Source organism: Sphaeramia orbicularis, chromosome 11 (assembly GCF_902148855.1).
Source record: "Sphaeramia orbicularis chromosome 11, fSphaOr1.1, whole genome shotgun sequence".
Taxonomy (NCBI): domain Eukaryota; kingdom Metazoa; phylum Chordata; class Actinopteri; order Kurtiformes; family Apogonidae; genus Sphaeramia; species Sphaeramia orbicularis.
Genome location: NC_043967.1, coordinates 10,317,384 through 10,543,228, shown reverse-complemented (window position 1 = coordinate 10,543,228; position 225,845 = coordinate 10,317,384). Strand labels below are relative to the sequence as shown.

Below are 225,845 nucleotides of genomic sequence, written 5' to 3'. Positions count from 1 at the left end.
TGGTTTGGAAAATACATTGGAAAAACGTATCCGTAAATAATGAGTTATGTCTATACTTGTCCTTGTTGTGTTAGTGTTTTGAGGACAGACCTGACAGTGAGTCCAGTCTCATGAATACTGGACTCACAGGTCAGACTGGACTGGATCTGGGACTCTCTGGAAGCTGCATCTATATTTAAAGCCCACAGAGAATAGATGCATACATGAAATTCTGCACCTATGTTGCGTAAGGTGTAAATGTTATCTTTTGCACCAGACGCTAGGATTGAACTTTATCAACGAGTACATGTTGTGCACATTTTACTGCGCATTTTCCTGCCACGGCTCCCTGCAACTTCAGGTCAGGATCTATATTAAGCAAGTGATCAATCATGGCTTTAAAAATGTGGCTCCTGACCCCCGAGGGATTTTTCTTCCCCTACTGCAACAGTATCTGAGATATTTTTTAGAGGCCCTAACAGGTGAAAGTTTTCAGTATTTTACTTTGTACTGTATTATAATATATATATATATATATATATATATATATATATATATATATATATATATATATATATATATATATACATACATACATACATATAAAATATACATGTAATATATATTAAAAGGTGAAAGTCTGAGTTCCTAAAGGCGTTTTAAAGTGCTCTATAATGTTAAACCACTCTCAGTTTTGGTCTTGGATTACTCTGATGAAAGTTAGACAGCTGTGCAGGTAAAGACTAGGTTATTTCAAGCCTAAAATGTTAGTTATTACTAAAAATGTTACTAAAACCACAGGGTCCAACGTGCAGAAATGAGTAGCTAAAACCTGAGTTTTGATTTTTTTTTTTTTTTTCTTGACGTTTGGTAATATTGTCTAAACAGTGAGTGAAATCTAAGACTATGATTGCCAAAGTCTGCAATCAATATTTAAATGGAAATTTTTGCAATGTCAGTGCTATTTTATTTTCTGTTTATTTTGTTATTCATCCCTTCTTTTGTAGCATGGAAACGTGTGCATGGCTTCACTTGATTTTTAAAGTCTGCCTGCCACTCACTACATTATCTTTGAAGGAACATAAATTAATGAAGGAACTGTTCAAATAACACAATGTGCCACCAGTGCAGCGACATGTGATACTGTTTTTAGCTGATATATGTGCATCCCCGGAGATGATGTTTTAAGAGAGTGCAGCAAATGCTGTAAATATAAAGCAGTGATGAGACTTGTCAATTATTTAGTAAAAGGTCAATTTCTCACTCTTAAATGTTCTCATTACAACTAAACTGTTATTTCCAGATTTCTTTCTAAAAGTCTAGGAAGTGTTAAAGTTGTTCATGTAAACAGTAGTTTTAATATCAAATAAACTGAGTAGAGTAATTTGAGGCCATGGTGCCATTTGCCACATTTGATATATTTGTGTTTTCAAAAAGTCAGTTAATTTTTCTTCAATTCAAATTAGTCCAGCTTTGTCTGCATTATTCACACTGACAGCCTTAATGTGTTGATGGTGATTTATTTATTTTTTTAGGCTGTGGACTGGTCCTGAACTGAGCCACAGTTACACAAAAGCAGAGAGGAATATTCAGATCACTTCCTTGAGTAAAAGCACTAATACACAGCAAAATTACTCCACCACAAGCAGAAGTTTTACACTGAAAACCTTACTTTCACATAAAAACTGCGTCATCAAGTACTCTCAGGTCCATGTCAGTATTTTACTATAATATTTGATGTTTTGGATTAATATGACTCCTGCAATAATGCTTATGTTGTATTTTAGTGTTGTACATGTTAAAGGTTGAGCTCATTGAAGTACTTAATTACACCTCTGAGCGGCTAAGTCGCCTGAATTTTCATCTGCCTCTTCAGACTGAGGTGATCAGATCTGTATCTGATCCAGGACCATATCTGGTACTGACCTGGCTCAGAATTAAAACGATCACAGTCCACGTGATTTGGGCCAGTTTTGCCTGCAGTCTGAGGTCTTATTGGCAACAAGTAAACAACTTTAATCAACAGACACATTAGGGCCTGGTCAAGGGGAGGTATAAATTGTCCCCCAATACCCTATTATTGCTCTTTATTTATTTGTTTATTTATTTATTTTTAGCCAATTTTGTCGTTTTTTTTTTTTTATATCTGTTTTTGGTTTTGAAAACCTCCTATTGACAAAAAAGTTACAGCCAAACCTAAGACAGGCATATCTGCTCAGTGAAAGCACAACTTGGAATTGCAATTTTCAAAAATTTTTTTAAATATTGTAAAAATTTAAAAAAATCTAATATATGAAGTTCTTTTTTATTTTTTATTATGTGTATCCAACATACTGTGTTGAGATTTTTTTTACTACCTTTTCCAAAAAGTAATTTTTATTGCATATAAAGTTTGGGGCCTAGAGATTTTAGCCTTTTTATCTGTTACCATGAAATTAGTGTTTTTGTTTTTTTATGTTTTTTGATGGTTTTACTTGGAACTAGATAATGAAAATTACAGAAAGTAAAGATATTTATACCTACTTTAACGTACCTTATACAATTTATTTTTCTAAATTATAGATAAGTATGTGAACTTTGCGTGTCTTTTTCTTTGATCTGTTACCAATGACTATCTTACTTGTACTAAATATTAGAATAACAAGCCATCCTGAGCACATGGTTACATAACATTTAAGCTCACCAAATGTACACAAATATGAATTAACATCAACTTATGTATTGATGTTGAACAGCGTGTGTCTGAATTAGTCAAATACATTTCCTTTTTAGAATTTATTAAGTATATGTATCAAAAACATTGGGTGCGTGTCCAACAGAAATTTTGGTTCAAGTGAATTACCTAGAATTTTTTTATCCAGTTTACTTAAAAATATCCGCCCAAGAATACCTTTATGATTTATTCTGTGATATGATTTCATGGCCTTTTAGGTACGTACAGGAAGTAGTGGTTTCATTATTCATCGTTCCTCACACTCCGACCAAATGAGGTAGAGAATTGGGTGGAGGCTTCTATGTCTGACTTTATCTGATCTACTGAATGTTTGAGTTCCCTCTTGAGGATATGATAAGTGAGTTTGAAGTTCCAGCAGAATGCACATACATTTTGTTAACAATGTATGATAAAAGAATGACATCAAGGTACTCAGTTTAATTATGTACAGTTACTTGTTCCTTATATTAGCCATGTTGTACATAATAAAGTCGTAATTGGAAAGCTATCTTTGTTTTCTTCAAACAAAACAGTCTGTGCTTTTGAGGCTATAGTCTGTTTTGATCCATTACTTTCTTGTGCCCCTAATCAATTTTTAATTATGGCACATTTTTGCTACAACACTAACTGATGTTACAGAGATACATATTAGTTAACATATTTAATTGTATTTTATGTGAAGTTCTGTCAGGAACAAAGTATTTTAGCCATTTGCGTAAGTAAAAAAAAAAAAAAAAAAAAAAAACAAAAAATCTGTTACCAGGCTTATTTTACCATTAAAAAAAACACAAAAAACCCCCCCAAATATATCATTTAAGTAAATCACCATTCTTGCCATATCAAAATACTTATAAATACCTACCAAAATATGTTTTATAAGTTTCTTTAGGTTATTTAGTTGAAACAGTATACCCAATTGAACAGCAAATCTTTTTGATCTGTTACTGCTTGCCCATTAGTCACTTATCTGCTGGTTATGGCCACCAGTTGGATCTGTCTTAGTTGAACTTCTGCTCCAGTTGCATCAGCTGGACATATCAGACCTTTAGTGGATACAGGAACTGCTGAAGGTTAAACACTAACCTTGTGTTGGTTTCAGGCAAAGGACTACATTTTACAACCAAAATTATAAGTCTGCAACCCTGATCTGCAGAGACACCAGTGCAAGAGGTCAACACCAACATTTTTCTTATTGTTTCCATCCTGACATTTTTTTAAGCCCAGCCCTCCTGGAAGGAAGGTTATTTTTTTACCTCAAGACATGTGCTGCAAAAGTCAAAAAGAAACCGGACGTGTCATCATCTGTACAAGTTCTTTAGTTTATTGTAAGCACTGCTTTGTAAATGCACAGAGGAAACACAACAGTGAAAACTAGAATGTTACAAGAGGAACGAAAGAAAAAACACAATGAAGAGAAGAGAAAGGGTGATGTGACAATGTTGTTTTCCGAGCTGTAAATAATACATTTCTACAAATTTCTAAGCAGAGAAAATTAAGTGTGAGAGAGAGAGGGACTACAGCACGGGTAAGAGGGAGAAAAAAATAAAACAAGGATGGGCACAGGTGCGTGTGCACCCCCCTCCCCTCCAAGGGACTCTCCTAAATGACACTGTTATTGGATATTCCATTTTAATATCATATATAGATACATATCCACTATGTGATAAGAAGCCATGTCCTGTCATACTTCATGTAAAAGCAGCACACACCCATTTTCCTTCCAATATTGCCCAGAAATGGACCGACCCAAGATGAGCTGGGAGACATACAGGACATCGCAGAATATTCTGAAAGGGCCAGACTTTTACATTAATTTAAAACCCCAGTGGCTCTATTCCGACAATCTGTCAACAGAACCCAATAAAAATGTATTTATTTTTAAAAATTTAGTCTCATGCATAGCCAAGCACGTAACCCATCCTTGTACTCTGGAATCCGCCCATGGACTGTGACCACTCTGAGCAGGCATGACCCTGCCTGGGCTGGCGTTGGTGCCATGCAGAGCTGGTCGTACCTTTTAGGCTCATCAGCACCTTTTTGAAAAGAGAGAGAACGTATGTGTGTTTGTGTGTGTGTGTATGAGAGAGAAAACATTAAAAACTGCTGCAGTAAAACGTCATGTAAAAGAAAAACCCCAAACAATGACACAATGTATAATTTACATTCCTGTCTACCTGGCCCCAGTTACTTTTTGTTTAATAAAGAAACAAGATGGAACCGTTCGTCTCAGATCTGCTTGATAAACACCACCACCTACCCCCCCCCCCCAAAAAAAATCCCCCAAAACAAATAAAGACCAAACCATGCAGATGCACCACTTCCTGTTGACACTGAGATGTTTGAAGGGGATGCTATTGTGTTTCAGAAGAGGACCACTGGACAACAGGGAGACGTGGAGGACGGACGGTTCAGACCTTTATCCCTTGAGTGATGGGTGATAAACCTGGGTGGAGTCATGTGACTGTTTCTGGAAGTTTTCTTAAAGTCTCTGTGTCAGAAGTCAGGATGCATCCTCAGGGATGGTCAACAACTACAAAACTCCACTCATCTGCACTACAGCTCCCATGCAGCAGGTGGAGGGAAATGAATTAGAAATGTGTGAACCTACTTTTTGCTAACCAGAGTGCAAGTGTTGGTGTGGATGACAGCAGTTTGCTCCTGTTGAAAGAAATAGTGCGACGGTCTGTTTTTTATTCTCTGTCTGTGTGGGTGTGAGCTCATGAAATGATGTTTGACGTTTGGGTTGGGCAGAGTTGCAGTTCAGTGGTTGCCCTGTAGGAGGGCGCTGTGTCTCCTATAGGCCCTCAGATTCAGGTTCGAGTCCGGTGGAGGCGAACTGGGCACGCTTGATGTACAGGTTCAAGAGCTTCAGCTGCAGGAGAAATGGACAAACAGAACACAGAGGAGGTGAGTACGTTAACAGGACAAGAGGAAATGTGAGGAGGTGCAATCAGATATTTTTCCGTGATACAGAATCTAATTTGTAACAATATGCAGTTCTGTGGGGCAGTGTTGTTTATGCTGTTTGTTGTTTATTCCAGTGTGCAATGTTTATTTTCTTGTTATTGGTAATTTAGTTCACTGACTGCAGCCTATTATCATTATTATCATTTATATTACTATATTACTTATACTGTATATGATTATTATGACTATTACTGTGATCACTTTATTATAACTTACCCTGTGATTACATATAGATAGTGCATATTTTAATACTATAACATAATTAGCTATTTATTATCATTTATTATTACTACTTTGCTACTTGTTATTTTTTACTAGTACTTTCTAATGTCCAATACCTATTTTTTATTTTTAGAATTATTGTTTCCCTTTTTTTGACACATCCTTTTACCGACAGTGTAGTCGGCTTTTTTAATCCCTCCTCAGAGCAAGTCAAAAGCACAATTTATCACAAGAATACTAGTTTCCACGATCACACAAATGCTTTATTTGCATAATTACTTTCTCTTGTTCTTGTTTGACTTATATTGGCACAAATCTGACCCTACAAATGCAGTGACCATGAAGAAGTTACCTTGCTGCTGGAGAGTTGGCTGAGGTGAGGTTTGAGGTCCTCTCCGATCACTGCATGAATGGCCACCAGGCAGAACACAGAGGCTTTCCTCACACTGCTCTCAGAGTTGTTATAACCCTGTTAGAGCAGATTCAACAGATTAAAACCCGTACAACGTCAGAAGTCATTATGGACAAATGGATGATCTTTGAGACTAGAAACAATGTGAGCAAGTTGAGCATCAGCATTAACAGAACCTTCTGAGATTCTAAGAGCTGTTAGACTCAAAATCAAGGAGTAAAAAAAAAAAAAACAAAACACCACAATTTTATGATTCACATTCCGTTTGCGGCTTTTTCAGCCCAAAAGTCCAGAGGAGTGATGATTGTTTCCTCTCAGAACACTTGACTTATAACAGGTAAAAGGTAAAAACAGGTTTGTTTTTTTTTTGCTTACATACATCCATCAAGGACATGCAGCTTTCTATGAAATTTGTAACTCAAAACTACATAACGTAAGACACATTTGTCTCACTTCCTTTAAGGTTATGAGGGATGTTTAGCTACTATGTGTAAAGTCCATTTATGCACATTTATGAATCTGTTATGGACATTCTAAGCCTAAATCTCAGATGGCTGGATTTTAGGCTTTTTTAGAATCCATGGGAACTGATTACAAATTGTACATAAGGCTTTTTAAAACTGTATAAAAAGGTTAAATAATACCATAATAGAATCCAGAATAAAAGTAATAGAAACATGTGAGTGGTGTGCATCACCTGTATGAGTCCTGGCACTATCTCAGGCAGCATGCTGATCAGGCCTTCCCGGGGAATTCTCTCAACCACTCTGGTCTGCATCTTAATGGCAGCCAGGTTGATGGGGTAGTCTGCTGACTGGATGATGGGACACAACACTTTGATGCACTGGTCTGGACTGATGGACAGAGCCAGCATGGCCGCCGTCTCCTCTGCTGCATGGACCACCTGCAGGAACATTCGTCACAGAAATTAAATACACATCATACTGTAAGTCTACTGTATCATTCAAAGTTGTGGAGAATTGTTTCTTTTTGAGGAAATAGAGTGTTGGACAAGGATTTAAACCCTGGCTGTTTTCAAACACTGGATATATATACTACACTATATATACTACCTTTAAGTCTGTCTTGAAATTCAAGAGTGATTTTCCAAACTACATTTACAGCACTGTGCAAAAGGGTCATCTTCCACCCGGAAAACTACTCTGTTTGGCAGGGTAGAAAAATACCATGTTTTTTTTTTTTTTTTTTGCATGTCTTTGTAAAAAGCACAGAATTTTTGCAGGGACATATTCTAAGTTTTCCTTTGGTTTGTGGAGCATTTAGGTGTCCTGAAATTTTTTTAGTTCAAGGTCTTTTTTTGAAAAGTATAAATACAATTACATTTACTACCTCCTCCCCCGAAACATCACAAATTCCAGAGGAAAAATGAACAAACACAAAAAAAGCAGAACGTTACAGAAACATTAAAATACTGTGATTATGATCTAGAGCTGCAACGAATACTCAAGTAATTCAAGTACAAAAAATCCTCGAATTATTTTTTTTAGCCTTGAGTATTTGTTTAATTATTAATTTGTTTAAGTAGTCACTTGCGTTCTGCCCCAGGGATCATGTTCTACACCAACTGTAAACAGTGAGTCAAGAACCTTGTGCTATGGAAGAGAACAAGGAGACTGTCCGCAAAAAGCAAAAGATATCCAAAGTTTGGGATTACTTCAAAATTAAAAAAATCAGAGAATTTTGGGCAATGTGTGTAAGTACACGTCCAAAGCCAGCACAAGGTAAATGCCCCTCTTCCACTCAACAGTAGCCTAACATTCGTTGATTTAACGTGATTGTTAACTGAGAAACACAGCAGTGCTGGTTAGAATGTAGGCTATGCATTTGTTGTAGTCTACAATAATGAGTCTTGACGGCTCTCGATGACGGCTTGATGATGAAATCCGGTTACTTGATTACTCACTGAAATATTTGGTAGAATACTCGACTTCAAAAAGAATCGATAGCTGCAGCCCTATTATGATCATTGTTGCTTTGTGTCTCTGGATTTTCACTGTCCATTCAATTTTATTGCAATAATGAATATTAAGAACACTTTAACTAAAGGCACATTGTAAATCCAGAGGGACACTGCATAATATTTCAAGGTGTACCAATATATTTGTTAACCCATGAGCTGACATTTAACATGCTGCTCAACCACTTTCTGGCTAAGGTTAAAGTCACTGTTAGATGATGATTTGAAAGGTGCAAATGAATTCTGAAATAACACAAATCCACTTAAGCCTGGGAGAAAAACACAGTGGATGTTTTCAGCCTTGTAGTTATTGGACTGTAAATCTTTTCACCCAACTCTGAAATGTTTTTCAGGTTTTCAGTAATATTGTGTGACCTTATGTTCTTTGTAACACATACTTCTGTGTCATGCACAGATTCCAGATGACATCCGACACAAATGTGAATTCCAAGCACTTAACACTGTACCTATCATATCAAACAGTAATGTCAGCTAAGGAGTAGATGAGTGCTAATACTAGTTGTCAAATAATCACAATGTAAATAATATTTGATTTTAATTCAAAATTTATATAAATATTTGTATATATTTATTGGTGCTTCTATGAAACTGGGTACATTTTGGTACCTGGCACTTTGCCAGCTTTTTTAGACCCAGTAATAAAAAAGGAAATTTAGACATATTTCCCCCCAGGATGTGCCTAATGATGACCTCAGATAACTGCAAAAAGATTATATTCTTGCTCTGAGCCATCCCAAAATTAATGAATTTTTAATAAAATATTGGGGCCAAAAATAGGACCAAAATTGGGACAGGAAAAGCTACCTAGGTGTCAGTGCATGTGATCTGGAAAACATGGTTTGAAAGTGTCTTATATACCACTATAAATAAAGGTCTGATGGTCTATGGTCTGATGTCATCCACATTTTAGCTATCCATTGTCTGTTCACTTGCTGACCAAGTGTTATGCAGTGACATAGTGGCAGTTGGTCAGTTTCCTTGTGTTTTTATGACTGGACACCAGCATCCTTTTGATAAAAGCATTTCAGCTTCATACCCTGAGTGTGACCTCTGAGTAAAACAGCTTCTGTGTTCATATGGTCTGTGGTTTCTGTTCTTAACTGTGAATGGTTTGGTAGTGTATGTACCTCCTTGTGGGGGTCCTTATGAGCCTCCAGGGCCTTCATGATGGTGAGCTCTGCATAGTTCTTGAACCTCCAGGGCTGTTTACTGAGGATCTCACTAAGGACCAGCAGAGCCAGCCTCCGGATCGTGTGCTGACACAATAAAATACATGGAAGTTTTAATGAAAATGATGGAGCTCTGTCTGTTCATAGAGTTTCATTATAGTGAGTGGGTGGGTGGGTACCTCTCTGTCACCCATCGTCTCAAGCAGGAGCAAAAGAATGGTTTTGAAATGTTCATCCCACATTTGCAGGGTGTTTTTGCGAATAAGTTTCAGCAGTTCATACAGCGCTGCCTTCCTCTCCTCTACGCGCTCGTTGTGGTTGGACAGCTCCTTTAGCAGCTCAGCCACCAGTTCTGATTGGTCCAGGCTGCTGTCTGTAAACAGACAGAGGCAGAAAAACAACAGTGGGATTCAGATTACAGCTTTTGATGATGTTCACTGTGTTTTCCAGATGGACTGTAAATGTACCGTCAGTGAGCTGCTCAGAGTCGTCCAGGCTGCTGTCTCTGTGCCTGTGCTTGAAAGGAGAGTCTAAGAAGTGTTCATGGGTCCCTCGGGGGGTCGAGGAAAGCAGGGGCGTGTTGAGGAGGGAGGTCTTGTTGTCCAGAGCCATGCGGCCACCGTCCATTAAATCTGAACCTCTGCTGTCAGTTCCGCTGCCACCCTGCACATTTATACAATAAAAACACAAGGACACTCATTGACCAAAGCTGCTACTGATTTACTTTAACACCACAAAAAAAACTGAGTTAATTTTTCTGCATTTAGTCCAAAACCTTTTACACGACCCTTAGCAAGGGAAGGGAACTTATTAGGGATGCATCAATGCCGATACCGGTATCGAATATCGGTCTGATACTGAGTGCGTGTACTTCTATTCATACTTGTAAAAGTGCTCCAATACAAACACACCGATACCACTTTACAGCAGCGTGACATTTACAGTTAAGTGCAGCAGGTACGCGGCAGAGGAGTAATGTCAGCAGTGTGGAGATTTTTCAAAATAAACAACGGTGACAAAAGTAACGGTGACTGAAAGTTATGTCAAAGACACAGACAAAAACGGACGGAGCGTTCTGTCCATCCTCTGCATACATTCTGTATGTAATTCTGTCCATTTCCCGGGTGCTCGCGGATGCATACCCAGATGGAGAATTCGGAGCAGTGAATGAAAAGTTTGGAACGATGTCACGATGCATCAGTTATTGAATGTCTGTATCGATAAAATTCGATCCGTTCAATACAATATATTTTTACTTGCATTTAAAAGTGTTACTCTTTTGAGTAAAGTGTTTCTTTTCTTCAGACCCACATTAATGTGCGCCGTGGATTTGCGAATGTGTACACTACACATGACAGTATGAGCTCCGTGGATGCACTGTTGCACGAGCACCAATGATGAATCCTGTAATGTCTGTATCTGAATCTGACAGACATAGAAGGAAGGTGACCACATGTGGTTTCTAAACGTGTACTTTTTACTATATCAGCTGTACTGAATACTGCTGTACATACCAGAGATACTTCCTTAAACAGTGACGTACATATCTAACAGCGCATCCCAGAATACCTTGCACAGGTGTGTCTTAAAATGATAGAACCTACTGTATTACCTACGTTACAAATACATCATATTACAAATTGATTCAGCAAGGGAGCAAGATGCTGAGTGTTAGAAACATGCAGAGAAACGACTTTGGAAACAAAGTCCTAACTTTTTCACGTGACTGAATTTGAGACACGTGTTCTGAAATTGAACTAAAGCCACTTTGTGAAAAGTCATGGTCTTATTTGACAAATAAATGATCAAGCTCATTGAACTGCACTGCATATTTTTTTTTTACTAGAATGAATTTGTTGAATCAGAATGTGCTTAATCGCTCTGTATCGTGATTTGGGTGTGAATTGTACCGTATCGTATCGTATTGCATCACAGGGTGCCACACATGTATCTTTAATATATATCGGATCGAAGATGCTGTATTGAGATGTGTATCGTATCAGCCTTACAACTAAGATTCCCAACCCTAATAAACACACATCTAACAAACACTGATGAGATGTATAACATGTACAGTTTCATTTGCTTCACATTATCTCAAATTCTTTTTTTTTTTTTTTATGGACTATGTCTTTGTAACAGTCCATAGCTTATACTTATTTAACATAGTTCTCATAGTCCATTCCTCACCTTCTCTTTAAGTGCTGAAGATTAAGAAAAATAAATAAAGCACAAATTCAAAATTAACTAAGAATTGTAATGGTATTATTAAGTACTCATATCGGTACTCAGTATTGGCAAGTAATCAAATGTACGTACTTGTACTCGGTCTGGAAAAACGTGGTATTGGTACATCCCTAAAACTTACATAAATGTTACTGATAGTGGTACCATTGCCAATTATGCTTAACATTCTAATCCCTTATTGATTCCTGAGCAGTTCTGCATGCAGGGAAAAGATGCACCTGCACAGGTTTTCAGTGTTAATGCAGCTGTTTTATTATCTTGGAATTTGATCATCAGGGTTTCCTCCAGGATTTTTTGACACTGTGGGGGAGGGCCTTGTTGATTTAAGAAGCTCCAAGCCTTACCTGGTGTGGTCAGGCTGAAATACCTCTGTTGGGACTAATTTATTTGAGTTTAGAGAAAACAAGGCAATTCATGTTGGGTTAAGTTTATATTAAAAGGATGCATTATTTATTTATTTTCAGATATTTCAGTTGATTGTTCATGGTAAAAAAGTCAAACAAAGCTAATAATCATTAAGAGAAAATGCTTTAATTTAAGTAATTTCAGAAAGTGCTTTTATATTGAAGTCTGTCAAAACAGGAAGTTCCTTTAGATTGTGTTGACAAAAGAAAAAAACTTTACTCTTACAAGATGTCACATGCCAGTTACATGTTTGTGTTCTGTAAACTGCAGCATGTTTTATAATAAACACTCAGTTTGAGAAGAAACCCTCCTGGTCATTAAACACCGAAACTCCAACTCCACAGAAACCTCTTGGCATGCATGACGCAGCCCGTGTCACAAAAATTTAAAGGGAAACGATTGGTCTTACGGATCGGTTGCTTTTACAGATCCCTGATCCAGCTACAATGTTGATATTGGGGCCGATATCTGATCCTAAAATAGGTGCAACATTAATTTAACGTTAAATGTTACTTTTGCTAACATTGCATTATTAACATTGACATTAACGTTAGGGTCATTTTCACAGGTTTGAGAAAAATATTCGCTAAACTTATTCTTGCTTCTTTCTCTCTTTACTCTGCTCTGTCGCCTCTTTGTGGCCACTCTCGAGTGAGCCACAGTAGAGCCGGTCAGGAAGTTGAGACTCCAGTGTTTATTTTTCAAGATATTTGCAGAGCAGTGTCACATTTCATGAGTACAATTTCACAAACTTATTACAGTCTGTAAATGTGCGTAAATATAGACATTATGTTTATATGGATCCATTCATATAATATAATTTACATATGTAACATCTGAAAGAAAGATCATAATTCTGAAGGCATGGTGGCTTTTATATAGGCGTGGCGGTGAACCACAATCATTTACATGCAGCGGAAACCCTGTAACATAGTTCATTAGTGTCATTTTGGTTACTGGTTTGGCACCAGTAGGTTGTTTGGCTCATTTTATATTATTCTGGATGTCTTTAAATGAATCACACTCGCTTTCAGCAGGAGGAGCAGTGACAGTGCCTGTGCAAAATTGTGTCAGGGGAGAACAATAGTTATGGTATTAAAAAGACTATATCACTACAAAAGAAAGCGCCGGATGACAAAATAGGTGCATTTGTCAAAACTTGCCATTTGATTGGTACCACAGAGGTTCTTGTTCTTTTACACATTGAGGGGGAACACACACATAGCGGACAGGAGAAGAATGTCAAATAAAACAGTCACCATATAGCAGGATTATTCCAACAAACAAGAGCCAGATTAAAACATAATGTACTGTGCATTTTTAATCCCCCTCGGCCAAATATAGTGTAAGATTCTGTTAAAAGTTACTGCCCTGTAATTTAGATTAGATTGCCTTTGTGTAAAACTTATTACATAAATATTTATATTTGAAAGTACTGAGATGTTATAACTGCTCAAGGCACAAGGCCATGTGACCTTGAAAAAGTAAGTCAAGGTCACCCATTTTCAATAGGCTTCTGCTCCATGCCAAGATGCATCCACAGTATAAATTTGGTACAGATATGTCAATGCATTTCTCAGATAATGCGATTATGTCGTTGAATGGATGGACAGACAGACAGACAACAAAATGATTTACAATACTCCTCTGCCGAAGGGTAAAAACAGTAAACAAATTGAGAGGTCTGCAAATGCTTCACAGTTGGAACCAGGTATTACAGCACAGATATTTACACTCAGGAGCTGACCTAACTGACTACTAGTTTGGGAAGCGGGGACCCTAATATACACAGTGTCAAACAGCAAATTCAGTTCAGGTTCGCAAGAATGATTTTCACTTCATTACTGGTATGTCAACTCTTTTTTGGAATTACTACAACATTTGTCAACAACAATTGCTACAACAGTTGTCAGATTTCTTTGTGAAATGAAACCAAGCTTTTGGCTACTTCCTCCTCTCTAAACTAATGCCTTTTTTGCAATGCAAAAAAACAAAAAAAAACAAACAAACAAAAAAACAGTTTGACGTCGATGTTTAACTGTGTGAACTGTCTGAAAAACCTGTCAGCATTGTTAAAATGAACTGATAAGCTCTGATGGATTGGACTTCTGATTAGGAACTAGCTTTCTATTCTCCTCCCCAATGTAAAAAAGACAAACACAAGTGCAAATGTGTAGGAGTCAGCAGGTACAAATGTTGGACAAATGATGCCCAGACTCATCATCCACAAAATCAGTAGCAGAGGAAATGGGAGAGGTTTCCTTTCTGTCACTAGTAGCTTTTCCATTGGACATATGTGCAGATCTTCACTGACATTTACTAAATGTCGAAAAAACAGAAGTGCGTAATGTTGGTTTTTCCATTAAATCACAAATGCAATGATTTTTTTTACTTATCATTGCAAGATGACACGAGAAGTCAAGCCATAAACATGGCGATGAATGTAAATATGGTGTTGATTTACAGATATTTTCATTATTATATGTTACCCCTCTATCTCATAGTAAATAAAAAAATGATTGGGTTTCCTGGTGTGTTCACACATATCGCACCATGTTTCTTTTAAATCTTTTCTTCTTTGCTTGTTGTATTGTCTGTCAACATCATTTTTTATTCACATGACTCTAGTTGTGGAAAAAGGTCTTTCGATTGTAGTTTTGTGTGATATACCATTTGCGCTACACCTGAAAAACCACCTCTTGCCAGCGCAAAAACTTTTAATCAAAAAACAAGAGTTTTGGTGAAATTGTTGTTTTTCGTAAATTTTTATGTGAAAGTTATATTCGTGCAATTTGAGGGTCAATGGAAAAGTGACTACTTTGGGAGGGTTATTTGCCATTTTGTAGTAGCACGTTGTTCCCCAGACATTAAAAAAACAACATAACCCAGTGTTGGGAGGTTGACACATGATGTACCACCACCACCACCAGCTGGAAAGTGGAGCAGGGTGAGCAGGTTCTTTGTATATTTACACTCTAACCTGTATCTCTTATCTAAATGGCAGTTGATGAGCAAGTTGGCCTGTGATTGGCGGCAAGATGACGTGTGGGTGGGTTGGATTTCAGATGCTTCTCATGGGGAAAATGTCAAGAGGTCACACCTCTCTGTACTAGAGTACATTACGTCCTTAAGAAGGGACTGAGGCTGATGGGAAAGCCTGCAATAAGACCTGACATGACGTCTGAAGTCATAAATTTGGACTGAACGAGCACACTGTGTAGACGAGCACTTTGTGAAAACACGAAAGCAGAGGTCTGGCTGAGAATAACTCGTGAGGGGCATTTTCAACACTAAACACAGTTTTATCAGTGAGTGTGAAGGATTACGTTCAGAGGTGTCACCTATAAATGCATGATGTATGTCTCTCAAGTCATGTGCTAAAGCAGGATTGGAGACACAGATCCACATGTCAGCATCACATACAGAACATGCATGTCGTTGGTACTGGATGACATGTTTCTTTAAGAGCTGATATCAGCTACTACTAATCATGCAGATTGATAAATGATATTTGGAATCCACATATATTTGCAAATATAGTAAAAATCTTGGTTTAAAAATTTGGAATAACACAGGACTTTGCTGAAATACCTTGATGTAAAATTATTTTTAAGGGTTCAGTGCAATATTTAGTGACATCTAGTTGTGAGGTTACAGACAGCAACCAACAGAATACCCTCCACCCTTCTCTGTGGTGGATGCAAACAACATCTCTTTGTGCAGGCAGTGTTTGTTTTGTTTGTTCAGTTCAGGGGACATTAACTCTGGTCCACACTCAGACATAGTAGTTGATAGTAATGCAGTACTTAAGGCTGGGTGATCAGACAATGCCATCATGATGATTATTTGAGGTAAAATTATGGTCTATGATCTGAATCATATAAAACAATGCCCACTACTGCAAACTCATTGAGCTATAGATTAAAACTCAATTCTCTTTATTTCCACTGAAAAAAACACTAAAGCTGTAATTTTCAGTTCTAACCACAGTATTATCACATTATTCCTGCTACGCTAGTCTGCAACAAATTCAACAGTGTCCCCACCTCTTCTCCTTCCCGCTGCTGGACTGCTTCATTCATGTCCTCTTGGCTGCGGACACTGAAGTTCTGGATGGCCTCAGTGACACCTTTCAGTGAGCTGTAGATGTCTTCCGAGTTCATGTTCTCTGTGTCGTAGTCAAATGCACTAAACACAAGCGAGAACAAAAAAAAAGAGTAATGAGAAATGGTTGCATTATTACAGGTATTACAGGTATTACACTGTTATGCATGTTATGTATGAGATACGGATTTCAGATGAAAACAGGCCATGGGATCAGAGTGAATGATACAAGGAAACATCATCAGTGCATTATGTAATATTGCACACTCAAATTTTCTTAAAGCATCATGCATGCATGACATAAAAGTTTTAAGAAATGGTAAAAATTAAGCACAGGTTAGAAATAGCTGTGATGGTCACATTTTCGCTGTCCCACCCCTTAAAAGACTAGAAGCAGATCTTGTCCCATATATTCCAAAGGCAGAAGTGAATATGAACGCAGTTAAAACTTGAATATTTTGTATTACAGTCAATCAGGTAAATACTGGGCACATTTTTCACTAGCGACTTTTTTCCGAGCATTGTGATGTTTAAATATACATTTTCAAACATTTAAGTCAGAAGAAAATGGGCTTTGTTTGAGGCCTGTCTCTGTCTCAGCAACACAGTCTTACAACATTAAAGGTGCGGGAGACTTTCGTGACCAATTTTCAATCAAATCTGTAAAACCTCAGTCATCGCCTAAGTATCACGAATCCGTAAGTTTTTCTGTGATTACTCACCTGAATCTCTTGCATCACAGTGAACAATCTGAAGTGCCATCCACCTTAAACAAACCATTTGTTTACAAACAGAGCCCATAGGTGACTCGGGCATCTTCAGAATTTTGTTGCGATGTGCATTGTGGGAAGCGAAGGTTCATGCAGCCGCCTGGCAGCAGGATGAAAAAGCAACAAACACGACGCGGAAACAGCTGAAACGAGGAAGTGGCTGGAGGAATATGCATAGAGGGAAACGGAGCTCCTGCCATTTCCGCATCGTGTCTGTTGCAGCTGCCACTGCCAGGCAGACGCACAAACCTCCACTTCCCACAATGCGTGTTGCGATGAAATTCCAAAGATGCCCGAGTTACCTCTCTGTTTGTAAACACATGTTTTGTTTATGGTGGATGGCACTTCAGAATTGTTCACCGTGATGCAAGAGATTCAGGTGAGTAATCACTGAAAGACTTACAGATTCGTGATACTGAAGATATGACTGGGGTTTTACAGATTTGATGAAAAATTGGTCAAGAAAGTCTCCCGCAGCTTTAATCTCATTTAAAGAAGCAGGAAGATAAAAGCAAATCACAATATATCATTATAGTGAAATAATATTAGTAAAAAGGATAAAACATGATATTGGTGTATTATTTTTTCTTATTTAGACCTTATTCAACTGCTTTCATCCATTTACACAGCATTCTCAACCCTTGTGACCATGAGACTGATCTCATGAAATCGTGTTGTATGTCACGCCATTTTTTATGGCATTCGGCGTGCTATACGTATGCATTTTTGACCTTTGCATGTTATTAAAAGCCATTTGATCATGTGTCAATTTCCACCAAGATCTCTGGTTGACATAACCGGAGCCCCTAACCCTGACTGCGTGGTATTTGATGCAGCGTCAACATACACACAGACAGCTTATAATGTGTACAGATAACATGCCAATTAAAAGTGGTGTGTATGTTTACGCAAGTCATGATATCACGTTGCCTCTTTTGGAGACAAGAAGTGGATCCAAATACTTACATGATCTTTGTAATAGAGGATCTTTGTGCGTTACCTTGGTGATAGGGTGTTTTGGGAGGTGTTTGTGGGTGATGTGACGGGGCTAGACCAGCTGGCTGGAGATTTAGGGGTGTGACGTGTCAGGGGGCTGCCCATCTGCGCCTGAGAAGGTAGAAGCATATCATTAAACATTACGTGCCTGCACTTGAAACCCTCGGCCTTCAGTCCATGCCAGGGTTTCTCAACCTTTTTTGAACCAAGTTCCACTAACAGTATCATCAGCCTACTGGTGCCCCCCCCATACCCGAAAAAAATTGTGGGACGGGGGCGGGGCGTACTTCTACAATAATGATGCGCAGAAAACACTCTCTAAGGTGGGTCGTGGAAGGTGGTCATTATAGGAATATTAACTTGGATTCACACTCAGCCATAGGTGATAGCATCACCTATGGCACCATGTCAGATACCCACCAGACTTTGGCTCAGGTAATCACCAGCCTGATACAGACATGTCTGAGTCTGTGTCAGCAACCTGCTTAGAATGATCCGGCAGAAATGGTCGAATGTATGAAAACAAAACCTAACATGCAATTCAAAATTTTTCATCAGCCACTGGCGAGTGTGTGTTTCTGTTTTACACACCAAATAAATTTTTTTACCCGCCATTGGCACTTGGCGGATGTTAATTTTACACCCTGCACTAATAACACACTTCACCACTGATAAACAACAACAGAGAAATATCTATCCACCCCTCTGTGTAGAAAAAGAGCAACTTCATATTCATGAGTGCTGGCATATCCCTGAGCACTTTTTACAGCGTACTGTCTCCATGACGACAACCAGTAGCACAAAATCCAGGCAGGATTTTGCGTCCAGGCAATCATAGCTGATGATCCATGACACGCATATCAATATCATGCACATTTTTTAGCGTGAGCAAGCACATGTGTGCCTGTTATTGCGATCTTAGTAAATCAGGCCCTTAGTGTGTACGATTTATACCTGTGCTGCGTTGCCGGTGTTCTTCAGGTGGTTTTGAAGCAGCTTAGTGGCTCCATCCTGAAAGGTTTTAGGCAGAGCTGCGAGCAGCATGGTGAACTCTGGGGTGTTGAGCTGAAACAGCGCGATCAACACCAACTGGGCTGCCTGGAACGCACATGAGCAAACACAATATCTGTGTCAATGTGCACAATTTCCACAAGACAATAAACTGACAGCGCATAAAGGCTGTCTCTGACATGGTAGACATACAGTTTATTAGTGTCTCATTTCTGTGTACCTTTCTAACATCATAACTCTTGGGTTCAGTCGTCCATGTAATAATACGGGAGACGGCCAGCCGAGTCTCACTAGAGTTCACAAAGTCTGGAGCTTCCATCTGTAACGTCAGCGTCTCAATGTACTTCAGAATGGCCACCTTCACCTGGTACACAAACACACACATGTATGAAAACCATAAGTATAATCAAATCGATACCGTAGAAAAAACATGGCCAATTTTTACCTGTAAATGCACTCACAGCGTTAACACAATCACAGACAAACACACATGGAAAAAATGACTACTAGAGTTCACAGTGGGCATGTACAACCACAGCAGATTGTGCATCTCTTGCAGTTCTGGAAAAAAAAAAATGAGCTGATGAATCAGTGAGAGAAGACTGCAGAGCATTCCTAATCATGCTTAATAATGAAGGCAGATTATTGATCAGAAAGAAAAGTAATGACAAAATGGCAAAACAAAGGAACCAATAAATGCACACATTCACCGCAGGCTCCGAAACTCCACAACTGACTCCTGTACTGATTGTTCTCTCCTCCATTCCTCTCTCCTTTTCCGCCTTTCTACATATACACCTCAAGGCGCTTTCAGAACTTCCTCCAAATCACTTAGCAGCATCGTGTGCGCCACAGAATTGCTCCCCCCGGAGCGCACTGACCTGGGAGGACTGGCTCCAGGCTGCAGCCTGCTCGTCTAGAGAGCAGGCGTGGCGCCGCGCTCTGGGGGGGAACAATTTTACCCCGGACCCTCCCCTGCCTCGCCCGCAACACGAGCTCCGCACAGGCTTCAGAAAGAGAGAGGAGAAGCACCGCGTCAATCAACGGAGAAGACAGAGACGAGGACAGGGGAAGGCAGGGGGAGGTGGAGACAAGAAAGGAAAGGGATTAGTGCTAGGTGAGAGGGGGGAGGGAGGATGCAAAGAGGAGGAGGAGGAGTTCACAGGGTGGAAGCAGGCTCGGCCAATCCTCAAAATACGGGTTTCCCTTCCAGTATAAGGCTCGGTAGCAGCACCCACGTCACTTTACAAAAACGCCTTAGCCAAAAACTAAATAAAACTACTTTTCCCAGATCTAGTGGATGTAGCTGGTCTCCAGTAAATTTAGTTTTCTATCTTTTTGGCCGGTGTTTATTCATCATCTGTGCTAAATTTTCCATGTTTCCTACACAGACAGGGTAATAATAAAAGATGAAAATGATATTACATTATGTATCATCTATGGAAAATTGTAAAATGGATCTAAAACACAAGATTAGGCCAATTATTATAACATTTTCTTCCCTCCCTAACCATGACCATAGCATGTAAGCCCCTCAAAAACTTAGGCAAAACCCTCAGAAAATCTGTCACATTATTTTAAAATATAGACAGTGTCATTACTTAGACCACACGATGGCAGCAGAGAGCTGTTCTTTGCCTCAAATAAGAATTTATGAATGCCATGCAGACATGAGAGCTGTGGTCAGAAACTGTCTGTTGAAAATATTCTTTTATGGCCCAGGAAGTAAAGAGGGACAGGGGGCCAGGGGCCTCTAAGGGACAGGACAGCTAACGACGAGTGACACCAGACTATAGCACACCGATTGATTTGCAGCACTCGATAGTGCAAACAAATCAATGTTTAAACACCAACGTGGGAAAATGATAGATGAAACTCCATGGTTGAAAATGTACCTCAAACTAGTCTGAAGGAAAACAGGCAGAGTGAAAAGACAAAAAAATGACAATTAGGAGAAATGCCAGTCAGTTAGGCTGTGAAATGAGGAGACAGGGAAATAAGGGTAATAATAACAACAACAAGGAGTGGGAATGAATCAGCAGATTCTGAGTGGAAATGGAAGAGGAAGTTTCAGATGTTAGAATGAGTCTGTGGGAGCCATGAAGAAGGATCAGAGATGAAATGAAGGAGTTTGAAAAACAGAGGCTGAGGAAGTGTCCACACAGCAGCAGAGCAGAAAAGGCCATTGGAGCGGCCGGTTGGAGGTCATGTCAGTTGCTATCTGATCACAGCCCAGGAGTCAGGGTGTGGGGTTTTGGTAGGGGGCACAGCCAGGATGGGCAGGCATGAGGTCATAGATCAGTAGCACAGTTACCATGGTTACAGTATCCCTGGATTTTCAATCCTATGTCCATCCTTCCCTCCCACTCCCTCCTTTTTATCATACAAATGTGTGTGCACATACAACCAGATACACAATACACAAGTGTGTTACCTTGAGGTTGGGGGTCTGGGTCTGGTCCACAGTGAACCTCATGAGAATAGTAAACTGGAGGTCATTAGGAAACGACTCTCTGTAAGACAAAGAAAATCCACAATGAATGTTCATTTCACAAGTACATGGATACATTTTAAAAGTTCATAGGTCCAGAGGTCGGTGTGAAAGCTACAGCAGTCTAACTTTTATGGGAAAAAAAAAAAAGAAATAAATAAAGATGCAGCAAAACAGCAAACTGAGAGTGAATCATCTGAGTTTGTACGGTTGTGTGCAATCTGAATGCAGCAGTCAAAGGTTTCAGCAAGTTAACCACTTAGTTAAAATAGGATGGAACGGCTCATTTACTTTACATTTAATATTCAAGTTTATTTTACAACGCTTTTATATCTGGTTTGATAAAAAAAAAAAGACATTTCTTTCATATACTGTAGGTAAATATTCACGTGTCACATATGCCAGCTTTATTATGTGCTTTTGCAAAATCTTATAGTTTGGGTTTAGTGCTGAAATGTGTACCCACTTCATAAAAAAATACTGAATGAGGTATTGTACATTGCCTATCAAGCTACATGGACAGTAATCATTTGCAGGCGTTATGAATACCAAAACTTACCGTGTGACATCCAGGGCTCTCTGAACTTTGGCCTGTACAGAGCCCAGCAGGTCAGCTCCCATCTTCTTCAGCAGCTGGGTGAGCAGGACAAACAGCCAGTCCTGAAGGTCATCCTTATGAACCTGGATGAAATCTACAAGAGTCTCCAGGAACATACTGAACACCTAAACACACAAAATAAAAAAACACATGGCAGGTCATACAAGAAGTGACTTTTACCCATTCACCAACTCAGAAGCTCATCATGCACACACATGCATAAGCATATTCTGCTTGTTCAGCTTATTTACAGGATCTAGATCTGTTCAAAATGGATCATGTCAGTGTAGCATTAGTTCCCAAAGTGAAGTTAGTTGTTATTTGCTTGTCATTATAGCAGCCTATACCTTCATTCCCAATCACCAGTCAAGTTTCAATCAGCCAAACATTTTAAAAAACAATAACCATCAGAATGTTAATGAAAATTAACACCAGTCGGTCTGTGTGGTGATCATCTCTACATGTCCATAGATGATTTCTGCAGGACATTGCAAGTCACGAAATCAGGTTAGTGAGTGAGTATTAGGCTGTTGTCTTGGCAACTTGTTATCCAAACTGATCAATGAAGCAAATTTCCATCCAAACATGGTTTAATAAAAGACAGCTGCCAAATGATTGGCCAGACTTACTCTCTACAGAGAGTTCCAAAGTTGGGTTGCATGGAGGAGAGAGAGACACATCTGTTAACATCCTGACAAAGTACAACTGGTGGTACTCTGAGTATATACTCACAATCTTAGCTTTCACAGCAATATTTGCACAAACATTTTATTCAAACAGTTCAGATCAACAACATTTTTGACATTTTGCACATAAAAAAAGAGACAATAATGACAGAAGCTTGAGAAACAACAACTGAATGGTGGGACAGAAAACAAGATGAAGGCACGTGATTGGTCCATGATGAGATGCAATACCTTGAAGGAGGCTGAGCTTATACCGGATTCTGCCGTGCCGTACACCCTGCCGGAGTCTCGCTGAAAATTCATCAAATCGTCAAACGTCAAACGAGGGGAGGGGAGGGGGGGTCTCACACACCTTACTACGAGTGTGAGATGACGGGCACTCGAAAAGTGTTAGAGAGGGCGATCCGCAGAGGTTAGTTAGAGCGAAGAGCTGGCAGCTGAGGATTTGTGTGTGTATGTGTATGTGAGTACATGTGCGGCCATTGTCATTGCTTCAGACTGGGGGATTGAAAGAGAGAAACAGAGTGGCACTGAATTATGAGCTCAGCCATCGGATTGGCTGCAGAACGGTGACAGAGCAATCCCATAGGGCAGCGGAGAGTGTGAGGTCACACGCAAACTCAGGCGTGGCATGCTGTTAGAAAACAGCCCGTCGAACGCTTCTGCATGCCTGTATTTATATTTCAGTATGTATATCTGTGCGTGTACATGAGTGTGCTTGCCATCAGTGTGTGCATTATGAAACAAAAGAATCAATATTCCATAATTTGGCAGAATCCGGTAAAGTGAAGGATGGTGGGATACACAAAGTGTGAAGTCAAAGTCAAACCAACGTGAGTAAATAAACAATGACTGTGTGCCGTGGTACTGTAAACCTGTGACTGTGTGTTCATGTTAGATCATTCACTGCATGCATCCATACCTTACTGTGAGGGTCTGCAAACATCCTGGTGAAGATTTCACACAGTCTCTTCAGCTCTACCCGACTGCAGATTAAAAAGTCACAGTTAGATTAATCAATTAAAATCACTGTTACATTTATAAAAAAAAAAAATCACATACACACACGAAATCTCAGTGTGTGACTGACCTTAGGGTGCGCTGGTTTTTAAGCAATGCTTGTAGACCCAACAACCCCTCCTTCCTCTCAGACCAGTTGGCACTAGCACATCGGTTCAGCACCTGCAGTCGACACCAACACATCAGTACAGATCAGCGAAGATCAGCTCGAGCCAAATATGCTCAAAAGAGCAAAAAAGATCGTATTCAGCAATACATTCTACAAGGTTCAGGCTTATTATCCATAGCGTATTCGGGTGGACAGATTATTGCAATGCACTCATACGAGAAAGTGGAGAAAATGGACCTCGGCGTCTTCTATGACTTCTCTTCTTTTGCTCCATTTTTTAATTGATTAATACACAAATGAAGAGAAACTTGTAGAATGTTCCTCAACATTCAAAATTCTGCAGTAACATGGAATGTAAATCAGTGTTTAGATTTGATCATTAGCTGAGCTGTTACATTTACAATGTTAAGAAGTTCCATGTTCTGTTCATCTTTAACAGGGCTTCCACCAACTCAAAATTTGACAGTCAACTTAGATTTGGCGGTTGGATAGAATGTTGACTATCTTAAATAAATGTATTTCATACAGACACGGGAATATAATTTTGAGCATTTAAAAATGAAAACAGCTGCATGTGATGCATTTAACAGTAATTGTCTTCAACAGAAATTGCGGACCTCAGCCAAACAACCCTGTGTTAAGTGTTCATTTCAACGGGTATCCTTCCTCAGCTTAACCTTCAGAAACATGGTACAGTTAACAGATATCACATAATCGCTCCACTACAAATATTCACCTGTTCATAGACATGAGCTTAAAACCACAAACGCCTTGTCTCTACTAGTTACCTGGTAAATGAAGAAGGGTTCATTCTCTTTTATCATTTTCCCACCAACACTCTTCATTTACAACTCCTCCTGATATCCCCACACAAGAACTGCCTGCTTCTTTCCAATCCTTTACATAAGTGGAATATTGTGATGAGCACCAATTGGAACATTCATCCTAAGTGCAAAAGCTCTGTTTTACTATTCTCTTTATTATGTCATTTCAGTGATGCTTTATGGCGTGTTGTGACCTATGCCAGTGTGAATATTCACTGCTTACATTTTACTTACAGGCTATACAGAGCTACCTCAGGGGGACTAAATGACAGCAGATGGAACTAACTGCCTTGCACAACTGTCTGCTCAAAATAAATTAAAACACTCCTAGCCTTATGCAGTTTTCTTGCTATTTTTATGTTATCCTAAACTGTGAGGTCGATACCTCACCTTCTTTGTACTGTCAGCCTCCTACTCACAAAAAGAAAAACAGCTTCACAGGTCTATTGGAGGTATAAAACTGTACTGGGCACCTTAAGGCCAGCCTGTACCGCAGGAGAGTGTCAAAGTAAACACTGTCAAACTCTTAAAACCATCAGTTGTATTAAATCCAGATCATTATTTGGACTTGTGTGTAAATGTTGTTCTCTCTTCTACTCATGCTGCCGCTAACCTCAGCCACATCCTCCGTCTGCCTCATGTAGGTGGGGATGGCCCCTCCATTCCTGGAGCTGTAGGACCTCTCGGAGCAGGCACTGGAAGCATCACTGTTGGCGTCGTCATCAGAGTACATGCCGTAGTTTTCGTATCGCCGCCGAGCTGGCTTCTTCTGCAGGTGAAGGGAAAGGAAAAGGAGCAGTACAAAATTAAACTGAAATGAACCACGAGAGAAGAACACGGGCAGAGACATGCAATGAAGGAACACAAACACGAACACCACACAGGTATGAGGCGGCAGAAGAAGCTGACCTTGGACCGCATGTCTCCCAACAGCTGACGGCGTTAAACAGAGGTAGAACCAAGGGTTAGTCAACACACAGACACACACTCTGGGATGTGTAGGCTTACATGATTACTGTATTATTTACAGAAATGTGCAGAGTTGGTAGTTTTTATGTGTTAGTGTTGTGTTTTTTGTATTTTCATACCAGCGCATCTGCAAGAGCCTCTTCTACATCTGAGCCAGTGTTGAGGACCCTCATGGCGCTGACTGAAGAGGAGAGGCGACTGGACTGACTGATGCCAAACCCTGACCCTACACAGAATGAGACAGGAGAAGAAGAGAGATAGCAGGGAAAAGAAAATTACAAGAAAATTACAGAGAATTACAAAGTTTTACAAAACTATGTCACTCATCAACTTTCCTCTCACATGTTCTCTGTCAGTCCATCCACATTTCTCACTCTCCTCATCATCCGTGCAACTCACACACTCCATATTTCCCATGATTCAACCCTGTAAGTCGATGGAATGACCCGTGAGGTGATGTTGCAGGCGCCACTGAGGAACAAAGTATGACAAAACTGCGGAGAACTGCATTGGTATCCCCAAAGACAAAGGGACAGCGCTAAATAAAGAAACAAATGGGCACTGATAAAACTGGAAGAATGGTTGTTGTGGCAACTGAACGGGCGGAAGCATGCAATTCCACTGGAAGGCTGTGACATCCTGGAGCACAATGTTAAAAAAAAAACAAAACAACAACACTGAGGCAAATGGAGAGAAACACATTGATAAAAAATATAGGAGAAAATGCAAGACACTACAGAGAACGCAAAAAAGAAACGCAGTTAACAGAAACAAATAAGGTGAGGTGGGTGAGGTACACAGAAGTAGAGGTACTCAGCCTTCACCTGCAGCCCCAAAAGCATCAGGTGTGTGAAGAGCTCCGGTGGAGCGAGAGTAGCTCCGCGTTGCTGCAACCAAGATTAAAAACACACACATACGGAGTTTTAACACTCACACACATGCACAAGACAAACACACAACCCTCACACTGATCAAACAGGGTGTGAGAGTGGTGAGGAAGGCCAAAACTCTACAAACACATGCACCTTTTTCAACCAACTCTATTTTGTCTGTTTTATGTTTACTTGTGCTTTTCCATCCAGCTGTTTTCCCCTTTTCAATAAAACAATGGAAACATTAAGCAAATATTTATGTATCTTCATGCGTGGATGAGTGAGGAGGCTACAGTGTTCACTTATTTAATACAAGAAAGAAAGAGAAAGGACATATTGAATAGAGACTAGAACAAACACCAACATAGATGAAGAGCTTCAAAAAGTTCAGTCAAATGTTCACCAAAGGCTTTAATAAACCATTTCGAAACAGTATTATATGATCCTGATCAGTGCTTTGATCTGGGCACAAAAGCGAAAACAGCTTCAAGTTTTTGAATAACAAAAGCTCCCCAGTTATCTGTTCCTCAATCAGTAACTCAGGTAGCATGTTACTGTATGAAACACTGCCTAAATGGCAGAGTTTTAAACCATGATGCTGATAATGAAGAACCAACTCTTAATAGCTGCATAACAATAGTGGATGGAAATGCACACCAAATTTGCAGTTTCTTCTGATAACTTTCTAAAATTGTGATAGATTTGGATGAAAACCAGCTTAAGTAGATACTTTATCTAAATATAAGCCTACATTTCTTTGCTTCCTGCTAGCTTTTTAAAGAGTAGCAAAAACCTGAAGAGAGAAACACTGTGATCCTCTAATGTGTCCCTCCTCCTTGGTTGTACTCTGTGTCTCTCCTGGGTGTCTGTCCACTCCTACTACTCACCCAGAGGTGTGAAGGAGCGTACGGGGCTGGTGTCCCGGCTGCTCTCTCTGCTGGCCTCTCTGCTGCAGCCCTGACTCATACTGGGCCGGGGGATACGACTGCCCCGAGCTAACGCCACCAGGGTTACAACGCCACACCGCAACAGAGAAAAGGGGGAAGGGGCACAAAGAGGAGGAGGAAGCAAAAGGGGTAAATAGTAGCAAGAACAGCGAAGACATAAACAAGAGAATCAAGAAGATAGACAAGCAGAGACGTAGAAGGCACAAAGAAGACAATAAGGGGACAGGAAAAAAGAAGACAGAAGAGCAGTGACAAAGAGGAGAGTGGACAAGTACAGGGACAAAGACATAAATGAGACAGAACAGGTAAGAGTGACTTATTGACAACAAAGAATCTGAGCTCAGAGGTTCTGGTCCAAATGGGGAATCTTAACTTCTTCACCTTCCTCTGTTAAACAGTTAGGCAGAACTACCTCAGGGCAATAAGTGGAGAATTCTGTTACTATGATATTCTTCACATTATTTTGATCTATAAAATGCCATAAAATCAGAAAAAAAGACTATGCAGTGGCTACTGCCACAGTACTGTGGCACGAACTATCAGTTTGTCTATTGCCAGAGCCAATCAAATGTCAGCATTTGTACTAGAGCCAATCAGGGATACTGTTACATGAACTCATTATCCTCTTGTTGCCACAGTACTGTGGTGATATATAGCGTATACTTCAGTGCATTCTTTTGTGCATTTTGCTAGCACAGTACTGTGGCAACTGATGGAAGAAACAATAAATTAGTGATAGTGCATAGTACAGAATAGGAATTATTGTTGTAAATGCTCTATATGTTGTTGTTTTATGGTGTCCTTTGCTCTGTAAAGTCAGTGACATTGAGGCTGGAGAAGGTGGGTGGAGCTACATGTTAGATGTGGCAGTGTGCCGTGTTACTTCTCAGTTCTGTGTCAGTTCAGTGTATTAAGCGCTGTGCTCTGAATCCTGCACTCTGAACGTCGTCCCAGTGGCTGATTTATATCAATGCCAGATATACCTACCGGCGCCCTTGGTGCTGTGCCCCCTGTTTGAAAATCTGAAGAAAAAATTGCTGCTTTGAGCGGGAATCGAACCTGAGTCTTCCACAATGCAGTCCAAAGTGATACCCATTGAATTAAATCCCTGCTGTCTTCAATTCCAACCTATTTGCTATCTAATTGCCTTGGTACTTTTCGGGATGTGATGGTTACATCTAAGCATCAGGGTTAATTAAGATTAAAATGTAGATTGTGTTGTGAAATATGACTGTAAAGCACAGTATGTTCTGTAAACAAAGCAAGCAGTCCTGCTGAGCAGGAAAATGACAGTTTGCAGAAGGATATCACATATGTAAATTTGTGAATATGTAAATTTCCCTATGGGATGAATAAAGTATCTATCTATCTATCTATCTATCTATCTATCTATCTATCTATCTATCTATCTATCTATCTATCTATCTATCTATCTATCTATCTATCTATGTGTATATACACATATGTAGGTATACATAGCGGCAAAAATATAACTTCCATAAATATACTTTTTTATTTACTTCCATACTTCCACTTCAAAACATTGTCTTGAAAAGTCTAGTTCTTAATTTACTTAATGTATGTGACAGAGCGGCCATAGGCATCACATCACTGTCACGTTTTCCCCGTGTCTCTGTGGGAGGAGGCGGCATGTGTAGAGCGCCAGTGTCCCACAGAGCCACCCTACAACAGATGTGCTGGAGAGTAGGTTGTCCCCACATCCCTCCTTTCTGAACTGTTTTATTCCCCGGTTACTAGTGTGTTCAAGGGTGCACACTCGACGCCTACACTTAGACTCACAGACTCACCGAGTCTGCTGATGCTGCCGTGTCCGCCGCCTCCGTTCACCACTTTGGATGGTGAACCGGGGCGCTTTCTGGTTAACCCTTTTATGGTGCATTGTGGCGCACCATTGGAAGTCAGGTGACTTAGACTGTTTTTTTTCCTCCGTTTATTCAATTATGTTGGTTTTTGTGTTATTTACATTTAAAGTAAAGGCCACATGAAGGGCATTTTGATGGCAGAATATTTGTTAATGAATGTTATTATTTGGTAAATTATTTTTTCCTGAGCTTTGAAGTTTTTGTTAAAACCCTCTCTTTCATTGATTTGGTATGCCCAGGGGAGGGGTGAAGGGTATTTAATGAGGGGTTTTCTTCCAGACAGGTAGATAGGGTTTGGTCTCAGTGCTGTGAATTTCCTGTGAGCGTGGTTGGTTTTTCCCCTTGTATATACTTTTGTTTTTTTTTGTACTGTAATAAATGTTTTTACATATTTGTTCTGGTCGGAGAGGTGTTAAATAAAATCACAGAAGAGTTTGGAGACTGAGCCATCATTTTTTTTAACCTGGGAAACCCGAACCCGTAACAACATACTTTCTATCTTGTTGCATCTTTCGACTTTGTATCGTTGCCTCATTTCTGTCTTGTTCATTACATCTTATTCAACTGAAACCTCTCCTCTGCAATTCCACATCTGTTTTGAGGTCGACATTTATAAACTCTTCTATAGTACAGTTTTCTTCTGTAATAACTAGGAAAATTATTTCAGATGCCATATCACCGCACTATATTTTCCTCTACCAATTGTTGACCTATTTTGTGTCCTGACCCCGTGTTTGGGAAACACAGCCTTACATAATTCTGATAATGATTCCCATTCTCCTTTAAAAATGCACTTGGGTAAAACTGAAATAACAATTTATCAATGATTCCTCTATTTGGCATTCTTAATAACCTGTTCAGCTGCTGCAAACACAACAGACTGGCCTTCTTCTACTTTGACAGTTACACAGACTAAACCTACACCAATGCACTATGTTGCAGATTAGGATTCTGGGTACGTCTACACCTCAGGACTAAAATTATAATGTATATTTATCAAACTTTTGTTATATTAATATTGAGGAAGTCATCTATGGCCCAGCCCTTGTAGAATATGTCTGTTTTCTAGCATTTCTGTTTAAGAAAATGACTCAAATGGCTTGTGATTTATCAGAATGGTGATTAGTTTTCTATGCACCCAAAAGGACCAGGACACCACTGGACTCACATTTAAAAAAGGACAAACTTAATATTCACTCAACATCTCACCCAGACACACAACACACACCAAACAGAAAAGAAAGTGATTTTAGATGAATGGAATCAAAAGGGAGGGGACGAGGGAAGGATCTGCGTTTTCATCCATAGCATTGCAATTAACTTCATCGTTCATTGCTGTTTCTCAGCCAGTCAGCGTTAATTACAGCCTACCGACAGGTTTCAAAGCCCCGATGAAGCTTTCACCGCTCCTGCGAGAAGTTTCATTCAAGTTTCATTCAACGGCCACTGACAACAAGTTAGTACAGAAAGGGGGGAGGCACTCTGACAATATCTGCTGATCATTGGCACCCATCACCATAACAACACAGCCATGTTTTCAGAGACAGGTTAGAGAGAGACACGGGCTCTATGAGGCTGAAGCAGTGGGCGACAGCTTGATGATGGAGGGAATGGGATTGTGAGAATATACAGAAGGATGGAATTAAAGGAGGATGATTTTTAAATGAAGACAGAGATCAGGACAGAGCGAGGTGCAGAGATGGATGGACGGGGTTTGTCTGTTCAAGGTCCAAGTCTTACCTCCTCGACTCGCACCATTGTAGATGGAACTAATACTGGAAGGAGCTAGAGGACAGAAGCAGGGAAAGGGAGAGGAGCAGAGGAAGAAGAGGACAGGGAACAGGAGGGGAAGAAAAGAGTTGAGATCTGAGAGTGGAAGACATGACTGAGTGTGATTCACTCTGGTCAAAGGCAACTTCAAAAAAATAAAGAACTTAAACTGTTCAAACAAAATGAATAAAACTGACCAAGTAAAATATTTAATGTAAGCTCCTATTAATAAAGCATTTTATACAACTGCATTTTGGGGAAAGAAACTATGACCAGAGTGCAACATATACATATATATTGTGCATATTATAATATTATAACATAATTAGCTATTATTATTAATATTTTTATTATTATTATTATTATTATTACTACTACTTTGATACTCCCGTTTCTACTAGTACTTTCCAATGTGCAATTGCCTATTTTATCACTACTGTTGTTTTTTTTTTTTTTAACAGTTAATGTATTGCTATTTTCTTGTGTGTGCACATTTGGTGTGCTGCTATTGGAACCTCAATTTCTTGAGAGCTTGGCCCAAAGGACCAATCCAATCCAATCTAATCTAATCTCATCTCATCTCATCTAATATTTTGGCTTCCATGGACATGCAAAATACACAGGCTCTTTGCGTATTGTTATACTGGCTACACCTGTGGAGTTTACACTACAGCACAGGGTTGAGTCATAGATGATGAGGTGGTCATTCAGAAATATGAAGGTTTAGGGCCCGGCACAACACTGTGAAACTTCAGTTTTTCTCAGAGTTTGTGTAATGTGGATAGGTGGTTACTATACGACCATGGTGATCAAGAGTGGGAGAGGGAGAGATAAAATAGGCTGTGATCAATCATCTTTTTTCTATTTACTTAGATCATTTCCATGTCTGTCAGTCCACTTTCTCAGTCCTTCTTTCTGACAATAACCCATATGCAACGATAGTATCTGACCATACACACTGTATATTTCTTCATTGTTGATTTTACATAAATTCTGTGATTTGGCATTTAAATATGCATTATAATAAGCTAATCATCATTAGTTACTTCACTTTCATCATTAATTACTTAGTTTTTCCAGAGCAACAACCCTGATGTAAAGATGGAGGGTCCATAGTTTGTGTTTGGGCTTCACTCACTTACCAACAGACAGCCGGGTGGGGGATGAGTCTCTAGAGCATCCCTGACTTCGTGGGATTCGGCTGCGCCTGTGTCCGTCTCTGCTGCTTCCAGCCAACACCCTGTGGGCCCCTGAGCTCATGGTGCTCAGTGCCGTACTCGTCAGCACACGACCCGGGGAGCCACTTCGACTGCCAGCTTCATAAGAAACGCAGGAATAGAAGAAAACAGAATACAGAGAGAGAACGCAGAGTCAGAGCCATTTACACATGCAGCTTTAACAGTGTCCGCTACAGAGTCACTGAAATAATCATGACTACTTTTATACACAGCACTAAAAAGATGGCTGCTACTGCTTTTTTCTTAACACGCTGAGCTTCAAGCACACTTAGTGAATTTCACAAACAAAATGTATATTAGAAATAGCCAGTCCTAATGGGAAACATCACAGTGTTTGATGTCTTTGGAAAAAGGACTCTTGAGGCAGAAAACCACATAGTGGACAGTATTCCTAGATTGGAGAGACAATGTTGAAAAACTGAAACAACTAAGTTATATTAAGAGGAATATTAAGAACATGAGATGAACTTCATTGATCTCCTAAGGGAAATTTAATAGAACATGATGCTTATTTAAGACGTAGTGGAATATACCTCCAGTATGTTTCCACTGAGATAAGTCACAAAATCAATAAATCATTTTTAGTAATAGGGGTGTCAATTTCTCCTCCCCAAGACATCCTGTCTCCAGATGCAAAGCTCACAGTGTTTTCTACTGTTATTCCACTATCAACCTGATGACAAACATTTGGGAAAAAGCTGCTCAGTGGTGCTGGATAGAGCGTGAAAAGACCTTGTGCTCAAAACAGGGACCTTAACACATTTCAACACGACTAAAAATGAGAGCAAAGAGACGACTCTCTTCGCCTTTCTGACAGTGACACAAAATCTTAACTAAAGCCACATATTCTCTCTCTCTCTCTCTCTCTCTCTCTCACACACACACACACACACACACACACACACACACACACACACACAAAGACAACACATGAGCATCTACGTCTATATGCTAAACACCTAGCAATAAATATGGCTAAAGAACTCACACACTTAAAAGAGAGAGGCTGTTTTAATATTATAAGTGAATGCAGATTACAACTGACTCCCCCAACCCTCTGGTAAAAGTCTTTACTGATACTTGTGTCATATAATACCAAACAAAAATAGACATTTATATTTGATCTGCTCCTAGACCTACAGTTACCTGAACTTATAAAGGTTTAGGGCTGAAAACTTCAATTAAATACTGTCAAAATCCAAGTTGCAGGAGCTGCAGTTTTTAATAAATAAAATGAATCACAACACTATAAATGAAGCATTGTGGTGATACAGAGATGCCCCAGCTTGCAAAATATGTTTTCTAGATGTTGAAAATGCTCGTTTGATACAGACCCTAGAAAAAGAGAAATCAGGTCAAAATTTTTAGATTTCAGTGAAACTGAAATGCAAAAATTACCATTCCCACTAAAATATTTAAGCAATTTGTTCAACTCAAGCTAAATCAGCCTCTTTCAGTCTTAAACCTATCCTTCAAATAAACATAAGCAAACATTAAGAGTGCAGAAATAAGAAGATCCCAAAGCAGCACAAGATGATCAAATAACAGCCAAGTTGACAGTCCGTGTCTCTTAACTCTCATCATGCCTCAGCCCAAGTGTGTGTAGGAAGGGGATTGTTCAGTGACCTTTTTGTGTGCACATGAAAAAAAAGGTGGGAAATCAGAGCAACAGAGGAAAGGCAGTAAAGACAAGAGAGCGGGTAAAAAGAAGTAGCGTTGTAATCTTACCACCAACAGGGGTAGCAGACTGAGATCCTGAGCCATTAAGCCCATTGGTTGGGAGGAAGGGGGAGGCAGAGGCGAGGGGAAGGAACAGCAGATTAAACCAGATGAATTATGGGTATTAGCGTAAAACAAAAAAAAGCGTTATGGGAGTTAGAACACAAAGGACAATGAGGTGCATCCTGGTGTTCCAAGAATGAAGGCGAAGCTGAGGCTTTTTAATTTACAAAAAAACAAATCCATTTATTTCAAGAGAACACAGGTACTGAAGATGTGCAGCTGAAACATACACACACTGAACCAGCTGCAGATGGACTGGCTGGGAGAAGCAGTGCATGTTGGGACATCTGGCACAGCATACGTATGAAGCAAAGCCTGCTCACAATGAGGAAAAGAAAATGCCTAGAAAAGTCAACCCCACACACTCTCTCATTCACAAACACACACTGCTAAAACACTGACTCTGTTCAGCTGCCATTTCCTGTTTTGGTCATTCTGACATTTGGGTCTCTGTGTAAAGCTCAGTTTGAGGCGCTTGACTGTGGTCCAATCACTGTCCACTTTTAAAGTTGTTTCCAAGCTGGTATCGAAGCCATCCGTGCACAATCACTATATAAGCAGTTAAATCCACAGTGGAAACAGCATACTGTGACCCCAGTTACAGTTCAGGATGATGATGGAGATGATGGACTGTGTATCACTTGACCGTAGGGACCATACGGTATCCTTTCATATTAGAAATTATACTCTTTATGATTGTATTTTTTGGTATTATTTGGTACTTTGCGTTCTTCAAGACAAATGATCAAACATGGAGGAGAGTGAACACGATACAGAAAACGTACATTTTGAACAGGAATTGTTTGTATAGAAGGTCCAAATTAAAAACATAACATGCCCGCACTTGAAAACCCTCAGCCTTCAGTCCATGCCAAAATTTTTGCACATAATATGGACAAACGGACTGATGACCATACCCTGTGGCAAGGGCCGAGGGTAAAAAAACAACACGATAATCATGTAGAAAAAAGTACAGTTGACAATTTCTTCTGTGAATTTACAGAACAATTACTGTATTGTAATGAGAACTAAATGTAAAATGGGACTGATGATGATGATTAACATTAGACTTTTATACTCAATATGAATAAACCTACCAGTCAAAAGGTCATATGTGGGTAGGTTTTCTGTCTGGCATATATTTATGTTCCCTATAATGACAGATAATTCTTTGTGCTGAAGTAGTCTTGCAGTCCTGTGCTGTGTTTAAATCTGATTTAAAAACAGGACAGACCCAAACTGTCCACTTTCAATGATAAACTGTTTGGATCAACAATCTCTACAAATAATTTGCTTCTAATACTCAAAACATTTGCCGCAATTCTCATATTGTTTCTTCATACCCGAGGTTAGCACTATTGTATGTCAACACTGAAATTGCAGCAGGACAGTAAAACAACTTAAAATGAAAATGAAAATAACAATTCTGAAAAACATTTTTCAACTGTAAGCAAACAAGCTGCAGCACTGCAACTCAGTGTTCCTGGTATTGGCTATAGAAATAACAAGTAAAGTAAAAGCCTTGGCTGTGGTCACTTGGACAAACGTGCACTGGCTGAAGTTGGCTCTGTCAAGTGGATTGATAATAGCCATAAGTCAGAAGAGTTTTTAATGAGCCTGTGGGAGGATAATGTTAAAGTTTCAGTATGCTGGTTTGAGTCACTTAAAAGCATGAGGAGGGTATTAAGGTGAAAATCAGGCTAATACTGTGTTCATGATGTTTGAACTGTTATAATCAACATACCAGCATAATACATACAACATAAATATCTACCTTATTATCATGAATAAAAGTGGGTATTATGACAAATAACAAATTAAATAAAATAATCATTTACCAATATCATTTAGACTTGGTAAGAGTGATCACTACAAGCCATTTCCACTGTGCAAACACACTGTGTGGCTAACTCAGGAACTACATATGCATCTGAAGTTTTGGATAATTCTGAGTCAATAGAATGACAGCGAGAGCCAGGACAGAAATAATCTGTCCACCACATCAACCTCAGTGATGAAACACAGCAGCATGCAAGGCAAAAAACCAAAACCAAAACACAGTAACACACACTCATACTGCTCTTTACAAAACAAAAAACACTTTGATCAGAATGACAGCAGTAGCAGGTGGGCCACCATTCCCACTGTGGTACACAAAGACACACACACTCTGACTCTGACACACAAACAGAATACCTGGTGTGCAATCGGATTCGTCCGAACCTGAAGGCACAAAAACATTTACATGGAGCTTATAGTCACCATGAAGGCAACAAGTGAATAAACTCCACAACAAGTGCCTGAAAAACCACAAACTCACATCCCACCGACCTCTGACACACTCCACTTCTGTTGTTGTGTATATTCAAGTACAATGTTTCACTCACAGTTGTGTCCAAGTCAAGCTCTGGGTTCAGTGTAGTGTGTGTAGCTGTACTTACGCTGTGACTGTGACACCATCTTGGTGCGGCTTCGTCCTCTTGAGTCCACCTGGCTAGACACGCTGCTGGCGGTGGACAAAGGTTGCTTAGTACGTACGCGGCCTGAAATACACGCAGAGGGAACAACAGTCAACACACAAAAACAACTGCATATACAGAAATCCTACTGTAAGTAAACACACTGTTCTCCCCAGGCTAAGACACCCAGTCACAGACATGTTTGCAGCTGAAAAAGCCCAGAATCTAGGAAGCACTACAACTGAGGCAATGCAACTAATGCTGCTGATTGAGCAGATCCTAAACTATAAACCCATGGCAAGATCTAAAGAGGGCCATAGTCATTCCTTCAGCCAGAAGCACATTCAGATATACAGTGTACACATCAGGGATGCTTCAGTGGATTAAGTAAGGAGGGACTGATGTTGGCCAGCTAGTCTCAGGGTGTTTTCACACATATAATTAGTTGCTCTTGTCTGAATCAGCTGATGATTTGCGTTTTCTCCTTTGATTCCATTTCTTTTCACACAGAGAAAAATTTAAATGAACCAAAATGCAAACCAAGCAGGAATGTTCAATCTGTTTACTGGCACCATGTACTGTAGAGACAAGCAAATGACTAAAACAATATGGGTCTATATCGTTAGCCTGGCCAGCCATCTGTGAAATACGCCCGATCTATTTTATACCGGACTAATTCCAAGTCGGGGGGGGGGGGGGGGGGGGGGGGGGGTACAATGCGTCATACACACCGAGTCAAAGTCAGTTCCAAGTCCACAAACCTCTTTACAACTGCTGTCGTTTATTTGATTCAAAAATAAGGATTGAATTACAGATTTTTTCATTATTATTATTATTATTACCAATAATAATAAACAAAAGCAATATATAAACACTTGTTGAGGATTAACAATCCACAAGGGGGCACCAACCAGTAACAGTAGTAAATAACACTACAAATATCAAAAGAAGGAACAAATACATCAAAGTAATAACACTTTTGATATATTTTGGCTGATAATTCTAGCAACCTTCCAGATTCCTAAAGTAGTAAGAGAGCTGAAAAACAGTTTAAATTCATTCATAAAACAAGGGAAGGAGGATTTATTCCCTCTCCATTTTTCCACAGTGAATGTGGTACTTGGCCAATGGTACTGGAATGTTAATGACATCAGAAGGTCCAGGTTGTCCATATAAATTAAATTACAGATTACAACCTGTATTCTTAAGTTTCTCTGACAAAAGCGTCATGTCTGTCTTATCTGTGATTGGTTTACTCAGTGCCTGTTAGTTTGGATTCAAGCCCTGCGATTCCAGATGGATTTTTCATTGAGAAAGACAGAAGGCTGGCCAGGCTACTGTACTGTGGGTCATGGCTAATTTCTTTTTAAAGTGACAGTTTTAAACTGAACTGATAACTGTGCAGGGGATCACACCTGCCCAAGGAGAAAACAACAATTTGGATTATTGGACTGAAAGCTGCTGGTGTGAAAACACCCCCAGTTTTGCCCTAATCCATTCATGGACTAAATAGCTTTCTGTTGAATGACACACTGATATTTCAACTTATTGTCTCTACTAATATGGTTGATTTAAGACAAAATAATGCGTCATTTTGTCGAGTTCCAAATGCGATAAGCGATTCTTCAATTTAAATACCCAGTATGCGTATTTTCGTCAACAACTGCAGCAGACAGTGATTATGGTTAAATGCATGATATTTTCAGGTTTTTGCCCTATTCACAAAAAATTTATCGGAACACTGACTCTTCTCAGTGGTTCAAACAACCTCTTGAAAAGGTCAGTTTTTCACATCCAAACATCTGCAGATATGTTTTGAAGTAGCTTCACCTACCAAAGAGAAAAACAGGCTTTTCTTTGGCTTATCCATCCCTACCAGAGCTGATCTTTAGATCTATACCTCAGCTCATCATAAACAAGAACCATTTTGTTACAGTCATTAATAAGACTCATAAATGAGCCTCATATTACAAATATTATCATATTACAGCTGTAGAAATGTCAAAGAATCCTAAAACTGTAAGAATCCTAAAACCGGAGCATTTGTATATACAACATGTCTTTGTGGGAAAATGCTCCATTTATTAAAAGACAGATTTTATTTATCACAAAAATTGGTGGAAAAATGTGATATTCACAAATGAAGGAAATATATAAATTTTGGCCTAAATGTTGAAAATGCTGCATACTGTGGATTTAAATGATTGCTCTGAAACCCAAATAATTCTAACACTATGATGCTTTGCTTCAGTCCTGATTCCTGGTGGTTCATGTAAAGTTAACATTTGGTTTCATCCATCTATAATTTTTCCCCAACTAGAGCATCCCTGTATTGTGCACACATACACATCCACCTGACCACAATCTTACCATTGTCTGATCTGGTCCCTACAGACAGACAAAGAAGGAGCAGGTTGTAAATGTCACATTTAATCTTACATGAGTTTAGTAATAAAATAAATAAATAAATAAAAAACCCCACACACTCTAATTATCATAGTAAAACCTCAGCATCTGCATTACATACATGACTACAAGTATGAATGAATGAATTGTTCACTTTGGTTTGTACATTAATTACTGCACATAGTACGATACTTATAATAAACATAAAAAACAAAAAAGCGATAGGCTGCCATTCAGTTTTCATACTAGTTCAATTTACCATTTTTTTTTTTTTTTTTTACCAGTACCAATTTAACAGTTCACACTTTGTCAGTATGAACTGGTAAATTCCATGTGAGTAATGAAATTAATATTTTGTAAAAAGCAGGGGATGAAGTAAATGTCATGTCAAGTAAAACATTAGATTCATGATGTGATGAACAGAATTTTGATGTGAATGAGGGTTGATGAAAGACTGACAGCAGGGGGCGCTGTGACCACACACTGCCAAAAACAGTTAAAATGGACTGGAATGAAGTGATAGAAAAAACAGAGACAACAGGAAAAAAATGAAGGGGGTGTTGCTGGTAGAGGGGGGAGTGAGATGATCTTACCATCCGTTTTATCAGAGGCATCATCTTTAGTAGCAGAGAGAAGGACGGGGAAAAATAAAGCAAAGAAACAAAGGTAAAAGGAAAATAAGGAATGGAGGAAAAATGATTAGAAGGATTAAAAAAAAAAAAACGCACACGAGGGGGCAAATTGTGTAAATTTAATTAAAGTAAAAATCATAAATTTAAAGGAATGAAAGGGGAGCACAAAGACAAAGAGAAGGAGAAATGAAAAGAGGAACAAGAGAAGACATGAGCACAGAGTTTATTAGTAAGAGAATATCTGTTTAACAGAGAATCATGCAACACCGAAACAGAGAATGACAAACCAACACAGATGACATTCATCTACTGAACATGCACTGGATGTTTTAACAGGCATATGAGCAGGTAGCAGGAGAGAACAGCAGAGGAGAGGAGAGGACCGGCCAGTCCAGGCAAAGCCAGGTCAGTGTGTTTGTGTGGACATCCATCCTTAAGGACCGCTTGGTTTAAATGGGTGTGACTTGAACTTCCTGTGTCCAAACTACCTCTGCCTCTGAGTGGACATCTTCATTCCCTCCCTGATGCTGGAGCTTCCTCATCACATCTAACTTGACTGAGGGGGTGGGCCCTTACCCAGTGAAGAGTAGGAGCCGGGGGGCAGACGGCCCGCTCCCCCGGCTTGTCCGACGTGCCGGTGTTTAGAGACTGCCGCTGCATTTACATCCACGTCGCTACGGGAACGCTGCAGGGAGGTCGATGACACCCCACCCTTTGAACCCGCAGGGACTGATCGGAGAGGAGGAGGAGTGTATTGGAGAAGGGATGGGAGGTGATGAAGGGACATATACTGTACACAACACATGCAGGCACAACACTACACAAACATATTGATACAGAAATACACAAAAACAGCCATGTACGAACACATAATGCCGCTATAACACATGTGCCGTAACAAAACAGGATGTAGCTGTACCGGACACAGGCAGATGTGAATGATGGGTAATGATGGATGTAGCATTGTATGTGTGTGCTTTCACAGAAGAAACTGGGTGTAACATTATATCTCTGTGATGGTTTACAGGGTGTTGTATTTGCTTCTACATGTGTGTATGTGTTTATGTTTGTGTATGACTCACCTCGCCCTGGACCCGCTGACCATTTAGATGTTAGAGGCCGACTACAGAAGACAAAGAAAAGTAGGTTAGTACTCAACAAACAGTCATCACATCACACATAAATACCAGAATGATAATGTGACAGGGGCTGTAGCGGCAAAATTATATGTCATTTATGTAACTGTCAGGCCCAGGTCACTTAGGCCGCTCATATCTGACATTTGTGTCGTTCCAATCTAACTAGGCATATTCCTATCATTATATAACTTGTGCGTCTCTTTAAACTTCTTCTATTCTCTCTGTGATCATGCCGACACATGGCACAGAGCATCCTACCCTATCCATATCTAATGTCACAGTACCTTCTTGGACCATCGTACAGTAGAAGAACATGGACTGTTTTGTCTCTCACTGATGCTCATGACCGGAGGTCCCCCCATCTTACATCTTGTGGTTCTCGGGGGGACTCTGAGTGTCTCCTGTCTATCTCATGATGGCTCCAGGATGTTTAAACCACTTGTCAACTGACTTTCTCTCTGCCTTCATTTCTGTATGAATCATATCTGTCATGCCATATAAGATAAGATTTTTATTAGTGTAGTCTTGTATAGACAGACAGACAGACAGACAGACAGACAGACAGACAGACAGACAGACAGACAGACAGACAGACAGATAGACAGATAGATAGATAGATAGATAGATAGATAGATAGATAGATAGATAGATAGATAGATAGATAGATAGATAGATAGATAGATAGATAGATAGATGTCCTTTATTTATCCGAAACTGGGAAATTACTGCCAGTGCTCCTCCTTACCCCTGTTTCTCCTACACTTTAGCCTTGTGCTTTCATTAGAGAGGGATCCTCCTTGCAAGGGGTGAATAAACTCATACTTAAGATCAGCTTTGACTTTTGTGTTCTCTGTTGACAGATTTTTCCACCATAAGGCGTAGCATAAACAATAACAAATTATGCTTTCCTCGATGACAAAATGAACTGAGACATGTACAAAGCAGAATTACACTTCTAACCACAGGGAGTAAAATTAAGCAACCCATTACACCACCTACATGTCAACAAAACATAAACAACCTTGAAAACCTGGTTATTTATTTTCAACCCCTGGAGGTAACCTTACAGTAATGTAGAGTTACGAATCGCACATGCAAGCCCAAGACCAAGGGATTTTTATCAAGCCTCAAACCCTTTGTAAAAGCTTATTTGAGGATATAATGCAAACACTGCACGCTCACATGCATGTCCAGAAAAAAAAAGAGGGGGGAGAAAGAGAGAGAGAGAGAGAGAGAGAGAGAGAGAGAGAGAGAGAGAGAGAGAGAGAGAGAGAGAGAATTATGCTGAAGTTAGACCTCATCTGCCATTGGCTAGTGACTACCAAAAATTTACCAGCCAAAAATATTTTTCACTGGCCAAATTAAAATATCATGACTTATTTGATTTTAAATAACTACCATACGTTTTCATTATGAAAATCCAACTTAAGTATCACTGAAAGAACACAGTTATGTCCAGATAAAATTAGATCATTGCTATTTTATAAGGTTATATTTAATTTCAATGTGACTGCTGCATCATCATGTAATACAAACATTCAAAAGTGCTACCTTTGACACTGACAGAGTGAGTCAAATGTCTGTCTCACAGCTTTAACAGGAAAGTCCTGTTTAACACATTGTCTACACAGTAACTCACTTTTAAGGGGTTTATTTTTGGCTAAAATGCATGCTATCAATAAATCTCTGATATATGCTGCTCAATGACATCTGTGGTCGGATGTAAACAGAGGGGAAGCTCACTTCACAATAAAACCAACCGGCTTTGGATCAACCACGGTGAAATTAGATGATCACTAAATGACCGCACCAGGTTGGGTAGCAAATTCTGGCTCATGTAATCACCACATCATCAGCCTCAGAGTCAGACAAGTCTGAGTCTGTCAGCAACCTGTTTACAACGATCTGGCCAAAAGGGTCGAATGAATGAAAACAAAAACTCACATGCAATTAAAAATTTTCCATTGGCCACTGGCGGGTGCGTGTTTTTGTTTTACCCACCATTGGTCCTTGGCGGGTGTTAATTTTATGCCCTGCCCACATTACAGATAAAGCCAACCTTTAAATCTTGAAAGAAATAATGAATTGACATTTATCATGGTAATTATCAATACTGACTGTTACAGTTTTGGCCATATTCAACCGACCCTAACTGGCAGTTTTCTATTATGCAAGACCAAATTTGTATCACATCAACACCGCTCCCCCACCCCAATCACCACCAAAATTTAATCATTTCTTCCTCGTGCCAGTATCAACATTTCCTGAAAATTTCATGAAAATCCATCCATAACTTTTTGACACTAACAAACAAGCAAACACGCACGCAAACACACAAAGCAAAGTGATCACAATACCTCCTGGTGGAGGTAAAAACGGACAACTCAATATATTATAAGAATGTAAAACAAAGATTTATGAAAGAGTTGAAGATGGACCAAGAACAACTGATTCTTGTTCATTAATTCTTGTGTGTTTAATTCTGTACACATACTACTATATTTATAGGTCATTAGAATCCTACAAGCTAAAGGTCAACTAAGACTTTGCAGTGAATTGTACTTTTATTCTTTGGTCTTCTCAAATTTTTTTCCAAATACACTCTTTGTTACTTATTTTGTGTGTTTAGTTGTTTTGTCATTTTAGTCATTACTACTGTTTAAATGTTTTGTTTTGTGTTCATTTAGGCAGCACATTGTAAGGGAAGATTTGACAAGAGGCTATAAAAATAAAGTTATTATGTTGGAGAATCAATGCTAAGTGTTAGTTACTTGAGGCTCTCCTGCGATGACGATGAGGAGCGGTCGCTCTGTGGAAGTGAGGCCACGCTGCCAGAGCTCTTCAGGCAGGACTGAAGGGTCCTTTGGTACGATGACTCCAAGGAGTTATAGAGAGCATCGGCCTCGGCTGGAAAGTGATTCCTCAGACCCCAGTAGGCCCTTAAGGACGCAGAAAATGAAGGAAAAAAAAGTACAAAGACAGCGGGGAGAATAAGGAGAAAAATAGGGAGGTGAGAGGGATGGAAAAAAACATGAGAGGAAACAAAGAGTGTGGTTAGATAATTTAACAACACTCGTCTTTCACATAATGAAATTTTCAGAAATGCCTGTGTGAGTCTTACTTGCGGGCCTCCACTCTGGCTTCAGAGTCTGCATCTCGAATTCCCTTCTTGATGCTTTCAACCAGAACTGCTGTGTGCCTGGGAGCCAGAGAGACCAAAAGTTAGAACCAGTAGAATAAATACTGTAGGCCTTCTCAAATATCACTAATTTGTCTCAATTTGTGCTTTTGTTTAATCTGACACAGCAGTGCTGGGCACATTTTAATGGCAACACCACAGTGAAATTCATCTTTACCTCTCTAGAGAGTGTGTCTGCCATTCCTGTAGAAGGAGGTCCAAGAAATCGTAGCAGCGCCTGGAGAGAACATATTTTCACTGGTTTAATCACTGAAAAACCATTACCTGTCACAACTTTATAAGCTATTAAATAATGGCATCTTCAGACACGTTCATTAGCACCTCATTGTGAAAGGTTGATTCATCTCACCTTCTGACAGCTACAGACTTGGATGTGCAGTTACTGGTGATGAGGGGAATGAGTCTGGGGACATGAGTGTGCTACAGGGAGAAGAGGAAGCAGAGGGTCAATAGAAAAAAAGACTGTCTGATAACCATACAGCAGTAGGCTTTAAAAAATATCAAACTGATCATAAAGAGAGGTGATCTCACCCGAATGATGATGCGAATGGCCGAGACGCCAGAGGTGGCCATGACTTTGGCACAGTTGGGGATGAGGTTAAAAAGGACAGGGACGATGGCTTCTGCTCCATGGTCAAATTTATTCCCCAACACTGACGACAGGTGGCTATAAAACAAAAACACACATTTCATCTTAACATGTATGAAGGATTTAGGTCAGTGGTTCTAAACCAGTGGGGTGGACATTCTCCCGGGGAAGTGCAAGCAAAGGACGGGAGGGAAAAAAAAAAAAAAAAAAAAAAAAAATCAATAAAATCACAGACTCACTGGCTATTAGTACAAAGGAGATGCAGCAGATTCCCCCTTGTCGAAATGCAAGGGGTTGGACTCTTCCAGTGTTTCTCAATGGGGGTGGTACCCCCGTGTAAAAACCCAGTGTAAACTCTGATGTACAGGGGTTGGACAAAATAATGGAAACACCCTCTATGATGCCACAATGTTAGGTGTTTCCATTATTTTGTCCAACCCCTGTATAACAGAGGCACATAAGAGGCAGGTTTTCAGGAGTTACCGTAATTTCCAGTCTATAAGCCGCAACATTTTTCATGCTGTGAACCCGCAGCTCAAACAATGATGCAGCTAATTTATGTTTCATGGGCTAACGATCGATCCGGCTATCGAAGAAGGAAATAGAGCTGGTGCACGTAAGCTTGGCATCATCAGTGAATAAATGGTGAGATGTTGGAGACGGCAGCATAAAGTGTAGGTGCGGCTTATAGTCAGGTGCAGCCAATAGTCCAGAAATACAGTAACTTTAAGACTTTTACAACTTTCTCAAGACCACTGTTCTTGAAACAGACCTTGATGAACTTGTCTTTACCCATATTAGGTGGAAGTACAGTGGTACCTTGACTTACAAGTTTAATTCATTCTGTGACCGAACTTGTAACTCAATTTGCTCATATATCAAATCAATTTTCTCCATTGAAATAAATTGAAATGCCATTAATCCATTCCAGCCCCATAACTCAAAATACATTGAGACAACGTCTACCGTATCCAAAACTTATTTCTAACCTACGAGTAACATGCTTTGAATTTATGTGTAACTTGTATCAAGCTTATCTCCAATGCATATTGATGTATGTAGACGTATTTGACGTATTCTGGATCACCTCTTCCCAATATGTAGCAAAGCGTTTCAGCACCTCCCCTCTGGACAGGGACTGGACTTTTTTGTGCAAAAGGAGAAAATATCTGTAATAACTAATATCACCATTCCACCATTTTTCTTTTTATCAGCTACAACAACTAGTAGCGGCCTATCTGAAGCTCCCTCATAACTCGGATTTTGGCTTGCAGGTCAAAGCAAAAAAAAAAAAAAAAAAAAAAAAAAAATCGACTAAGCGACGGCTCGTAACCCGGAAAATTCACGTAAGTCAAGGTACCACTTTTATGCTACACATCAAAATTACTATTTCTTACTTTTTTTGCTAAGGAGACACCTCATTAGCCAATACACGACAATGCAACACACTAGCAGGGTGTTCTCCAGTAAATTCTGTCTGAGTTGCAGTGAGGATTCGTGGATGTTGACTCAATGTTGGTCGATACAAGCACAATCAATACAAAAATTTCCAAGAACACAATTAAATGCAAAATTTCACTTAATGCAAAGTTGTATCTGTCAAAGAAGTAACAAGATATGTTAAGACCTAAAATTTCAGATGACTCGATTACAGAAGGCAAGTTTAGTGGATTAAGGATGAGTTGATATAACTGCAGAAGTGCAATATAAGAGCTGGATCAAATTTTGGTGTTGCCAATGTGATCCAGTGTAGGAGCTTATGCAAACCCAAATGACATTTGTTATTATGAGAGGTTGTGTCAAATTACAATTACATTAACAATCTGTGCAGACTGTGTCACAGTGCTCAATCCAACTCAATTTACACTAGTAATAAACAACATGACGATGTGATGAACATATTATGTTAATTTCTAAACACAACATAGCCACTAGTGTCTGATGAACTGTACACATTTTACAGATTTGTGTATTTAGTATTACGTATTTAGTATCTGTTTACAAGAAAATTCATGTGTTTTTTTGGTGATGAGAGGAGACATGACAGACTCGGTGAGGCTGATGAAAAGAGTAAAAGCTGAGATTGCTAATGGGAAGGGCAACACCTAGTGGATTCACATCAGTTTTAGAGGTTTGACTCTGTTCCAAAGCCTGTTGTGTTTTCATTACCTTCTATTGAGTCCCTTATTTGTACAGAGAGAGCGGTCCACCACATTGTCCTACCATGTTTCTATGGTAGTTCTGAACAGTCTTCCTATTCTTTTTTGTACCGTTTCATAGTGTGTGCATTAAGTGTTAACATGTATTACTGTCACAGTTAATATCTTCTAAACTACTATATCCAAAGTGGGTAAAACACAGGTCATAATTAGGGGTTTCCTCCTTTTGTTGTGGGGACTGCATGTTGTAACCTGCTGGATGTTACCACTGAATATATGCTATGGACTCACAATAACATTCATTGTTCAGCCTCAGCACTATTAGCAGCTAACACTCACGCCACAGTAATGCAGGCCTCTCGGACCACTTGAGAGCGCAGGTCTTTAGCTGACAGTTTGAAGGCTCCGTCTAGTAGCCGTAAGTGCTGGTAGAAACAGTCATAGCCGGCTGCTCCTGCTACCAACAATGAGCGGATTTTCTTTAGCTGTAAAAACATCACAAAGATACAAATCATTCATTCATTTTCTGAACCCGCTTTATCCTCACTAGGGTCACTGGAGCCTATCCCAGCTACCTATGGGCGAAGGTGGGGTACACCCTGGACATATCACCAGTTCATCACAGGGCTGACATATAGAGACAAACAATCACTCTCACATTCACACCTATGGGCAATTTAGATTAACCGATTAACCCATCACTGCATGTCTTTGGATGGTGGGAGGAAGCCTGAGTACCTGGAGAGAACCCATGCAGACACAGGGAGATCATCATGCAAATGCCACACAGAAAGGTGACTGATGTTGGAATCAAACCCAAGACACCAGTGCTATCCACTGCCCCATCGTGTCGCCCAGATACAAATCACAATCAGATAAAAACATCGCTCTTGGGCCAGAAAACATCCTCTCTATATGTACAATTCAACTAAAGGAAAGTGGTAAATATGAGTGCACTCACAGCATTGGCTCTCTGGTCCCAGTCGTGTTTGTCATCAGAGCAGATTTCACGGATTTTATTCAGGTTGTCCTCAAGATCCCGTGTTGAATAGATCTGTGTAGAAACAGAATAAAAGAAATAGAAGAAAAGGGACAGCAAATGTCTCAGACAGAGTGGCCTCAGTGTAATAATGTAGGAATATATTTGTATTGTGTGTTCTTTACCTGCACAGTAGGGACATCCGTGAAGGCTCTAATGAAATCCTCTTCATCGACTGCTCCAGCACTTTCTTTGGATACTGGAGAATCAGAACAGGATAAATGTGAGTGTATGCATTCATTTAGATATAGAAAACATACAGTCTTCAGCTGTTAAGGACTTTGACTCTTGCTGGTTTTATGATGCTGGTTTAATTCATAGGATTGGAAGTACACCTCTACTTTGTGTGCGCAGCTGAAACAGTGTGTGTCGTTAATGGACTTCCTGACACTAATGGGCATGTCAGTCAACCATCTCTGGGGGATTGAAGCTCTATGGACCACCCCTCCTACAATGCCTCACTGAGGAGGCGGACAAGGAAACAGAAAGACAAGATGTAGGAAGCTAATATGCCAGACATAGCAGTTCAGAGAGGAGAAATGTCCTAAAGCAATGTGATAGGACAACTTCCGGAAGTGCTCGTCCTGCAAGCCACCTTCTTCACCATTGACAATCATTCTATAGCCACAATGACATGGAAACATTCACATTGTATGTCCTGACATTGCATGGCTCAGGGTCTGCAGATACGGCAGTTATTACCATTAGAATCATTAATGTTCATCCTTATTTACTGCTATCTGATTTCAACTTTGCAATCAGATTTTGAAGATTCTTTACAAACCTAAAGGTGCAACTTGTAGGTTAACATCAACAGTTTTTCAATACAATAACAACTGGATTTAGAAACATATAATTAGGAAAATACTTCAGTGATATCTGGAGGCATTTCTGTTCTGTTTCTATAGTACTTCTAGGGCCCTGAACTGAATTTGACAACTGTGTTGAGATAAAAATGTATTATGACTGGTGCTACATAAATAAAAACTGAATTGAACTGCTGACAGCAGCCTCCAAACAGAAACTGATTTTATTACAGAAATGAGCTCAGCAAATATTAATTTTCTTTGTCTTGGTAGAAATCTAATGCCTGAAGAAGTGAGGCTTTAAATGGAGTATTGTGGATGTAAAACACTGTTCATTCAGTGAACTGTGGGCTTAAGTCAGTGTGGGACAGGTGTAGTAGAGACCCAGGGGCAGAGTGGGCCCCTTTTTCAGCCCAGCAGTTTCATGCCCAAACCGGCCCACTTTTTCCATGGAGGAGGAATTTCAATAAATGACAGCAGCTAGCTCTTACAATGCCTTTTTATTGGTTGTAAGTTCAGGTATATGTTGGTAAGTTAACAGAAAACACTTCACTTTAACAACATGATTAATTAAAATTTAAATCAGATAAAGATTTATAAGGTAAAAAAAAATATGATAAAGATGAAAATGTATTTACCTTTGTACAGGAGCAATAAGTTGAATTTTAAATAATTTAAAATTGCATGTTTCTTCCTAACAGAGAGGTGGTCTATTGTTAGGTAGTGGCAGATCCAGAAAAAATGAAAGAGGGGGCTATATATACATAACTATATGATATCCTTCTCTGAATTGTTATATTCCTGCTTGCTTTGTTTACAGAACATACTGTGCACTGCGGTCATATTTCACAACACAATATACACTTTAATCTGGATTAACCCTGAAGCTTAAATATAAATGTCAGAGCCCGAAAAGTACCAAGATAATCAGATAAGTCAGCCTTTGGCTGACGGAGATTCAGCCCAAGAGGTAGCAGGTTCCGACTGCAACGCGGAAGACCAGGGTTTGAATCCCAGCAAATTTTGGGATGTGGGGGGGTGGGGGTGGTAGGTAAATCCACCAAGTTTACACTAAACTCTTCAGGAGCTTCATTTTTTTTAACCTGGCCTTTTCAGCTCCACCTGGCCTCTTCCTGCCCTCCATCACCACCCACTGACTCGTGCTACTGCTTCAGAAACGCGACTTGTGGGCCAAACCAACTTAAACATTTGGGAGGGAAGAATTCCTTCAGATGGTAGAATCCATCAAATCTACTGTGATATAGGGGCTGTGCTGTCAGATCAATGGAAAATGAATGCATCATTGAATGGAGAATGAATGCAAGAAGAAGATTAGTGAAGTGACAGATAAGTGTCAAAATTATTTTTCCCATCCAACCAGCCCAAAGTTCAGATTGACATGAGCCAGCCCATCAGGAATCCTCCCAAATCTCCCAATTCCTCCCACTCCGCCATTGTAGAGACCGTAAGGTGATGTAATAGGTGTATTGAAGTGAAGATGAGAAGCAATATTCAGAATAATGTGTTGCAACACAGAGTGGATTTGTAGAGTGGTTCACAATCCTGTTTGTTTCATTATATAAGCAACCTCTTAGAAAAAGACTTTGCAGTCTTCTAATACTGACAATTATTGTGCAAACTGAAATATGGGTCTTCTGTCTGTTGTCGGGTGTTGCCAGAGTGTGTGGGAGTCCTTTCATCTAAATGCAAATGCGGACTATGGAGCCTCCCATTTCTGCCATCATGGAAATCACTCTCAAAAATTAGATTAAAAAAAAAAGTAGATGTCTGAGGAAAAACTCAAGCTGGTTATTTTCGATTTCAGTAAAATTAAACTACCACAAGGTCTTCAATCTGTTCAGAATTCTCAGAATGCCCTTGACTTCAGTTTCTACCACCCTCTGCTCAGTCAATAGAACTGTAATGATCTGTGTGACAACAGATCACTGTCTGATGTTTCCACCTAACAGAGCAAAATACCAGGACTTAGGCAGTGTGTTTTACCTCATAACACTCATGTAGCCATGAGTGTTACAACCAGTGAGTGTGTGAGAATGTAATGAGTGAAGGCATCTACATGTTAGTGTTGCTGACAAAGGCAAATCAGAGACAGAAACAGGCATCAACTGCACAATCATGGAAACACAGCTCCAATCCAATGGAGAGAAAATCAATACACACCAAGGAGGAGGAAACGCAACACACATGCCTTCTGCAGTGTGGAGACTTTATAGGGAGGAAGCTCTCTCAGCAAGAAGATTAAAATACTTCACTTCAAAAGCAAGCACTAACTTAACCACAGATATAAGTCTGATGATGCAAACATGAGAGGGTATCAGATTTCTGCAGAGATGGAGTAAATCAGTCACTGTAGACTGGACTTCCACTCCCCATCGTCTGACCTTACACTGCTGTCATATGCTACAAGTACCCATCAGAGAACGTTACTGTTTAACTATGAACACTTTCCTTTTAACCCTCCGGTGCGCTTTTTAGGCACATTTTGCACTTCGTGTTAAAAAACTTCATATTATTTTTCACAATTTAAATAAGGTTAGAATTCAAAAGTTGTTCATTTGTGCATGAGCTTTAAAATTCTGGCCACCAACTAAAATTTGCACACTGTAAACAAAAGAAAATTACCAGACTAGCATCTGTCTCCCAAGTGTGCCTAATACGCACTATTTCTTCCAAGATAACCACTGTTTTTGATCCAAAAGCCATTAAGGCATAAATCCTGCTTTTACTGATATCTGGGCTTCATTTGAGAAGTGAGGGTCTAAATTTATTTATTAACGTTGTTAATGTTGCTGTTAATCATTGACATATGCCAGGCTGCAAAAATCAAATAATATGTAATCCAATTTTTATGTAGTATTTTGAAAAAAAAAAAAACAAAAAAAACATATCTTGTGTTTTTTGCATCAAAAAATGTCGTGACATCATGCTGAAAAGAGATCGTTTAAAAGGTTAAAAAAAAATCTAAAGTGAATGATTATTTGATATGTATGATGATTAGGACTGACCTGGATTTACAAAAATAAAATCAAATTAGAGCAGAAAAATAAATCAATATATAATATTTAATAGTTTGATTTATAGGTGTGCTTTTTATGCACACTTGGTCACAGATGGTAGTGTTTTTGAACATTTAACCTAGCGCCAAAAATAATAATGCAAATTAACCAATATTGGAGTTAATCATTGACATATGCCAGACTGCAAAAATCAAATAATATGTGATCCACTTTTTATGCAGTGTATTGAAAAAAAATTATTTTTTGTGTTTTTTGCATCCAAAAAAATGGTTTGTTTACAATACAAACACGGCATTTAAAGGGTTGAAAACTGTGACAATTATTGAGTACTTGGTATTTTTATTTACGGCTCAAGTTGATGAAATAGAAAAAAGTGTAAGAGAATTAAAAACAAACTGTATGAAAAATTTTTTGACATTATTCCACAAGTGTGCCAAAAAGGCACACTTGGTGCTTAGTAAGGGCCTTGCTGGACGGGATACTGGAGGGTTAAAGAGTAAATTAAATCTCTTTCACACGTGTTTGGCCCAGATAGGTGAATACACAGAGGACAGAGGCCATTTACAAGCAATATTATTAAGATGCAACAGATGACCTCAGCCATTTGACTGTGTCGTATGTATACTCTCTGTGTAGTGTAAATACCTAGCTTGCTGCCGGTTGCACTGGGCCTGCGTGCAGCTGAAGATTCCGCAGGCTTCTTGGGAACTTTTGGGACCTTGAAAGCAGCCTGGGCAGAAGACGACTGCTTTCCATCTACGCTGTCATCATCGTCAAAACTACGATCTGGGAGAGAAAAGGAGAGAGACAGGATGTTGTTATTCACTGAATTATCATTTCTTCACTTAATAGGGATAATAGACTGGCATGGAGGATGAAAAATGATGTGCTGCTCATAATAGTGTTTAGCTATTCATCATTTTCAAACCCCTGTCCCTTGTTATGCCTTTACATACAATTATGTACAATATTCATCCATAAAACTACAACACACCAGATACAGCGGTACAATGAAATGCAACAAAATACACAGTAAAATTAGCTAAAATGGTAATAGCTCTACTTGCTTTTAGCAAGCTCTTAACCTGCGTTGTAAAGGATTTTATATCGATAATTAATTTGATTTAGTTGGTAACGTGTTCCAGAGTTTTGCGCTCTTTATAGAGAGAGCTGCTTGTCCATATTTAGATCCATGATCAAGTATTTTACAGTTCCCTTTTTTTCTTTTTTCTTTTTTTTTTTTACTTGTTTTGTCATTGGATTAGGGCTGTGGTTAACAACGCTTTTGCAATTGATCTATCTATCAATTCTTTGCTTTATAAAATGTCACAAAATTATGAAGTATTCTCCAAAGCCCAAGATGCAAACCTTGAACGTCTCATTTAGTCCACAACCCAAGGATATTCAGTTTATTGTCACAGAGGAGGACTATTAAACTGATCATTAATGATCTAAATAGCTGCTAATTGATTTAATTGTCAACTGTATCGATTAATTGGATCAACTGATTGATTCAATTAATCGATACAGTTCTACTTTGGATGCATGTGGAAACAGGCTGTGGATTTAAAGTGTCAGAGTCATAAGATTGGAGAATACAGAATTAATACAAAAACAGTATAATCACAAAAAAGAACCCATAAACAGAATAATAATGGTGGTGTGGATTATGATATTTGCTTTTCATGAATATGCATATTTACATACAAATATAAACAAAGAAGTAAATAGAGCAGAGGGCCAACAGAGGACAACAAACAGAATGAAGAGTTGAAAGGCAAAAAAGGAGCTTTAGGTCTACAGAGAGCTTGGTCAGGAATGACTAAATCAATACTAATTACACACATCGTGAACTCACACACCTATAGCAGCAGCATTTCAATGAGCAAAAATAAAATAAAAAAATCCATCTCTAATCATCAACATGTCCACCCAGACGGCCAGTGACTGACAGTCGTCTCTGGAGCCCAGACGCTCATTCTGCATGCTAGCAAACATTTAGCTTACTAAAACGCGATTACTGACACTTGAGACCTGTTTGCAACAGCATAGCAGGTTTAAGAAGGTGCATATACCGAGTAGGGATGTAACGATTACCAGTACAACGATAAACCGCGGAAAATTTGCGACGGTTAGTATTACAGTGATACTGCTGATTTCCTGGAGCAGCAGCGGCAGTCCAGGTGTGCAAGCTCAGTTTGCAATGTTTGGCCTTTGAAAACATGGCTGAAGGCACCTGCACCGACAGCGCTACGGACCTGGTCTGAGTGCACAGCAAGAGAGAGCGCGCCCGGACCTGCTGCTTCAGATCCTCACCCGACAGAGAAACCATCTCAATATAGATACTCAGGACAAACTCATGCCACTTCAAATGGGTCCAAAACAAGTGAGCTTCAACTTTACAAAGACACGTGATATGTGGAAAAACCAAAGGATAGGAGGCTTTATGAACTGAAGGAAATTCAAAAGTAAATCCAGTAACTGACCTCCAGAAGAACTGGACTATATGCCACTGTTGTGGTTTGTCTGTCTCTCACCAGGAGTGAACCACTGACCAGTCTGGATCAGATCACCTCAACATGTTTTAAAATCCTAATTTTCTCAGAATATTTACAATTGTTCATTAAACAGTTCAAGAAAATATGATTGTGTTTCACTTCCTGTTTGTGTGTGTATAATGGTGTATATGTGTGACACCGAGAATGATTTGATATGAAAATGGTCAAACAAGCTCCACTATGACCTGTCCAACTACTTCTTTTCACATTCAAAAAACCACTCAGGAATCAATAGGAGAACTGATAAGGAATTGGATTGGTACGCAAAATTGACAATGACATTGATACAGATAAAATCCTATCAATTCCCACCCCTAGTGCAGATATCTCTTATGGCCATAAGGTGCCAGCTTAAATGCACATTTGTATGTTTGATGTTTGCATGTTAATATTTTAATGTTTCTGCCAACAGAAAGTACATTGTGCATGTTATTTTATTTGCTTTTTTTTCAAAATACAACTTGGTTAAATTATTTCAGTGTGTGTATAAGTACTTTTTGAACACTTTGAACACATTTCAACAATACCACGATAATAATGATAACCGTGATAATTTTGGTCACAATAACCGTGATATGAAATTTTCATATCGTTACATCCCCATACTAGAGAAACACATGAGTTGGGAAATTATGTGAGGACGTGCATGCAACTAAGATGTGGGAAGGAAAACTGTTGGCAAAGGAATGCATTTTTGCTACCGTCGCTCTGACAACCAGCCGCGTAGAAATGCGCCAAAGCCACCACCCTACACCTTGACTCACATCAATTTACCTCCACATACTGAGTTAAGGAGCCACAAAATGATGGCCGACATGGATGTATACACATACAAGCCACACATTGTTATGATTGCACCAGGTGTTGTGTTTAGCTCAGTAAATGATGACACCTAAATCTACCATGAAACAATATTTACACACCTATACGATCATTGATACACACACACGCACAACACACCCAGGTTCATCCCTGGACTCACAGTCACAGATCCGCTGGCAGATAAGTCGCCTCATGCTTCTGGGAGGGCGTGGTGTTGGGGTCCCCCCTCTTCTCCGAGCCGTACCCCAAGACACACACACGTGTACGTCACACACACATCATAGTGGGGTTAAGGCTGCATGCTCACACATACGCCTCACTTTGCTGTCCAAAAACCCCTCCACCCATACAAGTGCCGGCATTTTCTTTCACTCTCGATCATCTATCCCTCCCTCTCCCTCTCTCTCAGCCAGCATCTCTCTCCTCCTTCTCTCAGTAGCCTCACAGCCAATCAGAGCAGAGGTGACATCATAGTGTTGCAGCCAGTGCGGAGGCAGGACTATGAATGTGAGTGTGTGATGGGAGAGAAAGGAGGGAGAGACACACACAACACAGACACACCAGGAATATTAACAGGGCTTCTTTGTATCCCTGCCAGACCAGCTAACCTAAACTCATTACCACTGACAACATACACTCTTATGCACTCTCTCCTATACTACCAGCATCAGCAAACTGTTAAACACACACAATTTACCAGTGACACATGTATTATTCCCTCTCTCTCTCTCGCTCTCCCTTTAAATATACACAGAAGAACAAAGGCTAATAGAGCAGTGACTAAAGGGGGGGGGGGGGGTGATGAGGGGACAACAAACCACACCCCACCATCTGAGGCCTTGACCCTCCCACTCTCACACGCACACACACACACACACACACACACACACACACACGCACACACACACACACACACACACACACTATTTACTGCATCTGGACTGGACACATTTGCCGGTTGCATTGCCAATAACAGATCTGCAATGAACAGCTATGAGATTAAAGCACCCTTTTCCAGCTTTAATAAAGTCATCATACTGGAAAATAGGTTAAACATCCTGCTCAGTCAATGACTGACTGAAATCTCAGACTGACATACACTAGGAGGCAGTTGGTATACTGCCATATAGACCTTTGCCAACTCTGTACTGCAGCAGTCTTTACTTCAGCCTTTCTTTCTTTCTTCTTTTTTTTCAAATCAACACTCAGATTTTTTCCAATGAACCAAAGTACATGAGCATTTAATAGTGAGGCAAATTCACAATTTCCACAACCACTGTTAGCATCAGAGAAAATACTGCATATCTATGTGATATGATGACAGATAATTTCATATTGTATTTATTTCGTTGTGACACACAACATACTCTTTACAGTAATATCTGTAATTGCACAGATACAGGCAGGAAGTTTGCATGAAGAGAGGACAAACAAACATGCAGGAGAGTGAAGATGACACAGTGGTGTAATCCTGAACAGGAGGATGACTCTAACCAGAACAAATCAAAACAAGGAGCTCATACCAAAAAGGTGGGCTATTGTTTTGCTCTGTTTACATCTTTTACACACCTTTTTGAACTTCAGTACATCAAGCTATTAATTAATAGCAAAGAGCAAACAGATTAACTGATGAATTGCTGCAGCTTTAATAGGAAATATGCCTTTACATGTGGTAATTTCCGATACATTTATTTTTTCATACTAATGAACCATCAATATGAGGATATGAGATTTTGTTCATGATGCACTGTCTGATTACAAACAACTACTTTCAGAATAATCAGTATTGTAATGTTTATAGTTAAAACATACACATTATACTTTAATGAATTCATCGTATTAGATACCAGATAGTGATTTTAATTGCTCTCTAACAAAGCCTGTGCTTCCATTAGCAGTTCTTGACATGAGTCTGAGCATTGATTAGCATCACGGTTAGTATCATTAGCATCTCCTGCTTTTGTCTAGTCAGACCCCACGGGAGTAAATGTCTCGGGGTGAAGGGCAGAATAAAGGAGAGAGGGAGGTGGAGAGAGAGACTGATAGACCCAGAGCGGGAGAGAGAGAATCCCCTTTCCAGAGCAGACTGCACACATGCTGTTGCCATGGTGACCAGTCAAGACGAGCTTCTCAAATGAACAGAGCTGCAAACAGAAAAAAGGTCAACGTACGGAGAGCCCGTCTAATCAACAGTTGGATTCTCTGAAGTATTAGGATCACTATTTCAGGAGAAAAACTAGCATCAGCACCAACATGGATACACTACACCACATACACCGCATACACACACACACACACAAAATGAGTGTGTGAGGTATCAGCTCTACCATGTACCAGTCGGAGTTGCCATGGAAACCACAGGCCGAGATTCCCTCGGCTCTCTGTGTCAGAAAAGGCACCGAAAAAGACAAATGAAAAGATGAAGAACGCTACTGGTTTCAATTATCTGATATCCGATTGTTCAGCAATAGTCAGTTACCAATATTCTTGTTTCACATTACCGACGTAAGAAGATTTTCTTGCAAAAACATGCACACAGGTTGTGAAACTAATCCAATAGTGCTGTGCGGATACCCAACCAAAGTGACCTTTGTAGAGGAACACAAAGAGGAAGTGAAATCATAAGTCACAAATAAGATATGTGTTGTTGCTCTTTTCCACTCTAAAAAAAGAAGATAGAGTGAGAGATGAAGACAGAATGAAACATCTAGAGCCAACGCAGAAGAATAAATGTATCACATATCTGTACAAATATAAACACAAACCCCACCACACCACAAAAGTATTTTTCTTTTTTTTCCCCCATGACCACATGGTGGCAGCACTGGCTGCGTTCTTCATATGTCTGTGATTCTATTCAGCCAAAAAGAAAAACCAGAGGAATATGGTGTCCTGATGCCGACCTACACTGAGACAGCAATAAAGCAAAAAGTCTAAGGTGTTGAACCTGAAGGGACTAAACCTTCAAGTAAGGCCACATTAGCAGTTACAATTTTTTAGACAAATTACACAAAAATATTTTGTGCAGACTGTGATTTTCCTCAAAAAGTTTCCACCTGATTGTTTCTGTTTTGTTTTTGCGACACAGCAGAAAATATCAGTATTTCAGCTGAAAATCTCAACACGCCAACATGCAGTGAGAGCATAACCAGATATCAGAGAATTAAAGTTCTGACACAGAGATTTACTATGTGTGCTGATCTGCTGTAAACTGCAGGGAAACAGGCACCAATTCTCAAGAAATACTGTGTGACTGTGTACAGAGCCCCGCACTCAAGATGACACACAGGAAATATTGGTGCTCATGTGAGTTAAACCATATAACAAAAAAAAAAGAAAGAATAGGAGTAGTTGTTCATAAAGGGGCTGAGTAGATGTTAAACAGCTTTTGACTGCCCCAGATCCAAAGTAAACTAGGAGAGGTATGTGTGTCAACAGAAAACTAGACAAAAGAAGGCACGACAAGTCCTCAACTCTTTTAGCATGTAGACCAGCAATAACTGTGTGTAATTACAGACACAGAAAACACAGAATTTGAAACATGGTGCTCTAATGTGGCTGTTTTACTGGAATAAAGATACAACATGCTGCACTGTCATAGAAAAAAATGTAAAACTAGATTTTTAAGATTGGATATGTCCATTTTCTGCTTTTATCTCATGTAATGATCTGAAAACATAAGATGATCAGCAGATGTTTTACTTTCAACCACCCAGATGTTTGTGGGACAGCAAAGGACAAGGATAAAGTAGGAGACATGTCTGAGGTTCAGGCCTGGATTCTCTAATAGAAGACAGACTGTTCCATTTCCAGCCCAGCTGAGGGAAAATGAGCTCCTTAAAGGAAAACACACAGACAACACACATACGCAGGTATAATTTGGGTCCCGATTCCTTGTTAGGGGGAGGTGGTGGGATAAACCATAATATTTAAATGAAAGCTTTGCCATGGCAACTGGCATAGCCTGGAAACGGGGTCACGGAATCCTTTGCAGAGCTGGAGATGCACTGAAGCAGAATGAGCATGTCTGCCAATGCAACTGTGTGTGTGTGTGTGTGTGTGTGTCAGTCCATGTCAACCCTATACTACTATGCAAGCCGTGAAAGCTGCTACTGATAGCCAGTTTGCAATACAACCGATATCTCAGGGCTCCTATAGTGAGTCTGTGTGTGTGTGTGTTTGTATTCATACCAGCACATTTCATTCCCAGGACCAAATAGCATTAAGTACTAGTCAAGCTGGGCGCCAGCGGCACTGACATGCTTTACTTTCTTACTCACAAACAGCAGAAGCATGTAATACTCATATACATGTGCCCTGGCTAGATGAACAAAACTGTGTAACACCCAATTTAATAATAACATTTCTGAAACTACTGTTGACATTTTGGACCAAAAACCTACAGAATAGGTGACACGCTGGTGAGTAGGGCTGCATGATTTGATGAAAAAAAAAAAAAAAATCATATTGCTATCACTGGGCAAGGCTAGTTGCTTAGTTATCAAGGGAAGTTAAGATTACTGATCATCAATGTGTATGCTATAAAGATACAAACTTACATTAGTATAAAAAAAAACTTTTAATAGTGTGCTGTAGTGACTTTTTTCCTAGCACACAGTGGACCTTTAAATTGCTGCCTTTTGTGATTACATAATTACACATGCTGACACTATAATTATGATTTGATTAATTGCGTAGCACCACTGGTGAGTTATACTGATGTTGTCAAACTGCAAAGTTGCTTGATCCATATTAAATACTTGTGTAAAAAAAAAAAAAAAAAAAAAACATTTTTGGCCTTAATCTATGGCATAAACATTGGTAAAACACGCAACAGAAGGCAGTAATTCTATTTTCATAAACACCAGGAGGGAGAGACATCAAACACTCTCACCCAAACTGATTATATGTCATCTAATTTTAACAACAATATGTTCAAAGACTGCTATCAGTATGTATTAAGAGTGGGAAACAGAGTACCTCACAGTACAATACTACCACAATAAGTTCCCCAGACTCATGAGTCTGGTTTCTACCAGCTCTATTTCTAAAGTGTCATGAGACAGCTTTTGCTATGATTTGGTGCTATATAAATAAAATTTGATTGACTGATTGACTAATTTCATTACCAGGTTTCATTCAACACATGTCAAAGATTTCTCATTGTTTTTGTCATAGGAACAGAGGTAATACCAAATACTGACTTCTGTATTTAAAAGTTCAGATTTAGTTCTGATTTCAATTGATTTTAATATATTGCACAGATACCTTACAGTCCTACAAAAATAATCAAGCTGGACTTCTTCACATGAGCTGTGACTAACTACTTACTAACCAACTTTAACACTTTAGCAGGGACAACACACATAACAAAGAACATGATGAGGACTGTAGGGCTGCAATGATTAGTTGACTGCAAAATTAGTTGACTAATTTAGTAGTCGACGGGTTAGCTATGCCTGAGCATTTTGCAGAGAAAAACACATTTTAGGAGAGTTAGACACACCTTATAGCATAATTAACTCTTGTGCTCGTAGCAAGTCTACTACTGTAAGTGTGTGTGTGTGTGTGTGTGTGTGTGTGTGTGTGTGAAGGACCATGACAGTTTAAAGAGCAACGTCATTTTGTCTGACAATTTCATGATAAAATGTATGCATTGCTAAAAGTACAGGAACTATGGATGGCTTTTAACAGAAAAAGCAGATGTGTACTCCACAACATGCTATTGCTCAGACCGAGTCAATTCTAAACATGAAACATGAAATGTAATGTATCGACCCTGCAGTAATTGTTCTGTTAATGTTACCGTTTGAAAGGTCTGCAATTACTGACCGTCTGTAATGCACTGAGTGTGTATGGGGCTATGATGGACAGGTGAGTGCATGAGAAAGGTATGGGGGTGGAGCCAGTGAGCCGGTGTGTGTGAGAGAGGCGAGAGCAGGAAAAGAGAGAGAGAGAGCAGATAAGTGAGACAGAGCCAGTAGTTAAGATGCCCATTAATTTTTCCTTCTGTTATTTCAGTTTGATTACAGCTGAAAGTAGCCAATACTGTTCAAACAATAAAGAGACCACTGTGGAATAAACCCTAGTCTATCCTTTTTTTTTTTGTTTGTTTGCAGTCTGTACTCTGACTAGTCGACTAGTCGTTACAGAAGTCGATGATAGTCGACTACTGAATATCACCAGTTACAGCCCTAGAGACTGACAGATGGATTAACGCACCAGCTTACAAACCTTCTTGTAGAGATCTGTGGACCCATCTAAAAAGTGCATACACTGCAACTATCATGCCCGTGAGGGTTTGGTAAAAATATTTCTATTTGGCACCACTGTATCACTAATGAATCACAAGAGGCATGGGACACAATCTATACATGATATTACAGCATAACTAATTGTTTTCTTGTGATTATTACCATGACATCAGATTGGACCGTCGACGCAGTTCATTTAAAGATGCAGGATGCAAAATTTGAACATACACACCTTCCTTCTGCAGCCACCGTCTGCTTGGTCCAGATTTAAAAACTAAATATAAATATATACGTCTCTGTCTCATGAGACTATGGCGCTATGGAAAAGAGAAGCCACTTTTTCAAACGTCCATGCTGAGACGCAAGTAGAGGAGCAGAATCGCATTCAGGTTGCATCTGACAGAATCTGATCAGCGACCACAATTACGGCTGTAACTCGCGTATTTAACCTTCCTACCTGTCTACATACACTTGTGATCAAACAAATACCTGTAGATTTTCTAGCACCCAAAAACACAGGGAGGGAACAGATTCATCAGTATTGTGTCAGGCCTCTTCAATCACAATTTATGGAAAGGTAATTATGCATTTTTTGCAAACTGACACTAAAAAAATGCATTGCAGCTGTACTAAAAGGTCAGTAACATCAATAACTGGGTGAAAAAAAAACTGTGAACCCAGAACCAACATTGACTCTAAGTGCTCTATTGACTAATGTGCAAGGTCCAGGTCAGGCCTCAGGCTGAATGTCATTACAACCATCTCTCCCAAATATTCCCTGTCTCTTTTTCTGCAACTTGACAACCAACACAAAAACCACCACAACAAAGAACGGTAACACTAATAAGCTCTTGAGCATATCCAGTCTACCTGACACATATCTACAACAGCACAACAGTATGTAGACATTTTAGGACATCCTGGCCGGCTTTTAGACTCACACGTGCACAAGCAGCCTCCATCTGAGCCAGAGCAGCTGGGGTGAAAGTTTAAGCTGATTTCATCTAAAACCATATGCTGACAAGCCTTTGTCTGAGCGCCAACAGGATCCACAGCCAGATGAGATTAAACACACATACACACACTTACCATCGCCATCATCCCCACCAGCTGCCATGGTTACAGTGTGTTATTGGTAAAAACTAGAAACTTCCTGTGGTCTCTGCCTGTGATTGCTGCGCTTCTTCTATTCTCTGCTCCTCTCCTTTGTCTCTTTCCTCTATCTCTTTCATTGTTTGTTCAATCTCTCTCTGTCTCTGTCATGATGAATCAGGGAGAGGCAGTGATAGGCACGGCGCTGTGACTCGGCTACTGCGAGATCTCTGTCAGCTTCCTCCCTCCGTCCCTCGCCCTCCCTCCTCATCTCTCTTTCTCTCTCCCCACAGCAGTATCTGGCTCAACCCCGTTAAAGCAAATGCTGAGAGCTGGCCAAAAAGAGATGTAGGGCAAGGGCAAGTAAGAACATTAGCATGTGTTTACAGTGAAAGGTTGGTAGGTTTATGAAATGTTTACAAGAAAACACCCAAGTTACACACATGCTCATCTGTTTACTCTGCAGATCCACAGCTACATAAAACCTTAAACCTATGCAACAATCATCAATTCAGAGTGCAGGAATCTCAAATTATTTATTTGCCAAACATTAAAACATTCAAATTAAAAATGTATAACAGTTAAAGCTGCAGTGTTTAACACTTTTTAGCATCACCGAATAAACATCCCATAATGATCTTTTAATGTATTGTGAATCAATATACTAAAAGATCATGAGAGAACAGGAATCATCTGCATCTACTGCTGCTGGTGTTTCAAGGCTGTAGAAAACTACCCCAATGCAGCAGGTTTTGTCTAATCAGAGGTGATTTTTAGACTGGTAGCAGGTTTAAATACGTTACTATGGGGGGGGTAAGTACTGATCACTAATCAGATTCCATCAAATGCAACCTGGACATGATTTGATTGCATTACTCTGTGTCAATACAGAAACTTGAACAGCATGAAACGGTGTCTGAACATCTATATTTATATTTAGTATTTTGATTTGGATGCAGAGAAGAGAGTCATAGAAGTAAGACCCGAATGTTTCACTATTCAAATACATGTTCAGCAGGTATAACATCTGAATTTCAAGATCAATATTCAAACTTTTGTTTTTATTCTATTTATACAGACACAAGTAATAAGGCAGTCTTGCAGAAGCTAACACTGGAAAATACTTCGAACACTGACTTTTAAGGTAAACAAGTGGTGCACACAATTTATGTTTGGGAGGATCGTCTTCAGCAGCAGCCCCTTTTACTCATGGCATCAAGCCTTCACGACTCTGCATCATGGGTGATTAGCACTACTGTGGCTATGCTAGGGGGTCTCCAAGTCTGTTTATAGTGATTCTTAAGAGTCCGCCAACACTAAATGTGTTTGGTTCATTAAGTTTAATGTGCAGAACTTTATGCACAGTGTTTCGATGTCGCTGTAAAGTCATGATGTTGGACTAACAGTTTTGTATGATGTCCATGCAGTGAGCATGTTGGAAACATTCCAGTTTGTTTATCTGCAAATTAGCTTATAAGTTTCACTAAAGCCTAATTTTGACAGGTTGAATTGCTCTATGTTCAATTTTGTCATCTCTACTCTTCACTTTTTAACATTATGTGCTACTTAAATGCCAGCCATAATATTTCCAAATTCTTCTTCATTTTTTCCTCTGGATTTCAACTACTGCAACTTCAACTATTTTCAAGGAGCAAACAAAATCGTGGTCATCAGACAGTGAAGCACAAATAACCAACCTATACAAATTTAACACTCCTTAGCTCACAGACAAATCACTACATTAACATAGTAATGTTTAAATTTTAAAAATGCAATGACGTAATGACATCACACCTTTTTTTCTACAACCCAAACCCCTAACCAACATTTTAGAACTTTACAAAGCCGATGGTGTCATGACTAAATGCAGTAGCTGGGGCACACAAAAGAAAAACACTCAAGAGCATTTGAGGAATCAGCTAAAGCCAAACAGCAGGGCATCCAGCCAGAGTTTACTCTGTGGGTGGTGGGCATCTGTTGTCACTTTCACTTCACGTTCGTCACAAAGTCCAAATAGATATATGGTGAAAGTGACTGAGAGTAAAAAAAAACAAAAAAAACAGTGGCTGTCACAAAGAAAATAAATGAATACAATAATATTAGGTGAGAAATTATGTAAGAAAATGCTAGTACCCTTGACTACTGAAGTATTTAGTTCTGTGATACTGTATAGGGTCTCAAAAACACTGCATTAATTTGATGCTTTTGTTTACGTCTAAAGGTTCATTACAGTCAGTTGCTCATTTTGTGGATGGTTTAACATGACATTTTCTGAAATTACATTTATAAATTTGCCATATATCACATTGCTTACAGTATCACAATATATCAAAGAAAGTACATTGAACTATGAACTCCTGCTAATACACAGCCCTAAATAACACAAGCCTTTACACGATTACACTTTGCAGACAAGGTGTAAAGTTCCCCAAATACTGGAGGGTAAATACTGATGTGTCCACAAATTCAATGATGGGACAATCCATCTCAAACAAATGTAATAAAAACAGTATATTATAATGTTTTCTTGTCCACATAAGCGGTTTTCTTCTCAGTCCTCTGACTAATTATGACACTTTTCCTCTTCCTCCTCCAATACTCCAAAATTATTAATCCATCTAAATAACAACAACCACTATTTTTATAATCAGCACAGCACATGACAGAGGATGAACAAGAATCAACAAAAAAAAATGAAATCAGACTCTTATCTGATTAAGGCAGTCACAGTCTAACAATGAGCAGTTGCTCTGATTCCAAAAACACAATTAAACGTTTGAGAGGTGTGAGATGAAGGTATCACTGCCTCCATCCTTCTGCTCCTCATAGAGACAGCATCACGGCAACACACCCACTACACACAGCTTTTCTCCACTGCTCACTCTTTATCTCTCTCCAAGTAACAACCACATACTCAGGGTTTTTAGATTGGTGTAAAACTGTGATTGGTCAAAACTTCCCCACTTCTCTATGGAAAATCAGCTACATAACAGAATATACCCCATGCATTAATATCTTGGGGAGGCTTCTAAAACTGATACTTATTTGTATCAAATCTCAGGATAAAAGTTCTGAAGTGTGCACATGGAATTTAAAAAGTATCGTTTTCTATCCTACACTGACCATGATGAGAAAGCTCCTTTTAGATTACGTTTGCCTCACATCGCGCAGCATCACACACACACACACGCACACACACACAGATTAAACCATTAATCCTGTTAGCTCCACTAACAGAACCTCATAGCAACAACAAATCAACACAACCACAAGAGCATACGCTGCTTTAAACACACACACACAAAACTTGCATCACAGTTCTTAGAAAATTGCCACAAAACCAGATGACGACAACAGTTAACTCAACCACCTATGTATTTAATACTAGTACTTTATAAAACCAATGAAGAAGAGGAGGGACTGACCGTAACCGGGGCTGAGAGCCATGTTGCCTGAATTCAAAGCTTCATCAAAACGAGCGAATATCGTCTGTAACCTGTGAAGAGACAGAGGAAGAAAGGTTAGAACAAAGCAGACAGGTCTTACATAAACACACCCTCTAACCGAATGACCTTTCACACACATCCACGTTAAATATCGAAACTAATCATTGTTATGGACAGACACACACTGTCCTGAGCTTGGAGCTAGAAACAGACATGGTGCTATCAATTCTAAGTGAAACTAAAATCAGCTGCAACATGTGGCCTGCCAATCTGTATGTGTGTCTGTCTGGCCGTCTTCTTGCCTTTCAGTGAGTGGGTGTGTCTATTATGCCCATCATCACACATGAAGATACGGCGACAACCATGACAAGAGCCTTCCTAGCATCCTGCACGGCATCACACACTCAGGATGACACACACCCCTTCACAAATCACATCTGCTCAGTCATGTGATATACCAGTGCTTCAGAAGGGCAAAAATCCCTCTTAATTTACATGTTTGAAATGAATTCAATAACAGGATCTTGAAGGGTAAAATGTTGAAACCTCTTTGCACACAGCTGTGTTGGGACACACTAGCTGCACATGTATGTTACAGCAAAAGCACAACACAATGACACAATGAAGCATGCCCAGTAACATGCCCTTAAAGCATCAAGGCTAACCAAGGATGTAAGCACGAGAATAAGAGCAATACACACCGTTCTCTGTCTGTCTGCCCTCTCTGCTTGTCTTTTAGTGTCAGGGTGTTGGTCCACAACCGCCAGACAGCTTAACAGCCTCTGATAAGTGACGATTAGCGTTGCAACGGGCTGCTCAGCCGTGTTGCATTTTCACGTGGTTCCCTGCCTTTCATTAGCATTTTAATTTGCCAAGTCTGTCCAGAAATAGTCTTGGTTTTAGTCTTCGGTGCTCATTTGCGTCAGTATTTCCCGATGGACTGATTAAAAGGTTGCTGTGTTACTGCGCAGCGTTGCATTAGCTCCCATGCTAGTGACACACTCTGGTCCTCAGCTCCCCTCAGCTCTTTGTATCCAACATGGTGCAATGGCTCTGAGAGGGAGGGAGAGAGGAACGAGGGAGGGAGGGAACGAGGGAGGGAGGGAGTGTGTGAGACAGAGATGGAGCCAACCAGAAAGAAACCAAAGCATGCTATGTCCATGCAACAAAGCACCACCTACTGTCACACGCACAAAGTGTATGCTCAGCACACACACGCTTCCACTGGGAAAACGATAGGGTGATAGCACAAGTCAAATCTCAGCCAGTCTCTTTTTGTGCATGTAAGTGGGAGACTGACAAGTGGGCCGGTTACTGTGACAGGCAGCTGAGAGATTCAGTTACCCTTTACATAACCTCCCTCCATACACAGACGCACAGATACACACTCATCGGAGGGGGAGGGGTCGTAGAGCTAGCAGTCGACAGAAAGCATGGCTACTCCTCCCCCCTCCTCATGTTTCCCCAGTTGCCTATGAGATCCCGCACATGTCTGTGTTTGTTTATTTCAAGGTCCTGCCTTCACACTACTGTGCCTTTGCACTGAATCTGTGTAGATGCTGTGTAATCTCTAAATTCACCTTACCATTCCCTCATCATTCAGAGAACTTGTATATAAGGCCTTTAACCCTCATTAACCCACTAATACAGTAGAAGACTATAGTCCCAGGTTAATCTGCTGTTGTCACTGTTCACTGTCACGATATGGAACTGTGATTCCACTGAATCCAACTTGGTCAAGGCAGGTTTAACCCATGTCCTGTAGATGTGGTAGGGGATATCAGGTTCAGTGTCAGCTCATGTGCTTACCAGCTGACATAAACACAGTGTACAGTATCACTTTTGGAAACTGACCAGTCCAGTCTCACTTCAAGAGGAAATTATTTTACAATCCTGTTCTCAAAATTGAATAACCTGCTGTAGAGCAATGGAAGTCAATGAATAAGTATTTTACCAATTGTCAGGATATGAACATGCACAACAAATACAACGCAAAAGATTCTCAGACAGCAGGGACTAAGAACACTCCATGCAAACATTTGATGAGTTCAGTCAGATGCAGGTTGAGTTGCCCTCAGATTAATTGGTGTCAACAACATGGTTCATTTGACAAGTCATACCATCACTGCAATAGCTACTACACAAAGTTATTGCACATCACAGATATGATACAAGCCTAAGGTGAATCTGTTGTTAAACCTCTTATAATCTTCTATAAACATCCAAAACTGCTGACTTATACCTTCAAAAGCCAGGTGTAAAATCCAAACAGTCAGTGAAACATTGCTCACGTCTTCCCTAATATTAAAATTGATTCATTTTGTGCATTTTTTTCTTGAATGGACTGCATTTCTGTGTGCATGACAGAAAATAATAATGTCTTGACTAATCATGCCAGGACCTAAATTTAAAATAAGAACCCCTACCTACATGGATATTTTAAAAGTCAGTTTGGTCTATAGTTGATACTGACATTATTTTCTGTTTGTTTTGTTTTTGTTGTCATTTATCCTCCCCTTTACTGCCATGAAAATCTTCATTATATATACATAAAAACAGATATCCTGAACTGGTTTAAAGTCCTTCAGTTCTTAATTACTTCCTTTTTGAATGAGCACAAATATAGTCACACAAATATATGAAAATACATTAGCAGAAAACAACAGATAGGTATCTTCCAGAGGCAACTGTGCTATGACATCCTATACGCTGATACTGGTGGTGGCAGATATCAGCAAATAACACATACCCGATCAAAATTTTGAGACCAGTTGAAAAATTGCATGAATTTACATTTTGCACTGTTGGATCTTAAGAAGGTACTAAGTAGAGCTTCAAAATGCAAAAAGAAGAAATGGGAGTGAGACAAAAAAAATTTGAGTAAGCAATTTAATGAAAACAACAATTAATCTGAAATAGGCTGTTCATCAGCCGAGCAAAAGTGTAAGACCACAACCTTTAAAAGTCAAAATCTGCGCAAAAATGTGGATTCAATGTCATTTTCTATTGGGTATTCACACTGTCATGACCTCATGATGGCAAAGGCAAAAAAAAAACTACCTCTCTTTGAACGTGGTTGGATTGTTGAGCTCCATAAGCAAGGCCTCTCGCAACGCACCATCGCTGCTGAGGTTGGACACAGTAAGACAGTCATTTTGAATTTCTTAAAAGATCCTGAGGGTTATGGAACAAAAATATCAACTGGTAGACCCAAAAAAATTTCCCTGGCGCTGAGCCACAGGATCCGATTGGCTGTCCAAGACACGGTACAATCCTCGACCCAAATTAATGCGGTCTCCTTCAACGCCACAAAATTGACCGTTTGGACTTTGGAAAAGAGCACCAAATATGGGACATTGAAAGATGGAAGAAAGTTTTATTCTATGATGAGAAAAAAAGGTAACCTTGACTGGCATGACAAGGAGATCCCACTGGAGATGTTTTCTAGGCAGCACAGTGGAGGGGGCGTGGCCATCATGATCTGGTGTGCTTTTTCCTTTAGTGGAACAATGGAGCTTCAGGTTGTGCAGGGGCGTCAAACAGCAGCTGGTTATGTGGAGATGTTGCAGGGGGCAACATGACTGAAGGCCCTGGTCTGTGTGGTAATGACTGGGTTTAAAAACAGGACAACGCTGCAGTTCACAACGCCCGCCTGACAAAGGACTGAGAACAGAGGAAGAACGTCACTCTTTTGGACCATCCTGCATGTTCCCCTAATCTAAATCCAATTGAGAACATTTGGGGATGGATGGCATAAGAAGTTAACAAAAATGGACATCAGTTCCAGACAGTGGATTTACTATGACTGTCTTACTGTGTCCAACCTCAGCAGCAATGGTGCGATGCGAGAGGCCTTGCTTATGCAGCTCAACAATCCGACCATGTTCAAAGAGAGAAAGCTTTTTTTGGCTTTTGCGATCAGGTCATGACAGTGTGACTACCCAATAGAAAATGATATTGAATCCACATTTTTGTGCAGATTTTGGCTTTTAAAGGCTGTGGTCTTAAACTTTTGATCGGCTGATGAACAGCCTATTTCAGTTTGTTGTTTTCAATAAATTGCTTACTCAATTTTTTTTGGCACGCTCCCATTTCTTCTTTTTGCATTTTGAAATTCTACTTAGAACCTTCTTAAACCTTCCAACAGTGCAAAATGTAAAGTCTTGCAATTTTGCAACTGACCTTAAAGTTTTGATCAGGAGTGTATAAGACATATCAGTGCATCCCCAATTTAAAATGGAATAAAATGCAGCCCATTTATCCAGTTATGTCAGTCAAATGTCTTGCAATGTAAACGATCATATTAACAAAATAAGCACTGTTAAATTCATACTAATGGCTACTATTCCATTTTGAATGTAAGGGTTAAGATGCAATACAACCTTGAATCAAATTTTATGAAAACCAGCAAACAAAAAACAGCATAATGAAGATTCCAATCCCAATTCCACCTACGGTACCCTGCACACAACAACTACACATTTAGATGACACACTGCTGCTCTCTATCTCATACTAGTGTCAAAAGGCTTCAAACCTGTAGCCTGACTGTGGAGAGTATGAGACAAGACATTCCCAACACTTCTTCTATGTTTGTAAATCATACATTAATGAACAGATTGGACTGAAAATGTCTCCTTGATGTTTTCTACCTTCTAATCTTCCGTACGTCATTACTCTAACTTCTTCTTCTTCATCTGATGTTAGCCCTACAGAGCTGATATGTGATCTGGTCAGCAAGATCCCGACTACAGTCCTATGTTCCACCCAGCAGCCATAATGATGACGCCAAAATACTAACTCACTCAGACACACTCCCAGGTTTCATACCACTGTTCCAGTCTTATTGCAGCATGATGATGCAATACAGCATGAAAACAGACATGGCATATTAGCACGCCTGAGAAAACATGCGCAAAGGCATACATTTTTACAAAGAACAAGTATTGGTTTTCACACATAAATCATTTCCCTTGTCAGAGCCCTTCATGTAACTTAAAGCAGACAGACACAGCAGCCTGGATAAATCCCCCCACGCACGGACAGCATGTTTACACTGGAGACAGATAGGCTTAATATGCGCAACACATGACACATGGCTACAGCCAGCATTCACAGACATAAGACTCATACTGAGCAGTCAGTGGACAACGCTGGCTGCTGCTCGGATCTCACACATGAGAGAGAGGAGGGGAAAGTGGTGGTGGTGGTGGTGGTGGGGTGTCACTGTGTGCCCAGAATAACCCTCAACCCAGAGAGTGTAACCACGACGACCAAAGAAGGACCAAACCACTCAAAAGGACCTCTCCATATGAACAGCACACAAACACACTTTCTCCAATTTTTTCCCGAACTCAGTTACTCCAAGCGACATCTTTGTACCCCATCTCCTCCACCACCACCCCCGCCCTCCTCAATCAGCCGGCATTGAGCTCTGGATAAAAGTGCCTCTGTGTGTGTGAAGGGCAGAGTGGTGCATGGTGTGGCCTGGGACAGACTGAGTGCCAAGGCCACGGGACTCTCCACTCATCCCAGCTTTGGATGAGAGCACATACATACACACACAGAAATAATATCAGTGCTTCCAGGGACAGATGATCAATGACCGAGACCCAAAAATGACTCACCGTGCAGCCGGTAGTCCTCTCTTTCCAAGGTCTGCTCTGACCCTCTCTCCGACGTGACGATAAACATCCACCAGTGTTGTTATGGAGGCCTCTCGTACCTGCAGACAGCACACATCAACCAAATTATGAACAAGGACTAACTTACAAAAAACATTCCTCAAAGATGCACAAGAATACATCGGCTATGCTGACTGCAAACAGGTCAAAATCTGAGCTTTTCACTCTTTTACATGTGGTCCTGAATCAGATTCAGTACTAATCTCTTGCAATATGACCTCTGTCCCAACTGTCAGACCAAAATTCATGTAACTTTTACTTTCTTACATAGTAAAAGTAGTTAAAATGAGCTCAATCGTAAAGTGAGGCTGAATATTCAAAACGTTCTTTGAGCTGTAAACTGAATATAACTAAAACAGGTCAATGCTGATGGTACTTTACATAAAAATCAATAAATATAGAGAAATGACCATATTATTGGTAAAATGCCTCAACTTTCCACTGTTTTAAAATCACCTTTAAAATCACCTCAAACCTTGATTCTGACATAGTTAACTGTTTGAGCGTAATAAAATAAAATGAATGTCAATGCCCTCTGATCAGAGATGTAAAACCATTGTTTTAATCTGTTTAGATCTGAAATAATGTATTAAATCACCAAAGTGCTCAACAACACAAGCTGCAGAATTACTCTTTTTGTCAGGTAACTATGGTAGATTTAAGAGGCCTCAGGACTTTAGTTCCCTGTGGGAGGGGACTGTATGGCAGCAAGAAAAAGGGATGAAAATAAAATATAGCCCACAAGCAGGTAAAACAAACCATAAATCCAAACTATGTTACACTTTTAACATAGACAGCAGTGAAAATGTAACATACACATTAGGGCAGCAGAAATATTTAGCCACACTTCATACATATAAAATTGAAACACTAAAATTGCACTAGGACTACTTTTTTCCTTATAAGTAAGGCTTGGTATGTAATAATCAGATCTACACACTAAATCTGAATCACGCAGTGTGAAGCTGACCACACACGAATCACACTGTGTTCTATATGTACCAAAATCAGTGAAACTGGGGTAAAAATTCTATATACTCTACACTTCTTGTTTCTGGGGATTACAGTGACTAAAAGCTTTAACCATACACACAAATTAAAATATAAAGCCTGGAGGGCCCATTCCCATCCTTCTAATGGGAGACATATGATTTGTTGGTTTTATTTCAAGCTACGCTGTGATTGGGTGGTGAGAGGCTGTTAAGGGGATTCTCTGCAGCCAAGGGTGGGTGGGCCTGGTGAGGATGTTGATTGGCCGGGACAGTGAGTGGGTAGATAATCATTGGGTAGACGATAGGAGCAGATTTCAGCTTTGGGGTGCAACTCCACAGGAAGTTAAACCAACCTCTCTCTACCAATCTCTCTCTCTCACACTCACACACACACACACACACACACACACACTCAAAGCTGGTGCATTGTGGGCTAATGGATGGGTGTTGGTGCTCATGATTCATCAGTGAAGCTGGTTGAGGGAACTGAAAGAGCCCATCTCCTCACTAATAACAGTAATAACCAGAGCTGCCTTAAGATGCCTGACATTGCACTGTAGAAGACCTAAAGCATAGGCATAGATACAAACCAATGGAAAGAAGAGACAATGACCTCTACACACACACATACACACACAGAGGAGGTACAGTATAACCAGATATACAAGCATCATGATGATGGTCTCAAAGTGTCGCGTCTCTTAGGCCACCTTCACACTACACAACACTCAAAGAACTCAAATTGCTCAGCAGATGACTATACACATCTGTCTCTATGTTATACAGTATATTACAGAGATAGGTATTTTTTTCCACTATGTTTTTGGTCACTCATATGCAGAATGGGGTATCTGGAAGTTGTTGGGGTTTGTACATTACAGCTGATCACTTGTACAATAACTTATTTGATCAGCACAGTACAAGAGTTTACCCACAACTCTGTGTCTAATCTCCAAACTATATTTAACAACAAAACACAAACAGAAAAAATTATGCAGGAAGTAACACAGGACCACATGCAAGTCAGGGGTTTGTTCCTCCAAAAATGGATATCTACAGGAAGTGAGGGATCCAAGTTATTTACAACTGCTTTGGTGTAAAAAAAAAAACAAACAAAAAAACCCAAAAATGAATAGGAAAGACTGAAAGGTTGGGGTGTTGTGACTCGTTCTCTCATATTTCCCCTACCCTGTCACCTTCTGCTCTCACTGGCTATAGGTAATTACAAGATTACAAGCTTATTACAAGAGTGGGTCCGATCAAGCGGTAACACATGGACACATTTCATGTTTAACAGTCTCTGTCATGTAAGCAGAGTAACTTATATGCATGTATTATACATATTTGAGTAGGTATTTATAAGCAGTTTAACATTATGTATAACAAAATTTAGGGAGATGAAATTTTTAGGTGAAAAATGTCAAATTACTGCTCGGTAACGCATGGACTTAAAACAGACATCAATTTTTTAAGCTTTACGCAGTCATTCGAAACATGTGGTTCTTGACATAAATTGATATCAAGTAGGACAAAACCTTTTAGATATTATGTTCAACTATGCTGAAAATAAATTTTGGAGTAAAATATTGTTTTATTGACATGAGAATGTGGTAACACGTGGACAGGCTGACATAGTAACACGTGGACGACACTTTACCATTGTATGCATCACCCAAAATGTATCAAAAGATCATTACTTTCTCAAAGTTTCACTCAAATATCTGAATTATAAGTAACCTGAAAATTAAAAATTGGTATTTTGTAATTTAAGCAACTCATAAATGTTCAAACTCATAAATATCAATACTATTCACAAAATAATGAAAATCTAATACTTGAAACTTAACAGTCATCTTTATGATCAACAGATTAAATACATTCTCAAATTTTTTAGATATAATTTCTAGCGTCAAATTCAAGCTATGGCTACGGCACAAAAAGTACAATTGATAAAATTGGTTGTAACTTTTTTTCTACAAGTGGTATTTCAAAAAGGATAACAGTTCCATGAAAAAGAGATCTTTAGCTAAAAAATGAGCTCAACTGATAAATGATGTGTGCAAACGTACTTTTTCATGTTGATGTTCACTTTCACTTAATCGGACCCAAGTAGCAAAAGCACAATTTTGTGAAAGTCATATTGTGATCATTGTAGACAATATTGTGATTTAAGTGCATGTGGCTGGCCATCAACAAAATGTACAGTTTACAGATCAATATGAAATTTGTATTTTCCCCCAAACCAAACATATAGACAAATACAAATAGAAACAAATATATGAAATTAAAAAAAAAAAAAAAGTTGCTCTCACTCTGCATACTTCATTCAGTAGCTCACTCCACTCAGGTCACAGAATTCACAATATTCTCATATATACACTGGACCTTTAATTTAATGGACAGTCTTTTGTAATTATATAATTATGCAGGCTGATTTTGTGATTACAATTTCAATTTGATGGATCATTGATGGATCACAGACAGATCCAAGTATTTAATCTGCTAAATACATCTAAACTGTCTGTAATCCATTAAAGCAGCTTTGAAAATTCACACATATATCTTAGAGGGGCACACACTGATCTGGAGATACAATGTTGTGGTGTAAACTCCTCCTTACCTGTGGGTTTTGGTCTCCAGTCAGAGAACAGAGATGAGGGACTATTTTACTGAGGCTCAGTGGCTGAGCTCCATACCTGAAAGGGGGTCAAAAGACAAGGTTAAGAAAGACATAAAAAAATATTCATGACAACACAAAGGAAGTAAATAACACTGCAGCAGTTGTCTGATAAAGAGAAGAATAAAACTTCTCCATCAGGTTATACCTAGTCTCTTCAGGCTTAGAGGATGAATGTGTTTAAGTAAACTTCAGCCTCACTCTCAGGTAATTGTTTAGCAAAGCAGTGTTACCTTCTATTCGCAAAAGGATGCTAAAATTAGCACTGCATCCCTAGCAGCCAAGTCACACTAACCCTAACATGGAAAATACAATGTTTAATCAACAAGCATTTTACCTAGTATATGGGTCTTTCCTTGAAACTGTGTTTATTTTGGTATCTGGCACTTTACCAGCTACCAGAGAATTTTAGACATATTTCCCCCCAGGATGTACCAAATGATGACCTCAGATAAATGCAAAAAAGTTATACTCTTGCTCTGAGCCATCCCAAAATTAATGAATTTTTAATAAAATATTGGGGACAAAAATAGGACAAAAATTGGGTCAGGAAAAGCTACCTAGGTGTCAGTGCATTTTATCTTGAAAACATCGCTTGAAATGGTTTAATTTAACACTATAAATGAAGGCAATGTGTTAAATTTGACAATCCAAGTTGTTTTTCTAATCCAGACATGCAGGATTTTCATGAATCAGCAGTCTCATTCGAGGTTTCATGCGTAACCCATTGTGTCCACTCGGGTTACGTGTGAAACCTGCCCATTTAAACACAAAATCACGAGTAATTTTGCAACAGCGGTCATTTTAGTGAAACACTCTGTCATGCATATTTACTTTGAATGTACCTGTGAGAAAATAAAGAGATATTTGAAAACATAATTTTCGTGTCCTTTTTACTGTGTTACATGCAAATTTTTGTATGCACGCGTCAAATAAAAATGTATTATGTCTGAAAAATAGTTTCTCTTTTATCTCAGTAAATATTTCTTTTTAAAATAGACCCAAAGTGCTTCCAAAGTTGCTTCATAACATTGGTCTACATCTTATTTGAATTTTTAAGCCCTCTGTCCTGTTTAGGTAACAGTTTCACAGAGGCAACCATAAATTAAAAACATTTTATATGCTCTCTGATATCTGCTTTGTGTTTTATTCAGCAAAGTGGTGGCAAGACATGAGTAAAAATAGCCCTGAGAATCTAAAACTGGACATTTGTAAGACTGGAAAACAGATTTAAAGCCACACATGGAAACATGCATGCTCCCAGACTGTAACATCACATGACATGAGTGGCAGTGGCAGTTGTTGCACGTGTGCCACCTCAATAGAGTAGCACAAACACTTAAGAGGATTAATCCTGAAGACTTTGTGATTCTTGAGCAAATGAAATGGAGAATGTTCATAGAAGAAACAGCACATGGGACAAAAGTTGGGCCGGTTTTTCAAGTGGTATCAGTGTAGGATGAATATTTGAAAGTCCCAGCTGTATATGTGCATATTATAAAATCAACTTAATAAAAAAAAAAAATCAAAATAAAATCATAAAAATCTTGCTTTAAAAATGCAGCATTATTCACATCATCCACATTTTCAATTAAATGTAAGGACTGACCACTTGGATTAAAAAAATCTGAAGTTTATTGTTAATCTGGAAGTGAACTAAAATAAAAACCAAAGTTACTCACGTGACAAGTGTGGCACTGAGACAGAGGCAGATTCCTTCTCGGGTGCGGAAGTTCTTATGTTTGAAACCAGGAAGAAGTCTTTCCCAAATGTACTGCACAAAAACAAACCAGAAATAATTTTAAAAATCATATGGGAGAGAAACAGAGAGCGAGAGAGACAAGCAGAGAGGGAGAGAGAAGAAAAGGTGCGAGTAGCAACAGTCAGATGAAGGCTGCAGTAGGAACTCGTCAGAGGATGAGAAGATTACAGAGGGAAGGTTACAATCTGCAGAGCAGGGCATGTGTGGTGTGTACAGATAACAGAGTAGGCTGGAGATGGTGCCTATGCTGTTCCTTAATTCTCCAGAGGAGGGAGCTCAAAACACAGCATACATCTGAGCCTGGTGAACATGTATTATTGATATGGAGGTGGCTGTGATTTGTCTGCTGTTGCCATTACGCATCTTGGAGTCTCAACAATCTACTATCACAGCTTCAACCTAAAGTACTGCACCAGTCCTGTCCTCTATTCTACTAAATATCAAATATTTAGCCATGACATTTGCCACAATTACGTCCTCATTTTAAGTAGTGATAACTGTCTCCACTGACATGTATAAGAACACAAACACGTAGTTATCAAGAACTGAACAAAACATGTATTCACCTTGAGACCACAGGTTTTTGTTTTAGAAGTATAATTTCTTTATTATTTATAGAATTTTTTTTTCTTTTGTGTGTGTTTTATTCCTTCTTTGTCTTCTCAATCCTTGAAAGGTTTTCATATTAATGACGCTCCGCTCGTCATGGTAAGTTGCTTCATACATTATTTTTTCTATTTCTTTCAGGCAATTAAAAAACACTTATAAAAAATACATAGAAGAAATACTTGGGTTAAACTGACAGAAGTACATTTTGTGATTTATGATTGTCTCATCAATTCCACATTGTTTTCCATCTTTTGACTGGGAGTCCATTAATGACTTCATCTAATTGCACCCTATTCTATATAAGTCAATGGAGAACTAGTGCCATGAACATTTGGATATTGTATCTTTGTCCAATATCTCAGTAATGGGCTTTGTTTATATAAGCCATAACACATCTGCCACGTTTAATTTTTATTAAAAAAGGCAAATAGAAATATTTAATTTGACAAAATTCTATACCAATAAGTGGCTCTTATTCTTCATAAGGTATAGGCGCATAATTTAATTGTTATTAAACTCATACTACAGTGATGGCATAAACTTAACTGACTAAACAATAATATCATTCATTATATTTTTGACAATCATAAACTCAGATTTCAGTATTGTGACAGCCCTCGCCATCTTTTTTTTTTTTTAACCTTTATTTTTATTTCCAGTTCTTTTTATTATTCTTACACTGTTTACTTTTGTCATGAGGTGTAACAAAAAAAATCATAGAATGTTTTTCCATATAAATTCCCTCCACTGACCTGAACAAGAAGTAGTCATTGCAGTTTTACATATATTTGACCACTCATCTGCAGATATTATTACTTCAACTTCTTTTTCCCCATATTACTTTAATTTATGTTGTGGAAAGGTTCTTCCATTATTGTAAAACATTGGTAAACTCTTGATGTTTGTTTTTTGGTGGAATTTCCTTTACATGAATCAGTAAGAATTTTAACCAGACCAATGTCCTTCTCTGCTAATTGACCATGTTTGTCAAAATAATGCCTCATCTGAAGGTATCTAAACAAATCATGTTTTCCCAAATTGTATGTTCCTGACAGGATCCCTAAACATTTGATAACTGAATGGATTAATTTGTGTTGACACCTGCCATTTTACACATAGTGCTTAAAAGCCATCACTCCAAAGAATTATTTGGTTTAATCCTCCAAGAGTGACCTTCTCGTTTCACCTTGTATTCATGTGACACATAATCCAGAGGCTTTATCTGGTAACTCTAGATCTACATATTTTCTGTGCATGTTTTTGTGTGCGTGTGAGTCTCACCATAGGCGAGGCTGTCTGCTCCATGCAGCGAAGGATGAGAGCTTGGCTGTTGTCCCTGACCTGGTCCTTCCCATCACCCAGTCTGTCCACCAGAACTGGTAAAACTACACACAGAAAGTAAAAGACAAGGACAACACAGGAGAGAGATGATCAGAGTCAGTCTGTAAAATGCAGTTTGATATACATTTATGTCAAGTAAATGAGAAATAAGGTCACACATAACTGTTTTTCAAAACAAATGTAACATTACAAAGGGTGCCCCCAAGTGGTGTGTTTTTAAAAGGGGTGTGAGTTACAGAAAGACACATGTTCATCAGTTGAAAACACACAAGAAACTCTGAAAAGCATTAAACGATGAGGCAATACCAGTGTCAACACCAGGGCTCGGACAAAACGAGGACGAACGAGAGGACAGGAAATGAGAAGTGGACCGTGACTATGATTATGTCAAGATCATCAAACGCTCTCATGTCATTTCCACTTAAACACACAACTGCTCCAGTAGCGATGCCTATAGAATCCAGCAACACACAGTTAAAGGAAACAAATTAAGAGACTTTATCTAATTTTATCATTTATGAAACAAGGGCAGGGGTAACAGAAAGTCCATCAGCCTCGGGTCTATTTACAGAAAAAGGAACCTGATGTGCCGTCTAAGTGCATCCATTTTATCTACCGAGCGTAAACTACACACAACATACACAATTTTCCAGAAACAACACAGACCGACTAAAATGCTTCATCTGGTGTCTTTCTCGGCATGGTGGGAAAATGGAAAAACTTTATGAATTACATAAAACTTCCTTTGACATTCACAGGAGGAGATAAACAGAAATGCACAAAGAGGGGAATGTCCATGTATACTCACACACATACACACACACACACGCACAAACACACATGAGTACACACACTCCTACCCAAATTCCTTCTCTGCAACATCAGTGGGGGGAGTGATACAGTGATGTCATCTGTCCTTTTCCTGTGTGTATGTGCATGTGCGTGTACATACACTGTGTTACCATAACAGCTGGTTCCCTTGGCAACAAAGGACAATACTCTCAAACAGAATCACTGACAGGGGGCATTGTGGTACACAACGTCATTTGCTGTAGTAAGGATAGTACTCATTCAGATACACATGGGCCTTGCTAAAATGTGGCACGTTGTCTCACTTTGATTCACTGTTTTAGCAAAACAACTACAGCTGAATGATATTATCGTTTATTCATCTGCAAAGCTCTTTCCCCGTTACCTGATTATTCATTTTCTCTATAAAAGGATTTCTAAAGCAAATGTGAAAAGGCATTCTGGAAGTGCATATATCCCCATTAGGGTTGGGAATCTTAGTTGGAAGGCCGATACAATACGCATCTCAATACAGCATCTCCGATCCGATATATTAAAGATACGTGTGGCATCTCGTGATGTGATACGATTCACACCCAAATCATGATACAGAGCGATTAAGCACTGATTCAACACATTCATTCTGTGAAAGACTATGCAGTGCATTTCAATGAGCTTGATTATTTATTTAAATAAAACCATGACTTTTCACAAACTAGCTTTTGAGCGATTTCAGAACACGTGCCTCACATAGTCATGTGAAAAAGTAAGGCCGCCTCCTTAAAATCTTTGTTTTCTTTACCATACAAATATCTGGGATCTGCCGGAGGGGAAGTCAACAAGCTGGGTCTGACCAGGGACCGGTGGTGTGGAACCGGGCCACAGTAAGAACCAGACCGACCTTGTTAGTGTGTCATCACAGCCGGACCCAGTTCTCCCACTGATCCAGATCCAGCCCCCCCGTTTGCAGCTATGAATGGACTCATCCGCAAGTTCATTGTAATTTTAAAAACAACTAATAACTCCAAAAGTATTGGCTGTATCAATAAGCTGTTTTCGCCTGTGTGATCCTAGATCAAAAATACATAAGTACTCAAAAAAGCAAAGGCTAGCTCAGTCCAGTTATTCAGTTATAAAGCAGATATACATACACACACTCACGCACACAGAGGTCACTTGGCTTTTACAATATAGATCCAATCTCAAATTTGAAGCTATAAACATGCAAATAGCGTTTGTTATGGTATTTTTCTGGATCAGAGCCGCTGGCTAAAGGCTGTTTTAACGCTGCTGGTATCTGTAGTTGGGTTACAGTTTTTCCTCTTGGTAGTGATAATATTAACAGTTGGGTGGTGTCGTTTTAAATGACTTATGAAATTTGACGTGTTACCAGAAATATAACCGATCTTCATGAAACAATGCTGGCATACCACTCGTTTTGTAGACTTGTCTCTCTCCATTGACATAACTGACAGAGAATCCAAAATGCTCCCAAACCGGGTTTCTGTAGGTATCAGCAAATCTAATTTAATGCCTTTTAATGTCCTTTTTAATGCCACTTCAAACAAATTTAATGCCCATGTCTGAATATTTTGGCAATTAATCAAGTAATCCAATTTTAATTTCAACTTTTTGGCATTTTTAAACAATACTATGGCATGCACGCACGTGCGTGGTGTGTACATTATATGACTTTCTGCCCTTATGTGTAAAAAATTATATGAAGCCTTCAAATCAAATAAATATTTAATTTATATAGTGCCAAATCATAACAAAAGTTATCTCATGACACTTCACATATAATGCTGGTCAAAACCAGATTCTCATAGTGCACTGTTGTTCAGTCACTCCATTTCTTATTTATGTATGTATGTATGTATGTATGTATGTATGTATTTATTTATTTATTTATGCAAAACATCAAAATCCCTCTGCTATTTTATTATTGTGAAACACACATTGCACAAACCTGCAGAGCCCCATACACACAAGTATTACACAGCACTGAGGAGCAAGAACGAGGGTCATTTACCAGCACTGGAAAGACACATGAACATAAGCAAGATCTGAATGTGTTTCCAAACCTGCGGCTGCAGGTAGATCTGAAGAGGGCCAGCTTAGAAGAAATGGTCATTTCTGACTTTGCATCACTACCTGACACGATGAAGTGAGATTTCAGCACGGAGAAGGTTCACATGGGGGACGGATCCCCAGGAACGGGGAGATGCCGTGCCCCCCCTCCGCTATTTTCCTGTGGCCACCGGGGTGACCATGGGACCCACCTTATACTGCGGCCCAGATCAAGAGCCTGGAGGATGCTTCAACTTCTGTCTCACTGACCAGATAGTCCGGATGAGTGTGGATCATACCAACCTCCAGAAAAAATGCTCCATCCGGGACTGGACCAATACCAACCCCTTGGCAGGGTGTACCGCTCCCACAACCAGGCAACCCGCAGCATGTGAAACAAACAGACAGGCCTGTCTGTGTTTCGCTCCACCATGCCCCTAAAGCGATTCTAACCCATCAACGCTACAATTTGGTCAGCTGCAGCGTCGCAGCACAGACAAGCCAGCACCCTTCGGACAGGTGTGGACAGGTGGACAGTGCGACTCCCCCGATTATTCAACTTGAGCCATGACACCTATGTGGATGAACAGCTGGTTCCTCACTGGGGCCACTGCTCATTCCTCAGATTCAGGTGGAGGATGTGTGTCTGGGTGTGCTGAAGCAGTCCTGGGTACCAAGCACCTTAACAAAATTAATAATCAAATGAATACTTGAGGCAAAAAAAAAGATTTGATTGATTTTTACTTTAATTACTCGAGTAGTTATTGCAGCTCTACCATCAAGTGTATTCAATTTTTTTTTAAATATCTCTGAACATCAAATTTAATGCTTTTAAATGCCATTTAAGGGCTAAATTTTTGCAAAATCTATTTAATGACTTTTAATCAGTGGTATAGTCCAGGGTATACGGTGGTATATGGAGTATACCTGCTTATTTTTCAGTCAACATTAGGTATACCCACTTCTAAATCCCCCTGATGCGCACCAGTCAGTAGTATCTGAGCCAAATTGCCCATGTTTTCCCTTAAGATGGTGAAGCCATGACAAGCCCTACTCTGCCTCTAATTGGCTAGCACTTCGTACCGTCACTAATTAAATTGGTTAACTTTAGGTATGGGGACTGATGAGCCAATCAGGGGCAGAGTAGGGTGGGGCTTGCCAAGGAAAATATTGTTAACTTGGTGCCAGAGCCAGGGCTCTGCTTAGCACTGGCCACCTCTGGAACCTGAATGGACACCTCAGGTGCCAGTGTCACTCCAGTTGATTGACAGGTTGCTGCACGTCTCATTGAAAGATGCGCGATTACTGAAAATGCGAACAAGAAAGGCAGAATAAACGTCTTTCAAATGAGTGACACGTATCAAGAGAACCTACTTTCATGGAATACGTAATTGTGAGGTAAGTTTTAAGGTGGTTTCAGAATGAGTCACTGTTTTAAACTAATGGACATATGACTGTACATTTAGAGAAGAGATTTTGTCGTCAATAGTTCAACTACATGAGTGGGCTAACGTTATGAAAGGCTAACGTTATCCTATGTTTGCCTCATGTTGAATACATTTACATTCATGCAGCTGCTTGTGTGAGCAGTAATACCTACAAACTACTCCTGATCAAGTCATGATAATTTTATATAATAGTGAACAAATACTACTGATGGATTTTTGGGTAAACTAGAGTAGTCTTACATGTCACTGTTCCTAAAATAGCTTTTTTCTGGACTACCTAAAAAAAAAAGGGGGGGGGGCAAAAACTGAGAGTATACCCACTTCTCCAGGGACCGCTACACCACTGCTTTTAATGCTCATTAATGACCCGCGGAAACCCTGTTAGAGAAGACGGAGGGTCTTCAAACTCTCACTTTGTATCTGTGACGCTGCTCTGAGCTGCCATGCTGGTTCACATTCACCATGTGTATGGTGCGTGGACCGCTTACACGTCAGTCTAGGATATCTAATATTGCACACGGGTTCCGCTTGCGGCCACCCTGCTCATACTGTGTGCGTTCCACTTCAAGATTCATGTGGAAACTTAAGGTGAGTGTTTGCGTTCTTCACATAGGCTACATGTATTTGTTGGGTACACCTCCGTACTGTATTGAAGGCCCTGAACTGAAACAGTTCGGTACCAACGAGTGCACCACTACACCCCTACTGTTAATTAAGTATTTTGATAGTTAATATGGTTACTTTTCGAGTTCCAACACATATTTTCTAATCGAAAAAGGCATTAAAATATTGTTGTTAACCAATTAATATCTGGGACCTAAAAAGCAAGATGCCAAAGTCTAAGCACACAGTACAGACAAATGCAAACACATTATGTACGATCTTTTACAGTGGACTGGCAGCAGCCCTGTACAGTGAGTCAGTCCAGTAGATCAATACAATCAGTGTCAATGATCTCATCTTCCTCCCCTCAGTGTGTGTGTGTGTGTGTGTGTGTGTGTGTGTGTGTGTGTGTGTGTGTGTGTGTGAGGAGGGTGGGTACATGCTGAAGAAAAGAGTAAGGGCAGGAAAAGAGAGGTGGAAGTCAGATGGAGGGAGGAAGAGTCCAAAGCCAGGAGTGCATTACAGAGATGTTTTTATCATCAATCGAAAACACACACTTTGTTACACAAAGCTGGGAAAAGGCCCATACTCAGTGACCAACGTAGTGTGTGTGTGTTTCTGTTCAGTGGCAGACTTTGCACAGTGTGACAGGATCATTCATCCCAGAGATGGACTGCAGGGCTGAGTGTGTATGTGTGTGTGGGTGACAAGAGTCGGACTGGCTGACAAAGACAGCTGGTGACACCTTAAGCGGGCACAGCACTGACACTGACTGACACACACACACACACACACACACACACACACACACACACACACACAACAAAGAGCATGAAACCTGAGACTGACTTCAGTCTATGAGGTCATACGAATATGAGGTGTGGTTTTGGGGTGTAAGAGACAGAGCTACAGAGTGGCAAACAATTCAGAGCCTAAATATAGAGATTTAAGGATGTATCATTGGAGGGGGGGGGGGGTTAAGACTGCGCTACTGGTCTGTTTCAGAGGAACCACAAAGTGGAAGTAAAAGACAAAATAGACCAACACCAGCCAAAATGCTCTGGAGTCTTTTAAACAATAAAACAATACACTGCCCTTTGTTAAGTTGGAGAGTAACCTTTGAAAAATTTGTCTAATTTCTGCTATTTATACATATTTAATTTCAATAACTACTCAAAAAAGCCAAGAACATAACCTAATCCTTCACTTGCTGCCTAACTCAAATTTATTCCACAGAACACATTTACTTTAAAGCCCTGTCTAATCTCTTTTGCAAGTGAAAAAACTATTTCATGTAGGCAGTGGCTAGTGTTTATCTGTAGGATTTGTGTTCATTTAAAGACAGTGTGATAAACCCCCCAAAGGCTTTAAAACAGCTCAGATATGTTTTTATAATGCAGATGTCTATTTCCCTCTAGAACAAAAGGGAAAAACATAAGAAAAACAAGGTTAATGCAGTGAATATAACATCAGTGTCAGATTATTATTTTTGACTTTGGCACTGAATTGGTGCATCCTTGATCAAAATGACAAAAATTGACTCCTATAGTGGCCGACAGCTAAGATCAGGCTCCTCCACTGGAGTTACAGACCTTAAAGGAAAAGGTTTCCCCAAAAATCAATTGATGTTCAGTACCAAATGTATTTATCAATTGCTGAGCTTGATATTCAGGTGATCAGCTATCAAGTTTCTCAAAGATCAAAGATAGTTCATTTCAAGATGTGCTGTTTTCATCCAGGGGATTAGGAACAGAACAGGGTGATATCAGATGATGAAACTGCCATTGGATTTTTCCTGCCCCACACTATCTGTATATGGGCCTTTAAAATCCACTACTGGTTGACCTCTAACAGCAAGTGAGTGTATCTGCATTCTGCCTGTAATGTTTAATTTAGTAGCCATTAAAAGAGAACATTAAAATAATTTATCTGTATTACAACCTAACATCAAATAAAACCCTTTCATGGATGCAGCCCAGTGACCACAAACTAATCCTCACTGAATCCTGGGAGAAAGTTGGTTAAAGGTGGTTGGTAAACTCACCTGTGCCCAGGTATCCTTTGAAGCGCTCCCCCATGCGATCCACAAACGCATTGCAGATGTCTATCCCCAACAAAGCCACCTGCAAAACAACAGAAGAGAAATAAAGCTTATTGAAGGCATACACAACATGTGATGTGTCCATTCAGGTATATGACCATTAGTCCCTGTAACATTTTCATATCACAAACTAAGTGTGTTTACTGACACTCTCACTCTCTTCTTACGCATCATCCATAGTGGCAGCAAACTGATGTTCTTACTGCAGAGGTTTTAGCCTGAATTTGAGCCTGATCATGGATGGATTAAAAACTGCTGCATTAAACAGACTACTAAGCCTTTGTGACTCAGCAAATGTGGGGGAACTATGTCGAGACCGAGTCAAGACTGAGTCTTTGAAGGGTCGAAACTGAGTCTAGACCAAGACTGTTGATTTTCAAATGCAGTCGAGGCCGAATGACCGTCAGTTTTCATAACCATGATTTAATATCACCCCAGTTTATAATCAAATACATACGTATATTTCACTACAAATATTCAACAACATCATTTTTTGAATGAATGCTTTGTTTTGAACGTTCATTTAAATCATTCAACAAACAATGTTACAAATCAACAATATTTAGTTAACAATGAACAAAAACATATGCATTTACAACACATCAACAGTTATATACTCTCTCAGCCCAGTACTGGGTTTCTAATCTTTGCTCATACTACAGTATATTCCAGATAGATTTGCTTTCTGCAGGAGATTTCACACTGCACTGTCTAGAACACACAGAAGAGGCAGCACCATGGTTCTTCAACCAGGTCCTTGGATACTTTTCTAGGACAAAACTTGGAAGTAGGTGGGCCATTGATATTAATCTTCATCAAGTTGAAAGACGTTTACTCTGCCTGTCTCGTTCACATTTCCAATAATCACGCATCTTTCAACGAGACGTGCACTGACCTGTCAATCAACTGGGGTGGCACTGGCACCTGAGGTGTCCAATCACATTCCAGAGGTGGTCAGTGTCAAGGGATGATTTGAGTCTCCGGACAATGTGAGTACTACACGAGTACAAGACTGGACTCGAGTACTACAACACTAATTAATGCCATTTAAAAACCCATTTGAAGACCAAAAAACTTGCTTTTTTGGATCAGCTCTTGCAAGACAGGGCATAACCAGTATATTCAAAACAATTTTGCAAAAAAAAAATTACTTTCGGTTTCTGGTACTTCACATCCACCTGTTTCTTTGAATACACAAACTAAAAGCCCTGAATAGAAACAGCAGAAAGTTGTGTTGAGCTGTTCTGTTAATGTTGTTTCCTTTTACAAATTCTTTCAAATACAGGGCAAATGAATCAGACATTATTAATGAATTGACAGATTTCAGTATATTTTCCAACATATTTTCATGCTGTACCAACATGGGAGCTTTATGAGGTTTAAAAAAAAAAAAAAAAAAAAAAAAAAAAAGTGGCTATATGCGGTACTTTTGCAGCGTTCGTTATAGCTACATATGATAATCCCATTTCAAAGTGTCTTGTCTCTCACCACTGTCATTTGATGCAGTCTTAAAATACTATTTGGCTTGTGATATGGCTCAATGCAAGGAGGTAGGCTAGCTTCTTTTTTCCTAATAGTAAAGTTGAGTTTTCCACTGTGTTTCTGATTAGGATCACATCCCACACTGTGCTGTGCTCCTGGAATGCTTGTCTTGGCAGCACTGTGGCAAAACTGAACAGCCCAACAAGAAAATGCCTTAAACCATTATCCTCCTCTGTCTTGAGAGTGAAGTCAGACTTCAGTTCTTCCCTATTTTAGTCAAAGAAGAGCAGAGCCAGGTAACCACAGAAACAACAAGGCATGATGAGGAAAAACTGGGGAATGGCCGCCAAATGACGCCACGGGAAATCAGAAATCACCTGAAGAAGAAACATGAGCTGTGGGTGAATATGATGACTCCTCACTGACCTAATTTGAGAGGAGGGGAGGGGGAGAGGAAAAACAGCAGGAGAAAGAAGAAACATACAGACAGGAAACAGCCCTCAGGCTCCCACTTTCCCCTCCTCCTTCCACCCAGCACCCCAACAAGCTGGAGCCCACAACCATATGGCACTGGAAAGAGATGGAGGGCAGGAGGTAGAAGGGACAGGGCTTGTTATCTACCTTTGACAGGGGAAAACATAAGAAAAGTAAGAGGGTTTGTCCAGCTGTGGAAGGCAAAGAAGGAGTCATAAAAGCCAGAGGGTGACACCAAACACATCAAACCAAATACAAAAATAGGACCAATGGCCCTGTAGCTTACCGGCCAAATTAAAAGCTTTGGGAAATGTATCCAGATGCCATTTATTATCACCCAGTTATGTGTATTTATTATATTACAGAAATAGCCCATGTTTTGGTCATATTCCTATCAGATCTATAAAAAATTCAAATTCCAACTTGATATCATTGATACTTACTGATTTATTCTATCAATCCACTTCCTATCTGTTATAATGGGAACATTTTTCAAAGTCGCACCAAATCCAGAATCAGATCCAGATCAAAATAATTGCAATACCTGGTGTTGACATCATCATAAAGAAGTTGTATACCAAGTTTGACGTCAATCAGAACTGTAGTTTCGGAGAAGAAGACGATTGAAATTTTTTCCCCATAAGAGCCCATGTTAAATTTTCTGTAAATTCCGGGATCCAGAAGAAGATCCTGATCAGCATGTGGCCATTATGTTGTGGTCATCTCCCAATCAGGGCTGTACTGTAGAAATTTATACTTGATATCATTTATATTTACTGAGTTATTGCATCGATCCACTTCCTATCTCTTATAATGGGGAAATTTTTCAAAATGGCACCAAATCTAGAATCAGATTCGGATCCAAATAATTTCACTAACTTTTGTTGACATCATCATAAAGAAGCTGTATACCAAGTTTGAAGCCAATCGGAATTGTAGTTTTGGAGAAGAAGACTATTGAAAATTTTGTAACGGACGACAGATGACGACAGACGACGACGGATGACACATGATGACAATATCTTATGGCCTGTCGGCCAATAAGCTAATAAAAACTTGGTCTGTAAACAAATCAAAGACACACTACTGCATCTCTGGACTGGGCTTACAAAACACCAGGGCAATGGAGGTATGCTGGAGGAAAAAAATAAATATCAAGCCCAGAATGAATGGTTCTTTGTGAACACTCAGGTTGGTGCTTAGCGTGGCTTAGTCTGCTAATAGGCATACCATGTACAGGGTTTACTCTGGATTTTAGAGAGGCTTAAAGTGAGTTTTCAATGGAGAAAAACAGCATCCAAGGCTCACACAGGGGCAACAATTAGGAATTAACAAAATGGACAAATTAGTAAACTTCAGCACAAACTATTTTTTGGGTCGATCCATTATTCAATCACCTGAAAAGTGGCAACTGATGAGCATTCATTGTTCATACCACTTGCAATTTATTGGCTTTAAAAGACACTGTAAAGACTAACTGATATAAATGAAATCATGCAAATGAGTATGGGAACTGACATTGCTTGCAGCCCTAGTGAAGACCCTTAAAATCACTTCAAGAGTCAGTTTTGGAGTCAGTACTCCTAGATGGTCCGCTTAATGGCTTAAACAGTCAGGGAAAGCTATGCTGCTGAAACGAAACTGCCTTTTGTGGTCAGTGAACATTAGGTAGACATGACACTGACTGCTGGAGTACTGAATTTCATGATATGCAACCACTGCAGAAGAAAATGCGACATTCTTTTGTGAGGTAGTGCCACATCACAGTAGCCTGTTTGATTGTCATTTTGGCCCAGTTACAATGAATTTATAATAAAGGTCTGTCGCACTCGACAGAGGACTGAGGGTGGTACCCTTTTGTCCATGGGGATGAAAACCAGGGAAAGGCATAGGGGGATTTCCCCGATATTATAATATTGAAGCAAAGCATTTTTGTGGATCACCTGAATTTTAGGGACAGAAAATTAAGTTAAGATTCCTTTACAGTACAGGACTGAAGAGAGAAGACACCATATTAGCCTCACAAAGTAAGGGAAGGATCACTATACTTTAGTATTTCAATAATCATTCAAATAAATTAATTTGCTTATTAAGCAGTTGACCTGTGTCAAATAGAATATCTGCCTTCTTTTTAGTCAGATATATTGGCTGTCATTCAGGTAAACATGGAACATGGTCCAGGACTGGACTCACCTGCTGATCACCACCTATTAAGGTAATTTTTCATCAATATTCAGGACAATGACAAAAGAAGCATACAGCAATTTTCATTGAGTTTCCAGTTTGTTATTTTCAAGACAGCCATTTTCAGAACTGCACAGTTCATGTAAAGCAGAACATGAAGCCGCAAATATCAATTCTGGCTTGTTTAGCTCTTTCACTGTCACATAGACTGAGGTTAGTTGCTGTTCATCATTACATCCATTCAGTCTCCTTCTGTTGTATATAACTAGATCCACTGTTCAAAATCCCTGAAAATTCATCATAATGCTGTTATGGTTTCCTTATTTTTCTCTGGCTACAAAGACACAGCTTAAACAGTAAGAAAGAGTCTTTAACAGGGCATATAAAGCCTGCATGCTGACCAGCAGCTACTTATCTGTAAATGCAAGAATGACAAAATAGTGGAACGTAATATTTGACTAATCGTTGACAACCAGATTTTCAAATTTTGATTGAGATGCCGATACAGTATTTTTTTCTGTAAATAAAACTTTGCAAATTGGAACTGCACGTTGACTTGCTGGTGTCTGCAGACATCTGCGTGTTAAACCTTGGATTACAAAAAAATAGGGTATTATGTAGTTGACAATTATAGGAAAATGCATTGTTTTTGGTCAAATAACAGTAATGTTTTTGAAGGAGGACTTCCATCAAGACCCCTGACCAGCGCCTCTCATAGAATACTAGGATTTTGTGTGCGACAACTGTGAGATTGGATAAAACTTCACCAAGAACCAGTAATAAGAATCCAATAATTTTACAACATACAAAAATGTCCAAATGCCTATTTAGGTCGAAGTCTGACCAAAAACTACTCAAGCACTAACCCTGGTGACTTATAGCTCAGGGATTGTGCTGTAGCTGCTTTCCCCAAGAAAAACTGCATTCAATCATCTCTACTGGATGCCCTTTACAATGAAGGACCTGCAGGAAGAGCACGATGGCACAAAAATATACATTGTTTTATTGATGCTGCAGTGATTTATCCTTAACATTAAATGCTGATTAGAAGTCTTTTGGCATGTTTGTCTGAGCACTGCCAGCTCAAAACTGAAGTGGGATATATTTGATATGAACATATTTGTACAGTCTAATGCCATCTAAAGTCATGCCAAAAATGAGTCTGATGCTACTTCATTCAAATAAAAATTACAAAAGGCAGACTATCAGGAGTGTCAGTTCTCAGTCAGACAAGCCAATGTTTAATAACCTGGCCCCACTGCCCATAACAGCAGCATACAATATTAATGCCCACTGGTATTCTCTCTCCCATATACCTTCAACACTCTGTGGTGATGAAATAGTAAAGTACATTAGGTGAATCTGTTACTTCTTCTCTGAAGCAAGGGATGAAAAGGTTGACAATATCGACTCTAAAAATGAACCCTACAAGGGAACAAAAAACTATGGCATTTAACCAGAAAAAGATGAGGAAGCTGCGTCAGTTTCCTAATCTGGACATTAACTGTATTTATGAGCCATGACTTATACTGCTTCCCATGATATGCTTATCCTCACTTCATTTATCATTCCACTTGTCCATTCCCCAACTTTCAACTCTGTGTCTATTCTCTATCCCACCATCAAAGCTGCGTCACCTTTTCGTCTATCCATCTCTCTATGCTGACTCAGCATTGTGCTAACTAGCTAGGTCCTCCTTCCTCTTGCCCAACAGGGAGCCAATCAGCTCAGCTAAAAGCCTGCTACTGCGTATAGGCATCTGTGTCCTATGGCTCTCAACATCACTCACAGACACTGATCTGAGTTTAAATTTCTGATTGTCAATCTTTTTATTCAAGAGTTAGTCACAAAAATATCTATTATTACAATTTGTCCACATTTTGGAAAATAAACACAGTGAACAAACCAAAAGTACAACAGAGGAAAGCAAACATAACAAACACATATTTTAACAACCCTCATCCACCCACCCATCCCAAGACTTGTGACGTATCACACCAAGGGAGCTCAACTTTCTGTATATGCCATTCACCGTGAGCCACAAATCTCAGCAAAAGGGTATAACGTTGGACATGGATCCAACATTTTGGGTCTGGTCAGTCATTTAAGATGAAAACTCGCTGAATGAAAGACAAATCAATTAATGTTTGAATAGTCCATAGCACTGAATACAAATCAGCTACTGAGTAGGAGATGGACATCAGTCTACAAAGTTTATGAAAACAAACCTCAGATAAAGCTAGCTGGTAACAGATGTCAGTGCTCTCGGTAGCAAAGTGTGTGTTTGTTATGCTGAAAGCACAATTTCCGCACTCTTAGTTTGCTGAGGGCTGCATATCAGACCAGACACTGTTAATCAGTCAAAAAAAGAGATTTGGGAGTCAAATTTCAGCAAGGCTTGAAAAGGGATTTCAGACTGTTTTGACTTGTTCTCTGGATCAGTGTTTGGCAAAAATGTCACATTCCAGTGTTTCTGAGATATGGTTTCTGCACACACACACACACACACACACACACACACACACACACACACACACACACACACACACACACACAAGCAGCAAGAATCTGGAGGCAGACCATGAAAAGAAACATGCAAGAAAAGATTTAGAGACAGACAAATATAGGGGGAAGAAGAAGGAAGGATGGAGAAAACGCATAGGTCACAACAATGAGTCTTCTGGCCCCTCCCCCATCTCATCCAGTGCTCCTGTAGACTACATTTCTGACAATGGGTCCTCAACACACACTCCAGCCCAAATCAACAATATAAACCGCACAAACCACAGGAATGCTCGGCAAATATCCTACTCTGTCACTGGGTGAATTTTAACTACGTCTAGACTCCTGGAGTTTTAAACTGAAACACATCTTAACCCATAAAGACCCAGTGCTACTTTTATGGCAGTTCCCAAATGAACTTTATCTCTCTATTTAACCTTTCTTAAGCAATTTATCACCATTTATTATGATACTAACCTCTGTAGTTTGCATTTTATGATGTAAATCATGAATTGTCCTATATTTTCACTGACCGTGGAGGTGTTCATAAATACTGAGCAAATTCAAAGGTTATATTAAAACAGAGAAAACTGAAGAAAAACTGGTAATTTTTGCAAAATATATCATTCAACATTATATCATGAATTGTTAACACTTCATAGACAAATGACAGTGATGGAAACACTTGCTTTTATGTAGAATTAATGATATATTTTGCTGAAAAAGTCATGTTTCCTTAAATTTTCTGTTTTGATATGATGACTTTTTAAATTTACACTGCACTTTTATTAACATTTACATGATCTGTGAATTAAATATAGGAAAATATCTGTTTTACACTGGAAAAATGTAAAAGATAGTATTAGAAAAAATGGTGATAAATCACTTGGTAATGGTTAAATATAAAGGAAAAACACAAATTATTCTGGGTCTTTATGGGTTAAGCCTCTGATATTTGCTTGGTCTGGTAGGATGATGATGTGCGTGGGAAAGCACATCCAGGAGATGAGATAGTCCTCTGCACTCCACTACAATTTCAGAGGCTTAATCTTTGTTTTAAAGTTCTTATCAAAACTGTCCCCTGCGTAAGACAAAAATATTCCACCACTCCGCTTTCTTTCCATCAACAGAGTGTGCTCCTGGAAAATAATTCATGAACCGGCATGAGCCTCACTACTGCAGTGTCACTGCGATACCTTCATCTGACCACGATCTCTCACCTTGAAATTGCTGGAGTTGACCCATCTCGTTAGTTCGTCTATGGTCTTATCCAGCCGGGGTTTATCTTGCTCCAGGTCCGGTGAGCGGTGTGGGTCGTTCACATAGTCAATGAGGTCCTGGCCGACCTGCAACCTGCGAGTAACATCTTTTTGCTGTACCTGCTGATAAAAATAGTCCATGTTGTCATGATCCTCCATTGGGCACTCAGTGCCGTGTGGCCAGCCACTAAAGCCGGCCGCAGACAGGAGACAGTGGTCGGTGGGTCAGGGTTTGAAAGACCGGCGAGAGTGTGGCAGATAATTGTAGTCCCGTGCGGTTTTGGCTCCGAGTAACCGTAGTGTGATCATGAACATGTAATCCACTGTAAAAATTCAGATTAATTTTAGCCACAAACCATCTTCCTGCTCCAGACAAATACCCAACTTCGCAGGACAACGACGAAGCTTGCTAGCTTCCTAATTAGTAACGCTGGCTAAGAGAGCACCTCCAAAACTTAAAAGAAGTTATAAAAACGTCTAAATAAAGTAGACCCTGGCGGGTTTCTTCTCTTGATCCGGATCAAAACAAGCTAACAGCCCCGACTGACTATGTGTTATGCTAACAAAAATAGCACCTAGCTGGTTAGCACACCGCCGCCATACCCGCTAAGTGAAGCCGAAAGCTCGCGCGTTGCCGGGGACTGCAGTTCACCAGGAGGCGCAACCGATCAACGATCAGGCCGATGGGTCTTTGGGCACCGCACAGCTATCCACCAGAATGCCTGACGTAAATGTTACTATTATCAAATGTACTCACTGCACCAGGATGGACGTTTGTCATTTTCCTTTAGCATATGTTAAATAAATTCAAAACACTTCCATTATTTCTTGTGTTTCTGTAATATAACAGATTAAAAAATGAACCAAACCGCTGTGCGTCTGTGGGTGTGTCTGCCGTGTTCATGGCTCTCTGCTGACATCTAGCGGTGCATATGAAGCGTAACCTTATTCAGTTTGCCGCAGTTTACTTGATACCTTCTTAGAATAATGGTCACACTCGACAGACAAAGCACATTTACTATTAGTTACTTTTATTTATTTCATTTGTTTATTTTTTTTCATGTATTTCTTTATTTTTCTTAAACATAAAACTGTTAAAATAGCTGTCAAAGAGAGGGCATTAGTATCACAGCCAGTCAGCTACCCATCTGTGCCCATTTGAGTCTTGCTCTCCTTGTTTCAGTCCTATCCATAGTCCTGCGCATGTCCCCAGTCATTGAGCACTAGGCATTACACAGCACTTGCCAGTCTCTGGTTATTCAATACTGATAGCTGCTTAAATGTCCATTACATATTCAGTGCTTCAAGAGGTGGTATATCACGCCTTGTACAAAACAGATAATATTGAATTCCTGCTTGGTAGGAGTGTCATGTGAAATAAATCATTGGTTCTGGTGTTTTGATCACTAATTACTTACTAACATACCCTTCTTATAACAGATGTTCTGTAGAACAAAATGTTCCTAATCAGTATGTATATGCAGGAGACAGGTGTCTCTCAATGGAAATGCATTATACTATTTTGAAATCCAAATGTGTTTTAGGGGCATAAAGTGGAAGGAGTCTATGAAAAAAAACAATTTTCAAAAACACATCCCATCATCATTAATAAATTGCCATTTGCATGAAACTAAATGAATTCCAAATATTTTAAATACTTAAAGTCATGTGATTGTCAACAAGTAGAGGTGCTTTTTGCTCAGATTCTCATATCAACTGTCTTAGCTTTAAGCAAAAAACAATTTCACTTATAAGTTAAGTTGCACCAACATTAGCCCTGATTGATATCCAAGTACACACAGCATAAATTTAAGTCACTGACATTACACTCCAGTGAAACCTGTGGGCAGAACACAGTTTCATCATTACTAAACCTATGTCAGAACAGTAGGGAGACTGGAAACCTACCAATGTAAACAAGTTTGTCTGCAGCGCTAACCTAATCCAGGATGTAAACAAATGCCTAAGTGGTCAAGTAGGAGCTAGTGCACAGGGCTACTGACAGGATTGGATCCAGGCCTACGAGCCAACATAACCACGCAGTACAGAGAGGCCACTCTATCCCAGTAGCAAACGAAGTCAACGTAATGCTTTCAGATGTCGAGGGTCTGAAACATAGGTCCATTTTGTCGACAGCAACAGTTTTTTCTGGTTCTATTTCAAAAAGAAAGACAAATATATCTCCCTCTCTGTATAGACAGGCATGGACAATTACAATAAGCACTGAAAAAAAGAAAGAAAATAAAACAAAATTTTTTCTTGGCCTATCCCATTCTTGAGTGAGAAGCCGTAAGTGTAATTCTTTTTTCCATTGCAAAACATTCTCTGTACAAACATAATGAAAATCTCAACATAAGTTTCTCAGATGCACAAATATGTCACATGTCCTATGTATTTCCTGTTTTTTTCCCCCCTCTTATACACAAGAGGTTTGAGCTGGCCAAGCCAAAGCTTTGCTGTTATCTGAGAAGATCTGTGTTTTCCCAGCTCTCCTCTTCCTCCATGCTGCGTGTTTATTGGTCAAAGCAGAATGAAATCACAGGATGGCCACATACTGTAGAGGTGTCATGTGATTGGTTGAGATGATACTCCACAGAGAGTGAACTGTTGTCCAAATGACGATTTCATCATTTTTTTTCTTTTAGTTTGATCTTGATGCATTGTAGTTCCACCGTTCAGACACTCCCCCCCATCTCCAGCCGGCCAGATGCAGACCTGTCGGCCCACAGGTGGGGAGGCAGGAGTGTAAGGAGCAGAATGGAGTGGAGAGTCTGTTTTTGTCCTTACAGTGTTTACAGAGAATGAGACAGAAGAAAAAGAGAGATAGAGAGAGAAAAATCCATCCATCTGTGTTCCTTCTACCCAAACCCTCCGTGACCCCCAACCTGGGGCTGCTGCAAACGCTGATCAGTGAAGTAAGAGGAGAGAAGAGGAGGGGCGGGTTCGACTGATTGGAAATCACGGCCAATCAGGCTGTGTGTTGATCAGGAGCAGTGAGTGGGTCCAGCCCCTCCTCTCCCCCACATTTTACCCCCAGCCCCCCTCCCCCATTTTTTCAGAGCAGCAGGACCTGTAGACAGAGGTGGCCCCCCCTGGCCCTCCACTGTCAGAGGATGATGCAGCAGCGGCACAGACGCTGGCCACCTCCATGTACAGAGGGAGGGGGTGTCACTGGGGCAAAGTAGGCGTGGACTTTGATCTCTGGGAGGTGGGCCTGTGAAGGGAAAAGGAGTGTCAATATGACTGTTTTTCAGTGGCTGATGCTCGTTATTATTAAGCAGAGTTCATATAATATCAATATCATGTTGTTTTTGTTTTGCTTTGTTTTTTGCACCTGATAAAATATAACGACAGATATGACAACTAAAACACATGATTGCTGATTTATTTAAGATTTTCAAAATTTTATTATCACTTTTGTTTGCTTAACGATACTTCACCCAGTGTTGTGTTGCTCTGAAAAAACTACAGCAAACTAAAAGCAGTTCAGTAATCAATGAGAGCAGAATGACCTGGAGTTGCTTTGTTTTTATGTTGTTCCGTCCATGTGTGCTGCGTGATGCTGTTATTTGCTGAAGGCACAAAATCACTGCTCAAACACTGATGCCCAGAAACATCCAGAACACAGCAAAACAAAAGGGAAATAAAAAAAAAAAAACAATACAGACTGAGGGCAGGGTCTTTGGCAGGGAAGTACATCACCACACACTGACAGAGGGTCAGAAGTAATGACTGAGAAGATCACTATTGTATGAGTCTATATATTAATTAATTAGGTAAATGTTGGGTATGTTATTGTCTATAACAAAATTTTTCCTCAAAAAAGTTCAATAATCTCATTAAAATTGTTAAAGGTTAAGTATGCAGTCTTTAATGATATCTAATGGTTAAGTTGGAGATTGCACTAAACCATATCCTTCCACATCCTTACCTACAATAGCCATGGAAAAACAGAAGTCCCTCATATAGCCAGTATTTGTTTTGTTTGTTCTGAAGTGTTTACTTATAGCGATATTGACTCATCACACTCAAACATAATAGATGATGGTAATACACCTTAGCACTGGATGCCACTTGCTGTAAAACATTAACCATAAGAAGAGGAAGACTTTTCTGTGCTACTGCAGAAACATGATGGTTCATGGTGGCAGTCAGTGAACGGCGACCCGCTCCCTCTGTAGGTATAAACAGCTCATTCCAAGATAATGAAAACACAATGTATGCAACAACAAATCTGCTGACTCTACAATGTGTATGGGTTATTAACAACATGAATAGGAAAAAAATGTTTTAATGCATTTATCAACAGCATTTACCAACAGACAACAGCTTCTCCTTGTTTCTGAAAAATAACAAAACTCTGCAGATGTGTCGGCATTAAATTCATGTTTACTGTCCTTCTGAATCATTGCCAGCTAATGTTGATCATCTCAAAATGGCATTTAACTGTCCTGATTAATCGGCTACTACAGTATATAAAAGGTCACTGCAAATCATGAAGTCTGAGGATATTCTTCTCATCTCTGTCCAGATAATCCATCTGTTTTCAATGAACTGCAGTATAAAAGAGATGATTTTGGATCAAAAGATGTAGATCAGTAGTTCAGTGATTTAATCTCTTACCAAAGCAGACTCTGGACTTAAAGAGCTTTGTGTGTACTGACCCGAATGCGTTTGATGCCAGCTCTTGTGACTTGCTGACAGTCGTAGAGCTCAATGCGCTCCAGACGATGGCAGCTCTTTAGGTGCTCCAGGGTCACGTCAGTGATGAGTGGGCAGTTGTCCAGCTCCACCACAGTGAGGCGCTCTTGGCCACAGGTGCTGCTGCTCAGAGCTCTGATGCCATCGTCTGTGATCAGCTCGCAGTGGGACAAGGACTATTGTTGACACGACAGCAGAGGACATTGAGATAATGGGTTAAAGCTTCACAAGGGGGTAAAAAAACAGAGGAAACTAAAACATAAGTGCACGTGTCAGTGATTACCAGTGCTTGCAGGCGAGGGCAGTGGATAGACAGCTGAACCAAGGTATTATCTGTCACCTGAGGAGGACACACACTTTATTAATGTACTGGTCTCACATGTCTACAGGTGGCTGAGAGGAGTACTTTACAATGTTTTTTAGAGGCACATGTTGGATGGTTGTGTGAACCAAACCTTATTTTTCTATCTTGCTTTGTACTATATATACAACTCTGGGGGAAAAACTGAAGAAACCACCATTTTTTAAAACTATTTATGTGTACGTGCTGCGAGTAAAATGAACATTTTTGTTTAATCAAGAAAATACCAACAACATTTCTCCAACATTTCAAACTAAAATATTAGCATTTTTTTGCAAAAATTACAACTGGGAAAAATAAGAAAAACGCAGTGTTTTCAACCCTTAAATAAGACAAAGAGAAGTTCAAATTCACTTTTAAATGGCACAATTGTAATAATTTTACTTAACAAGTGTTAAGAAATTACTAATTGCTCAAGTTTTTCTATGACTCTTTCACATTGTTGTTGGTGTCTTATGTCAGTTCTGGCCCAAAAATTCTGCAGGTCTGTAAATTTGTAGTGGTTTCTTAAATGTTTCCACAGTTGTATATATTGTATATGTAGTTCATACACTGAACTACTCTCCCTCCCTCCTCTGCAGTCAGTAAGAAAAATAGTTCTGCACTCTGTTATTTTTCTGTAGTTTAATCTCCAATCAGAAAACCAGATGGTCATTAAATATTGTAGATATGGACATAAACACAAGTCATTCACATGATGTAAATAAGAAAACCACCAAGCCTCTTACCAATATACATTCTTCCAAGTCCATTTTTTCAAGCTCATGACAATTCTGTGAGAAAAATGAGAAACTGATTAAACAGAAATGACGGGATAAAGCAATATTTGACCACTGTATAATGTTTACCTAAAAAGAGATCAAAAGAATAACAGCAATGCAAAGAAACTCACCCTAGCCAACACAGTGAACCCAGCATCTGTGACATGGGAACATCGTGCAGCTTCAAGGATCCTAAGAAAACAGTCACAAATTAAAATTGTGAACTGCAGGATGATAATGAACTTGTACTGTGGTTCCTTGTGTAACAATGACCAGCGGAAGAATTATTCAGATGCTTTACTCTGGCAAAAGTACCAGTACAGCACTGGAAATATTCCATTACAGGTAAAAGTACAGAAGTGTTAACAGTAAAATGTAGTTACAGTATTGAAGTAAAAGTGCTGCTATATGTTATCGCATATGATATCATTAGTGTGAGATAATAGTGAAGTGTCCGTGTTACTGTTGTTGCTCCTGGAGGTGGTGCTAGCTTGAACTACTTTATAATCAGTTTTATGCACATGGACACCAGATAAATACGAAGACTCATAAACCTGATTAATTGGAGAGGAGCGAGGAAAAAACACACTACTAATACACAGATCAGTATTTAGACTGTTTCTGTAATCAGACACAGACACAGTGAAAATAATATTTCGAAATAAAATAGTGTGAGACATTTTAAGGAAAAAAAAATAACGATTTGGTGGAGCTCTTAACAGGTCAAGACATCTGTTTTATCTGTATATGTCTGCAATTTGCTGTTTCGTAGTGTGTGGTATTTTATTTTGTAAAGCATCACGTAACTCTGGTTTTGAAGAGATGATATAGAAATAAAGTTTGTAATTTGTTTTTAATGACGTTTATTTTTATTATCTGAAATGTGATCCAGGCTACACATTACTTTTTTAAGATATCAGAATAAAATAAATGATTTTATTAACAATGACATAGACAAAATATGTAGGTTTTTGCTCTAATTCCAATAAGGACAAATTTCTCCTGTTTCCATGTCTGAAGAAAATTCACCTTCCACTAACATTTATATTGTTTACATGCATTAAATCCACTGTATGAACACAGCCTGACTCTTTCAATTCTCCAAATAATTTATTGAAAAAGAAAAAAATCATTAATATTGCCATACTATTTAATAGTAGGTGTGTTTCTCCCTCCTACCAGGACTGAGGTCTTCTCTTTAGAATGACCATTTTTACCAGCAAGGATCTTTGTCTCTACCCCAGCTGACCATAAATGGGGCTAGTATGGAATAAAACCTACATATTCCAAATGTTTTGTATACATGTTTAAAGAACCCTCATTAAAGTGGAATAATATTGGTACATCTAATGTCGTAATTGTAAAATGCAAGTGGAATATCAGAATAAATTGCATGAAATTGAAATCCTTCAATGGATACATCTCAAATTAATATTTGAATATTTAACCAAATGCATCAATAGAGCATCAGCCCACTGGTGTTGAATAGGATGCTGTGAGCTACCACAAGCCACAGGAAGGGTTTGTCTTTACACTGGAGCAAGCTGTGGATGTCCTTGTGAACAACTGTGGGATACGTCTGTATGGGGGTGTACGTGCTTCTCACTTAAGTCGGGGACAGTTGAGTCCCAGTGCAGTGAGGGAGGCATCAGTGATGTTACTGCAGCCAGACACGCAGAGAATCTGGAGTTTGTGGCAGCCCCGGCACAGGCTGACCAGGCCTTCATCTGTTATTTGCTGGAGGCGACAACAGACACAGAAGACAAATTACAAAAACACAGAGCTACACAGACCCATCTCTCATGCATTATTATCTGTGTGTCCCCATTCCCTTCCCACAATGCAGTGTTTATCTTACTGTGCAAGACTGCATATTGATGGTGGTGAGTTCTGGGCAGTGTTTCTGAAGGTGCTTCAATGCTCCATCATCCAGCTGAGATGGAACACAAAAATCAGAGTCATTTTTTTCATACATGTTTGTAAATGTCCTTATTGTACCTGCCATACGTAGAAATAAACACTGATAGGTTTGAGTGTCTGATGGACAAATATTACCCCCAATAAATTTGACAAAACCAGGACCAAGTTCCCCCTTTTTTTGTTTTTTGTTGTTTTTGTTTTTTTGGCAAGGAAAAAAAAAGTAAGTAAAGTAAAGTAAATTTTATTTATAGAGCACTTTTCACAGACAGAGTCACAAAGTGCTTTATCAGTTCAAATCAGAATCAAATTAAGTTTACAGAGACCCAACAGAATCCTTCAGGAGCAAACACTTGTGAGTGGTGACACTGGCGAGGAAAAACTTCCCTTTAACGGGCAGAAACCTCGAGCAGACCCAGACTCCTGAAGGATGGCTGTCTGCCTTGACCAGTTGGGGTTAAAGAGAGAGAGAGAGTGTAAAGGAGGAGAAAAGAGAGAGTGATAGAGATATAGAGAGACTGGGGGGGGGGGGGGGTGACACATGGAGTACGTTATGATGAATACATAGAGTGTAATCAGTTTGTGGTGGTCCTGGGTCAGGTGGGAGACTAAAAAGCCTGTTTGAACAGGAGGGTTTTGAGGTGTTTCTTAAAGCTCTCTACAGAGTCCATGGACCGTAGGTGTAGAGGCAGGTCATTCCATAGACGTGGTGCCACAGCTTTAAAAGACCTGTCACCGCGTGTGCTAAAACAGGTCCGTGGAACCATCAGCAGGTGCTGTCCTGAAGACCTCATGCTACGAGTCGAGCTGTAGGGCTGGATCAGGGAAGCAATGTATGCAGGGGCCTGGCCATGTAGGGCCCGGAAAGTTAGCACAAGAATTTTGAAATGAAAAAATGAAATTTTGAAAAAACAAGCTTTGGTCAGAAAATGAGACGGCAGAAAAAAAAAATGCCAGCCCGACACAAACCACTACATCGGGGGGGGGGGCAAATGAGATTTAAAAAAATTAAGTAAAAACCAAAATACCACAGGATGGAAAATGTACTGTGTTGGAAAGACCAAGTGGGGAAAAGGGCAACACTTCTATTCATAAGAGCTGCACTGATTCCTCAGGGGTGGGACATAAAGCTTGTGAGGTAACTTGACATACTTTTTGACTATTGACTGACAAAAAGGTGAACATTTGCTGCTTACTCATATACAACCTTCCTATACCTACACTATTATCTTGTAAAAGTTAAACAGCAGCTTTGTCCATAATTTTCACATTTGACCTCAGATGCTTCATTACATTATGTCATCTCATATCTTTTTTATACAAAGAAGGATTCCGCAGGCTTCAGGAAACTACAGAGAACATTTTTAAGACAATCATGAACACAATGTGAGAGTTTCTTTTTTCCGATTTTTCAGTCCAAGTGGGAAAAAGCATGAAAGGTGGGTCCAGACGGCAAAAGATCCACCCCTTTTAGATACTGGGCAGATAGAGGACTACAGCTTGAGGATCCCAGTCTGTGGTTTATACTAGATTAGTCCATAAAGAGCTTTAAAAGTAATGGATATAATCTTAAAATCAAACAAGGAGCAAGGGTAAAGAAGCTAAAACAGTGTAATGTGTTACCTCTCAGTCCTGGTCAAAAGTCATGCAGCTGAGTTCTGTATAGTTTGCAAATTACAAAGCTTTTTGGTTATAACCAGTAAAAAAAAAAAACAACTTGATGCTGCAGTAATGAAGGTGTGAGGAAATAAAAGCATGTGCAACTTATTGCATCTCCTCTTGGTAATATTTCTGAGGTAATAAAAACATGACTGAAGGATATGAGAGTTACTTGCATTTTTTTTGTTTGTTTTTTTTCCCCAGATACTTTTAATGCTATCATTGCATTAACATTTATAGGTATTATTTCCATGTTTTGTTTTTGTAGTTTTGATCAAATTTTACAATTCCCCTCACATTTAAAAGACACTGCAGTTAATGTTTATATAATATATGTTAACGTCAATCAGTTCTCAACCTGTAAAAATCTGATTTAAGACATTTTAACTTCTCAACGTCCACCAGGTCACTTGCAACCCATTTGAGGGTTTGGGCTCGGTTTACATTTGAGTCATGTTTAACCTGGTGCAGTTTGGGTTGTGTTTCAGCCGCATGTTAAACACAGAAACTAAAAGAGGTTCCCTTTCAGATGAAATCTAGTGCATGCATTGGGCCCTACACGTCTTCTGTTATAACCCTAACCTTTGCTGTGGGTTCTATGAAAAGAGTAAATGTTAAGTATTAAGACATAAAATTCAGATTATGTAATAACATTTGTCATTGAGTTGAAAACTAAATTGACTTAAAATTGTTTGATCATCTCAAAAAGAGCCTTTAACCACAAACATATTCCTTACCTCAAGGTGTGATACAACAGCTCAACCACGCTAATGTGGATTTCAGTGATTTGATTATTATTGTATGGCTTTGCTTTGAAGTTATTATTAAATATTTGGTACAAGGCTATGCATGCTGCACACACAGTTTTACAAAAGAGAAAATGTTGAGCTCCACAACATGAACCGTTATACATAAGAAAAGACAGCAGTGTAATACAACAAATATTCCTCCATCAGTTTCTACACCAGGTCTTTTTTTTTTTTTTTTTTAATGGACAACAAAATTAAATTCCGTGACTGTTCCAAAACTCGACACAGTTCTACTTGATGATTTTTCCCGTTGGAGCCCTGCATATATTTAGTATTTTTGCTCAAACAATAATAATAATAATAATAATAATAATAATGATGGATTAGATTTATATAGTGCTTTTCTATGAACGCATACTCAAAGCGCGGATCCATTATTCATTCACTCGCACATTCTCACTCTGGTGGTGGTAAAATACATATGTAACCACAGCTGCCCTGGGGAAGGCTAACAGAAGCGTGGCTGCCAATTTGTGCCTACGGCCCCTCCGACCACCACCGAACATTCATATGCATTCATACACCAGTCTGAGTAGCAGCACTGGAGGCAAGGAGGGTGAAGTGTCTTGCCCAAGGACACAACAACACATAACTAGGACAGAGCAGGATTCGAACCACCAACCCTTCAGCTATTGGACACCCCACCCTACCTCCTGAGCCACGGCCGCCCAAATGATGCCACATTAAACAAATGCAGTTTCAAGACTTCTCACTAACATATCATCACTCCAGTCCTGGTCAAAGGGTTTGTCTCCTTTCTCTACCTACCTGGCCCAGTTTCATAGACTGACTCAGAAATAGCTGAATTTTTGACTCTAAGAGGAGTACACCTTATAATGCCATATGTTGATCTTGAACTATCTAAACCTCCAGATGTTGCTACAGCAGCAGCTGAACTCCATCACCTTGCACCAGCAATATTTCCTAAAAATCCTATCAAAGCCCTTGTGCAATTTTATCAACTTACATATCAGTCATGCATATAATACTTAAAGGAGTGATATTTTGCTGTTTTAAAATGGAATTATGCATTTTAAAACATTTCCCTGTGGTCTACATAAACTCTAAATGCTCTGCTTGGGTCTAAATTCCTCATTAATTCAACTCCACAGTAGGGCTGCTTGATTATAGGAAAAAAAAAAAAATCATGATTATTTTAGCAATAACTGAAATCACGATTATTAAAAACGGTTATTTGTTAACCTTAAAGTTGTTTATTTTTTTCTTGCAAAACAATGTAAAATATACTCTTTAAACATAAACAAAGCTTTGATCACTAAAGCAAAGTATGTTCACTTTTGTACGAAACAAAAAAATCTTTGAATGCAAATAAGTGTACTGTAAATTCAAGTATGTTTCCTTTTGTAAATAAATAGTGCACTGTAATTAAACTGCAATAGACTTGCCATAGAACTGTAGCAATTTAAAAAAATAAATAACTAACTCACGTAAAGTGCAAATTATAAATTCAAGTATGTTCAATGTAGTATGAAACATAGTAAATTCAGTGGCGTGCCGTAAGGTTTCAGTTAAGGCCTTCTGTATACATCAGCCATCTACAGGGTGTTTCAAAAAAAAGTTTACACTCAGAAAAATGCCTAAAAAATGAAAGTTCCATAAGTTTCAGAAAATATCTATACGGTTATTGATAGACCAAGGTCTCATGCTTTCATTACCACAATGGCAGTTATCAGCCATACCATGTGAGTGAGCATGGTCCTTGTACTTAATTGGGATAGAAAATGGCTTGCGCACAGATATGAGAGGGATAAAACAAGATCAGACACCACAATTGGAAAGCTTAGGCAGGTGCTTTAATGCTGTGTAATTTACAAGAAAATTCAGTTAACCCTTTGTCTTCCAGAAGCCTCCAAACTTTGCACCCAGGCTGTGCCTTCCTTCACTCAAACAGCAAGTCCTTGCACGTCTGGTTCTGATCGTAGTCCATGCCAAAGAACGCAGGCACACACAGTTCAGTCTTCTACGTGGCCACCATTTCTTCGCAGGCACAGCTCTGCCCTCCTTAACATGTCATAAACCGCACGCCTTATCATTCCACCATCCTGCCTCAAAAGAGTTACTTCAGCTTCAATACGATCCTGCAGGTCATCCAGGTTTCTTGGCGGAGTGACGTAGACCTTTGACTTCAGATGGCCCCACAAGAAAAAGTCAAGTGGGGTAAGATCGGGGGATCTTGGGGGCCACTCAACGGGATGGTTCAGTGCCTAAAATGGACTGTGGTCTGACAAATGTAAACAGTGCTTCGTAGCTTCCGAGAAATTTATGTAGTCATGCCTGGATGGCTCAACCTGGGTGCAAAGTTTGGAGGCTTCTGGAAGACAAAGGGTTAACTGAATTTTCTTGTAAATTACACAGCATTAAAGCACCTGCCTAAGCTTTCCAATTGTGGTGTCTGATCTTGTTTTATCCCTCTCATATCTGTGCGCAAGCCATTTTCTATCCCAATAAAGTGCAAGGACCATGCTCACTCACGTGGTTTGGCTGATACCTGCCATTGTGGTAATGAAAGCATGAGACCTTGGTCTATCAATAACTGTATAGATATTTTCTGAAACTTATGGAACTTTCATTTTTTAGGCATTTTTCTGAGTGTATACTTTTTTTTGAAACACCCTGTAGAATACGTACATTAGGGTTATACGGGTTAGGGTTAGGTTAATACGGGAGTTGCAGCGTAAAGAGATTCGGAAACTGAAGATTGCATTGCGGACGAAGTTGTTTTTATGTGTTTTAGTTTTTCATAAGATTATGATAACAGTGGCGGTGGTTAAACTTTAGATGGTTAAAAAGGTTTGTTGTGTAACCGGTCGGTGTGGACACAACTACGAAACACTTTTTGCACGTGATGTGTTTTTGCTCTTCGTTTTCTTCATCAAACCCAAAGTGATTCCATACAATTGAATTTGACTTGCCTTTTTTGTTTACCAAGCACTTCTGCTGTGATTCTCCTGCCATTTGTCCAGACCGCCAGGTACAACTTTCCTCTTGGGGTGGACCTGCCGGCTAGCTGGCAGCAGTAGCTTAGAGGGGGGCGGGGCAGAGCAGCTCATGGTAGCTTGCGTGCGCGTGAATTAAAACAACTCAAAATTAATAATAGTTTTTTCTCGATTACATAATTTTTGTAATCGTTGCGTCTAATAATCGAAATCGTAATTGAATTTCGATTAATTGCACAGCCCTACTCCACAGGTACATCTTCAACCCTATTTCTGAGTAATGACACCAGAAAAGTGGTTTTGAGCGCTGGCCCTTTAAATGCACATGAGCCACTTCACGCCCCACCCCCTCCAGGTTGTTGACTGTGCTGCTCTGTCCCGTTCAACCAACATCTGAACATTTTAGGTTATCGGCTCGAAATTTGGACACATTTTCAGTATGGACTACAACTGCTGCTGACAAACAATTATGGCGTACTCGGAGAAATGTTTGTCGGAAGTCTTGACCTTATATGTGCAAATGTCGTGATGTAACTAGCTATAGACGTAACAAATTAAGCAGGAATTAAAATAGGTTGTAGACATCCACTTGATTTTTACCAAAATGAATATAAAGATAGTTTTGCAGCACCTGGAGGGTTCAAATTCAAACTTTTTGAACTATTACAGTCCCCAAATACACAAATAAATGTGCCAAAGACTAATAAAAGTGGGTTAAGCTAAATATGACCCCTTTAAATAGTGCCTTTAATATGTATCCAGCTCCATATAATGATTAAGTATGACCTTTGACCTGAAGTCATTTGAATATCATGTTGGAAAAATACAGCAAAATCATCAGGTTTGACTTTTAAAATCTACAATAACATTCTTGCCCACCTTGTGGGTTCTATTGCTTGAAACATGTTAAACACACTATATTTATTCATAAAATATATCAAGCTTTAGAATCAACGAGGAGGGCAAGATGTTCAATTTAAAGGCAAACTAAGAAAGTCTAAAAATTATACATTTCATGCAGAAGTGAGTGGAACATCCTAACTGATCACCTAAACATGTCTTATTTACAAATGTCTGTTATTATTATGATCTTAAGTATTGTTGCTTTAATGGAATTCCTTTCCAGTTGAGTAAATCATGTCACTCTAAATATAAAAGAGTTACATACTTAGTATTACAGACATTATCACGCTAAAAGGGGTTAGTTTTGAAGATGCTTGATATTGCTGTTTGTGCTTCAACAACTGAGTCATGTATCACTGAACATGGTTCAAAATGATTTTCTAGACATAATTATGCATTTTACTGAGCCAGACATACCTATTTTTAAAATAAATCCAAAGTGGACAAAACAGAGAGGATATCAGAATATGTCCTTACACTGGTTCCTCATCTATTACAGACTTCTTTTTTTAGATTCTAATGATGACTTGGTGTAAAACCCTACATGATCTGGCTCTGATGTACTTTTCAGACCATCAGCAAACCCCCTTACTCTGCTCTGAGACCCACTCAGATCGTCAGAGCAAATACAGTTAAAAGTTCTATAATCTAGATTTAAAAATAAAGGGTGATTATTGTTTTTACAGTTTTTTTCTCCAAACACTGTGGAACAAACTCCCACTTGGTATTAAATGAGGTGAGTTAGTGCTTCAGTTTACAACACTTCTAAAAAGACACCTGTACAGTCTAGCACTCATGTGTAATATTTTTATACTGTGTATTCAAATGGTTGATGTTGATATTGTCTACAGCGTTTATCATTTTATGTTTTATCTCTTGTTTTATCATTGTTGAAAGTCCCTGTTTTTACTGCATATGATTTTGTTTCCTGTGTTTGTATGTGTTTTTATGTAATATAACAACTCATAACTGGTTGTGAAAGGAGCCATAGAGAAAAAGATTTATGTAAATACTGAAATACAATGAAATGAAATACAAATAAAAAAAATACAAAAAAATGAAGTAGAGTTAAAAGTGAATTTCTGATACGTATTGCCAATTTAGACAAACAGACAGACAGACAGACAGATAGATAGATAGATAGATAGATAATTAGATAGATAGATAGAAAAAAGACATAGCCAGAAAAATAGCTAGCCTATACAATAAAAATATAACAACATTTCAAATATAACAGTGGTTGTCAACCCAGGTTTGTTGCACTGCTTTCAGAATAACCCCTCCCCTCATTCCACATTTTTTCGGGGATGGGGGGACAGCGGCAGGAGGCTCATGATGCCGTTAGAGGGCCTTAGTTCAAAAAAAATTGAGAAACACTGAAATAGAAGAATGCTCTACTTGACCAGGATGCCTCAGAAAATTCAGAAGACGAAAACTGATGATGCACAATGAACGCTGCATGTGCATGTCTTTTAGTCCGTGTCGTACCTGTGTGCAGCCTCTGAGGAACAACGCTCGTAAACCAGTGCAGCCTCTGGCCAGGGCCTCGATGCCATCACGTGTAATTTGGTCACACCACGACAGGTTCAACATCTCCAACATTCTGCAGCCATCACTAAAAAAGACAAAAAAAAAAAAAACCACTGTGTTCAGTACTATCAGATGTTGACTCCTTGGGTTTGGAAGTTACCAAGACAACTACTTCATTTCATTAGAAGATCATAGGTTATTTTACAGTTCAGTCTTTAGCAAAACATTTGTCATCTTTTCTGAGTTACAAAAATTAAATCTGCTACTAAAAAAAAGCTTCCAGTGTTAAAGCAGAGTTTTCCATAATCTTACAGCAAATCCCTTATGTCTTTGTTGACAGAGCAATAAAATAAAAAATGAAGCTCAATTTTAACTTCACCTAGTTTACACAGCCAACAGAGTCTGTCCTCCTCTGGAGTGACATTAATCCTGTCAACAGGATCTGTGGCTGGTGGTAATGTTCCTGAATGTATCTGTGCACAAAGGGATCTTTGTCGTTTCTTTAAATTACATTTCATTTTAGGCACTACACTTGTTATTTTTTTATGCGGAAATATGTTTATAATTTTTGTTTATACTTAAGTAATAGACTGCTTTTTCCCCAAGCATTTTAATCCTAATTTCCTGAATATCACAAAGCAACTTTTTCTGGGAAGTGAATTTCCAGTCATTATTCCAGGGATGACCAGCAGAAATTTTGAGATGTTTTTTTTTTTTTTAATCAAGTCTCTAATCAGATATCAGAAATCTGTTGCAAACCCAAAACATTTCATGTTTTTGACAGACATCTTGACGTTCCTATTCCTCTATCAGTTAAAAAAACAATTAAACGTATGGACTTCCAAAATAGGTTGAAGATCTAGCTCTGAAATGCACAACAACAGCAACAGGTGCACGTGATGTTGAATGTGTGCGGTTTGTGAGGAGAAGATCAGGGATGGGGAGAGTGTATGGGTGCTACCTGAGGGCCTTGAGAGAGTGGTTGCTGATGGACACACAGGAAGTGAGATCTAGGTGTTTGAGTTTGGAGCAGAACTTGCTGAGGCTGAGGCAGGTGCTGTCTGTGATCTTGGTGCAGCCGTTCAGGTTCAAAACTTCGATGTTTCTACAGTTCTGGGCAAACGTCCTGGGAAACAGGTGAGCAGTAAAGAAGGAGGAGAGGAATTACTCAGGACTCTCTTCATTCAATAAATAAGAACTCAGATGCTGGGAGTAACTGAGGAGCCAATTAACAGAATGTTATGGAATGGTTGTCTCCAGGCCCTCGGGAGGTTCCTGTTACGCTAATGGATATTTATTTTTGTCACATACTACTGTTATATTAAAGTTTCACCCTCCAAAGAACAGCACACACGAACCACAGGTCATGTTTTTGTTCCATCATATACAATAAGTTTTGTTAGTTTTACTTTCACTCTGTAATTTTCTGCATGTAATTCACAAGTTTGTATGGTATACCTACATCATGTGTTTTCTTCTTTTGTGCAATCAACTTTGCATAACTTAGATTGATCAACTGATCTATCTATCTATCTATCTATCTATCTATCTATCTATCTATCTATCTATCTATCTATCTATCTATCTATCTATCTATCTATCTATCTATCTATCTATCTATCTATCTATCTATCTATCTATCTATCTGTCTATCTATCTATCTATCTTCTTGCAACTACTCCAAACCATCCAGGAGGAGTTTCTGACACCGTATGCTAAGTAATCCATAGTTCACTTTGTTCCAACTCTTTTGGTAGGGACCCTCTTTGATCGACACAGTGGTAAAAGAAGTTTCACACCTGCACCATTGGTTTGGATCAAACTCAATAATCTAAAAGTACCAAAAAAACCAACAAAAAAAACACGTATAACTGCTCAAAGATACTTGTAAGTAGGACTGGATTAATCAATTGATTATTTTCCCAATCAATCATGTTTTAGGCCTATCATAATTATCACATAATAATAACATCATAATTATGTGAACGAACCATGATTATTTTACATAATAAAATTACAGTTTACATTCACCTGAATAATAACAGGACAAAACTAGAGAGAAATAACATATTTCTCCATTATATTCACATGGTTTTACACCATTTAAATGCAGCTCTGTTGATGAAATCATCAAGTTACTCCCTATTCTTCCTCTACTGTGGAACTACCTTACGTGTCCTCATCAGTACAGTACAGTAAAGTATAATTATACTAGTATTGGATTTATTCCATGTGGGGACATAAAGTTAACAGAATAATAATAATAATAATGGATTGGATTTATATAGCGCCTTTCTAGACACCCAAAGCGCTTTACATTATTGACCCATTATTCATTCGCTCTCACATTCTCCCTCTGGTGGTGGTAAACTACATCTGTAGCCACAGCTGCCCTGGGGCAGACTGACAGAAGCGTGGCTGCCATTTTGCGCCTACGGCCCCTCTGACCACCACCAAACATTCATACACCAGTGTGGGTGGCACTGGAGGCAAGGAGGGTGAAGTGTCTTGCCCAAGGACACAACGGACTGACTAGGACAGAGCGGGATTCGAACCGCCAACCCTTCGGTTATTGGACGACCCGCTCTACCAACTGAGCCACGACCGCCGAGAAGAGACAATACTGTTCATTGCAATTATTATATATTGCAATTACAATAATCATCAACCCCGATGTCAATATGGTGACACCCTAGATCAGGGGTGGCCAACCCTGGTCCTGGAAAGCTACTATCCTGCATGTTTTAGATGTTTCCTTTTTCCAGCACACCTGACAGCCATTACCAGGCTTCTGCAGAGCTTCATGATAAGCTTATCATTTGACTCAGGTGTTTTGGAAGAGGGATACATCTAAAACATGCAGGATAGTGGCTCTCCAGGACCAGGGTTGGCTGCTCCTGCCCTAGATGTATGAACTTCAAAATATCAGAACACAGTGAAAAATTCTAATCAGTGTTTCTCAAATGTCTAATCCTAAAGATATTCAGTTTACTGTCAAATAGGCTGAAAGAAACCAGAAAATATCCAAATATTATGACGCTTGAACCAAATAGTTTTTTAATAAAAAAAGTAATAACAAAGTAATAAATTCATCATCAAAACAGTTGTTCAATAGTCGACAATTAATTGTATATTTAATTTTAATTCCACTTTTAACTGTTAAAAAGTTTTGAGCTAAACAATGTCAATAAAAGGTAGATTGTTATGTTAAGGCAGAATAACACTGCTATTGTTCTTCTCGTGTTTTCTGTGTGGTACACAACAATTAGACTAAATAAATTTAAACTTCTAGGACAGAGTTCCCTGGGAGGGAAGAAGCACAAGCAGTTTAAAGTAAAAGTTTGTTTTAGAAATAATCCCTCGAGGGGAAAAAAGCAAACAAGTAATCAAACCAACATAAGAGTAATTTTTTTAGGGTGGGGAGCAAAGTGCAACCACACTTATTATATCGGTATGTGCCAGAGAGACAAGGAAAATCTCACTTCATAGAGGCATCTCCCACGCTCAGGCAGCCCCTGAGGCTCAGCTGCCTCAGGAAGCCTCCACAGCGCTTCGAAATGTTCTCCACAACCCGGCCCTGAGAGACACAGGGACAGAGAGACAGACACAAAGACCAATGGATTGAGAGAGAGAAAGACAGAGAGCGAGAAAGAGAGAGACAGAGAGACAGAGTAAGTAATGTGACTTGGGCCACAGGACAGAGGATCAGCTGTGACATCACAGTCGGCACCAAAGCCTACTGACCCAGCACTAAGCCCTGGGCTGGATAATGCTACTCAACAAGCACACGCATTCACACACATGCTGTACGTGTACGTATGCACACACACACTCACAGACACACACACACACACACACACACACACACACACACACACACACACTGTCCACTCGACCCCTCCTTTCCTTTCTTTCTCCAACTCTCTCTCTCTCTCTCATGTATAAACACACCCCTCACCTCTATGTCTGTCTGAAAGTTGAACAAGTCGATCTTCTGCCAGTTGCTGCCGTCTAAGGCCAGGACATTCCACGCCTGAGAGGGTGAGAGACAGGTTGTGGACAGAGACAGACAAGTAGGTCAGACAGAGGTGGGGGACAGTGAATGGTGACTGTGTTATTATTAAAAAAAAAAACTAAGAGTGGATCAAACTCCTCTGCATAGCTCTCTTCGGATTCAGCTGTGTACAAATCAAAGTTGTTATTATTTTAAACATTTATTCCTATTTAGTTTTACAAGTGAAGTCTCTCCATCTTCAATAAATATACAAATTAAAGTTTAATTTTCATGTTCTCTCTTTGCTTGATGCAGTCTTGGAAAGTGAGTGCACACCAGGTCTCAGTAATTACAATGCCCAAAACTTCATCTTCACGATGGACCGCTACGAGCTTTCTCTGGTAAAGGGGCAGAACTATGAGACTGTTTGCCAACTTAGTTTTGGATTTTGGCCTTATTATGAAAAAGAGAAAAAAAAAAATCCACTAAGCTGTTTACATGGATAATGATAAAATGAATAATCCGCTAATATTCCCATTTACATGCAGCTCTGCATAATATTGGCATAATCCATACGTCTTACTGAAAAAAATGCTCCATTCACAAAATTTTAGAATATTCCAACACAATATGTTTAAATGAAAACTATGTCAGAATATGCATTGTTCTCACACCTAATACTGCTGTACAGATTATAGTTTTATACCCATATTGTATTTCTGCTTTCTTTTTCTTTTTTGTTGTTTTATTTTTTACTATAAAAAAAAGCCACTTTTTTTCACTGCAACAAGCACTACAATGTAAGGTGGTACTTGTGGATATTCAAATATTTCAGGTCAAAACTACTGTTGTGTCCATGATAAATAAATGTCATTTGAGAGGAAGAGATGAGTTTTAGTTTACATTTAGTTGTAGCTTTCAAGCAATATGGTCAATGCTGTGTGTGTGTGTGTGTGTGTGTGTGTGTGTGTGTGTGTGTGTGTGAAAGTCCATTTTATTCTTAAACACTATTCATGTTGCTTTACAAAATGAATCAGAAATTGTACTTTCTTTCACACTGCATTGTCCACTGTAGTTTCTATTTAGTCTTTGTGTTTTTGAAATCTGTTATTTTCATTGTATACTGTATTGCATTTCATCTTATTAAGTCTTACGTTTCATTAACTAAAACAATCCTACTACACACTGGCAAGAGCACTTCTTGTTTCAGCTGCTGTTTTCACTTCATCTTATTTATTGGGTAGAAATTTTGAAAAAAAAAAAAAACTGCCCACCTGAGCCAAAAAAAAGAACCAAAACACCAACATATTCACTATTTTAAAGCACATATTAAACGTGCTACTAGTTTGCCTTTGATTTTGTGGGTATATGCAGAAACACCAGTCCTACAGGGGTACATGCTGTTGTAAAAGGGACAGCCTCCACAGCTCTGCGTTCATAGTCCACATGCCAAGGCCTTGTTTTTAATTCACACACAACCCATTCATAAGTGGTTTTCAGCTGCAGTGCACTGTGATAAAGCACTTACACTCAACCAGCAGATGGCGCTATATTATAGAGTTTTCTAGAAAATTCAACAATGGTGAACATTCCTAAGTTTTAAATTGCATAAATCCATTCAAAGTATCACTTGTCAGTAGGTGGATTTGGAGGTGTAGCGAGAGGTGCTTACCTTGGATACTTGGGCACACCTACAGAGGGTAACCACATCTAGGTAGGAGAATATTCTAGAGAGAAAGACAAAAGAGAGCATGAGTTTGTCTCATTTTGTGATCATTCTCAGACAAAAAAAAAAAATGTTGTTGATGTGAGTGTGTATAAAGCAGCATATAAAACATATATTTTCTTATGTGAGTCTTTTGCGTGATTTAATGTATGGGTTATGTCGGGTGAAAACAGAACAATCCCCTGTGTTGGTGGGTTGCAGGAGAGCCCCACAGACGGGCAGTGTTTGAGCTGTGAGCCGGTCGGCCACAAAGGGCCGCATGCAGCAGGCTACTGGGTCAGCTCAATCCATTAATCTGCCAATGAGTAATCTCTGGCACTCAGACAGGCAAGGCCACAGACAGCCTGGGACAGACAGACATACAGTATACAGTATGCACACACAAAGACAAGACATGATGGCCACACACATGCCTGAAACCATACACCCATACCTGCAGAGCCAAACAGTATTCTGCATCTAATACAGATGCCTTAAAGGGACAATCTATAGTAAATTTGAGGTATTTGGACAATTGTCATGGTGCCAAAGCTTTGAGTCCAGCTGGGGTCTGAATGTCCTTTTAACTGTAGGAAACAGGAGCTGGCCATTGTTTCCTTCATATAGACACAGACAAAGGCTGTCTGTTTTTATGTGCTGGACCAGGGCATGTTGGGACATGTCTGCATAATCTATACCAGAGTCTCGCATCAGGAAGCACTTTCATGCAGCAAAATAATCCAGCGCACTCACTCATACACACAGTCATAGGTGATATACATACGGAATGACATTTGGAAAAATATCTGTCTTTTGAATTCCTGCCATGTTGTTTCTTGGAAATGTAAGTGCCCATATTTGTGGGTGCATGTAGGGAAGAGTCATTTTTAGTCAGTACTTTAGTCATTTTTAGGTATTTTACATGGAAAATTTACATATTGTAGTTTTAAGATGGAAGATTTTGATCTGTTAGCAAATGAAAGCACAACATATTGGCATGCCTTTCAGCCAGATTTGTGGTTTACAGGAGTCCAGCTTAAAGTTTAAGCAGGGGGACTGTGAAGTAGCCTAATCACTGAGACTGAACCTGAATGGGAAACATAATGCATTGTCATGATAAAGTCAACTGTAGATCAGATTTAACATCCCAAAATGCAATGTCTTTTCTCGCAGTCTGTCATTTTAATATGAAATCTCCAAAGAACCTTATGCACAAATGTTGTTCCATGCACCCACACGTTGTAAGGAACACCTAGATAAACACATTGAGGGGTTTGAAGGCTGTCGGAGAACCTGACCAGTCAAGTGAACACTCATCGATCTCCGTTCTATTAACTGGTTAATGGCTTTGATGCTGATCATTGATTGTCTGTTTTAATCAAACAGAATCTAACTTTCCATTATGTGTGAGGGAGGCCTTTTATCAACCACAGAATACTTCTGTTAATCATTCCAGCAGGGAAGCAATTAATCAGTGTGTGAATTGGTGAGTTCCATTCTGAGTCACGTTCTGTGACTGACACTGGCTTACGTATTTATGACAAAGTGATAGGAAAGATAAAGAAACGGGAGAAAGGTGATAAAATAACAAGCAAAGCGGGGACAACATTATGAGAACTGTATGTTCTTCAATGACATGCACCGTAATACTTGCAGGATAGAAAATAAATCCATAGGCTTTGCTCTGTCGAATCCTGCTCATTTTGTTGTTTGTTCTTGTGAGAAATAATGGGATTTTAATGGAACATAGTCCCATTTGTTGACAAAATGTACACCTGGCCCTTCAAGCATGGCTACATAAGAGAGAGTCAAGCCTTCACTATGAGTCTCGGACTGGTTGCTATAGTAACTCCAGTCAGACATGAATTTGGGTGTTTGGGAGGGTGCTGAGTCAGTGGTTTTGGGTAAGAAGACCCTGAACTCTCTGAGGCTTGACTAAGGTTCTATATCATGGCACAGTTTTCACACTTTAAATCCATGCTGCACTGGCCCAGATAACAGCTGTTTACAATGCACCAGCTGAAAGGCGGACTGAAGTAAAAAAAAAAAAAAAAAAGCCAGGTAGAAGGACGATGCATTAAACTTTCCATGTTAATGAGAACACAAAGCAAATTAAGAGATTAATTAGGAGATTTTTTTTTTTACATAAAATAAAAAAAACAACAACTTTTGATTACTTTTTTTACACTAAATGTGTAAAGATGCATCACACAAATAAGCATAACATTCACCATGGTAACACGACATGTAGTTCACCCACTTTCCACGGTTTAAGACCAATTTGCCGCTTTCTCAGTAAGGCTTTTTTTCCACTGCTGATATTGTGACACATGTGTACTAGATCATGTGACTGAATATGTGCGAGTACATATTTTTTCCCGTCTACTGCTGAAAGTGTTGCTGGTGGTAATGGGCGTACTGGTAGTCTCTGTGGAGCACAGCTGGAGCAGCAGAAGAGCACAGCACTGCGGAATTCCCCACCAGCTAAGACAAGCTATTTATAGCACACACAGACACACATTGACAGAGACATACAGTTTGCATAGGCCTAAGACTGTTTTACACAACTACACACGCAAAAAACATGCACAACTTGTGTCCAAAAATAAACAATCCACATCACATATCTGCAGAGGAGCATGTAGGTGCAGACCTTTCAGATGTACATCTGCTCACACATAGAAAAATCCATATAAATCAGTGTGGAGGATGAACACGGGTGAGTGCATGTGTTCGATTTATGGGCCATTCACAGCTGCTCTAGGACATAATATTGGTCTCTAGGTCATACGGTCAACAAACACTAATTTCAGACTAGTGACCAATATACATCATAGAAAAAGTGACAAGGAGCACACTCACACACAACTTGTGATAAACCAAACACTCCTGCACATTCAGTAAATGTTCAAGGCTGCTTCTGCTAATGAGTAACTGTGACCTAAACTACTGTCCTGGGGTATATTGTGGTGTTTTGTGTGTACATGTGTGGACTGGTAGATGTGTGCGTGTTATAAGTCTTACCTAAGAAGAAGCTCTTTGGGGAGCTTCTTGTTAATGGGGGCTTCATCGCTGTTTGAGAACACCTGTCGAGACAAAAGGCAAACATAAGGTGCAAGTGTTTGTGGGTGTCATGTAATTTGAGGTGGTCAAAGACTGGAGTGGAGACAATGGGATAAAGACCAAGTACAAGCTGTTACAATGGCAACAGAAAAAAAACAAAGGTGAAAGAGTGTCATTATTATCCTAGAAACCCCAACTGAAAATAGAGCAGACCCCCGTTCACCCTCATCTATGGTGGCTGGAAAAACCATGAAACAAAGACAGTGCTTGTTTTGTCCCTTCTGGGCTACACAAACCTGCAAAAACTATGAATAATTATCATGGTAAATGCTTAAACATTATTTGATTCCAATCTAAAAGGTGATTTATACTGAAACCAGAAGGCTATTTGTGGATTTTAACTATTCTTTATGGTCAGAACATAATAAATACTGACAAATGGGAGATGATTTCAGAGATGCAGAACATCCAAAACGAATACAATAATAAAATTTGCATGAGTAAAATAAAGTAAAACATTATAATATTTGGAAGTGTGTTAGGTGACAAATAGGAACATTTTAAATACTTTTTGAGGTCAAATAACCAGCCACTTCAAGTCCATCAGTTGCTACGTCATTGTTAACTCATGCTTTTCACCAAAACCACAATAAAAATAATAATAATGAAATAATAAAAAATAATAACAATAATAATAATAATAATAAACAGGCTTTACTGAACATATTCAGCACTTAAGCAGAAACAGTGCCATAAACATTAGTTGCGCAACTCTGTGAAGTAAAACATAAATCTCCTCCTATGTCAAATAAAAATTAGTCAGCTCTTCAAAATGATGCGAACTACGTTTACCATTTTGACTAACAGACTGAATATTCATGTACATCTTTACTGACATAAGCAATGCAATACTCAAAAGACAAATGAAAATACATCACAATTTGCAAATTTATTCCTCAGCCCTGACAGTAATGCACCCTGATGTAAGAAGCCACCTGCTATGAAATTAAAAAAAGAGGAAGTCCATTCTGAGCTACTATAGAAACTCAGCAAACTCAATTGTAAGGTAATGAACAACAATTCATTTTCTTGTCATTATACACTGATGAAACAATATTTGTGAATATTAGGCTACACTCCATAGTAAATCTTACACACTGGGCCTTTAAGTTTAATATGAATGATATCTTAATGTCTGTCATTATACCTAAAATGAGCCTCGTTGTCCAAGGTCCTTTAGAACAATTATGAAGCCGAATTGTCAATATTTGTCAAATTGTGGTGAATTTTATGTCTTGAAGCAAAAAAATACCAACAAATCTTCAATAAACAAGTGAGCTCTCATGAATCTGCCAGCATTAAAAGTCAATAAACCCCTGCATGATCTTTGCAAAAAACCTATTACATGCTTAAGCTATGCTAATAAACAATCCAGAGCTACATTTGGCTTTCCGTGCCCCCTCCTTACAAGATTAGAATTCTGTTAGCCTGGTCAGCTTGTTGGCATGCTTATCTCAATTAGTCTACTCGCTGGATGTCTGGCCATCTGCTGAGTGGGACACACACACACTCACACACACACTCACACTCTATGCTTGCACACTCGCAGGTGATTCAAATCAGACTTCTGTGTGTGAAGAACAGAGGCAGAACATTCCAGATCAGGTGGGCTGTAGTATTCAGCCATGAATTTAAATCACGGCAACAAACACCCACATTCCCTGTGCCTCTGCGCACACATCCCTGCCAGTGTTGCACTTGTGTATCCTCAAAGACACCGAAACTGTATCTAATGAGGGGGCTCCCTGCTGTTTCACATCCAAACACAAACACTGAAATATAAAAAGACAAATTGGAGAGAGAAAAAAAAAAGGCATGAGAGGACCAAAAGGTTGATTTCTGGGCTCCAGATTGCTCCTTCGAAAGAGAAATCGAAAAAGCAGAGAAGAGAGGAAAGGGGGGGAGGGAAAAAAAAAAAGAGGAAGAAGCAGCAAATAAAAAAAGGTATCAAGGAAAAATGTGCAAAAGTTGTTTTGAAAATCAGAGAGTGAAAAAATGAGAGGGGAGGGGAAGAGGGAGGGAGGAAGTAAGGGCCTTTGGAGAGGAAGTGGGGTCAAAAAGACAAAAGACAGGGAGTTGGTCCAGTCAAGGCCCAGCAGACGATTATTAACTCAGCTGGTTTACATTTTAACATCTACACTCAGGTGACAAAAATGCAGAGTCGTTGACAATGGAAGTCTGGGTGTATTAATTAACTATACAACACTTGATCCAGGAGACTACTCAAACCCTCTCCATCACTGGTTCTCCACTGTTACACTCTTTAAAAATGCCAATGAAGTTTCCACAGAATATTTACACAAACACTAAGAATATAGCCTTTGTCATGATCATGTGACTTCCAGCTTCTGTTATATATAGAATCCTGTCTGTGGAGAAAAGTGAATTCAATTGACCCTAATCATTTGCCAGTACTGCTTGCAGACAAATGAGATGTTAGGAAGAGGACTTGGCCAGCTTGCAGACGAGGCCTTTATTGACTCGTGTCCCTCTAAAGCCAGAGGTGGCTTAGGATTTAGAACTAAATTTAGACTTAATACCGCGGCACCTCTGCAACACATCGTTCACCTTTGACCTCTCCTTCAAACAGACAAACACAATCTACAGGTAGACAGCAAAAGCAGTAATATTTTAAGCCTTTTATGTTGTTAAACGTGTATACTGTTACACTTCAGTTTAATATATTGGTGACATAACAAGATTACCCAATAATAACCACAGAAATAAACAGTGTGTTTAAGCTCCCCACACAGGAGGGTGGTTTCATTATTTAATATTTTGCACCCGTCTTAATCTAATGACAAAAATAACTGTCACACTGATAGACAGACATATTTATATTACTGGTACATCTCATTTTCCTTTCATACGCAGCTGATGAAGCAGCCAGATGAAATTCCTTGAATACATTATTGTTGTGTAAACGCACTCAGTCATAGCTATGGTGTTATGGCTGCAAAGTTCATACTATCTCTGGTGTGCATGCTTCATTAAAATTATCACTTGAGCGTTGTGGGGTGCTTGTACCCTGTGCCAGCAGAGCAGCATTCCCAAGCAGGGAGTTCCTCTCTCTGCAGTCGTACTCCTATTCTGTAACAGCGTACAACCAACTGGAAATTATTCTAATCAGTTCTATAACAGATCTACAGGCTTCTTTCACTGCCACATTAACATTGTAAATAAATTATTTTGCATAACACTTTATGATTTTCAGCCTGGAAAGCAGCACCTCAAAGGGGTTGGTGGAAACATCTCCCTTAGGCCACATGCCCATGTCCCCCTGACTCCACTATGTTAGCCTTTACTCTTGTCCAGTCCACTCAGTCTGTTCTTCTAACATCCATACAACAACCACAACAGGTTGCTTCCTACAGTACTTTTCATCTGTTTTAAGTCACTTATAGTTATGTTGGAAATCCCCTGATATGGCAATACACACACAACAGTACCACCTTGAAGGTTCATATCCATCCACACACACACACACACACACACACACACACACACTGCTCAAACTACTGACATGTCAGGTGCCATTAAGTCAAAGTGTAAAGAATCTCAATTATGGCTTAACAATATTTCAGAGAAATGTGTAAATGCAACTAGTTGGATGGGGACTGATTCAAGATTCGATGAGACAATGACCTGATGATGACAACACCACCACAGTAAACTAGACTAAATAATTGTAAACAAGTACAGTAAGGGCAGTTTCTGAGTATTTCAAACTAACTCCTCTGCTTTCACTTACATTTATAGAAAATGTGTTTAACTGAACTGCAGAAAAGTCTTCAACCACCATTTAGTTTGTCATTTCACCACAGTTATAATGACCATACCTTTTGCATTTCTCAGCCTCTGTATCAAGATACAACCAGAATACACAGAAAATATGCAAAAAACATTAAATTATTGTTTCTACAGACAGGAGTGGCAAGTATTTAATGTGACTTCCCTTTGCACTTTTCATGCCTTGAGTTCTTTTGTGCCGACAGTATGAGATTTACTGCACTAATCTTCACGTTTTATGTCAATTGTTTCTTATTGTTTGGGCTACTCTCTGTCATGGGAACAGAGGTTTCACTAAATACTGACTTTTGCCTGTATAAGCCATTCAGCTCTAATTTGTTTTTGTGTGTGAGTTTTTAAAACAGTGTGAACATCTCTTGTGCTGTATTTGAACATGGAGGCTGAGGAATATATATATATGTGCATTACAACCTTGCAAAAATAACAGCACTAAAGGTGGCATACATCCTTGCATTTTTTGGTAGCTGATGCAAAATGCTTCAGAAATATCGACTGGAAGTTTTGAGATATTGCTACTTTTCCTTGCATAGTCTTCATCTGCTGCAGCTGTGACATGTATGAAATGGTGTGTGTGAGTGTTTACCCAGCAAATTATCTCCAGTGTGTCATGGTGAGATGGAAAGGGTGTGGGAGGGAACACAAATAGCACTCAGGTATTCTATGTTTTGCACCATAGTCCTGATGATTCCTGACTAGAAGACACAAAAAGGCAAGAGGACAGAGACCCCCACCCTCATCACCACCATCTCCTCCACCTCTCCCATGATACCTGTCATTTACAGGTAGGAGGTGGTGTCATGTGAGGGGGGGGGGGGGGGGGTTGCAGTGTTATCTGCCAAATCCAAGTGATGATGACTAAACTGACTGCTGCTTGTATTTACAACATTACTCTCCCATCTGTATCCCAGACTGCCCCTCGAAAGCCTGTATCCTCAGGCGACAGTGCCAGCCTCGGCCCTGATATATTGACAATCCCTGAGCCACAGCCCTCCTGTCCCGCAGTCCTGAGCTCCATGTTGTCGCTGTCTACTGGTGCGGCAGGACAATAACAGGATTTCGGATTACCCTTGACCAACAAAACGCCTCGGATCCCGACTGCATGTTAAATCAGGAGCAGGGCACACGGCTGGACACACACACACACACACATCCACACACACTTTGCTTATACAAGCCCACGACTCCCACGTCCACTAGAAACAAACAGTTTAACCGTTGGTGGTCCACTCCCTGTGTCATACCTCGAACCGGCCCTTGGTGATACCGTTCATGTCTGCGGCGGCACGTCCCCGGTTACACACCGCGCAGACACCAGTCGAGCCGTTGGACGAAATGCCGTTATTGTTTTTGTCGCCGTTTTATTTTTGGTCGGTCAGAGTAATAGGGGAGCAGAGCCGGAGCTGGGTCCTCACACCCTCCTCCACCACCTCCACCTCCTCCTCCTCCTCCTCTCCCCCCCAGCCGTCAGCGAGGCTCCTCTCTCCGGGTCAGCGGTGCTGCTGGTGGCGGCGGCGGTGTCGGTACGGTGGTAGGGGACCGGGACCGCTGGCCTGCGGTACGGTAGGGCAGGGTAAGGTGCCGTTGACGGTCGTCGTCTCGGAGACCAGCGGCTCCGCAGCCCGTCTCATCACAGGGCTACCAAAATAACAATAATAACATGGACGGTCTGTCAAGTGACTTCACTTCCGCCTCTCCCTTCATCGCCCCGGCGCGAGTCAGCTGGCCCCAGATCTCCTAAATCTGATAAAAACACACGGGAAACACTCAACGGAGCTCGTCGTTCGCCGTGCACTTCATATTTTCGGTATCAAACGCTCATTATGGCGACTGACATCAACGTTTTCCTCAATGTTATCTGTTTACTTGCGGGGAAGGGGGAGGGTCTACGTGACGTCATTGCTGCGGGAAAAGGCACGCGTGGTCGATTTGTTTTGATTGTGGGGGTCTTTGCAGAGATTTTAGAAATGTGGCGACAGTGGGCGGATTTATGTGTCGTTTTTGTTGTGGCCGCGTTTTTTGTGGCAGTCGCGGGAATGGCAGCGTGGATTCGTGACCTGACACGAACCTTGTCTGTGTGTCTGATTCAAGGAAAGGAAAGGAGGGAAGGGAGGAAAGAAGGAAGGGAGAAGGAAACACACACACACACACACACACACACACACACACACACACACATCATGTGAAATGCCAGATGTATTTATTCCATCCCACATGTGTCACATTCAGTCTTCGACCCAGACAAATACGCCCAAAACATTCGGGATTAGTATCTGTTATCCCTGCATTATTGATAAAGTATTTAATAATCAAATTGAATCACTTGGATGTTATCAGAGGCCGGAGGATGTGCACGGTCTGTTAACAGTGCTATGTTATTATTGCAGGTTTTGGAGACAGAGCTGCAGACAGACTATGCATCCTGAATGAAATATCTGCACAGGCGTTCTCATAAACAACGGCTAGAGGGCGCTCCTATGCAGCCAGCCTAATCTGTGTTCACCCTGCACTGATACAACAAGGATAAGATCAGTTTTAGAGAATGGTTGCTCTTCCAACTTGCATAACACCGTGGAAATGGAATAGAACATAGTGTACTGGAAATTAATTACTTATCCTATGCAAAAGTATTAGGTTGCCTTAAGCATTGTGGTTTTTGCAATGTTGTAATGAACATACTATTTCCTAGTCTCTTTATTAGGGTGATTAAAAGAAAACACAGGAAATAAATGCACAGTATTTAAAAAAAAAACATACACAAATCTCTTCCACAGGCTGAACTTAGTAGGTACCATTTCCATGACAAAAACGACACATCTGATGTGTTTTAAAATTAATGCAGTAAATCTCACAATGTCCGCACAAAAGATTTCAAGATATTTTTAGTGCAAAGGGAGGTCACACTAAATACTTTCCCCTCTGGTCTGAAATGAGTGTTTTGAATGCTGTATTTCCTGTATGTCCCTGATGTGCAGAGAAATAGGGACTGAGAAATGCATAAGATGACAGGTACAACACCTGAGTATATGACAGATAGACTGGAAAATAAACTGTAGATAAATAATTCACGTTATTTGTTTTACTTTCACTATTAATTATTCTTTTCTTTCTTTTCTTAAGGTGAAAGACATCCAAAGCTCCCCTAGGTATTAATAGGGCAATATAAAGGGTTAATAAAGTTAATGAGAATCTGTGTCTGAATATAGGTCATTATAACCTTGTTAAATCAACTCAACACTTTAGTACAGCAGTGATGGGTAGACAGTAGTAACCACATTTAGCACTACACTGAGGGGGTGTACTTGTACGTCCTTGAGTATTGTAGCTCTGCCTCTTTTGATTCTATTCCACTGTGTGTAAAGGTAAAGTGTTGCACTTTTTTCTCCATCACATTCATTATTACTGTTAGAATAAAGTAGCCTAAAGCACCATAGACTGTCACAGATCAAACTGCCCAGTTAGTAGGCCCGTATAACGTAATTTAAACTATAAAAATCTCTGAAGAGATTGTGTGTGATTGTTAAGAGCTTAAAGCTTCAACGCTGCAGGAGAGCTGTTGAGGTTCTGCTGAGATGTTGTAATAAAAGTTAAATGATGTGTTAAAGTGAAACAATGTAGCTGAAAGAGCTTAAGGCACAAAATATTGCAGAAGGTTAAAGTACAACAAAATGGTTAAAGATATGAATTAAATCAATTTGTCATGACTCAGAAAATGGAGTTCCACTTTCGATATTAAAACAAGGCACTTATACATTGTACACCCTTCTTATCACACCTAACATACTCAGTTATTGTACCGTACTGTGGATGCATTCAAAAGAATCCCAGACCCCCATAAACATACCCTCAGGCTATGGATTCATGTTTCTATTATAACTTTTTTTTCAGTGTTACTTGTGATGCAGTGGATGTGATTTCACTGTCAATACTTTCAGTTCTATTACCAGACCAAAAGGCACATTTGCAAATAAAATCATACCCCCGTACCCCTGGATCATCTTCCATATCAGCCAGTAACTGATGGATATTATCATGCAACATGTGTGTGATTTTTTTTTTTTTTTTTTTCAGAGCAATACCTACCTTCCTTTCTGAGAAAATGACAAAAACCAAACTCATCCAGTCTCCCAATGCTTCCTGATTATCAAAAAAGGACTGAGACATTGTAAAGATCTGCTTAAAATTTTTGGTTTGAAATGGGCTGTTGATTTGGGGTTATATGTGTGGACAGACTGACAGAAAGACAGATAGACAGGCAGACAAACAAACACAGACGGATAAACAGACAGACAGATAAACAGACGGACAGATAGACAGACAGACCTAAAGGCAGCAGCCTCAGCTCATGATGTATTTTCAGGTAGTTGTTCTTTACTTGAGTATTTCCACTATAACTTTCTACCCTACTATTTTGTCTGACAGCTTTATTTCCTTTTCAGATTTCGACATTTCTTTTTCTACCTCCATGAAAACCCCATATCTGAATTATTTTGCATATTTGTGATAAACTGAAATGTTCAAGTGTTCATTTATAGGTTGAGAAAATTCTTCTCCTGAAGCAAATTTAACTCTTTATAAACATTCTTGGATTCACTGGGAATACATTGTCACAAAGTTGAAAACAAGCCTGTTTTTCTGAGTTCATAAAGATTCAACTTTTTAGAAATATGTAACTGTCTCAGGACAGCAACGCTACAAATATATAATGTTCTTATAGAATATGATGCACTGCAGCAGATTGGATTACCAAGAGTATATATAGTACTTCAAATGAACTCCACATCTGTAGCAGTAAAATGCAACATAAATGTTAATGCAGCAGTAAAATAAATCATAAGAGTAAAACACTGACAGGGACCATTTTACTGCACAGTAAACACTTTGACTTTTCATACTGAAAATACACTTTTATGGTAATGTGTTTACTGAAGTAAAGTTTTACATGTAGAACTTCTACTTGTAGTGAACTATTTTTACCGTGTGGTATTAGTATTAAAACTTTCTTCCTCTGCTGTTGACAAGTGATGTCCAAAAGTCTATTCAAGCCTGCCAGGCAGCACTTCCTTTTAGGTTTTTACAAACACCATCTTGGTCGCTCTGAATGGCAGTTCTGAATCACAACTATTGACTTAACCGTGCTTAAATCATCCCTGTTTGAGTGGTGAAAGTTGTCAGTGAAGGTATGTAGCACAGTCTGTAGCTGCCAGGCGCTGTTCCTTCACTCAACACTCAGGGGATCCCAAACTGTAAGGTCCTCTATGCAGATTTTTTTTCTTTTTTGGCACCACAGCCTGTGATTTGAAGCTGTTAAATAGTGATAAAGTGCATTTTAGATTAAATTGTTAATGGGAGAGTTGAAAAGAAACATCATGACATCTTGAGCATTTGAAATGGAAATAGTGGTTTTGAACTGTTATAACTGACATAGATGCAGTTAAATGGTATTTAATAGGTGTCTAGGTTCCTTACTGATGCACCTATAATGTGCTGCCCTTGAGATGTAACAGAGACGACTTTGAGAAGAGCCTGAAACAAAGGATCCACTCTGTGTGTGCACGTCAGCACCGACACATACATTTTATGAAGCCTGTGTTAAAATGTAGCCTTTGGTGTGTTTGCAGTGCGTCTTTAGCCCCGTGCCACCACATCTCACTGCATTGCATGGTAATTAACGATCTCTCATCAGAAGTCAAATTAATTAAGTCAGTTCTTTGAATAGCTCCGTGCCCTTCTCATAGCGGCTTGGCTGCGGCTGTCGGCTCAGTGCAGAATGTGTCCTGATGTTCCCATTTACTGCACTAACGCCAAACAAGGCCCACAGTGCCTCCACAGAAATACAGTCACATACTGGGCAGGGCAGGTTTTTCATACAGCATGAATACATCTATGCTAACTACAGATGTTCATACCATTCACTTAGTTATGTCCTCAGACATATCTCTATCATAATCATGTATTGATGTTTTCATTATTGTTTATTTTAAAAAATTTGGGGCTGTTTTTCATCTTTAAACTGACTTATATTCTTGTTTTATACATCTGTATATCTATCTTTTGAGACATTCTTTATAAATGAAAACTTAAAAACATGTAGAACTTAACCCTTAGAGACCCAGTGTTACTTTTAAGCCATAGCCAAATGAATTTTTCTCTAGATGTCATCTTTCTTAAATGATTTACCACCATTTATTATAATACTATCCTCTGTATTTTGTGTTTATTTATTTTTTTTAAATGAAAACCATGTATTTTCCTTGTATTAAATTTATTGGTCATGTAGATGTTCATAGAACTGCAGATTAAAGTTGAGGATTATTATATCAGAAACAGAAAAAAAATGAAGAAAAAGTGAGTCTTTTAGCAATGTTATGAATTACTGAACATAAAAACAAGTGTCTCCATCCACTGTCACTGATCCGACTCCATGGGTTTTACTGGTGAATCAATGTTGTAGAATATAACAGTATTTCCACATTCAGTACGGAGCCTCTGAACGTCCAAATGGGTCATATCTGATGAGCATGAAAAGATGATAAACTGCATTTTACACCAATTATTTACATGTATTGGTAGGATTAATGGTCCAGAAGTTATTAAATATTTTAAATCAGTAGATGGTTTTCATTGCCAGTTACTGTTTGGGTCTTTATGGGTTAAATCTGAAAAGACTGACAACATTTCTGCTGAATTCCGAACAAAAACATTACCATCTAGAGCATATCTTAGAAGAAAATTGACAATTGTGAAACATTTCAAAATAACAAAAAACGTAATGTTCTCAGACAGGGCCGGACTGAGACTCATTTTCAGCCCTGGAGTTTCATACCTCAGACCGGCCCACTTTAGATCACGACCGATTATTATTAAAATCATGCAATTCTAACCTTACATGTTAGGTCTACACACTGTTCTGCAAAGCCTTCTAATTCAGTGTATTTTCTAAAATATTTCCAATTCAGCGCAAGTAAAGGTTGCTTCACAATGTGGATTTATTTCAACAGTGAGTGCACATTGACATCTCCAACATTATTATTCCTCACAACACAACAATAACAAAATCTATATTTTTCTTCTTATAAGTGTTAACATTTTTAAAACCTTTAAAATGTTTGAAATGAAATTAAAGTATAAAAATATTAAAAATTAAATAAATAAATAAATAAATTAAGCTTGCTGCACTTTCTAATAACTATTATTTTTGTATCCTCTGCAACAAAAGATTTCCATCACAACTTACTTGCGGTTTGTTCCATCGATGCTATTGAAAACTTTTGGTACAGTGATATTAGGGGTTTGATGAGGATGATAAGAAAAAAATATGTGTATCCTGTGACTGAGGGTGAGCAAAGCAATCAAAGCTAACAACAGACTCCTCTTCATCTGTGTCATTTGTGCCTAGTGGTTCAGGGTTGTGCTGCTGAGCTGCTCTTCTGTCATCAGCAGACTCTGCTCTCCCTTTCACTCTTCCTCCAGTTTCTCTAGACTCGCCTGCACCTGGATCACAATAAAAAATAATATCTACAGACATTTTGACTTACTGAACCAGTTCAGATCTTTACACTGGCTAAATATGCAGGCTTATTTAATATGACTTTATACTATTGCCTTTCAGTTGTGGGCTTTGTGTATTTACTGTCTCACTTTTAATAATAAAAATTAAAATAGGTCAGGAGGACTATGGTTTGGGTCTAGAAAGTGGTTTTACGGGAACTGATGCTTGTTCACACAGTCTGTTCCAACAGCTCACCTTTTCCTTCCATCCTGACAGGAACAATCCCCTCATCACTACTGCCTCCTGGCTCTGCTTCTGACACTAAAGCACAGTTTAAAAATGCTCATAATTCTCAGCACAAACCTTCTATTTTCAAAGCCTTGGTGTCAGTTTCATTCATGTAGTGCTGAATCCTGGAGCATCTCAGATACCTTTCATACTGAACAGGACTACACCATACTCTTCATTGGAGCCTATTTCTTCTAATCCTCTTCCTCTCTGAGCAGTCCTACCTGCCCACTCTGGACTTGTGAGCTCATGGCAGGTGCTGGATCTGGTTTCTGAATCTGAGAAGCTACAAGACAAAGTTTCCCACTTTCGTGGCGTCGCATCATACTATTATTTAAATGACATAACGTTATGTTCCACGTCACAATGCCACACAATTCACTGACTCGATAATTAACTAACTTGAAAGGTGGTTTACCCGGTTCATCGTCCTTATTAGTTGTTTCCAACCGGGAAGTCGTTTTTGTGAAAAAGTTGCAGATTTTGTCACATTTGGCTGCGTTTGCTTCCAGAGCTTTCCTCTTTTTCATTCTTGCCTTCTCCACACCACCCTTGCTCTTTCTATTATCCATGTTTCAAACAGCAAACACAGCTGACCATCGACATAGCCTACAGAGCACAGATCGTAAAAGCTCCACAGCTACAGTATAGAGCTACTAACCGTATGCAAGGAGATGTTACGCCAGGTCACGGTGTGTCCGCAAAAAAAAAAAACAGGAAGAAAACAAACAGTTTACTAGTAGAGGGGGTGGGGCCCAGGAACAGCAGCTGCAGATTACGTGGTCAACTCAGTGCTATGACTGAACACCGGCCCCCCAAAAATAAATAAATAAAATATTAAATACATATTTAAAGTGAACTCCGGCCCTCGCGGCCCAAATATTATACCGGCCCACCGGGAATTGTCCCGGTCCTCCCGATTAGCCAGTCCGGGCCTGTTCTCAGACCTTGAATGATTCAAATAAATCATTCCTTCTCATTTCTAGATGTGTCCATACATCTCTATAAGGTTTAACTGTCATTTGGCCCACATTACATCTAAAATGCAATATACCAGGCACAGCTTAACATAATATTTTCCACTTTGGGACTGATGTTTACTTAGATTAAGGATGAACTGGAAATACTGGGATGGCTGAAGGTCAAAGATCAAAGTCAAAACACGTGTTTCACTATAAATAATAGATTATGAGGCAGGGCTAATGAATGGATGGGATTGACATTATGATTCTGTTTAAACGACACAATGCTAATGTTTCAACTTTAGGCAGAGTTTAAAATCAGCATTAGATGAAGTAACCCTGATTTTCAGCCACATGCATCTTGTGTATACTCTATACCCATTAGCCTTCAATTACAGAAAAATTATATTCAATCAGGACCACTAATTAAAATATTAAAGTATTTCATCTACACAAGTTATAACTTCCAGGAAAGTGTCTCATTTCTGGGACCTGCATGTCGTTCTACTTGTGGACAGGGAATACTTCTGCAAAAATGAATACTTTCTTTATACAGTAGTGGCCTGGACAGGATGAACCGTAAGACCCCCCCACCCCCACCCTACTGGGAGCAGAACGGAAGAGGCATTATTGACAACAAAATGATATTAAGTCAGGTACTATGGAGTGATTTCACTATCAGTTTTAATGCTTGTTTCTATATATATTGAGCCTCTTACTTTTGATAGTGAAATAACTCCATAAGATACACAATGAAAAGGTGGAGCTGGAGTGATTGTGAAGATGAGCAGCAAAAGCACTAGACTGAAGCATCAGTGTTAGTTTCTTCTTCTTCTTCTTCTTCTTCTTCTTCTTCTTCTTCTTCTTCTTCTTCTTCTTCTTCTTCTTCTTCTTCTCCTTTCAGCTGTTCCCTGTAAGGGTTGCCACAATCATCTTCCTCCATTTAACCCTGTCCTCTGCATCCTCTTCTCTCACCAGCTACCTTCATGTCCTCCTTCACTACATCCATAAATCTGGTCTTGGGTCTTCCTCTGGACCTCCTGCCTGGCAGTTCCAACCTCAGCATCCTTCTACCAATACATTCACTATCCCTCCTCCTTACATGTCCAAACCATCTCAATCTGGCCTCTCTGACTTTTTCTCCAAAACATCTAACATGTGCTGTTCCTCTGATGTACTCATTCCTGATCCAATGGCCATTCCCAAAGAGAACCTCAGCATTTTAACCTCTGCAACCTTCAGCTCTGCCTCCTGTCTTTTCCTCAGTGCCACTGTCTCTAACCCATATAACAAGGCTGGTCTCAGTTTAAATATGGCATCACGAATGAGATTAACCAATGGGAGGCACAGACTAGAAATAGCCCATGAGGCCTGGCTTTGATTGATTGATTGATTGATTGAGTTTTAAAATGGGACAGTTTGAGTTGATGAACATCTACACATAAATACGAGAGATTATAACCATACGGTTAATTTCTGTTGTGAGTCCCAGTGGCATGTAAAAAAAAAAAAAAGGAAAATTTTAAATAAAAATAAAGAAACTTACAAATATCCAATCCAATCCAACTTTATTTGTAAAGCACTTTAAAAACACTGTAGCGGACTAAAGTGCTGTACAGAAGAATAATTAAAACCAAAATAGAAGAATAAAATACAGAATAGATTTAAAAACAGAAACTGTACAAAAAAGAAAAAAGTGCTATACAGAAGAATAAATAAAACCCAAATAAAAGAGTAAAATACAGGATAGATTAAAAAGCCATACAAATAAAAACAACAAAATAAATAAATAAAATAAAAAAAATAAGAACAATAAACCACTACCAAATAAAAAACAATAGAATAAAGATAGTACCTTCAAACATCTCACGTGGTTTCAAAAGCCAAGGAGAAAAAATGGGTTTTAAGAAGGGATTTAAAAACAGACAGAGGAGGCCTGTCTGATATGGGGAGGCAGATTGTTCCATAGTTTAGGAGCTGCTAAAGCAAAGGCACGGTCACCCCTGAACCTGTGCGTTCTTGGTACACTCAGGAGCAGTTGGTCAGCTGACTTGAGAGAGCGGGTGGGTATGTAAAGCTGCAGCCGCTCAGAGAGGTAGGGCGGGGCGAGGCCATTTCGGGATTTAAAAGTAAATAAAAGAATTTTAAAGTGGATCCTAAAATGTATGGGCAGCCAGTGGAGTGAGGCTAAAATGGGGGAAATGTGCTCGTGTTTACGTGTGCCGGTTAAAAGACGTGCAGCAGCATTTTGTACCATCTGAAGACGGGTGACGGAGTTACCACTAGCCTCCACATAAAGTCCATTACAATAATCCAGCCTGGTGGTCACAAAAGCATGAATGACTATTTCAAAATGCTGCCTAGAAAGAATTGGTTTAATTTTGGCCAGCTGTCTCAACTGGAAAAAAATGGATTTAACGACTGAACTGATTTGACAGTTGAACTTGAGTTCAGCATCCACTTTAACACTAGGGTTTGTGACGGTTGGCCTAATATACTGGGCCAAGGGATAACATAATACCATAATGGAACAAAGACAGACAAAAAGATAAACAAGCGACAACACATAGTACACACAAACAGACAACAGCTTGGGGACCAAGGCAATCCACCAAGCATTAATTGATTAAGGTTTGCACATAATTATAGTGTAAATATTCCATTGTTACTATTACATGTATCCCTCTATCACTATTGCACACTGTTGTACTACACATACTCCTCTGTCACTTTTACGCATGTCCCTCTGTCGCTGTTACACAAGATTCAACTACATTTAACCCTCTGACACTATTACACATATATGTTTTGCACATTTCTCATTGTCACTATTGCAAATATCCCTGTCTTCATCACACATGAGAATTACTGCTGTCAGTCATGTAACATTCAGGCTGACGTTGACTTGTGGCTGACCTGAACTAATGCTGTGCTCAGGTAAATTTTCATGTGATCACATGTCATGCATATGAAGAACATACAGGTTTGGAACAAATATTCATGTGAAAGACATGGGATTAAAAATTCCATGTGATTACATGTTTTCTATATAATCACAGATATTTACACGTGGACCACATGTTCTTCACATGATTTACATGGGTATCACACATTTCACCATGGAATCACTGTCTGATGTTCCAAACATTAGAAATTCATGTTTCAGGGGTTCACTTTGCAGTTGGTGCTTTATGAGAGTGTTAACTACATTCCAGAAGTTTTGGTCTCTCAGATCTTAGAGAAATGTTGGAGTGTTTTAATGTTTTTTAGTTGTACAAACATACAAACTGATCAACTATCTAATAATATACTGGTTTGCAGTTTTAATTGTGAGGTTCCAGAATTGCTTTTTGGCTTGTTTCTGTGGACAGTCCTGTCAAAGTCTATGAGGTTGTTACCATGGAGATAAGGCACCCCTCCCTCCTTGTCCCACACCAGTATGACCAGTAATTTCCTCTGAGTCAGTCATTCACCTGCACTGTACCTCATTCTGACAAGTCTGTCTCACATGGGACGTCCCTGGTCTCACACATACTCTGAGCAATCTTGTGGTTGGTGTGTGGTGTGTGTTTACTTCCACAGTGGAGATTGTCTGGTGGGTGGGTACAGGAAGTCTTGTCAGATTACACACCTGTGTGATGTCTCAGCGCGTGTCTGTCCCCTAACACCAGACACCTGCAGAAAACATAATTCTCACCCGCCTCTCTGAGGTGTGAATCACTGTCTCTCTCCTCCTGTCTGTGAGGACCACCGCCCCTCCAGAAATAGCCTCTGTCCGTGAGTCAGGTTCACGGCCCACCTTAGTCCCCTCTTCTCAATGGGGCCTCCATGAATTATCAGAAACATTCAAAGAGTGTCAAATGTGCATGAATATAGGGTGAAAAAATGTGACGGATGAATGCTGAGAAGGATGACTGACATGGAAACACATCAGTAGAGGGTTTGAATGCACGAACACTGGGAGCGGAGGGAACAAGGAGAATTGTGAAAATGAAACAAACGGGTTTTGAAAGAAAGAAACTGGTGCCTGTGAATATGCGTGAGACTTCAGCAGAGGTGTAACTCCTTTAGGATTAGCTTATTCATTTTATTACTTTCTTTTTTTGAAGATTTCCCAGCAGTGCTATGATATATGTTATATATGATGTTTTTGGATTCCTTTAACAGATGTTTAAACATGTATATTAAATTTTAGTATAGATGTTGAAGTTTGAGCTAATTTTGTGGTTCAATCTACAGCAATGCATCATATTCTCATTTGTATTACTGCTGTGCAAAAACCAGATATCTCTAAAAAGTAAATTATTGTTTTCAGCTTTATGACAATACATTTTAAAGCAAATTATATATGGGTTTAGAGAGTTTATTTAGCTTAAGAAGGAGGAGAATTTTAACCTCAGCCCATTAAGGATATACTTATACTTCCAGTTTAGTACAGATGTTCAGAATCAACACACCTGGAGAGGCTTTTATTGGACAGAAGCTATGAGACAAATGGAATAAAGCAAAACCTAGAGGTATAAAGTTCCAAAAAATGGAAATGGTATGGTACAAGTTAAGTACAATATTTAAAATAAGATAAGATAAGATAAGATAAGATAAAATAAAATAAGACTATTGATATATTTTTATTGGGGAAATTTCACAGTTGTAAGTACAAAAGCAAAGTGCAGGAAATATAGACAAAAACAGATAGAAATTTAGATTTAAATTTAAATACGGTATACATATTTACACAGTGGCTGCACATGCATATGATGTGATATGGGTAGGTGGAGGAGTTACTGTGAACTATAGTCTGATGGCTGTGGGGAGGAATGACCTACAGTATCACTTGTTTTTACGAGGGGGTGTAGAAGTCTAGTGCTAGTAAATTGAGCACACATAAGGAGCATCATCTTCTCCCTTTTGTGTTGAATTTTTCTTCCATGCAAAAGTGAAGTCAAACCAAAGGCTCTTGTCATCGGAGACACATGACAATATTCCTACATTCACAGGAGAACAGTCCAAAAATGAACATTAAATACCGTATTAGACTACAGACCCAATGTAAGAGACCCTTGTTCATATACACAGGTAACACAAACAATATAAACGGTTTTTGTGAGGTGCTGACCTACTACAGCTCCATTAATGGAGCTTTGATATTGATTCTACAATGTGTGAACTCTTCTGGAGGGATGAACACGATTCTAACAAAAGATGTTCTGTCTGTTGGTGTTTTCATGATGGAGGTGGAGAGAACTGTCTGACGCAAAATCTCCCATGGGTGTTCAGTTGAGATCTGAGGACCATAAGTACATGATTCACGGTTTTTCATACTCATCAGACCTCTATGCTCTATGGATGGAGGCATTGTTATGTTTATTGCATAAATGTGGATTTCAGGGGGAATGGGGGCCCACTTCAGTATTTAAGTGCATTTGACACTCAAAACAGATAAGTTTTGGATTTAAAAAAAAGTCAAAAACTGCCATTACTTTACACATATAGCCACAACAGTGTATCTGACAGATGGACACATGATGCACGTGAATTATGAGCTCATACACAGATTTTTGATGAATGTCCTAATCAGCTATTAGTGTTCAGATGTGGCTTCATAGCACAAATTATATGTGCAGAGAGCTGCTGTGGATCTTGTGTCCTTGGCTGGTGAGGCAAAAAGGGAATTTCAGACTCTGATCCTCATTTTTCAGGATACTAATAATTAAAAGAGTTAATAGTTCTTTGCATTTTCCCTCAATAGGTATTCATGATGTGGAAATTCATATGGATTTTTGTAAGCTTGAGTCTCAGGAAGAAACCCAATGTGTGCTACATGTCTATAACTAAAAACATTTGACATCAGATTTTCCTAAGGGGGATTCCCTAATACCCCCACTAAATGTGACACCCCCCAATCAAACCTACACCTGTGCCTGTGTGCGTTATTGAAAAAAAAAAAAAAAAAAAAAACTGGACATGTAGTTATTTGCATGTGTGGACAAGGATATCTATTAAACATATGTGTACACTGTGATACCTTGTGTTAAACATTTGAAAGGTCCTGATGCTGCTTTACTGTTCCTGCTGTGGGTTCTGTACATATACGCTCTGGTTCTATGGAGGCTGCTTATCTTCACCTGCAGGTTCACTCATACAATGCTACAGTGATGTCTATTGTCTGCGGTCATCTATCCTTATCCCACTCAGCAAATGGGACATAATAAACACAATCACAGCCATATGTTCAAAGGATCTATTCCTGGATCTGAATTTCCTCACAAAAAATAGAACTGACTGGAAAAATTGGTGAAAATCTATTGCATTTCAACCTGACAAAAAAAAAAAAAAAAAAAAAACTCCCAACACTTGGACTCTAGCTGAAGTAGATATCTATGACAACTTGCTCAAGAGAACTTCAGCAGCAGCAGCAGCAGCAGCAGCAGCAGCAGCAGCAGCTTTTATTCATCCACTCTGTTTCTGTAAAGGACCAGTCCGTCAGTTTATCTCACTGCCTCTTTTGCCCACCCTCAAGATTTTCACCCGTGACGTATTTACTAACGGGGACACGCAAGTTTTCACACTGGTGCTCTATCTGCTTGCGAGGGCGACTATTTGGGAAGATAAACTGCGCGCCTTCGCTCTTGAGCCGCTTCAGCCGCCTTCTTTCCGTTATCTCCGCACTTGTCAACAAGCTTTACCTTCAGTCAGTCCGCCACCAGGAGGGAGCAGGAGACTTTCCCCCCATCCCACTATTGTTGTGATCTACAATAAGTCAATAACAGTTCCTCTGGAAGTTTTGGAAAACGTTTTTCAACCTCAAAAAAGTGACATTTTGCTTACAACCGAGGGCGCAAAAAGATGCTGGATCGTTATTACCAAAATGTTTTATCACTGCTCTTTGGATGCGTGACTTGTCTTGTCCTGGCCTCTGTTGTTAATGCAGACGGTAAGTCAAGCTTAATTTAATGTCTGTTAACGTGATAACATTATAAACATACATTAAAGTCCCTTACACTGACTTCTATCATAAGTTATAGGAGCTGGTGATGCGCCAAACGCTCTTTAGGCGCACTTGCTGAGGCGCACACCTGGATTATTACAGTCATCCTCACAGATTATGTTCTTCTTACAGACCGTGGGCTTTCTCCTATAAAATATAGATTATTATTGCGGCAGTATTAGACCACAGTCTCAGTCTAAACCCATGCGTAATGGATGCGTGTCGTATTTCAGAGATCATCTTATAGTGCGCACCAGAGTTCTTACTCTAGTGTGTGTACAATAGATGCCTGTTAAAATTATCATAATTATTGACATGTTGTGTGTAAATTTTAGTTTAATAATAATGTGATAATGAGGGTCAGAGCGCAACCCCTGGGTGAACTGACTCCACCTGTTTCTGATAAACCATGGATGTATCGGCCGAGCGTAAAGGCGCAGTCCTCTTTGCATTTGTTTGTAAAGTTTTATTCAGTACTTTGTGCTGTGTTTTCCACGGTTTTATAATGTCATTTCAATAAGTATCCGTCAGTATAAACGTTATTTATTTATTTATTTATTGCTTTTTTTTTTCTTTTTTTTTTTTTAAAGTTTTCTCATGTTTCTTATATGATAGATAGAGAACATTTGAATTGCCTGCAAATGGAGTCACAGGAATAATATGAAGAATAAATTATTGTTTATTAAAAACAAACAAAAAAAACACAACAATTTCTATGAACGCCAGGAATTCATCCCATCCCAGTCTCAGCGCACAGGTCAAGGATATTTAACCCTTTCAGGCTTGGGGTCCATTACAGTGGACAATATTTGAAGTAATGGCTCCAAATGTGCAGTTTTTGTACCAACATTACAGACTTCATATCAGATCAATTCACAATTTTGTTTTTCATATCTTATCAGTTAATATTTAAGCCATAATCAGTAGCTGTTGATACAAGCAAGACTGCAGGTGGACAGAAATGAGAGAATATGAGCATCTGAGGGCAGTGGGTCTGAATTTCTGTGCAGTCATATTTTAATGTTTCAGTCAGCTGGTAATGCTTATTGTGATTTCCAAAAATTGTCATGAACCCAAATGGCAGTAATATGAATGCTGTTGAATGGCAATTTAGATTTTCAGCAGAAATGGTGTCTTTTTCTCTGAATTAAATAGAACTAAATTATCTTGATGGACACACTTAAAATATATACAGTATTTTCCATCAAAAAACATTAGAACTATTGATGTGTGGTTATGTATCTTGCAAAAAATAAGATATATTGGAGAAAAAAAGCCAGTTGTTCCAGTTGTCTTTTTTGTAAGTAGTGAAAAAAACATAAAATCCCACTCAGCTTTTTAAAATTCACTTATGAAAGGGGTAAACAAACAAATGCAATGTAGTTTAAAACATTTCAGATAAGATCATTATTTGTTCATCTTGTGGACCCTTTTTCCATCGTCTCCATTTGACTTGACATACAGTCTTTTTCTGTTCTGCAGACAGATTAGATGAACTGGGAGGTTATATTCTGATTATGTGAAGTGTTTTATTGTTGTAGAACACAGTGTTATTAAGAAACATACTTGAAATACTCAGTCTTGTGAGGTTCCAGTGGGACGATTTGGTTTCTTTTGCTTCATATTAACCTTTTGTCTCCTTGATCGTTGAATATTTTGTATTTGTCCCCTGTGATGTGTAATGTGTATTGTCATATCCCTTTTTGCACTTTTATGTGTACAAACTTTTTTTGCATTTAGTTTTTCCTTACCTTTTAGCCTATACCCCTGCTAAAAAAAAAGATAAATAAATGACTGTACTCTCTCCGTAGGTCAGTTGTTCGTGTTGGACCAGAGAAACTCCTCTGGTCTGCTGGGTTTCCAAGACGCTGAGCGTGCTTGTGCCTCACGACATGCCCGTTTGGCTTCAGCAGAAGAGCTCCGTCATGCTGTGGTAGACTGCTTCTTCTCCCCATGCACCCGTGGGTGGCTCTACGGGGGCGAAGTGGGGTAAGAATAGAAAAAAGTCTTCATTATGTACGTGTGTGTGTGCTGGTGTAGTAAGAGAAAAGGCTTTGTTTTTCCAGGGTAGAGGGCAGATGAGATTTTCCAGTGATGTCAAAGGTCATTTTGATGTGTGTGATGGAGGTTACAGGAACGGATGAAAAGAGAAAATGAGTAAAAGCAGCAGCGGCTGTTAAAGAGGGAGTAGGAAGATAGAAGAAGAGAGTGACACATTTCAGGAGGGAAAGAGAAAAAGCTGAGAGGAAGAGAGGGAGAATGACTCCTCTGTTCCTTCCTGGAGCAGGAGGGAATTCTGAGCCGGGGTGTCATGTCGACAACTGCCTCCATTTACACCTCTCATCTCCACGGTAACATGACACACAGCTTTCAGCACCCAACGGACAGAGACGAACTAGAGGGTCAAAGGGGTCGTGGAGGAAGGCAGGTCAGCTTATGAACATGAAGGTGACTGACAAACAGGAGGATTTACCTTCAGTATTAACGTCAGTATGATGCAGATTTACATGATGTATGATACTCAGTGATGGCTGTATGTGTGTCAAATCAAAGCTCAGGTGCTATTTTTTTCCAAACTAAAAGGCTAGTTTGCAGTGTAAACTCATTATGTGAGCATTAAGTGTTTATAAAAAAAGTTCTGTAACATACTGTCTCTTATTTCCCTCAGAAGTCTCCAACCATCTGTTCAGACTGAAAAAATAAAGCATAAAACTAAAAAAAAATATTCCTTATTATTCAAAAATGGGTCCTAGATATACAGGAATATAAGGGACGGTAATCACACTTTCATTCATGTAGTTGTACACTGTTCCCCATAAAGTTGGAATGAAATGTGTTTTCCCTTTTCTCATGAAACGATTGAGTGATTTATTCTTGATAGATAAAGTGTAGCTGGGATGCAGTATGTAATCAAGCCCATGGTCAAAGGTGATAACTGATGTGTATAAATAGGAATATAAAGAGGAATGTGTCTGAAAACAAAATCATTCCAACTTTATGGGAACAGTATATAATCACCTGAAAATATCCCTTGTGTTTTCATTTTCTTAGACACATATATCTGCAGAGGGAGCAGGTCACCTTCAGAGTCCACCATGTTACACAGTAGCTTTCTCCTTTTCTTTTTTCATCTTCTAACATGTGGCTTCTAGAACTAAGGTTCATTTCCATCACTTGCTCCATGTAAGTGTGGGCAGAGTCAATACCACTTTAACTAAAAAGTGGAAAAATAGGTTTTTTGAGGTGTAGTCAGTGGGTAGTAATATAAATCATCACTAGATATCACAGAATGTTACACACTGAACCTTTAAAGACAAGCAAAGTGAGTGACATTAACCCATAAAGACCCTGTGCTACTTTTGTGTCAGTTCCCAAGTGAAATTTTCTTTATATTTAAACTTTCTTAAGTGATTTATTACCATTTATTATAATATTATCTTCTGTGTTTTGCATTTTATCAGTATAGATTATGTATTTTCCTGTATTTAATCAACTGAACGTGTAGATGTTCATAAAAACCCAGATTAAAGTTGAAGGTTATTATATCAAAAACAGAATACTGCAGAAAAAGTGACATTTCCAGTAAAATATGTTATTAACTGAACATAAAAACAAGCTTCTCCATCCATTGTCATTGACCCAACTCTATAGGTTTTACTATTGAATCAATGTTGTAGAAGATGACGGTGTTTCCATGTTCACTATGGAGCTTCTGAACGTCCAAATGGGTCATATCTGATGACCATGAAAAGATGACAAACAGCATTTTATACCAATTATTTACATGGATTAGTAGGATTAGTGGATCAACAGGTATTAAACAGTTTACATCAGTAGAAGATTTTGGTCGATGATGGATGTTTGGGTCTGTATGGGTTAAATTTATGAAGCAGTGACATATTTTACAAATGCCATGACTGACTCCAGTCAAAAAGTGTACAATAAAAGTGATCACCTACCAAAAATGAACCAGCTTGAAAACTGGGAGAAAGGAGTGGATTGATAGAAAGTATTGCAGAGTTGGAAAATAGAATGAAAAAAAGAAAAAAAAAATCCTCATTACTTTTACATGACCTATTCATAAATTATGTTAGTTATTATCTAGTTTATGAATCCAAACAGGGATATTAGACATAGCACACACATAAACACATGGCAGGATATTTTATAAACTATAAGTATCAGCTCTGGTCAATCTAAAATCAGCTTCGAAATAACAGCTAAAAAAAAAAAAAAAACACATGTAGAATTCTCCAGATTTTTATGGACAATTTCAAATCCAGTTTGTAATTATTTGATGTATTACATTGATGCAGATTTATATTTATTTCATATTCTCTATATAGATATTTATTTCTCTAACATCAGATAGCCAGTTCAACAATTTTAATGAATTCAAACATCAGACATTATTTCAGTAGCTTTTAAAATTCCACAGTTGGTCGACTTCCATTGGGTTCCATACTGTCATATCACCTATAAATACCAAGGCCTACATGCTGTGGCTCATGTGAGTAAGTTACTGACTGCAGATACTCCTCAAAAGTTAAAAGAATTAAAAGAAACTGCCCTTTATCCCTGTGTTGAAATCCCACTTTGGTATCAGTCGAGCATAATTAGGTTTTATTATGTAAAGATAAGTGATATTCATAAATGATGTGTAAGTGTGAACACCTCGTAGTTTTCCAGATCATTACATCACAGCATAATAAATATCAACCAAAATTGCTTCAAAACAGCCACTGAACACTGGTATATTTTTGTCACCCTGTGTGATTCCTGCTCGATATGTGATGGTCAGTGGATATCATCTTTCACACTCCTTTACCACGTTTCACAGTGTGTCACCCATCCAGAGCTCTGTCAGTCATAAAACCTCCTCCTCCACCTGTTTTCCACCTGGATGTGTCCTCATCCTGTTTATGGTTTAGGTTCACATAAAAAGTAGGCCATATGTTAGTGTCAGACTGTTACATAACAGACTATGTGTTTATTGGGTTTGATTTGTCTATGTATTTGAAGTGCATGTAAATCATCTGCCCATTTAGATCACACAGTTGTATGTGTGCAGTTAAAATACACAAATCTTAAAGGTGCAATATGTAGCTTTTGTGCATGATTTTGTGCTTATGTGGAGTTTGGGTTGAAGCCTGGTTTGTGTTGGGAGGTGGTTGTTTGTTTTGTCTAATGGCTAGTGATGAACATTATACTGGCAAGAGAGAAGGGAGTTATTGAGGTACTCAGGACAATTATGGCCCCGCTATGTCAGCCATTCTCAAAGACTGGACAGGATTTCTTATTTGGGTCACCATATAAACTTTAATTTTCAGCATGTTGTAGGACCCCGACTCCAACACGAAGCTAATGCACAAGTATCGTAATGTTTAAATATTGTTTACAGCCACTGGTTAGCTCCAAAGAGTGCTGGATCCCACAGACCTATGTTAAACTTCTCTAAAAATACTGAGTCTTTTTCTTCCCAAGGAGTCATTCTGGTCTCATTTTGTTTTATTTCTAATAAGTGATGTCGTGGTCCATCTTTAACCCTTTCATGCATGAATTATGAGAACTTTAATCAAGATTTTTTTTTCTGGAGTGTATTCCTAGTTTATTCCTCTTTAGGCATGAAAACAATATCAATGCGATTGATTTTTTATTAATCTATTTTTCATGGAGTTACAAAAATGTTCACTCAGCTGGACACCATGTGTTTAATTTTAGAGGCAAAGAAACATGTATTTACAGATATACTATGTGAAAACTATGAAATAAAAACATTTTTAATGCTGCTAACCTGATGTTTCCTCACATTTTAACATACCTGCATGCTGATAATATGCAAAAAAAACAAAAAACAAAAAACAAGCAACTTTTCTTTTAAAAAAACAAACAAAACAAAACTGTTTATTTCAGTCTAGTAACAATTATCAATTTTTTACACTCAAACATGTTACTGCAGATCAGGTTTATCTAGAAGAGCAAAGTTACAGTAATGGTATGAATTGCAGTATATGGGATGATGCACAAAACAACAAATCCATAAATATACAAGAAAACACCTTTGATCAGCTGTCCACTGTAGTGACCACTATGCATGAAAGGGTTAAATTACATTATTTACACCTCAGATAGAATAGAATAGACTAGACTAGACTAGACTAGACTAGACAAGGCTAGACTAGACTAGACTAGAATAGACTAGAATAGAATAGAATAGAATAGAATACTGTAATAATAAGACTCAAAAATCACTTACACAACACTTGATGACTTTTATGGATTTTCTGAGCATTAACTCTCCTTTGACCCCTTGGGCCCTGCCCTTTTTGTACAAATATAGTCACTTCTGGCCCTAAAAAGTCAGCAAATTGCAAAGTACTGGCTTCAAAACAGCAGTTTAGAAACCAACACTCCTCCACATTCTATTTCTATAAAGTCTATGGTTACTTACTGCTAAATAGTCAAAGTTATATTGAATCTATTAGTGTGAAAAGGTAGCAAACATTATCTTTGTTTTGCTGATGAGAAAAAAGTCAAAAAAAGACCCCCATCTAATTCCATTATTCCATTATTCTGTGGAGTTTGCATGTTCTCCCCATGTCTGCGTGGGTTCTCTCCAGGTACTCCGGCTTCCTCCCACCATCCAAACACATGCACTGATAGGTTAATTGGTTAATCTAAATTGCCCATAGGTGTGAATGTGAGAGTGATTGTTTGTCTCTATATGTTCAGCCCTGTGATGAACTGGCGACTCGTCCAGGGTACACCTCACCTTCACCCCTATGTAGCTGGGATAGGCTCCAAGTGACCCCCGTGACCCTAGTGAGGATAAAGCGGGTTCAGAAAATGAATGAATGAATGAGTAATCCCATTATACTCAATTATAAAGGATTTAATACATGTATATTTTCTTATATTTTCTTATAACACACACCTAAAACAAAGCTGTGATTTTTCAAGCTTGTCTCTTAATAATTACTGCTTTATTTATTCAATACTATATTACAATGGTCAGGAAGTTTCATTTATTCATCACTGATCATTTATGCACAAATGAACACTTCTCATAATGTATAGATAAAACTGATTTTGAACTGGGTCATGATGGTTTCTTATTTTTAAAGAGTGGATCCTCATTAAAAGAGTCTTTGAAATACTGGTCCACATTTACTGTATTTGCGATTAATGAAAGTACATTTGTTTATATCTAAATCTCTTATCTTAGTGAAGTCGTGGCTGTACTTTGAGTTTTTAACTGTGTGGGAGTCTCAAATGCAGTCTTAAAGCAAACATTATGAGTCCTGTGTTGTGGTAGAATAAAATATTCATGTCTTGGGTTCATATAATGTCCAGAGGTGCCACAAGTAATATTACCCAAATCACTGGGTATGTAACAGCTCTATTGTAAAAGCAGGTGCTGTTGGAGTGACTGCTTAATTGCACATTACCGTCCATTTTTATTTATGGTCATTATCAACAAACTGCTGTATGAGATTATTATAGGGTGAGTGAGACAAAGCATGATTTAATGCCCCTCATATTTCCCACCCTCCCCTCTGATACATTCCTCCGCCCACTTTGTGTTCACTCATATGTCATCTTTAAAGGAAAGGTTTTTCTATGGTTTTCCAAGGCTGTGTTCAAATAATAGACCAGTGGATGATGTAAATGGTTTGGTGTGATGTGCTCATGTCTCTTGATCTGAGCCTAATGAATTTCTGAAGGAAATGATGAGCAACAGAGTGATCATTCCTTGTTGTGTGAAAATGACACATGTACCTCCATACTGAGTGGTATATGTTTGATTTGTAAAACCAATGGAGCAGAAACTGGGGGAAATTTTGAATATTTGTATGAAGAAAATGAAACTTTTGATCTGCCTTCACCATTAATAATTATTTTTAACATCTGACTTTTGTCCAAAGAAAACTGTAATCGAATCCATTAAATGCAGAAGTCGAATTCTCTGTGAAGATAACTATTTGACCCAGGGACCAAACTAAGCATTATAGTTTCAGTTGAGTCTGTATAACATAGACCCATATCATGTCCATTCTTCCTTGTACTTTCAGTTTTTTCTTCTTTTTTTTTAATGTGTTTGGCTTCATCCAAACACCACTGTAGTTTATGACGATATCATCTCAAACATTCAATCTCCAGTCAGCAGAACATATGTTTACAGAAGATCTGAAAGAATTTTTTGTGGTGTACTGTCTGTGTAAGTTGACTCATGGATTTTTTTTGACAGCTTATCAGAAGTCACACTCTGGTGTTAGTGTATGTTTGTCCAACCTCCTGAACTACATTGACATCATATTTTTTTTAGGTTTGTTGCATAATAATGTCTCAAACTGACTCACCTATCTTAGCATCCTCATCTTATCTGTCACTCATAGATCTCGTTGCCTGGGTAACTAAACACAATAGTGTCTTAAAGAAAGTGTCCTGAATCCATACTCACACACACATAAGTGGATATGTAAGGGTTATTGTCATGTAAGGTGAGGGATTTGAGGAATCGGTTTTAGCTTTACAGAGGTCAGTCTTTTCCCCTTTTCTACTGCCTCTTGTCTTCTCACTTCCACATGCAGAATTATCTGCAGCCGCCATAGTTTAATGTGAAAACAGTCTTTGTGTTTTCTGTATCTTTTGGCGTGTTTTCTTGGTGATTTTTGTCTTGCTGCCCGTTTCTCCTGCTCAGACTTTTGTCCTTATAAGCTCAAGTGAGCATGGCACATGCATGCTGTATGACTCACACTGCTTCTCACAGTCTCAGTGCACTGCCAGTCAAATTCTTTCCAATTACTGATGCTTTGATTAACTCAGTTACGCAAGCAACACACACACATCCAGAACTGAAACGCTCAAGTCCGGGCCACTACCTTTCCCATTTAATGATGCGTGGTTAATAATGTTACCGGCAAAACCTGTTCTAATGAAAAGTGTGATATGTCTGACTTTTAATGACTTTTCCAATCGTAGGCAAAGTTTTAAAGTCCATCATGGCTTTGATTGGTTCTGGGAGGCCCTGTGGGAGCACATTTGGACAGTCCTGGGAGGACTGAGTCAGTTTTATCTGGTGAAAAATAGGCTAATAATGCTATAAATTTTATAAAAATAGACTCTTTACTCAGCATTCTTCCTAAATACAGTCTCTAAGGTTTGCTTACTCATTGCATTTTTAGACAACTGCTCTGTTAAAGGCTGGGTATATTTAGAGTTGCCTACATGGGAACATGTGTTCCTAATGTGTCATAGTGTGATAGTAACGTTACAGAGGCTGATACTGCAGATTACACTATGACTACACACATACACATTCTCACACTATAAAAACATTTGACCAAGAAAGAAATCTGATGGTGACATAAGGAGCAGAATGTATGTGTGTCTGAAGTATATCTTTATCATAGCCTTATGGACATAAACCAGAGATGCATTTTTTTCTGACATTATTAAGCAAATATATATTATGTCTTATCTTTTAAAAAGGAATGCAGGGTACAACATTTTTACACAAATGACAGAAAAGTCTTAGATAGACCACCATTAGCATGTTTGTAATGAGCGAATACATTTATTCATTTCTCATTCTCTTTATGACAAAATAAAAAGAAAATACAGGATATATGTAGGCAGAATTTCAAAATGAATGGCTTCAATGGGTAATACATGAGATGAATTAAATCTGGGGTCAGATAACACAAGATTAGTGCAAGCACTCTGATGTTGTCTGCACAAAAGACTCCAAGATAAGTAAAGTGAAAAATCCTTGCCACTTTGGCCTGTGGAAGTTATCATTTTAATGCTCTTTACATATTTCCTGACTATTTCAGCTGATATAGAGACTGTGAATTACAGATGTGTAGTCAGTATGACACTGCTGAAACAACAAACCTCATGTTGGCCTATGACTTCTGCTTTGGCAGATAAAGAATTCACGTTTTGTGGCAAAGGGGTGAGAGTCTTCATAATAGTGGCATGAGAGGATGGTACAAATATTTTATTCATTTATTGTTATATCATGCTCTGTATCAACGACCAATTAAAACAAATTAAAACTGTACAGCCCTTAAAAAGTAAAACCATTGATAACAAAACTCTTTCACTACAAGTTAGGGTTCTGAATTTACAAAATGTAAGGATGTAATGTTATCATGTAATATAAGTTACGATATGTCATATTTGAATTACTATTCATTGTTACATTTCTATATAAGAATGTAGATTTTGTGCATGTGGATGAAGAAGCACACTTTGTACTGATTATTTATATTGGCTGGGTGATAAGCCCTTAAATAAGTGACAGTGAGTAATGATGTGGGTTCTTTGTCTGGAGATGAAATTAAACTGTTCAGCATGGACTCAAATGCCATAGGCTCCAACCAAATAAAACTTAGAGTTACAATACCACGAGTAGCATGATACAGAAAATAAATAAATGCACAGTAAAACCACTATATTGTAAGTATTTTAGGATACTCTAAAGACAGACCTCCTCCTTTACACCCTGTTTATATCAGTGGTGTAATGCCACCGCCGCTGGATGTTTTCACAGTAAATGCACTCCCTTTAATTATGAACACTCTCAATCATAGAGTCCCTTAGGGCTGCTTAAATGGTTTGCTTTAGGTGACGCACTCTCTTATTGGATTATCATTAATTAATGAACGTGTTTATATGAATATTAAAGTGCCCCAACATCATCTGTAATCTATCTATCTATCTATCTATCTATCTATCTATCTATCTATCTATCTATCTATCTATCTATCTATCTATCTATCTATCTATCTATCTATCTATCTATCTATCTATCTATCTATCTATCTATCTATCTATCTATCTATCTATCTATCTATCTATGTGCAGGACTACGGTGTGTAATGTCGTGGGCAGTGCACTGAAAGCAGTGGATGTAAGAACAGAAAATGCTACAGAGGACGCTGCACATCTGGGTGCTTTTTGTATCAAAGATAAAGGTCAGTAAATGCACACACACACACATATATATATATATATATATATATATATATATATATATATATATATTTCCTCTTTCTGTGCAGTAGTGGAGAATATCCCCGAGGAAAGTACATGTAACAAAAGTCAATTTCTCCATCAATAGTAGACGTATACTAATATTTAGGAAATTGTTGCAACATTTTCACTTACTTTCAATCACAAATGTTAATATCATGTTTAGTTTTTTTCCCTCTCTGATGTTGATCAAGTGTATTGTTCTGTTTTTAATAACTGAGCCCATATATACAGTGAAACTCTTACTGTAATCAAAGACAGTGATATTCCTCATGATCCATTATGGCGTTTAGTCTTTTTTACTTCTCTGTTCCTGGGGTTTGCATGTGTGAATAGTTTAAAAACATTTTTTATACAAAACAAATGGATTTAAAAATGGATTTCAATTTTAGTACAATTTTGTTTGGGATAATTTTTCCGTTTAATCCAGCGTTCATTAATTGTGTTCTTACCTGAGTCGGGATCAGGATATGACTGGATTAACTTGTATGTACTGTGTGAGTCGTGTATTTTCTGAGGTGTGAAAGAGCCTGTGTTCATGTAGTGCTTCAGTCCACACCTCTCTTTTCAACACTCTCCATCCTGCAGGGCTTTTCTGTGTTTTCTCTCATATGTGTCAGTATATACCAGTCTATCTTTTCATGAATATAGGTGCGTGATGACATATAACTCAACCTTTAAGCCCCAGCAGAGCTAAAGCTAAATTCCACACACCTATTCCACAAGCGATGGTTGGTTTTGGATCCGACTATTATTGGATGCCACCCAGAAAAGGTCCCTGGTCCTTCCTCATAAACAGTGGAGCTACTGTGGCTGTTTATATACCACACGCCCTGAGTGGGGAACAAACACTCTGCTGTGGGAAAAACTGAAGAAGTTACATCCACTTAATGCAGAGAAACGCAACAGGGCAACTTCACAGTCAGAGCTGTGTCTGTGGAGAGGACTGTGGCTATGGTGGTGATGCGTTTGGATGCACAATAATTACATGTATGTTGTATTTGACAGGGACAGACATCTGATATATTTACTGCATGTGTCTCTAAAGGCTTTTATGAGAGGAAAATAAACTAAATAACTACAAAATCCAATAATGTTAATTACAATTTAGAGCACAAGGATGAAAAACAATGGACATTTACAAAGATTGCATAGTGTATAAAAACTAGATGTTTGCACAGTTCTCATGTTTTGCCAATAGCCTTGCTATGGTATTAAATAAGAGAAGAGAAGAGAAGAGAAGAGAAGAGAAGAGAAGAGAAGAGAAGAGAAGAGGAAGAGAAGAGAAGAGAAGAGGAAGAGAAGAGGAGAGGAGAGAAGAGAAGAAGAGGAGAAGAGAAGAGAAGAGAAGAGAAGAGAAGAAGAAGAGAAGAAGAAGAGAAGAAGAGAAGAGAAGAGAAGAGAAGAGAAGACATACTTTATTGATCCCTCAGCAGGAAAATTCAAATGCACAGCAGCACAAGACAACAGGTATCAAATACAAAAGGAAAATAAAGAGAAGATAAAATACATAAAAACATTTGTTAAAGTGACTAAATGACATAAATAATAACTAGAAAAGCACTTGGAGAGCGCAAACCTCCGCCAAGGGCAGATCAGTCACCTCCCGACCACCACCAAAATTTAATCATTTGTTCCTTGTGCCAGTGTCAACATTTTCTGAAAATTTCATCCAAATCTGTCCATAACTTTTTGAGTTATCTTGCTAACAGACAGACAGACAGACAGACAGACAGACAGACAGACAGACAGACAGACAGACCCTAATGAAAACATAACCTCCGCTGTTCCTTGGTGGAGGTAATAATGATTATTGTAAACTAGAAAAGCACTCGGAGAGCACAGACCTCTGCCAAGGTACATCAGACCCCCCCCCCCGATTTCCACCAAAATGTAATCATTTGTTCCTTGTGCCAGTATCAACCAACAGACAGACAGACAGACAGACAGACAGACAGACAAACCCTGATGAAAACATTACCTCCGCCGTCCTTGGCGGAGGTAGTAAAGTAACGAGTGTACATTAGGTGCATGTAGGTGACATTGACCAGATGCAGAAAATCTGTTTAGAGCAGGAAAACAGATATTTATATAATGATATAACTATGATATAAATAATAATAAAATAACTTTATATAATGCATCATATTGTATGTTGAATCCTTTGCCATTACATGTTTGTTTGTGTTTGTTCCTGACAGGCACGCCATGTGGTGACCCTCCATCCTTCCCTAATGCCCGTCTGCAAGGGCATGCAGGCTTTGAGATGGGTGATGAGCTGCTGTACACATGTCTGCCTGGATACATGATGCCCAGTGGGCAAAACGCCTTCAGTCTGGTGTGTGACAGCTGTGGAGAGTGGTATGGACTGGTGCAGATGTGTGTCAAAGGTAAGACTTTAGTATTCTGTCGAACTTGGTTTCTGAGACAGGCTGAAGAAGACCAGAAATGGAAAAGTTACGATTACGTTTTCATCAGAGTTTTATCACACAGAGTAGAATTGCTGTGTTTTCAGTAGCTTAGAATGAGTAGTTGAAAACTAGCAGGAGCAGGTCATGGTTCACAGAGTTCATCATGTTGGACTGGACCGTTTCTACAGCTCAGACCAGACCACCATCTTCTTTTTTCAGCTTTATGACAGGTGATGTACAGTGTTAAGGTGCATTCATTTCGCAGACTAGAACGGAGCGTGGACCTAAATCAATACTATGTAAACTAAAAAACCCCACAATTTAGTGCTTCATTATTGTACCTTTATTTTGTCTTTTATTATTATTATTATTATTATTCCATGTGGGGGGTTCACGTTAGGAATGTATGAAAATACTGATACACTTGAGTATCACCAAATTTCTGTTTTGTGCTATTGCGTCAATTTACAAACACAATATGTTGTTTTGCTATTAATTTGCATATATCCACACTGAAATTGGTTGCAGACAGTGGGATTGTGTTGTGTTCTAACCCTAAAACACCACTTTAAAAAAAAAAAAAATCTAAATTTCAACCCAGGGTTATGTATGTATCGTTGCTGTTCTGTAAATCACAATATACTGAATCATAACCACTGTATCATTACCAACACACAGCCCTGTTTTTTTTTTAAATGTAGTTTTGTATGTTTAATAAAAAAAAAAATCCAGTGATGAAGAGTAGGACATTGACAAGGCAGAAAAACAAACTGAATAGGAACCCCCCTGTCCTCCGTAGTCTTCAAAGCGTTGACCTTTGACCTAGACCAGACAAGAGAACACACAGAGGTTGACCTTGTTGCCTCCTCTGTTAGCTCTCTGTGTTGTTAGGCGACTGTTGTTTGATTTCTTGCTTTCAGGAAACACTGTCTCAGTTGTGAGTCAAGATGAAACTAGCCGCCGTGACACCTCCGTATGACATGCCATGGTGTGGTCCAGTTCACAGAGGAGGGAGGAAGGGGCAAGAGTCATGTATAGAGGGGCACACGTCAAGCCTCAATCTGTGCTGAGCTAAAGGAAAAAAGAAGTCATGTTTTTGCTTTAAACCAGGGATTCCCAAATTGTGTCAAGAATTCGGATGATCCCCAGAAAACTGAAATAAATAACAGAAAATGTATGCATGATACAAAAATTGATTTTCTTTGCTGATTTCTTGTGCTGAGATTAGCTGATGAGCTGTATGCAAAACATCCTCAGCAGTGGTGTAGTGCTCCCTGGAGAAGTGGGTATACTCTCAATTTTGCCTTTTTTTCTTAAGCAGTCCAGAAAAAACGTCCTGTTTTAGAAACAGTGACATGTAAGACTACTCTCGTTTACCCAAAAATCTGTCAGCAGGATTTGCTCACTATTATAAAGTTGTCATGACTTGATCAGGAGCAGTTTTTAGGTTTTACTGCTCACACAAGCAGCTGCATGAATGTAAATGTATTCAGCGTGAGGCAAACATAGGATAACGTTAGCCTTTCATAACATTACCCTACTCACACAGTTTAACTATTGGCGACAAAATCTCTTCTCTAAATGTGCAGTCATATGACCAGTAGTTTAACAGTGACTCATTCTGAAACCACCTTAAAACTTACCTCAGAATTATGTATTCCATGAAAGTGGGTTCACTCACTTGAAATATGTTTATTCTGCCTTTCTCGTTCACATTTCCAATAATTGCGCATCTTTCAACGAGACGTGCAGTGACCTGTCAATCAACTGAGGTGGCATTGGCACCTGAGGTGTCCAATGAGGTTCCAGAGGTGGCCGGCGCAAGTTAGCAATATTTTCCTTGGAATTACCCCCCTACTCTGCTTCTGATTGGCAGTCCTTATGCCTAAAGTTAACCAATCTAATCAGTGACGGTACCAAGTACTAGCCACTTAGAGGCAAAGTAGGGCGGGTCATGGCTTCACCATCCTAGGAGAAAAAATTAGCAATTTGGCTCAGATTCTACTGAATGGTGTGCATCGGGGGGATTTAGAAGTGGGTATACCTAATGTTGACTGAAAAATAAGTAGGTATACACTGTACACCACTGTATACCCTGGACTATACCACTGAACCTCAGTCTGACACAAGGCAGAGGAGAGTTTTAACAATAAGTCTTTTAACACAAGTGTAGATGAATTTAAAAATGTATACAAATCCAAGCATGCCAAAAACACTAATAGAGATGCAGAAAGGGGAAAACCCAAGTAGAAACAAGGAAGAAATAAAAGAAGTAAAGTAAAATAAAATCCCCCCCAGTCACTGCCATCAAGCTATGAAAGGTTAAATCTTCCTACTATAATAGAGGCTTCTGTTTCATAATTAGTGTGGGAGACGTTATCACACAGCGTTTAGAAGTTACCTCTACCAGTTCTAAAGATGTTGAAGTGTCTGATTTTGTCAAGTTTTAAACCAGACATTATGTTTATTAACCACTGTGTGTGAGTGGACAGGGAAGCATCTCTCTAGATGAGCAGAAGTAGCCAAGAGGGAAGGGGGGGGCATGACAAATTCATGGGGCCGAGCATTTGTGGGTGCCCATAGAGCAGTGGAGGGGGTCCAGTGGATACAGGCTGGAAGTTGTGAAAATTTTGTGTAACGTCCCCTGTATAATAGAGGCATAGAACTCGGGAGTCTTAGGAGTCTAGGAACTTAGGAGTCAGACATTGAAAGCATTGTTTCATGCAAGTGTAAGTGACGTTATGTACGGACCACACCCCCACGACCCACCCGGTACATTAGATTGAGAAGACACTGAATTTATGAAGGGTCCACAAGTTTAATACTTTCACGGGGCCCACAGCTGGTAGCGGCACCCCTGGCTTCAGCTATACATTTGTCACAATAAGGACTAACTTCAGGAAAAATGTGAGATTTTGGGGATTTTTGGAGATCTGCATCCTATGATCAACTTTGAACTAAATCAAGCAGTGACAGAGGTTGAATTAACAAGATTGAGTTGGGAATTCCAGGCTTCATCTGATTTACACACACCTAAATCTGCTTACGATGTTCCAAACCTGACCACCGGACCATACCTTAGATTCAACACCAGAAAACTGAGATGTGCCTTTTATAGGATGGATTTAAAGATAGAACTCTGTCAACAATTGTATCAGATGAGGTCGCTGAAGTGGGCATTGAGTCTGGTTTGTAAGTACTTCAGTTCTAATGTTACATGGTAAAAAATGTTCACCCACATCTTTTTTTTTTTTAAACCTTTCCTGTTCACCAATTTTGCCTCCAATATAAGTGTATTGGGTGCCATGAGTTGATTCACATCTTTGATCTAAGAGGATTTTGAACTTTAGCTCAATTCCCCCAATTGGTTGGATTTAATTATTTTATTACTTTGTTTTATTACTATGTTACCTGATGGGAGAGCAGGGCAAGGTTATACACAAACAAATATTGATACAGACCATGAAACAGAAACAAACAACAGGCAAAAATAAAACAGTAACAACAAAAATAGAAGAACATCGGTGAACTGAAGAATAGTATAGTCCAATATCAAAATAACCAGTAGCCAAAAAGTTAGAAAAAAAAAAGAAGAAAGAAACACAAACACCTACAAAAGAACATCGGTGACTTCAAAGCAAAATTACTCAAAGGCAGTTCAACCCGAAGGTAACAACCGTCAAGTGTAGGTGTACATCTGGATGCATGTCTGAGCGTATAAGTTGTTTGATTTTTGTTACCCTCAAATGGGATGTTTGTATCTGTCGAGGAAGTAGGCTTCCTCTTCTCCTTGTCCTCTTGTCAGTTAGCAGGTGGCATCGATGCGCATTACCATTTATCATTCATTACATTTGTGTGTGCACAAGTCTTAATGTCCCCTCAAATGAAAATCCTAGATTGGATAAAACATACTCTTAAGAAGGCTTTCCAGAGTTTTAGTGGCCACCACTGAGGGAGGCATTCTGCAACTTCACCATTAGCTATCACTGAAGATTATACACAGTTTAAATAACTCTTTGTGACCAGGCTGTTGGTGACTGTTGAGTAATTTTGTTCCTTAAAAGTGGGGTAGGAAATCTTAGAAAAATGGTTCAAGCAAGCTACATTTTGAAAATACTCAGTTCAAAAGTCTAAACCCCTTGCTTCAGACATCCCCCTGAAGCCACGCCTCCAGAGTAGTGGCACGCGCGATGCTTGTTCCTGAGAGTTCACAAGTGCTGTGCAGCAACAATTCACCGACTCCAGCTCCAGCCCAATCCATGCATACCTTATTCAGTCTCCTCCAACACCCCCGCTCTTACAGAACAGCCCCAATTCATACCTAGCTGGCTAAAGTTACATTTCCTAATGATTTATGTTAGTGACCAAACAGTTTGCCGGCAAACTTTCCATCCTAATATAGCTAATATAGCCAAGCTGTGGCTCTGGCTTCGTTTCCTGTGTAAGTGCTCCAAGCCTCTGAGAACGCACAATTCATGCACGAAGAGGGGTACGCACAGAGGGGGGAGGGACAAATGGCAGTTGAGTTTAGACATATCACCGTTCAGTCATTTCGACTGGGCACTTAAAATGATTGGATGGTGTTTTTTCAGTCCTGTCTGTTCCACAGGTGGCAGCATTGTTTTATTTTTGTGTTAGAGCATTTAATTAATTGGTTGTAATCGGGGTGTGAAGGAGATTTTAAGCAATATTGTAAAAAATGCTCCAGGAAAACATCTCGCACCCCACCTTTAATTAGTTATGTGTTTTGTTTTTGTGTTTCCACAGATGAGAATGAAAGTCATGTAGATTATGAAGACAAGTTCACAGATTCCTACGGTGAGGTAGAGGACCACAGCAAGGACAAGAGACCAGAGGAGGCTAATAGAAAGGCGTATGAGGCGCATGTAGCAGTCCTTCCTGGAGGGGAGAAGATTCAGGAGCACTCAGATGCAATGTTCAATGTCAAAGAAGAGGAAGAACATCAAGATGATCATGGCGAGCAGGAAGATCAGGGAGAAGGGATTGAGTACAGTAGCAAAGTGAGGGAAACTGCACATGGACAAGAACAAGCTGAGGAAGAAACCGTCGAGGACTTTATAGGCCATCAAAGGTGGGAGCAAGAAAGGAGGCCAGTGGTCAGGACTGATGAAGCAGCAGCAACAGAAGCACCCGTCTCCCTTCTCTCCCAAAAACATCTCTTTTGGTTCCCATCCGAGGCCTTTCAGGAGGAGGGACGTCCTCTGTCCACCAACTCTGCCACACAGACCACACAAAGAGCTTCAGGAGGCCAATCAGAAGAGAGCAAGGAGCATGACAGCAAAGAAAAGCACCACCAGCATTCTGTTGAATTTGACGACCGTGATCATGAGCAAGACAGATATGATGACCATAACGATCATATCAACAACCGCCACCACAACCAGGACCGTGATGACAGCCACCATGACGATCATGATGACCGAGATAACCAAGACAGTCATCAGGACGAAGATGATGATCATGAGAGCCATTATCGCCCTGCTCAGCATGATCTAAATCTAAACACACGCGACCGCTATGAAGACCACGATGATCATGATGACCATTATGACATGGGAGAACATGAAGATGACCGTGACCATGTTCGCTATGGAGGCCACGAGTACGATGACCAAGTTGACAATTATGATGAACATGAAAGCTATGAAGATCATGAAGATGTGACTGATGACCACAGGGACCGAGAACACCCTGATGCTTCTGAGGAGCATCCCGACAACAATGACCATGACGATGTCGACGGACATTACGATGATGAGGATGACACTGACCGGTTCTCTGATCATCATGATCGTGATGATCATGACGACCATGACAACTATGATGATCACGACAGCCACGAGGATGACGACCACCACCATGTGATCTTTTCAATAGCACATGATCGCAAGAACATCACACAGAAGGTCGCAGGTGGAGAAACTGCCACCACAGATGAAACCTGGCTGGATGGTTACCCTATCGTTCACAAGGAAACAGACACAACTGAAACAACTGAAAAAGCAAGACCAGAGAATAAAGAGAGAGGCACAGCTGTCAGGACAACAGACAGACCCAATGAAGTGGAAGTTCGTAAGCCTTTTCCTTACACCAAACAACCAGAAGACTCCAAATCTCCAACCACAGAGCCTGAGTTAGAGCAGGAGGGGGTAGATCAAGCACAGCCAGGCATTGTCCCCACTGCTACCTCATCTATTGATCCTTCAGACACGCCCTCATACTCCGACACCTTGGACTACGACACGCAACAGGCTGCTCCCACCAACTCCTGGCTTGATGATCTTACCGAGCACCCCTTCCTCGATCACGGTCCAGCTCCACCCTTGAACGACATCGACGTCATTGCTGGGACTGGATTTGTTGAAGAACACACCGTCCACAATCTTCCTGGTGAAACTGGTGAGCGGGGTGAGGTGGAAGGTGAGATGGGTGAGACAATCTGTGTGGATGAGAGCTGCCCTCCCCGACCTCCTAGCTCATCAGGCCGAGGTCCCACCATCGCGGCCATAATCGCAGCAGTGTGTGTAGTTGCCGTGGCAGTAATTGTTGGAGTGTGGTGCTACCGACGGCAACTGAACAAGAGTTCAGTGTACGAGATGAATGGGAAGGGCCAAAGTCAAACCAGACAAGGCCAACAGATAGAAATGCAGCAAAAGGTTTAAAAAAAATGGAGTAAGAGGAATGGACCCTGACAGAGGGCAGAGACATTTCAGAGGGGTAAGAAGATTCGGAGGAATTTGCAGGGAAAGCGCAGCCCCTCCTCCTGCTAGATACTACTGCATAGTTGAATATTTCAGATAGGTATAAAGAGGGGATTTGTGCTACAGATTGTGTTGGAAGAGAAAAACTTTACACATAGGAAAGCTAAAATTTCAGCAAAACAATTTGATAAAAGTAGGAACTGGTGTTTTAACATAATAACCCTGGATGGAAGTAGTTATGCCTCCCACTCTTTCATTCCATTTTCATCCAACTTTGTTATATCTACCCAACTATTTTTAAAGATGTAGCATTTAGGTGGACAGATGGAGGGGCTGTGCCTGGACTGGACTCCATAATCTGAAAAAGGAGATTATAAGGAAATAACCATGTAGGAAAACCTCACCAGAGGGCATGCCTGCCTGAACATATGAACTTCCAAACTTTGGACCTTGTGGTACAAAAAGTCTTTGTGTGAAGATATTGTCAGTTTTGATGAATGCTATTTTGCTAGGTTTTTCTGTATTGTTCCTCCATTGCTTCTTGTGTTGTTTTAGTAAAAGCTACATTTTTCAAATTATCCCACAACAAGAGCTCTGAAGTACAGCACACTTCTGCTCATCGCTATAGAGTTGGACAAGGTGTTAATCTAATATTCCAGCTCATGTCAGACCAGTGTTAAAATGTGAGTAAAAGGATGATGATGATGATGATGATGATGATGATGATGATGAAAAGAGTAAGTGAGGTTAGTGGTATTAAAAATGATCTGAAATGAGAAAGAGTAGGGAAAAGAAGCAAACCCAAAAAGGAAAGAAGAGGTGTGAGTAAAGATGCATGACAGGAGAAACATTTTAAGACTTTCCTGCCACTGTTACCTTTGGCAGTCGGCTGGTGTGAGTTATGAGGGGGTGTCCAGACTGCAGATTCAGCCCTTGTGTGTGTGTCTGTGTGTGTTAAAGACAGAGTGTGGTTGTCTGTATGTGTGCTTGTGTGTGTCAGGTACATGCAATCCACTGGACCGTGATGTGTCATATTTGAAGTTCCATCTGAGGAACCAGAGTGGATGCTGACAGCATTCAGGCCAACCAGAGATCAAACAGTGTGATGTTACCACAGCAACAGTATCATAGTGTCAAATTATAAGGCTTACGGTCCAAAACACCATATGAAAGCCAAATGGAATTGGACATTCATACATTCATTCATTTTCTGAACTGCTTAATCCTCAAGAGGGATACTGCAGTCAATTAGGTGATGGTGGAGTAAACCCTGGACATGATGCCAATTCATTGCAGGGCTTAGAATTAGACAGTATGACCTTTTTCCTGCTTCTATATGTTTATCTCAGGTCAAATGGCCAATAAGATGTGGATGCTTGAATTTGACTGTGGGCTGAGTGCTTAGTTTTACCTCTGTCAAGATATCCAAGGTTGTTCTCATTTTAAAGGTGTGGAACATACATGGTGAAACAGGCAATTTATTTAAAAGTGTACTGTGTAGAATTTAAGTGATTTTTCCACTTATCCACTCACAGTACAAGCTTGACTCACCTTGACTCAGCACAGCTTTTTCTGTATTTCCACTGTGTGAGAGCAGATCACCAAGTACTGTCAGATGCTCTTTCATGTACCACTTTTTTCAAGGATCCAAACCTGCCAAAATGACACTAAATGTGGCATAAGATCATGTCAATCTCAGAATGGTTGAGTACAAATCAATGCTGCATCAATGCTGATGATGCCACGATGTGGAATACCAAGCTCAGCGAGCAGAAAATCTCCCCAAATGCAGAAGAACATTTTTAAATTGGCTCTATCTTAATAAATCAACCACAGATATGAGTCATTTTATTTTTGTTTTATCCTCCTCCATTGATTCTTTACTCACAGCTACTGTCACACTAACGATAAAGTCACAATAGTTATTATTGCTGATAACCATCTGTGCTGAAGTAGCACTGTACCTGAAATGGAAATGCTAAACAGAGCCAAGTCTTACCAAGGTGAGTCACAGTGGTACTGGTGGCAGAAACGTGGCGTGTAATTTCAGCTGAATATCCTTCATGTCCACTTCCAGGTGGGAATGGGAACTTACAATGTCACCTAAAAATGTGGAAATCACTAAAGGATCTCTTTGCAGACACTGTTTGGTTTGTCCACTTTCGGCCATTGTAGAGATAGGGTAGCACAACACGATGGACTCTATAGAGGGGGTCCGCTCTGGTAGGTTTTTGTCTAAGTCAATGATCCTTCTCTTGTAGTTAAGTCTTTCCAAGCTGAATTCTTCATTTGCCATTTAAGAATCCTTCTTACAAATCAGAAAACACTTGACTGAAGAGTCTATTGAGTGTACAAGTTACATTATTGAGGTTCAGAAATGGAGAATTGGGGTCCTCAAAGTTACACAATGATGACAAACATGCCAACTACACCTATTCAGTCAACATACTTCATTAACTAAAGCTGGAATGTCACCAATTATTACACATGTACAGTGTCAGTGGTATTACAATTTAGCACTAATAAATACTTTATACGGACAATAATAAGATGCTTGCATATTGCATTTAGTTGTCCTTCCTCATGCAGAGGATTGTGGGTGTCGAAAGACCAGAGGGAATTGCTGAGGATTCATGGAAGACTGGAATTTTTCAGCTGAATTTTAGACATTGGAACAGTCCTTTAGAGAAATCTGATTATGTAGCATCCTCAAAATGAAGCTGTTAACAATCCTCTCTGCACAATTTATTCTAAAGTGACAATAACACAGTGATTTATACTGTCAGATGAGTATACACTACTGAAAACATAAGTATTATAATTATATTCCTGATAATAAATTTCCCTAAATCCTACAGATTGCACCTTTAAAATTCAATGTATCTCCTAATAGCTGTACATTTACAAATGTGGTTTATTGTGCATTCCTGGTTTAAAAACCCTTGTTGAACCTTTTACAGTGTGCTGTAGATCTCTTGTCTGCATACTGCACCTAATAGCTGAGGAGCATGTCAAAATTTAAACAGAAGCAAATAAAAATAGATATGTAAATAGGAACAAAATGGTTTAAACCTAGAGATTAGACCCTAGTTTATTTATAGTGATGTATAAAGATTATGAAATGAACTGTATGTCAAGTGCTTGTTTTTATTGGCATTGAGGATGGTGGCTTGTAGAAAAGGTACTTTATGGAGTCATTAGTCAAGAGCGATCATTCAGTTTTTTTCTGGATTTTCAATTAATCGTGTGTTCGATTAAAATAGAATTTCTAATTACATTTCTGTAAATATCAGTTTTAACTTGCTGTATGTACTGTGCTATAACTGGTGCGTAGAAAATAAACAGGGCATATTGTCCTTTAGCAGGACAGTCAAACACAGTGGACATTATTTGTCAGTTTTTAATGTCTTACACAGGGTCTGCTCATCTCCACTGCCTCTGCCTTTACTCATAATTTCACACAGCTGTTAAAACACAAGCACTGTACACACAATGATCTTAAGCAGAAATAAAGACCACATTGTAGATGATAAAGTAACAACCTGTCTACCCTCACATGATCCTCAGATAGATGGTAATGAACGATTTCAAAATACAAAATGACATTTCAAAACAGACGTCACAATATTAAAGATAAAACAGGATGAAGTGTTCTTTAATTGCTTGCTCTTTCACATGACTTTAATATTTCAGTGTGTCTGCTTGTTCTTCATCAAACAGCCTGATATGTGTGATGTTAGGATGAAGTGTGTACTATGTTCTGTGGGCTACAATAAACTCCTAAACATGTGACTGTGTGATTATTATTATCATTATGTTTTTACTGTGTCAGACTCAGATCAATGTCAGCTGCTGCTCTTTGGACTGTCTTTGCATTTGACTGTGAATCTGCCAGACTTACATCTCAAGGTACGACTCTGACCTTTGACCTTGACTCCACATAATCAGTACATTATCTTTATTTGTGGCAAAGCTTCTCCATCAGACACCATACCACGCTTCACAGATACATTCCCAAATGCATTAAAAAAAAAGCCGGAAAGAAGCTGGATGAAAGATAAGCCCATTAAGAAGAGAGAGGAGGTAATAAAACGGATGGGTAAATACAGCAGGAAGGAGAACGCAGAGTCAGACAGACACAGTAATCCAGTGAGAATGTTCCCCTGTGGATTTTTAACATCACTGTGTGACAAACTGCACAGAGACTCAATGTTCAAACATTATTAAACAACTCAGTGTTTTCTCTGGCGATGTCTCACTGCTCAGCACAGACCTAGACTTAGTCAAGTTTCATCTGAGAAACTCTTCACACATACTCTGATGTTCCCCCTTCTGCTCTCCATACAGTCCTGTTTCTCCTCTTACTGGGAGCTTTAGCACCACTTGATTTGGAGAGTCCACCTACAGGGGCTTAAGTTTTTGTAACATTTCATCAGGTTATTAGCTTGGATTTAACAGCTCAGAGGTTTCACAGTGTTTACAGTTAAATATCAACAAGTACACTAGATAATTTGGTAGCGCTTTACATTATAGCACAGTAACATCATGATAATAATGGAGAAATAATTTGATACTACAGTATTAATAAATATCTAATACCATGTAATTACCAAGGTAGTAAACAGATAGTAGTTTGGCATCAACACTAAATATACAGAAGTAATGTTAAAGCAGCACATGATTTTCATCTCTTTTTTTTTTTTTAAACTTGTAAAACCAGAGTGCTTGCCTAAATATCACTAATCCATTAGTCTTTTCATGCTTATGCACCTGAATCACTTCCCTCACGGTGAACAACTTTGAAGATGACTCCATCATAAACACAGTCTGCTTGTTTACATAACAAATGTGCCTTTTGGAAATTTTGCCACAAATTGCATTGTGGGAATGGCGAACAAGTGAAAGCGGTTTTTCACAGATTCAACAAGAAAATGAGCCAGATCACTACAACATAAAATACGCCAGTCCACCAGGGTTGTTTTAAAGAATGAGTATAGTCAGTGGATGGAGGTAAAGGCGACAGTTGAGTTCAGCTCTCTTTAAGAGTCAGTGAAATTGTTGCTGTGTGGAATTCCCATTCCCACAATGCACTTTGCGACAAAATTTCCAGAAAGGCCCAAGTGATATTTTGCTTTGCTATATAAACAAGCGGACTGTGTTTGTGATGGAGTCATCTTTGAAGTTGTTCACCGTGAGGGAACTGATTCAGGGGCATAAGCATGGACAAATTAATGGAGTAGTGATAGGTAGGCTATCACTGGGGTTTGACAAATCTGAAAACAAAATTTGTGATGAAAGACATACGCTGCTTTAAAGTGACACTAGGTATCTAACAAGGTGATAAGCTGCACAAAACAAAGTAATAGTGAGTTTACTTTGATTTAAGGAAAAACTATTCAGCAATATTTCATTAATAACTCGATAATCTGCCATCATATTTACACTTAAGTGTATATGTTTGATTATTTTACTTCTTACATGGAAATCCTTGTGGATGTTTCTGTGTAATAACCATGAATTAGGGCTGCAAAAAGCAAAACTACCTGTTAGTATTTAACATTGATGGTGATGTAATTGGTCAATCCAAATCACACATTGGTGTAAATGTGACAGTGACTGGTTCAGTCCTGCAATGAACTGGCGACATGTCCATGTTGTACCCCAAATTCATTTGTTGGTAGCTAGGATACAGTCCAGCACCCTGTGGATGGCTGGCTGGCTGGCTGGCTGGATGCCTCAGATCACAAAAAAGCTGATGCAGGTGAGAAAATGCGCAAACTTATGTTTATAAGAAATTATAAATTATTTTATGATTTCATGAAGGACAGCAGTACAAAATCCAGACAATTACAATCAACTTTAAAAAAAAAAGTTTTATATTGTGTTGAGGACCTAATGTTAGCTAACTTTAGACTCTTAAGTAATCTTTCTTAACTCATTTCTTAGTCTGGTAGCCAATACTAACTTTAAAAGGGTCAGGTTTTGAGTCTTTTTCATTGATTCCAGTTCCAGTCAAACTAATGCCAGTGGAATACCATTAACAGGCTGTTGTCAGCTGGCTAGAACAGCAATTAGCACTGACAATTAACTCCTCAGCAGGAAAAAAAAATTAAATAAGACTTGAGTGTATGAATAAAATAGTCAACATCGAAGTTCCTTGCAAATATCTTGTTTTGTGACATCTAATTTCTCACTCAGTTTTATTTTTATTTATTTTCTGTGCCATCCTGCTGAAGAGTGCACTGACAGGACAAAGAAACAGAACCTGATTGGTCCTCTTGTGTACATGCCTAGTTCTGATTGGCTCTTGCCTCTTTTTGATGTTTGATTTAGTCTCATATTCCTTTAGACTATTCAATAGTAATACAATAGTATATTGAAAGAAATTAAATACTAACACGGAGTTTTGAATTTTGTTGTCCTGATTCATGGTTATTACAGAAACCACACGTGTTTCCACGTAACAAATCACTGTTTTATTGAGATTTCGGAGGAGGCTCGGGGCAATATCTGGTCCTTCCATTGGATGACACCCACCTCCATGGACTAGAGGGAAAATTGCTGGAATATTATTAGGTATTTCAAGACACTGTATCAGGAGAAGTATAAAGGTGTAAATATGCCATGCTGGAGACAGTGTGGCTCGACTGTTGCTAACCACTGTCATATCTTTTGAGAGTGTCCCAAGTTTTCTGGAAGGGTATCCCGGCTTCATTATGCACAGTCTTTAACACTCAAATACCTCTGAGTTTTGATGTCCTGTACCCAAGGTAATAATAGTTTTGGATTTTTAATTATAGTTTAGTTTTATTTAGTTTTGACTTTTTTTTTCTCTAATTCAGTTAGTTTGAATTAGTTTTTAGAGCATGTTTGCTAGTTTTTATTAGTTATCGTTTTTTTCTGAATGCTTAGTTTTAGTTTAGTTTAGTTTTAGTATTAGTTTTAGTTATTTCACATATTTTATCTTCCTCACCATCCTATTCAAAGAAATTAATGAGGCATGGATCAGTGGGTTACTCTGGACACTTTATTTGGGGGTCAGGTTAGGGCGGCTCACTGACTGAGCAAAGACACAAACACATGCTCATTATGATGTATAAATTCCCTATAGCAGGTTGGGGGGTGGGGGTGAGATCCATACACAACGTCACTTACGTGAAAACAATGCGGAGATGTACAAAACATGAGAGGAGATGCACAAAGCAGCCAGCAGTAAACCAGATAGAAGCATATATAAACCAGCTAACCAGCAGTTAAACCGCATAGAAACATATATAAACATATATAACCCAGTCCATCATCAGTAAACCACACCTTAGCAGATATCTCATATCTTAATCATCTCCAGTTCCATTATTAGCCAACTTTGCTTCATTTCAGTTCAGCTAGCTGTAGCTAGTAACATCAAACATTTTTTAACATTCTAACAGGTTCCATACCTCTGTAATTGGATTAGTTTTCATCCTCCTCTTTTCTCCTCTTCTAAACTGTGCAGTTCAGGGCTTGGAAGGCCTTTTCATGGTGATAAACTCTCCAGTCTTTACCTGGCTGCTAGTCCTGTTTGTCTCTGTCCTTTAGCTCCGCTCTGTCTCTGTCACTCACACACACACACACACACACACACAGTGAGCAAAAAAACAAAACAAAACAAAACCCCGACCCACGCATCACTAAAGTAAATCCCAGACAGGACTGTGCTGCTGTGTCCCAGCTTTAGTCTGTATGTTCCAGGTAGAGTGGGGACCAGAAGACGACTGGAAACCACAAGTGACCAGACATGAAGGACTGTGAAGTGTCGTATGGTGCTGCTAGCTAAAATTGCTGGAGCGAAATAAATCAATTTGATATCAATCCGACATTGACAAAGACGAAAACGAAGGAAATTTTATCCATAATTTTTATACGTTTTAGTTAGTTTTGTAAACTCACAATACAGTTTCAATTAGTTATCATTTTTTTCTTTTAATTAGAGTTTTTATTTATTTCAGTTAATGAAAATGTTTTTTCAATTTTAGTTTTCGTCATTTTGTTCGTTTTTGTTAACGATTATAACCTTGCCTGTACCTGGGTCATGTTTCTTTTTTGGAACGTAGGAGAGATCAAGCTGCTCCAAATACTCTTGGTGGCAAATAAGAAAACAACTACACGAAGATGGTTAACCCTATAATTCCAAAACAAATCATATTTGATACATGAGTTTTGAAGCCCTCTACATGATCAGTGTGATATGTTTTTCTTGAAAAACTTGACGTATACAATTAGACACATGCAATACATGGATAATCCACCAGGGGGGAGGATTTTGTTCACCAGAGGCCTTTCCAGGGACACTATGGTCATTAACCCTTTCATGCATAGTGGTCACTCCAGTGGACAGCTATTCCGCAGCTGTTCTCTTATATATTCATGGATTTTATTGTTTTAGTTCCGTATCAGCCAAAACAGTGGACGCCTATGCATCATCCCATACATTGTAATTCATACCATTATTGTAACTTGGCTGTTTTTGATAAACCTGATCTGCATTAACATGTTTGAGTGTAAATCAATTCCTTGTTATTGTTAATAGACTGTAATTAACCATTTTTCTTAAACAAAAAGTTTTTTTTTTTTTGCATATTATCTCCATAAAGTGAGTAATAACTAATATTAGAATATGTTAAAATGTGACAAAACACCAGATTAGCAGCATTAAAAAAATTTATTTCATAGTTTTCACACAGTGTATCAGTAAATACAGGCTTCTTTGCTTCAAAAAATAAATGCATGATGTCCAGCTGAGTGGATATTTTTGCAACTCCATGAAAAATAGGTTCATAAAAATTTTTTTGATTGCATTGTTTTTTTCATGCTTAAAGAGGAATAAAAACACTCAGGAAAAATCACTTGATTAGGGTCAAAAAATGGTATTCAAAATCTCTCTGAAGGGACATTTTAGAGACAATCTGACCCACATTTTTTATCTTTAAATTAATTTTTGCTTTAGTTGGACCATAAGGGATCATCCAAAACAAGGACCTACTTTATATTGAAATAAATGTTGGAATGGCAATCAATTAAAGTTCGCTCTTTGACTGGACATTACTGCGTTTTGGCCCATTAAGGTTCTCATAATTCATGCATGAAAGGGTTAATGAGGAAGGAGGCAGAACTTTGCCAATTTTGAAAAGGAATTACAAATTTGTTAGATAGGTTTGTGTTATATTATGTTTTTGTTTGTTCAAAAATAATATTTGAGCACTGAGACCTGATGTATCAAATATGATACCAAATTGAAACTCATACATGGAAATTGATATTTGAAAAAAAAAAAAGTTTTGGTTGTTCAGACGGACCAATAAAGGCTCCAGTTTCAAAGAACTGAGTTTCTGTCAATGATTTAATGGTTCAGGCTTTACAGGGTTAAGATCGATTCAGCCTACCCTAGATGATTGGATTGGAATTACCCTAGAGATATTTAGCATGGAAAAATTGATCAACCAAATAAGAATCCAAAAGAACAAATTTTACCAAATCTGGAACAACTGGATTTCATTCCTAGCCCCAAAGAGAGCAGACTTTATTTGATCTCACTGGCAATTTTGCTCTGTAGTTTACTTATTTAATTTCTAACTGGTTATTGATGATTACCTCTATGACAGAAGTGGCAGGTGATACGCCCCCCCTCTTCTGTTTTCTGTACATAGTTCCATGTAAACTGGTCTACCTTTAATTAAGTTTGTGTATCAGAGTTCTCTCTATGTGAACTGGTGAGCCTCATCTGGCTCCGTTTATTCTGGGTAACTTGTCAGTACAGCCCTTAAGAGGATAACTGTGTTCCCAATGATACTAATCTATCAAAAGTCCTGTGAAATTTAGGTTATTAGAGGAGAGTAGACACTACAAAGGACAAACTAAGCCTGATCCACGGTCCGTGACTATGCACTTTTTAGATTCATATGCCTGGACAGCTGGTGATGCACATTTTATGAAGTCAAAATAAACAAAACTGGAAGGTCATTTGTTTTCATTTTTACCAAGTTGCTATGCTGGTGTATTCACATGTCCATTCCAAGTAAAGGTACGATACAAAAAAAAAATCTGTCGAACACAATTTACTTTTTATATTTATTATGTGAAAAGTAATCCAGTCTTAAAGGTTTCAGTTTTATTATAGCAAAAATGTGCAGAGGTTGAAATTCTCCACACTTCTTATTCTACTTTTTAACAGTTCAAGTTCAGTTTGCTGTGCATCCATGTGCCTCCCCTACTTCCCCCCTTCTACCCCAATCTCTCGCTCTCTTTCTTTTCCTTTACCCTCTCTCTTTAACCCCAACTGGTCAAGGCAGACGTCCATCCTCCAGAGTCGGGGTCTGCTCCAGGTTTCTGCTGTTAAAAGGACGTTTTTCCTCAACACTGTCACCAAGTGTTTGCACCTGGAGGATTCTGTTGGGTTTCTGTTGGCTTGAGCGTCTGGTTTTGACCGGCTCTATATGTAAAGTGTCATAAGATAACTTTTGTTTTGATTTGATGCTACATAAATACAATTTGATTGACTGATTGACTTTACTTATTAATTTTACAAAACTTTTCACAAAAAGCATCTGGAATGTGTATAAGCAGACACTCCAAATAAAGTGTGATGAGATTTTTTTTGATTTGCCTGCTGTGTTTGGAACTTTAACCAAACCACATCCACAAAACCTGTAACATGTATCAGCAGCACACACAAAATATCTTTCAAATGACCCACAACCATCTGATGTCATGTAATTTTATTGTAAAAATGACATTTTTGTAAGACGACAAGTAAAATTCACAGGAGAGGAATGAATTTATAAAACTGACAGTAAAATCTCTACACGCAGAATCATCATCATATCATTTCATTGTTTGTCCATACCACTGATCTGGATATTTAGTGCACAAAATACTGTAAGAATCCAGAAAAATATTCAGGATTTGGAGCTGCAGGTTAATCAGAGCCTCTTACAACAAAACCCAATAAATACAAGCTGGTGGTGCTGTTTTCGTCATTTGTATTTTGTTTTTCAGTGTTTCGGCAGAGTTTCCAACGAAGGCTATTCATTCTCATCCAGGAACTCATCTATAAACTCCACCACCTCCCCCTGTGGACACACACACACACACACACACACACACACAAACACACACGCACACACGCACACACACACAGAGCACAAGAATAAACCAGACGAAACGCAGGAGGGCTTTGTTTTCTTTCATTTAACATTACGGCACCATAAATTCTCCCACTCTAGGTTGTATCTGTGATCTCTCATACCTGGCATTACTAAAGAGATTAGAGTGGAAAAGTGGATGGTATTTACCACATACACCATGTAATCCTGGTTTATGTCTCTATGCCCTAATGTCTACAGTTCTCCTGCTGCATCATAATAACCTGCAGAAACACAGGTGTCCTGCTGCCACCTCCTGGTCATCTATGGAACTGCTGTCTCTGAAACAGAGCCCACATTGTATGGTGGGGCATCATGTGATCACACTAAAGAATTCAGGTTTTTTTCTCCATAAGTTATACAAGGACAAATCTTATGAGAGAGGCAACCACCCTGAAATAAACCTGGACTGATTTTATGGGAATCATGAATGGCTATTTTTAGGAGCTTTGAAGCTGATAACAACCCGACCTGTGATCCAACATGAGTCTGGAGCCTTACCACGACCCAGATTTCAACATTTTACCTATTTTGGCTTTTTTCCATCTTTTTAAATTTTTATTTGTTTCATTTTTGATATTAATTGATTGATTGATTGATTGATTGATTACTTTCTTTCTTTTTGTTTACTTTTCTGTGACCTTTACATAAGTCAAAGAACATTGGTATAAGACCACTCACTATAGGAACAGCTTCGTTCCTGCTGCTGTTTCTCTTTCACATAAGTCTTGATGCACTTTACTTCCATTCTTGGGGTCTGTCTTACTTTAACATTGTCTTAACTTATTTATTATTTATTGTCCCTTGTATCATATCATGTTTTTATGTTTTTATCATGCTTCTAACAGATTTTATATTGGCATTTTAGTGATATCTAATGACTTTTATTTATTTTAGTCTGTTTTATTTATTTATTTTAGTTGGTTTTAACCATGATCAGTGAGTCGCTGGGAGTATCTGTCAATGTCTTTGGTCTGTGCTGTTTTTAATCTGTCCTCTGTATGGATCCTGTGTTTTTAATGTTTTGTGTATAACCTTTAAGGTGCCCTCTCCAGACTGCAGAACAAATCTACCTACAGGTGCCAGTAAAGCCACCTTGACCTTGACCTATCTACAAAGTAATAATGGATTTTCATATTTTTAAAACCAGACTGTCTTGGAGTTCAGGTTTACATTTCTTGGTCAGCCTTCCTGCCTTTAAGTTACATGTCCTTATTCGCTCCTGATTTTTCTACACATACCTACAACATTACTTTGCTTTTGACCCAGTACTGTACTCTCTATTGCATTACATTTTTACAAATATGCATTATTAATTATCCCACATTATTTACTGACTCTTCCACATTTTAAAAAACAAAGACGAATAAATCCACATTGTAGAAAAAGACAGCCTGTCTGAGCAATTTCTCAAAAAACACTGACAATTGACACAAGATAGCTAGTAAGGGACACACAAACCAATTCAAAGGATAATATGCTTAAAAAAACACAGGACTAACTTGCTTTTACACTACCGATAATACTCTTTATGTAAACTAGGAAAATGAGCTGACATGTCAGAGCATCATTCCATATTTTACTCAACCCAACTGGTCATACAATAGAAAAGGTTTTTTTATTCTAACTTTAGAAAAGACACTTCTATGCAACAAAAATATGAAAACACAGGTAGGCACGCACCTCATCGTCACTTGCCAGGTGTTGTCTGGAGAACTCCAACATCTGCAGCTGCATGGTGGTCTGATTGTAGTACCGCACGGCCTCCTGTCGGTAATGAAAAAGTGTGTTTTAGTGCAAAAATAAGGTTATTTTTGAAGAACACAGTTTGGTAAGATCTATTTGTCTCTCATCTCTGTCCTACGAAATCTCCCTAAGTGGACACTTTGCCTGTACCTTTCATCTTGTTTGTGTTATTATTTCATCTCACAACCTTTGTTGTCCACTGTTACTATGAGCAGAACAGGAAGCAGGGTGAGTGTGTTAAAAGGACTTTTTACCTCCGCCAGGTGTAACGGTGGAGGTTATGTTTTCATTGGGGTTTGTCTGTTTGTTTGACTGTCTGTCTGTAAGTCTGTTAGCAAGATAACTCAAAAAGTTATGGACAGATTTGGATGAAATTTTCAGGAAATGTTGATACTGGCACAATGAACAAATGATTACATTTTGGTGGTGATGGGGGTGGGGGGGGGCTTAGAGACTGATCTGCCTTGGCGGAGGTCTGTGCTCTCTGAATGCTTTTCTAGTTTGTGCATGTGCCTGTGTTTGCATCTTTCCGTTCTGCTGAACAAAAAATATTTATCCTGTGATCTTCCATCACATACAGTGCATACCTTCACATATACATACTTTTCAAAACACCAATTTGGGCCAACTGGAGCTGGCATATTCCTGAATGGAGCAGAGCTGGATGTAGTACCAGAATTTAAATACCTTGGAGTAATTTTGGATCCAACACTAACTTTCAAAAGTCGCATAAAGACGGTGGCACACATGGTAAAATTTAACATTCAAAATTTCTGATATATCCAAAATATCCTACCTATGAGTGCTGCCAGAACATTCTTTTTTTCTGTGATCCTTTCCCATACTGTTTAACTAGTTGGTCACTTGCTTGCACTACAACTCTCAAAACCGTAGAAGATCTTTATAAAAAAGCATTAAAAATACTCCACAGAAAACCATTATCCCACCACCATTGTCATATTCTAAAAAAGCACATGTTACTGAACTTCCAAAACATGATTAATCTAAAATGAGCCTGTCTGATATATAAGGTCCTAAATTCTTTAACTCCTAGTTTGTTGAAGGAATTTCTTAAATGCAACATTGATCCACACAGGACAACAAGAGCCTCCAGCAGAGGTGACCTGGTGATACCCCAAAGGCAAACTACATTTGGTCAGACTGATCTGTCAGTTCGAGGTGGAAACTTGTGGAACAGCTTACCATCAACTCTGAGAGAACGTCCTACATACAACGGTTTTAAAGCTCAGATGGTCGAATCAGTACTGCACCCACACATAACACAGTGACTTGGATCTAGCTTAGCTGTGTGTATGAGTTTATGGTATGAGCTCAACAGTGTGATGGGTGTTATGTGTACAGACTGAGGTTCGGATGTGCGGATGTGTGTATAGCTGAATATGTCCTTGATAATGATAGATGTGGTGTGTACAGAGTCAGATGTGTTTATTTTGTCTTAGATAATGTGAAATAGCAGATCTACGCATGAATTCTGCTGCAATAATGTAGAAAGTATTATGTATAGTGTAAATAATATGTGCATGGTTGAAATATCTGGCTATTGTATAGAATTTTATAGTTGTTTGTGCTTTTACTGCTTTTTACGGAACATCTTCTGTGGGACAACGGATGGAAACTAGCCTTTGGCTAAAATCTGGAGTGTTTATATTCATATGAAAACATGCATGTTCATTAATGCTAACTGTTCCGTTTTAAATAAATAAATAAATTGAAATTGAAATATCTCTGCACATATTTTGACTCTACACATTTGGATTTGTCTGCTTAACAAGAAAAATTACACATATTTATCATTTATGCAACATAAATTGCAAATATGTACTTTTTCTATTTTTTTCCTATATTTTCCATATGCGTAATTGCATTATTTGTATGTATATATATGTGATATAGTGTTGATATAATATATGTGAATGATTAAAGGGGGATGGTTAGTAGTCCAGGTAGTGAACCCAAGACACTGTAGTGCATATGTGTACTGTTCAGGTTATATGTTATCTACATGTGTTGCAGGTTTGCTCTGATACAAAATAGGGGGAAAAATTCACATTAACTAAATTCAGTGAGCAGTGTAATCCTGAAGAAGTAAAGAAATAAACATTTTTCTCTTGCTCTAAGACAAAGTAAAGAAAACAGCCACTATACAGCATGTCTGTAGAAGAACATGTGAACTGCAAAAAGACAAGCATCAGTCACATTCTGTACAAATCAAAGTGGCATGGTCTTATTGTGACCTCCTTTGGCAGTGAACACATGCAGACAATACAAGACTTACTGCACTACTCCTCTGCTGTTTTACACAAGGTTCATTCAACATATGTAAAACATTTCATACTGTTTGATCTAGTTTTCGTCAGGTCACATTACAAACTCACTTTAACTCATAGAAACCATTTAGTCTATTGTTAAGACTGGGCACATGATCATTATACATGTTACCATGAAAAACGACAAACTGTAGACACAGTAGAGTTAAATGTTAAACATTTTAGAAAATATGTTTGTTTCCTTGCATGCAGAGTTAAATGTGAAGGCTGCCCCTATTTTACTGCCTCAATCTAAGGCATGCAACTGTTAGATGTTTTTGGTTTTTTAATTTGTATTAATTCTCACTTCTGCAATGGATTTTGAAGTGATTTTGCCTCTAAAATGTATCAATAAATGGAACCGTTTTTGGACAAAACCAGCAAAATGTCAACATCAGAAATAAAAACACAGACTTATTTTAAAGGTTTCATTAGGGCAAAACTAAGCTAAAGGTAAGTCTGTGAACTCTGACATACATCATTGGATTATTGGTTCTTAATTACCTCGGCCAAGTGTAAGGGCTGATCTGTCTTTGTGGAGGTCTGCGCTCTCCAAGTGCTTTTCTAGTTGTCATTAGAATCAACCATTTTCATGGGTCTTTTTTAGTGTGGGAGTTAGAGCTGCACAAAATATTGTTTGAGCATCGACATTGCAATGTATGTGTGTGCAATAGTCCCATTGCAGGTTCTGCTATGTAGGAGGCAAATGAACTCAATGTGTTCTCATCTAATTTCAACCAGGGAACCTGAGACACACTGCACGCAGCGATCCACCAATTACAATCATTCTTAATCAGTTTGGAGTGAGTTGCTTGTAACAATATTGAAAAATGAGCAACGAACAAGAGAAAATCAACGTAAATGAAGACTTGGTGCAAAAAAGAAAAGCAACATCAGTTATCTGGATTTATTTCGGCTACAAGAAGGATGATATTGAAACACATGTTCTGTGTCGATAGTGCCTTGCACCTGACGCCACAAAACTAATTAGTTTGACCATTTATGTCGGCACCACACAGCTATTACATACTCCTGAGTATTTTTTCATATCGCAATATATATCGCAGGGTTAAAAAAATCACAAAGTCAGTTTTTTCCAATATTGTGCAGCCCTAGTAGGGGTACATTTGTCTGATTATTTTTCCTTCTCTCTGCTTCTATGCAAATTAGATAGGACTGCACTATGAATTTTGTTTAACGCCCACATGTATTGTTTCTGTCAAGAAAATAATAAGCAATAGCCTGGAAATAAACAGATGCTATCTACTTTGACCCTGTCTGAAGGTACTGTACATGAGGTATATGATCATTAAAATGTCTCACTGATCTGGGCAGGAAGTCCTCCTCTGTCAGCCCCCACTGGTTTCTGTGATACTTGTAATAAGCCACGTTGTTCTTCATGACTTCATCACTGGGATCAAACAACATGTAGCTGGCTGCACATGGCACTGCGTTCTTTAGGTCGTTCACTGAAAGCACAGCAGTCTGTCAGTCTTCAGGACAAGTCAGAACACAGCAGCTGCAGAGAATATTAATGTAAGTGCTTTTACTGTAACAGCGGTAGCGATATGATACCTACATTTGTAATAAGCAAACTGCAGGTAGTGGTACATGGTGGCCACAAACTTTTCCACAACGAAACCTCCTACAACAGGCGTCAGGTCACTCTCACACCTGGCCTTCCTTTCTAGGACCTCAGAATAGTGATCTGACAGAAAAGGAAATCAAAGTGAAGATTATGATGAAAAGAAGAAAAGACAATGGCAGATGAAGAACAGGAATAAAGACATTAAATAAGGGTCTGTTGATGGTGAACTTTACCGGCTATGTTGTGGTAGAAGTCCTTAAAGTCTTTGATGTCCCTGGGTCCCTCAGACGCTGCCAGACACTCATCATAGACCTTGAAGAAATCCCTCAGAGCCAGTTCCATGTCTGATATTGAGGTACGGAAATTTTCTCCGTTGTATGCCCTCACAGAACGCACAAACAACGTCTGCAACAAATGACAAAGTTCAAAATAAAAAAAACAATCATGCGTCATCTGTCATGTATTTCAGGTTGTAAGGAAAATGAACTGATGTGTGTTGAGTATTTTATTATGAGGGGAAATTATCAAGAGGCACATTAAAGAAATGTGAGGTGAGCAAAGAGAGAGCAGATGAGTAAATGTACATGTGCAGATCACATATTAAACTGTAACAACATCAAAACCTTGGTTGTAGTGCAAAGGTAAAACACCAGTATGTTATACATGTTTAAAGTCAGCTTTTATCCACTGTGGCATTTGTCTTTGTAACAGTCTGCAACAGCATCTGAGGGACGGTTTTCATTGAGGTGACTTTTTATTTGTTTCCTAAATTTCATTCACAATTTTTAGGATTAACATTTTTAATGCATCATTAACAAATACCTTTCCACATTATTTGTTCAGTTTACATTTTAGATCCAGGTAATAAATATGCAAAAAGCTCCAAAGCATCTTGAAATATCATGAGGAAGTTTTCAACATTAAACTATTATCTTCTTAGTTGCAGTAAGGCCTGTCAGCCACAATTAGACTTTTTCACTACAGGCAGAGTAACATCAGAGCTGTTAATAGGGTTAAGCAGACTGATGGAATGGAGAGACGTCAGCAAGAAAATGATCTGATACCATGGGAGAGTGTGTAAATCTGAAATAGCTTATTAATGGTGTTTTTAAGTCTTAATTCTCTATTTCTTTGGTGTTGCTCAGTCTTCCCCTGTAAACAACTTTGGGCTGCATATTGTATGAAACGCACTATATACACAGCTTGTTTATTTGAAAAAGTAGATATTCCCACACTCTAATACTTCATTGGATCAGCTTTGTCTTTGATTCTGGTACATCTTCACCCTGGCATCATCTCAATAATCTTATGCAATATCAAAACATTTATATACATCATTTTATTGGACACATAATGTTGCCGAACCTAGACCTGACCAACTCAACCAACCCAAGATCACTGGCTCCACAGGCTTGTACTGTAGGCACTAGGCATGATGGGTAATCACTTCATCCACCGCTCACCCTGATGTGCTCATCTGGAACAGGGTCAGTCTGGACTCATCAGACCACATGACCTTAATCCACTGAAACGCAGTCCAATCTTTATGCTCTGTATCAAACTGGTGTTTGTTTAAGATATGAGAGGTGTCAAACATACGGCCAATGAGCCAAAAGCAGCCCGCCACAGGGTCCAATCCAGCTGTAGGATGAATTTGTGAAAGGCAAAAATTACACTGAAGACATTAACAATCATTTTACAGTGTTTATGCTGGTAAGGTTTTGCCATCCTTGCCACCACACCATACATTTAATACAAAAAATCATCACCGTGGCATTAGACTTATTATACATATATAATATATAATATATCATATATAATATATAATAGGCCTCGGGGGCCAGGCCATAAACAAATGTCCCACTTGCTCAAATGAAAGTTTGCCAAGTTTCAGGAGGCAGGGAAAAGCTAAATGAGCTCCACAACAGTGAGAGACGTACAGGAATTAGTGTTAAATTTCACTTTCCGTGTACCCATTGTGAGGTTCGCATGGCATGGAAGGCACCACCCCATATATGCCCCCCCATTGAGTAAGTAGGATGGAAACCAGCCGACAACCCCCCCAGTAAGTGCAATTTTAACAATATTCTGTCTGTTACTGAATGTTTTGTGTATTTGTTGATCCAGTGTGACCTGTAAGTTGTAATGTACACATATAAATGAGACAAGCTGAGGCATAACATGGTTAAAATTGTACTTATTTTTAAAAATAAATTTCAGTTTTTTCACAGTTGCTCATGTTAGTCACATTTTATAAAGGATAGTTTGTAGATGTAAATATTTTCATAATGTAATTTCATTTTTTTCACTTTAAAACAGAGCGAAAAGATCATAGTGGGAGGACTTGGCCCCTGAACTAAAATGAGTTTGACACCTCTGATTTAAAGGTCTAAAGAACTTGTTGCAGTTAAAACACATTAATCACTGCAGAAATTATCCAGCGAAGGATCTGAACTGTCTCCTTAGTTAAATCGAAGTGAGGACTGGATGTTAGGGCTCTTACCTTCTCCTGTACATGTGTATATGTTTGTATACTACATGATGTGTTTTTCCTTAGAACGCTGTAATCTCTTCTAGGATCTGTGCAGTTTCCAACATTTGATTGACTCCTCCCATGATGGCCCAAGGCAATCTGGCTCTGCTCACCACATCAGCACCCCCACAGAGCCAATAATAGGACGGCTGATGTATGTGCGCTCACAAACACAAGTGGGTTTGGGTGTGACCTCCAGTGTATATTCCTCCTTCTGCCTCCATTCACCTCACTGGATGTGAATACAGTACATACCTCATAGGATTTGGTCTCCAGGTCTTTGAGGTGTTCTTCAGCCCCTGGCAGACTCCTGTAGTAGGCCATGTTCTTCTGCATCATCTCATCATCTGGATGCTTCAGCAGGAAGGTGTGAGCAGCAGAAACAGCCTTGGCCAGGTTATCAGACTGTGAAGAACAACACATTGTCCATCAGAACATCAAACAGGGCCTGGCAGAAGGACGTCTGACTTACCTTTATTCACCTACATAAAGCATCTGAAAACAGAATAAAAATCTGAAAACAGAATAAAAAGGAAAATAAAATAGACTTGAAAACACAAATACTGAACTAGATAGTAAACAGAGAAATACAATATGAGTGAACTAGACCTGTACAATAATTTTAATTATGGCCCATTCTCACAGAGACACATAAGTTTACATGTTTACATTAACCAGAGTTATTCCGCATGCTTAGATTACACCAGGGGTGTCAAAACGGCCCACCAAAGGATCCAATGCGGCCTGTGAGATGAAACTGCAAAAATTACACTAAAGATATCAACAATCAAGGGTGTCAAAATCATTTTAGGACAGGGGCCACATACAAACCAGTTCCATCTCAAATGGGTCAGACCAGTAAAATACTAATAACCAGTAAATAATGTCAACTCCAAATGTTTCTTTGTTTTAGTATAAAAAAGTCAAATTACATTCATTCATTCATCCACCTTCTGAACTGCTTTATCCTCACCAGGGTTGCAGGGGGTGCTGGAGCCTATTCCAGCTACCTACAGTATGAGTGAAGGCGGGGAACACCATGGACGACTGGCCAGTTGGTCGCAGGGCCGACATATAGAGACGAACAACCAACCACTCTCACATTCACACCTATGGGCAATTCAGATTAACCAATTAACCTATCAGTGCATGTCTTTGGGTGGTGGGCGGAAGCTGGAGTACCCAGAGAGAACCCATGCAGACATGGGGAGAACATATAAACTCCACACAGAAAGGTCCCCAGCTGGAATGTCAAATTACATGAAAATGTTTAATTTTACAAACTATGCTTTCTCAATAAAATGTGAATAACCTGAAAAAATATGAACAACCTGAAATGTATCAAGAAAAATCAGTACAATTTTAACAATATTCTGCCTGTTACTAAATGTTTTGTGCATTTGTAGATCCACTGTGATCTGTAAGTTGTAATTCACATGTTTAAATGATAAGCTGAGGCATAATATTGTTAAAATTACACTTTCTTAAGACATTTCAGGTTGTTCATGCTATTCACATCTTTTTAATGAACAGGTTATAGATGTAAACATTTTCATAATGCAATTTTACTTTTTTTACTCTAAAACATAGAGAAATGACTGGAGTTACTGTTATTAATAGGTTATTATGTTATTATTTTACAGGTCCGGTCCCACTTGAGATCATATCGGTCTGAATGTGGCCCCTGAACTAAGATGAGTTTGACATCCCTGGATTATACAATTGTATTATTTTATACATACAACTCCCTAGTATTTCAAAAGTAAGTAGTAAGGATTATTTGGTGGTCATATTTTCCTCCTTTCTTATGTCAACCTATCAACTTTCAGATTCATTTTGTAAAAGATTAAAACTCATTTACAGTATATGCACTATAATACTAGTTTTTGTTAAGCTGTTTCCAGGCATCGACAGTAGTAAAGGTAAATCAGTAAAGTATGATCAGTGATGAAATCTAACTCTATACTTTAACTCAGTTACTATATTAATTTGAGGTACCTTTAGGTTTTCCATTTCTCCAACTTCACACTTTACTGCATTTCAGATGCAAACATTTTACATGTATTTCCTGTCCAGTGAAATCCACATATTCCCAAAGGTGTTGATTGTAAATGTTGATAAACTGTAGGAGGATGTGTTTGTTATTGATGTGATGAGTTCATATGATGACCATGGTCTGGTCTACATCTGCCTGAATGACTGAATGAATAATAATTATAGTCTGGTCCCAGGGTCTATTAGCTTTATTTGTTCCGAAAGTCAGAACCAAACGGTGAAGGAAAGTTTTTATATTTTCTGCTCCCACTGCCGTGAACAATCTACAGAGGGAGTTCAAACTGAATGAGCTAGTCTATAGAAATACATTCAACTGATTCAAGTAATAAATTGGAAAATAATAGATCTAAAAGTAAACGTTTTTAAATTGAATTGGGTTCTGCTTTGAGATGCTTTTGAGGAACACTGTTGATCACACTTTTTAGTAGCTTTTCAATGATCTGTGGACGTGAATGTTTTTAGTCCTGAGTTTTATTTTGTGTTTTATGTGCGTTTTAGTGTGGCTGTATGGCTAAAATATATTTTCTTCTGTAAACTTCTGGAGCTGCTACTGTCTTGGCCAGGACACACTTGCAAAAGAGATTTTTAATCACAATGAGTCATTTTCCTGGTTAAATACAGGTTACTTTTCTTTTTTTTTTAAATGGTGAGGATTATTAAAATATCCACAGCATTTGGTACAAAGTAGTTAAGATTACCCCAACCTTCAACATGCAGAGTAGTAAAATACAACATAAAGATTAATGCAGCAGTGAAATGAATCAAAATGTTGTTCATTATATTTTCATTCATTATAATATTAACCTAATGAATAAAAATCACTATTCTGAACATTACAATTTACTTTGCACCTTATAGTTTACTTTTATATCTTATCCAGTTTTTGTTTTGTTTTGTTTTTCATCCAGGTCTGCTTTTATGTACAGTGAGTCTCCACAGGGAGTGTTCTACTTTCCTTTTTTTTTTTTTTTTTTTTTTTTTTACTATGTGTCATGCTGTTGCAGCTCTGTAATTTTCCAGTTTGGGATCAATAAAAACATCTTACATTATAGTAAAACTCTGACCACAGGACCAGTTCACTTGTCATACTCTAAATACATTTCTGTGATTATTAAAGTTCTAAAGCAGTGGAGTCTTTTGGGATTAGAACATTTACTCTCAACTAATACTAAAACTTGTTGCCTAAAGGTTATCTCTCCCCCTGTGCATCCGTGGCACGCTGATGACGTCATGACGCATTTAACGTTTGAGAGAATCTGCAGAAACACTAGTGTCCATATACTAAGTAAGAGAATTATAGGTGGATCACCTGTATTTTGTCATTCATCAGTAAAATAATGTCTCCCTTTCTGATCGTGCACATTGGTTCAGTCTGTGACCTGGATCGTCCTAGACCCCCTAGAAGACCCCCTTAATTCGCACATATTTAACATGTTTTTCTTACTTTAAAGTAGGCGTACTGCAGGTATCTGTAGGGCTCTCTTCTATCAAACTCATCTATGGTGTCCCGGCTGGGCATGGTCTGTCTGAACGCGGGCAGACCCTGTTTGCACCGTTTCAGACACTGCGCTCTTTTCATCACGTTCCCGAATGCGCGCAGTTCGGGAAACTCCGCAAACTTGTCCTCGTCGTCCAGCCTGACGGAGCTGCAGTTGAGGTTGCAGAAGGCCTCGCTGTCCCGCAGGAGCCGATAGAGGCGCAGAGACACCTCCATGTACTCCACGGTGTCCTGCCACTTCTCTCCAGTGTACTGGTCCAGTGCGTATTTGTAGGCAGACTCCAGAGGCATGAGCTCATGTCTGGGGAAGCTCCGGAAACTGTACTTCTCATACTGACATTTGACCACAGCCAACGAAAGAAAGATGAAAAGTGCCCAGAGAAGTTGGGAAGAAGTGGAAGGGGCCATGTTTGGAGGTAAATGGAGGGCTGGCTGATCCCGGACGGCCGTTGTGCGTGGGTTTCTGGGACCGCCTCAACTTCTCTCACGTATCCGGACAAACGCTCCCCTCCCCCGGGGCAGCAGCAGCAGCAGCCACTCCTCCTGCTGGAACACTAAAGTAAATCACTGCTGTTGTTCTGTCCTTGTACAGTTCTGCAGCTGGACCCTGCAGCAGGCCCACAGACCCACAGAACTGCACACAACAGCTGATCTGAGATCTGTTTGTGCTCTGCACTTTACACTGCACTCTTTTTTCCACTCACAGGTCATCCCATGGTTATCTTTAAAGTTTAAAGCCACTTCTTTACAGTCACTAATTAGACCCCTGGTGAGTGTCCGTGTCCCTCCCACTCCCACTGCCACGTAGAAACATTCCTACTCAGTCTGCCCCCCCTTCCCTCCCCGTGCAGCCCTGCCCCCCCCCACCATCCCACCATCACATCCATTATGACAGAAACATCATCTACAGTCAAACAGTACTCGCCCTGGTCATTTATGTTGTTTTACAGTGTACTTATTGATCTGAGTCCAGATGGGGGATGGACTGTACGTGCAGCTGTTTGGAGACCCTTACGTTACCACGTTGACACATCTCAGAGGCTGCACTGCGCAGGAGCAATACGTGGTGCCCGAACTATCCCATTCAATCCTTCAGTGCGTCAAGGCAGCTTTAGAGAAATAGGTTGAGACGGAAAAAAATACTTCTGACCTTCAAAATAGAAGCATCACCTCTGCAGACACTTCACCGCAGTCAAAAAAAAAACAAACAAAAAAACAAAAAAACTCAATTGCAAATAAAAGTGCATCTAAAACCTTTCTTAAGCAAAAAAGCATGTTAGTTTTATCAGTAACTTGCATTTAAAGTATGAAAAGTCAAAATTGTTCTAAGAGACACTGTTGCCCATCTAGTTATATTTTTTCAGACCCATTCCTTGTTTTTTTCTTACTTATGCACCCTTTCCTATTTATAGGATTTTGTCACAGTTATTTCATGAGAAGAAGCAAAACTATTTTATTCCATCTTTATGAACAACAGTGTATAAGACATCAGATAAGATAGTCTTTTTACAACAGGGGTGTCAAAACCAGCCCACCACAGGTCCAGTCCAGCCCATGGGATTAAAAAATTACACAAGATATTAACAGTCAAGGGTGATGAAAAAATTTCAGTTCAGGGTCCATATTCAGACTAATTCAATCACAAGTGGATCAGACAAGTATAATATTAGCTTCATAATATATAAATGATGGCGACTCCTAAATATTTGTTTGTTTTAATGTAAAAAAAAAAGTTAAATTACTTGATGAAAATATTTACCATTCCAAACCATCTTTTCACAAAAATGTGAATAATCCAAACAACCATGAACATCATAACAATAAGTGGAATTTTAACAACATTCCACCTGTTACTAAACGTTTTGTGTCTTTTTAGGCCCACTGTGATCTGTAAGTTGTAATGTACATGTGTAAATGAGAAGCTGTGGCATAATATTGGTAAATCTATACTTTTACTTTTTTGTGATAAAACAAAGAAAACAATTGGGATTTTTTAGTTATGAGTTATTATGTTTTTATTTTACTGGTCCGGCCCACTTGAGATCAAATTTGCCTGTGTATGGCCTTTAGGAACGATTTGTCTGTTAAGTTTTTGTTCAAAGTTAATTTACTTTTTTTTGTTTGCTAATTTAGTATTTGTTGCTAACTGTTTATTTTTTATTTGCTTTTTGTTTGTTTAATATTTAGGATATATCTTTTTTTCTGGTTGTTGCCCTCATTCTTTAGTATTTAGCAGCCTTTGTTTTGTTTGTTTTCTTATTGGTTTAGACCACAGGTGTCAAACATGTGGCCTGGGGGCCAAATCCGGCCCGTTTAAGGGTCCAATCCGGCCCGCGGGATGAATTTGTGAAATGCAAAAATTACACTGAAGATATAAACAATCGATGGTGTCAAAATAATTTTAATTCAGGTTCCACATATAGACACATACAGTTACAAGTATACAGTTAGATTTCAGACCAGTAAAATATTGTCATAATAACCTATAAATAATGACAACCCCAAATTTTCTCTTTGTTTTTTTGGTGTAAAAAAGGAAAATTACATGAAAATGTTTACATTACCAAACTATACTTTTACAAAAAAATGTGAATTACCTGAACAAATGGAAATGTTTTATGAAAAGTAAATGCAGTTTCACCAATATTCTGCCTGTTACTAAATGTTTTGTGCGATTGTAATGCACATATGTAAATGATAAACTGATAAACCGAGGCATAATATTGTTAAAATTGCACTTGATTTTCTTAAGACAATTCAAGTTGTTCATGTTATTCAGATTTTTAAGGACATTTTGTAGATGTAAACCTGATCATAATATAATTTTACTTTTTTCACTGTTATAATTTTACTGGTCTACTTGAGATCAACTGGGCTGAATGTGGCCCCTGAAAGAAAATGAGTTTGACACCCCTGGTTTAGACCGTGGGCACCTGGGTATAAATAGGCAGCACCAAGTTAGACCATCATACACCTGGGTGGGCATATGTTTTTTTTTTTTACCAGTCAGTCAGTCAGTCAATCACAGTCATCAAGTCAGCCAGGATGAGCAGGAGAGACAGCAAAAAGGCCTTGGTTGTTGTTTGCCTGCAAAAAGCATGAAAATAAACCACTTGGAATACATCTCTGGGATGGACATTGTGTTTGTGACTGCGTAAACCACAAACCCATGGTGGATCTACTGCTTATTTGAGTTCTGTTAAAGTCTTAAGTCCAGTCACTTTTAAGTTGATTAAATTTGATGACAAATAGCCACTATATGGCCCCTGGAATAAAAGGAGTTTTACAACAATGAAGAGCAAAGTCAAATAAACAGAAAATAGTCAAAATAGGAAGTAATAATCGTTTAATCAAATCATGTTGATAGATTAATCGATTACAAAAAATAATCGCTCCTCTAAATGCTAGGGTCACCAGATGTTTTACTGTTTCGGATTTCACCGGATGCTGCATTTTTTTTGGTCCAACTTGACACGTGATCCGTCCTGCTGTGGGACCAGGGCAGGACTGGAGTTCTAGTAGTAGAAGAAACCGGAGCACCGGGAAGAGCGAGGCAGCGCGCGCACACACGCTTCCAGGCCGTGGCTTTCCTGTGGGTATCTGGAGTTTAGAAGAGTCTGTGGAGGACAAGAGGATGATTCGACACGTGTTTTATTTATCGCTGCTGGTCGCTTTCGCCGCCTGTGACGCGCCCCACGTCCCGTTAGACGACATCTTCATAGAGAAAACTTTCGTGCCGGAGCAGTGTGTGCGCGCAGTCAAAGTAGGAGACTATGTCAGGTACCACTACATTGGCATGTTCCCCGACGGCACCAAGTTCGACTCCAGGTGTGTATGAAGGACCTTTCCAGTTCTCTTGTCTCCAGTCTAACAGTGCAAACAGCTCCAGGTGCCCTCGGTGGGAACTGCGTGCGCGATGCGTAAAAGTGAAGTGCGCGTTCAGTGGTTCGCTCCAGTGAGCCACGCAGGCAGGCAGTGGGACCAGAGTGGATCTAAAAGCTCCACAACAGCCCCGTGTTCTTGTGTTTGATCACTGCAGCAGTTGTAGTGTTACATATCACTTTATGTATTAATACACAATATGGCGGCTGAAGGCACAGACTCAGTCTTTTCTTGTTTTTTTTTTTTTTTTTTTATTATTTTTTATGAGCCCTGTTTCAGCCCCAGGGGTCTGATTCAACAAGGATCTGTTGGACAGTAAGAACCTGCGTGCAGAAGTGGAAACCACATAATGAAAACACAAATAGTACAGTGAATAAATACTCCATTACTTCTATTAAAGTAATGAATGTACAGTTTTTTCATCAGCAGAATGTGCTTCAAAGTAATGAAAGTAAAAGTAATCATTTCCACATTCTCATGCATTTCCAAGTTTTGCATTATTACAGAATATTTTATTGTTTTAAGTCCATGTATGTGTAAGGATTTCCACACTGTAGAAATAATTTCAGGTACTTTGTCTACTTGACATGTAACAGTGCCGGATCCAGAAAAAAATGGGGGGGGGGGGGGTTATATATGTGGTTGCCCTCTCCAAATTGTCATATTCCTGCTCAGCAGGACTGCTTGCTTTATTTACAGAACATACTGTGCATTACAGTTATATTTCACAACACAATATACACTTTAATGTTAATTAACCCTGAGGGTTAGATGTAAACGTTACATCCTGAAAAGTACCAAGACAGTCAGATAGCAAATAGGTCAGTTCCTGGTGTAACTGGGATGTAGCTCAACAGGTAATGCTTCAGACTACTATGCAGAAGACTGGAGTTCAATTTCTGGTTAAAGCAGCCATTTTTTCTGTAGATTTTTAAAAGAGGGGGTGCGGCACGGCACCAAAGGCGATGGTAGGTAAATCCATGTAATAGCATGGATTTACAAGAATGTAATATATGATTTTAATGTGAAACGTACTTAAAGATTTAGAGTAGATGTGATGGTTTTGCTGTGAGATGGAGAGGAGTCAGAATATGAAGAACCATAATATGGTAAACGTGACATAACTTAAATACTTAGTTACATTCCACTGTTTCCTGCATGTTATTTTGTTAGTGAAACTCAAATGTCTCATACCAAATCCAGACATGAAGACAATAAAATGTGTAATTTGCACAAAAAGTTTAGAAAGAATTAAATATTTGTATAGTGACTCCCTTTAAATATCTGCTATCCTCTAAAGCTTTCATCAAAATGAGATCTACCAAAATGTACAGGTACAGTCAGTGTGCAGTGAGGTGTTAAAGGCCAGAGTGTAGGATTTAATCAAATAAAATGCATAATTATATTCTCATTAATATATATTCATGCAAAAATGACAATCATGTCTTTGTTACTTTATGAGTTTTTTAAATTTTTGTACAGGGATAAGGTCACTCTGTTACATCACCATGTTTTTACAGTGGCTCTGAAAAGACTTTATCTTCCTCCTTATCTGTTTTCTGATATTAACTAGAAAGTTTGTAACTAAAACATTCAGAAAAGACAAAACACAGGCATTGTCAAGGGACATTCATGTTTTTGCAGCCACCGTAGGCCAGAGTGAGGATGGGTGTTCAGCTGATTCTGAACTGCAGCTTCACCACTTGATGTCACTAAAGATCACACATTGACACGTGTTGATGCTGCGACATTAAACAGTCACTCGTCACTTTATTTCCACCATTGAACTGTTGTTACTACTCATGTTTCTGCTGCACATGCACTACTGCACCGCCACCTTTAGCTGCTGCTGCTGCCGCTGTACATTGTGCAATACTGTACATAGAGTTTATTTTATTGTGGTTTCTATTCTATTCTATTCTATTCTATTCTATTCTATTCTATTCTATTCTATTCTATTCTATTCTATTTTAGCTCTTTTCTATTTTTATATCTATATACAGAAGGATGGACAGAATTCCTGGTATATCTATATACCCCCGCCCACCCCGTAAGGTCCTTCCATCCATCTGTTTTGTGATTTTTGTCCGTCTCATTTCTCGGACGCTGTTCACCCAATTCTTTTCAAATTTCACACATGTGTTCTTTACCACTAGGAGAGGTGCAGTGCACAGTTTGATGACTGAATTTACATTTTTGGATTTTTTTATTTATTTATTTTTTTTACAAATTTTTGAAAATTTCCACTTAGACAATTTGCCCAACTGATTTCTTAGATATCATTCACCCAATTTCTTTCTTTTTTTAAATCAAATTTCATATACATGTTCTTTAAATGTGCCTTTCTCTCAATTTTTTTCTTTTTAATTTTTTTTTTTTACAACATTTTGAAAAGTTTTTAAAAGAATTAAAGTTAAGACTCAAACTGAATCCCTGGGTAGGTAGGGTATCAGCGAGCAGGAGGGCAAAGTGTTGTGCGACCGGGTGGGGGGTATGAAGCTCTGTTTCCTTATTCACTTGTTAATTTATTGTTTTAATCCTATATATGCTGCATACACCGAGACCTGGAGAACTGTGTTTCGTTCTCATAGTATCGCATGGTTTGAATGACAATAAAGCTGAACCTTCTGATGCAGAGGTTAGAAACTGTATGTGCAATATTTGATTATATTTTCCTTAGCTTTGCCTTGAAATGCAATTTCTTTTTTTAATAATCCATTTTTTCTCATAGTTGTAGCTGGACTGTAGTCACCATTGTCCTCACATGTACTGATGCGGTGCTGATGTCTCTGTTTTCCAGCTATGACCGCGGCAGTACCTACAATGTGTTTGTGGGTAAGAAACAGCTGATCCAAGGGATGGACAAAGCCTTGGTGGGGATGTGTGTCAACGAGAGGAGTCTGGTCAAGATCCCACCTCATCTCGCCTACGGGAAACAGGGATACGGTGTGTATGTTTCTGAGTCTGTAAAGAACAATTCTGTGTCCCATCACACCATAAACCATTCTGACAGATTATTTGGTATTAGTTAGAAAAGACCATTTGCCACCAAGATTTAGAACAAAGCGGCGTTTATTCCTCTGGTGAGTAATTATAAATCCATGGCTGAGTGAGCACACAGCTGGCATAACTCATAACAATGAGAGGAGTTGGTTTGTTATTGGCAGGAGAGTGAGGAATAAAAAAGATTTGGAAGTCGTGTGGTGTTGTAGTGCAGTGAGCTGAGGGAAAGGAAGAGAAGTGGGCTGTTCCCAAACCTCCATGCAGAATGACATCACAGAGCAGGAAGGAGATCAGAGGAAGCTGCCGTGGATTATATTAGGAACATAAATCCAAATATGAAAAGATATTGAGCAAGACATGAACTTTTAACAGCTTTTAATGCATAGGTTTTTAGTTTGTGTAAAACATCTGCCACGCTTATTTTAGTTTTATAACCTCGTCATTATCCACAACAGTGAAGCAGCGATTCTGTCTGAGGTCCATCGAACGTTTAGCTTATGATCAGAAATGGGAACAACTGCATTATATTATACATGGAACACTGGAAAATAAAGAAGTTAACCAAACAATAACTAGAACACACAGACACACACATGAGATGATCTCCTGAAAATAATAAACAACATAAATCTAGTGACTTCATTGATGGAGCGTTTCAAACAGTGCTGACCGGGATAAGACTAGGCTTTGTGATCAGTTCACAGGCTAAAGCCAAAGCCATCTGCAGGTTTTTCACAATATACATCTAACATCTGTCAGATTTTCAGCAGCAGCGTAAGGTCATATATTAAAATGCATTAATAACTTCTAATTACATTTTACTAAATATAATTTACTAGCTAATGTTAGCTAAATGTTACTCAAATTAGTATAAAGTTTTTAGGTATGGTAGTTTTTTTTCATCCATCCATCCATCCATCCATCCATCCATCCATCCATCCATCCATCCACCAATTTATCAGGGTTAGTTTTTACAACAACATGAAAACTAAAAGGTTGCTTTTCTTTTTAACATATGTGTCTTTTGTTTTGAGAAAGACAGAAAAGGGGATCCAGAGTAGTTTAAGAAGGGTTGTTTTATTTTATTTTATTTTTTAGTTTTCTGTGTTTTCTGTTATAAAAGGATGAAAAAATGTGTTTGAATGTATCGAATGTATTCAGTACAATATGATGTATTGGATCTACTGAAACAATACAACAAAATTTAGTGCAAAGGATAGAACAGAACAATAAAACAAGGAAAAAGTTTAAAGTCAGATGAAGGAAATGGGGAAATCTTTGCAGGACCACATTTAATCATTATTACCTCCGCCAAGGAGGTTATGTTTTTGCCAGGGTTTGTTTGTTTGTCTGTCTGTTTGTTTGTTTGTTTGTTTGTCTGTCCGTTAGTGTGCAACATAACTCAAAAAGTTATGGATAGATTTGGATGAAATTTTCAGGGTTTGTTGGAAATGGGATAAGGAAGAAATGATTAAATTTTGGTGGTGATCGGGGGTGGGGGGGCCCACGGGGGGGGCCACTGATCAGCCTTGGCGGAGGTCTGCGCTCTCCGAGTGCTTCTAGTTGTGTTTTTTTTTTTTTTTTCCAGTTTTCTTAATTAGGCAGTCATGAATGATGGTCTTATGTGAAGTGAATGTTCAAGTAGTGATGAGGTGAAAAATGCCAAAACTTTGTTTATGTGTAGAGACTGGTGTGTGTGTGTGTGTGTGTGTGTGTGTGTGTGTGTGTGTGTGTGTGTGTGTGTGTGTGTGTGTGTGTGTGTGTGTGTGTGGGCATGAAATAATTAGATAAAGGAAGCGGAAGGGAGAAGAGATCGAGGCATGTGTGGACAAGTAAAAGCTGAGCCTGTGTCCTCCAAAGTATATAATTGTATAAGAGGGAACATGAGGAAGAGAAGAAAAGGTGAGACAGGAGGAAACATTTGAGGAGGCGCAAAATGACTTCAACTGGGAAAAAAAAGAGCTGCCAACTCATCAGGAGCAAAGATTTAATGGTGGCCTCCCACAGTCCCCTGCTCCCCTTCACCTTCTACTTCATCTAGTTTCACTGTGTTTTTGTTCTTATCAACAGCTCTGGTGCATCTGTGAGGAAACAGTTTGAGGAACATTTTATGGTCTAAAAATAATGCAGGGACTTCAGGAAAGTGTTCTTGGGATACTAATGTTGAGAATGCAGTCACTTGAAGATGTTTTTTTTACAAAGTAATTTAGATAGGCTTAAAAAAAGTTCTTTCTCACAATAGCATCTGCTTTCTCTACCTCTGGTGAAAATAGTTAAAGACATCTTATTGTAAAAACCACAGTGAGCTGTAACAAAATTAGTTCTGAGCTTGATCTTAAAATCACCAAGATTTCTCTTTTTGGGAACAGATTGAGTTTACACACAAGTAAGAGTTTCAGTAAGAGCATCTTCAAGTTAAAAAATAAACATAAGCACATCAAATTGCATTTTATCATAGTTGTTTAGGTTGGCTGTGAAAGTCTTTCATTTTATTTTATTTCATTTAACCTTTATTTAACCAGTGAAGACAGATGAAGAGTGAAAGATTCTTATTTATAACTTTGAACAGAAAAAGGCAGGGCCTTTTGAGGGAGAGGGAAAAGAGGGCCTTTCATTTGTTTACAAAATTTAAAGCTATTTTTTGTGACATTTTTATGGATATCCTTTCAAGTGTGGTTTGCAATTTTGGCTTTAAATTAAGTGTTCTTACCTACACACCTCTAACTGCACAATGTCATAATATTTTAGGACTGAAAGTGAAACTTCAGTTTAGATGGTAACAGTCTAATTTAACACTGAATAATATTTAAAATTAACCATACAGATATTGTGGTGGTGATTTGAATTATGATTATAGTGGATATGGTAATATTTTTTCAGCCATAGTTTAATTAATATCTTTATTAATGAGTAAAGTGAGGGATTACTACGCAGTGATTTACATATGGGTCCCATCAAGTGAAAGTGAACATCAACATGAAAAGTAAATTTGCACACATCATTTATCAAGTGGGCTCATTTTTTAGGTAAAGATTTCTATTTTATGGAACTGTTATCCTTTTGAAAAAACCTGCTTACACAGTACAGGAGCTGGAGAAGTTCCGAGAAAGATTGTCTATTACTTTAAGAAATTAAAATTCTGAATGATGAAGTTTGTGAATTCATACACTGGTCACATTTAAAAAGACTATCTGTTTAGGATAGTCTAGGATTTGGGAAAAAAAAAAAAAACTATCTGTGAACTGTTACCAAGAAATGACTCTTTATTTGTAATTTACCCTTATCAGTATGGACCACCACAAGTTGTAAATAACACTGTGTTAGTATTAAATCCATTAAATAAAGTATTGTGATTATATCTGGCTTGTTTTAAAAAATAAGTCAACATTTTGGGTGATGCATACAATGGTAAAGAGTTGTCCAGGTGTTACTATGGCAGCCTGTCCACGTGTTACCACATACTCATGTCAATAAAACAGAGACTTTTCAATATTTTACTTCAAAATTAATTTTTTTGCATTATTGAACATAACATCTAAAAGGTTTTGTTCTACTTGATATCAATTTCGGTCGAGAACCACATGTTTTGAATGTTTGCATAAAGCTTTAAAAAATTATGATAGTTTCAAATCCACGTGTTACCGAGCAGTAATTTGACATTTTTCACCTAAAAAATCCATCTCCCCAAATTTTGTTATTCATAATGTTCAAGTGTTTATAAATACCTACTCAAATATGTATAATACATGCATGTAAGTTACTCTGCTTACATGACAGAGACTGTTGAACACAAAATGTGTTCGTGTGTTACCACTTGATAGGACCCATATTCAAGTATCATATTCATTAGTTAACCTCTCCTGACCATACTACAGTTTTGTCATCATTTATCATTTACTAACTAACGGCTGTTCTCATCTGAAAATGATTCATACACGACACAGTGCTTGATTCTTAATCTCATCTTCATCTTTAGGCAACATCATTCCTCCTGATTCCATCCTTCACTTTGATGTGCTGCTGCTCGACGTGTGGAACCCGGAGGACGGCGTTCAGATCAACACCTACCACATGCCGACCACCTGCTCCAGAAAGGTGGAGGTGTCCGACTACGTCCGCTACCACTATAACGGTACACTGCTGGACGGGACGCTCTTTGACTCAAGGTTTGTTCTGCCCAAACATCTGGATGTTGTAGCTGCTATTTGCATCCACTGACATAATAAGAGTAAACGGCTGCAAGAGTAAAATACAGTTGCTGCATATAAACAAATATTAATGATGATCTCACTTCAGATATTTATTTATTTATACATATATATATATATATATATAAAAGAGAGGTGATTGACACACACATCCAGAAAATGAAAGGTGTGCAGGATCCAAAAAATTGGATGAAAAAATAAAATAAGGTCCGCTCAACCTGTGAGCTCCCAAAGAATTTATTACTATGAGTGATGTTTCGGGCTGACGCCCTTCATCAGACTTAGGGCAGATAAGATCACACAGCTGTTTATATAGAGTACTTACTTGCAGTGTCACGTGACAGGTAATGCATGACATCTCATATACTCAAAACAGAATGTAAGCTTTTTTAAATATATAATAGATCATATAAATTCAACAATCAAATCTTATAAATAAATATAAATACAGTGGTCACTTTAAATTCCTGAAAATACAAATGCAAACAGACAAATACAATGATGAAATTGAACTGAATTCATGCAAATTCATTAATATGGTGATCAAGTTACTTTAAGTTAAATTCATAAAGTAACCAAATTGTTTTAAAGTCATCAATTCATGTTATAATGACCAAGTTACTTGAAATTCATACAATAACCAAGTTGTTTTAAAGTCATTTAAGTTCCTAATATTCCACTGACCAGGTTTCTGTTAAATTCATCTGGGTTTATGTAACTACAATGATCAAGTTTCTTGAAGTACATGCAAATTTAAATGAGCTTGTTACATTAAATTCGTACAAGTCAGTGCATACAAGACTGTCATGTGATAATGATTTCCTGCCCATGTGAATGTGGTGACACAACCACAGCATAAGTGCAAAGTTTTCATATTTACAGATTTACAAAATGTTATGTTTGAGGCAATGATGAAAAGCATCCAAATACTATATCTAAAGCAAATAAAGCAATGAAACAGCAAACTCATAAATTTAAAGGACATCAAAGTACATGTAAAATACAGATATAATTATTACTAAATATGTATAAATGATTCTCATTTCCTTTTCATTCCAGCCACACTCGGATGCGTACCTATGACACCTACGTGGGTATCGGCTGGTTGATTGCTGGTATGGATCAGGGTCTTCTGGGAATGTGCGTCGGAGAGAGGCGGATCATTACTATGCCACCCGCACTTGGATATGGAGAAAATGGAGATGGTGAGTGCTTTCATATGTTTCCTAGTTCCTTAGGGTCACATGTGATTCAAACTATTTGACTGTCAAGACCAAGATCCAGGAGTCAAAACAAAGGAGCATCTGAAAAGTCCTTTTTGCTTTGTTTGGAGTAAAATAACCTGAAAGAATCTCACCATGATAAGACCTCTCTCTGTGAATGCAACGGAAAGGAGCTTCACTGTTTCCTTTAGTGTCGCCTTTTAGCATAGGATACACTGGAGCATCCTGGAAGAAAGGAGATGTCCCATAATTCCCTGCAAACATGGCAGTAAAGCCATTCATCTTAGGTCTTAAGACAGACAGAGGATCTTAAGATAAGATAAGATAAGATAAGATAAGATAAGATAAGATAAGATAAGATAAGATAAGATAAGATAAGATAAGATGGCTGATGAAAATGTTATGAGATCAGGGTATACAAAACTACTGGTCTGAGATCAATAAAGCAATGCAGTTACTTTTTAAAACATACATTCCCTCTGACTTCAGAACTATATATTTAAGACTCAAAACACCTGTTATGAACATAGATGAATATCTCTGGAATGTTCTTTTGGCAGCAGGGAAAAAGCAATAACAAAAAAATGGATGGTACAAGATGAGCCAACTGTTCAGCAATGGGTTCAAATAACATGGGACATTTACAAAATGGAAAAAAAATCACCTTCACCGTTAATCTAAAATTAGAAATATTCATCAAACATTGGAAAAAATGGGGAAATTATGTGAAACAATACATGCCAAATGTTACCTTGGTGATGTAAAAGGAGACTATTCCATTTCATATGTCCGTTTTTACTTTTTATTTTCATTCTGTGTTAATATCGCTCGTAATCTTTCTTTTCTATTGAATATTATACAAAGCTAGATATGTCCATGCTGCTCTCTCTCTGGATGTCTGAAGGAAAAAAAAGAATCAGTTCTAATCCCTAAGAAAGTGGGACAGACAGAGACAACCAGAAATGTATTAACCTCACTGTACCTTGTTTGATGGAGAATGTGTTTTTAAATATGTACACTGTGAGGAATATGTAACAGATTAATTTGACTGGAAGATGATGTGTCTCTTATGCTTCAAGAAAAACAAAAGAAAAAAAAAGAAAATGTCATGAGGTCAAGGAAAGATGAGAAGAGTAATAGCTACTGTTAGTTACAGAGGATGATTGCTATTGTTAACTGTCTGGCTTTGTCAGTGTCACTAACTCTCCCTTTCCCTATGATTCTTAAATCCTTGTTCACATTTGACATGAGCACAGATGTCTCAGTAGTATTACTTCAGTACTAATACTTGTACTCTAATAGTAGTTTAGTAATATCCCTGTAGTTGTGGTCTCAACTGGTCTTAAAATAAAATCAACAGTCCTTTTGGTCAGACGGGGACATGGTGGAGTAGTTGTCCAGTTAATTCCAAGCTAAGAGTAACGCTACTAGAACATGTGAACTGTGAAGAATAAGCCAACTGTTCACATTAGTCACATGAAGCCCCTTAAAAAATACAAATTTACATGATTAGTGACATGAGTAAAAGATAAATTGTAAAAAGGTTTAAATTCATAGACTGTAGTGTAAACTGACAGCTTTGAATAAACAGCTGAAGTAGTAGATTATATAATATTTGATTTATATGAAAATGTTGTTACAAACACATTCACATAATAAATTCTGTTAAATACATTTCAAACTCATGTGATTTGTATTCTGTGAGTAGAGGATAAATGTCTACAACAAAGTACTGAATATTGTAGTTGAAAGAAACAGAAGCTGCAAGTGCACACTTTGGACAAAAGAGGGCAGTAAATAACAAAGTAATCCAATGACAGGTTCCTTTTTTTCCCAAATCTTTATTCACTGGCTTTGCATGTACTTTAATCTAACTTTTCCTTCAAAAATTGCAGTGTGGTTTAAAAAAGAGCTTATTATAAATAGGATTTTTTTTTTTTTCAAAAAGCTTTCTAGTGACACAATTTTTTGTTGTTTTTTTGGTCTGTGGTTTTATTTTTTATTAAATTTAGTCCTCTTCATCAAACAGCACTAAGGTCTAGAAAAGGTTTTCATCTTATGCCTGTTTCTAACCTGGTTTGTGTAAATAATTAACCAGCCCCTGTTGTCTTTCTTCTTCTTCTGTTGTTTCTTTTCAGGTAGTGACATCCCAGGCCAGGCGTCTTTGGTGTTTGATGTGGTGCTCCTGGATCTCCACAATCCCAGAGATGGTATCGCAGTGACCAATCAGCAGGTGCCCCAGTCCTGCACCAGGAAGACGGTCGCAGGAGACTTTGTACGTTACCACTACAACGGCAGTCTCCTCGATGGAACATTTTTTGATTCCAGGTATTTTTACATTCATAAAGGTCATTGCTTACACAGGTATACGGAAATCCTTTCAACTTTTCCATGTCTGTTCTTCCTCCAGTGGCCACAGGAGGGCAGTATGCCTCTGTGCACTGATGACCTGTTGCAACATGAATTGAAACTTAAACATTAAAAACTATGGTAGTTTCACTTAATAGTGCATTCAATGAATACATACTTGCCTTCTTTCTCTGATTTTTATGACAAACCTTCAGTTTGCATAAAATATATGATTTTTAAAAATAAGTGTTTATGTTTCATTATATTGTATTGATACTGAAATGTAGAATTTGGTCACTTCTGTTTAAATCTAAGTTCAGTTTTGAAGGAAATTAAACTTAGCTGTTGTAATGTATCATTTATTAATAAATGAAATTTTATTTCAGACAAATCACTTTGTTAACAAGCTGACATGTGAGTGATAAAACATATATGAAAGATTATACAAAAACAATAAAACACAATCATGAAATGATATTTACTAAAGGGCCTGGCCAAGTGAGTAACAGAGTGAGACAGCACTGTGTAGCAGTACTAATCATTCCATATCTGTTTTAAAAAAAACAATTTAGCAGGAACCATAATAGCTCAAAGCTCTAAGCAAGTGCTTTAACATGCCATTAAGGAATAATAACCAAATATTTAATAAAAACATGAATTTATCATCAATGACAAAGTAACAGAGTGAGGAAAAATAGATAGCAGTTATTCAAGGTTTGGAAAAAATGCCAAATAGTGCTGTTGTTCAAGGAAAGTGCAAATATGTAGCATACCACACTTTTCTTAATATATCAGAGTACATTATATCCAAAAATGAATCTGATATAATTTTTATTTTACTTTTAAGAGACATTAATTCATGGAAACAGGGTGAGAATTCCAAAAAGTAACTGTGAGGTGTTTGTTCAGTGTGATGCACCAGAATAATAATCAAAGATTTTATTAAAGATACTGATCAGTGTATATTTAATACACATCTTTATGCTGTTTTTTTTAATAATAAATAGCATTCAAAACCATTATTGTATTTGATTATTATGACATATAAGATTAGACACAGGCACGTATGTGGAACATATTTATTTACACATTGCTATTTCCATTCTGAATTTATGCTGTATACATTCATTTACAACCTTCACTGTTCTTAATTTAGACTGTATTCTCATATGTTTTCTTTTATATCCAGTTAAGGGAGTTATTTAGTTGTTTTGTCATATTATGAAACCTTATCAGACCTTTCAATCCCTGCCGTCACAGCTTTGGTCGTTTTATCACTTCCTCTTTTCTTGTTACTGTGACAAACATCTTTGCTGTTGAACCCAGAGTTAATACTGAACAGATTACATTCTGATACACTTCTGAGAACCTCACTGTCATTTCTTTTAGAGGGTTAGCTCTTTCTCACGCTATAGAGAAGGCAAATTTACCATGAATTGTGCATAAAAAGCAATTTTACCAGTTTGGTCTCATTATGGGATAGAAATAGACTTGACTGATTGATGGTAATGCAACGTTTATATTATAAAATGAGATTATAAGATATGACTTCATTGATCCCACCGTGTGGAAATGTCATTGTTTACAGCAACGAAAACACAGAAAAACAAAGTGATGTGGATTTTCAGGCCAGACCTCAAGACCCAGTCAAAGACCAGCAAGAGACTAAGGCTATGTTCAGACAGCAGGTCGTAATGCACAATTCAGATTTTTAGGTGAAATCCGAGTTTTTTGTGTGCTCGTTCATATTACACATTAAATGTGACTTCTATCAGTTTTCAGTATGAAATGAATGCGACCCTGAAGTGACCAGCATGTGTAAAAGAGGTCCTGATGTAATACTCGACCACACAGACACGCACTGTGTTTACGGAATATGTTTTTCCCGCCACTTCTTCTCCTGGGATGCAGAATTGTGATGTTTGTCACATTTCAATGATGTAAAGGTTGGATAAATGCGACCTGGATGATCATACTGAAGTCACATTGCAAATATCACATATGTATCAGATTTAGGACCACATATGAAAGTGGCCTGGGTCGGATTTGAAAAAAATCTGATTTGTGCTGTTCAAACTGTCTTTAACAGATCAGATACAGTAGTCTTAGTCTGGTCCTACCTAAGCCTTGACACCTTACTCTTCATTCTCTAAGTCTGTTCCTCTGAAATTTTCAAGTATTTCAAATCTTCTGAGGAAAGTGCAGAGTCAAATAAGAAGAAGTAGAGAAGTAGAGTCTAGAGAGCTTCATTCTTTAATATAGAGTACAAAACCCAAGCTGTCCTGCAGAACAACTGAGTTTGTACCGACAGAACACCACCTTTTATTGTTTTAAGATATAGGCGTGTATGGGGCATATATGGACATGGGACACGTTCAGCCATGTGTTGAAGAAAATCTCAAAACCTTGTTCAAAGTTTGCTGCAATGAGTGTGGCTTTATTTTAGTGTTTTGGAGCACGGTGAGAGTACTGACGCAAACAGAGTCTGTTCCACAAGTCTGACCCTGAGTCTAAGTTTTCAGATGGTATTTATACACTTACTTCAAAACAGTGAACAGAAATAAAAAGCAAACAAAGAGATAGATAAAAAGGGGTTGTACTCCAGGAAGGGAGAAGGGATTCACACCCAGGGGGAGGGAGGGTAAGTGTCTCAGACCTGGTGGAGGCACCTTAACGTATCATCAAAGCATCAGTGGTCAATGCTAAACAGGTTAACTCAGCAGGGAACAGCATGCAGAAACGGGGTCTTCTGGGCTCCCAGACCAGGATACATATTCTTTTCCTCATCATATGCCCCTTTCTCTCTTTAACCATAAGTTGAGTGATATTTTTAATGGTGTTTACAGTTACTTTTTCTGCCTTATGTTTAGATAAGACAGCTTCTCATGAAGTTCTGAGTCACCTCATTGGATGCCTGAAGCCTCCATTTTGTCATATATGTTCATATGTGCAGAGTCAGATGTCCCACTGATTACTTTTTTGTTTGTTTGTTTGTTTTGAAGAACATTCAGCTGTCCCTATTGCTATCATGGTATTCCTGTGTAAAGATCATCACATTACAGCTGCTCTGGTACTGGCAGTTTAAGATGAAAGAAAATAAGACACTACAAAAGTGCAGAAGACAGAAAACAGGAAATATAGAAGAGTATCTGTAAGTTAAAAGTACTTTTTCTGTATATACATATATATTACTTGCACATTTACAATATAATTGCACATGATGACTGAAAAACTGATATGAGGGACTGTATGTTCTGATGGTCAGTTGGTCCTATCTTTAATCAATGATGTCTAGATTCTGGTCTAAACTTACTTTCACACAAATGCTAGCTCCTGTCTAACCAAAAACTCACACTTGGAGTCAAGAAAGAGCTGAGTCAGCTGGTCTTCAAAGCCAAACAGGTGTTTATTTGCAAGAAATACAGATCAACACCAGTGAGAATACCCCGGGGTAGACTGAAAACTGCTCCCTGATGCCCCTGTTTTATACTCTGGGTCCAGAGGCTAATCTCCACCCCTGGCCCTCCCATTTTAATCTATTGTGGATTGGCATTTTCCACTATTAAATGGTGATATTTGTTTTTTTACCTGTGTCTTGGCTTTCATCCATTTCCTTTTTTTCAGAGCACACTGGAAAATGCCTCTCAGATCCCACCTCGGAGGCCTCAGACCCACTTTCCGGCTGTTGCATTGTTTACCTTTCCCTTACATGAGCACACAGTCTACTTGTTATCTACATTACTGCAAACATAATAGAACTTGCCTACACATACAGCAGTTCCATCAGTACACACAGTACACTTGTGTTTTATTAGGCTTTTTTTTACTACTCTGTAAACACACCAGGTAGTAGAAGGTGTTTCCCATCATGCATGTGCACAGTTGAAGTGATTCAGTTAATTCACTCAGTCCTGATCTCCATTGGTTGCATGTCCATCCTCCTTTTTCCCATGTTTCAGGCGTTGCTCCAGTTTGCTGCTGTAGCCTGTAGTCCTTACACTTCCGGATGTTATATTTAAGCTGCTCTACTCTCCTCAGCTCCGCCTTGTCCCTAGAAATGAAGGCCGTCTTCTTTTCATTCAGCAGAGCCTTTAGACCAGGGGTCTCCAAGGGTTTGTTGTCGGGGAAACACCATACTCTCTTAGAAGGCACCGTGTTTTCCACACGGAAGTTTGTGTAGTCAGTAATGCGGTGGGTTACACTGTCAATGTCCTCCCCATGTGACCTGCACAGGATGTCCCAGTCCATTGTGTCAAAACAGCCCCTCAGTCGCTCATTTTTCTCCTCCATCCAGACACTCTGTCTACAGTTTTCATCTGTGGAGGTGTAGTTTCTCAAAGACCTTGTCTTCAGTCAAAGATGTCTTGAGGTTCTGGTCCTTGCTTACTTTTATATATATATATATATATATATATATATATATATATATATATATATATATATATATATATATATATATATATATATATATATATAATGTATTGTCCCAGTATATACTTTGGGTCCAGGGGCTAATCTCTCTCTCCCCCCCTTTTTAGTGTATTCTGGATCAGCATTTTCTGCTATTAAGTAACAATTTTAATATATACCTGTGTCTTGACCTTCATGCATTTTTTTTTAAACACTCTGAAAGGCACCTCCCAGACCCCACCTCCTTGGGACCTGAGGTGCACCCCCCAGATGTCACCGTGCTTTATTACACCTTATATAAGCACATGGCTTAAAGGAGTGATATTTGCTTTTTTAAATGGAATAATTCATTTTAAAACATTTCCCTGTGGTCTGCATAAACAGTAAATGCTCTGCTTGGGTCTGAATTCTTCATTAATTCAACTCCACAGGTCCATCTTCAACCCTATTTCTGATTAATGATGCAAGAAAGTTTGTTTTGAGCACTGGCCCTTTCAATGCAAATGAGCCACTTCACACCCCACCCCTTCCAGGTTGCTGACTGTGCTGCTCTGTCGTGTTCAGCCACTTGTGTTCGCTAATACAATCAAAAACTGAACATTTTAGGTAATAAGCTCGAAGTTTGGACATATTTTCAGTTTTTACTACAACCGCTGCTGCTGACAAACAATTATGGCGTACTCGGAGAAATGTTCGTCAGAAGTCTTGTCCTTATATGTGCAAATGTTGCAACATAACTAGCTATAAAATGTAACAAATTAAGAAGGAATTGAAAAGGGTTGGAGAAATCCACTCAGTTTTTGCCAGAATGAATATAAAGATAGCTTTGCAGCACCTGGAGGGTTCAAATTCAAACTTTTAGAACTATTAGGGTCCAAATACACAAATAAATGAACCAAAGACTAATAAAAGTGGGTTTAGCAAAATATGACCCCTTTAATCATTACATACTTTATGCAACACATTGTTTACCATAACTATATTTTCCACCTTACACATTCCATGGAGGTCCTTCTAATGGCCTTACAAGGTTGCACAGGGTACATTAACCCTGTAAAGCCTGAACCATTAAATCACTGACAGAAAATTCCAGTTCTTTGAAACTGGAGCCTTTATTGGTCCTTCTGAACAACCCAAAATAATTTTTGTTCAAATATCAATTTCCTTGTATGAGTTTCAATTTTGTATTGTATTTGATACATTAGGTCTCAATGCTCAAATGTTATTATTTTTGAAAAAAAAAAAACCACTATAACACAAACATGTCTAACAAATTAGTAATTCCTTTTCAAAACTGGTAAAGTTCTGCCTCCTTCCTCATTAATGACAGTCTTGTAGTGTCACTGGAAAGGCCTCTGGTGAACAAATTCCTCCCCCCTGGTGGATTATCCGTGTATTGCATGGATCTAATTGTATACATCAGGTTCTTCAAGAAAAAAAATATCGCACTGATCCTGTAGAGGGCTTCAAATCTCATGTATCAAATATAAAAAGAGATTATATAAACCACCTTCTGTCAAAATGTGATGATGTCATATAAATTTAATCATCAAAAATAATACAAAAGAAATTATAAGTCCCGCCCCCTTTTTAAGGCAGGACTTCTGGTTGTCCTAGATAATATGGGAAGATAAGTGACAGGTGTGTGTTTGGTTTAACAGAATTGGGTTGTACGGATGTGAAACATGAAACTTGCACATATGTTTTCACAATTTTGGGGTACATGAAGGAAGAGATGGTAGGGGGCGTGGCTGAATCTGTATAAATGAGTCAACAGTCTGACTTGGTCTAAGAGTTAGACATATTTAGTATTTAGATCAAACATTTATATTTAATATTTACATTTAATATTTTTATTTAACATTTATATTCAGTATTTTGATCAAACATTTATATTTAATATTTACATTTAATATTTTTATTTAACATTTTGTATTTATACCTATAAGCAATATAAGAATGTACATAAACATACAAATAGTCCGTGGGTCACTAAGGGGCTACAAAATGCCTGCAACAAGAAAATAGATTATATAGACAATTTGTAAAGCACAGAACCACAGAGGCAGAGGAAAAGAATAAAAAATATAAAAATAAATTAACTAACATTATAAGGACAAGTAAGAGAGAATATTATAATTAATTATTGGAAAACAAAAAACAAAAAACATTAAAGGTATATGGAATGTTCTAAATGGCATTGTGAGAAAAGAATCCAAAAACACAAATTACCCAGCATACTTCACTGAACATGACCAGACCATTAATAATATAGAAAAGGTGGTGAATGGTTTTAACAGATTCTTTGTAAATGTAGGACCAGAATTAGCAACAAAAATAAAGGAGCCAGAGACAACAGAATGTGGAAGTGTAGAAGATTTGGGGATAGAAACCCAAACACAATGTTTCTAACAGCAGTTGAGGAAAAAGAAATCATAGAGACAGTGAGAAACTGTAAAAACAAAACCTCTACAGACTGGAATGATATCAACATGGCAACAGTGAAGACTATTATTGAAGGAATCGCAAAACCACTGACCCACATCTGCAATTTGTCTTTTCAATCAGGTGCATTTCCGGATAAAATGAAAATAGCAAAAGTAATACCACTGTTTAAAACTGGGGATAGACATCATTATACTAACTACAGGCCTGTTTCTTTACTCCCACAATTCTCCAAAATACTTGAAAAACTATTTACAGACAGACTAGATAAATTCATTAAAAAACACAATCTACTTACAGAAAATCAGTATGGATTCAGAACAAACAGATCAACGTCACTGGCATTAATAGAATTAATGGAACACATCACAGATTGTATAGATAGTAAAAGAATAGCATTAGGATTATTTTTGGACCTAAAAAAAAGCCTTCGACACCATTGACCACACCACATTATTAAAGAAAATGGAGAGGTATGTGATAAGGGGAGTTGGGTTGAGCTGGTTGGAAAGCTATTTAAGGAATAGGCAACAGTTTGTACAAATACGCGAACATAAATCAGAATACATGGGAATAACATGTGGAGTACCACAGGGGTCAGTGCTAGGTCCAAAACTATTTATATTATATATAAACAATATATGCAGGGTATCAAGATTAGTTAAATTTGTTTTGTTTGCAGATGATACAAACATTTTTTGTTCTGGGGAGAATTTGCAGCAGATTTTGGAGATGATTACAACAGAAATAAATAAACTAAAACTGTGGTTTGACAGAAATCTTTAAACCTGAGCAAAACAAAAATGATACTGTTTGGAGGACATACATGAAATAAAATTTCTTGGTGTAATCTTGGATCAAAAAATCTGCTGGAAACCTCATATAAGTCATATAAGAACAAAGCTGGCAAAATGCTCTGCAATTCTGAGGAAAATAAGTCACATATTGGATCATAAATCACTGCACATTCTATATTCTTTATTATTCTTACCATATCTATCATATTGTGTGGAGGTTTGGGGAAACATCTACAAAAGCACTCTACAGCCCATATGCAGACTACAGAAAAGAGCAATAAGGATAATAAACAAAGCAGGATACAGAGAACACACAAACCCACTATTTATAAAATCACACACATTGAAATTCATGGATTTAGTTAAATTTAAAACAGTGCAGATAATATACAGAGCAAGAAATAATTTACTGCCAAAAAATATTCGGGGAATGTTCACTGAAAGAGAAGGAGGCTACAATCTAAGGGGGGAGCTAAATTTTAAAAAGCATAAAGTAAGAACAACAATGAAAAGTATGTGCAGAACAAGCTGTGGAGCGACTTTGTGGAACAATCTAGAACAGGAGATAAAGGAAAGAACAAACATAAATGTATTTAAAAAGAGGTATAAAGAACTGTTTCTAAATAGGTATAGGGAACATGAAGGATGAAAATAGTATTGTTGCAAAGTTCAGGTGTGGTTTCTTGGAATTAAGAGCGAGTAATTCGAAATTACTCGAGATGTGAAGTCTACATGAATGGGGATTGTGGGTGTGAAGTTATGGAATGGACCTTATGATGCATTTAAGTTATTCACTCCTTTGGCGAAGTTTAAAAAAAAAAAAAAAAAAAGTACTTTAAGTTTAAATTATTCAGAATATTGAATTGAGATGGTAGATGTGTTTTTGTTGTTGACTTTTTTTTTTTTTTTAATTTAATTTTTTATTTGTTATTATTATGGTGTAAATGCTCGATGCTGTCTACATTTAAGTTGACGTAAGCAGTGTATTAGTTGAAAGGGATAGGCAAAAAATAAGCTTTTGCTTCTAACCTATTCCTTTTTTGGTTTTTATGTTTATTACAATTGATGTACTGAGTACAATGACTGATGTAAAACCAAAAATAAATGCATTCATTCATTCATTATTCATTCAAATATTAAATATTGAATATAAAATGTTTGATCTAAATATTAAATGTAAATATTAAATATAAATGTTTGATCTAAATACTAAATACAAAATGTTAAATAAAAATACTAAATGTAAATATTAAATATAAATGTTTGATCTAAATACTAAATACAAAATGTTAAATAAAAATACTAAATGTAAATATTAAATATAAATGTTTGATCTAAATACTAAATATAAAATGTTAAATAAAAATACTAAATGTAAATATTAAATATAAATGTTTGATCTAAATACTAAATATAAAATGTTAAATAAAAATACTAAATGTAAATATTAAATATAAATGTTTGATCTAAATACTAAATATAAAATGTTAAATAAAAATACTAAATGTAAATATTAAATATAAATGTTTGATCTAAATACTAATATAAAATGTTAAATAAAAATACTAAATGTAAATATTAAATATAAATGTTTGATCTAAATACTAAATATAAAATGTTAAATAAAAATACTAAATGTAAATATTAAATATAAATGTTTGATCTAAATACTAAATATGTCTAACTCTTAGACCAAGTCAGACTGTTGACTTATTTATACAGATTCAGCCACGCCCCCTACCATCTCCTCCTTCATGTACCCCGAAACTGTGAAAACACATGTGCATGTTTCATGTTTCACATCCGTACAGCCTAATTCTGTTAAACCAAACACACACCTGTCACTTATCTTCCCATATTATCTAGGACAACCAGAAGTCCTGCCTTAAAAAGGGGGCGGGACTTATAATTTCTTTTGTATTATTTTTGATGATTAAATTTATATGACGTCATCACATTTTGACAGAAGGTGGTTTATATAATCTCTATAAAACATTTGGCGTTATAGGGTTCACCTACATGTCGTTCACATACCTGGGTATCCAGCCGGCCTGTTCACAACACATGGACACGTTGCTGACCACAATTAGCAATGTAAGCAACTCACATGTGGACATACCATGATGACATTAGTTTTGGCCAGCGCATTTTCCATATCAAGGTTTTACCTGGTGCCCACCTGACATAACAGAGGCAGCCTCTGTAACACTGGGATGGAAACAGGAAACAGATGGATGAGGTTCTGATTAGAGCAGCCAGGAGGTGGGTGGAGGTGTGTGCAGCTTTGACATTTGTACTACAGTAAGTCAGGCGTTTTATGGTCCCCTGTGTGGCAGCTGACATACTGTGTAAAGTCTGAGGGAGTGGTGGAGAAGGAGACATGATGAAAGTCCATGGAGGTGATAAGTAACGGATCTGACGTCTGCGGCTAACTGAGTGGCTGATGGGTGTCCCCAGGCAGATAAAAAAGTCTGAACAGCAATAAAAGTAGCACAGTAATTTTTATTGTACTATACATTATGCTTCTCTACACTTCATCTGAAGAAGGGAAAATAGTAGCTGAAAAGATAAAAATCACTCCCTTTTTACAGTTAACTTGATTATTTAGGTATTTAGTTTTTGGTCAAACTTTAATTTCTGGCAATGTCAAATTTTTATCAGGGAGATAAAGGTTGTGTTGCAGAAAATCCACAAGATGTCCCTTCCTGTTCTGGACTTTGCCCATATGTTTACATTTTGTATGTGTTACACATTTGAATGTTTACAGTGTATTAGTGAACATGACTAATCATCAGGCACCAGGTTGATTTATCAGTGAGCCTGTTTACATGACCATTAAAGTCTGATAACTGAGAATAATCAAATAATTGTAATAATCAGATCTGACGTATATATGCAGTTCAGAAATGCGATAATCAAAAACTCTGGTTTAGAATCTCCAGGTTCGTACGTAGTGATGGTAGAATCAAAATTCCTGTTATTGTCTTCTGCCCACGTTTGACTATGTAACTTCCATTTTCTACGATTTTAATTGTTTCTACACATGCGCAGATGTAAAAGAATGAAATAAAACAGATTAACCTGTATACATGCAGGAAGACATCAGAGTATTGGGGAGAAATCCACGCGTGTTTATCTGATAATCAGTTACATTATTATTACATTATGCCTGTAAATAATGACAACTCTAAATGTTTCTGTTTATGAGCAAAAAACAACATGAAATTTTAAAAATCTTTACATTTACAACCCACCCTTTAACAATAAAATGTGAATAACCTGAATAAATATGAACAATCTGAAAAGTCTAAAGAAAATTTAAATTAATCTGCCTTTTACCAAATGTTTTGTGCCTTTGTAGATCCGATCCCCAATGCACATGTATAAATGATGAGTTGAGGCATAATAATGTTAAAATTGCAATTACGTTTCCTTAGAAATTTCTTTTTTTTTTTTTTCAGGTTGTCCATATCTTTTTGTTTGGGTAGTTTGTAGATGTAAATATTATCATAATTAAATGTTATTTATTATACTAAAACAAACAGAAAAATCTGGAGATGTCACTATTTAAAGGATATTATGCTATTATTTTACTATTCTGGCCCAATTGAGATCACACTGGGCTGAATGTGGCCCCTGAAAGAAAATAAGTTTAATACCCCTGAGCTAAGGGTTTGAAGTCTGCAGTCTACCGAACAGTGGTTCCCAACCTTTTTTGACTTGTGACCCCATTTTAACATCACAAATTTCTGGAGACCCCAGACATTCAAAACGGAGACTTTCTTTCTTTTTTTTTTTTTTTTTTTTTGCTAAAATTGATTTGTTTTTGATGATGTAATAGTTTGCTATACTATGTTGCAAATAAATGTAAATTTTAGACAACATTTAGTCTATATAATGTATATTATTGTGGATGGAGGCAGAAAAGCCAGGTGTAGATTACTGCACAAAGTGAGAATTTGATTTTCCTTGGTCAGGATATGTACAGTCAGTCCAGCTTGGATTTACAAGGCTGACAATTAATACTGAACAAACAAGAACTCAAACTATGAATTATGAAAGAGCTGCAGCATCTGAAACCGACTACAATGAACATTTGAAAGATCAACAGTACCACAGTGCTTCAGTTTTAGCTTCAGAGTTTGTCATGTCTTTTTTTTTTTTATCAATTACTAGAAATTTCAGGCAACCCCATTTGACTTCCAGGTGACCCCATGTGGGGTCCTGACCCCAAGGTTGAAAGACACTGGTATAGACTGTTTTGATATGAAAAAATCCAGTTAATAGGTTAGTGGAGCCTGTGAGAGATCTTTTATCTTGTTGTGGAGAAAATAAAAAAGAAACCACGACTGGAATGTGGAATGTGCTTATGTCTAATTTTTAATTTGTGCATTCAGTCAAAATAATGAAAAACAACTCGTTTTTTGATTTTTGGTTTTTGATTTTTACATGAATAATGAAATAAAGAGTCATTTTTTTGTTTTCCGATTGTTGATTCTCAATTGAATATGAAAAGAACGAACGATACACGGATTCTCTCAGGGAATCTCTCCCATTCTTTATCGACAGGGGTTTTATACAGGGGTGATCTGATGTCACTGTTATCATAAAAAGAACCAACCATCTGATGTGTACGTGGTAGACACTTTAGCCAAACATGATGTTTTTTGGGGTGGTTTTGATCAATTTTTTATTCATTTTCACTGTGCATCTCCAAAATTACAATACCAAAAAAAGGAAAGAAATTCATATTTTATGATACAAGATTTTGTGACACACAAAGTATAACCCCCCCCCCCCAAGAACCAATGGCAACCCCTATACTAACCCAACCTGGATCTCAAAATACAAAAACCACAAATAAAAACACGTATATACACATATATACATGTATATAGATGAAAGAGAATATAATTTACAGATTTAAACAGATAGTTGATCAGGATGGTCATAGACGATCATGTTGGACTCTTTCTTTAACCATAATGAAAACAGCAAGCCAAACATGGTGTTTGTTATGACTGTTTTGGAGACCTCTCTGTTTCACTCTCACATCAAACACTTTACCTTGTGCCAGGTCACTGCGACCGATCCGTAGTCATTCCAGGAAACACACACACGCACACACATGCACACACACACACACACACACACACGCACACACACACACACACACACACACACACACATACACAATATACCAGAAGTTACTCCACTTCATAAAATAAGATACACATACTATTTTACCAAATATTTCCAATAATCTGAGTACATTTCTCAAATCCTTCTACAAGAATGCGACATCAGCTGATTGATGGTTATTCTGTTTTTCTTTCTCCAAACTGTTCCTGTAACAGCCTTTAAAAATGACACACGGTTCTGATGTTGACTGTGTATCTTTTATAGCTACTCCCGTAATCGTACATATGACACCTACGTGGGCCGGGGCTATGTGATCGCCGGCATGGATGAGGGTCTGATTGGAGTGTGCGTTGGAGAGAAGCGGACCATCACCATCCCCCCACATCTGGCCTATGGAGAGGAGGGCACTGGTGTGTTTGGAAGGCTCAGCCCTCATCAGAAAACTCCTTTTCAGCACTGAAATGTTGTATTCTTCCTTTTTCTGACACGTTTTGTTTTCACACAGGCTCTAAGATCCCTGGTTCGGCTGTTCTTGTGTTCGACGTTCACATTATTGACTTCCACAATCCATCAGACAACACCGAGTTCACAGTCACGTACAAGCCAGAGGAGTGTGATAAACAAACCAAGAAAGGAGACTTTGTTAAGTATCACTACAATGCCTCTCTGATGGATGGCTCACCCATTGACTCAACGTGAGTAAGACCTACAATTTTTGCTTTTAGACGCCACCTGAGAAAGAGAAATGACATTTTATAGACATTTATACCTCCAGAACAAACAGCAGGATGAGCATCCTTTCACTCAACCTTATTGGGGTATACACTGAAATAACCTCATCTTCAATACAACTGAGTAAAAGACACACAAGTCAGAGAATCTTTACAGGCTTTACATTACTCTGGGAAGCTTCAGCATTAATATTTTAATCCACAATATTCATTCTGCCAAAGTGGACTATAGAGTCCATAGCAGTGGTGTCAACATATGGCCTGTGGGTCAAAAGCGGCCCGCCAAAGGGTCCAGTCTGACCCATGGGATGAATTTACAAAATGCAAAAATAACACTAAAGATATAAAACCTCAAAGGTGTCAAACTCATACAGACCAATGCAATCAGTGAAATAATAACATAATAACCCATAAATAAAGACAACTCCAAATTTTCTTCTCAGTTTAATGTGAAAAAAGTAAAATTACATTCTGTAAATATTTACATTTACAAACTATCCTTTCACAATAAAATGTGTGTAACCTGAACAAATATGAACAACCTGAAATGTCTTACAGTACTTTATAAGTACAATTTTGGCAATATTTTGCCTCCTCCTAAATGTTTTGTGTATTTGTAGATCCACTGTGATCTGTAAGTTGTACTGCATATGTGTAAATGATAAACTGAGACAGAATATTGTTTAAATTGCACTTATTTTTCTTAAGAAATTTCAGGCTGTACATGGTTGTTCAGGTTATTCACATTTTCATATTGTAATTTTACTTTTTTCACACTAAAACAAAGTGAAAAATGTTTGTAAAATTATTATATATAAGCTATTATGTTGTTATTTTACTGGTCCAGGCCACTTAAGATTTTGTTGGGTTGTTTGTTGCCCCTGAACTAAAATGACTTTCTATAGCATCTCTGCTCTGTGTATCAGCACAGAACGAGACAAAACAGGTCATGTTTTAACAGGATGTCAGTGTCTATTTCCTCTTCCCACGCCTTTTACCCTGTTGCTCATTTGTTTTTTCTGCACTGCAAGTGTTTTATTTCCTGTGCAGATGCACTCTGTCATAGTCAAATGATTTTTGCATTTGCAGATGCATCATTTTTGAACACATTACTAGTCAGTAAATGGCACAGTCTCAGTCTACATTGGATTAAATGTTGTTTTGTATTTGTTGCTATTTTTACAATTATTTTTGGGAAGTGCAACTGTAACATAAAAATTATTTTTATGTAATATGTGAAATCCCCAAATGCTCTACAAATGCTTCAGACTTCCTTGGCCAGAGTTTCACCCCTCAAGCTATTTCAGTTCCTGGATTCAAGCCTGAGTTCATGACTCATTTAGAAGTTATTTCTCTTCAATGCTTACACTCAGAGTAGCAGGTGCTTTTAAATAGACCTGTAGCTATTGATTATTTTGTAATCATTAAATCTAGTGATTATTTTCTTCGATTCAATTTGATTAAATGATGATTTGAATAGGCAAAAACATTAGTAAAAATGTGAAAAAAGACTGAAAATGATAAGGAACTTTATTCCAGAACCAGCTGAAACAATGACGAGACTTGACTGATGGTCTGCGCCTTTTTCCCTGCCTGACTATGACTATAGACTATAACTAAGTGATGATCAGGTAGAAACTTCTTCAGAATCAATGACGAGTCGAGCCAGTCAATCTTCAGAGCCGTACATGTGTTTATTTGCAGAAGCATGGTAAAACACACGGAGACACGTCCGGGATTGGTCTGAAGGGTAGCTGAGAAATCCCCGTCTTTTATACAATTTTCTGGAGCTCGGGGCGTGATTTCCCGCAAACCTGAGCTCCTCCTATTAAATACCCCTTTTCCGAGCATTTGTTTCTTTTGACTACTAACATTTAAAAACAATCGTGTCTGATGACCAATTCATGCCTTTTTTTATATATGATATCCCGGACTAGGCCTGAGCCTAATTTCCCCAAGGTATCTGGTTATTATGTTATCTCCCATTGTCAGCTATGTCCTCCTGCTTCCAATGAATTATACCCATTATATGTTCCTGGGAATGCTCATCATGTGTTCCTGACTAGGCTTACGGCAAGTCAGACACACTTAGGTCATTGTCTAAAGGGATTAACTCATGTACTCTGCCTCCTGAGCTCATCTCTCAGCCAAGTTTATTTTTCATCAACAACAACCACAAAAAGTATGAGTAAACGGATATATAAAAATATTTATCTGAAAATAACTATGACAATAACGACAGAATAAAGGAATAAAAATATCTATAGATATAAACAAAAACAAGCAAGTCAAATGACATTTACAAACAATATTTGCACTGCAGTCTTCAACACACTTGTATCCAACAAACTAACAAACATCTTTGTGTTGATCCTGGCATCATGTGTGTCACAGTAAGTGTCCGTGTGAAACACAACAGCAGAAACAAAGTCTCGATTCAGGAAAATTGCTATCAAATAATTTTTTTAATCGATTTGGGTCAATTAATTGATCAATCGTTTCAGCTCTACTTTTAAACATGGTATTAACTACTTGGGGAAGAGCACGATCTTATTATCACACAGGAAAATCATTGTTGATAAAAATCTTTTAAAAAAATTACCATTGTCCTTTTCTCTGTTTCTCTCTGTATTATGTTTTAGGCATAATTATGGAAAGACGTACAACATCGTCCTGGGAGCCAATCAGGTCGTCCCAGGGATGGAGGATGGACTGATGGACATGTGTGTAGGAGAGAGGAGACGTCTGGTCATTCCTCCTCATCTGGGCTACGGGGAGAGAGGAGTCAGTAAGTCCAACACACATGTACACACTGATGCAAAGGTCAGTCAAGTGCACATAGAATATGATGAAGTGAAATGTACCTAGAGTCTCCTGCTGGTTGAACAGTATAGACCAGGACTGTCCAAGTCATTGCAGTTCAGGAGCCACATACAACTCAACATTATGTTAAGTGGGCCGGACCAGTAAAATAATAATATAATAACCTATACATAATAATTTTATACAAATTTCTCACTTTGTTTTAGTGTAAAAAATGTAAAATTACAATATGAAAATGTGAATGAGCTGAACAACCATGTACAACCTGAAATTTCTTAAGAAAAAAAAAATGCAATTTAAACAATATTCTTTCTTAGTTTATAAATTACACATATGCATTACAACTTACAGATCACAGTGAATCTGCACAAAACATTTAGGAAGAAGCAGAATATTGTTAAACTTGTACTTATTAAATATTCTAAGTATTGTATTTTTGAGACATTTCAGGTCGTTCATATTTGTTTAGGTTATACACATTTTATTGTTAAAGGATAATTTGCAAATGTAAATATTTTCATAATATAATTTTACTTTTTTCATATTAAACCCAAAAGAAAAATTTTGAGTTGTCATTATTTATAGGTCATGTTATTATTTCACTGGACATCACACTGGTCTGTATGTGGCTCCTGAAATAAAATGAGTTTGACACCTTTGAGGTTTAATATCTTCAGTGTAATTTTTGCACTTTGCAAATTTATCCCACGGGCCAAATTGGACCCTTTAATGGGCCGCTTTTGACCCAAGGGCCATTATGTTTGAGACGCCTGGTATATTCAACAACATGTTGACTTAAAAAACATGTTAAGTAAAACCAGATTTAGATCAAAGTTATTAGTACTGGTGCCTTGTTCCTGAAAAGTCATTGAATCCACACAGACTCATACAATACACAGTTTATAGCATTTTAAGACAAATCACTGCCTTATTTGTAGATGAAGTTGACGAAAACCACTTAGGGTTGAAACATGTAAGTTTTTTCAATGAGTCACCATATAAATAAAAGCTTTATATATTTTCTTCCTCATTTTAAACATGTTTTCTCTATAGTGCCTGGATTTCTTCCCCATTTTTTCTGTGCAATCCCCACATGACCAAAAACACTTGACACACTGCTAATGTATAACTTATAAAACACTACAACCAGTCATCATTTTTTTCTATAAAACACAGTCTGGTTTAGTACCCAAAACAACCAAGACTGGTACTTATAGTTCACTGCAAGGAGGAAATAAATTTACATAACATCAATCGTGTAAAGTGACATTTTCCTAGTCCCTGAAGAAATTCATTAAAGTAAAAATAGAACAAGAGTAATTTGATGTATGGCATTTCCAATGTACATATTAAAAGGGACAAATTATTAAAAAAATAAAAGTTTCATCTGTTTTTACATTACAAAAGAGGACTAGAGGATCTAAAAATGAGGTCCTACATAGACAGACAGACAGACAGACAGACAGACAGACAGACAGACAGACAGACAGACAGACAGACAGACAGACAGACAGACAGATAGATAGATAGATAGATAGATAGATAGATAGATAGATAGATAGATAGATAGGATCTAAATGCAAAAATGGAATGTATTATTCACAGTCATGTTGTCAGTAGCGTGCTGTATAAGCTTGTGAAAATTAGAATAGTCATCCTTTCATTAACATGACATGAGTCACCACATTTCCACAGTAGCTCAGAAAAGACTTTTATTTACCCAGTCAAGGGCCAGCTGGAGACCAAGTCTGGTCCTGTCTAAGCCTCAATACCTTACTCTTTATTCTCTAAGTCTTTTCTTCTGAAACATTCAAGTATTTAAAATCTTCTGAGAAAAGTGCGGAGTCCAGCAAAGTTGAGTCCAGAGAGCTTTATTCTTTAACATGGAGTACAAACCCAGAGCTGTCCTTCAGAACAACTGAGTTTGTACCAACAGAACACCGCCTTTTATAATGCAAGATATAAGCGTGTATGGGGCATACTGTATATGGGCATGGAACACGTACAGCCATGCCCCTTTCTCCCTTTAACCATACTTTGAGTGATACTTTTAATGGTGTTTAGAGTTCCTTTTCCCTGCCTTATGTTTAGATAAGACAGGTTTTAATGGTGTTCTGATTACCTCATGGGGTCACCTCATAGGATGCCTGAAGCCCCTATTTTGTTATATATGGTTCATATGTGCTGTGCCTAATGGAGTCTGATTACTTTTAAAAAATACAGTCAGCTGTCCCTATTGCTATCATGGTATTCTTGTGTAAACATCATCACCTTACAGCAGCTATGGCACTTCCTTTTGAATAGCTGTCACCTACAGTTAACACAGATTGATATAGTAATATAATATGGCCTGGTATATAGCAGCCTTACAAAAATAACACTTACATGCACTTTAGGTAAATGAGAGAAAATAAGATACCACAATCACAGTTATTATAAAGCCTGACCAATTAAAGTATATCACCAATTAACCAACATCGTTCAATACGTAACTGATGTATTAACTTTTTTGCTGCGTGGAGATTTTGTTGCTCTACTCGTGTGTCTGTCTGAGTGCCTGGCCCCTCCCCCTCCCCCTCACACACAAACACACAGACCAGCAAAGTGCAGCACCACCTCCCATACTCACTTGGCTGCAGCAGAGGAGAGGACAATCACACAACCCCACCCACCCCCGTCTTATGAACTATTCATCCCCCACCCCCACCCATGCGCTTCCTGTGTACTAGTTTCATTCTGCAGGCGCGCCAGGGTATTAATACTGTATATTAATTATTGTTCACATTTTAAAGAATGACTTACCAAACAATTTTTATGTCACTACTTATAAGTATAGACTCACATCTTTTCCCAAAAGTCTGCTCTCCCCAGCATAAAAACAACCACATCTACAACCTGTGGCTTCCCACAGGTCACTTAAAAGTCTAATATAAGACTATTATACGTTTTAAAGTTGTATAAATTATCTTTGTGAGATAAACAAAGATGCACCTGTTAATTCACATGTCCACCTTTATCTAATATAAGACTATTATATCCTGTGTATATCAGTGTTCTTATTTCATATATTTCGGCCGATATATCGGTTATTGGCCAATATATTGGATATTGGTCGATATAATGGATATTGGCTTTTTTAGCCCCTAATATCAGCATCGGCCCCAAAAATCCCATATCAGTCGGGCTCTAGTTATTATCTCTTCATTAGACATTTTTGCGGTGACTATAGTGGACAATAGGGACATATTCACTCAGTTCTGATCCTCCATTTCACCACTTGTAACTAACTGTCTCACACTTGCTGATACCTGACATGATACACTAAATGAATGATCTGTGAGGTGTTTGGAGCTCAAACTGACCATGCGGTATCTGGTGTGTGTGTGTTTGTGAAGCTGATGAAGTCCCCGGGAGCGCTGTGCTGGTGTTCGACGTCGAGCTGGTAGAAATGGAAGAAGGACTCCCAGAAGGCTACATGTTCATCTGGAATGAGGATGTATCGCCGGACCTCTTCTCTGAGATGGACAAGGACAATAACGAGCTGGTGGAGCCCTCTGAGGTAGGGTGTTGAATCATGGTGTGGTGGAATGTTGAAGGAAAAAAGACGGAGGCACAGGAGTCTGAGGAGAGTCTCAGAGTTGTTTCTTTAATCACAGCCTTTTAATACAGATAATAAAATAATAATAATAATACATTTTATTTATATAAGGCTTTCAATCAAAGTGCTTTACAACACAGCAACAATAAAAGAGTAAGAGCACAGTAAATAAAATAAATAAAAACTGTTCTAAATAAATACAATTTCAGGAAAAGCAGATGAACAAGTTAAGCTGAAAACAAAGTCCTGTCCAGTTTACCCTCACATAACCCCTTACCTAAATTCCAGAACATCTTGGCCAAAGCAACATTCTAAACAGGAAGCATCAGGGGATGTAATTAATAATGTCGGACGAGCGTCTGGGAATGGCTTCTTCCATTACTTTCCACTAGAGAAAAGTCACAATGACCTGAACACTCACCAATTATAGCATCCAAGCATCCAAAAACATTAGAACATCCCAAAACATTACATAATTCACATTTATCAAATGCAAAAATTACACTGAAGGTTTTAATAGTCAGTGGTGTCATTTTAGATTAGAGGCCACATACAGACCAATACAATCTTAAATGAACCGGACAGGTAAAGTAATACCATAATAGTATGGAAATGATAAATGTGTCTCTTTGTTTTAGTGTATAAAAAGTAGAATTACATGATGAAAATGTTTACAATTACAAACTATTTTTTCACAAAAATATGCAAAATCTAAACTATCTAAACAGTAGTGCTCTGCCTTTTACTAAATGTTTTGTGTATTTGTAGATCCACTGTGATCTGTAAGTTGTAATGCACATGACATGTAAATGAGAAGCTGAGATGTAATATTAGTAAAACTGCACTTTTACTGGTATAGATGAATTCAGAAGTCAGACAGAGAACCTCAACACAGTCAAGCAGTCGTACTTATAATTAAAGTTCACACAGTGGTCTGGAGAATTACCTGACAAACCTCAGCTGAAGCTTTGCAAGATTCAGTTTGTGTACATGAAAATACATAATGATCATTTATTCATCTTACTGTCCTAAACATGTCAGCCATTCTTTTGAAACTGTCATTAAATTTTAGTTTTTCAGTTTGTCTTTTTAATTTAGTAGTGTAGTTTTTTTAACCAGTGTTTGAAATGCTGATCAGCGCCTTTCTCTAAGATAAGTTCACACTTTTACTGATCCCACTGGGGGGAAATTGCAGTGTTTACAGCAGCAAAAAAAAACAGAAAACAAGGTGCAGAAGAGAGGCAGAACATTTAAGAGTGAAACAGGAAATATAAAAGAGTAACTGCTATTTCAATAGCTTTTCTGTACACAACACTATATTATAAGTTTCTGAATACATCTGAATAGGTCTCAAAATAAGCTAAGTCACAGACTCAGAGTTCCAAAAAATCAGGCCGAGTCGTGAAGAATCCTGATGCAGAGGAGTTTATTGATCAGTCAACAGAAACACTGGAGCAGTTTCTGAGAACTCACTGACTAGGGCTGCTCTGTATTTCCTTTGATAGTTATGGAACTACGATTGTCTTCAATTATCTAACTTCTATCTTAAGTTATTTGTCTTTCTTAAGGCTATGATTCTAATCTATGGTCGTCCAAAAATGAGGCAGAGTCTGTAGAAACTCAGAAGCAACAAACACAATGAGCAGGTCTCAAGAACAAGCTACTTACTTGCTCTTTTATATTTTGCAGATAGAATCTGATTTGTACACATTCCAGGGTGGCTTTTTCGCAATCAATTATCCTACGGCCACTCTCAACAGACACAACAACACAGTAAATCTGGAGCAGGACACATGTGCAGCAGTACATGTCATGTAAGCATAGCTGAGAGGTCACCCGCATCTGACTCCTACTAGCACCCAACATGGGGCACAGAAACCTGGTTTTGAGGCCCTTAGCATTGGTTCTTGATAGAAAAGTTCTCAGATAAGAGACAGAGTCGCTTGATTCTTGAATCAAAAGAGTTTAATTGCAAGGAGTTTAGTACATATAGCAGGTGCAGCAGTTGACTAACATAAAGGATTGTTGTTTCTTATACATTGGTTATCCAAACATTATTACGTGTGTGTCTGGTAATAATTGTTTATGGCTCCTCTTGACAGGAACAATCTTTGGTTTGTGTCCAGTTGTTTTGTTTTACATTGTCCTTGGCTCCCCCACCAACACAATTATGATGTTGACGGCTTGAGGAGACACTGCAGATCCAGGTCACCCACATATCTCAGAACAAGGTGTCACTGTGATGCAAACCACACACATATTCAGGAATAGTCTAACATTGTATTTATCTACTTTGGCTGATAAGGTTATCTGGTTTCTTCAGCCTAGAAGGCATCAGTACCATTGTGCCCCTTGACCCATAAAGACCCAGTGCTACTTTTGTGGCAGTTCCCAAGTGATTTTTTCTCTCTAGTTAATATTTTTTAAGTAGTTTATCAACCTTCATTATAATATTATCCTCTATATTTTATATTTTTCACTGTATATCATGTATTTTCCTTTATTTATTACCCCCGCCAAAGAGGTTACGTTTTTGTCTGCGTTGGTTTGTCTGTCTGTTTGTCTGTCTTTGTGCAAGATAACTCAAAAAGTTATGGACGGATTTGGATGAAAATTTCAGGAAATGTTGATTCTGGCACAAGGAACAAGTGATTCAGTTTTGGTGGTGATCGGGGGGGGGCACGGGGCCCCACAGATCTGCCTTGGCGGAGGTCTGCACTCTCCGAGTGCTTCTAGTTTTCCTATATTTATTTGAGATATTCATGAAAATTCTGAGTTCATTCAAAGGTTATTATATCAAAACAGAGAAAACTGAAGAAGTTTTTCAGCAAATGTATCATTTACTGAATGTAAAAACAAATGTCCCCAACCACTGTCATTGATCCAACTTCATGGGTTTTTCTGATGAATCAATGTTGTTGAAGATGACTGTGTTTCCACGTTCCCTATGGAGCCTCTGAACATCCAAATGGGTCATATGTGATGACCATGAAAAGACGACAAATTGCGTTTTACACAAATTATTTGCATGTAACAGTTTAGATCTGTAGATGCTTACACTGCTGCACGTGTGTGCTGTTTGAAGCAGTGATTACTCTTCACCAAATCCCCAGATCCCCTTTATGTTCGGTATTTAGGTGCAACTTTTTGGGTGTCGACTTTCACCTTCACCTCTAAGGTCATGTCAGGGTCGGGTCTTTTGGTGTCAGTGAGGGTCATGGGGGCAGATAGGAGAAGTTAGGACAGATGAGGTGAGAGGATAGTGATACCTGTAGGGGAGCAGGGACCAACAGGGCTAAAGGTCATTACAGCATTGGTCTTCTCACAAATCAAAGGTCATAACAATGCTCCTCTCTTTAATGTTTGATCTAACTGTGCATCCTCTTTGTCTTTTTTGTGTATTTTAGTTCACTGATTACATCATACGGCAGGTCAATGAGGGTAAAGGTCGCCTGGCCCCTGGCTTTGACCCGTATCGCATCATCGACAACATGTTCTCCAACCAGGACCGCGATGGAGACGGAAAGATCACAGCAGCAGAGTTCAAGCTTAAAGCAGACGAGGCGGCCGCTCATGATGAGCTATGACGGAACCGGGGTTAAGAATCATATTGGGGAAAGGGGCAACGGGTGCAACACTGCGAAATGGGAGGGGACATTTTAAGGGTGGGAGTGTAGAAGACAATGTATTTGTAAGGAACAAGTGCAGTGAGAATGTTCTATAAGGACATGATGTCTTTATAGAACCAAACAGAGGAAAGTATGGTTTTGGGGAATGCACGATGATCTTTATTTGTCAGAACTTAAGGACAATGATGATAGTGAATGACTTTTTTTTTTACCTCCTGTCTCATCAAGTTCCTAATGTCTTGTTTTGTGTGAACCTTTTTATTTTTTGAAGGGTACAAAAGCACTCCTCCCAGATAGAACAAACCAAGGTCTAGCTCCTTGTTGCCTTTTTCGTATTCCTTCCACCTGGTTTCAGTTGTCCCTACAAATGTCAGTCATCCCTAACTGCTCTACTTTAATGATGAGAATTTGTGTTTGAACATTACCACTTCTTTATTCATCAAGTGATACATAAAATAGTGTTTTATTTCTTCGGTTTACATCTGAAAAACTTGTGATTGTTTTTTTCTTCTAAAAATCAGGTCACCTTATGTGTTTTCTGCTGTTGAGATTATCCACACAAGGCCCTTTTTAGTGGCATTTTAAGAAAAAAGTCTACACAAACTCCTAAAATATCATTGTGGATGTTTAGATTTTATTCACTATAGATAAAGTCATGTCGTGTTAAAGTTGTGTCATTGCTTTTTGCCTTCATCCCAATGTTAACACCTGTTTGTATTCAGGACTTTGTGAGTGTGTGAGTGTGTGTGTAAGACAGAGAGAAAAGATAAGTATGTGTGAAAATGTTTTTTGTTTAGTTTTTTTGTTTACTTTTCTATTCAGGAAGAAAGTGAATTATGATGATGACAATGTCAGCACAAAGCTTCATTTGATTAAATGACCTGAAATGTAAGACATGCTTCCATTGTGTTTTGCACCATCATCACCCTTCACATGTTTTTAAGGCATTTAAAGGATTTAAAATGAACAAGGCAACATAAATGAGATGAAATATTGCTTTCATGGTTTAAATCAGAGTTCCACTGTAATATTGATAAAAATAACACTAATAAGGGACAGAATCACACACCATTTATTCCTTGTGCTTAACTTTGATGTTGCCACTGGTCAGTATTTCTTGTTCATACAGTTGGTGATACAAACACACTGTAGGACACACGGCATTGACTTGATAAAATAAAGACAGTAGTATTGTTGAGTTCAAATGTTGATTTGTTTTTTGTTTTTTTTTTAAATCACTGGATATCACCAAACCTTTAAGTAATCTTCGATTATTGACTGCATTTCTTCACCATCCATTCATCCAGGTTTTAATGATGCATCAGACAGTTTTTAACCCAATTTTAGTGTTTATGTGTGTTCTCAGGGATGTACCAAGGCCTCTGGACAGATTATTCATTTTGAAAAAGAATAATTCCCTCTAGTGAGCAAAACTCGTGTTTAAGTTGTTGATCATGGCTGTATGTGATGTAGCGTAGACCAACAAAAATAATGCTTAGTGATATTATGCTCAGTTACTTAATTACTTACCATATATTCTCAATATATTCAGTTACTTATACCTAATTACTCATATATTTCTATAATGCCTTCTCTAAAAGTAGCAAGCAGAGCAGTAAGCAGCACTAAAACAACATGTAAATTTAGGAGTACAACAAGGGTAAAACTATGCTGAAAACATTAAAGCTAAAATCTGTTGCGGCCTTAAAGTATCTGAATAGAATAGAATAGAATAGAATAGAATAGAATAGAATAGAATAGAACAGAATATATCTTTATTGTCATTGTACGTTGTACAACAAGATTAAAAAGTGCGATCCTAAGAGGTACATTCAACTGACATAAAAACACTGTAAAAACAAACACAAACCACATAAATAGAATAAGGAGTAAAAAAAAAACACACAGACACAATCACATTCTATTGCACTATCTTTTAGCAGCCTTGAGGGCATTTACTGCAGTGGGGTAGAAGCTGTTTTTCAGTCTATTTGTCATGGCTTTAATGCTTCTATACGGTCTGATGGCAGCAAGTCAAACAGGCTGTGACCAGGATGGAATGTGTCTTTGAAAATGTTTTGAGCCCTTCTGAGGCAGCGGGAACTGTGCAATTCCTCCAGTGTGGGGGGTGGGGGGTGGGGTGCAGCCAGTGATTTTGTGGGCTGAGTTGATGACCCTCTGGAGGTCCTTCTATGGGCCACTGTTCTGCTGCTGTACCAAACACAGATACAATAAGTTAGTATGCTCTCAATGGAGCTGCAGTAAAAGGACACAAGCAGCCTCTGTGCGATGTTGTTTTTCCTTTCAGGAGATAAAGTTATTGCTAGGCCTTTTTCAGCAGCTCAGTGGTGTTCAGGCCCCATGTCAGGCCCTCCTCAATGTGAACTCCCAGGAAACACAGTCCACACCCCCCTCTCCAGACAGTCCCCGTTGATGGTTAGTGGTAACATGTCCGTTTTGTTCTTCCCGAAGTCGATGATTAGCTTCTTGGTTTTGGATGTGTTGCGGAGCAGGTTGTTCCCCCATGCACCACACCGTCAGCTTCTCCACCTCATCCCTGGAGGCACCTTCTGTAATGGCCTTATATGATCTGAGTCCATAGGTTTGTCATGTACATCTATCCTGACTCACTGAGTTCATGGATTTGGTATATTGAGCTTGAGGGGACCTTTCATACTGGGGCCTCCTAGGCTGGGGAGAATCAATCTCCTTTAAGTAAAACCAGATGTCCAGGGACATTTCACATAAACAACCCACCTACATAAGTGCATGGGATGTATGGACATTCACATTGGCCGAATGGCAAACCATGGTGCCTGTTTGATGCTGGACTTTTTAATAAAATCGTTTTACATAATCAAGACGGTGTCAGCAGAGCATTCTTCATCATCCTCATATCTTCATTTTTTGGTAAATGACAATTTCTGGCTGCAAGTAAAGGTTTTTGTTACGAGAATCCAGTGACTCTGTCTTTTGTCTCAGATGATTTTTCTATCTGACTGTATGTGAGGCCATAACAAAGTTTAGCTTTAATGTTTTCAGCATAGTCTTACCCTTGTTGAACTCCTAAATTTGCTTGTTGTTTTAGTGCTGCTTACTGCTCTGCTTGTAGCTTTTAGAGAATACATTACAGAAAGTGTATGGGATGTATGGATAAGGGAGACATTCACACTGGCTGAATGAATTATTAAGGAATGACATTGTTTTGACTAAAATTTTCCCCAGCCTAAGAGGCCCCGATATCATATGGCCTCCCAACCTTAAGACAACAAACTTTTGGACTCAGATCATGTAAGGGATTCAGATACTAGAGTCAAGTACATAGAGCAGTTACAGCAGTTGACTGACTAGCTCAAAGGACTGTAGTTCCTTTTACTAAGTAAAAATTGTCACACCCCACAGTAATCATAACAGTGTTTGCATGTGTATGTGTAGCGCTAATGTTGTGACTTCATCTTACAAAAACAGTTCCTGCTCTGGGCTCAGGCTTTTCTTGGGACAGACCATGATGCTCCAACAACAACGAAGAGTCACATACACAGAAACAGTCTAAGCCACTAATCATGTTGTATTTCTCCATAATTTCCCTCCTGTTTAGACTATCTCAAGTCTGATAAAATAAGACATTTCAGACTCAATCATAATAATAAAGGCATTTGATAAACATAAGAAAACCAATGACAATACCAGTCAAAACATTCATGTGTATATGTATAGTAATAGTGAGCACAGAATAAATGAAATGGCAATTTTGAAATAAAAACTTCAAATGATACTGTGTACTTCCATAGATATCAACATATTACTCTTCATTAAGATTTTCATAATATGCATCATAATTTGTTCACTTCATTATCACTGAGGACTTAGTTTCATTACACATCAATGTCAATATCAACATTATCAGGGACATAATCATCATCATCATCATCAGAGTTCAATGCACGTTGATAGAGCATCACTTTGGTGGTCACAGCATCTGTCCAACAGAGGATGAACCCCTAATGCAGGGAATACAACAACAGCCACACCATTAGTAGAATCCCCACAACCACAGAAACCAGCAAGGACCTAATCAGTTCCATCCCCCTTCCAAATAAACCCTCGAGCATCTTAGAGAAGGGGTCATTAACACCACAGTTCTCAGCCAGTTCTTCAGAGAGGACAGTCAGACCCTCCAGGACCCTGGTGATGCTGCTGTGGTGCTGTGTTGTTAGGGATAAAGGTGCAATAGAACCACCCCACCTTCCTCAGCTACCAGCATGTCCAGAGCCATACTAATTTACCACGCCATCAGAGACGTGGGACCAAGCTGTTCAGCGATTCCCCTCACAGCTTCCCTGGTGTAGTTCATGAACCTCTGCTGACTGTAATACTGAGAGTTAATCCAATCAACATTTGTATTAATCATGGCCCATCAGAATAGAGAGGATTCAAACCCAGTGGCAATCAGATTTCTGGCCTTGAACTCTTCTGGGACTCCACTTTTGCCAATGTAGGCACGAGGGTCAAAGAAACCCCCTGAGATGGAAGTGGATCTGCTGGAGCCCAGGTAGGTCTGCTGGTATTCCCCTCATGGTTCCTGGATGGCTTTAAAGAGACCTGTAGCATCATCAACAAGGAACAGCTGGAAAGGTAGCTGGACCAGGGCCTGATGGAGCTTTTGGACATAATATATTACTGGTATTTTTGTCAGACACTATGTACTGAGCAGCGTATGCCGATACTGGAAAGCATTATCTTTGAAAAGATGTCTAGATTCTAGATGTCTTTTCAAAGATAATGCGAAAGGAGGAAGAGAAGAAATCCATGTCACAGAAGTATGGCACTAAATATTACCGTCAACATATAAAATTCATTGTTTCTATGATAATCGCTCTCTCAGGTTAGCTGATCAACTGCTCCTGAGTGTACTGACGAGACCTAGATGATTGGGCTATGCCTGGTTCCCAGCCTAGTACTATACTGTCAAACTGCATCTAAGAGATGTTCAGGATGAAACTTCTTCAGAGTCAAAGACGAGCCGAGTCAATCAGTCTTCAGAGCCATACATGTGTTTATTTTGCAAGTGCAGGTTAAAACACACGGAGACACACCCGGGACATGGTCTGAAGAGCAGCTGAAAATTCCCCATCTTTTATACCTTATTTCAGGCTCGGGGCGTGATTTCCCGCAAGCCCGGGCCCCTCCTTCTAAAATCCCCTTTTTCCAGCATCAGTTTCTATTAATTAATGATGTTCAGAAATAACCGTGACAGGTGTCTTTGACCTTTGCTTTTTATATATGTTGCTTAAGCCAGGTCCTCGTTACCACCCTGAGAACCCGACTCAGCCTCCAGTCTCAGCACCAATTGGTCTCCATCTGTTGCCTTTTAATGCATTTGGGATACTGGTTAGTGCCACTAGTCTCCATTAAATGTCACCTGGGACCTGAGAATGCATATCTCATGATGTTATTAAAACAGCATCTGTGGCATACCCTTATGCTGGAAAGTACCTTCATTATCTCTCTTATGTATCCCTTATGCTGGGAAAGTTATGCCAGCTTGTTTCTCAAACCCTTCTCCCAATTTGGCCCTGCTTGTGTCTTTTCTCATCAGTACCAAAAACCAAGCACAAGTTCAGGGGTGATTATACCTTTGCTGCAGCAGCTCCTATACTTTGGAACGATCTGCCTCTCCATATCAGACAGGCCTCCTCTCTGTCCATTTTTAAATCCCTTCTTTAAACCCATCTTTTCTCCTAGGCTTTTGAAACCACGTGAGATGCTTAAATGTATTATTTTTATTTAGTTGTTTTATTTGTTATTGGTTTATCATTCTTATTTGTTGTTGTTTTTAATTGTACAACTTTTTGTTTTAATCTATGCTTGTATTTTATTCTTTTATTTCAGTTTTATTTATTGTTCTGTATTTTTATATATTTGTTTATGTGTTGTTCTATATCTTTTAATCTATTCTTGTATTTTACTCTGTTATTTTGGTTTTATTTATTTTTCTGTACGACACTTTGGTCCACTGTGGTTGTTTTAAAGTGCTTTACAAATACAGTTGGATTGGACTGGATAATAAATTATTTTATGTTCAACTATCTAAAAAAATATTTGGTTCTCTCATGTCAAGTCCAGTGCACTTCTCTGTAAGTGCACTGGACTTAAATCAGGGTTGTCAAACTCATTTTACATCAGGGGCCACATTCAGCTAAATTTGATATGAAGTGGGCCGAACCAGTAAAATAATATATCATTATATAAGAATATAACATAATAATATATAAATAATGTCAATTCCAAACTTTTCTCTGTGTTTCAGAGCAAAAAAAGTAAATTTACATTATGAAAAGGTTAACATCTACAAACTATCCTTTCAAACAATGTGAATAACATGAACAAACTGAAAAAAATAAGTGTAATTTTAACATTATTATGCCTCAGTTTATCATTTTCACGTGTACATTATAACTTACAGATCACAGCGGATCTACAAACACACAAAACATTTAATAACAGACAGAATCTTGTTAAAATTGTACTTCCCTTAAGACATTTCAGGTTGTTCATATTTGTTCCGGTTGTTCATATTTTTTTGCAAAATCATACTGTTTTAGTGTAAATACATGAAAATATTTACATTTACAAATAGAAAAATTTGGAGTTGTCGTTATTTATGTTATTAGCATAGTGTTTTGCTGGTCCTGCCCACTTGATTGAATTGGTCTGAATGTGGAACCTGAACTAAAAGGATTGTTAATAT

The 225,845-nt window shown here is 38.5% G+C and overlaps 5 protein-coding genes across 46 annotated transcripts; 2 read left to right on the top strand and 3 right to left on the bottom strand.

Annotated features, from left to right (window-relative positions):
- Window positions 1-3,990: 3,990 nt before the first annotated feature.
- clasp2 (cytoplasmic linker associated protein 2) lies at window positions 3,991-94,437 on the bottom strand. Of its 40 annotated transcripts, none has more exons than XM_030147220.1 (46): window positions 93,759-94,437; window positions 85,840-85,918; window positions 78,826-78,929; window positions 76,856-76,947; window positions 75,117-75,192; window positions 71,448-71,545; window positions 65,801-65,871; window positions 52,295-52,435; window positions 47,931-48,004; window positions 47,728-47,820; window positions 47,106-47,251; window positions 44,550-44,685; window positions 44,368-44,438; window positions 44,176-44,235; window positions 43,941-44,018; window positions 43,591-43,758; window positions 40,763-40,803; window positions 40,257-40,409; window positions 39,642-39,665; window positions 39,013-39,030; window positions 36,625-36,726; window positions 36,380-36,406; window positions 34,130-34,156; window positions 32,306-32,479; window positions 31,134-31,178; window positions 27,451-27,558; window positions 26,516-26,578; window positions 25,811-25,917; window positions 25,632-25,655; window positions 25,336-25,488; window positions 23,860-23,951; window positions 23,692-23,755; window positions 23,001-23,060; window positions 22,713-22,715; window positions 22,045-22,208; window positions 21,429-21,507; window positions 19,215-19,358; window positions 18,938-19,081; window positions 17,988-18,094; window positions 16,160-16,301; window positions 9,929-10,124; window positions 9,641-9,834; window positions 9,420-9,548; window positions 6,991-7,197; window positions 6,234-6,350; window positions 3,991-5,564 (listed from the first exon to the last, which is right to left on the bottom strand). In XM_030147220.1, exons 1-46 carry the CDS (start codon window positions 93,954-93,956, stop codon window positions 5,487-5,489), a joined length of 4,671 nt encoding a protein of 1,556 aa, XP_030003080.1. In that variant the 5' UTR covers window positions 93,957-94,437; the 3' UTR covers window positions 3,991-5,486. The 40 variants fall into 40 exon arrangements, with proteins under 40 accessions (XP_030003080.1, XP_030003079.1, XP_030003083.1 ...); XM_030147219.1 differs by having other exon boundaries at window positions 25,336-25,491; window positions 93,759-94,436; XM_030147223.1 differs by lacking the exon at window positions 25,632-25,655 and having other exon boundaries at window positions 25,336-25,491.
- A 370-nt stretch (window positions 94,438-94,807) lies between these two features.
- Window positions 94,808-123,871, bottom strand: fbxl2 (F-box and leucine-rich repeat protein 2). The gene is made up of 14 exons (XM_030147307.1): window positions 123,269-123,871; window positions 118,119-118,180; window positions 115,062-115,116; window positions 113,354-113,428; window positions 112,878-112,972; window positions 110,357-110,521; window positions 109,354-109,480; window positions 101,479-101,553; window positions 101,227-101,357; window positions 99,752-99,812; window positions 99,588-99,632; window positions 98,782-98,838; window positions 98,462-98,674; window positions 94,808-97,011 (listed from the first exon to the last, which is right to left on the bottom strand). Exons 1-14 carry the CDS (start codon window positions 123,296-123,298, stop codon window positions 96,904-96,906), a joined length of 1,299 nt encoding a protein of 432 aa, XP_030003167.1. The 5' UTR covers window positions 123,299-123,871; the 3' UTR covers window positions 94,808-96,903.
- A 13,515-nt stretch (window positions 123,872-137,386) lies between these two features.
- susd5 (sushi domain containing 5) lies at window positions 137,387-174,930 on the top strand. 2 transcript variants are annotated; one of them, XR_003936618.1, is made up of 6 exons: window positions 137,387-137,700; window positions 139,566-139,743; window positions 148,627-148,736; window positions 150,996-151,184; window positions 155,973-158,709; window positions 174,911-174,930. XR_003936618.1 is itself a non-coding variant. In XM_030147396.1 (5 exons), exons 1-5 carry the CDS (start codon window positions 137,613-137,615, stop codon window positions 157,886-157,888), a joined length of 2,481 nt encoding a protein of 826 aa, XP_030003256.1. In that variant the 5' UTR covers window positions 137,387-137,612; the 3' UTR covers window positions 157,889-161,710. The 2 variants fall into 2 exon arrangements, 1 of the variants encoding a protein (XP_030003256.1); XM_030147396.1 differs by lacking the exon at window positions 174,911-174,930 and having other exon boundaries at window positions 155,973-161,710.
- On the bottom strand, window positions 168,667-181,406 carry crtap (cartilage associated protein). Its single transcript, XM_030147399.1, has 7 exons — window positions 180,801-181,406; window positions 177,557-177,706; window positions 175,002-175,173; window positions 174,760-174,888; window positions 174,504-174,649; window positions 170,791-170,874; window positions 168,667-169,035 (listed from the first exon to the last, which is right to left on the bottom strand). Exons 1-7 carry the CDS (start codon window positions 181,260-181,262, stop codon window positions 168,988-168,990), a joined length of 1,191 nt encoding a protein of 396 aa, XP_030003259.1. The 5' UTR covers window positions 181,263-181,406; the 3' UTR covers window positions 168,667-168,987.
- Window positions 181,407-184,363: 2,957 nt separating this feature from the next.
- On the top strand, window positions 184,364-219,986 carry fkbp9 (FKBP prolyl isomerase 9). 2 transcript variants are annotated; one of them, XM_030147397.1, is made up of 10 exons: window positions 184,364-184,682; window positions 187,537-187,682; window positions 191,716-191,905; window positions 193,007-193,152; window positions 195,309-195,498; window positions 208,578-208,723; window positions 208,819-209,008; window positions 211,687-211,832; window positions 215,263-215,426; window positions 218,873-219,986. In XM_030147397.1, the coding sequence occupies exons 1-10, from the start codon at window positions 184,489-184,491 to the stop codon at window positions 219,050-219,052; spliced, it is 1,692 nt and encodes a 563-aa protein (XP_030003257.1). In that variant the 5' UTR covers window positions 184,364-184,488; the 3' UTR covers window positions 219,053-219,986. The 2 variants fall into 2 exon arrangements, with proteins under 2 accessions (XP_030003257.1, XP_030003258.1); XM_030147398.1 differs by having other exon boundaries at window positions 187,537-187,685; window positions 191,719-191,905.
- Window positions 219,987-225,845: the final 5,859 nt, after the last annotated feature.

Bases quoted from the DNA above. Each gene is read 5' to 3' on its own strand.
- susd5 (XM_030147396.1), top strand. From the start codon at position 137,613: ATGCTGGATCGTTATTACCAAAATGTTTTATCACTGCTCTTTGGATGC. The intron at 137,701-139,565 runs GTAAGTCAAGCT...CTCTCTCCGTAG, and splicing joins CTCTGTTGTTAATGCAGACG to GTCAGTTGTTCGTGTTGGAC. The intron at 139,744-148,626 runs GTAAGAATAGAA...ATCTATGTGCAG, and splicing joins CTCTACGGGGGCGAAGTGGG to GACTACGGTGTGTAATGTCG.
- crtap (XM_030147399.1), bottom strand. From the start codon at position 181,262: ATGGCCCCTTCCACTTCTTCCCAACTTCTCTGGGCACTTTTCATCTTT. The intron at 177,707-180,800 runs GTAAGAAAAACA...TGTTCTTCACAG, and splicing joins TGCAGTACGCCTACTTTAAA to TCTGATAACCTGGCCAAGGC. The intron at 169,036-170,790 runs GTGCGTGCCTAC...GTGTGTCCACAG, and splicing joins ACCTGGCAAGTGACGATGAG to GGGGAGGTGGTGGAGTTTAT.
- fkbp9 (XM_030147397.1), top strand. From the start codon at position 184,489: ATGATTCGACACGTGTTTTATTTATCGCTGCTGGTCGCTTTCGCCGCC. The intron at 184,683-187,536 runs GTGTGTATGAAG...TCTGTTTTCCAG, and splicing joins GGCACCAAGTTCGACTCCAG to CTATGACCGCGGCAGTACCT. The intron at 211,833-215,262 runs GTAAGTCCAACA...GTGTTTGTGAAG, and splicing joins CTACGGGGAGAGAGGAGTCA to CTGATGAAGTCCCCGGGAGC.
- clasp2 (XM_030147219.1), bottom strand. From the start codon at position 93,956: ATGGAGGATCATGACAACATGGACTATTTTTATCAGCAGGTACAGCAA. The intron at 23,061-23,691 runs GTATGGATGCAT...ATGAATTTTCAG, and splicing joins TTGCAGACCCTCACAGTAAG to CGAGACTCCGGCAGGGTGTA. The intron at 18,095-18,937 runs GTATAAATCGTA...CTACCTTCTCAG, and splicing joins ACACCGGCAACGCAGCACAG to GCGCAGATGGGCAGCCCCCT.
- fbxl2 (XM_030147307.1), bottom strand. From the start codon at position 123,298: ATGAACGGTATCACCAAGGGCCGGTTCGAG. The intron at 109,481-110,356 runs GTAGCACCCATA...TGTCTTTTTTAG, and splicing joins CACTCTCTCAAGGCCCTCAG to TGATGGCTGCAGAATGTTGG. The intron at 98,675-98,781 runs GTAATCACTGAC...TGTCAACAATAG, and splicing joins GCCCTCGCCTGCAAGCACTG to TCCTTGTCCCACTGCGAGCT.